We start from the raw sequence: 285,714 nt of genomic DNA on the forward strand, positions 1-285,714 counted from the left end.
TCAACTCAACAACTGTGTCTAATTATTATTTTGCATATACATTTTTGAAAACCGTTCATATTTATTCCAATGCTATTTATCTAGACCAGCTATACCATTTAGTGCTCGTGATGTTCTAAAGTTTTTGTGCAATAAAATCTTGGTTTTCTCATCTTTTGTTCTTGTTCACATAAGTAAATCAGATTTGTCCTTGTTTTATACCAGATTCAAAGTGACTCTTGGTTTGTCTTTACAAACTTTGAATCCTGGAAACTGCAACCCCTAAACAAAATGTTAAATTGACTATAAAAGCAATACAGCAAGCGCAGAGACGAAGTATTTGTGGTGACAGATGCTGTCTGTTCGGAGAAAAAAAGAGCAGTGCCACAAACACTCTCTGCTGTGATGAGTTTGCCAGAGGAAAAAGAAAGGATAAAAATCATATCTGTGATTAAGAAAAAAGAAAATATAAGAACTAAAGATCTTATATCCATGTCAAAATAATTAACAGGAAGTGTTATTGCTGCATCACCAGAGGAATGCTTTTGCTGGTATTCAGGTCGATGTAAACGCCATCACAGCTGAACAAAACACTCCAATGACGTCATGCGCCCTACAGCCATATGTGTGTGTAACCGTTCATCAAGTCAATCAGCTCTAATTAAACTGTACAGTAATTAAGGGGCAAATTCCTGACTCTGCTGGCTCGTGCACTTCCTGTTTCACCCACGGTTATCATTTCAAACACGCACACACGCAGTGGCTGCTGCAGCAGAGGCCCAGAGCATCTTTAGAGTGACTAATCTACTATTAGCACTTGTCTCCCAGCCCCCTGCGCCTCCATCCCGCCATCAGTCCTCCCAACACTCCTGCCACATTTTTCCTCTGCTCCCGATCCCCCTTCATCCATTTCAGCTTGAGGGCTTTCTTGGCTGTCAGGGTTTTTAGTAGCATTTGAAACATGATTCCACTGTGGATTTGTGATTGACATAACCTTGAAACGTGTTTGCTCCTAATTTTATTTCTCTCAATCATATTTTTTTCCTGCTTCTTCATGGAAGGAGGGGGCTTAATAGACAGGAGTATAAAAAAGTTTGAAACGGTCAGAGACCAACTAGCATTAATATTTCATGTTAACTGTCATTAAATACCCAAACTAGTTTTAGTTAAGCAGTGAAAACCTGAATAAAAGTGTAACTAATTCTTAGATGTTCTCTGTTTATCGGTTCCTGCTTTGCCCATCCATGTGTCAAAGTGTCCTTGGGCAAGACACTGAACCCCACATTGCTCCTGGTGTTCTATTTAGCACCACACGCATGGCAGCCGGGCCGCCATCAGTGTTCGAATGTGAATGTGTTCACGGGTAAATGGGTAAATATGCCCTAAATGAAGGCAGAAAGGTGCTATACTGTTACTATAAGTAAAGCCATTTAAGGTCTATTAGCTGAACACAAAAGCAAAAAAAGAAATGATGGAAACATTTATAGCCTTATGCTATGTTTGCAATGAACGCAATTTGCTACTTTTAATGTTAAGTCAATGTACAGACACATTCGAAGATTCTATGGTGTTTTTTGAGCGTTGGCCGCTCTACATTGGTCTGGCAGCAGCATGGTTTGAGGATCACGATGTGCCCAGGGTTAAAAAATCTGAACTTTGGCATTGTAAATGAGATATCCACAGACACTGTCTGCAGGGTGAAGTTTATCAACATGTTTTTGGGCAAGTGTTCCGCAGTGAATTTGCCCTGCATCCAAATACAGGTGGCCAACGCAAATTTGAAGTGCGATTTGAGTCCAGTGTGAACGTAGCATTAGTCACATGCACCCGTCCTGGGGTTGAACTTATGCACAAGGAGAAAATGCAAACTCCACACTGAAACAAGGGCCTTCTTGCTGTGAGGCAAGAGCGCTAACCACTGCACCTCTATGCAGTCCAGCATAGACTACTGTTTGTTTGTTTTCTTAATTTTTTTTTTAAAGTTATGTATTTCCAAAATGTTTTTTAAAATGTTTTTGAAAATAGATGGAAAAGAAACCATTAATCAATCAAAAACAATTAAAATGTGTATTTTGTGCAATATTTAAATATATAGCACACTGATGTGTTTGTTTATGTTTTCTTTTTTTACCAAAAAATGTCTTTAACTATGTTTTTTATCGTCTTCCAAATGGCTCATTTTCTTTACTAGGTTCATGTTACCTGAACCTTTTTAGTATTATTTAACTGCACTCTGTGAAACACCTCTGTGTGAAGGATGATGTGGAAACAAAACTGCCTTTCACAGGTTCAGAAGGATTGACTGAAAACTTTTTTTCACAGGAAATAAATATTCACGAAAGTGAATAGTTGTTTGCCTTGTAAAATTCACAAGGCAAAAATAAAGCAAAAGGTGACAAAAGAAACAAAGAAAAGTTTGTAAGTGAAACATTCAAAATTACTGTATATTTGGTCGGAACATCTTCTTTGCAGAGCAGAACATCCAGACAGGATGATTGATAGCGTAAAAGAGGAGGAGAGAGTGGTTGCCATGGAGACAATATGAAGTCTTTTCTTTTCTATCGTCATTATTTTTCTTTTTTTTTTTCACCTGTTGTTGGTGATAGAGTTGAAGTGAGGCAGTGCATAGTACGTGATCATCAGCCCAACAGCAGGACCGCTCTTGCATCACAGAACCTCTTCAGCAGGACTCGTGTGTTTTTGTGAGCACGCCAGAGAAGAAGCGACTGCCTTGTTTGTGTGATTTGTAAGACGCAACACGTTGTGCAGTCAGCTGGAGGTGACGGATGACGAGGTGATGGCGCAACAGACGAAGGCCAAAGTGTTTGGATGAACTGCATCCAGCTGAGATGTGCTCCACACGAAACTGCAGACTGCAGAGCACACAGTTTTATTCTGCTGCAGCCCGGGGAGACTTCAAAAACACAAAATACATCTCAAAACTCTGCTCCTCCAGGAAGGAGAAAAGAACCTTTGCTGTTTTTATTTGTAAATTATTCTTCCACCAGTAAAAAAAATCCTTTATTCTGAGGCAGTGACAGAACACTCCTTTTTTCTTCTCTGTAGTCTCCCTTGTCTACCATATAATCCCAATCTTCACTTTCATTTTTCCTCCCCTTAGCTTTTCTTCAAAGTGTAAAAAATGATCATAAATCAGCAATGAAGACACATTTGCATTGCTGGTAGTCAAGAGGTAAAAAGAGGCAGATAAAATTCTGAACATAAAAAAAGATATTTTGTTTAAAAAGCTAAATCTGAACAATGCTCCATACTTTTAACATTTTCTCAGCATGGTATCTGTTGTATCTGACATGTCTATCATCATATGATGACAAACGTATCTACTTTCAAAGTGTTCTCAGTGGTCATTCAATTACGATTATGCCGTTTTTGGCAAATTCAGAAACATGCGTAGTTTTCTAGGACATAGTTTCTGCAGAGCAGCAGTAGTTCATCTGAAATTCACCTCTGAGTTATGGGCAGGGCTGCTGGCATGGAGCAACCCCTTCCCCCCTTCCCCTCCCTGTTTCTGAAAGATTTTCTACATCCCATATACAATCTTTTTCAAACAACATTTTTTCAACTGCTTCTAATTCACAATTTGAATAAATAAATACTCAGAAATGCAATTTTGAGCTTAATTTTCTTTATATATGTCCTCAATCATGAACAAAGTGCCACAATAACATGTTAAAAACATCATATTTATCAGAGTGGATCTTAAATACTGCCAGGCATAGGGGTGGAGGAATGATGAGCGAGAAACATGTAAAAAAATAAAAACAAAAGCTGGAAATGAATGATAAGTTGCATTTATGTGGGCATCTTAACTTCAGGGAGAACCAAGGCCAACACAAACACAAAACGCTCCCAGCAGAAAATGAAACAGACTCCCTTTAAACCAACAAAATAAAAGTTACAGAATACATTTTTGCTGCCTGCAAGAAACAGGAAAAACTATTTTACAGAAAAAGGCAGCTTTCCACTACCAGCTCCAACTAATATGACAATTTCACCACCCTGTTAGACATTAGACTGGAGCTGTTACGCTGGTCATTCCCCTTTTTTATCTGGTCCGTAATCATGAATCCAACCACCAGTACCAGGTCAGAGGCCTGTCCAACACAATCACAGATGTAACAGATGATCTGGGCTTTCTGTGCATCAGTCAAACAGTGGCGGTGTTTATCTATGATCCTGTGGCTACAGACTGAACAGCTGCACTTAGATGCAGATGTTCTGTTCGCATGCACTAAACAGCGTGACCTTTTTGAGCCCTTAGATCAGCATAGTGTCTGCATGAGGAGGATGCATTTAAATTCCGCAAAGAACACGCCGCCTGCGGTGAAACATGAAGGTGTCGCTGATGTGTCTTTCTCTGCAACACTTTTGCAGCACCCAATGCAAAAAAAAAAAAAAAACTGTTCTGCACAGGAAGAAAAGAAACCCAGAGGCTCAATCAGTACTAATCTGCAGTAGTCAAAGTGGAAGTATCGGTTGATGCATTACTAAATGATTTACAGTATTTTTGATTAATGAAATGGATTTTCCTACCAGTTTTATTGAAAAATACATGTAAAGTTATTATCAATTCTATATGATTTACACAAAGTTGTGTCTATTTATTTTCTAAACACATTTTATTGAGCATTTTGTTACTTTCATACAACATCAACATGTTTACACTCTTCCTAGCCCCCTTGACCTGAAGTCATGCTTATACTAGTAAAAGAAATAATAGTCTCATAACAAATAAAACCGATAATAATATACTAAATAAATGTTAATTTAAAAAAGGAAAAAAAAAGGTAGTATGTGTTTTGTTCCAATTTTTTGCTGCCTCTTTTCACCATTGCTGCACATGCCAGTTGCAAAATCTTTATTCAGACTAAAAATCATAAAAGCAAAACAAAGTCATAAAGAACTGGTGGTTTTTGCCACCTTGGGCGTATAAGCTATTTTCTGTCCTCTGTAGAGGAAAATTTTAAATCTGAATACCTCTCAACCACTGCATACTGCTGAATTAAATCCTTTTGGGGCTCTTCAATGATACCAAATGTGAAGGGGTGGGGCTTTGGGAAATGTAGGTGTTAGTGGATTCAATATATATAGTCAGGGGGTTAAATTATTTAGGAGGATTTCAGACAGTGAAATTTTTTTTTGGATTATTTAAGAATAATATATACATACAGATATAAATATATATGTACATTCATACATACATAAATATATATATATATATATATATATATATATATATATATATATATATATATATATATATATATATATATATATATATATATATATATATATATATATATATAAATAAATAAAAAATATATGTTCAATATATGTTTCTCTACCACTTTTAGATGAAAAAGGGTTTCCCAGCCATTTTTCTCTTTTTTCTGTAGATGTCACGTTTGATTGAACTTCAGGCCGCTTTCTTCAGCAGTGAGCAGATGGCAGATGTTGTTAAGCTTCTCATCTTAATTAAAACGACAAGCTACATCAGGGCGAAACCGATGAAGAGAGGGGAAGAAGGAAAGATCTCACTGCTACACATGTTTTCACACCTCCGTCTGACAGATGCTTAGTTTAACTTCAGCAATTTGACTTTGGACACAGAAGAGGAGACGTGCTGTTTTCGCATGACTCCAGATACAGCCCACTGATCACAAGGACAATTTGACCTACACAGAAAAAAACACTACAGACATCAACACCTTTACTGCACAGCACTTTTTAATTGGCTGCTGTACTTAACTTGTATCAGGAGATAAAGTTTTTCTTAGAGCAGAAAAAAGAAAATGTGTCACCAGTTTGAGTGGTGGAAACAAATCTGACCAATCTTACCGAATCAGCTTCAATCACATGCGTGAAAATCCTCAGCAGCAGAGTGTAAAAACCCAAATTTAACATGTCATCAAAACCCTCGGAGGCTGAGCTGTCGGCAATAAATACAGCAGGGATTTGGGGCTTAAAATTTGTTTAAATAAAAAAATGTGGTAAAGATGTACAACATTAAACATTGAACATGAAGATTTAATCTTATTTACTAAACTAGAAGGAGCTGCATTTCCAGAAGAAAATGAAGGGTTGAATGATGTATTGCTGAATGAAAATGAAACTTAAAGGGTAATAATTGGCAAAAATAAATAAATAAATAAAGTAAGAAAGAAATTATTAAAGTTGACCATAAACAGCATGCTAACAAAAAATATATATTTTTGTGGAAAAATGCAGGCACCGGGTCTGGAACACCAAGGATTCCCTATGTTTTTCATAAATTATGTCATTGGAATAAAACAGAAAAATAGGCTAAAAATTAGGGGGGGTAACGATTAAGCAATAAATCTATTCTTACGATCCAACCAGAATCTGTCTGTGGAAAGTTGTTAAACAAATCAAATCAACCGAAACCACAACAGAATCATTTCAAATTACGATATATCGAGAATGGATATTCGATAATACCATTTGGAGTGAGAAAGAGTAGGTTCCATTTTGATATTACATAACAACAACCAAGTACCGTCACAACGAACAACACAAATGACAATGTGGTTGAATGTTCTAATAATGTTCCCTTTGTATTATTTTGATGTAGAGAAACAACAGTGGACTGAACTTTAGAAAACTAAAATGAGAATGAATTTGTCATTAATTCTTGCTTGTTTGCTTGAACACATATTTAATTTACACTTTATTATCTTCCAAGAAGTACTAGGAATCTGGAAAACTTTAACCACAAATTAAGATCTGAATCGAATTGTTATTAAAATAAATTGTTACTCCCCAAATAAAAATACAATGTTTCTATACTCCTGACTGCTTTTTCTTGAAAACAACATTTTTTTTAGGTTTTCCTTAAATAAAATTGAAGAAAAAAAATCAAATATCATGTGTTTTATGCAGGACTTAAAAAAGAGAAAGTTTGGACAAGCCAACTAATTTCTCTAGTGAAGCCTGCCGACAAGTAACATGAAGGTAACTGAGCAGAACCAACTTCCATAACGAGGAACAGAGTTGTGGATCAGCAGACAAAGGTTAAGAGGTTCAGGCAAAAGATGGACAAAAAAAACCCAGAGACCTTTCAAGAATTTGTGACAGGAACTGCTGAGAAAATCTAAAAAAAGTGAAAACAACAGTGACGAGAGCAGCAGAGATGCATGTGTGCACGAGGGAGTGGAAGTTTTACGTCACTGCAATCAGCACTCAGAGCCAGATGTGTTCAGAGACCGTGAAGAAACAGAATCCAAGAGTAAACCGCCAGTTTTAAAGTTTCAGGAGAGTTCATTCGTCTAATTTACATTCTAAACACAAATGAAGTTCCTGCTTCCTACCCATCTTCTCTGTGCAAAGTGAGGCTTCATGGAGCTGAGGGCACCTCAAGAAGAAGCTGTGGGTCAGTGAAGGTCAGAGCAGGAGATACATTAGGAGTAAAGGTACAGAGATCTGCAAAGGTGCCACAAGGACACGTCTGGCCTCAGAGGAGGACTTGACCCAGGCAGCGCTCAAGGACCTTCACCTATTCTCAAACTTAGCAGCCCTGACACCAGGTCAACCTTTTGGAACAAAAACTAACTGGGGGGACAACATCCTGTAAGTCAGTCTTAGAGGGTGCAGGGTCTGCTCCAACATGACTCCAATCCGCTAACATCTGATTCTGCTTTAACAACAGAAAAACTGAGGTTTGTTTGCAGCCTGCAGAGAAATTGACCTCATTTTGCTTTTCTTTGCTGATACGCTACAGTAAAACAGAGGTGCTTTGAGTAAACACACACAGTGAAAGAACTTCACGTCACAAGGGTCTCCAAAAACACATTTTTCACTTGGTTTAGAGTCTGATTTTTTTTATGACAGCTTTTCAATGAAAGCCTAAATCCAACTTTCAGCGTAACCCTTCATGTTGATTAATGGTTGCACTCACAAGCTGCTGGACTGCACTGCTGTTGAGCTTTACACGGGCCAACCGCTGCTACAAAAACAAAATTCAGGTTCAGGTACCAGGCTGAATGGGAATCCACCATTTGAACAACTTTATTAGCAGCATACTTGTTACATTAGACAGCGGGCGCTGAATGTTATACATTATTATTTTGGTGTGTGGGAACAGCTGTCACAATAGATCCATATTTGGAGTAAAGACTCCAGATACTTGTCTGTTAAATGCAGCTTTCTACTGTTTCCTCATTGGCTCTTTTTGCATAAAAAAATGTTCCAGTTACTCTTGTTTTTGGTAACTTTGCTAGCTTGAAGTTTTCAATTTAGCGGTCAGTGCAGCTGTTTTAAGCAAGTAGTGGAAGAATTTTTGACAGACTTGACATGTGTCAAGAATGAGACAGATGTGGTGGAAAATCCAGTAGTTTTCCAAAATAAAACCTCTTTCTGAACCTGATTAGAAATACATTTGAAAAAATGTAGGTTGTTTTTTTCTTTTCTCTGTGGCCCGGCACCAACTGCCCCACAACTTCACTACAGTAAAAAAGTCACGTTACTGTAATAAATTAATTTTGTGTTGAGTTACTTCCATCATTGGTTATCTGAGTTAGCATCCTTTGTGTAGTTTTTACAATGCTGCGTGTTGCCCACTTATCTACAGAAGACAAACCACCACATAAAATGTTTGTTTTTTATTTTGAGTGAAACCCTCTGAACAACTCCTGCCCTCTCCAACTGCCCCTCTACCCTCTGAAAAGGCTAAAAGCCACTTTTTATGCTCATAGCACAAACCATTTGTTAATTAGAGGGGTTCTCTCCCACAAACACACAAAATTGCATTGCAAAAATAAGCATTTATCTTGGCCATTTGGCTACGCTCAGAAAAAGCCTTTATTGGCATCAAGCGTCTTGGCACAGTTCAGAAAGTTTCACTATATGCAGAGGACCTTTTGCTCCACATTTTAGATCCTATCAACTCATCACCTATCATTCTTAATATCCTTCAAGAATATAGCAATATATCTGGCTACAAACTTTATTACCAGAATAGGGAACCTTTGCTTATCAATGACCCATCCCCAATTCTCACTTCTACAGGGCTCAGTTTTAGGACCCATCCTGTTTATGCTTTATATGCTACCCTTAGGATACATAATCAGGAAACAACATTCATTTCCACTGTAATGCAGGTGATAACAGTTGTATTTATCTATTAAACCTGAAGAAAATGACCATAGAGAAACTCAATGCTTGCATCAGCGACATCAAGACCTGAATGACAATTGATTACCTTCTCCTGAACCCAGAAAAAACTGATGTCATTATACTAGGTCCTAAAAACCTCAGAGATGCTCTGTCTGCTCAGATAGTCTCCCTGGATGGCATAAATATAGCCTCCAGTTCATGGCCGGCCCTCCCTATACAGGAATTACGCAGCCGCGTAGGGCCCCTGTCACCACCAGGGCCCCGAAGTGGCGAAAAAAATAAAATAAAAAAAGACCCAAATCTGGCAACCCATTTCATAGCACGCCCGTACCAACGCGCGCTCTGAATGTTGAGCAAGAGAAAGTTGCCTGCACTTTAATGATACCCCCCCCCCTTCAACACACCTGAACCAATCTGGCAACCCAAATAATGACGTTACGCCACCCTTAGCAACGATTGGTCAACATCATTGCATCTGAGCCTGGCACAGTGTGCATTTACGAGCGCATTTTGTTTCAATAAAGTTGAGAAAAAGAAAAAAACGAGCGCATTTTGTCATGCTGATCGAAGCGACAAGAGAACTTCATGTTAAAGAGACTTTATCCATCAGGCGCTGAAAAAAGATGAAGAACTTCAACATCAATCACATGGTAAGTTTGGAGGATGTTGGGGCCGCATTTTTTACATTATCCAGTATTTCTGTGCAGCTGCGCGATTTACGTAAAATACTAATCAATCCTAGGGGAAGTTTGCACATAAACGATCCCGTTTGTCGTAATTTCCAATGGAAAACTCGAAAATAATTCTGATACCCAAGTTTCCAAGATGAGGTCGGACATGACCTTCTAAAACGGTGGAGAGTGTTCCACAGTTAGAAACCTTGGGGTTTTATTTGACTAGGATTTATCATTTAAGGCTCACATATCTCAGGCGTGTAAAACTTTATTTTATCACCTTCGAAATATTGCTAAGATCATAAATATACTCTCTAAGAGTGATGCTGAAAAACTCATTCATGCGTTTGTTACGTCTAGACTGGATTACTGTAACTCCTTGTTAGCAGCGTGTCCTAAGAGTTCCTTAAGAAGTCTCAAGCTTGTTCAAAACGCAGCAGCTAGATTGTTAGCAGGAACTAGCAGAAGAGATCACATCACTCCTGTGTTAGTTTCACTTCACTGGTTCCCAGTTGTTTCTAGAATCAAGTTCAAAATCCTCCTGCTAACCTATAAGGCCTGACATGGTATGACCCCGTCCTACATTAAAGACCTCATAGTGTAGTGCCTTACCACCCAAACAGAAAACTTTGTTCACAAAATGCAGGACTGCTTGTGGTTCCCAGAATTCATAAAAGTACAGTTTGAGGCAGAACCTTTAGTCATCAAGCCCCTGTTTTATGGAATAAGCCCCCAGCTCATGTAAGAGAGGCCGACACAGTTTCTGCAATTAAAGTTAGACTCATAACATTCGTCTTTTTTCGTCTTCAGAGAATATTTACCTTTCTGGTAATTTGTTTACATTAAACTTAACAATAACATAATAAAGTTGTTAGTAGGCTGTGTGGAGGTGAACAGGGGTTCCATAATATTTTCTAAGATCTTTTTAGTATGCATTACAGGGGTTCTATTATATGTTCTATGTTCTTTTTATTATGCATATAATGGATTCTATATATGCATGTATTTTGTATTGCAGGAATATGCTTGATTCCTGCCCTCAGTAGTAGATAATATGTGCTGAGGTCAGCAGTAGGCCTGTTTTTGACTTTTGGTCTCTGTTTTCTTTCTGTACTGGAGTGTTTCTGGAGCCACGACACCTGCAATGCAGACTAGACAAAAACACATCAGTCTAATGACGTATTTTGTTGTTTTCCTCTTCCCTTACTGAATAATAAAAAAGCCTTTTTGCCTTGAGGACAGAGAGGGCGGACAGCCACAAAGCCTAACAGGTTGTGTTTTTCCACTTCTCCCCTTTTGCAAAAGGTTTGAAAATTCATGCAGACTCTTGTGTGTATTTTCATTTCCCAAACTGCGCATTTCATTTTTGGACGTCCTGAACCATCCGAATCTGCGAAGGCCGGACGAGACGGCAACAGCTGCTAGAAGTTTGAAGCTGGGGTAGCTATGGTGCACTGGAGTTCTGTCCACTATTCTCGCCTACTTCTATTCTCCTTCTCTCATTTATTTATCATTAAGTTCTCCATGCCTCTGTTTGGTGCAGTGTGATTCATGTACTGTCAATCTTTCCCACTCCCCTCCATGTACCTCGTCTCTGGCTCGCCTCTACTACACCTGGCTGTGGATCCTGTCTCCGGCTCGTCTCGCCCCCCCAGCCGTCCCCAAACTTCAACTGGATGAAGATCATCTGCTGGACTTCAAATATGTAAAGTTAGATAAGTGAATTCTTCTCTATGAGTTCTGGTGCATCGCCTGTCCGTCCTGGGGGAGGATCCCTCCTTCATGTGGACACCCCTGATGTTTCTTGTTTTTTTCCGAAATCCGTTTTTTTTAGGAGTTTTTCCTTACCACGAAGGGGGGTCTAAGGGCAGGGATGCCCAGTTTAGTATTATCCTATTGAATTCTATGCATTTATGATCCTTTTTGATTGTATGTTTACCTTACAATTACCGGTACAAAGCCCATTGAGACGACTGTTGTTGTGAATTTGGGCTATACAAATAAAATTGAATTGAATTGACTTATTTTATCGTTTCGGTGGTCACCTGTTGGTTTCAGATATCTAGGCATCCAGGTCACTCTATCGTTGTCTCACCTGCATCGTGCAAAATGTACCCCCCTGATTAAAAAGACTGAGAGCGACTTTTCGTGTTGGTCAACTCTGCCACTATGTACATATTCCAACATCTTCCAATCTTCCTTAGCAAACAATTTTTCGACAAGCTAGATAGGACCATTTCTATGGTCAGGCAAACTGCCTCTTATTCGCAAATCAGTTTTACAATCCCCAAAGGATGAAGGAGGGCTTGCTCTGCCAATCTTTAGATATTATTATTGGGCGGCAAATATCCAGAAACTTCTTTTCTGGATGAGCGATGGAAATGACTCCATACTGAGCTGGATCCAGCTGGAAAAGAAATCTTCACAATTTTGTCTGCACTCAAAATTGTGCTCACAGCTTCCACTTCCCAGTGTCCATATCTACCCAGTGGTGTCCACTTCTTTGAAAATCTGGAGTCAATTCAGGAATCAGTTTGGCCTTATAAATCCTACAGTCCTCACATTAGTCTACAAAAACTGTGGATTTGATCCGACCAAAACCAATTTGGCATTCAAACTATGGCACAATAATGGGATTAAGTCAATCTGACTTGTATAAAAACAGTGTTTTCTCCTCTTTTAAACAACCGTCAAAGAAATAAGACCTCCCACATAAGCATCTTTTCTATCTCTTTCAGATCAGGGGCTTTGTTAAAAAACAGTTTCCTCAATTTCCAAATCGCCCCCCAGAAACTCCATTAGATGCTTTTCTCTCCAAAGACCCTTTTGTTAACAGCTGCATCTCAAGCAAATACAAGTTCTTTGTGCGATGAAAGTCACTTTAGGCTACTAAAAGTTCAGCATCAATGAATTGTATCCCCAAATCCAATTTAACATTTGCCATATCAGTACATTTTATTAAAAGAAATACATCTTCAAATGTGTATGATGTCTCAGCAGGTAGAAATAACTGTAAAACCTTCTTCCTTTAAGACCTGAATCCTTGCCAGTAGGCCTCTGGTATCAATTCATAAGCTGTCAACATCCCAAACAGCAGAACGTCTCTGGCAGCAAACTGCAGTGAGCTCTGTTCCAGAGTCTCCAGCCTTTCTTGTTAAAATCTATTGGAACATAACAACCCAACAGACCTCAGGTCATCTTTTCACACTGGTGGCACTGTCAAAAAGGGAAGAAAAAGTCTCTAAGGCTCTTTTGTCAAACTTCCCTTTCACACGCAAGCTAAAGATGTGACATTGGAAAACCTCTGTATCTTCATTACTCAGCAAAGGTTTCATTTCTTTAACTCAGTTATTTACTTTTATTGGCGTATGAGCCTTCGACTTTGACTGCATCTACAGTCTACTTTTAGCTGCTGTAAGGTGTAAAGTCTTACCAGGAAACAAACATTTTCTTTACTTTATTCTTTATAGCAGATCTTTGATCATTTACAGTTTGCAATCTCACAGAAAAAATAGATATTATATTCTTATTGTTTTTCCAGGCTAAATGCTGGGATAAAACTTTAAACGGCAAAGAAGATCCTCTCGGATCGGCCTTTTTGACCCGAATATAAAAGGGGTTCTGTTTGGGATCTTTGATTTATCTTGTTAGGCCTCCAGGGATAGAGCAAGACAAAAGGACAGCACTGTCTCCAGAGCTCCTTCACCTGTAACCATTGACTGGATCTGAGAACTGGGCAGAGTGAGTGTGACATCACCCATAGAAAATGGTTTACTTCCTGCTCCAACCAAAAAAAGTCACTTCAGTCGCCACGTTATTTGCGGACATGTTGGAGCCAGACAAACTTCGTTAGGAGAAAAACATTAAGAATTGGGAGGTATGTTTGGTGCATTAATCTGGGTAACAACCCAGCAGTGATGAAACATTAGTGGTTGTTTAGAGAATTCTTGTTATGGTAGTAAGGACATTTTCTCAAAGTGATGAAGTTTCAAACAATTTCTGCATGTAAAAAAAAAGGGAAAACCAAGTTGTGGGTGAGATTGACATTTAGCACAGAGCAACCCTGCCCTCCTTACCCTCCCCATTACTGAGAGCTTTTAGTTCACACGCTCTTATGCTGGATTACAGCCCCTCACACCCCAACCTTTAACATTAGCAGTGCAACAAAATGGCGAGCATTATTGGAGCTATCCAGCCGTATTTTGATCCGGATGCCAGCTCAGACAGGGAAAAATAGACGTACATGACCTATTTGTCTACAAGTGGATGAATTAGAGTGCAATTTAGGGCTTCATTTTCTCTATCTATGTCCTCCATCAACAGAAAAATGGCAAAAGAATGAGTTAAAAACACCATTTTCATCTGAGTAGGTTTTTAATGAAAAGTCCACTCAAGCGCTGTCTTTTGAGAACACAATTGAAGGAAGGTCAGTGGGACACCTGCTGCCATCAATCCTCCCATCTGTTTCTAGAACATTTTTGAGGCAAGTTGCAGGTATGCTGCCTCCCGCCAACACCCTACAGGTCCACACCTGAAGCTCTTTTCCCAGTTTGGACCTTGTCCATGTCTTTATGACCTTTCTCTGTCTCCATGGTTCTGCATTACACAACAACTGCCGTGACCCATATAGTAAAGGCCAGTAACGTGTGCGTGTTTTCACCCCCCCCCCCCCGCTGGATTTCCTGTGCACGTTCGAGAGCGGGTTGGTGAAGATCTCCTGAGTACGAGTCCTGGAGGGGTCTCCTGTGGTTGTCTCGAGGTAAAGAGTGACCCGGATGTGTCAGTTCTGCTTAAAAGAGCGAAGGAAGAGCTGGTGGACCGCCATGACTCACACACAGAAAACTTCCTCAGGGTTGTACTTATGATCACTGTACACCACCACTCACACTTGACATTTTTCTCTGAAGCGTGTCTGTGAGCTACTGTTTTATGGCTTTGTGTTCAATTTTCATGAAACCTACAGGCTTGTAAAAGATTTGTTTTTCTATTTACATTTACGTCACACTGTATGTACACATGCAAAGCGCTGCAGGCGCTATTCCAGCCCAGCTTCTCTTCGTGCAGCTAAAGCGTGTTGAGTTAGTCCTGAAGCACATCAACCACATTACAATATCAAAGAAATAAAGAACCCAACGCTTAGAAAATACTACAAAACTAACCATTCTTTACAGTTTCAAAGAGAAGAAAGAATCCCAAAACAAAGCTAAAGCAAGTATATGTAAAGAAAAAACTGACCTTCATATGGAGAGATGTTTTTACTGATAGAGTGGAACAAAAGAATATTTCAATGTTTAAGTTAGAGGTTGTTTAATGAAGAACCAAATGGAAAACTTAATAGAAACATGTGACTGTGACATATACCCAAATTTGTTGTTGAATAAATGAGTCAACAAATGAATGGAGGATCGACGTTAAGATCTGCCTCCTTTTTCTTTTCGTCTGTCTTTGTTGTCTATCATCTCTTGTAAAACGTATGTATAAATGCATGCCATGTTTATTCATGGGATGGTGTAACATCCTATTTGTTAAGTGGTTTATAGGTTTTGTTTGTATAAAAAAAAAACAAAGAAGAAATCACAAACAGAATAAAAGACAGCAAAGATGCGGAAAGAGCTCCTTACTATTGACAGTTTATTTTTTAAATTAAATATTTACAAGATGAGATTCAGTAAACAGAACAATACAGTTGTTTTAATCCATTTGTTTCTTAAGCTCAAAAATCTTTGAAGGAAACAAAAGTCTCTAAAAAAAAAAAATCACTTGTTGGACTTTATTTCACACATTATGACCATCAAACATGTAAATGTAGTTTAACATCTAACCTTTTAAAGGTTCAGATAGCTTAACTGTAATGCATCAAGTAACTTTCATGTTTCATTTTTTTTTTTAGCCAAACGTTTTGCTCTCAGGTGCGACGTTCTTGTTCTCCTCGTTTTGGGATTATAGGGGGGTCCTTCAGTTTCACCACAGCAGCCAGGTCTTCCCAGACGTTAGAATCTCGCGCATACATCAGACACAAGCACATACATGTAACACGACCACACAAAAACGACAAATGTAGGGTAACAGATGCTGGTCCACCAATGTTAGAGTCCACATCAAAATCAGGAGACTGTGTCCCGGAATGACTCGAATTTTAAAAAGTGTTCAAGGCTAAGTTTCTGCATAATGTCACTGATTCATTAGGCAAAATAAAAAAACCATTTAGCTACAAAAACATATGCGATGTTAAAATAATAACTTAAGCACGCCGGCTTTGTGCCTAAAACTACAACAGTCTGTTCTGGAATAAATGCACTTCATGGTTTCATTAAGAGTGGAAACTATGGGATTTAAGATGCAAACTTGTTGCACAATAAGTAGGAAGGAGCAGTGGAAGTGAGGGAGTTTGTGGTCCATCTCCGCTTCGGTTCCTGTCATCTCTTCCTCAGCTCTGCGTGGAAATCGGAGAACATTTTGCATTTTTTTTGCATGTGTAAGATCCAGATTTCGTCCCGGTCCACATTGAAGTCTAAGGTCAGAGTCTGCTGGTGTTGCTGTTCTGAAAAACATCCTTCAATCTGGTCGCTACAATCACAGAACTAGAAAGTTTCTGGAATATTTGGAGGTCACCTGGAGTGTCCCGCCTTCCACTCTGTAAAGAACAAACGTCCAATCAGATGATTAAAATCAAATTTATAGAGCGATCCCCCTGACGTCTGTGCATGATGAAGTTAACAAGCAGTCCTCCTCCCTAAAAATCCCTTTCACAGTATTTTCCATCTACAGGGAGGTCAAGCTTATAATTCTTCTCCAGACCACGGATGTCTGGGAGCCATGGCAACCAGATATGAGACTGCTCATGAGAGGCGGACTTAATAAGCTGGAGAGCAGACAAACAACGATGCAGAAGGACTAACCGCCCAGGTTAAAATGACAGACACTCCCAAATTGTGCGGTCAAGTCTTTTTTGGAATGCAACTACTTGTAAAAATAACACATATTTTAAAATTACTTTGATATTTGTCCTCTTGGAAAAATTTCATACTTTGTTTTAAACTAGAGAAAATATGCTCTAAACTGTTTCTATGAAGGATTTAAGTGAATAACACACAAGTGAGTTTGAGGCCGACTTCAGAATTAGACGGGGCTAATATAGTTTATATAGCTTTACTAGACTTTATTGGATTCTCCTCAGTGTCTTTATGTAATGCACAAAATATACTTTTTCTCTCTATTCTATACTGCCCTATGCTATACTGTACAACACTGAACTGTCCTAAACTGCACTCCACGACAGGTTTCTATACTATATGATACTTCATATACTTTTCTTTACAATCCAACTGTACTACACTAAAGTGTAGTATACTGTAGTGTAAAATATTGCACTGTAAAATACTGTTCTTTACTAGTACACACTATATTCTACTATACTGTGAAATATTCTGTACTGTGATACACTATATTATACAGTTCTAAACTATATTTTACTGCATAGTAAGGTACTAGGCTGTAATATACTTTCCTGTGATGTTCTGCTGTAATAAAATATACTGTACTATTCTTTACTGTACTCGACTGTAATATACTATCCAATTAAATATTTATTTTTTAAAACATTTAAAACTGTTTATAATTTTCTAAGCACCCCTTTTTGTTGATTCATGACGTATAGCCTGAATAAAATAAATTAACATTTGTAATGTTTAGGTGAAAAAAAAGGAGAAAATGCTGAATGTGCACAGGAATGATTCTACAGCAATGTTTCCATGTGAGGGAAAAGACGCAACAATCTGCTGGGGAAAGAAATCAATAGAACTTTAGTGATCAAACCCAAGAGTCACTTTTGGTGTTTGTTCATGAGGAGTATTAAAACAGAGATAATTGAAGAAAGGAGCAGCTGTCCACCAATCTGAGAGGAGCTGTGAGTTCCTTCTAATCAACATGCATGTAAACCTCAGAGAAGAAGGCCTCAGTTATTCAGTTATAGTTCCAAAGATCAAGACAAAACAATCAGAAAATGGCGGCACAAGTAGAGCTTGTTAGCAGGAGAGCACAGGTTGAAGCTGCATCTTGGTATGATAGACTTTAAAAAACAGGGTTCCACATCCTTTAGAGTCAATATTATCCAGTGGAGCAGCCAAAGAACGACTAGAGGAAATCACTTGGTCAGAATCTGGGTTCAACTGACTGAAGCTCACAAGCCAGCAGTGTTTACGGCCATCAAACAATCTTAAAACAAAAGGACGAAAGTCGAAGTGGTGACGTGAGGAAATGTTGCTCACCTGCTAGCATACACCATGGCGAGCATCACTGCACGTCTCTAAGGAGCTGCAACACAAACACCAAAGGACATGAACAGACGTAAACAAAATGTTTAAAAAAACAAAAAATAAAAGCTTTTCTTTCAGACCGTCAGACATTTTTACTCCAAACAAAAAAAACGTGATTAGATCCATAATTGTTATAATTCTGTTCTTATTGGCTGTTATTGGACTTTTGTCTGTTTTGCTGTGAAATAAAAATGTTAAGTTCTTTTTGTGGCTAAAAGAGAGGTTTGTTCCATGCGGTTCTTCACACCTTCTCTTCACACTCAAAAAGTAACACACAGACACACAGTGATGACACTGGCACACACATCTACATCCTACAGACATGCAGCTCCATCACCAAAGCAATCCCGATTTTTTTCACACTTCAGACAAAAACAAAGAAACCCATTAAGAGCTGAGAGAGCAGAAAGGGAAGTAGGGTTAAGGGTGTGACGGATGAAACTAGGAGTGTGTATCGGCTTGAGTCTGGGGATACACTACGTATCCCGATATGCGTCCCGCGATACGATACATATCGCAATATTGTACCGGAACACATTTTCTTTTCTTTTTTTCAAGAGTACGACTTAGAAAAAAAAACTCTACCTGAATATTCATATGTGTTTCATTGTAACAAAATTGTAAATGTATTTTATTTAATGATCACAATGCCCTGCAACTGCATCTCATTTGTAAGTTGCTTTTACCCAAGCAAATTCACAGTGATTTTATTTTGGTTAAACAAAAAATAGTTGTTCTTAAAGGGAACAGTCAACACGGTCTGATTTTTTACAACAAATATTTTTCTAGTATGAGAAAAAAAAAATTAATCAATGTGTCTTAACCGATAAGGTTCTAAAAGTAAGATTGAGGAAGTAAAGTGCTGTGTATTTCCAACATTGCTAAATGTAGCTACTCCAGTTCTTTTAAGGGGTCAGGAGCCTGAACGGGGCTTCAAAAATAAAGGAAAGAAAAAAAACACCAGTTCTTTTCAGAATCAAAGTGTAATGAAACAACATGACAGGGTGGAGGAGAGCGCTTTAATGTGGCTAAGAGGCTTTATTGACATGACAGTCTGCATTGCAGCTCCGTTTTCTCACACGAGGAAGGAAACACGGATTTCACCGCTCATTGCCATGATGTTGGCCTTTTTTTACAGAGCGTTGTACACATCACTCTGATCCATCAGGTTGCTGATCAAGAATCTATTGCTGAGGTTCTGCAGAACTTTGGCCCGCTTTGCCGACAGCATTTGCCTGGTGCTACGTGCATTAGCCACTGCTTCAATGCTTCACTTGTTCTCATCTGAGCCCGCTACCAAGCACCGCAATCCGGGTTTTTCTATGATACTGGCAGCAACGTGGCACAGAGTTTTCAGTACCCATTCCTAGTAAAAACTAAGACGTACATGTCTCATAACAGCAAAACAAGCTGCTTCTCGCTGAGATCTTGTTGTTTTGTGTGGTGTAGAGCTGCTTAAAGAAGCTCAGTGTGCTCTGCTGCCAACTATCGCAGGTTTAAGTGAAAAACCAGAGTCAAACGCTGAAGGACACTCATAAATAAAGAAATATCACCCCGCCAGCATTTTTTATCGATACAAATATTGCCAAATGAAATATCGCAATGTATCACCGAATCGATTTTTTCCTACACCCATGGTGGAAACCAATAGAGATGTCAACAGTTTTGGTTTGGCTCCACAGAATTTTTCAATTAAAAATTAGGAGTTTGGAAGGATAGGATGCTGCTGTGTTCAGCAGGTGTGGCTGAATATTAGTGCCCTCCATGTCCACTCCGGTAAAAACAGCGTCAACAGCGTCTCGCCTGCAGATTCGAGTTCTGTCCAACTGTGTGGCTTTTTTGTGTCAGTCAGAATTTCATCAGGCATTTATGCAGAAACTCAGACTAGGGTCAGAGTCTGAAATAAATGAAATGTTGGGAAGCTGCGTGTCATTTCCCACTACTCCAGGAGGGGGTGCAGTAGTGCCGGTTTTAGGCACAGGTAGGACGGGGAATTGTCCGGGGCGCAAATTTAACGTGGGGAGGGGGGGGGGGTGTTGGGGTGACACAGCGGCTCAGTGCTGGTTTCCTAGGATCTGTTATATGACAGAGTTTGTAACAGCCTGAAACTGTGAACTGCCGTCCTGCATCTTCACGCTCCTGTCTCTTGTCACACGCGGCTGCATGTGTGAAAAAGGAAAGGGGAGGGGTAGTGGGCTCAAGCTGTGAGGTGGAACGGGGCACGTGGAAAGCTGCAAGCGCTGCCTGGATTGTGCAACACCAGGATCATCGCGCGCCTTTAGGATACATTCACACCGCAAGCTGAAACGACCCAATTCCGATTTTCTTTTGCCCCTATGCAACCTGAATCTGATCTTTTCATGACAGTCTGAACGACACAGATCCGATTTTTTCAAATGCGACCCAGGCCACTTAGGTATGTGGTCCTGAATCCGATACGTAGCCAATCTTTTGAAATGCGACCGCCGTCTGACCGGCCAGGCCCCATGAATTCGACCTGTACGTCATCAATACGCTACAATCGTCATCATTCTGCGTTAAAGTAGGTGGGAACGAGAACATAAACATCAATCATGGCGGACGATCCTGCTGAGACCAGTCAGTGGAAGGGAAGCGAGGTTCGATTTGATTCATATTTGGGGTGACAGCTCTATTCAGGCCAAACTCGAGGGCTCTTATTGCAACCGGGCGGTTTTTTGAAAAAATTTCTAGCGAAATGGCCGAGCGTGGTGTTGAACCCTTTCCCGCAATGAATTTTTTTCCTTCCCGACCGTGGCCAGAAGCGCGGGGGAAACCTTCTCCAGGGCCGAAGGCGGATCCTCCTTCGGGGTTCACTTCCCCGTTCTGACCCTCAGATTCTCCAGGGCGGGTTAATAAAGAGTCAATAGCATTTATTCTGGGGGAAGCCTTCTTTTATTACCGTTCTCCTTCCAACGTAACACAAAACACGAATGCGCGCACCCGACACACTTACGCTGCCCCCCCCCCCCCCCCCCCACCACACACACACACACACAATCCCTCCGGCGCTCTAGATGCTCTCTCTCCTCTCTCTTATTACACACACATTTCACGGTCACACAAGAGATCACAAAAGTTCCGATTTAATTGGAAATGTGAACGACCTTGCAAAAACAAATCTGATTTTTTCAAAAATTCGGAATTGAGCATTAAGCCCTGCAGTGTGAACGTAGCCTTAGATTACTCAGCTCATGCTAATAATGTCATTCTTTATGTACTATTGTAGACATTTTGATGACGTGTCTTTATTTTCCATAAATGTATTCTTTGTCTGGCTGTCGTTTAGTTGGAGTCCATATTTAACATAAAGACAGCAGGTAATGCAGTCAAACAGCTGCACTTTATGAGATCATAAATAATCAATTATTTAGAAAAACAATCAGCACAACGTTTTTATCTATTTCTTCAGACTAAAGACGTTAAATATATTGGTGCTGCTGTGTTAATGTTTCAGATCAATTTACATTTAATATTATTTATTGATTTTTTTTCTCAGCATCAAAGGGTTCATTTGGTCAAAAATGTTTTAAGTTTAAATAAGAAATGACATATTTCTTTATTTCAGGCACTTTAAGTTCCTTTTCTGTTTTAGACTAGAACAGGGTTTCTGTGGCTAAAAAAAGCTAATATTTGTTGTAATTGGATTTATATTGCTTTTTTCTTTTGTTAATATTAAAAGATACAATTTCAGGCATACTTAAACAAATGTTATAGATACTAACCTAATATATTGTCACCGCACGAGTGTGTGTGTGAGGGGGGACATGTTTTTTTTCCCAGGGGGGGACCTGCCAGAAAATCATCGAGAGGCAATGAGTTACCACAACTCTTTAACCGTTTAGGAAATAAACCTAATTCCAACACATTCTGAAGACAGGAAAAGCCGCTCAGCGTCAGAATCAGTTGGTTTACGTTTATTTTGTAAACACTTCAGTACTGTAAAGTGTTGCATATCAGAGCAAAGCTGCTTGTCTCCACTTCAGAATTAGTTGGAATTACGTTAATTACGTTGACGGTTATAGACTTGGGGTAATTCAAAGAATGAAAACACTGGAGGTAATGGGTTAAAGACTGACGATTTCCTTCACCATACAAAGTCCCAGAGCTTACATCTGGAAAAGTATCAGAGACGAGAACGACCATGTTTGCTAATTTTTTGTTTTTTTCAGCTAGTTCTCTCAGGACAGCGACTTTGTAACTTGTTTTTCTTCCCTAAGATAAACATTTTGTTTCCTTAAAATAATTAAATAAAATCAGTGATTATTTTTTTGGGAAGAAAACAACTTATTTAGTTGTCACAAGAAAAAAATAATTTTGCAAGATAACTGAAAAAATCTTTACTTATGAAACTTACTCATGAGTATCAGGAGAACACGTAGGCGTTTGTTGGAGAGGTGATCCGAAATGGCAAACACAGGATTATCAATTTTTGTTTCCTCACGAGACTTAAGTCATTAGAAAATGAATTATAGTTTTATTCATTTTCTTATATTTACCCTCAAGGTAACATCTTATAAAGTTGTTTTCTCAAAAAATTAGCTATACCTTTATTAATTATCTTATTTTTATTATTGAGAAAACAAGTGAGCTGAGAAGATAAAAAAAATAAAATAAATAAAGGTATTAGAAGACATGGTCATTCTCGGTTTTTTGAAGTAAAGAACATAGATGCATTCATGATAGAAATCACAGTTGAATCATCAATCTGAACACATTGATCCTGCATGAGTGGAACCCCCAGCTCCTGCTCTTTTTATCACAGGTGAATAAAGGTGCAGGAGGGTTTAGCTCTGGATTGAGTCCTGGATTAACCCGAGTGATTGGCAGATTGACTCACAGAAAGCGCGTCTTGGCTGAAAGATGCTACGCTGTTCCGCATCTCATTCTCACTGCCACGCAGCGGAATCAGTGACACGTTACCATGACGTGCGTCCGGCAGCACGCGGCTAACCCGGGTCTGCTGGAGTCCGTCCTGAGGCCACACGTTACCATCATACTGAGACACAGGGGGGAGAAAGCAACAACGTTTTAAGAATGGAATGTGTGTGAACAGCCACTGTGAGCGAGAAAGCATACCTGGAAGCTGAGGAACGTGGCGAGCCATTCCTTCATTTCTGATTGGGTGTCACAGCAGAGATACCTGGAACATAAAAACAGGAATTCATCTTTAAGTTTGCAGGATTCTGTTCATTCACAGGATAATTCTAACCTTTTAGAAACACACAAAACCATCATTTAAACAGATCTAAGGTCCACTGATAAGTATGTGTGTTTTCCCATTTAACAAATGGAAAATGTTCAGGTCTTAAACCCAACAAGATCTTGAAGTTGAATCTGGATTTTAGTCTTCTTAAAATGTTACGCTTTGGCAAAATCTTTCAAGGAGTAAAGACTGCCATGACTTCATTTTAAAAAAAAGTCCCCAGGAAGAATGACAATCTTCATCAGCTAGGAGTCCAAAAATTGTTTTCCGCAATTGGCTTCTTAAAAGGTCATTGAATGTGCCCGAAAACTGGCCTTGACGATACAAACCAATAAATATCTTCTGTTTTGAGCTTCAAAACATCACAAAATGTATTTTCGGTTTGTAAAAAGCTACTTACAAATATTTAGAGTGTAGTTTTGTTGCTAGATTCAGTTATTCCTTCATGGTCAATCGGTTTGCGGTTGAGTACAGTTTCAGAAACAAGACGCTAAAAAACGACTCAAATATGACCGACGAGTCCCTGCAAAGGACTGCCGACACAACCAGGCTCGTCTTCACCCATCAGTAGCTAGGATAGGTCCCAGCAACCTTGACAGGAATTGGAAAAACCACATAAACATAAACAACAGGGGACAGCCTGGTAACATGTTTCTAGATCCTTTTCTTCAGTGTCTGCCTTTCAGGCTCTTATTTTTTCTTTTAGTTCTGAAATCTTCCCTTGGCTGTATTTGCGCCTTCCTCCCAAGGGTATTCGTTGCAGTGAACCACATGAAGGAGCAGAAGAAGGGATGAAACGGCCAACGGTGCAACATTCCCACTGCTGCTGGGAATGCAGGCATTCTGCAGAACAGCATGTGTGGCTGCACACATATTAGCTGTGTTCATACGTTTTAAAAGCTTTAAAGCTACCAGGAAGTTTATTGGTTATTACCCTTTCAAAATAAAATGATAAATGTGTTTGTGTAGGTATCTTTGTTATTCTTTGATTCTGTTTAGCTTCAGTGACCACAAAAGTCTACAGAACAACAGTTCTTTTATGTAGATCTATTTCAGCTCATGGTGTTCACTCTGGACGAGTAGGGAAAGATTTATTTGTTTTTTTTCTTTTTCTACTGTTTACTAGCATATGTCTGTCACCTACAGTTGAAAGAGGCTTAGTGCGAAATGTCAAAGCTGTGCAGAACTCATGGAAAAAGTTCTGTTTATTGCTAGCATCCTCAAAACAGCGGATATTCATTTTTTATAATCCAAATTGCGGTTATAAAAAACTTGCATAGCTAAGCACTGACGCAAGAGTTTTGAACGTGGAAGCCTGAAACGCGCATATACGCACGTTTACAAAGATCTTTCTTTTCTGGAAATGCCTTACTGAGGGCAGTGGGAACATAGCTTTAGGAAGATATGGACAAAAACACACTATTATTTGCAATCCATGTAATATAAACTCAAATTTTCTTTAGAAACATTAAAAACGGATAAATTTGAAAAATGCAGGTTCAGTGGGGCAAAACAAAAAACTTCTCAAATATGAGTTCTGTAGTTTTGATTAAAACCAAAGGGACTGTGGAGCTGTGCTGTGATTGGATGCAGTGTGGCGTCCACAAATGCATCATAGCTGGGGACCATATTTTTCCTCCTTTTTTGCAGGGACTTGACCCTCCACCTTTGAGCTCAAAGAGCCTTCCATTGCAATGATTATGCTCACATTGATACCATAAATGTGATCTTGAGGAGAAAAACGGATAGCAAACAGAGGCGCTTACAGCAAAGTCCGACTGCTTGCATGCTTTCACTTGAGGAGCAACACTTGACCCAGAACATGTAATTAGCTGGATGCTGCTGAAGATATTGACTCACCACTGCTGCCTCTCAGACTTTTCCTGCTTCTTGGTCTCATACACAACAGTCAGACCCCAACTGGAAACAGAGAAGACAAATGAAATACTATAACAATCTGCTTTGGTTGTTCTTGGATTTATCCTGCCCCCTAGTGACTGTTGAGCATCAGTTACAGGGACTAAATGTGAGTTTACTTTTAGGTGTAGTTAACACTGACTTTCCTAAACATTTCTATGATTTGAAGCCACAAAAAACAGGAATGTTTTAGTCGCATTTTTCATGTAAAAAAATATGTAAACATGAATTAAGTCCCTAAATAAATCCAGTAAATGTAAGACTGTACCATGTAAAAAAACAAGCCCAGTGGTTTTAAATGGTATATTGTACCCAAAGAAAATAAAAGAGAAATGAAAATACAAATGGACAAAATTAAAACTTTCTACAGATGTTCAACATCAGGCAGCTGATAAATCAAATGTCACCAGCAATGAAAAAAAATGATGATATTTAACTTGCATCTTTTGATTTTCTCCTTTGTTTCAAACAGGAACACCTTTTAACATTTTCCTATAAGATGAAATGTTTTCTCACCATGTGGGAGCGCGAAGTTTCTTTTTGATTCCATTATAAACCTTCAAGTTTTTCGTGGGCCATTCCCGGTCTGGGCGGTTACTCTGACAGAGCGAAAGAACAGAGCAGATCAACACAAAAAAATGAAACCATTTAAGTCACATAATAAAAACCTTGGTCGTGTTTGCTGCAGTCACTCTTACTCTAATTTCTCTGTACATTCTGAGGTTGCTCGAACTTAGGATAAAATATCGGTCGTGGAAATTTCCGGAAGACAGTCCCAATCCCAGGATGCTTCGCTCTTCTCTGAATTTCATCATCCCGTGTTTGGAGGCATCCGACTTAGTGGCTGGAGGTAATAATGACAGATTATCCAACAGTTCAGGCGGACAATGTAGAGATTATTGACAAAGAATTAGGTTCTCACACAAGTAGATGAGCATTCCGTCCATGCCGGGATGCTTCTTAATGAGTAAATGGGAATTGGTCCCTAAAGAATGAAGAATCGCCAAGACCCGTTCCTGATAATGAAGAGGACGTTCTGAGGAATAAGGAAGAACACAGATAATAAACTAAAAGATTCACAGCATGAGCGAAGGAAGACATTTTAAACCTGCTCTTTAAAGTGTAGACACATGCACGGGTTGACCTGTACGGGTACTGTGTGTTTTTGGGTTGTCCGGGCCCGTAGAAGGTCATAGATCAGAGCGGCTGCGTCTTGAGAGGAGCAAAGGTGCGTCTGGCAGTTTTTCAAAAATGGAATCAATGTGCGATTGTTGTTTGTGTGTGGTGAGTGTATTTAGGAGTATTTTTAGGGTTGCACACAGTGATGCTGTCGTTAAGTGCCCTTATGCCACACTCTAGTCGTTAGTAAAGCCTTATTCACAACTGACCTTAAGGCTGGATTTGGACTGTCTAAGGGCATAAAATGGGTAAAAAAAATGGGGCACGCAATGAACGTGCACTTTTGTAAACAGAACTTGAGGGCCCTTTGCGCAGTTCACAAGAATGGTGGGGTTGAAAAGATGAAAATCTCTACGACCCACCTTCCTCTCACCTACTACACCCTTACTCACCCAAACTTTTGCTAAAAGTGTTCCTTTTGACCTGTCGCCTGCAGCATGCTCATAGAAAAAATATCTGCGCAAACATTTTGGTTCCACAGGCTCACGTAGCAGACTATGACCTTAATATTTTATGCAGGCCACCTGCGTGCCCTGGCCCAGATCATATCCACCTGTAACGGCTTTAGACAGTTCACACAAAAATCACAAAATCTGCCAGATGCACCCGCTGGTATTCGATAGGCCACCTCTGAGCACCACCTTCTCACCCATTTGTGAGAAGAGCCTTCTTGGTTTGTGTCATTGTCCAAGTCATTTTGTTAATTCTTTCCATCTTTAGTTATGAAAGCATGAAGTATCTTTACAACAGCTCCCCTCAAGATGCAGCTGTTTCTCTCTATGACCCTACACAGCCCCGAACAACCCAAAAACCTGCAGCAACAGTACGGATAACCCCCCAGTACGGGTGCATGGAATCAAAGCTGAAATAAAAGAATGGGATTTTTTTTTTTTTTATCCATGGCTGTTTTGCATCCTTTAATATCTCACCCATTTCCTCCTTGTCGCAGACTTCCCAGCAGCTCCAGTATTCCTTGTCTTTAAAAGGGATGTTACGCTTGTCCAAAACTTCACATGTCAGCTCTGCTGCCGTCATAGAACCAGGAATCTGTCCACAGAACAGAAACCTGCATTGGCTCCAACTGTGGCTCAGAACACAACCAGACAAGAGCAGAACAGTGCGTTTGGCCATCGGTACGTTTACCTGCACACTCTGCTCTATTGTCCCATCTTTTTCTTCAAGATACACAGTACAGATGAAGCTGGGAGCTGGAGTAAATTCCGGTCGTGGCTAATATATACATGAGAGATGACAAAAAGTAACTTTAAATTTAGCAATAAAGTTTTATTGCTACAGAAATGCTACTATTAGAGAAAAAAAACATGAATTTTCCTCTCATATCCTTAGATGGCACTTAACTTAATGCAACTTTAAAATTAAATAAATAAAACAGTGACCACTTCTTTCTATAGAAACGATGGAATGAGTTTTTGTCACTGACTACAAACCTCGGATCTCCCCAAAACAAATAAAACCGAATCTGAAGGATATACTACACATCAGTGAAGTATTCAATGACTAATGCGAGCATGAAAAAATGATGGCTGCAGAGTGTAATTGATAAAAACAACCATATCAGTGCTCCTCCAGTGTGATCAGCCTGCAGAAAGCAGCGAGTCATGGTGCATTGTTCTGTTCTACATGCTGAACGGAATTTCTTAAAATGCTCACAGGAAACTTTGTGTTGAGTTTCTCGTGCATCTGCAGGATGGCTTTGATCTCCTCCAGCTGTCTTTTTAGCTGCTGCTCATCAACCTATGAACCAACATGAACAACACAAAACATTACATGTTTAAACTGCAGGGTAGAATGTCATGTAGTAAAAATTGCATGCAGCTGTTTTCAGTACAAAGTAAACCGTTTAGACAAGAGCTTTTTTTGTATTTTACAAATGTGTTCCCTAATGTCTTCCCTAGAAGTTGTAGACTGTGTTTCCTCGTTTATTGAGGGAACGATGTTTTAAAAATAACCTGTGAAAGACGAAATTCTCAAAGCAATCATCTTTATTTTTTATATGATTCTAGATGTTTTAAGACTGTAAAACCCCTTAGCCATACACCTACATTTCACACTTTCTCTTGTTTAAAATCCCACTCCGATCATCTTTTGATCTATTTTTAAAGCGTTCCCAGTTTCTTCTTTAATTTATGATTTTGACGTTTTTAGCCAAAATCCAGAAATCTGTCGTTTTCAAGGACAGTTTCTACAGAGTGGCAGTAGTTTATTAGAAATGTGCCTCCCACTGACTTATAGCAAGGGCCCACTATACAGTTTGTGCACCTGCAGCACTCATTTCCCTCAGAGAACTGATTTCTGACAACTCCAATTTGCAGACTTGAGCTTTTCTTTTTTTCTGCGGTTATGAGGGACGTTTGAGCAGCTCTGTGGAGAATCTCTGATACTGGTTGGTCTGTACTAAAGCCCGACCTCAAAGATGAGTATGTAGTGCTGTATAAGGTCCTCAATGGCGCGCCCAGCAGTGTAGTCTTTCCCATCAGTCTGGAACAGAGTGGGACCAAACACTATGGCCAGATTGTGGAGGTTCATCTGGTTCAGGTCAGAAAAACACTGCACACTGAAACACACAGACGCACAGTGAATCCAACAACCGGCGGATGAAACATGAGCTCCTTTTATTGTTTGTCTCGTCAGCTGTTTCTCACCAGTACAGGTGGTTGATAAGAGCTTGTAGTGTTGCCCTGTTGACACGAGGAAGGCGGTTCAACAGGTCCTTGTACTGAGAGATTTTTGAGTTTTCAAGATCACCGGCTGCATCACAAAACACACAGAAAGGACATAAAACATTCTGAAAACAGGGAAAATATTCCCACACAAGAGCACGACATTTGGGGAGTTTTGAAGTGTACAAACGTAAAATGAATCTCACCAGCTACTGTGAGCCAGTCTCTGGCGTGTTCTGAGGTGAACAGCCCGTCTTCCAGTTCCCTGAAGAAACGTTTGAGGGTGTTGGAGACGTCGTCCACCTGGTGCTCACCCTCCTTCAGGCACAGGCTGCGAGCGTCTCTGTGGAATCGCTCGCATAATGCCGCCACGCGAGAGTTCACACCACTCTTACGATAAATGCCCTCTGATTTCAGACCTAAAGATTTAAAGGCATAGGGAGAAACAATAATGCAATAAACTCAAAGATGGGTAGAGAAAAACTACCTCAGTGACTTTTGGTATAGACTAAAATTATATAATCTGGTGCATTATGGGAATTGCTGATCTGATCAAACTTTAAAGATAAATAAATGAATCAAAGTACTCAAACTTTATTGTTTCACAACAATTCTTTTTCCTACTGAGAGGAAAATCTCAATAACCCCCTTCAGGAGGAGAACATAAAATCTAAAGCGGCAAATGTTCTGCAGAGCATTTTACATATGAATAAGCAGCAGTTTGGTTCAATAATGACCAATAGCAATATCGTAAAGAAACCCAACCCCTCAGCTTTAACCAGTTTAGTCCATTAAAATGAAAATCTTGTCAGTCCACTTTATGAAAAAAGAGGAAGAAGAAAAACCAAACCCTCATGTGCTTTAAAAAGACTAAAACAAATGCTTTTTGCAATTTTTCAGGATTGTTTTTTGTTGTTGTTGTTTGTAATGCACAAAACAAAACAGAGAACCATAAATCAAGGTTTGAACCGAATAATGGGGAACATAAATGGGTTCGTCACCAATGTAAACACCACAGGGTCTCACTACTTTATAAAATTACATTTAAGTGTTTTAGAACTGTGTTTTTAGTGTATTTGACATGTTCTTGTGGCATTTTTCTGATGATGGATGACATATATAAAGAAAATTAAGCTCAAAATTGCATTTTTTTAAACTGCCTTCAGGAATGATTCAGTTTGACACAATCAGAGAAAACTTATTCGTTAAAGTTCAAAAACTCAGTTAGTTTAATCCAGAAGAATGTTTTTTTTTCCAGAAAGGAAAGATTTTTGATTTTCAAAGAAACCGACGAGGAATAAAGAGGCAGTCTTTCAAGTTCTTCAGAATGAATCATGTGATCAGAGGAATGAGGACATTCGCTTCACTTTGCTTTCCAACACTGCAGCAGTTTTTCTCTGATGAAGGTGGGAGGAAAGACGATGATGGAGCGATAAAGCAGACAAGACAAAGAGCAGCGAATGAGAAGCAGAGTAAGACGGAGGAGGAACAGAGTTTCTTTGTTGTATTATGGTCTGTCAGTCTCCTGCTGTTGAGTGTTGAGGGTCCTCTCACAGCAGATGGTGACTGCAGGACACACACGGCGTGGAGCTCCTCCTACAGTACGGTTGTACGTTTTCTCTTACCGTACTGTGTGATGAAGCTGATGCAGCTCAGAACTATGACAGGAACGTCCGTCTCTGTGAGCTGCTGCTCGCTCAGCGTGTCTCCTCCACTCCTTGCTGCTTCCTGGATGGCTCCACACCAGCCAGCAAAGTCCAACTTCCTTTCTCCTTCAATGTACAAAGTCCTGAACAAAAAAAACCCCAAAGAATAATGAAAGAAAAAGGATTTAGAGCTTTTTTTTTGACAAAAGAGAAATTTCATTTGCTTTAGTCATATTAAAAATAAAGTCTGACTTTATGTATGCCTCACCTGCCTTTCTCCACCAGAACCAAAACTTCATTGTCTTGTTGAATGGCTTCAAAACAAAGAAAAAAGTATTATTAATATTATCACCTCCCACACCTTCCATCTGAAAGCACAAATGTAAGATTTTCCAAAATGCTTCCACAAACCACACTCACAAAGTTCATTCAGCTTCCGGAGATGGATCTTCTCTCCTTTGCTGCTCTCCAGGTAAACGTGAAGTGTGGAGCCCACAAGCGCAAACCAGCCGACCTTGGATGTTTGCAGGTTCAAGCCGTCTTTATACTTAAGTTTTCCAATGCGCTCGAAGTTCAGTCTCAGCAGCGGCTCAGCTGCAGCCGGGATTAAGCTCTACAAACGACAACGTGTGGACAGTGTCTCACAGTCACCCTTACGCAATATTTAATTTGCTTTATTAAGAATTTAAACAAGAATATACAGTCATTCATCTTTCATTTATTCCTCTTCTCAACCAGTTTATCCCTTTCGGGTTCATGGGGCTGCCGGAGCCTATCCCGACCACTTGTGAACAAAGGCGGGGACACCCTGGACAGGTCGCTAGTCTGTTGCTCGGCCACAATCACACATCCATGAACACTCACATTCACACCAAGGGACAATTTAGAGTGACCAATTAACCTACAGCGGTGGACAAAACTGTTGGTACCCCTCAGTTAAAGAAAGAAAGTCCACAATGCCCACTGAAATGACTTGAAACGGTCAAAGTTATCAATAAATTAAAATTTGTTGAAATTAAATAATCAAAATCAGCCATTACTTTTGAGTTGTTGATTAACACAAGTATTTAAAAAAACAAACTAATGAAATAGGGCTGGTCAAAAATGATGGTACCACCATAAAAGACAGAACTAATTGCCCAGGGGGTCATGATGAGCTCAGGTATGTCCTTTCATTGACATCACAGCTGTTTTCAAACCCATAATCAGTCAGTCTGCCTATTTAAAGGTAGTCAAATAGTCACGTTGCTGTTTGGTGAAAAGGTGTGAACCACACTGAACATGGACAACAGAAAGCCAAGGAGGGAATTGTCCCAGGACATTAGAAACAAAATTATAGACAAACATCATAAAGGTTAAGGCTATAAAACCATCTCTAAGCAGCTTGAAGTTCCTGTGACGACAGTGGCACATATTATTCAGAGGTTTAAGACCCACGGGACAGTAGCCAACCTCCCTGGACGTGGCCGGAAGAGGAAAATTTATGACAATTGAGGAGACGGATAGTTGGAACTGTGTCCAAAGAGCCCAGAAGAACCTCCAAAGACATTAAAGGAGAACTCCTAGATCAAGGTACATCAGTGTCAGATCCCACCATTCGTCGTTGTTTGAGGCAGAGTGGACTTCATGGGAGACGACCAAGGAGGACACCACTGTTGAAAAGAAATCATCAAAAAGCCAGACTGGAATTTGCAAAAATGCATTCTGGGAAAATGTCCTTTGGACAGATGAGACAAAACTGGAGCTTTCTGGTAAGGCACATCAGCTCTATGTTGGTAGACTCAAAAATGAAGTATACAACCAAAAGGACACTGTCCCTACTGTGAAACATGAAGGAGGCTCAGTTCTGTTTTGGGGCTGCTTTGCTGCATCTGGAACAGGGTGTCTTGAAGTTGTGCAAGGTAAAATAAAATCTCAAGATCATCAAGGCATTCTGGATAGAAAAATGCTCTGCCTAGTGTCAGAAAGCTTGGTCTCAGTTGCAGGCCATGGGTCTTCCAACAGGACAACGATCCAAAACACACAGCCAAAAACACCCAAGAATGGCTCAGAGAAAAGCGTCGACTATTCTGAAGTGGCCTTCTATGAGCCCAGATCTGAATCCCATTGAACATCTGTGGAAGGAGCTGAAACATGCCATTTGGAGAATACACCTGTCAAACCTGAGACAACTGGAGCAGTTTGCTCATGAGGAGTGAGCCAAAATACCTGTGGACAGTTGCAGAAGGCTTATTGACAAGTACAGAAACCGTTTAATTGCAGTGATTACCTCGAAAGGTTGTGCAACAAAATATTAAGTTATGGGTACCATCATTTTTGACCAGCCCTATTTCATTAGTTTGTTTTTTTAAATAATTCTGTTAATCAACAACTCAAAAGTAATGGCTGATTTTGATGATTTAAATTTCAATAAATTTTAATTTATTGTTACTTTTGAACGTTTCAAGTCATTTCAGTGAACATTGTGGACTTTCTTTAACTGAGGGGTACCAACTATTTTGTCCACTACTGTGTGAAGCATGTTTTTGGACGGTAGGAGGAAGCCAAAGTCCCTGGAGAAAACCCACGCATGCACATGGGGAGAACATGCAAACCCCTCACAGAAAGGTCCCCCATTGCTGTTCTGTTTCGGGTCCCGTGCACAGTGCATAGAATTTACATAATTATTTAAATGCTACATTCATTGACTGATAAGTCCATTATTGCTCCATGCAGCAGAATAAAAACAGGTCTTCTGATTCTTCACTGCAGCAGCACTTAGTCTTCCTTCAGTTACTTCAGTGAGAACCAAACGCAGCACAGGTTAAACTGTTTTTCTCTCTTCTGACCTCACACTCCTTTGATCTCAGGCTTAACGTGCTGTTGCTCGTTGTGGTGTTAATGTTTGCAAATGACAGTGGAGGGTTAAAAAAAAACACTGCTGCTATATCTTTACACCATCCTACGCCTGACACTTTCTATGTAAAAGCGGCACAGAGCTCCAACAGTTAAAGCCACTTTGTTTTTTTGCTAATTTATTAGCATCTTTAATTTCTCTGTTTGGAACTGTATATTTAGATCATTCATTGTTGCCACTGGAAATAATTTCAAACTGATGTGGAATGAATTGTTACCTTGGCAATAGATTTGACCCACTCCTTGTGACTGTCTGGGTCGGTGGTGCCAAACAAGTAGAGCCTCTCAGACTCTGAGTAGAGTTCAAACGTGTAGTCGTACCTGAAGGAGATGAAATTGACATGAAGGGCGGACCAGAATCCTAGAATCTGTGTGTGATGCGTGCGAGTGTTTACCCGTGCTTTTCTGGCAAATCCACGACCAGACAGACGATCTCTGACATCTTAAGAGATCTGTTCGGGTTTGCATTTTTGTCACTGTCATAGTAGCTGAAGGTCCCATCGTTTAGTGTGCACCAGCGGCGACTGAACTCTGAAAGACACAAAGAAATGTCCTTACATGATATCAAGAATCCCTTGTGCATGAGACATGTAAAGTAATCTAATAATCTCCTAAAACACCAGAGGTCTACAACCTTTTTAGGAACACCGACCAGCTTAATGTCAAAGTTTCTCACAGACCGGCCTGTATGAGGGTAAAGTGGGCGTCCCATTTCTTCTTCTTTTTTTTTAAGCTTCCAATTTCCCTTAACTTTTGAGGGTAAAGTGCATCTTCATCCTCTGCAAAATACATGTAAAATAGCTGGTTTAAACTTAGTTTACATCCTAGATTTTATGTAGGAACGATTCAAATGGGACATAGATTTTCCCTCTAACCCGTAATAATTGTCAGAGTGGAAGCTACCAACTTCAGCCTCGTCCCACACCAAGACTGGTGTTTCCTAAATATAACTCTAAACTTGAATCCACCCTTTGAACAACTTTATCAGCAACATCCTCATAACATCAGACAGCTGGTTGCTGAATAACATGTTTTATCATTATGGTGTGTGGGGACACAATAAATTCACTTTGGAGTAAAGACTCATGTTTTTTGTCAGTTAAATGCAGATTTCTTTTTCCAATTAGGTTAAAGGTTCTTCTGTTTTTTCACAGGTTATTTCCAAATGCATTAGATTTTTGGTTAACTGTGCTAGCTTGGGGGTTTCAATTTAGCAGTCAACGCAGCAGCTTTAAGAAAGTAGCAGATGGATTTTTGACACCTATGATCGAGTGACTTGACATGTGTCAAGAATGACTGATGTGGTGGGGAGAATCCAGGGGTTTTCCAAATTCAAACTGAAAAAATGTAGGTCATGCGTTTTTGTTTTTTTTACTCTGCGGTCTGGTACCAACTGTCCCACAGACCGGCGTCTGTCTGCAGCCCGGGGGTTGGGGACCAAATTATAAAAGTGGTCCCTTGTTCATTGAACAATACAATACATGAAATCTGTGAAGTATTCATCTTTATTTTTTACAAATATTACTGATGTTTTAAGGCTGCAATACTCCTCACTACACATTTTATGCTTATACTTTTTTTCTCAGACAGACATGATCATTTTCAAACTTTTCTCTCTTGTTCAAAATCTCAAAGTTGAAACCTTTAAATAAAATTAAGCCAAGGCACAGAGGAAGTCAATTGGCAATGGTCCACAGCCAATCAGGACGCAGAACACGCCATTGTTTAAAAAAAAAATAAAGCGTGCCAAATTGCACTGTAAAAAATCTGCGATACAGCGAGACCACAAAAGGTGAATTGTGTCATAGTGAGGGAACATAGTGCTGATTTAACTTCATGCAACAGGTGTTCTTTTGTTGGTGGACGGGGGGAGGACTGCCGATGGCCCCCATGCATACCTTCTTTGTTCTTGCGTTCTGTGATGGGCCGGGCCATGGAGGCAATTTTGAACAGGAAGCCATTGTGGGACACACACGGAGATGGCTGGTAATGAGGTGGATCCATCTCCTGAATAATTTCTGATGGTAATTCTACAAAAACAACCAGACTTTTTCATGTCAAACACCAGTGTAAAACTGAAGGTAAAAGCATCATGAGAGCTGCAAACTGAAACATCAATAAGTCAAAGTAAGCTTCAGAGGAAACTTTGGGTAATAATTTATCTAATAAATCAATCATTTCCATTTTTCTGCTGGATAAAGTGTGTTGAGCTTCACAAAATGTTGTATAAATGTCCCATAAATGAAGCATGGGCGTGCACACCTACTGTACCTGTGTTGAGGTTCAGGTTGATCAGCTCCGCCTGTAAGAGTTGCGAGTGTGTAGTGGCCAGGGACAGGGGGGTGGGGCAGCTTGCCATGCCTGTCGAGCAGTTCACATCTGCGCCGCAGAAGATCAGACTTAGCGTCTCCAGCAAGTCACTGCACTGCACGTTTATACAGAGAGCCTGGAGGGAGAAGAAAACACAGAAGATGAGGACCTCCACCTCAGATTCATTTGTGTTTCTGCTGTTTGTTGAGTTCCTTTTCTGCTTTCTGGCTTTCCAGGGTCTGTTTAACCACTTCCTTGTTTGGTTCTAATTAGGTCACTGCAACAACATTGGCAAGTTTCACTCAAATAATGGAGGAGTTGGACTTTAATCAGCTCCTGGTCTGAAGCTGTTCTCAAACTTCAAAAGACCCATTCCCATCAAAAAGTTTCAGATACTTTTAAACTTTAAACTTTAAACAAAATTCGTTGAGTTTAGACGAAGCCTTTGAGCGTCTCTGTTCAGTCGAGTCTCAAAAACTTCAGGGTGTTGTTTGACAAGTCCAAGTTTCTGGAAGGTCACTCAAAACAAATAGTTTCCAACTGTTTTCATCACTTGAGAAATGTAGCAAAATGAAAAGGCATTTTATCTACATCAGACCTGGAAACAATAACTCTAGCTTTTCTTTTCTCGTCTAGTTTGTTGTTCTCTGTTTACTTGTTTTGAAAAACACTTGTTAAATCATTTCGAGATTTCCATAAAACTGCTGTTGTACTCTTTCCAGCGGCTTCCAGTTAAATTCAACACATACTACATACATACTTTTAACTTCCTATTCTTCAGCCCAATCATTGACGTCTACAAGCCAAAGTCTTAACTCTTCCAAAAACCTGCCACAAAACAAGAGATGTCGCATTTCAAATGGTTGCTCCCCGTCTTTGAAATTCTATTTCTTCTTTGTCAGAGGAATTCCATGGAGTGTTTTAAAAATCAGATCAAGACTTTTAATTGATCATGGTCTACTGGTAACTTTCATCTTGACTTTTAGCGGGTCGGTTCAGTGTTGGATGCTTCGATCTGCAATACTCACTGCAAAGTATCTCACATACAAGCTGCTTTTACCCTAGAAAATTCTAATGGCTTTTATTTGAATAAATTAAGAAATGCTTAATCAACATTTAATGCTGTCTGGTTTTAACAATGAAATATTTTCAGTATTAAAAAAAAGCTTAAAATTGCCTAAATCAATAGGATTTTAAAGTGTTATTAAGAAAATATAGGGTTATGTACTTCCAACACTGGTTAACTGTACTTTATGAGGTAGCAAATGGATACTGGACTAAACCAAAGACACAATAAATAAACAATCTCCAACAATCTACCTATTTCAGTAAAAACTGAGCTGTATGGTGATTGAGTTGTGTAACAACCATGAGACTAATGAGAAGGCTACATATTAGGGCTGCACGATATGAGGAAAACTTGCGATATGCGATATTAGTGATCAATATTGCGATAACGATAAATTTGCGGTAAATAAACAAATAGAAAAATAAACAAAAACATCATTCCCATTTCATTGCAACAGTTTAAAAATTATACTCCAAATGACCCTCATCGACATGGGGGACAAACGTCAGGGTGGCTAACCCTGGTCCTCAAGAGCCTCAACCCTGTCTGTTTTCCAATTCTCCCTAGACTGCTCGATAATGATAACCAAAATCAGGTGTGTTCAGTCAATCAGGATGTGAAATCACTTGAGTCAGCCAATCAACAGCAAGCTGGTTAAGGAGAGCTGGAAAACAGGCAGGGTTGAGGCTCTTCAGGACCAGGGTTAACATAATAGGCCTCCATCTGATTGGTCAACAATGGGAAGGCGTCCATCTGATTGGTCAAAGCATAAAGGGATTTATTTGATTCGGTAAATGCTTCAAGCTGCTAGAAGATTGTTTTAACACATTTTGAGTTTGCGATTTATTGCGATATTCGCCGTCTTTTGCGACATGCATATTGCAGAGCTGGATATTGCGATAACGATAAATTTGCGGTATATTGTGCAGGCCTACTACATATCAACCATGAGATCTCGCGAGATCTTGTTTTTAAGCAGCGCTGCTGAAAGAGGCTTGGTGGGGTGCGCTGCCAACTAGTGGTCAGGGTTTAAGTGGAACACAAAATGTAAGACGCTCATTAAATGTTTGCTTATAAATAAATGAATAATAAAAACTTTTGAGCACCATTTCAAATTGATACCAGTATAGCCAGATAAAAGATATTTCATAAAAAATGCCAGCACTGGGTCTCCAACACCAAGGATCCCCCAGGTTTTTCCAATGGAGGCAAAAATCCCTGAAATCCTGAATATCTTGAAAAGTACAAGGATTTGAAGGAAGTCATACCTGGAAAAAGCTGAAAGAGCTGAAGATTTTAATAGTTGAGTGGTTAAAATAGCTGAAAAATCGTAGAAGGAGATAAGCGGGGATAAAATGGCAGAAGATACTATAATAAAGAAATAAAGAGAAACAGGAAAAGAATGGGTTGAATGCTTTATAGTATTCAGCCAATAAACATTTACTTACTTTATAAAATAATACTTATCACTGGTACAAACAGTAGATATTTTGAGTGTAAGGCATTCACATGTATATTGTTAGATGAAGAAGAACTGAAGATTTTCTGACACCGCAAGAAAAAAACTAACAGGTCAAAACAGAAGAATATTTAAAAATTTAGAAAACTGTTTTAGTTTCTGAGGTTGATTCAAATTAATGTGCAGCAAGTTTTAGAATAAGCGTGGGACAATATCCATCCATTTTTTCCATGTTGGTAAACTTTATTAAGAAGGTGAGAGTGCAGAATGAGTCTAATGTTAGTGATGGAACAAAAGGGATGAGGAGGGGTTTTTTTTAGACAGGGGAGGAACTCTGATTCATACAGATGCACATGACAGAGAGACAGATGTTCAAACTCCCACCGACAAACCAAAAGCTCTTTTGAGTGTGACCGAGAAATTCCACAGCGGTCTGCCGCCGCACGCAGCGAGACGGAGCCCCTCCTCGGTTTAAGCTGCACTGAGCCTCTATATATATATCCAGACAAACAAGCCAATTACCAGAGATTACAATTGCAAAAGACATTCCCACACACAATCAAAAAAAAAAAAAAAAACACACAGACACAACTGGATTTGTTGTGCCACACAGCTTGGACCAGCAGTCTGGAGACAAATAGGTTCCCAGACATTCATGATTGTTCTTCTCTACGGGCAGATCCATATGGAGCAAATCATAAAGATCCACTGTGGTCCCACATTTTCTGATTAAAACAATACAGTGGAGGGGGGAAAAATCCAAGAACAAAGGAGAGAAAATCAACAAGTAACCAGGGTAAAACTTCACTTAACTGAAGTGTGTTTATTTGTAGGCTGATTTATGAGGTTTGAACAGTGCTTCTTCAAGTCCTCCATTCATCTTCATACCAAGAGTTTCTTCTGTTCTTCATAAAAAAAACCTCTCAGTTTAAAACAACAAAAGCTTTAAGCTTCCTTACATCCAAACAGTCTCAGTACAGCCACTTTTTCATTTTTCTTTTAAGGATGAATCATTTTTAAATCATCTGCATTCATTTAGAAAAACTTCACCCAAATATTCCATCCAAATCCTTCTATGAGCTCCAGCAAAGAACATGCCTAAATTCAAAGCCTTGTATCTCTGCGATGAACAGCATCACATGTAAACTGAGCTCAAGCGTATGCTCCTCTGCAACTGCTGTCAACCTCAGTTTCATATTTCACATTCTGCTGAACATGTGACACTACAGCATCTGGATTATTAGTTAGAACGTTTAATACAAATTAGAAAAAAGGAGGGACTGCTGCGAGCCCAGAGACCCGTCTGGGAGAAGGAGGTTCTGCTGGAGCCAGGGTTTTGCTGACTTTGATGTTGACCAATCAAAGCAAGGAACAATGAGGAAATGGATTGTTTTTGTGTTTAAAAACCTCGCCCCTCAACATCTGCTTCCAATGAAAAAGGGCGTCATGTAAAAACACTTTCAAAGAGAAGCGAGAGAAGGGAGAACAAGACTCAAACCCCGTTTCCCCCAGAGAGCAGCAGAGACGGGGAAAAGACTTGATCTGGGTGTGTCTGAAGATCTCCAGCTTCCAGCTGCCGCTGCATTTACTTCAGACAAAGTTTGGAGGAATGACAGGAACTGAAGAAAAAAATACTATGAAATGCAGATGAAAGCATTTCAGTCTGACACTAATCAGTGTCAGACTGCACTTTGCTTGAAACTGAAACACAAAGAGACTGATCTTTAAAGATGTGAGCTTCTTAAGTGAACCTAAAGCATACTCTACATTTCTACATATTAAAGCATGTGAGGTCATGCCGTCATCATCTCAGTGATGAATGCGACAGACTAAAGGAAGTGGAGGTGCAGAACGAAAAGGCGAAAGGAAAACATCTCCAGGCAGAAGCAGGAAACCGAAAACTCCTCTGCCATTAAATCTGATGGAACAAGCTGGAAAAGCCTCAAATTTAGTGAGACTCTGAGCATTAAAAGCTGAGCAAACAGGTGTAAACTGATAGAAAAATGTGAGTATCTCTGCAGCAGCAGATGGTTGTTTTTATCCGACGAGCCCACACAGATTCCTTTATTTGACCTTCAGCCGCCTGCTTAACGGATATTATTCAGCTCTAAAGAGGGCTGAAGAAAACATTTAAACAGTGGGCCTCTGGGCCAATTTTTTTTAAAAAAAGTCCTTGGTGTAAAGAATTTGTGTTGCTGCCAGTAGGGTTGTGCCGATGGACGATATCATCGTCCATCGTGATGGGTGACTGACATCCCGATGGAGAGACCACCATCGTGATGCCACGCCCCCGCCACGTTGCGCGTCGACACCATAAGCCGCGGTTACATGTACAAAATATCTTGATGGGATCAATGGTCGGATTAGAATCCAACCGTGTACATGGGCCCAGAAAAATGTTTTCAGAATATAAAAACGTTCACTAAGGTCACACTTTCCGTCGGAATAAATCATTCGCACATGCGCAGTAGGGTTTGAAAAACGGAAGGATATAAACTCCGCCGAGCGGCTTTTTTTTTTCAAACTTTATTGTATGTAACAATTCAATACAAAACAATGTTAAACAGCGCCGAGCGGCTATATACATTGACATGTCAGCTCGGTAATATACGAGACGGTCTTCTAAACGTGCCTTTAATAATGTTACGGTTATTATGAAACACCTGTTCGCTCATCATTTGAATTTTAATCCGTGTGGTCAGTGCTTTTTCTGAACGAAGCCAGGATAGCAGTATGCTAACACGGGCTAACAACATTAGCTTTGGGTGGTGCTGCTTGCTGGCTGCACGTAAACATGTAAGAATAACATCAGCCTTTATTTAGTCGGGACACGACTGGAAACACAAATCCGCGTGATTGTTTGAATGTTTTCTAAGGACTGAGCGACATTTCTGCTTTGAAGCTCAAACCGCTGTGTGTGCTGACGATCCGAGCTGTGCTCAGACACACACTTTTAGACCCGGTTCTACTAGCGGACTACTTCTTTTCTATTTTGTTTGTTAAAGTCACTTCCCTCAGTTTATACTGGATCATCGCAGATTAGTCATCAGTTGGGAAATAAAATGAAAAAAGCAAAAAAACGAATAGCAGTTATATAAGAACGAAAAATGTAAAAATACCCCCCCCCCCCCCCCCCCGACGATGTCATCGTCCATCCCGATGGTTGACAGCAAACATCGTCAACGGCCAATTTAAGGGACATCGCCCAACCCTAGCTGCCAGACTTCAGTCAGATAATGTGTTAGGAGAACCAACCTCAAAAACTATATGGCTGCCATAGAATCTACCTTAAGACACTGCATCTTCCTAAACTTTCCAGCATGAAAAAGCGCTTCTGCTCCCTCCAGGACTTGTCATCTCACCATCTTGCAGAAGGAACCCACAAGCAAAGCATTTGAATGCCAATCAGGAGGCCATAGAAACAACAAAAAAGCCCACTATGAGGAAGCTGGACCCAAAAATGGCTAAGACTGGAAGACACAGGAGATCTGGAGATCCTCCAGTGAGGGTATTCAACAACAACAAAAAAGCAACAATCTGCCCGTCCTTCTCATTCTCAAAATATTTTACACACAAACGATCTGATTAGTTCAAGGCTGGAAAAAAATAACTATTTTCTCACAGTCTTGTGGGCTTGAATATCAGTACTATTGAGAACAACATTTAAATACCGTCACTGAACTGCAATGATAGTTCAAGATAGTTCAGGTTGTTCTTGTGTAATAGATCCAACATGAATCTTTGACGAAGGACAGTTAGTCATTGGAGTGACAAAAGTGACCAGGTCTTAGTAATTTGGGGTGGTTGGACACAAACAAGTCTGTGGTAAGCATCTATAATTATTCTCATTTGAGCATCTCTAAACAGGCCAGAGACCAAACCATTTCAGGTGTTTTCCACTCCCCAAAATGATGTTTTTGGTGTTTTAACATGTTCTTGTGGCATTTTTCTGATGATGAAGGACATCGATTAGGAAAATGAAGCTTAAAATTTCCTTAGTATATCTTTATTCAAATCATTGTGAATCAGGAGCAGACGAAAAAAATGCCGTCTGAAAAAAACCTTATTTGTGACGCAGAAAATATGCTGGGCAGGCCACAAGCTGCCGGCTCAGCGATGGGGAGAGGAAAAGGAGGCGGGATTGCTTCGTTGGTCCGCCCACAACTCTGAGGTCAATTTCTAATGAGCTACTGCAGCTCTGCAGAAACTATGTCCTAGGAAAAAAGGCAACCAACACAGGCTTTTTGACTTTAGCCAAAAACGGTATAATCATAATTTAAAGACCTCTGGGTATGCTATGTATATAGATCAAAAGATGATCTGAGTGGGACTTCCCAGACCTTCAATTCTTCCTGTTAAAATACTGAATCTGATCTGAACCGTTCCTTTTTTATTTTCAAATTCTCTATAACTCTACCAATACCAAACTGTCATATCCTGATGATAAAAGGTACAGAGGTAAAATGGGAAGCAGAGCCTTCACCAGTAAAGCTTCAGGAAGTTAAGCTTCCGTACGTTTATATCCACTTTCAACAAGCTTTTAGGGTGAAGAGAGAAAAAACTGCTTCCTGTTTCCCAAAGCCTTTAGTTAGTTTTGACTCAGGTGACTCTGGGTAATCTTTAACTTTGCAGCTGCTACACAAACACTCCTGATGAGCTTAGTTCCTGTCTGGTTTTTGGTGCTTTTGAGACATGTTTCCAATCAGGAAACATTTATCTGATGCTCTGGCCAGGGTTCATGCTTTATCTTTTACTTTTGTTTCCTCTTTGTATGCTGTTTGTTAAAAACACAAAGAAGAAAATTCACCTGGTTAGAAAATGAAGAGGTCCTAATGTGATAGGGTGTCACTTTAGGTTTTCTGTATGGTCTCCTGCTTCCATACAGATATGAATTTGGCAAATACCAATAAAAACTATATAGGAGGTGAAAGTGCAAAGTGTGCACTGACATATGAGCTCTATGTAGACTCTGAGGACACAAGGAGCAAACATGAATACAAATGACAAAATAGGCATTGAAGCATGCCCACACATGCACATTAATATGCATGTCAACATGTCTACCCTAGTGAGGCAAACATTGATAAACACACAGCAATGTTGTCTGGCCCGGGCACAGAAGACGAACCTGGGGAACAGAGACCTCCCCGAGATCCCTCAGTAAACTCTGATGCACTCTGCCCTGACACCTTCCAGCGTTAAAAACACACACATGCTTTAAAAACGCTCAGCAATTGAAAAATTCAAGGCACCACAACACAAAGAGTCTCACCTTCAAGTTTCAATTCCTGCTTAGAGTTTCTGCCAGCAAACAACAGGAAGGCACAACACAACCCGTTTGGGATGCTTTCAGCCACCAAAAATGCTTTAAAAAATCCAGAAAACAGTCAAAGACAAAGCTAGGAGAGAAGAGATCAACTTTCCTCAGCAGCCCCAGCTGAAGAATGAGGGCGAGGGAAGGAGGAGCAGAGGAGGAGGAGACAGGGAGAGGCGGGGCTTAAGCACATTCCAGTTAAATTGGTGAGTAATGATGTCACATTTCCCTCTCACAAAGCGAGAAATCTAAAGCTATCAAAACAAAAACACTTTGTGGAAATGGAAACGAAGATGAAGCTGCTGCAAAGCAACTCCTCACAGGTGAAGTTGATCAGATGTTTTCTTCTTTAAAAGAGCATGCAGGTAAAAATAAAATAAAATAAAAGGCTGAAACGTTCAAGACAAAACTGGTGGAAACCATAACATGACTGCTTCAAGATAAAATGAGAGCATCAGGAATATAAAGGGTCAGCAGCCAACCACTAAACTGCTTTGCCCCCCCCCACAGTGAGTCACAAGTACGCTCATACAGACACCACAAATCCAAAAGCTGCAGGAGGAAAAAGAGACTCACAGTCAGGTGTTGGATGTGACTCAGTATGTGTGAGCTGCTCACATTTTTGCGTAAATGGGTTAAGCTGCCACAGAGTCGGGGCTGTGCAGCTGTGCAAATGACTGGGGCGGTTCCCAAATGTCCCACTGCAGACGACGACCCTGAATGCCACTTTTGAGAGTAAAACTATCTGAACTAAAAAGCCCTTCTGAGTTTATAGGCTTTCAAAAACGGAGAAGCCAAGTAAAGTACAAAATAAAAAACCTTCATTATATACTTTAATGGCATTTATAATACAACATACCTTCCAAATAATCAGATTCATTTTCAGCTATTTTTTAACTAGAAAACTAGAAATTAAACTGAACGACAAAACAATGAAACAGTCACTTAAATGTTTTAATTTTGAATCAGCCAGTTAGAATAAAAACATTCAGACAGAAGTAGCAAGTCCCCTTGGTTACTCAGTCATCTCAAAATAAAGATAATTTTATGAACAACTTCTTAGCTCTGAACTATTAAAAAAAAAATCTGACAGTTTAAAAAAAAACATGCTGTTCTCTTCCTGTTGATCAGTCCTAGATTAAAGAGTATTAATATCTTGAGCCTAATTTAGACACAGACTGCTTTCAGTTCATCTGCTGGTGACAAAAGTGTTAAAGTCTCCAGTAATTCACAGCTTTGCAAACATATGAATGGAATATGACTAAGTTCTTAACTAACATCTAATTTTCAGTGGACAGGAGGTGTGAGCTCCTACTTATATATATATATATAATATATATAAGTATATATGTATATACACACACACACACACACACACACTCTCTCTAATGAAAAAAGTCTAATGAAAAATCGCAATGCATCGCCAAATTGATTTCTCCTACACCCCTACTAAAAACACTTGTAGATATGAAGATGCTGAATAAACCGCCAAAAAAACACCAAACAAATGATGCATTCCAGTGCGAACCCAGCAGGAATTCTATCATGCCAAACAAAAACCTTGTTTTGTCGCACGTTCCTGTTTTCCAACAAACTTATTTCCAAACACGTCTTACAGACTCTTACCCATTCAGAACGTTTAAGTACATGATCCAAAATGCAGACACATACATTGATAAATGCAGCAGGATTAAAGTCATTGACTTACATCGTTGAGTTCTTTCTGGTTGCCATAGAGGGGGTGGTACTTCCTATATTTGCCCTGGCGGTATTTGTTAGAGATGTATCGCCGTCTGTCTTCGCTGCAGCTAGAGGGTGTCAGAGCTTCACTTGGTGGGACGTTAGCTGCCCAGAAACTGTTCACCTGCTCGTTGCCCAGGAACAGGAACACCTATTCCACAGGTTGACAAAAGGCATCTTCTTAATAAAAATGAACATCCGTCATGAAAAGAAACTAAACATTTGAAACAGAGGCTCCTTCACTTTTCTAACGGTTTTATGAACAATGTTGTATTGCAATACTGGCAATAAATAATACTAAAATAATCTCCAAGTCACTAAGAGAGGGTTAAGCTTCTGAGAAACCAGGATCTGCTCTGGTTGTTGTCTTCTCATGGAGAACTGCACCGCCTCTGTCTGCTGATAGAGAACCAGCATTGTTTGTTTTGAAGAGGGAAGAGAAAGGTCAACTGCCTGCTCTGTTTTTGATCAAAGAAAACAAAGTCAGCTGCATGATCATTTTTTTCAGGGTCAACAGTCCAGAGAAGTCGAGAGTGAGGAAAGAGGTGAAGCAGGTGGAACAGGTGAAGGTTCCAGGTCAACAAGAATGAAAGGAAAGGTGCAGAAAACTGTGGTGAGAGTAGTCATGTTGTTGGTTTAGAGCAGGGGTGGGCAAACTATTTAATATGTTCCGCCAAACTGGGATAAATTATATTTATGATCCTTATCGTTTCATTTTCCCTCTAATTCTCGTGTCTTTCCATAGATGGTGCACTTTTATTTAGGTGTAGAAAGTCATTGTGCATTCATGTGGGGTTGGAAGATAAGTTGTGTTTTTTTACATTTATGTGTGCTTCCCAAATCGGACAGTAATTTTTCTCGATCATTCCAACACCACATGAATGCATCATTTCTCTAAACTTGCTTTTTCTTTGAGGGACTTCAACCCAATGCAATGAGAACAAAAGTCACAGTTTTGAAATAAAAACTCTAAAATGTTCTGAATGAAACATATAAATATCAACTTTCTATCAAAATTATAACACGTTTTTGTTTAGATTCCATGCTTTTTCTTTCTCTTATGGGCATCTGCTCCTGGTCCGGCTCTTTTGTCAAATTTTAAAACCCTTTGTGACCCATGGGTCAAAATAGTCTGGTTTAGAGACGCTGAGAAGGAGACAGGAGGCAGAGCTGGAGGTAACAGAGAGGAAGATGTTGAGGCTCTCTTTGGAAGTGACAAGGATGGATAGGATCAGGATCAGGACTTAAACTATCAGAGGAAAAGTTCAAGGTAGATCTTTTGGATATAAATGCAGGGAAGCAGATTAAGATTGTTTGAGAGAAGAAACAGTGATGATGTTGGTAAAAAGATGCTGAGGTTAGAGCTACTAGAAAGAGCAAGACCAAAAAGGAGGATCGTGGATGTGGATAAGGTAGTTGGTGTGAGTGAGGAGGATGCAGAGGAGAGGGTTAGATGGAGGCAGATACATTGCAGTGGAAGCTTCAAAAAGTTGTGCTAAAAAAGAAAAAACTAAATTTATTTTTGTGTTCGTTTCCTACATTTAGTGAAAATTATCAAAGCTAAGCATCCATCTTCACATCCATTCAATTTGGTGAAAGTACCAAACCGATTCATTTAAATGTTCTTCTCTCCAGTATTAAATCATCCCTGTTTATTATTTCTATTGTGAAACTGCTTAGTAAAACAATTAAATTAACTGTCATCAGCTTCAAAACTCCTGGAATGTGGAGCAATAGAATTATTGGAGTTCACATTAGACCTGAATTTCTATAACACCAATAGTAATGATAGGAATCGTAAAAACATTTTTAAAGATTCCGTATGCAAAATGTACTTCACTTCTTAAAAAAACTGCTGCCTGACAATGACTGTTCTGTTTGTATACCTTAATGAGCTCTTCTGTCCACACCTTCTTGTCCATCTTCAAACTCCGAACTTTGGAAATACTTGGACCAAGTCCTCGGTGTTCTCCTAAAACCAACAAAGAAGTTTAAAAAAAATAAATCAAATCCTGACTATCAAACAAACATGAACAAATTAACAATTTAGGAGTTTTTTTTAATTACTGTCATTGACTGATTCTGAAAATTGGACTGAGTGACTCCTCCCCCCTGGCTTTCCAAACATGAAGTTCCTATGGGCTCCAAGAAGCCTAAATCCCATAGACTTCAGATAAATAAACAGCTATTACTCAGTTATTCTTATTGTCAGAATAACCATTGATTGTTTGGCATCTTTTTGAACTTTTTTTTTTTTCCATTCATCTTCTAAATTTGTTTTCTCCCTTTCGGATGCCTTCGCCACTCGTGGGCGATGGCAGGGGACATCCTGGACAGGTCGCCTATGAATAGATCCAAAAACATGATTCCTAGCATGTTTTTGGACTATGGGAGGAAGCCGGAGTCCCCGAAGAAAACCCATGCATGTACCGGGAGAACATGCAAACTCCACACAGAAATTTCCCGCATTGGTGTTCTGGTTCAGGTCCCCCAGCTGGGACTTGAACCAGGGGCCTTCATGCTGTGAGGCAAAAGCATATAAACCATATAAACAAGGTCTCAGACTGACTTGGGCCAATCACTGCTTACTGATGTCGTCTGGATCCAATATGGCAGAGATCATATCACAAGAAAATGGCGACTGAATTGACTTCAATTGGTTGGAGTAAACCATTTTCTGTGGATGACAAGCCACTCGCTTGGTCCAGTTCTCATATACAGTCAATGGTTAACGTGATACTTGACTTACAGTGTCATGATAAAAATATACATTTGAAAACACTATTTATATTTAATACAATCCCATAAAAACAGTCGTTCCTTCAAACCTCAACAGTTTACACAAACCTGCACATTGTTTGCAGATGACGACACATAAATTGATGGAAGCCCATTCTGGCTTCGGCGCCGCGCAGTCAGCACAGAAACTGTTGCTTGGCTCCTCCCAGATTTGCTCAGCTATTTCACTGGTGGACAGGGCCTCGCCTATGGCATTCTTCATGGCGTCCACCCACTGATCTTTCAGCTGCTCTGTCTCTGCTGTGAAGCTGAGAAAGCACCAAATGTCACAAAAGCAGCAAATTCTAGGAATAAAAGTCAGTAAGCTCACGTTCGTCTCTGAGGGTAAGTCACTAAGAATCGCATCTCTTTGCTTTTCAAACATACCAGAGACTGGAAGGTTAAGCTCACACCTTTACCATACACCAGGGGTGTCAAACTCATTTTCACCGAGGGCCACATCACTTTAGCGGCTGTCCTCAAAGGGCCGGATGTAACTTATACATGTAACTAAATGTAATGAAAAATAACTAACTATCCTTTATGTTAAATAACTCATTATTTATTATTTTTAAAGTGACAATTACAGTTGCATAGAAAACAAATGTTTGCTTGTTACTCTAGCATAAATTATTTTATATTTGATTCTGTCAAGTTAGGCTATATGGACAGTGTTTAAGTCCTAATGTATAGTTGCCCAATCCGATATTTCAAGTCCAATTCCCCCTAGATAGGAATAAATACACACTATTTTTATTTTTTTATTTTAAGAAATTAAAAACTTTTATGCTCTCGCGGGCCACATAAAATGACATGGCGGGCCACATTTGGCCCCCGGGCCTTGAGTTTGACACATGTGCCATACACCATCGTAGATTCTGTCCTCATTTAGACTTTAAAAATATACATGTAAAAATTTAAAGATCTACTCCGTGTTTCTTGTGTTTTAATAGGATGTTGTGGCACTTTTCTGCTTATGGAGGAAATTTATACAGAAAGAGAGTCTATTTGTCCATCCATCTGTTTTCTAAACCTACCATCACCCTTTCAGGGTCAAGGGGTTGCCGAAGCTTTTTTGTGACATCGAAAATTCGCTGGGAGGCCCACTGTTCACTGCTGCACATTGTGATCCATCTCCTTGCAGACAAATGGATCCATAACATTGTTGTTTTCCTCGTCTGAGCTGCCAACTGGTTCTAAACTGGTTTAGTAGCTTCAATATTGCTCGCCATTTTTTGGGGGGATGTTAGGGGCTGAAACGCTAGTGTGAGCAGATTAAAAAGATGGATGATGGGTAATGGGGTTGGGCTTACTCCACACCAACCCTCCTGCCCAAACCTCTGAGGTGAATTTGTAATAAACTACAACAACTTTGCAAAAACTATGTAAAAGAAAATGACAACCTTAATTTTAAGTTTGGCTCAAAACGGCATAAACATAATTAAAAGACCACCGGGTACGCTTTTATTGGAGTGGTTCTTTAAAGATATATCCAACATAAAAGATTTTCTTTACCGTAAAAGTTAGCATAAGAAAGATAGATACATATGCAAATGAAAGTCAGATGTTTAAAATCAAACAAAAGCTAAACATTGTTTCACACAGTCAGAACACGGCATCTGAAAAGACACTCAAGCCTCTTCACAGTTCCCCATCCTGTCATGCTGAGCCTCTGCACTGCATCCGTCAGCCACAAGACCAACACGCTTGTGCACACTTGCACGCCCCCCCACCCCCCATCTTCTCATACAAAATGACAAACTTTTGTTTGTTTTACTTTCTGAGCAGATGAGGGCGAGTTGTCCACTAGATGAGTCAAAGCGTCTCCAAGTATTACGGCACCAAAGACATGAAAACACTGTCAAACCTTTGTGAAAATATGAACCAAACTGTTTATTGAAGCGACTGTTATGTTGGAAGCAGGTAGATTGTAAAACCCCATTCAGTAAAGGTAAGTTTTAGGCATCTTCTGTGTGAACAGAAGGCTTTTATACAGAACTGCATTCACAAACCTGAAAACACGATAGGGTGTGATGAGATCGAAGCTGCGGCGATCTGTTTCTTTAACACTTCCGACGTTCATTTCAATGGATGTGATACCAACTCCAATTACATAATCCTGAAGAAAGAAAATCAATTTTAAAAAAGGAATCTATCTGATCAACATCCAGATGTAATTATCATGTTTCTTGGTTCTCCTTAAAGATTTCTTACATCAATATTTTTGTAGAGGAAGACTTTGTCTGAGGAAACAACAGTGTAAAGTTTGGAGCGTATTCCTCTGAGTTCCAGATACCCCTTGTGGTCTGACAAGAGGGGGCTTGTCAGACTGCTGCGACGGCGCCCCCTAGTGCACTCCTCCAGTGCAGTCACCCACTCATTTCTATCATCTGAAACAACATAAAGATGCTTTTAGAAAAACTGAATCTCAAGACACTAAAGAATACCCTTAAGAAAAAACATCTCATTTTCTGCTTTGCAAGAAAAATAATTTAATCAAAGGTTTTTCAAGCTTAGTTTGAGAAAACCTGTCTTATGGACAAGATTTTTATTTTTCCTAAATTAAGAAATGTTGGCTAGACCATCATTTCTCTTACCACATTGGCAGATTTTTTTTTTGGTTTTAAAAAGAAAATCTCCCAATGGGGTAGGAATTTTTGACTTATTTCTAAGGGGTCTTTTTTTTTGCAGGGCAGAACCGACATTCACTACAACCAGTCCCATGTTTCTGAAAAGGTGAGCAGACCAAAAAAATAAAAATACAAAATAAATACAAAATTCAACAGACCTTCGTTTTCAGCTTTAAAGATGAATGTTCGATTGCTCGTGACAACCTCAAACTTCAGGTCCCCCACCGCAGTCACTTTAGTGATAAACGCAGTTGAGATTATTCCCTTGGAATACACAGCCTACAGGAAGCAACAAAAAAACGTAGTCATTTTAACAAAACAATCGAGTAAAGTTTACTATAATGTACTGCCGCTGTGGGCTTAAACTTGTACTGAATACCTTGAATAAATGGCATGTTATTAATCTTTCCTAATGGTTATTGTTACCTTTTCAAGGTCAAAGTATCTTAGATAATCAGAGTCCAGCCTAACCCATCGCCTCTGGTAGTAAAGAGCCCTGAGATGAAGAGAAGAGAGAAAACCTTTCAGAATAGGATGTCGACTTCCTGCCTAATGATTAGCTTTTAGCTGAGCACCTTTACCCCTGTGGTGGATTCTTGCTCAGCCAGCCCTTCCTGATGACATTGGATTGCTGGGAGATGTCCTCCCTCGTGATAACAGAGTAGAAACTTTCTTTATGACTGCCCAAATCTCCCCCGAGAGAAGAACTTGAAGAAAAAACATGCAAATATCAACACATTAAGTCAATTTACTTTATTTATTTATTTATTTTTTCAATTATTGACAACAACCATACACAAAAAACATTTCAAATGTAACTCATATCAGTCACTATATTGACATTTATTCAAAATATAAGCTAAGATTTTCTGTAAAACTGCAGCAAAACAGTATAGTGGTCTGGTTTGTGTTCAAGTTCATCTTTGTGAGGAAGAAATGATGTGTTCTGGTTTGTTGGCTTTCAAACTTTGTTTAAAGACTTAAATGTCAGTTCTCTTTCGTGGTGTATTTTGTTACGATTTGCTGTTTTTTGTATTTGATTCTGGTACTGTGATATATTATAGAAAGTTGGGCTGGTTTCTCTTTCAGCTTTTCCTCTATGCTTACCTGTTCAATGTTTTCTCCTTGTTTTTTATTACTATGGATTATTTATGCTTTATGTTAATAATTCATAATCAAACTATTTTTTATGTGTTTTCTAGTAGATTTTCACACGTCTGTTTGGTCTGTTTTATAAAACAGATCACCTGAATATATACCAGCTCATAATACTGCCCCGACAGGCTTTATTACACCATTTCATCCACTTTTCTTCATACAGCAATAGTAGGGATGATGCCTCTATTCAGCAATTTTCCAGGAGTTACATGATCCCCATGTGTAAATATATTTAACTTAATAAATAAATGTGCATCTAAAAAAAATGTGTGTGTGGAGGACTATAATGTGCTTTTGAATCAGCAGGAAAACAGATTTGTGTCTATAGAATGCATCTGAGTGTTTATTAAAATATTTACAACTGTAAAAATGCTTTTGCACAGTTGCAAAAACATTTCCCGTCTCCTGAAATATTTTTCATGTCCTCAAAACCGCTCATGAAAACACACGAGGGTTTCCTTTACTACGAGTTCACACACAAATCTGCAGACAGAAGCTAATGGCGGGAAATTAACTCAAATTACCAAAAACATTTTGTTCAACAAAGTGAATCGTGAATTGTTTGAGAATTTAGTTAAACTGATCTCAAAATTAGAATAGAATTAGAGTAGAGAACATTAGAATAGAATAGAGAACTACATACATCTAGAACTTTCTCCCTTAAAGCTTTCCAAAATGTACTCCATTGCTCTTACTTAGACTAAGAAGAGGCTAAAATCAACAACATATAATACAATATAGTGCAGCATGCAAAACAAACCAATTTTTTGTAATCACTCCACCACAGTCACCATGATGGTGTGTTTTGCATTATGACAGTAGAAATTAAACTCAGGTTTTAGAAAACAGAATTGACTCAGAAAAAAACAAATAACGATAAATCTAGATTACCCTGTGTAATATTTTATGATGTAATTGGCTGGTGAGAGCTGGCACATGGATTGGTGGATTCATCTAGGTAGAATATTCAGGTCTGAAGTTGTAACTGGAGTTTATGTCTGTAGATCTATGTGTAACTCGTAAATTTTTCAAACTGCTGAAAATAAAAATATTATCTATTGATTTCAAAATTAAACAAACATATACCTACATTTTTAGAAGTGCTGTATGTAGTTTAAATTTTTTTTTGTTCAATACGTACTCGTCATAATCCAGCATCTCGTCGTCGCTGCAAAAGCCGCTAGACAATTGTTGGGAAGAGCTCTATTCCAACAAAGAAAGGACAAATCCCGTCAAGCTGCACAGCGAGAGAAGAGAAAATGGAAGATCGTAGGATAAAAACATGGGAAATCTTCTTGCCTTGCCTGCCATGTTCCTTTGAACACTGCGGATGAAGTCTGGCCTCTCGTACTCATCAGAAGTATTTTCATCAGAGTCCGAGCCTGGGAGAGGATGAACAGGAGAACTTCAAATGAGTCGACTTGTGGCAAGGATAAAATCATTCAAACAACATGTATGCCTTCTAGCATGAGCAGGATCTTTTACTAGTGATCCCGTCTAAAAGTATTTCCTAAAACCTGAGAATAACAATTTTAACCATCATTCACAATGTCCCCTGTTTAATTTGAAAAATGACTAACAGATGATTCAAATATTAAGGTCATTAAAATGACAGACATAAGCCTGAACCTCAGCCTAATGGTTCTAGAAAAATGAACTAAACTGTTAGCAGTTAAACAGGTTTTCAGTCAGGTTAATAAGTATTCAGGACATTTGACTCAGTAGATTTTTTTAAGACAGTACATTTTTACTCTTTGTGTTATGTAAAATAGCAGAAATATTTTCCGCAACAAGCATCCGCTGTTGTCAAACCAGTAAACGATCTGCACACTGGCAGTGGCCGGGCTTTATGGGGTTTTCTTTTTGGCACACAAACCCTCCCAAACTCAACCTGAGTGACTGGCAGTAACAAAGAGCTGCCAAATCTTTTGCCTCTTTCTACTACAATTAGTTCTTCAGGTTAAATACTTTATCAAATGCTAAAGCTTTCTAACCTTTAGCATTTTGTATTCCGATGAGTCTTAGTAATCAAAAAGAACAGATGAAAAGGGGAAGTAAAAACATGGATCTTAACTAAGTTCTGAGCAAAATTACAAAATGAAATACGGGAAAACTGTGTGGAATTTTATGAGTAAATGGATTTGAAATGATGAATCTCTTAAGACTCCATAATGCTGGAACATTAAAAATATGATGCTGGAAGCATAACTGGATCTGAGAACCCCCCACCACCACACTCGAAAAGGAATTCATGAAGAAAAAAATGTATATTTTTATCTAAAACTTCTGTACTCCAAATGCTATTACCCAACATATATCAACTTTCAAAACAAGCTGATAGTTGAGAAAGATAAAGACTTTGTGCCATTGGGGGTTGACCGGGGTGTTGTAGGTTTGTCGATTGTCCGGGCATGTGGAGAATCATAAAGAGGAACTGTCACATCTTAATGTGATCATAGGTGTGTCTTGCAGTTCTCTTGAGACTCTTATGGCCACCTTAAGAGACATCTGTCACAACTGCCCTTTTGGGTGGATACAGGCTGTATGCGGGTGACAATCAGTGCATATTTTGTGTGGCCGTCCAGGCATCTAATGGGCACTTACGAATCAGGTCAGGGCTCCAGACTGCGACCAATTGGTCGCATTTTGCGACCAAAATTTAAGAGTGTGCGACTGAATTTTACATCCAGTCGCACATGTGCGACCAGTAAATTTGCCTGACCCACCCTCCGTATTTTTTATACATTAAACGTGGAAGGGGCACATCAATGAGCAATGAAATAATCAATGAGACGCGAGCGCACACGCACGGAGGCAGACACACACACTCGCGCACATACTCATGAAACGCGAGCACACACTCGCGTGATGTCCGTCTGTGAGTCGGCCACTGCGTGTGAAAAGAAAGGGAAAGCCACTGTAAGTGGCTAAAATGCGTGGAGGGGGCGGGGCCTCGAGATAATCGAGCGCGCGTAAACATCTGTGGGAAGGAAACGGTGACAAATATCATCACAACCTGATATGTGCGTCTGAGCTATGAGAGCGAGCGAACTATTGATTCATTCTTCCGACTTGCGGCTAGTGTACCAGTGACAGAACAACAGCAGGGGTCTCAAACTCGCGGCCCGCGGGCTGTATTTGCGGTCTCAAGATGATATTTTGCGGCCCCCATCTTAATATGAAAGTTTAATGTTAATGCAGGCCTCCAGTTTTAATGAATGACACTTTTTCATCGTCGTGCACGGAGATGACCAACCAATCACAGTGGGGTTAATGACTCTTGGGGGTTCCTTACTTTCCTTTTTAGAACGTATCTATTCACTCGTAATTTTCTAAATACATGCAGTCCGTGCTGAACTTTTCTCTGGGTCACACAAACCCGGAGGAAGGTTTAGGTTTTGGTTACGGCGGCAAATCAAACGGGTTACGGCAGCACTCCGCTCCCGTCCCGCGGGAGTCGGGTCAGCTGAGGAGAATAAATGTCCCACACCTACATGTGTGACAGCTGACGGGGCTTGAACTTTAAACACGCTCGAGCAAACGGCACCTCGCCTGGATCGTTGGGGAGACCAGGCCCGGGGGGGGGGGGGGGGGGGGGGGAGAGAGACTGTGAGATGAAGGCGAATCTGCAGCAAGACTGAAGGACAACAGTTGGAGTTGTCCTTAACATTCAATTTAGTTTTAATATTCTTCTCCCCCTTAGTGTGATCTGTGTTATTTTATATTTTATGATTATTTTAATGTTTTGTAATGTATGTAGCATTTTTTTAATGAATTGGTATTTAAAATTATTTTAATTAATCACTCAACTACAAAAACCATCAGGACACATGTCCCATAATGCATTGTTTTGTAGTCTGCAGGGCAGCTTTCAGTCAGTTCAGTTTCCAGCTGTGTCCGGGTAGGTTTGCCCCTTTGCTCCCACCCCTTTCTTGCGATATTTTTGTGATGATTGACAGTTGATGTTGGAGCAAAAACAAAAATATATGTCACACACCAGGTGATCTGCGCAGCGTTGAGTTCACCTGGGTGATCTCAAACACGGTTATTGTGCATCTTGGCTGCACATATTTGGTGTCACCAAGATAAATTTCCATCTGTTTTCTTTACTATTTGTACTGTTATGACAGCGATGGTGCTGTCAGTTTACATGTTGTTGCATCTTCAAAAGTGCAGAATAAAATGTGACACTGAATTTGAAACAGCACATTTTAATTTCTGCATCTATTATTAAAGTATTTATTAGTAATACAGTGGAAATTAATAGATTCGGTTGGCATGTTGATTTACGGCATGCGCCCCTAAATTTTCTGGTTGTGCCCCTAGAATTTTCAGTTAGGGGCCACAGTGCTCCTAGTGAAAAAAGTTAGTCTGGAGCCCTGCAGGTGCACATCCAATGCGTAAAGCATCGTACAACAGCATCACCCATTCATCATAAGTATGTGTAACTACCATTAGCCTTAGAAATACTTCCCAATACAGTTACCACTTACCAGGAAGCCGCGGGAGCCACAAGGAAACTGCAACACCTGCACTCTCTTTAAGATGCAGACCCTCTACGGGCCTGGACAACCCCTAAACTCGCTGCACCCATATGGGTCGATCCCCTGTATAGGTGCGTGTGACTAAGACTAAGAGACTCCCTGTACTAGCTCCCTACTGACCACACGAATGCCGCACACACCAGGTGTGCAAGTCATACACAAGTGCCCGTAGGATGCCCACACAAACTACGGTCTGTCTAATTTCCTCATTTCTAACAGTCAGGCTGCATGCAAAGACCCCGCAAGGAGCACGCACCTATCACAGCGCTCTTTGAATAGTTTGCAGGATTTATGGGACGTTGGAAAGAAATTTAAAATTTGAAATCTCACATCTCACCAACTTCACCCTTACTCATCCTTGTTGTATACGTTTTCACCACAACCTGTCATCCACAGCATGCCCATATAAAAAAATGTGCATGGACATTTACGCTCTACGCGATCAAGAGGTCTACGTCTTTGATGTTTTTCCCATCTGCAGGTCCTATACTAGTTGGATTTCTTTACCCATAGGCACCCCATATCTACCCTATATCTACCCAAATCTGTGGGTAAAAAATGGGGGAAATCCTTTAGCTAAAGAAGATTAAAAGGAGAAAAAAAAGCATAAAGTGGGCCAAAAGTTGAACTGAATTTAAGTTCAGACTTCCATCATTCAATCAAATCCTTCTGCCCTTATCCGAGACCAGGTTGCGGGGGCAGCAGTCTAAGAAGAGATGCCCAGACTTCCCTCGCTCAAGCCACTTCCTGTAGCTCCTCTGGGGGACCCCGAGGCGTTCCCAGGCCAGCCGACAGACATAGTCTCTCCAACCTGTCCTGGGTCTTCCCCGGGGCCTCCGCCCAGTGGGATGTTCAGACTGCTCTTTTTGAAATATTTCAGAAGTTGTGTTAAAACACTTTTAGACAATTTGATGGTGGAATTAATGAACAGTAAATGACTTTTGAGCCAATTCTTACCAGAATTAACAGAAATCGCAAAATATTTCAATTTCAAACAATCCTACAGTCAGGACCATAAATATTTGGACAGACACATTTTTTTGTAATTTGGTTTCTGTACATTACCACAGTGAATTTTAAATAAAACAACTCATAAGCCACTGAATTGCAGACTTTTAGCTTTTATTCCATGGGTTGAACAAAAAAAATTGCATAAAAATAAACTAAAGTATTTTAAAAACACAATCCCTTCATTTCATGGGCTCGTAAGTAATTGGACAAATGAAATAACTGAAAACAAAATGGTCTTCATAGACATATTTCTTCTAATTTTGGGAACGATGCCCTTCAGCTGGTACGTGAATTGGAAAAGAAAGCTATGAAACTACAAGGACCCCCTGAGGTTCAACATGAGATGCAGACAAAGCAACGTGATCCCCAAGAGCCTACAGATGGGCAAAGGGGTTAAAGGACACCGAGCTGAGAACATCATCCACAGAGCCAGAACCCAATTTTTAAAAGGACAGGATCAGACAGACGTATTTCATCATCAACAACCTGAAAGGTTAAATGAAGAATCTAAAGGTGAAATGAAGAATCTAAAGGACAATTTGGCCGCAACTGTTACTGAAGAAGTTTTTCAGAAAATTGTCGGTTTCACCCAGACGGCACAACTGGCATAACACAATAAAAGCAAGCAACGGCAAATCAAGAAATTTCAGATTCTCACAAATCAACAACAGATCCTTAAGGACAGGCTCAACAGGGAGAGTAGAGGACACCGCACCAAAGCACTGATTGACAGAGAGAGGTGGACTAAGAATATTTCTGACCGCGAGCTGATTCAAACGGAGAAAGAGGTACTATCCGAGGGGCTGAATTTCTCATTTACACCCAATCATATCCCCGTGGTAAACCTCATCACAGCTACAGAAACAGCCATAAAGAGGAACAAATTGACTGGATCTCAAGCTGAAGAATTAAAGCTCAGAATTTCGGCTGCGCTGTCCAGTGCCAAACCAGCACCTTCCAATCTTTCCTCAGATGAAAGAAAGGCCTTGACAGCTCTGGAGAAGGACCACAGTATCAACATTTTACAAGCGGATAAGGGGAGATGTACTGTGATCCTGAATGCGGTGGACTATTAAGCCAAAGTTAACCACCTACTCAGTGACACCACCACATATGAAGCACTGAGAAGAGACCCAACCAGCGGCTACAAGAAAAAGGTTATTGACTGCCTACAAATACTGGAGAGAGATCAAGTCATCGACAAACCACTATATTACAGACTGTACCTGGGTAATGCCATTCCCTGCATATATGGCCTCCCAAAAATCTACAAGGAAGGAATACCACTGAGACCCATTGTCAGCAGCATTGACTCCATCACTTACAACATGGCTAAACACCTGGCTACTATTTTGGCCCCTCTGGTTGGCAATACAGAGCATCACGTCAGGAATTCACAAGATTTTGCAAACAAAGTCAAACATCTTCAGCTGGATTCTGATGAAACAATGGTGTCTTATGATGTAACTTCCCTCTCCACCTGCATTCCCACCACCGAGGCAGTGATTTCAGTGAGGAAGAGATTACCCCAGGACTCCAAGTTACAAGATAGAACAAATATGACAAGACCACATCTGCGAACTGCTGGAAGTGTGCCTCAACTCCACATATTTCCAATTTAAGGGAAACTTCTACAGACAGAGGCACGGCTGTGCTATGGGCTCTCCGATCTCATCCATTGTGGCCAACTTGTACATTGAAGAAGTTGAGAAAAGAGCCCTGGACTCGTTCCCAGGTGATTCTCCAAGCCACTGGTTCAGATTTGCGGACGACACTTGGGTCAAGATCAAAATCCAGGAACAGGAAAGAAGAAAGAAGAGCAACATATCCGTCAAGCCCTCCAAGCCTGTGGATATCCCAACTGGGCATTCACCAACATACAAGAAAACAAGACAAGAAGGAACAAGAGCCGAAAGGGAACAGTATTTCAATTCCTTATATCTCAGGCTTGTCTGAAAAACTAAAAAGGTTTTTCAGGCAACATAACATCCCAGTTCATCTCAAACCAGTTAATACTCTCAGACAAAAACTAGTTCATCCAAAGGACAAAATTCCTAGCTACAAACAGAGTAATGTTGTGTACTCTATCCACTGCAAAGAGAACTGCAATGAACAGTATATAGGAGGAACCAAACAACCTCTACACAAGCGGCTTTACCAACATCGCAGAGCCAACCCAAGTGGACCTGAGTCTGCAGTGCACCTCCACCTGAAGGCCACAAACCACTCGTTCGAGGACAGTGAAGTCCGAATTCCAGCCAGAGAGAAAGGATGGTTTGAGCGAGGAGTGAAAGAAGCCATCTTTGTCAAGAAGGATAAACCTTCTCTTAATAAGAATGGTGGTCTTAGGTTTATTCTTCCATCCATCTACGGCAATGTTCTGAAACCCAAACCAAACCAAACCAATTCCACCTGAGTCATTAACAGCTGAAAGAGGTGACCAGTTTGGGGAGGGAGTCACTGGCTCCCCAACCTCCAGCTGAAGACAAAGGACTCCGAACAACCCGAAACCATGTAGGCTAACTGACTCCTCCCCCATGAGCGCATATATAACAGCTCTTTTACCAGCTAATTCAGAATTGACAAAGCCTCTTGGATAAGAGGTGAGACCTCTTCTAACTTTAAAAACTAAGTCCAGATGACAGCCCTTAAACCTACTACAAAAATGGTCATTACTAATATTTGGTTGATAACCCTTTGTTGGCAATGACAGCCTGAAGTCTTCAATTCATGGACATCACCAGATGCTGGGTTTTCTCCTTCTGAATGCTCTGCCAGGCCATTACTGCAGCGGCTTTCAGTTGCTGTTTGTTTGTGGGCCTTTCTGTCTGAAGTTTAGTCTTCAACAAGTGAAATGCATGCTCAATTGGGTTAAGATCAGGTGACTGACTTGGCCATTCAAGAATATTCCACTTCTTTGTTGTTCCTTTGGCTGTATGTTTTGGGTCATTGTCCATCTGTATTATGAAACGCCGCCCAATCAGTTTGGCTGTATTCACCTGGATCTGTGCAGACGGTATGTCTATGAACATCTCAGAATTCATTGGGCTGCTTCTGTCCTGTGTCACGTCATCAACAAAAAACAAGTGTCCCTGTGCCACTAGCAGCAATGCACGCCCAGACCATCACACTGCCTCCACAGTGTTTTACTGATGATGTAGTGTGCTTTGGATCATGAGCTCCTCCACGCCTTCTCCATACTTTTCTCTTGCCATCATTCTGGTAGAGGTTGCTTTTGTTTTCATCTGTCCAAAGAATGTTTTTCCAGAATTGTACTGGCTTTTTTAGATGCTTTTTAGCAAAGTCCAATCTAGCCTTCCTATTCTTGAGGCTTATAAGTGGCTTGCATCTTGCAGTGTACCCTCTGTATCTACTTTCATGCAATCTTCTTTTTATGGTAGACTTGGATATTGATACGCCTACCTCCTGGCGAGTGTTATTCACTTGGTTGGCTGTTGTGAACGGGTTCCCCTTCACCATGGAAATTATTCTGTGATCATCCACCACTGTTGTCTTCCGAGGACGTCCAGTACTGTTTGCATTGCTGAGTTCACCAGTGCTTCCTTTCTTTCTCAGTATGTCCCAAACTGTTGATTTTGCCACTCCTAATACCGTAACAATTTCTCGCATGTTTTTCTTCTGTTTTCTCAGCTTAATGATGGCTCCTGTCACCTGCATGGAGAGCTCCTTTGACCGCATGTTGTCTGTTCACAGCAAAATCTTTAAAATGCAAGCACGAGTCCTCTAATCAACTCCAGGCCTTTTATCTGCTTCACTCATAATGGCATACCAATGGAATTGCCCACACCTGCCCAGGCAATAGCATGGAAGTCAATTGTCCAATTACTTACGAGCCCAAGAAATGAAGCGATTGTGTTTAAAAATAATTTAGTTTTTCACATTTTTATACAATCTTTTTGTTCAACCCATGGAATAAAAGCTGAAAGTCTGCACTTCAATGGCATCTAAGTCGATTTATTTAAAATTCACTGTGGTAATGTACAGAAACTAAATTCTAAGAATGTGTCTCTGTCCAAATATTTATGGTCCTGACTGTATAAGCGAAAAGGAAATCTTCAGCATTTATTTCAGCGCAAACAGTCAAAAAGAACATTTCTTTTTGCAAATCTACCCCATGCGTAAGCAAAACGGAAAAATCTGTTTTACATGTCAGTATTGACAGCATCTGCTTTTTTATTTTTAAAACAGCGACTCATTTATGTCAGGCATACTTCTGTAATTTGTTTTCCATGCAAAACAAATATAAGTAGCAGAAACATTTTGATCCCTTTGCTGATTTAACATTTTATAATAACTCACTGGGAAGTTGGGGAATCCTCCTGGCTGGGACAGCTGGCTGGGGGTCAGCCTGAGGGGGCAGCGTGTTGTTCTCCTGTATTTGGGGTGTCTTGCTTCGAAGTGGGATTTGTGGAGGTTGGTCTCTGGGTATTTCATCAGTTCCTGTTTTTATGGGTGGTGAGCTGGTGGAAAAAAAATGAGAAGGGCATGATGACAAAAACTTCAAACTTTTTAAATAAAACGTGAGTCCTAGTTATGCACCAGCAAAAACAATGCGCATCTTGGTAGAGGTTCATACCAATCCACAGATTACTTGAGCCTAGTTTTTTTATCCTCTCAGCCATCACCTGTATAGTGTGCATCATCGTAGAAACAATAGTGGTAGCTGTTTGTTTTTTTTTTCTTAAATGGTCACTTCCTGCTGGTTTCAGAGTGACATGTACACTGTACCACAGTGGCACAACATTCAGTTAACCACATATTAATCTGCATAATTTACTTTAGTCGTTTTTTGTGTCATACTGGCCACCACTTGCGTTGTATCAAACCAAGCAATGCATTTACTTCAACTCTATTTCTTAGTAAAAAGTAAAACTAGCGCTCTTCAGTTCAAACGGTTTCCAAATGTGCCATAACCCTAAGAGATACATTTCTCATAGAACCAGAACAAAAAGACAACTGTCTGCAAATGTCATTTTACTAGCAGACATGTAGTGCAAAACACAAACCACACACACACAGTCTCTGACCTGAAATGGCATATCGTTTGCTCCAAAAATTTAAGAAAAAATTGTAACTCAAAAGCTGCAGTTTTCTCATGTTTGCATTGAGTACTTATGAACAGTGTTAGGAGTAGTACAAAAGTAATGCATAACAGTAACATATTACTATGTGCCGTAGTTTTACAAGAAAAATACTTTGCTACTTTAATGTTATACTCATTACATGTCCAGAAACTTGTGTTTAACAACAGTTTAACTTTGGCTTGAAGTAGGCCTGCCCCCATTTCCCTTTGTTTACACTCTCCCCCGGGGGGCCCTCACACTCACAACCTAACACTATTGCTGCAACAAAAATGCTGAAGCTATCCAGCTGTTTTGAGCCTGATGCCAGCTCAGATGAGGAAAATGAAGATGTGCATGGATCTAGTCGTCTACAAGTGGATGCACCACAACGGAGCAGAGCAGCCAGTTTGTGGCTTGCCATCGTGGATTCTATGGCACACCTACAAGCTTTTTCCTACAGTATTTTTTGTGTTTCTGCCCCTGATTCGCAACGATTTGAATAAAAACTCCAAAATGCCAATTTAAGCTTCATTTTTTAATACAGTATATGTTCTTTATCATCAAAATATCCCCCAAGCACATGCTAAAATGTACAAAAATGTGTAAAAATGATTCTCTCCCCCCCCCCCCCCGAGATATTTTTTCATTTTTCAAAATGACTTAAAATGAAGTCATTTTAAGATGCTTTTCTTGTGAAGCTTTTGTTTGTTTTATGGCCAAAACTAACTATTGTGGAGGGTTTCTTCTCCAATTGTGCTGTCATTGTTTTCATTTTATCAAAGATAGATTAGGAGTCATTATTTCTGTATATCACCCTTCAACAATCCATCCATATATCTTCTGAACCTGCAGAATCCCAACCCAGCTTTTGTTGGTCGAAGGCAGAGAACACCCTAAATAGGTCACCAGTCCATTGCAAGGCCACATGCACATTGGGGCAATTTAGAGATACCTTTAAAGATACCAATCAACCTTATGAAGAATGTTTTTAGATTGTGCGAGGAAACCACCATGCCCAGAGAAAGCCAATGCATGTACTGAAGAACATGCAAACCCCTCACAGGAAGGTCCCAGCAGGGATTTGAACCAGGACCTTCTTGATGTTAGGTGAGAGCCCCAACAACTACACCACCATGTAGCAATCCCATTTCATACAAACCAGAAATATTTTGTGGTACATTTGTTACATAATTAATCTTCTACTTTTGCAACAAAAAAAAGTAACTTAAATATTCTAAGACTCATGCAATGAATTACAGTTTTGCAAAGAGTACTGAGTTGGGGTCAGGGATTACATTTGAACAATAATAATAAATAATCTGTGTTTTTACCTTTTGAAAGTATCTTGTACAACACTCGTTATGACTATATAAAACAATGAGCTGCAGGCACAGCTGTATCTCAGGAACCAAAACGGTGGTTTGACCCCCAAAACAAACCCCTTTGGTTCAACTAGACATGTTTTATGATCTTTGTCAACGAACTGTGATATAACTAGAAAACCTGAAAACATCTGTGAGGAAAATGCACCATACGGTCTTTTCCAAGCATAATTACTATTATGCTTAAAAGCATGATACGGTTTATGCTCACTAGCATAAACAGCTGTGCCTACATTTGCAAACCATCCTTAAAATAGAGTAATACAGTGACAATTAACAGTTTAACCTTGAGATAACAATTTTATGAGCTCCTAATCTGAGTGGAATCAAAATAGTTTGTCCCACTGACATCTTCCTATGACTCATGACTTTTTTACTTCAACACTAAGCAATTGTTACCTATCAGGGTGATCTCAAACAGTTTATTAAACTAATCAACAATCAAGCATAAAACAAAGCTCTTCTATCTCCACATCCCCCATCTGAGACATTTGGGTTTGAACGCTTGGTCTACGCTGATGCTTAACATGTCAAGCCAGAAGATGATTTAAAGATTGGTAGTGCATGAAGCAAAAGTTATCACCCACCTGCATATTTGAACTTAGTTTAAATAGTTGATTTGTGATTTTTTTTTACAACTTTAAAACTCAAACTCCTGAGTTTTATTGAAGTCTTGAGTCAAGAATACATCTTAAGCTTTTATGGTTACATGTTTACACTCTGCAAACCAAATGTTTCTGTAATGTAACATTAAAGATTCTGTCTTCAATCATTTGATGGTGTTGGTGTTGAGGCATCCCATCAGCCAGTCACAAGTCACAAAAGCACAGGCATGTCTCACATGCTTTGGCTGCAAGAACTATACTCTGCAAGGACTAAAATATAAAACTGAAAATTAAATGTTTCAACCTATTTTTTCCTCACGTACTTCAACTCCCAAACATTAAAAAAAAGCTTTTTATAAAAGGGGCAAAAAAAGAAATTCCATATTGTATCAGACTAAGGTGACCTTGAAACCCTTCAGTTTTATCAAAAATCAACAGTGTGCAATATAACTGAGTGTGCTTTATGTATGCCTTCTGGTTGTGTTTATTGACCTGAAACTAATTTTCTGTGTTATACTCTGCTCAAAAACCTGTCCAAATGTTTTAGTTAGATTTTAGTAAACTACGACACTTGATGTATTGTTAGAGCATTCTGGGTAATGTAGTCAAGAGCCTGCCGGAGTGTTACGTAGAGTGTTTAAACATAATAAAATGATAAAGTGAGAGCCACACTTAGTATTTTATGTTAAGAGTTATCCTGAATAAAGTTTGACTTTACTATTATGTCGATCTCTATCCAAAGGCTGGTTATTGCAGATAAGAGAGGCAAAACATGAAGAACACAGTTCAATAGAAAACCTCTCTCCGTAGAAACTGACTTTCTTTGCCAGAGCAGAGATCAATTCGTTATCCTGCAAACCTGGCACATGTCGTTTTAAGCTTTAAAGGGCACATCATCAGAATACTGCACACTTTTGACTGTGAGAGCATCTTTTTTAGACATATCATTGTTTGTCTAGTATATGAATTTTACAAATCCAACTTTCCTACTGCTGAACACAACCGTCTTAAAGTCCCACTCATCTTTGGTGTCATTTTCTAGGACATAATTCTGCAGAGCGGCAGTAGTTTCTTTGAAATTCGCCCCTGAGTTGTGGGACTGTTGGTGAAGAGTAAGCTCACCCCTTCCCCATCAATTATCTGTTTTTGAGCTCTCATTCTAGCTTACAGCCCCCAACAACCCTAAGCTAACATTAGCAGTGCAACAAAAATGGCGAGCAACACTGGAGCTATCTACCCATGCAGTTTTGAGCCAGATGCCAGCTCAGACGAGGAAAGAGAAAACGTAAATGGATGCATCCGTCTACAACATCGCAATGGAGCGGAACAGCGGAATGCAACTAGACGTATTAACTTGAACGCCACACTTACAAGCTTTTTTTCGTCTGCTCCCGTTTCACGATTGGAAAAATGAAATACTCAGAAATACAGATTTAAGAATAATTTTCTTTATGCATGTCCTCTATCATGAGAAAAATGCCACAAAAACAGGTTAAAAACACAATTTTCATCGGCTTGGGTCTTAAAAAACAAATATATATTTAACTTTCTGATGTTAAAACATTGTTTGGTATCAGTTATGAATATACTGAATTCAACACTTTTTTATACAACACTCAGCAGTCTATTTTCAAGTTTTGGGTAAATTCAGTGGTGACCAAATTATCCTGTTCTTCAAGTCCAGTATTGTGAAAGTTCCTCTTTATAGCCACTACAGTTGCAAAAAGTCTCACCTCAATAATTGTTCAAGGACATGGTGCGACTATTGTTAAAGTAGTCAAATGTAACATTAAAGTGAAAATACTTTTCCAAAACTGCTCAGGTTTAAGTTTGAAAAAAGATCATCTAGGAAACTTGATCTTTTAAAGAAACATTAAACTCAGAGAACAGTGTTTGTACTGCATACAAAGCTGACATTCAACTACCAACCGTTGTCACTTGTCAAAGATTTAAATTAACAGTATGTCTGTACTGGACTAACAGATGTGCCAAGTGGTTATCATGAAAATACTAGCCCCTCACATTAGATGCAGTATGCCTGAGCAGACAGAGAAATTGAAAAATGCTTTTCTCGCATTTTTTATGCAACCACCTTTAAACAAAACACATAATCCCTAACCCCAAAGAGCCTCCTGTTAAAAAAACGACAGATGAACCACAATGACGGGAAACTGCTCTGTTGACACAGTTCCCCCTTTTTCTCAGAGGAAGAGTGCTGTGAGAGGTTTGCAGGCTCTCTATATTTAACTTGATCTTTTCTGACCAATCCTGAATATGGGCTGCATAAACAATAAGTGCTTCTTTTACCCCACTTTTGTGTGTGATCTTAAAAAAAGGAAGATCTCAAGAAAAGATCTACTATTTGAACAGGGCAACAACAAACCAGAAGAATTTCTAGCTAGCAAGAGTGACTATGTGCTAACTCAAAACTCCTGTGGTGAATGTGGATAAAGCAGAATATCAAACCAAAGTCAATCAACTACTTTATGCATTGTTATTGAATTTAATCTTTTTTTAAGGAATGAAAAGCAAAGATTGACTTTTTCCATTATTTTCAGATCCGTTTGCAATTCACTAATACCAATGTCACGTATATAAAAAGTAAAGATCTAGCACAAAAGAAAACACCCCTCTTTAATCACACAAACTGGTTACAACATTCAATGCTCTACTCACATAAAAAACAAAAATCTGCTACAGAAAAAAGACAGGGCAGGGCCATGGGAAAGAAAGAGCAGAGTCAATGGCACAACTGAGAAGAGATGGTGTTGATTAACGGCATTACCTGTACCGGCATGTTCAAAAGAAGACCTTAATCACCAAGAGCTGTAAAATCCCACACTAGGACACACACATGGGAAGCAGGAGAAAATGACCAGAGGTTGGGAGGAGGCAACGACACATGCAAACAAGGAAGCAAGAAAGTAACAAAAGTGCATGAAATTGTTCCGACAACATGCGTGAGGGTAGTTCCTGGTCACAACCTACTTCTTTGCTCCATTACAAACTCCGCCTCCCCCCTGTGTCAGCTATAAGCAGTTATAATAGGACAGGTTTCAAATGCTTTGTGTGAATTTTCACTTTTATTTTACTGCTTTTCTCCCTCTCCCTTTAAAAAACAGACTGATGACTTGCTTGTTACTCATAACAACTCCACCACCTGATAAAGGCTTCAAGTTTCACCAACCAGATAAAAAAAAACTTGTAGTCTTCTGTGCAACCAATTATGTCACCGCCCTAAACAAAACCAAATACTTGTGAATGTGAAACCCCAAGGAAACACATGAAACAAACAGTGTTCACAAATGACTTCACACAAATTTTTTTTTAAAAATCCCCTATAACTAACGATCTTTCACTTTGGAGAAACTCTTACATGAAGGGAGGATACTGTGACATTTTAGGAGAGGTGGACCCCACTTCAGTGGTAAGACAGCAACCACAAAACAGGAACACACTTTTAACAAGTACTCCAAGCTGATTTGTCAAAAATAAAGGCCTAAACTCCAGCTACAGTTGTCCAATCAGCAAGGTTCAGTCCTTTAGTTTTAATAAAGTTTTTAATTTTACTTTCAGGCGGTGTTTGAAAAAAGTCCAAAAACACATCTCAATGAGTGAACCTTTTTTTCAGAGTGAAACAACAGATGTAGTTCTCAGTTTAACCAATAGATGGCAGTGTAGACCACAAAAACTCCTGGATCACATCTAACAACGCAGTGAACTCATATCCATTTGTTTTGTTTGTTCATCGGTTCTGTCAGTTTTTGTTTGACAAAACTGTTTTATCATTTTCCATTTTGAGATACAATTTAAAGATCTACTCTGATTATCTTTTGCTTTATTCTAAAAATGTTCCAAGGGGCATTTCATTATACTAGCCAAAATTTAAAAACCTGTGCCGTTTTGAAGGACAGTTTCTGCAGAGCTCCAGTAGTTCATAAGAAATTTGCATCTGAATTTTGGGCAGGACTGTTGGCAAAGAGCAACTCCACCACCCTTCCCATCACACATAAATGAGACCTCCGTTTACATACGTTTCCGCTTAAAGTGCCTCACACCCCCAACCTAACATTACAGCTGCAACAAAAATGACAAGTGAAATTGGAGATATCCATCCGTACAGTTGAGCAACCTTATTTCTTCTGCTCCTGCTTCACAATGATTTGAATAAAGAAATACTAAGAAATGCAACTTTAAACTTAATTTTCTTTAAATTTATATGTCCTCCATCATCAGAAAAATACCACAAGAACATGTTAAGAACCACAAAAACACAATTAGTATCTGAGTGGGTCTTCACCTATGAAAAAATTCTATTCACAGACACCAAAGACAAACTTTTAAGTTTCCCTGAAAATGTCTAACAACCCTGCTTATCACAAACTTTATCCCTTTATTTAAACACTATACATAGCAGTATTATGGTTAACATCATTGAAGACAGTCAATGGTATATTGAATTGTCAAATGATTACATTGCATCAACAAATCTATGATGTTCCGGAAAACAAACTCACCTTTGCGTTCCAGGGGACTCTGCAAGTAACCGCTGTGGTAGCGGGGGTGGGCTTTTAGGTCCAACTCCTGCTTTTGGAGGAAGAGGTGGAGCATTTTTGTTACTGATGGTGGTGGGTGAAATGGGTGAAGCTTTGTCATCTCCATCATTCCTCAAACAAGCAGGAGGTTGAATGTCTAAAGTCCGAGGCCTGGCTCGAGGAACCTGGATAGGGGGGTTTTCAGGCAAAACTTCGGAAGAATTAACAGAGAAAAGTGGGGCTGAACATCTGCGCTGTGCTACAGGGGATTTGTCCAGTCCTGGAGAGACAGGAACTGGAGTCGGCAGGGAGGGGGACAAAGGAGACGTGAAGCGCTGGGGAGGGGAGTTGAGAGTAATTCGTGGAGGTACTGGGGGTAAATTGACGTTGGGACAAGAGTCAACTGGGCAACTTGCAGGAAACTTAGTCCTTTCTTTCGGTTGAGGCTTGACCTGCTCTTTGTCGAGTTCTCCATTGCCTTCTTCTTGTTCTCCTTCTCCAGGTGCAGCATTTTTTCGGGCATGACCTGTTTGTTCTCTGTGTTCCTTACTGCTCTCTTGCGTTTTGTACAATTGTCTTTCCTTAGGAAGGGGTTTGTCTCGTATCTTAGGAACAGGTCTCTTTGTTTCTCCATCTCCTTCATCACTTTCTGGTTTTAATTCTCTTGGAACAGGCTGTGGTCTCCATGTGGGATTCATATTGACCATTTGTTGCTCTCTGTCGGGTGAAACCGATGGAGGTTCCTGCGTACTCTGGGTTTTGTTTAAGCTAGCTAGAATTCGTTTCTGATGGCCTGGTCGGGTAATACCCATGTGCTCCAGTTGATTTGGTGTAAGTTGCTGACATTCTTGCATTGTCTGTAAACCGGCACTCAGAAACGCGTCAGTGTACCTTTCCAACCGAATCACACCCAACCAGTCCAAAACCGTAGCACTGGATTCTGATTGGCACATGGTTGTTTCAAACGCCTTTCCAGCAAAGTGCAGGGTCACTATGCCATGAATCCACGTCCAAAGCAAAATGCCAACTTTGGTACCTCAGCTCACCCCAGATGCAACCTGTGGACAAGTAAACATCAATTTGTCAGCTGTAAGTAACATTGTATATTTTCCATTCAGTAACTGTTACAAAAAAGATCTTTAAAATTAAATTATCTTTTTCCATCTGATCAGAAACAAGATGACAAAAACTCAATCACCTCATTCAATACACTGCTGCATTGGAAAAACGCATTTGGTTGATAGTTAAGACTGCAGTTGAAAAATAAAAAAAAAAGGTCACTTTAGCCTCAATTAGTGAAATGGGGTTTTTTGACATTCATGTAAAAAGGAAGTTGGGCTCATGCTTGACTGAAAATTTCATTTTGACTTGTAGTCACTTTAGAGCATAACACAGACAGTACTTTATTCTTTCTTTATATACTTTACACAAAGCAAGACCTTTAAGTAAATTTTTGTCTGACAATCTGTGAGTCTGGAAATATTGCAATACTGACCTGTAAGCACTTATTAATAAATACTTATTTTAAAAGGCAAACATTCTTTTCATTGGAAAGGCCCATAAGATCCGTCACACCAATGTCCAGACTTTCTAGTAACTAATGTCAAATAAACAGGTTAATCTGTATTCAGCAGTTTCTGTGATGGGGGAGCTCTAACAAGTTTCAGATGCAGGCTGGTGTCAGCTCTTTAATTCTTCCAAAGTCGTGAATCAAGAAGATGCTGAAATGCATTTTATTTCTTCACCACGAATTTGTATTTTAGTTTCTATTTAAAGAGAACGCTGTGAATTTCTCCTCACAACCTATAGTCTTCTGGATCTTTTGGTTTTTGACCCGTATAAATGATGAAATACTCCTTTAAATATTTGATGTATGCTTTGGTTTTCAGATTAAATGTAACTTGGCTGGAAGTGAGGGCAGTCAGAACTGAATGATCGCAGTAACCCACTTTACCCAATTAAAGACATTAACCAGTATGAAGATTGAAATTAACACATTTCATTTCCTGTTGAGCGTTTCCCCTAACGAGTTGGAGACCACAAGGTACGTTGTCAATCTTGTTCTTTTCTCTGATCTATAGCAGTTCCTATTTCTAAATAGAGGAACTAGAAATACGTTGCACACAATAAAGTGTTCAGTTTTCAACCAACATTAAAATGATTCGCACAAATGCAGATTTTGCAAGCCACATTTGGGTGGATGCCTGCACAATTATCTTTCGGTGAAGCATAGGATTTTCTCAACGCCCCTACAGAGGGTGAAGAGAAGCAAGACGCATCAGCCATAGCAACAACTCTTCTTGCCAAGAACTTAATCCTCTGAAGCCAATCAAGCCTCTGATCAACTCATATGCAAAGAGGTAGGAAAACTTTATCTGAAGAGTAAACCATAACGTATTCACAGTCTGTTGATGCAGCCCGACTTCCTTTTCACCAACTTAATTTATTTTCAGCTCCTCTCCACTTCCTACCACTTCTGTTCACCTCCTCCTCCCTCCAGCGTTCTCTGTACTCCCTCCCACCCAGAGCTGCAAAGAACAGGGTCTCTGTGCTACCTTTTACAATGGGGCATTCTGTTGCCTAGGCAAGAGGACGGCACTGACAAAAAGGAAGGAAAAGTGTGGCTGAGCCATAGCTCGAGTCTAAAAACGTGCTTAGCCAATGATGTCACGTTTCGTAAGTTGATGACTGGACGTCCTGAAAAACATCTCCAACGTCTGTTCTAGAACACAAACAAACCTTTTCCCGTTTCTCTCTGTTAATATTCTTATTACTGTAGTACTAACTACAGCATAAATGCAACACTCAAGATTATCAAGAGTAAATCTAGAAAACACAAGCTAAATTTAAAGAAAATCTCAGAAATCACCAACTGCCAGATAATTCACCAACTCAGAACACAGGCAGAGGTGGTGTTACGTGGACGAACCTGCTGCCTGATGCTCCTGGTTCCTCTTCCTTATTTGCTGGCAGTTTTTTGATATAAATCCATCAAATCCCTCATAAAATATAAGGGAAATATTCAAGTGAAACTTGACTTGAGCAAAGGGTTTCTCTAAATATGAGGCTACAATTTCTTAAATAAGACGATCGAGTCTCATAAAAGCTTGTGCATGTGACTTCTCTTTTTGTAATTACCTCATTTCTACACACTCGTACATAGAGCAAGTACTGAACAGGATTTGACTACCAGAAGCTAGTTCTTTCTTTGGCTTGTGTCTATTGGTATAAGAAGTGGTACAGCTTATAAAAGTTTCTTTTACTTTTTCAGATGTGCAAAGGAAATATTAACACTAGCATTTCAACCTAAAACTGTTAAAATGATACTGAGAAACTCATCCAAATGATGTTTGTTTGTTTTTTTACCTGTTTATCACAAAGATGCAGGGAACAGAAACATCTGTGGATCATTTACCATCTCCAGCAGAAAAAATGCAAAGAACTTGAGAAATCGGTTTCCAAAAACATCCCTTTCATACAATAGGATTACCTTCCTACATTTCCATGCTTTTCTGTTCATAACATTTAGCTTAATTTTAGGAACAAATCTCCAGTCCATTTCAATTATATGCTAAACCACATATCATGCAAACAATGAACAAAGAGATTCAACGCTGATACAAAAAGACAAACTTTGCCCAATCAGTAAAGATTTTTATGCTAGTTTATTTGTTGTTGTTAAGTTTCTTCTTGCTAATAAATCTTTGTTTAAAAAAGAGAATGAACATTGCTAAGCAGCACAGGTGAGAATGTTGGTTGTACCTGTGAAAAATTAGCCACAACTGCGTTCTGTTTACCTTTTGTTAATTGTTAGGTGAAAAGAATACTGAAGTTTGAACAAACAAAACAGTTTAGTTATCAAACCATTTTTTATACCATGGTCTGGGTGAATACTCAATTGCGATTGGCTGCAGGGTGTCCATTAAAAAAGGATCAAGGACAGTGATTATGGACAGCTAAAAGGGGAATTTCGGTCACATTGTCTGAATGTTTTACGTTACTGAGCTAAACCCCAGATGTAACCAGAAGCAACAGAAACATGGAATATATGTGGACATATGTTATTCCACAATTTATCATAACAGCAAGACGGTAGAAAAGATCCTTCAAATGGCTCTATGCTGGACAAGCCAGTAGCTTCATCAAATTTTACCCCCAACAGCAATGTTGCCTTCACTTTTAAACAGTTCGTTGTCTGTCTTGCCTAGCTACAAGCTACTTGTAAACTTTGTTTGTTTGGAACAAACTTTTGCTTCATCATCTGGACAAAAACAAGCAGCAGGAGGTGAAATAGATTTCACGTGATCAGAGGACAATCTGATCTAAGTTTCTGTAATTCTCTTCATTTATCTTAAAACAATTAAAGGCAGTTTTAGTAGCTCTGTGGTCAGTCTGGCTGGATGTGCCGTCATCTAACCACAGTCTTTCAAAATAAAAGTGGGATAAAAAAGAGTGATACCTGTTGGGACGCACCTGGAAGCGGGGTATTCATAATTAAAACAACACTGGGAACTAGGGTTGGGCGATGTCCCTTAAATTGGCAGTTGACAATGTTTGCAGTAAACCATGGGGATGGACGATGAAATCGTCGGGGGGGGGGTATTTTCCGTTATTGATAATTATTATTCGTTATTTTACTTTATTACTTTATTTATTTTATTTCCCAACTAATTATCATCTGCGATGATCCAGTTTAAACTGAGGGAAGTGACTTTGACAAAAAAATGACAAACAAAATAGAAAAGAAGTAGTCCGCTCCTGCACTTGATTAGTCAAGTGGACCAGTGGACCGAGCGACCCGTGTTAGCCTCTCCTAACCCCTGGCTTCTTCTGGCTCCGTTCTTCAACAGAAAAGCACTCACCACACAGATTAAAATTAAAATGATGAGCGAACAGGCGCTTCATAATAACCAGAACAATAATAAAAGCACGTTTAGGAGATCATCTTGTATATTACGGAGCTGCCAGATATCTATGTATGTTGCCGTTCGGCAGAACTAATTTCCTCTTCCGGTATTTCAAACACTACTGCACATGTGCGAATGATTTATTCCGACCGAAAGTGTGACCCATGTGAACGTTTGTTATAATCGGAAAAGGTTTTTCTGAGCCCATGTAAACGGTTTAATTCTAATCCGGCCATTGATCCGATCAAGATATTTTGCACATGTAATCGCGGTTTATGGTGTTGACTCGCAGCGTCACGGGGGCGTGGCCGATCACGATGGTGTCTCTCCATCGTGATGTCAGTCAGCCATCACGATGGACGATGGTATTGTCCATCGGCACAACCCTACTGGGAACATTTTTACAATAGATCAAAAAATTATTGAAGTAGGACTTGTAAAACAAAAGTCTATGTTTACATTTTAGAACAAGTAAATCTTATATAAGATAATAAAACTGCCAGGTTCATAAAAAATGACCTCCAGTACATTTATTTTTAAAACAATGAGGTAAAATGAAGAAAATACATGTTGGAGCAACTAGGATGTTGATTTCTATTCTACACTTTTGTTTAAGTTAAAAGGTATAACGTGGTAATCTGTGAAATTTACCTGGCTCCAGTCACTGTAGTCCTAAAACCAGCAACAAGGCATATGTTTACCCTTGATACAAACCAATAGGACATAGGATTGCATTGTCTGGCCACCTTTTTTTTTTGTTTTTAATCATTTTTTCATACTAACCTTACCATCTTGTGTTTTTGCTCACAGTGCTTATAGAAATTTGGGCTTTCCTCGTACTTAAAAAAAAAAGTCATTTCTGTAACTTATTCTGATCTTCGATCGAAATTTTCCTTTAGATTTAGAACTAAATTGTGTTTGTTTTTTCCATTCTGGGTTTTTTTTGTACAAAATTAAAAATTAAAAAAAAAGAGCCTTTGCAACTTAAACAATTGTGACTGTGACATAAATAGTATGTGATTCTATTTCCAAAATGGTATAAAAAAGGTAATTGGTGTTTACTTGTATGCTGCTTTACTACCTACTTAGAAGGCCCAAAGCGCTGTATAGTCACAGTCCCATTCTACCATGCATTCAAAAGTTCACACACTGATTGAACCTCTTCTGTCGAACACTGGTGCCAACCTATAACCACCAGGAGCAATGTGGGGCTCAGTGTCTTGCACAAGGACGCTTCGACACATGGGCAGGCAGGGCGTGAACCGAACCTGCGAGGTCGACCGTGCTCCCACTGCAACACAGCTGCCCGGGTAGACATTTTGTTTTGGTAAAATCCCAAAACCCTGATGTGAATTCCTGTTTGAAGACTTCTGATGTGATTGATGGTAGTTTAGAGATTGAGACTCTGAGAAAGAGACAAGAGGCAAAACTGGAGGAAGCAGAGATGAAGATGCTGAGCGTTAATTTGAGAGTGATGAGGATGGATAGGATCGGGAATGAATCCACCAGAAGAACAGCTCATGGTAGATGTTTTGATAAATGCAGAGAAGCAGTTGAGATTGAGAGGAGGGATAGGTGAGGATGTTGGTAAAAAGGAGGCTAAGGTTGGACTTCGCAGGAAAGAGACCTAGAGGAAGACCAAAGAGGAGGTTCATGGATGCAGTGAGGGTGGTTGGTGTGAGTGAGGTGGAAGCAGAGTAGAATATGGGATGGAGGCAGAGGATTTGGTGAGGTGAACTCTAAAAGAAGCATTTAAAAAGGCAAAGAAGCAGAAGTCTCTTGATGTGCTAAAATGCTAAATTTCTGCAGCCTGTCAAACCGTGAGCATTTGGCATTAGCCAAATTGCGCTTCTGTTGTGATGAACTAAGATATTGTCCTCGACCGAAATGCATCAAACTCCAGACACACAAGTAAAGAGGAGATGAGTCATACACCCCCTATCAGAAACACTGCTGCTTTCAGCCCACTTTCAATTAGAACTGAACAGTGATTCAATCCTGCAAGTGCAGCTTTGCAGCAGAACAATGTCTTGTAGTCAACAACTTTTATCAAGAACTTTACAATAAAACCAATTCCACTCAATAATTACAAAAACTTCACTTTACCCTAATCCCATACAGCTTTGAGGCCTTGAGCAACCTGTTGGCATTGTTACAAGGTCGAAAGCTTGAGCGTCGCCAATTTTTGAAAGGACAAATTTGGCCTGCTGACACGAGTCACACAAGGACAACACAGGCCTTGGTAAAAACTAGTTCCGCTAAAACTGAGTCTTTGGGAAGACAGAACTTATGAAAGTAAACTATTAAAACCAGTTTGTTTTTTGGCGTGTCTCAACATTAATCCATTTGTTAGATTCCTTCCCCGTTGGCCTCATCTTACCAGAAAAAAACAGTTCCTGTATAACAAGCTGCTCTACTTCTCACAAGAAACACAAATTAGTCAGAAGGTGGGCTGTTCCTTTCCCGTGTGAAAAAAATACAACCTTGAAGATGAATTTTTTAACCTTGGGTTGGTTTGACAACATTTTTATCACAGGCTGCAGTTATCGCTTCACGGACCGGCTTGTTGTTTAGCGGAGGAAATTGTTGAATTAGAGCTTCCACCCCGAATAGCAAAATATCCTCTCACCTCATCAAAGAGTCAATTCAGTAACAGGTGTATGAGCCAAAAGGCAAATGAGAATATTTATACAAATAAAGAAGGTAGGGAAACGACAAACAATAAAAATATGGTACTAAAATGCTTAGGACTAAGCCTCTATGTTGGTCAACAACAACAAACCAAGCATAAGACTGACAAAGTGAGGAAAAGGAAGAGAAGATAGCATCTGCAAAGTCATAAACACATCCTGATGCTGTCACATGGCTCTTGGCATGTAAGCCTTCGAAGATAAGGGAGTTACCATGAGGTTTCTCCCTCACCCCATGCCTAGTTTTTGCAAGGATGCACAATCCTTGTTGATAATTGCAAGAAATATTATAATTAGAGCAGGAATACATGGAGACCTAGGTCTTGCTCAAAATGTAGTTTGACCAAAGCCAATTACAATCATTTGTATGGTTCAGTAGATGCTAAAAACATTTACCCTAAATTGCATTTTAAATCTGAGGAAACAAGCTGATTAAAATCCAAACACAGACAACTTTAGGTCTAGTATTCTGGGACTAATTTAGCAAAAGAAACTAATAATGATATTAATAATAAAGCTGTTTCCTTGTGATAGTCTGAGGTTATCATCTTTTTCTCTCATGTATGGACTGTGTTTTCATCCAGTGCAGCAGCTGCAGGAGCATGTGGCTGCAGGAGCATGCGGCTGCAGGAGCATGCGGCTGCAGGAGCATGCGGCTGCAGGAGCATGCGGCTGCAGGAGCATCTGCGGATGTTGCTACATCATGGTTGCATGTGTAAAGTCACAGGGCTTCTGACAAATTCAAAGCATCTGTCACAACTGCTGTCGTTCATTTTCAGGAATCAGAATGAGGAAACTCCTTTATCAGAAGATCATTTACTGTAGTTCACACATATTTTTGGAGACGAAAAAAAAGAAACAGGCAAACGCCCCGATAAGTACTAAATCACGAATTCCGTAAGGGATTATTAGTTTATTTTCGTTAGCCTTGAGGCATAAATGACCCTGAAATCTCTTCACACCGGCGTTACGGTTTTTGTGCCTCTAAAATTTAAGCTAGGTTTCTCTCTGTCCACTCCCGGTCCTGCGGGTCAGGATAACTGTCACTGCCTGGAAGTAACCTCGACATGTTTTTTATCCCTTTGAACTCCAGCGGTGTCACTGCAGTTCAACTCTAACTCCATCTTCTATAAACCTCTTTCTGAGGCGCAAAAAAAAAAAGTTTTTCGTGAAAGAAAAAATCCTGACAAAGCGTGAATTTCTTACCTTTTTCACAGCCCGAATGATGGACAATGCGGGATTTCCTCTCGACGTTCGTTCACCAAACACGGCTGCGTCTCCAAACTAACATATTTCTCACGGCAGCGTCGCAGACTAACTGAGGGAATCCACGACGAAGCCCTAAAAAGCCTACCGCGTCTGCTTCCGCTTTCGGCTTTCACAATAAGGGTACCAACAACCATACAGATGCGTCGCTTTTGAGTTTTGCCCGTCGATTCTACTTGATATTCACTAATTAAAACGAACTTGATCGAGAGAAAAAAGTTCGTAAACTCTTAATGTGACTTAAAAATACACAGAAAGCAGAATCTGGGTTTCCGTGTCCTCTGGCTTCTCATGTTAACTTTTCCGGATGTTCCCAGAACTTGGCATATCCACTACATCGGTCTTTCTGTCACCATTATTCATCCGGGGGTCCAATTTATGTAAACATAAACGTTACTTCGTCAAAATCAGTTCAGACTGTCTGGATCAGATAGTTTGACATTTTTGATTACTTTGTAACATTGTCTTTAAAAGAAGCCCTAATAATTACGATTCTATGCGCATTCAAGCATCATATACAGTTTTTAGTCTGGCTAAAATTATGCTGATGTGATTTGTTCACTGGTGATTGTTTATTAATAGATTAAGACTGAAAGAAGAAGGTGTTAAGTGCTTTGATTGTCAACACCAAAGTAATAATGTTAGGCTTGTTGCTAATGCTGGAATTTATTTATTTAGGTACTCATTTCTATATTAACATGTAAACAAATCTGTAGTTTGATACACATAATGGTTCATTGTTGAACAGATTTGTCTGTCTATTTGGAATATTGTAAATTAAATGCAATATTATTTGTGTTTTTATTATCTACTGTACTAATCTTATATCTTCTTTCCCTTTCGGCTTTTCCCATCAGGGGTCGCCACAGCGAAACAACCACTCTTTCGAGGATGTGTCGCATGGTTAACTTGGCAATGTTTTACGCCGGATGCCCTTCCTGTACTAATCTTATATAAAGTAAGTAAATACTGGAATTTCTGGATTTTTAACGTTTAAATACTTAACAAGTCTCATGCAAAATTAAATGTATGCCTTCTAACTTCCTAGATTACAGCTTGGGGTATTATTTGACTTGATAGAAATGAGCATAAATTAATTTTAGTGGATGTTGCTGCAGGTGCTGGCTTGGCACATGCAGTGTCCCACTATATCCACAAGAGGACGATACCTTCCCACTAAAATACTGTTTGGAATATTATATACATTTTACATTTACATATAAATTTTATATAAAAAATAAAAAGCCTATTCATGTGTGTCTTATATATTTCTACTAAATTAAAGTTAAAATGAAAGTTTTAAAGGATCAACGTTCAATTTTAGAATATCCAGGAAAAAGATTAGACAAGCCAAAGAGTGAATTTATCAAAATTACATTCCCCTGTGTGGTCAGAAGTTTTGTGGAGGGTCTCCAAAACCATAGAGCAACAGTATTTATTAATTGATTTTACATGAACTTTGTACCAAATGTAAAAATTTCATAGCACTTTGAAAATCTAATTTCATTTTCCCTTTATAGTTCCGCAAGAATAATTTTTTTCTAATTTGCATCAAACAAGAACACAACTAAAAGTTTACCTATTGTTTCAGGACCTGCTCATCTTTGGTTCACTTTCATGCAATTGCTTTTTTATGTCTTCCACTGGATTCATAAGTGAAATGATTTTCTGAGTAATAGGTAATTGTCCTGTGTTGTTTTTTTGTTTTTTTTTTGGGACTCAGGGTGAAAATAATTATTCAAGATGGAAGGAGGAGGGATGAGAAGCAGGTGGTGAAATGTGATTAGAGGCACAGTAAAGCAATAAAAGGAACAAGAAGCTGAAAAAAACACAATAGAAAAAGACAAACTTGTGAAATAAAGTATTTGGTGGTTTGCAGGACATAACTGACAAAAGCCCAAAACATAAATGGGGGGGCTAAAAAGAAAGAAATCAGAATTTAGTCCCTTTTATCAGGAATGGAAGCAGAAAAAGGAAGAGGTGGAAAATTAAGGAGGCCGGGAAGACAAAGCGCTAAGAAGATGATTGAGGGGAGCACACAAGAGAAGGGAGTGGGAGAGGAGATGTGGAGGTGGGGCAGTGATGAGTCATCATGATACCGTCAGTCCCTGTGGGGTGGGTTGCTGTGGGGGCGGCGGCATGACACATGCAGTCACACACACACAATCCCCAAGGGTTCCTGGCCATCACGCCGCTTCCATGTCTCCTCCTGCTGTGGAGGCGGTTGGAAGACGGCACAGGGGCGCCACTGGGATGCGGAGTTCACAGTCGAGCACTTGTACTCCCCCCCCCCCACACACACACACAGTTATGATAACAGGGCGAGGGGCCTCATTAAGTCTGAGGATGGATGAACAGAGGAACACGGTCAGTGAAGCTGCGGGAGGCAGCAGGGATGAGAGCATTTTCTGCATGGTTTCCCTCTGCGTCTCTCACATGCACTTCATTTCTTTTTTATCATGCAGATGCTGCCAACAGGAACAGGCACAGAAATGCAAAATTGACATGACATGCTTGGTTCCTCTTAATGAAGTCATGTCAGTCTGTCACTCACATATTACTTTTCACACCTTTCACACGCAGCCGGTGGGCTGCTTGGCGTTCCGATGTCATAATGTGTGGTGGTTGTTCACGTCCTGCAATGGCAGCTCGGTTGGGATTGGTTGCATGCCCCGTGATAAGTCACTTCCTCCGCCGCCATGCGTGAGCTCCCTGTTCATCCTGTCTTTGCTCTTTGGTGCTGAAGTGGATCTCAGAGTTGCCATGGCAACAGATTGGGGGATTCCTAATACTAGGCCACTGCACACACATATGCCACAAGTGTGGACGCATTCAGTCAAACGAACACACAGATGTGTCTCCTTCCAACGAGAAGCAGCTCATCCGCTGCAGTTGCAGGTCATGACCCTTGCCAACTGTTATGACAGTTATAAAACCTGACATGATGAGCGTACATAACCTAAAAAATGAGAATGAACAGGAGCAGATTAATCTTCAAACTACTGCAAAACTGTAAAATGACTGTAAGTTACAACCCAACCAGACACAAGTAAAACCCATTCATGCAGAAATAAAGACTCCAGGCACCACAGAAATGTGAAAACCTCCGTAGGAATCTGTATTTAATTTTTAAAGCCTACATACATTCATAAATCTCAAATTGAGGAGTAGACAGTACATACGTCTGTGTGTAAGAAAGGAATGAAGATTGGTGTTTCAAGCTGCCTTCTGCAAACATCTTTACAAAATGTGATGGAGACAAAACACAAGCAGAGGGACAAGGACGCCGCAGAGCTCTGATGAACCTGTTTCCTGTGTCTTCACATGTTCAGCCAGCAAGAGCTGAACATGTGAACAGGAGGTCAGAGAGACAAGTTAAAAGGAAAAAAGGGAGATCTTTTCTTTTGAGTCAAGTGTAATACCTGAAAATTCATTTTAATGCTAAAATGCCCACGCTCAGTTTAGAAAACACAGATTTTACTGGAATTGGTTTGTTTTTCTTTACCAGGTCTCAAGTTAAAACAGGAAATTGACAGATGGAAGTGAATTGATGGAAAGTGTTGTCATTTGTGGGGAGGGGGCACGGCGGATGTGCAGTGCAGCATGTCTGTGGAACCCGGCTGGAAAAACAAGAAGAGTTTGTCTCTGTGCAGACAAACGTGCATACATGTGTTGTATGTACAACATGTATGGAGTCATGTATGCAGATCCACAATAAACTTTAATAGAATGAGATTTTGAAGTCGTGAATGTTTGTCAGGCATTTCTGATTCCCTGCATTTTGTGTCTGAATGTGTGTGTTTGTGTACATAGGTGTGTGCATGGGTGTGTGTCTGAGTGTGTACATAGATCTGTTCGTGCATGTGCATATCCGTGTGTGTAAATATGTGAGTGCAATTTTGTGTGTGTGTGTATGTGCAGTGTGTTTGAGCATGTGCATAAGTGTGTGTGCATATGCATATGTGTGTGGGTGCGCATGTGTGTGCATGCATTAGTCGCTGTCCTCTTTCTCCAGCTGCTCGATCACGTCGCTCTCGTCTATTTTCTCCAGGCTCTCTGCACGCTGGATGCTCAGCTCTGAGAGGGGGATGCTGGGTAATGTATTCTGCTCTGGGAAGAGCCAGGGCTTGAAGCACGGGTTATGTTTCTTCTTCCAATCTGAGTACTTCAAACTTGCCTTGTGGATTTTCTTCAACACCTAAGGAAACAAAAGAGGAAAATTCAGCAGCAGACATGCAACTTCATCATAAGCAAATTCAGCAAACTGATAAAAATGTATGGAAGCAAAATGAATGCAAATCTGAAGAACCTAAAGAAAAGGATAAATGATGGGGGAAATGATGACATGCAGAAATAAAATCCCAAGAGAAGCTAGAACCCCGAAAGACATCAGAACTAGAAGATTGCATAGAATCCTGTAATTGTGCCGTGACTTACACGAGGAGCAAGGAGCTGGGAAGACTTGTTGACAACCCACTTAGGTAATGAACCTGAAATGTGAGCAGAGTGAAACAAAAACACAGTTAAACTGATAGAGAATCAGACGGAAAGGAGCAAAGCATGGACTCGGTTTCAAACATGTTTTGCCGCAAGTCACACCAACAAAATTAACACGAGGCTCGGTAACTGCAGTAAGTGTTGGTTCAGTCGGCAAATGTGCACAAAAAGCTGCAGCTAAGAGGGGCCTTTGAAAGGAACTGACAGAATGAAGAAGTAAAAGGAACCTGCCAAAAGAGAGGTGAGATGGTGTTATAGACTGTCCTTCGAATGGTTGCTATGACGACTCATTTTCACATTTAAGAGCCGGGGTTCTTCAGTAATAAAACAAGGGACGAAATAAACATCAGGACGGTGGGTAAGTGAACCTCTACTTTTTCCCCATTTAGCTACATTTTGGTTCCTAAAACCTTTTCCAATCTCAGGTGGTGTTCAAATTCCTTCTCTTCTCATTACGTAGTGCACTATATTGGGCTTTTGCCATTTTTTTCGGGGTGTCCAAATTGACCAAATTTTCCAAAATCCAGTTCCCTGTAAATTTCCCAGATGTTTCTGTAAAAAACCAATGGTCAATAGATTGGTGAATATAGACCACAATACCTTGCACTTGAACGATTTGTCATTTTAAATAGGAAGGAGATTTTTTTTCATAAATTATTTAAGTTTTCAACATCACGACACAGTGGATTCATAAATATTATTCGTAAAGTGTTTATATTTTACTTAGGCATATGGGTGATGTTATATTTTCTGTAAAAACATTAAGTATTGAGTACATGTTTACATTGTATTATAATCATTGTATCAATCAATATACATTGTATTATAATCATATACAATGATAATTGTATATGATCTACATATAATCTACTTTCTATTCTGGTCCTGTTGGACCTCAGTGCTGCCTTTGACACTATCGACCACGGTATTTTACTCCATAGATTAGAGCAGGACATAGGGATCAGAGGATCTGCTCTCCAGTGGTTTAAATCCTATCTGTCTGATAGGTATCAGTTCGTTAATGTAAATGGCCATTCCTCTCAGTGCACTCGAGTCAACTATGGAGTCCCACAGGGCTCAGTCTTGGGACCGATCCTGTTTACGCTTTATATGTTACCCCTAGGAAACATAATCAGGAAACACAGCATTAATTTTCATTGTTATGCCGACGATACGCAGTTGTATTTATCCATGAAGCCTGACCAGAATGACCAGATAGAGAAACTGAACGCCTGCATCAGTGACATCAATACCTGGATGGCAATTAATTACCTCCTCTTGAACCCAGAAAAAACTGAGGTCATTATACTTGGTCCTAAAAACCTCAGAGATGCTCTGTCTGCTCAGATAGTCTCCCTGGATGGCATAAGTATAGCCCCTAATTCCACAGTTAGAAACCTTGGGGTTTTACTTGACCAGGATTTATCATTTAAGGCTCACATATCTCAGGCATGTAGAACTGCCTTTTTTCACCTGCGGAATATTGCTAAGATCAGAAATATACTTTCTAAGAGTGATGCTGAAAAACTCATCCATGCATTTGTTACGTCGAGGCTGGATTACTGTAACTCCTTGTTAGCAGCGTGTCCTAAGAGTTCCTTAAGAAGTCTCAAGCTTGTTCAGAACGCAGCTGCTAGATTGTTAGCTGGAACCAGCAGAAGAGATCACATCACTCCTGTGTTAGTTTCGCTCCATTGGCTCCCAGTTGATTCTAGAATTAAGTTCAAGATCCTCCTGTTAACCTATAAGGCCTTACATGGAATGGCCCCGTCCTATATTAAGGACCTCATAGTCCCTTACCAACCAATCAGAACACTTCGCTCGCAAAATGCAGGACTGCTTGTGGTTCCTAGAATTAGTAAAAGTACGGTTGGAGGTAGAGCGTTTAGCCACCAAGCCCCTGTCTTATGGAATAAACTCCCAGCTCATATAAGAGAGGCCGACTCAGTTTCTACATTCAAAGCTAGACTGAAAACATTCCTCTTTGGACAGGCTTATTGTCAGACTAGTTAGTATTCAGAGATTATTTAACTTAATGTTAGTTTGTTTAAATTAAACTTAATAATAACTATTTCTTTTAAAAGGCTGCTAGAAGTTGAAGCTGGGGTAACTATGGTGCACTGGGGTTCTGTCCTCTTTCCTTTTTTACTTCTACCCTTCCTCTCCTCTATTCTTGATCATAATTTATCATTTAGTTCTCCATGCCTCTGTTTGGTGCAGTGCGATTCATGTATTGTCCCTCTTTTCCTCTCCCCTCCTGGGGAGTGGGAGTGCTTCCAGACTCCAGTTGGCTCATCCGTGCTCCAGTTCCTGACCGTTTACCTCGCCTTTGCTCCTGCTCCTACACCTGGCTGTGGATCCTGCCTCTGGCTCATCTCTGGCTCGTCTCTGCTCTGTACCTGACCGAGTACCTCGTCTCTGCTCCTGCTCCTACACCTGGCTGTGGTTCCTGTCTCCGGCTCGACTCGCGCCTTTGACTGTCCCGATAACCACGGCTGGATGAAGCTCGTCTGCTGGACTTTTATATATGTAGTTGTAGATTTAGATAAGTTAATTCTTCTCTAAGATTTCTGGTAAATCGCCTGTCCGTCCTGGGGGAGGATCCCTCCTTCATGTGGGCACCCCTGAGGTTTCTTCGTTTTTTCCGGAATCCGGTTTTTTTGGGAGTTTTTCCTTACCGCGAAGGGGGGTCTAAGGGCAGGGATGCCAGTATAGCTTAGTCAGTTTGTTAGTTCATTTTAGTATTTTTCTATTGAACTCTTTGTATTCGTGATCCTTTTGATTTCATGTTTTAGTTCGAAGCCCATCGAGACGACTGTTGTTGTGATTTTGGGCTATACAAATAAAATTGAATTGAATTGAATCATACACTGTATCTGAGAAGTGGAGCGAGGGAGTGTGACCTCACTCATAGAAGATGGCTAACTTCTAGCTACAAACAAGTGAAGTTAATCAGTCAGCTGCTATTTTTTGTGATTTACACGCAGTCATATTGGAGCCAGATAACGTCAGTAAGCAGTGATTGGTCAGTCGGTCGGAGTTAACGCTTCCATGGCAACCACTCTCTCCAATCAGGAGTGTGTTTGTTGGAAGTTCACACCCCTACCACTTGAAAGCACACTACACAAAATCTGCCAAACCTTTTCAAACGTTAAACATGAGACAACCTACTTTTATTGAGGCATCTGATTGGTCAGTTTAGAACTTGAATAACTTGCACTATTGAGGAGTCACCTAGTCCAATTCTCCTATACAGTCAATGATTGTAATTATAATTTTTATTAGCTTTGATCCTAAAACACAGACTTAGATCGAAAGAGAACCTAAGTCTGTTTTACTTTAAGCTTAAAAACATTTTTTGGTCATTTAACTTCTAAATACTGTTGGTCTGTGTTTGTTTGTGCATAATTCACCTCGCGGGTCCACCTGGGCCAGGTAAACGAGGGTGCATCGATTAGGTCCCTGGCTCTGGATCATGTAACCAGTCTGAATGGAAATGGCTCGCACCATGTCCTTTCTTGGTGGGTATTTCTGTGGAAACACATTTATTCACTCACATCAGCCAAAATCAGCCGCAGATAAAACATTTCTGGGATTCTACGGTGAGTAAAAAAACAATTTTTTTTATGTGTGAACATAACATTTTGAATCTTGAAAATAATTTGTTGTAATTTCTTGTTTTAATGACTAAATGACATATTTTTATTTATTAGCTGTAAACCAACAAACTGTAGATTGTTTTATATCTATTAATGATGTAGTGGCCAAAGAGCACTTTTGAAATTTCCTAGGACGTGACAATGAAAAATAAAGTATCCATCCATCCATCCATCCATCCATAAATCCATCCATCTGTTCATATGACCATTTGTCCCTCCATCCATTTATCATCAATCCATTCATCTGTTAATCCATCTATCCATTCATCCATCCATTTATTGTCGATCCATTTGTCATCCATGCATCCATCCATGCATCCATCCATCCATCCATGCATCCATCCATCCATCCATGCATGCATGCATGCATCCATCCATGCATCCATCCATCCATCCATCCATCCATCCATCCATCCATCCATCCATCCATCCATCCATCCATCCATCCATCCATCCATCCATCCATCAAGTCATCAGCACCTGAACTCTGATCTGAGCCAAAAAATGCAGCTTTCTTAACCCATAAGAGCCCAGACCCATTTGTTCTTAAAAATAATATTATATGTATTTTACCACAAACAAAGTGGACCACAGAATCAATTTCTGATATTTTTCTCTTACACTGATGTCACAACAGGTTCTAACGGGTTAAAAGATGAAAGAGAATTTGGGTAAACATTTGGTGCAGATGATCATTTGCTAACACTAAACTGCAAAGTGGGAATCAGATCTAAATGACATTTACCAGAGAACAGTCATGACAGAAAATGAGTGCAGCGCCACTTCAAGCTGTAATAGATTTTTAGGGGTCGCAGTCACAGTCACACTCTGGAAAAACACGCAGACTGACCGGATTCTGCTCACAAGCACTAATTGATGCAAGAATGCAGAAGGCGGAGGTCTACAAATACCAGTCACATGAGACGCCTTATCCTTCTGTACACATTATAGAAGCTAGTACAACTAAAAGGAGATGTTAGAGAAAAGAGAAGACAGAAAAATTGGCATACCGCAGAGGAAAACATCAGAAATAAATAATACAGTTGAAAACTAATCCAGGTTTGTTAAAGGCAAAGTCTTCAGCATCTTTCTATTTTGAAAACCCCACATGCTTGGTTTAAAAAGGACAATTGATAATAAATACTACAAACAACTATAAATAAAAGCAGTTTGATTTATGTTTGTGTTCATTTTAAATATTTTCCCACCCAATAAAGGAAAAAATTAAATCCCACTTGTGTTTAAAAGTGTGCCAGACCCTCAGAAAGGGGCTTAGACCGGCCAAGGAAAGACACTTTCTGCTGAAAGTTGCCAGGTTCTGCTTTGATAAATCCTGGCACTAGTTTGGCGTCTTTGGAGGAGTTGTGGGAGTACAAACTCAGGTCCTGAACTAAATATAAATACTGCAAAAAAGAAAAAAAGAAAAGTTTTGGTCTCATTCCAAATGGCCACATAAATGAATTCAGTGATCTGTTATCTCCACCTTTGTCTCACTGGTCTTTCACATCCAAATAAATAGAATTCTCTGTAAATGAAGGTGAAAAATCAAGTGAAGAGACGCTTGCACCCAGTGTGATGATCATGTCCCATAAAAGCATTAAGCAGAGGATAGTGCTTCCTCTGTGGCCTGATGCCAAATGCTTTCTCCTTCTTAGATGGACTGCTTCTGCATGAGATGAGTGGAATTTTAAATGGCCTGTAAGAGCTTTGCTGCCACATTAGCATTCCTGCACACCTTTGAACGCAGTTAATACCGTATTTTCCGGACTATAAGTCGCCCTTTTTTTCAAAGTTTGGCAAGGGGTGCGACTTATACTCCGCAGCGACTTATATTAGAAATAAATTGAAATGAATACATTGTTAACCCTCCTGTTATGTTCATTTGTGAGGAACAGAGATGATGTTCCTGGCTAAATTTGATGTATGAAGTATGTTAAGTATTAGGAGTATGTTAAGTGACTCAGAGAATCAGCAAACCTTTTTTTACAGTAAGATCTTGAAGGCTAACAACATAATATTCTATTTTCCAATGATTTCATAGATTCAGAAATGCAATAAAAATGACTACATTCTACAAATACAGGATGAAAACAGAGTATTAGTTGGCCAATGATGCTTCATGGAAGGAATAAATAAATAAGTATGAGAAAGAATTACTGTGAAATTATGAGATAAACAGTCTGCTATGATTGTGTCACATGAGGTTGTGCAAGTTATTAGTTCTTGGTCTCAGATTTTGTCAAATAAATTTCCCGTCAAAATGCGACTTATAGTCCAGTGCGACTTATCTGTGTTTTTTTACTTTATAATGCATTTTTGGGCTGGTGCGACTTATACTCCGGAGCGACTTATAGTCCGGAAAATACGGGTAGTTGAATTTGGGTGAGTGGGCGGGGCCACAGACAGGCATGTGAAGACTTGGGGCTGTCTGTGTGCAGGTGAACTCACCGAGTGCTTAACAGAGTAGTTCATAATGATGTAATCATTCCCCATTGGCAGCCAGGAGCGGAGGGTGACCACATCTCGGTACCGAAGAGGCCTCGGACACTTCCCTTCAGACAGAGAAGATGCTGACGGTCAAGAAACTGCTTTATATGTTTCATTTTAAAGCCAAACATCAAATGAGTCAAATGTATATTGAGACAAGCTCTAGTCAGAGCATACATGTAGTACATGTATATACACACATGAGTAGTAACCAACGTCTGCATTGACAGTGAGCTTCCCAATGTCGAAGGTGTCAATGACATTTGTGTCCCATCTCCATCGGTATTCGGTGTCATGGAGCACATCGTACATCGTCTCTGCTGGGACGTCCTCACACACCATACGACACTGAGGGGGTGGAAAGGAAACAAGATCTGCTTAGAAAGGATTTGAAACAGGGATCCTGCAGAGAAATCTACACAAGCAAATGCATACAGCAACTAACTGGAAAATGTTTAGACATTAAATGGATGGATGCTGTTGGTGATGGGGAGAGTGAGGGAGGGTGTGTTAAAAGATGCATGGCAGTGATGCATAACAGCCATGCATCTTCATTACTAAACTGAGAAAAAAGCGACACATTCAGAGCAGAGCCGGTCCGTTCACATTAAAGATGATGTAAAGGTGAACCATGAGGAGGAGAAAGGTTTTAAAAGCTCCACATCACCAAGAGATGACACCTACATTCAGTCAGAAAACCTAAAGCATTGGCTCCTATTTATATGTCCATGGTACAAACACTGTGTTCTGCAAAAAGCGTAGTGATGAACTCATTTACACATATAGGGAAATATGAAACTGCAGGAACCACAAAGGGATGAGGACTCCAGGAATCCAGCAGTTACTACAGCTACAACTGCCAAGAAGAATAAACTCAATGACAACGAGGTGGAAAAGAGAGTAACTCCAAGCCAAAATGAATCTAAAGGACAGTCATGTTTGCAAAAGGTCAGGCTGGCAGCTCCACATCATGTCAGGGTTCAGAACATCCTTTAAAGTCCCACTCCAATCATCTTTTGATCCATAGGAAAAGCTTTCCCAATGGTCTTATAATGGTGAACAAAATCAAAAAAACTTGTGTTCGTTTTTTAGGGACACGGTTTCTGCAGAGCGGCAGCATTTGAAAGTCACCTCTGTTGTGGGTGGGACCGTTGGCACAGAGTAATAAGCCTTGCCCCCTGAATAGGTCTTTAAAGAAGGAAGCTTGTCGCATAAAATGATTACAGATTCAGTCCAGGAGTCTGGTTAGCACGGCTGTGCCCCCCTCCATGCCTGCAAACTACTTACAGTGGATAATTAATGTCAGAAATGACTCCTCTAACACCTTGCGCAGCAAACCCCAGCTTTCTTCTCCTCCCTTAGTTCCCTGATGTGGAAAAAAGCAGCTCCTGCTGCTAAAAATAAGATCAGTAAGGCTCAGTACTGTTTGCACTCACATCATTATCTCCACTTTTTGTACTAGTTTATTCTTTTACATCTGATTTTATTTTTTTTAATTGTTTCCTTAGGCATTTTCTTGTAATTGCAAATAACAGGTTGTCAGCACTCACTGCAAAAAAACGATTTCCCCACAGGTACAAATAAATGACTCCTCTGGGTTTAAATCCAAGGAGTGATGCCAGACGAGACACATGGTTTTAGACTCAGCTGGAGCCGTCTTTAGTCTCCTGATCCCCCAAAGGATTTACCTGTGTTTAAGAAAATGACCTCGAATATGGTCTAAAGCTGATTGTCTCTTATAAAATGTTGTTGCCAAGAAAAATGTGAAAGTTTGAAGTCTTCAAACATAAAGCTCTTTAGTAATCAGTGATGGCATTTTTTTCTCATTTTGTTGAAGTTTGATTTTGAATAAAAGTCAAAGGAAAAACAACAAAGGAGAAACATTTATTGTATTTTTACATATAAGTATACGGTGGCCGAGAACCGCCAAAAAGTGCAGCAAAAAAAAAGCAACTGCAAACAAATAGCAACTATAAAAAAGAAAGTTGCTGCAAACAAAAAAAGATAAAACGAAAGTGAATCCACAATGGAAGTGCATCTCTTTTTTTGTTTGCACAGTTACTTTTTTTGTTTGCAAATTTACTTTTTTTGTTTGCAGTTACTTTTTTTGTTTGCAGTTACTTTTTTTGTTTGCAAATTTACTTTTTTTGTTTGCAGTTACTTTTTTTGTTTGCACAGTTGCCTTTTTTGTTTGCAGTTGCTTTTTTTTTATTTGCTGAAAAGGCGGTTCTCTGCCACCATATAAATAGAATTGGTGACTTGTTTAACTGTAAATAATCAATAATATTCCCTTTTTTAATTTCAGCACTTTCATTTTTATGAGTGAAACCACCAAATCCAGAATAAAGCTGAATAAATATTTAAAATCTTTATCGTTTCTGGCTTCAACGGTCCCAAACTACTTTTTTGGGGGCGAGGCTTAAACTCACAAACCATGTTCACTTGAAAAGTGTAGACATAGTCACATGTTCCTGTATGGAGTGTTGAGCTGCACAGGTACTGCAGGCTTTTGGGTTGTATGAGGGTAGTAGAGTGGAGCAGTCACATCTTAAGGGGAGCGCAGGTGTATTTTGCAGTTCCCTTGAGGCTCGTGTGTTTACCTACTCCACCCCTCCTTACCCTTGCGTGTTGTATTAGTGTTTGCACTGACCTGTCGCCCACAGCATGCCCACAGAAAAATATGTGGACAAACATATTGTCTAGAACCTTAATATTTCCTAGGGGTCACCTGTGCGCCCCGTATAGGTTTACCCATTTTTCACCCATAGACAACTGTATGGGCAGTTGTGACTACAGCCTTAGGTTTGAGTGGGTTGATTAGAGCTGATTTAACATCATTCTCATACTAATAAAGAAGATAAAAACTGGTTTTGCAACATGAAATTCTGGCGTGTGGTTTTTCAAAATCAGCTCAACTATGATTTTTAACAAAAAATGTAAATATCTTACAAGTTTTTTTAAAATTTATTACGAAGGGAACATTGATAAATGTTTAATATAATGTACTTTCAGTCAGCTTCTATAAAAAAAGTAAATGGGTTTTGAGTCTTGTATGGTAGAAAATATTAACGTCAAGGAGTTAAAAGAGACAGTTGTGGAAAAAGACTTGCATGTACAGTATTCCACCACTGAAGCCTGTTTGTGAGGGCAGGTCTTCCTCAAGTTGTGAGGATCTGTTTACAATGGGACTCAGAAACAAGTTGGTACGGATAAACTCCAAAACGGAGCTCTGTGACTCAACCTATGTTGTGTCACTGTTTGGGTTGATTTTAATTCTGCATGTTGAGGCTCAGACCTCAGTCTGTGTGTGATGTGAGACAAAGAATGATGTGAAACGGTACCTCTATAAAACTTTTGCAAAAGGAGCGCAAAACCCCGTCTGTCCACAGCATCACTATGTGTCTTTGGGATTTTCACATCCTCTTTCTATGTAACCACGAGATTTAGACAAAAATGCAGTTGTAAAAAAGAGAAGTATGACAACAAAGAATTGCTGCTGCCATTGTCATGCAATATGATTAATGTCTTAACCAGACACAATTCACTGGAGGACAGAAGGAGTCTGATGATACTACCACCACCATACCTCACCATGGTAATAAGATCAGTGAAGCAATGAGGTGTCACTTTTGGCCACATTTGTCTTCTTACCAGACAGAAAAGTTAAAAAAGAAAATCTTATGCATCATTTGACCAAATGCTATTTTTTAATTTTTTTATTTTACATTTTGAGGACTTTCACAGAAATCCAAACATTTTTAAAGTCAAGTCTCAATGCAGTAACCACACAGGCTTGTTTCATTTCCTGTCCTGCTCATCACAACAAAAGCCGGCCACCAGTCAGACAAGTAAAAACTTCAAGTTGTGTTAGTGCGGAAATTTATTTTTTTTCTTTACAAAATCAGCTTTTGACCAAAGTATAAGACTATGTTCGGATTCACGTAGTACTCCCTAACCCCTAAAAGCCTATATATAGCGGGACTATCTAGTGCCCCGGATTTTATTGCAATCTGGACACGTGCTCACAATTTCTTTAACACCAATAATGATGTCACGCATTTCCCAAGAAAAATCTAATAAATATGAACATTTTATGAAGACTATTTATGAATCCACTGTGTTCTATGTGTTAATGAACACTTGGATAATATATAAAAAATACATTTCAATACATCCTTTTCAAATAAACAAATCGCCTCAAACTGATGCATTATAGATTATACTCACCCATTGACCTGTTTTTCGTTGAGACTTCTGGGAAATTTACAGAGCACTGCAGGATTTTGGAATTGTAGATTCGAACACCCTGATGCCTGCAAATGCCTTGTTTAGTGCACTAAGTAGTGGAGGAATTTAGACACAACCTAAGTCTTTGAATCCCAGTAGTCTGTAAAAAGCCCTTCATTAGTTATCGCCTTGATGATCATCATCCCGTGTGTGAGATTGAATCAGTCCCTCATTTTACATTTTGACAATCTCCTTTTACGTACCTAAAAATTGAGAAACAGTCTAGTTGAAGGTGTGCTCAAAAAGTATACAGGCCACACAGATTAAACAGTTGTATTACAGTTCTGCCATTCTAGCACTTTTGTTTTCTAAATGTGTCGACCTGTTAGTTTTTTTGACTTGTGAAGAACTTCGCTGAATCTGGAATCTTGTAAAGTAAATGTTTGATAGATTACATGGGGATCATCTCAAACATGTTCGAAGGATTTGAGAGCTTTTCTTGGTGCTTTGGGGCTCGACAACCATTGAACTATCATTCAGATTCTCTGTTTTCCTGTCAGTCATCATTCACTCTGGACGTGTCACTTTGCTTTATACATGAATAGAAGTGTGACAGACTTTTAAAGACCCACTCCAACGAAAATTGTATTTTTAACCCGTTCTTGTGGCATTTTTCTGATTATGGAGGACATATATTAACAAAATTAATCTCAAATTGTTGTGAATCAGGAGGAGATTAAAAAATGGCATTTGAAAAAGATTATACTGGTGCTTTTGACGTAGTAAATACGCTGGGTGGGCCTGCAAGCTCCCTGCCCCGCTCTATTCTGATTCATCCACTTGTAGACAAATAGATCCATGTTTGTCTTAGTTATTCTCATCTCAGCTGGAATCTGGCATAAAACTGTACGGATGTGAGGAGCTGTAATCTAGCGGAACAGAAAGCTCTCAGCAACGAGGAGGGGAAGGGAGGCAGCCTTATTCTACATAAAAAAGTCTTTTTTTATTTTGGCTAAAAAACATAATTAAAAGATTGCTGGAAACGCGGGGATGCTTTCACATTCGTTTTCTATTCCGTTTACTCCCTTTTGGGGGTCACGGGGCTTCCGGAGCCTATCCCACCCACTTGTGGGCATAGGCAGGGGACGCTTTGACAGGTCGCCAGTCTGTTGCAGGGTAGAATGTCCACAATGACACACCCATTCACTCTCACACCTATGGACAATTTAGAGTTGCCAATTAACCTATGAAGCATTTTTTTGGATGATGGGAGGAAGCCGGAGATAACCCACGCATGCATGAGGAGAACATGCAAACTTGGGAAAGGTCCCCCATTAGTGTTTTGGTTCAGGTCCCCCAGCCAGGACTTGAACTGGGGACCTTCTTGCTGTGAGGCAAGAGCGCTAACCACTGCGCCACCGTGCAGCACTGATGCTTTTACAAGATACCATAAAATGATCAGAGAGGAACTTTTCTAGTTTAAACTATTAATGCAGCACAAGTTTAAGTTGAAAATATTCAATGATTCTAATTTAGCTCACACATGAAACTTTTTTCCTTATTTTCCAGATATAAAACATATTTATAGAGTAATTGATGCTTTGTAGTTTGATGAAATTAGAAAATTCTCCATAATTTGTTAAAAAATGGTTTGTAAGGTTTTGAGAATCCAAATGTAGATGTATCTTTCTTGTTCTAAAAACTAGAGATGATCTTTGATGAGAGGGATTACTGCCATCACAGAAACCATTTTATTGATAAAGAGGGAAGATCCAATGGTTATGATGATGATGATGAAGATGGATCACCCATTAATGATAATTTCCCTCCCTGCTGCTTTGCACAATATGCTTTTGATTAATTTCTCTTTGAAAAGATGTAAACAAATAGACTGTGAGCTTAAAAAAAGAGGTTCAGAGGCTTCATTAATCTGTGGACATGCATGAGCAAGGATGGGTCCTTTTTCCTTTTTTCAGACACACATACACAGGGACCAAACAGCAGAAAGGCTCATATTTTACAGTCAATGTAATTGTTCGCCATGTAGACGTCTGTGTGTGAAAGAGAAAAAATAACAGCTATCATGTTTGGATAGACAGCTATAAAAGCTCCACTCATGCTCCTGGTTTGTAATGTGAAGAAAAACCCACCTGTCCTGAAAAAAAAAGCATGGAAGTGCAGCACCTCCGCACACACCTGCACAGAGCACATCTGTCCTGCTTATGCTCTGGCAGCACAACACGCCGTCCTTAAATTTAATTGGAACTGTCTTGATTGGATTTTTCTCTATCGTACACACAGTGAAGTAACACGGCTCACAGACTAAAGAAAAAAAAGTTTTGTTGGCTTCTGCTCAACAGGAAAACACCTCCCTGCACACACAAACGCACGCCACAGTCTGTTTGACTAAGAGCACATGGCTGCTTACTCACGCTCCTCAAACACGGATGTTGAAGCTGCTGCCACGTCTGAATCCTGACTGAGAATTTACTGATCTGCCCAAACCTGGCACAGAAACCCGATTACTGTCAGCCACAGCGAGGCTTGAGCCAACGCTCCGGGAAGCACGAGCAAGATGAAAACACAAAGTAAACACAAACGGAGCCTGGATGTCTTTCCTAAAATCGTTTGAGAGTTTCTAAGAGTATTTGGAGGGCTAAAGGTCTTTGCTGCTCCAACCAGGAAAAGAAGTTCTGCAACATTGTGACTTTGAATGTGCATAAATCTATAAACTATAAACACCACACAGGGAAGCATAAGGTGTATTTTTTTCCAATAATACAGAAGAAATCATGTGTTTCTGTTTGTGTCTGTGGGTTTTCTGCAGACATGAGCTTCTAATCTTACCCCCACATCACTTCCAAAGACAAATACAGCTCAAACAAAAATGTCCAGCCTCTGTTTAACTAGATAAGAGCGCCTTACTTTCACACGCCAGTCACATGACCAACAAACCAGAAACATTTAAAACCACCATTTTCAGCAAAGGCTAAAATTTTGGATATTTCTCCTGTTTAGGGCAACAAAAGCCATGAATTATGAGGTGTGTCCTCCATTTCTGTCTTGTTGTTACCATCTAATGATTCATTTATTGCATCTGGGAGGCAGTAACCCATAATTCATATTGTTCTCAACTACAAGTTAGTATGCAAAGTGGAAAGATATTGTGTCAGCCTGGATGTTTTAAGCTGTTCCTTTACCAAAAAAACCTGAAAAGCTTTTCTCCCTTGTTAGATGGTCCATTTATGGTGTAATAAAACACTGACTGAGAAGTCTTTAGGACATTTTATAGCTCTTGTTCCTTTACTGTTTAGTCCAGGGGTCTACAACCTGTAATGCTTAAAGAGCTATGCAGTTCAGCTCCTTACAGATCAAAACCCAGTGAAAGCTGCAGAGTCCCACGTCATTGTGTAGAAAAATACACTGTATTTATATTTTTGTGGCCATTAAACCTTTCATTTAAAAAATGTAGCTTTTAAATATTTACAATAATTGAATTGTAACAATGTTATATTTATTTTTGACAGCAGCACATACAAGTTCCTTTCGAAATAAAATACTTCCTGTGTCTAATAAGATGCTCCTGAAATAGTTTTTCTTGCAATCACACTTTAAGAACTTAGCCTCTGTACAGTTCGCTTTGGGGCTGCACTGTGGGGCTGTGGTTAGCACTCTCACCTCACAGCAAGAAGGCCCTGGTTCGAATCCCAGTTGGGACCTTTACACACAGTGTGTGTTGTTCACTTGTTGTCCCACATCCTGCTCTACTCTTTGGCTGCACACCAGCTTCCAGGTGCAAAGCTGCCAGTAAAACTAGAAAGGTAACAGAGATGCTCCATCGATATGGCATCCTTTTGCTTACTTAGTCTTAGCAGAGGACATTTCTCCTGAGGAATAGGTTTGCCTCAGATGTCCACCTCTTCGTGCACGTGTTCTATTCTCCTAAAGTCGGATTTATCTCATGGTGTTGTTTGGAGAAAGCCCTACCTGCAGCAGCTGGTGAAGCATGTCAGCCGTTAGGATCATGCAAAGCACACCGTTCTCATCCAAACCGCCTTGAGCGCAATGCTGACACACCGTTTTCTACCTGACGCTTAGGTTCAGCAGCCTCACCTTGACTCTGTGGATTGACTTGCCCTCCTCCAGAACCTGGGTCCGCACCGTGATGCCCCCCCGGTTGTAGGTCAAACTCCAGCCGTCGTCGCACAAACACTCCGCCTTGAATTTGGCGAACGCCGCATCGTCCGGAATGGTCACGGACATGGCTTGGGTTGGAGCCGCGAGGATGACGCACAGGGAGAGGGGAGGTGAAGCAGCTCCTGAGCGCAGAGGATTCCCAAAAGCGGAGAAAACGCACGAGCCTGCTGATGGGTATCTCCTCCTCTTCAGGGGGGAGACGGGTGTCAAATTGAATTTCCGTAAGAGGGGCTTCTTTTGGGCCGCAGCGCGTCTTGTGATGGTCTGTAAGCGCGTGTCCGCGCTCAGGGAGTTCCAGCCACCGCAGTCCAGCCTGCACAAACTAAGCAGACACGTGCGTGCGTTCGTGCGTGCGTGCGTGCGCGCAGTCGAGCGCTCCAACTGAAGCAAAGGTGGTGCAAAATAAAGCAAGCACCCTCAGTCAATACATATCTTCACCTCCTCCGCGCGCTCTCTTCGCCTCCTCTTCTCTGTTGCTGCAGGTTTCTCCGAGTTTACAGAAACGCACCGAAGGTCTCCATCGCTGAGGAGCTGCAGGTAGAGGATGAGAAGGAGGAGATACACCCAGAAGCGACGGAAGAAGCAGAAGGGGAGGAGGACAGAGAGGTGGAGAAACCAGGCAGGTGACGCAGCGACGGCAAACGCAGCAGCACTTCCCCGTGATGCTTTCAGGGGATCCTCGTAAAGTGAAGCGATTACCAATTTCACCTGTGGCTTTTTGGGGTAAACAGAGATAAAACTATGATACTAATCATTCAAAATAAAGATTATTGTGCTCTAAAGAAATAAGATGGATGTGAAAAAAAATCTTATTTATATTTTTTTATTTATACGTTCATCTGAATACAAATGCTTGTGTTCTCCTGTATGTTACTATAAATCCCTTGTTTAAACAGCACCTGAACGCAGCATTAGTTACCAGCAACCTCAGTCAGAAATTGTCGGTTTTTTTGTTTGTTTTGTTTTTTCATTTCGCTGCTCCAGTGGCAGAAAACCAGTCTGCCCCCTGCTGGTGGATCTCAGAGGTCCACCTCTGACAAAACCAGTTCAACTCTCCAGTCTGGCTGTTTATTTATTTTTTATTTTTTTTTACCTGTTCTTGTTCGATATAAAGATGTAAAGAAATACTTTTAATCTCTTGATTCTGACAGCTGACAGACAAAAGGCTTGTCTGAGAAAAACAAACAAACAAACAAACTCTTAGCAAAAAGTAGTCTCAGGTTACTACAAGAATACAACAAGTACTGCAAGAATATTTACTCTCTAATAAAACTAAGGCACTATACTTGAAGTTTACTTTTTATATACTATCTACATATTGTAAACTTAAAATGTTCCAATTTAGTCTGAAGAAGTAATCAGTTAGTATACTACACACACTACACATGCTATCCCTATACTCAAGTATGATTAAGATAAACTAGAGTGTCCTACGTGTTGTTATAGAGGTAGCTTAGCTCAACATCAAAGAAGTCAGGACATGATTTTTAGTTGAAAATAAAAAGAATAACTATGTTTTTCCAAACCCCAAAGCCTCTTCGGTCAGTTTAAAACACTTTACCCCCACAGTCCAGGTTTTCTGTTTGTACATTCAGGAGAAGAATATCTTCGGCTGAAAAGCTCGTCCTTCCTCATGTTTAAAAGTTGCAAATGCAGCCACTATTTTTACCTTAATCTATGAAGACATACTTCTGGTTGTGACATTTCATTGGGCTTTTGTTTTTTTGTTTCTCTATATTACATACACTTAAAGGTATAAAACTGTTTGCTATTTGGTTGTTGAAAGGGTTAAAAGCTGTAACATCAACAACTTGACCTAGATTTCTCTCATTTTTATTAATCCTAAAAGGAAATCCAGTTTTTAAACAGAAAACCAGAAGGTGTTAGATTAGAGATAAATGAAAAAAGTCTGAACAGCTGCATCTTTTTGGAGAATCAAACACTAACGGTCTTAAATCAAAGAAATGTCACACAGTGTTCCTCCAGTCAGCAAACCAGTTAATAAGTGACGGTTGAACCTAGAGGAAACAAAACACCTTTCATTGTTTCTGAACTGAACTGCAAACGTGTTTATTAAAGATAACATCCATAATATACTCAATGATTTTTCAGGCTTTCAAATCAAGACAATTGCATTTTAATACAATTTCCATACATACATACTAAACATCTTTATAGTTTCATGTTTTGCTGCTGCATTTATACAGAAAGTGATAAGATAAACCAAAGGAAGCGCCGAGTCTGTGACATTCAGACACACGAAGATAAACCTCTGCTGCAGGAAATGATAGATGCTCCTAGTGTTGTAGTTTAGGACAGCTTCACATTTAACCATGTAGTGTCGCACACACAGAGTGTGCATGTGCTGCTTAAATGCCCATAGGATGCTCACACAAAGTACACTATGGTTTTCTAATTTCCTCATTTCTAACAGTCGTCCTGCACACTATTCATGTGAACAGCATCAAATACTCATTGCGCAAGATTTGCTAGGTTGAAGAAATAAAATAGTACTCAACTACTTCCCCTACTAATAACCCTTGTGTGTTGTATAAGAGTGCATGAACATTTTCTCTCTACAGGCTCACCAATCATGCCCTGTACAAGTTACCCATTTTTCACCCACACACGGTCAGTTTTTACCCGTAAGGGCAGTTGCGCCAAAGGCCCAATATGATGTATTATAGCTGGTGGGTTATTAATATTTAAAAATAATCAGTCTGATACAGTGACGTGCGGTGAGGTTAATGGCTGGTGAGGCACTGACGTCATCAGTCAGATTTACAAACATATGAACCATACTGAGTAACTTATTCACCATTTAATTGACAACAGTTAACGTGTTTTGTTTAAAATATCATTTCAACGTGTTTTTTTTCATATACAAACTGCAGCATAGAAAAAAGCACAAACGTTATTATCCTCTTACCTTTACTTGTAAATAAAGTCCATACGCCGCTCCTTCTGAAGAAAATGACTTGCCGCTTGCTATCACTTCTTCTAGTATTTTTTAGCGTCATAATCTCAGGGCTCACCGGCGCCCCCTAACATGAGGCACGAGAATGTCTGGCCTCACCCAGCGGCTTTTTTGCCGGCGTTTAGCGCTCAGCACAAGAAACACGTCCCTCACATACAGTTATTTATAAAAACAAACACTGTACATCATATACATCTGCTAAATTATATAAACTCAGCTCATACAGTACAAGTGATTGAACCGACATACAGAGAGACAGCAGTACCGTCTGACTGCATAGGTATTGCGCAATCCAAGGTGAGGCTCAGCGGGCTGGTGCCTCATCGCACGTCACTTAGTATCTGAATGGCAAATGTGGAAATTCAGCTATTTTAAAAAGAAAAAACACCCAAAAATGGTACATTTAAATGGAAAATGACTGCAATGCACAAATTACTGATTAAATATAATAATTGAATTTATTTTTTCTCTTTTCTTCCCATAATGACAGGTGAGGCACAGCCTCACCTGCCTCTCCTGACTGCACGTCACTGGTCTGATATCACTACTACAGACAGTATCTTTCAATGTTCTTTATTCATTCATAACATCCATCCATCCATTTCCTCATCCGTTTCGGGGTCTCTGAGTTGCTGGGGCCTATCCCAGCTACTGTTGGGGGAAGGCAGGATACACCCTGAACAGGTCGCCAGCCCGTCGCAGGACCGCACCATCACACACTCTTACACACACTAAGAGGAAATTCAGAGTCACCCATTAACCTATGAAGCATGTTTTTTGGACTGTGGCAGGAAACCGGAGTTTCCGGAGAAAACCCACGCATGCATGAGGAGAACATGCAAACTTGGGAAAGGTCCTAGTTAGGATTTAAACCAGGGAGGGCCTTTTCCCTGTAAGGTGAGAGCGCTAACCACTACACCACTGTGCAGCCTCATTCCTAACATTTACCATTAATCATGATCCATATTAAAACAATCTAATTTCACACATTAAGTGACAACAGTCTTTTATACTTGGAATTCATTTCTCTCAAATGTCCTTTCCTTGTTAAAAATGTTGATGTAATAAAGCAAATTACATTGAAAGAAATAATTACAACATTTTATGATATGTATATTAAAGAGTCCTCAGAATGGCAAGAAGTAAAGATTTTTGTATTTGTAATTTGGTGCCACCTGGCGGCCTTCATGTGCACAGCAGAGTGTTTTTTTTACTGATCTGCTTTGTGTTCAGCTTTCTCTAGAGCAGCGCTCACACAGCGTGGCGTCTGAACACACTATTGTGTTCAGACACAATAGTGTGTTTAGAAACAAGAAAAAATAAACTACTATGGTCAGCATTAGTGTGTGTTTGATTCCAGTTCAAGCAGGGTCAAAATCAGCATTTTACAGTATCTTTAGCAGAACAATCACTAAGTAATACTTCCCTTTTCTTTCCCTTCAAACAGAACCTGCCGATTTGGTTTATAAAAATTGTGTTTGGAGTGTTATCGTAAAAGATAAGTTCACAAACAAAATTATAAGAAAAAAATTCAAACTTTTATGATGGTAAAGTTTTAAAATTACAAAAAAAATTCTAAAATTGGCTAAAGTCATGATTTTACAAATTCCTGAAATTTTCATTAATTTGTACAGAAGCTAACGTCAGAGTTTTAGTTTTAAGTCTTCAAAAAAATAAAGCACATTCAGCAAAATTCTTGAGCAGTGTAATTTCCATTCCAATTCTCTGAATTGCCTACAAAATAAAGTAAATTTGAACAGGTAAAGTTACCTGTTGAAATGCTTTAAAAGCTATTAACATTTCGTTTTCGACAAAATATATTTTTCTTTGTAAAATTACAACTTTAGGAAGCTTAAATTTGGGGGTTTTATGCTAGTAAATGTTTTATTTTTCCATAATTGTACAATTAAATTTCCTATAATTGCATGTCTTTGTTCTTCTAAAATTTCAACTTGTTTTTGTTTTTAGGTTGAAAACAAAACAAATGTGTTGTCATTTAAACGTTTTTTTTTTCTTTTATGGTGGCCCATATAATCCATCATAAAATTTTGATTGTTGCATATTTAAATAAAAACTGTAATGTGGATGTTGTGTTTATTTTATTCAACAGTGTGTATTTGGGGTGTGTCGTCATAGAAACGTGCGCAAGCTTACATAATATACTACATTTCCCAGAATGCATTTCACATTCGAGTGACATCCACGCTAGGATGAGGAGAAGCGTTTGTTTTCGTCCCCTGATTGTAAACTAACCGTCCTACACCTTGAGATCCGAGTTCAATTCCCCTCGTGGCAGCTTGCGCTTGTGTCATTTCCGCTCCGGACTTGCCACCAGACCGGGAGGTATTTTCTTCCCTCGTGGGGTTTTATCACCATGTTATCATCCGTCCCCAGCAGGCTAATAGCGCGAAGGTCGCGCAGCCTATCACCTTGCAGTCGCGTGCTCCAGACGAGCGTCAAGGGCGGCGCGAACCACGGCATCCGCGAGACGCAAGCGGAGAGCAACCGCAACCCCATCGTGTCCACCTCACGGGTGTCCAGGAGGGGCCTTTTGGCCGATGAAACGGCGGGTGCCTGTGTGAAGCCGTTGGTGCAGTACCACCACCTCGCCCCTAGGTGGCTGTCGAATCTCGAGATCCGGCGCAGTTCCTGGGCGGCTCTGGCCACCAGAGGGCGCAATAGTAACCAGTACTGGGAGGAGAGCGGGCGGAATGAAGGGGATGGGGGCAAAAGAGCAGGCGGCGGGGCAGGATTGGCCTCTGCTGGGGCTCTTTCTGCTGCAGCTCTGGCCTTTTGCTTGAGGAAAGATTCTGATAACAAAGGTAAGCTTTATAATAACTTTATTAACCATTTTAATAATAATACTTAAGTGGAATGAAATTGACCAAAGTCATAGTAAGTTTATAAACATTTTCATTTAATGTTAAAAAGCACAGATAAAAAAACGTTTTCAAATTTTACTGTTTTTATATATTTTTTCTAAAGGTGACGCCCTTCTTGAGGGAGCAAGGACCAATAATTCAGAGGATGTAATCAGGTACGACTCCCCTGATCTAACAGAATCTACATTTTTATTTACTATGTACACTACACACACAGTCCAGTCAGTGTTTTATTGTTTCTGCATACATTTTTAAATAATGGCATTATAATTAACCAGCATGTAGCCCCATATTCATTTTGACTTCCTGTATAGGCGTTTCACTATAAAAGCCATTTTTTAAGGTTTAAAATCAGAACTGATTATTTTCCTACTAAAAATTTTGATTTTTTTTTTTCCCCCTTGGAAATTGCCATTCAGTCACCATCCATGCTTTCAAATAATCAACACAAGCTCAAACAAAACCCTTTGGTATTTCAATGACATGTAGTACAAATGAAGGAGCCGCAGATGGTTTGGTTTGTGCTCCATCTTCCAGTGCAGGGACTATCTGATTTCATTTCTATGGTCACAAATCTAATTTGCCAAATGGTCAGAGTCCATATGTTAGGAAAGGCCTCTTGTAATTTCATTTGTAACCACCAGGTGGCACAAGAGGGCCACATGTGGCTGCAGACAGTTTGCTTTATTTTTGACCAGTTTTTTTTATTCTCTCAAACTAACAAAGAAAATTAGACTCCAGTTCTGAGTTTAATCTCAATGTTAAACGTAAAACATTAGTTATTCATCAATTTGATGACTGAATATAAAAGTATTACTGTAACTGCAGAAGGCCTGAACCAAACCCAATGTTTGACTTAACAGAGTTTCTCGTAATCAAAGGTAGAAAACAGAAATGAGAGGGAAGGCATTGTAAGAATAGCTGTTTGATCTGGGGGTATTTAGTATAATGGGAAATGATTTCAGTCTATTTGAATTAAAAAAAAAAATGTTTAAAACTGTCAAAGTCAAAGTTCAGGCACAGAAGACGCGTATCTTACATAAGATAACAAAAATGCATAAAAAGTAGAAATTATTTAGAGTTGGGATGGAATTTTAAGAATTATATTGCAGTAAATTTGAAAGTAGTAGTAAAAAGTGTAAGCTGCTGCATCATAGTGAAGAATGGCAGTTTTCTTTAGATTTTAGATGCCTTGATGTTCTGCTCATTTTTCATGGTCCAGCCTCTGATCATTTGGATCATTTCCTGTTTGATTTCTTTTGTGTTCTTAAATTAATGCCGTTTTTATGACTTAAGGAGTTCAGATTCGGATGCTGCAAAAACAATCATAGAAAAGTGAGTCCTTAACTCATGAGTACCCATGGTGACATCAGTGTAACAGAAAAATATCAGAAATGGATCCTGTGGTCCACCTGGTTTGTGGTCAAATACACATAATTTTTATTTTTTAAGAAAAAATGGGTCTGTGTTCTTATGGGTTAAGATCAGAAATGTCTAAAAGTCCCACTTCGACTATCTTGTGATCTATTGTAAAAGTTTTCCCAGTGGTCTTTTGATTATTACTGTGGCATTTTTAGCCAAAACAAAAACGACTTTTCTTGGACATAGTTTCTGTAGAGCGGCAGGAGGTCGTTAGAAATTCACCTCTAAATTGTGGTGGAACCTTTGGAGCAGAGCAAAAGGAAAATCATCTGATGGATTTGATGAAACTATTGAGCATTTTTTAGGTGAAGATGGTCTGGATCTGGATTTATTTAGGGTTTTTGAACCCAGCCTTAACATGGTGATCTGTGAAGCTTTCTCCTGGGGTGTCACCTGAGTGTGTTGGAGCTCGGTTGTGTTTCTTTGTGTGCAGGCTTGGGTTACCTGTTCACACACAGCAGATGGTGCAGGGATGCAGTCATCTGCTCACAGATGTGTTAAGTGCTTTGGTTTCCATATCAGGATTCATTCAGTCAGAGGTCCACAATGCAAACGTCTCACTCAGTGCATTCTTCAAATCCCAGCTATAGTAATGCGCTGACACTTTTACTCATAGAGTTTGTTTACATAAACATAGAAACGCAGGTTTGTCTTTCCAGTGTGGTGTGTTTGAAAGCTGAAAGAGCTGCTGAGCTCCAGCAGCTGTACGGGTGGAGCGTCTGCCCCATCCCTGCACACCTTCAGACGGGGGGGGCAACAGGAGCAGACGTGACAGAGGCCTCCGTGTTGACTGTAAACACGCTGGTTGCCGGCTCGCACCGCTCAATAGTCGACAGAAGGATCCTGTCAGAGACGGCGCCATGGCAGAAAACACACCTGCTCTGCACCGACAACAGTGCCGACTTTCCAGAAAAATACTTGCAACAAGTTAGGGATTTTGTCATTTACATGAGAGCTTTCCCTATCTGGTCTGAATTTTAATGAAATACGTAAAAGTTCTCTTTGGCACAACTATGTGAATGGAAAAAAAACACAATTTTGATATTAATTACCCCCAAAATTAGGACAGAAACCCCCAAATAACCAAACTAGACTGTATCAATACCAAATAAATCCTCTATTTCCCTCAATGACAGCTTGAAGGGGACGTCTCATGCTCCTCACTAGCCTCATGATGTCATTCTGAGGCAACGCGTTCCACAAGTGCTACATGCAGTTCTGCTAGATCACTTGGGGTACCGTCATCCAGTCTCTGCTTCAGCTGGTTCCAGATGTGCTCTATGAGGTTTAGGTCTGGGGTCATTGCTGATCAAACCATTTGAGACACTCCCACTTCCTGAAGTCCAACTGTGACAATTCTGGCACCCTGTATGGAGCATTTTAGTCCATGAACAGAAAGTTAGGGGTGTGCTGGTGGAATTGGGGAGGATGATGGTTCTAAGATGTCTCTGAGGTAAGAACCTGCAGTGACTGGACCATCTACAATAACCAATCAGTTTTTAAGTGATGTCTGCCCAGACTGTTGCACTGTTGCACTACTGACCCAACACACATCAGCGAACAGGAGGCTATAGACCATTCCTGCATTGTCCAGGTCACATGGTCTTGTACTGCAAACGTTCACGGCACTGTCTTGGTGTCAGTGGAGTCACCTGCAACAGTCGTCTGGTGTTCAAGTCAAAGCGGTGGAGCCAGTTGTCAATAGTTAGTGAGGAAACTCGCATCCTTCACATCTGGTAAACGGGCCTGCAGCTGTGTGGCGTTTGCTAAACCATGTCTGTGTGCAGAGGTCCTTAGGTACTGGTCATTTGCACGGCTCCACTCAGGGGTCTGTCACAAACTCTGCCAGTAGTTCTGTGTCTTGATGTAAGTCTACTGATGACACTTTGAGACTCACAAGTTCACCTGCAACATCTGGCTGTCTACTACCAACCTAAAGGCGCTGTGACCAGGTGGTGCTGCTGGTCTATTAAACAACCTCATGTAGTCATGGCTGTTTGAATGATGAACTTGGAATGACTTACTGGAAAAAAAACAGCTTTTTATTTCCACAGAATGTTGAAATTGTTGACACATTGAAAATGTTTTAATTTTAGATTTTTCTGATTTTGGCCCCAAAAAGTAAAACACACTGAACACAGTTAGACTGTTATGTGGCAAATTCAATTCAATTCAATTCAATTTTATTTGTTTAGCCCAAATTCCCAACAACAGTCGTCTCAATGGGCTTCGTACCAGTAAATGTATGGTAGAGTAGAGACAAACCAGAGACGAGGTACACGGTCAGGTACAGGAGCATGGAAAACACAGAATGAGGTGTGTCTGTCACCCTAATACCTGCCTAATAATAATTGCCTCCCCTTAAAATCTGTAAAATGTTACAAACACTGTGCATACGACATCCACAACATTTCACAATAACCTGAACTGGAAATGTAGAAATGTACAGTTTTGAAAGATTTGTTGTTTCTGTTATTAATGTCACATTTGTGCTGATGTAAAATGAACAGATTATAGAAGACATTTTCTTCTTTCTGTTCCAAGTTTTCAAGTCTAAATAGGGGATTATGTTGTACTGTATTTGTGAAACTCCTTAGAATAAATCCTAGGAAGTTTCATTTATTTATACATTTCTCCATGTTTTTACACTTTTCATATTTTTTAACGACATAAAAAATGTTTTATTTCAGTTTTTGATTTTTTTGCAGTAAAAAAACAACAACAACATTTTCTCCTCAAACCATTTCAGGTTTATTGTGGAAATAATATGTAAAATCATGAAAACCTATGTTTTAAAAAAAGAAGCTAGGGCTGTACTGGAAATGAGGCCTTGTCACAAAAACAGTTTTAAAGGTAAATTTAAAAAAAAAGGAAATGTTGGTAAACGGTAAAGGTAAAACCTGTAAAATATCATAGCATATCCTGAAACATTGCTATATTATCAGTATTATTATTATTACATGAGGACTTGTTTATTGTTTTCTCTCTAGGCTCTTGAAGGAGGGCGTGGATCCAAACCATCGCCACCGTCTCGGCTGGACGGCTCTCATGGTGGCTGCTATGAACCGGCAGCACAGGTTTGGAAACGGATCGTCTGCTTTCAGAGTGTTGTTTTCTCGGAGGTGCATGCGGCGTGGGGCCATGCAGCTGTCCGTGTGAACGCGTGCCCTCCCTGCTGCATGGCCACAGTACATCTTTAGAAGCGCAACTCCGACCGACAGACGGCGTTCAGCCGAACCCCCATGTCTCCGTCCAACAAATTCAATTAGCCTGCTGGCCCAAAGAACACACACAACGCAGAGGGCTGAGGTTAAGGCCGGGCCAAATCCAATTTGAAGGCCTTTTCTGCCTGCATAAGGGCTCGCCTTCTCCTTTTTTTCTTTTCTTGTTTGGTGAAGACAAAGCCTCGCATGAAATCTGACCACGACTTTAAAAGAGATGCTTTTAAATCGGAGTTAGTTCTTCATAACTCTGTGGCGTCTTCTCTTTCAAAACAGATCAGAGAAAATGCACATCTGTCCCATTGAGAGCTGAAACATGAGACAGACACTGTAGATATGACCCATCTTTTCTTTTATCTTGACTAAAGTAGGCAGATTTGTATATTTACTACACTTAATATCACAACATTTTTAATTTTTGTGAAAACTTTGAGCTTATCCTTGATAGTTGTCGAGAAAATTAATTTAAATTAGTTTTTTTTGATGGTTTAAAAACCGACTAATGAAAATGGTGTCGTTGGTGTTTGAATCATTCTTTAAGCAAGCAGGAAAGCACGTTATGGGTGACAGGAAGGGGGAACGGGGTTGCTCTGCACCAACAGTCCCACCCACAACTGGGAGGCAAAATTCGAATGAACTCCGGTTGCTCTGCAGAAACTATGTCCTAGAAAACGACACAGGTTTGTTGATTTTGGCTGAAAACAACACAATTATAATTAAAAGACCACTGAGGATGCTTTGAAAAAAACATCAAAAACTGATCGGAGCGGAACTTTAAAATAGCCGTTGTCTGTTAGCTGCTGCTTATGTTTATGCAAACATCTTTTGTCGCAGACTGATGAAAGTCGTGTTTTGCGTTTAACGGCGTGAATTTGTTTATGGAGTGCTTTTCTATACAAATGTAATTGCAGGAGTGCTTTTATTTTTGCGTCAGCGCAGCATCCTGTGTGTATGTGTGTTTGTGTTATGAGTGCTATAACTCAGCAAGACAGACACTCCTCTGTGTTTAATCCCGTCTTCCAACCCCCCAGTGAGCCGTCAGTGCTGCGGGGAGGACCGAGCGCAGCTTCGCACACATCACTCACTGTTTCACTCACATAAACACACAACCGCGTCCACTCAGAAAGCCCCGCACAAGCCAGGAGACGAGGGGAGTTTTTACCAAATATCTCAGAAGCCAACAGCCTATTACTCAGCTGCACACAACTTTATTTGCAGGCGTTAAGTGAAAACACAGCGAGCATCGCTCATAAACAAGCTCTGGCCTGGAGCTGGAACGTCAGGTCGGCTCTTATTAACCCATTTTTTCGGTATTTCCCCCCATGTTTGCAGTTGGAGCGGATTCTCAGTGAAGGTGGAAGTTGCTCTGACTGTTGAGGCGTGGCTCCAACATAAAGCTCGCACGGGGGGGTGGGGGGGTTTACTTAGTTTTGATGTGGGGTTGAATGGGGAGGGCCCTCTGTTTGCACTCTTTAGCACACAATACCCATCTCCATCGCTCCATCCATGTCTTCTGTGCTGCATTCAATGACCGCCCAGCCAAGTGAGACGCATGGTCCAACCTGAGGCCGCAGGGTGGGAGTGGGGTTGAAGGATGAATTTGCTTTTGGGGGGGGGGGTTCAGTGAGAGCAGCGTCATGTGAAACCAACTGGTTCATGAAACTAGACGATCCTTGGAGGATCTGCAGAGGATTCTGGCTCAAAGACCCACTCTGATGAAAATGGTGTTTTGAACATGTTCTTGTAGCATTTTTCAGATGCTGGATGACATCTATTAGGAAGATTAAGCTCAAAGTTGTATTTCTGAGTATTTCTTTATCCAAATTGTTGCAAATCAGGAGCCGACAAAAGAACTTTTGAAAAAGAGCTTAATTGTGACGTAGGAAATATGCTGGGCAGGCCACAAGCTCCGTGCTCCAAGCTCTCACTTATGGGTGATGGTGAAGGGGGAGGGGGGGGGGGGGGGTTCTCTACACCAACAGACCTGCCCACAACTCAGAGACAAATGTCTGATGAACTACTGCTGCCCTGCAGAAACTATGTCGTAGCAAACAACACAGGTTTTTGGATTTGGGCTAAAACCAAAATAATCCTATTTAAAGGCCCCTGGGAACACTTTTACAATCAACCAAAAAAGGATTGGGTTGAGACATTAAAGTGAAAAATGTTGGGGTTAAATCAGGTCCAGGACCTGGACCGGGTCAAAAACATGGATGGTGAGTCTCAGGTGTCCAGACAGCTGATCTTGTTTTCCCTTCAAGGCCAGATAGGAGACCAACAGCAGCTCAGCAAAACATCATAAAAAATCTAAATATGTGAGCAAACATGAACCTGAGGACCACCTCGTTCTGCTTTGGAGAAGATGGAAAAATTATTTAAAGCTGCTGAAGATAGAGGTTTAGACTTTTCCTCTAGAGCCAGGGAGCCTTTAAACTTGGCTTCAGTCTTGATACAACTGGGACCTTCTGTCATCATGATCAAACCAGTTTATGAGTAGAAATCAAGACGCATATGAGAAAATAAATCAGGAAAGATAATTCACATGTGTCTCCACAAAGCAGCTTCTTTACTCTTTGAGCTCTGACAGCACTTTGACATTTTCTAACAATGTTTCTGTCCATGCTAGAAGTTCCTTGGAAGTCTTTAACTTCTCAGTCCTTAAAAATTGAGGTTTAACCTGATAAACCTCAGCGTGACCCCAAATTAGTGTCAAAGCTCTCCTCCCAAATAAAATTAGTCACTTGTCAGTTAATTAGCAAAACTATACAGTGTTTTTTAAACTGTGTTAGTTTTCCTGTTGTCCTGCATAATTAAATCTCCATCTCTTTCATCTTTTTTAGCTCCTCCTCCATCCTTTCATCCCTTCCTCCTTTGCGACGTTTTCTTTATCCGTCACTTGTTTGCGTTTCTTTCGCCCGTAACTCCTTTCAGAGCATCCTCACATCCTGCCCAGCCTCTCCCACATCTGTATAGGTTTCAGAAGATCAGCATCAGGGTGTTCAGACAACTTCTTGCAAGGGTGAGAGCCTTTTGTGAGCCACGACACCCCGACCCCCTCTGGCGTTTAGTGATACAGTAACAAAAGGGGGGACCCCCTAATGGACCTTTTCTGCTTCTTCACCAAGGTCAGACACAAAGGCCTGGCCAGAAGTTCTCTGCCTTGGTGTCCCTCAGGAGCAGGTTGTCCCATGACGGCGCCGGGAGGTTTCTGAGACCTTCATGAGCTTTCTGTTGTTGCAGCTGCTGCACAGTTGCAGCAGGATGGAGCTTTATCTTAGTTCTATCTTAACCTCCTGTGTACCAGAGAAAACAATGTTCATTCAAAATCTTTTTAATTCACAAAAACCACAATTCCCAGAGCCCCACCCCTTGACATTAGATATTATGGAAAAGCCCCAAATGTTTTCTAGATACCAAAAGGAGTTTGTTCAGTCGTATGCTGTAGTGGGAGATATTCAGGTTGAGACATGTCCTACAGAGGACACATTTGCATGGGTGGTTGTCAGGAGGTTAAGACATATTAAAGGCCATGTCATCAAGAATAACACATCATGCTTATAATGTTTATCTTTTTCCATTAGTAGAACATATGAAGCACAAAGTTTCTCTCTCTACCATCCAGTAGCTCCATCACCAACTTAATGTAATCTTCTCTGAACTCGTTTGTCTTTTTCCTGAACATTTCGTTCCAAACCAATCCTTAAAGAAGTAACAGGTCTAGTTGGACCTAGAGCCACAACCTTAGGAATGTGGGAAAAGATTCAGCTATTATTTGTGTAGTCTTAGGTTCTAAACATTGACTGTATATGAGAACTGGACTTAGTGACCCATCCCCCTGGTGTTCCAAACAGGAAGTACCTCTTCAGTAGAGAAATAAACGGCTGTTATTCTGTAATTTTATTTGTCATAACCATTCTTGGATTACTACATTTTTTGTTGTTTTTTTTTTTACATGTTTTTCATGGCTGTTTAAGTTGTGCACATAGTTCCCCTTTTTTCTACATAAAAGTGAAACAAATCCTGCTGCCATATTCCAGTCGGTTGGGATAAGTTTGTAACCTAAAGGCCCGTTCTCTGTTATCGCTGGACTTGCTCTAAAAACAGCCCACCTCATCCTCCCACAGATGATCATTTTTCCTGCACTGAAGCTCTCTCTGGTCTCTGCCTTAGCTGTTTAGCCTGCAGCGATCCATCACTCTGTCCTGGCCTGCATTTGGTGGTCCCAGGTTTAATGACGGCAGTGCTGCGCCGGCAGGGTTCAAGTTTTGGCCAATGGCCGCTCTGCAGACACGATGGCTTTTTTGGTGCGTGTCCTCACCGCTCGCGGTGGGAACCGTGAAGCGTGTGGTTCTGTAGACACAGAGACGCTACCTGGAATGTCCGTGGGGTCACAGTGAGTGATGTTGCCGAGGTTCGCTCTAAAAAGGCGGTACGCTCCAATGAGAAGCTGCACACAAATACTCGTTTTTCTCTCCCAGACCCCCCACTTCCACAGTGTTGGTGGATACGGGCCCGACCCTTGCCCCCTCCGCCAAGCACGTATGTGCGCGTTACGAGACTGAGGGAGCCGTTGAAGTGTGTCCACCATAAAGGCGCACAACAGATGGAAGGGAGTCAGGTGGAAGTGTCATGGTCAGTCGGGGGACTCCGTGTTTGCTTTCAGGCTTTTAGGACGTGAGAAACTTGGTGGAGGGTCAAGGTTACGTTTGACGTCTCCTCCGAGTTCCAGCTCCAACGTTTGCTCTTTTTCCAGAACCAAACTCGGACAAGGGGTTTTTGCAGTCTGGCACATTTACATAAATGCAGTCTTTAGGGGCCTTATTGCAACTCTGAAGTTTAACAGCGTCTGCAGTAAAACAGTGAAAGTATTTTTACTATTTTAGAAATTAGGACGGGTGCAATATGTCCACGAAAATGTGCTGCTAAAAGCATTAAGAAGAACAAAAGTTTTTAATGGGAAAGGAACAAGAGTGCCCAGATATTTTCCCAGAAAATAAAGATGAGGAAAAAGTTCCAGTTGTTTCTAATGTGAGCCTCATCACTTCCAGGAATGAATTTTTAGGATTTAACAGAAAAACTGATCAAACTTATCACATCAAACCTTTATTTTCGTACACGATATTTGATTGTCATTTCAAGTGAAATTCCAGGTTATTTGCAGAACCGTGTGACTCCTAAGATGTGTTTGTCTCCTCAGCGTGGTTAAAGTTCTACTGGAGGCGGGCGCCAACCCGAATGCAGGAGACGAGTTCAACAACGTTTATGACACCTCGCGGGAAAAAGGCATCCACTCGCTGGAAGGTGAGAGAACAAAGCGGGCTCCTTGCAGCACCGCTCGAGTTTGCTTTATTACACAAGTAAACCTGCGAGCATCATAAGAGACGAGCATTTGCATAAACATTTACATTCATGCACATGTTTGACTCTTGGAGTATTTTTCTCTTTTATTTATTTTCTGGGACGACTAATGTATTTTTTATGTTTTTCTTCGGAGCAAATGCATGCGTGATGGTACACTTATTCGCCCCACCCTCCTAACCACCACCACAACCACCCTCCAGTCTGTGTTAGGTTTCTGCAGACATATTTATATGGGATATGTATATTGCAGACATTTATATGGCTGTCAGGTTTGGGTCCACGTGGGGCCGGCGCAGCGTGGGGAAGCGTTTCCCAGATGCACTCTGATGGATGGGCTGGGGTGGTCTGTGCGACGCTTTATTGGGTTAGCTGTGATTATCCCACCCTGTGCTTCACACACACACACAAACACACACACACACTGCAGAGAGGGAGACGACCGGAGAGATGGAGGAAGAGTGGGATGAATGGAGGGAGGAGAAGACGGATGAAGCGCAGTAGAAGGAAAAAAGGAAAGGCTCTGAAAGAATAAGGATGAAAAGAATATTAAAGACGGAGGAGTAGGAAGAAGCAGTATATGTTTAGGGGCTGAAGGAAATGGCAGGGATGATGATGATGATGAGGGAGGGAGAGGAGAGGAAGTCAGGAAATGGATGAGACAAAGCTGTGGGTAAGGCGGAGGGATGGAGAGGCTGCATGTGATGATGGAACTTATGGACACAAAGGAGGAGAGGAAGGATGCAGAAAAATGAAAATGAATGATAGAGGAGAGGCACGAGAGGAGTGTTCTTATGAAAAAGGAGTAAGGAGGGAATGATGGAGGATCTTCATTAATGTGAAGAGAGACCCAAATAAGAATCTTGTGCGAGTCGTATCATGTTGGAAGAATGAGATAAAATGGAGAAAAATTAACACCTTTTTTGAAACAGGATGACTTGAAAGTGTCTGAATAGGAATGTATTCATGAGGACAACCCTACAATTACATTAAAGGCTAAACATTTATCATTGGTAGACTGATTGGCTGCAGAGTGTTCATTATAAAGTGAAAATGGACACAAAAAAGAAATTCCTGTCACATGGCCTTAATGTCCATATTTCTTGCAATACTTGTAGACTTTGAATCTTTGAAACAAACTTTTGCTTCATCCTCTGGACAAAAACAAGAGATGAGAGATGAACTTTTCTTATAAAATGATCTTTTGAATCATTTAACATGACGTTAAGCTTATATACTAGTGGTTAGTCCTCCTACAACAGCTGCAATAGAGCGACATGCCACCGTTACCATGACATTGCATCCCACAGTGTATCAAATTATGAAAAATAATGGAAACATTGAAAATTCCAATATTAAAGTACTAATATCATATTTAATATTTATTTCTTTTGTAAGTGAACATAGCCTGAATAAGGACATTTGAGGAAGCAACCGGTTCTCGTCTCAGTGTCAGGCAATAATTTCTGATGATAGACGCCTGGAAGGGCATTATCCCTTACTTGACTTACTGCAGACATTTCTGTCAGCAGGATTTGTTTTTCAAAAGGGAAAACCCGTTTCCCAATTTTTTTTTAATTCAAGTATACTCTTTCAGTCTTTTGTATGATGTGAAAAAGTGGATCCAAACATCATCTTCTCCCACATCTTTGGGGTTATCTAAGAACTCCAATCTTCTTCTGTCCTCTTCCATCCTCCAGTCCTGGTGTCCAGAGAGGACGAGTTCAGCAGCAGACTCAGCAGCAGGGCTGGATTTCGAGGCTGCACCGCGCTTCACTACGCGACCCTGGCGGATGACGCTCTCGCAGTCCGAATGCTTCTGGAGGCGGGTAGGTCGAAGGCCCTCCCCTACCACCACCACCACACAGAGTCATCTTCAGCTGCTCAGCATAAGTCTGAACGCTGCCTACACACCTCAAAGTGCAGAAACGACGACCTTCTGATGGTCAGTCGGTGCTCCTGCCTTCACAGGGGTTCAATAACTGCTTAGCATTTTAACAAACGGATGGATTTTTCCCAAATTCCAGAGGAAAATGTAAAACCACTGATGTGCTTTACTTGACTTCATCAGCAGCAAAACTCTTTAGCTATTGTTGCTGTTGTGGAGAAAAAAAGAACAAAGCTTCTGTTGATTTAGACCAAACTCTGTCCTTTTATGTTAATTATTGAGGTTTTATTTGGTTTCAAATTATATAGCGATTTGGGTTGGGTTTAAAAAAATGAATATTTTTTATCAAATTGATGTTGACTAAAAGTTCAGTATTCATTCTTAACCCCCCCCCCCCCCCCCCCCCCCCCGGTCATTTTTAGGTACAAAAAAGTTCACTTTCATTTCAACAATTTTTCATTTTGCTTCAAGTTTGTTTAGTTTGTATCACTACTAATGTGAAAGGTGTTGTTTATTACCAGACTAAATAAGCTTTGAAAGGAGATTTGAAAAAAGGAAATCAATATTTAATCTAATTGAAGCGTAAATCAAATGGAATTGTGAAGTTGTGAATCTGAGTGGAATCGATTCAGTATTTTGGCAGTTTTTCCTCTTTTAGTGACAGATTTGTAATTAAAGGTAAGGAGCAAGAAAGAAAATGAAACACATTTGAGTAAAATACCCTTTAGAAGTTCTTTGAACATTCTAATATTTTTTGCTGACCCTTCAGGAGTTTCATATATGAATTTTATTAGTATTTGTTGACTACATTTCATTTTTTTTTTTTAAACACCAAATTTGATGTCACCCATTTGCCAAAGTGAAAACCAAACATGAACCTTTTATATAATCTATTTATGAATCCACTGAGTTCTGATGGTGAAAACTTGCATGATATATAAAAATAAAAGTACATTGGTTTGTTTTTTTTGTTTTATTTTACGACAATTTTGCCATTCTAGTGACGATCAATGCACACTGTTTTTTTTTTGCATATACTTCTGGAAAACATACAGGGCACTGGACTTTGAAACTGTACACTTTTCTTCTCACTACTTAGTGCACTATATACGGTGTTTGCAATTTTTTCTGCGTCTCGGAATTTACAATTCTAAATCCCAGTGCATTGGAAATATCCTAGAAGTCTCTGCCTAAAACCAGTGTGTATTGTTTTTCACTAGATTGATGAATACACAATGCATTGCATTTGACCACTTTGTAATTTGAATAAAATAGTATGTAAATTAAATGTTTATAAATCATCCTAGTCTTTTAGGGGTTAGGGGAGGTAGTGAGTGAATTCAGACATAATTGTAGATTCAGACACTCAGAGAAAATGCCAAACGCCCTTTATAGGACTTTAATGCTATGTTTACATCAGCCATGTGACACGTGTAGTAAATGGCTGGACTGTCACTAGCCTATACTAGCACATGCACCTACAGTTGGAAGAACCTTGGTGCAAATATTGCAAACCTTGCTCCCGGCTTTTTCTTTCGCAGCTCTGTTCCAATATATAAAAGGCTTGGTGTCATAGAATTCCAGCTGGGCACAAACCGCAATAAATCATTTCTCCTCCATGATCAGTTTTCAAATGATTGGCGCTGTTGTGAATCACAGAGAATGCCATCCATACGTCACTACCAAATCTAAGTCTCTGATTGGTCAAATTTCCGCTTGGTTTAACTTTCATCACGCATTCAATGGCTATACGTAGAGCCCGAAAAAAGACTCGAAAACTTGCGTTCACAATGCGAGAACACAAGAGTTTTAAATGAGGAAGCCTGAAATGCACATAGATGTGCGTTAACATAGATTTTCATTGGAAATGGTGATCTGAACGCTTGTTGCTGAGGTCAGTAATTAGGGAGTAGTGAGCTAATTCTCCTTCAGGAAAGTTTCAGACCATAGTCTGTAAAGTTTCCTTTCAGCGTTTACATCCTTAAAGCCTTCTTACATGTGAACAGCTGATTTCAGGCTGAACTCATCTGAGATTGATCACTCGTTCATCTGCTTCATCCCCCACCAAACGGGCACCTGTCGTTGACTCAGCTCCGCTGGTGCGTTTGCGAGCACACACACCCTGAGGCGAACATCCCCCCACACAAACCCTCCCACCCCCATCTCCATTTCCAGCTTTTAAACAAGCCAGGCCTCGTTGAACTGTGACCCCCACACAGAACATGCCCTTGGGGTAACTCCACAGCCACACGAAGTGTGTGATATGATGTGAGAGCATCTATGGTTGCACTCACACCCTCCATATGTCCCACTATATAATTTGTGCTGTTACAAATCCTCTGCTTTCTTATTCTAGTTCAGTTATCGGAGTTGAGGCCCCAGTATGAAGGTTCGACCCACATTTGCTAAATTTAATTATTTTTTTTGCAAGCTAATGTATCTTCTCTGTGCTTGAATTGCAATTTTTCTCTTTTTTTTCGGTTGCAGTGCTTCAATATGGCCGCAGCAATATATTAATGTCAGTGTTTGTTCTTCTGGTATCCTCTTACCTGTTTTTTCTTCTCAGGCTGATTGCACTTTTAATTTAATATCAGTCATTTTGAGTGAAACCCTGCAAACACCATCTAAAAGGCATACGCAAAAGCATATATTAACGTCGTGTTTTTGCTTAAGATTGATGCACCTCCAGCCCGCGTGCCCACCTCATCCGCAGGCCTGAGTACGCTTAAACAAATCACTTCTATCTAACTCAATCAAATGTTCTGCTGGTGCTTTTTTTTTTTGCATTAAAAAGGTAAGAAATTTCACAAAGCGCATGCATTTGTTTGAAAAGCAATCAGATTAGCCACAGATTTGGTCGTTGCTTACCCGACGGGGACTTGGCCGTCTCGGCGCCAGCATCTCAGCTGATAACAGTCATGACATCACATACTTCTCTAACCGTAGTTTAAGGCTGAATAAAGTCTGTTCTTTCTCTGCTAAGCTTTTATCCTTTGTGAACCTATTTTCTTGTAGAATTGTGTTTTTCTTTTGGGTGATCGTGGGAAAAAAGGTCACGGCTCTTCCTTTGTCTGCGTCATCCCTTCATCGTATGTGTGTGTTTACAGCACCATGTTTGTCTTTTACCGGATTATTTCCCCTGTGTCTGCATCCGCGTTACTCTTCTAGGGATGCACTTTCGGCCTAAGCCGGACTTTGACTAACGTCTCCATCCATCACATGGTCGGACCCTAGCCTCGGGCCCCAGCGAGCCCCGTTGTCCCTCAGCCCTGCCTGCAGAGGCTGTGTAGCTTCTCCCCGGGCGCCACATCAGGGCCCCCCCAGATAATGGACAGCTCAGTAGGTGGTGAGGGGGCAGAAGAGGCACACACACAGGATGGCAGACGCACACACACTCAAAGGCCAGCAGGGGCTCTCTCCCACCAGCTGCAGTAAAAGAGCGGGAGGGGAAATGGGAAAAGAGGAGGGACTTCTAATAGGCATAACTAAAGCACTCTTAATGAAGGGATCCTATGTGAGTGTGTGTGCATGTTCAGCTGGGGTGTGTGTGTCCTCTTGTGTGATTGTCATTAGTGTTGATCCTGTTATAAAGTGCTCTGGCCCAGAGGGTTTGCCTGATATTAAAGCCTTAAATGATGCAATTTATTATGTCCGGTGTGTAGATGTGTGTGTGTCTCTGTGTCCTGGGTTTTTTATTGCTTTCCTCCCTCATGTTTTTGTTGGTTGGGGTGGAGTGGGTAGTGTATTGTTGTTGGGATCGATATGAGAAACGTACGAGTTTATCTACAACAACCAGGAAAAAGTGTGGCTACTTCAACTGTGTGGACCGTTTTTTTGCAGAAAAGGACCTCCTGACAAAAATTCTAAATTTTCTTGTATTCAAAATTTCCTTTCTAACAGCCAAACCTTGTGAGAAGCCCAATGATGTAGTTCATTTATATATTTTGTAATAAAACAACTGAACCCAACACAGTTGTTGGGCTGTTATTTTTAGTAAAAATGTGGCCATTATCCAATAGAAACTGTCTGCCAGAACTTGCTGGTCTAATTGGAGAAATATTCCTGTTGGTGCCCAGTCTGTTACTAAAATTGAGCTTTGCATCCTTGAGCAACAAAAGTTTTTACCTTTGAACCCCATATAATAATAGGGCTGTAACAATTAATCGACTTAATCTATGATTTGATTTGTATTTCTACAATCCAACCAGATCAATCTGATTCAACTTATCATTTAAATATATATATCATGTATCATCAACCACAAATTATAATATCAATTGAATTGTTGTTCAAATTAGTCAATACACCTTCTAATATGCATCATATTTGATAAACACATTTCTGACACTTCTATCTCATTTACATGATCTATTGTTCATTAAAACATGTTTTCTGTCCTGTAGTTCATCATCGTTCCACTAGGAGCAGTAGAATGGCTTTTCCTGCTCATTTCAAAATGGCTCCAACCATGAAATCTTAACCCTTGTGCTATCTTATATGACCCCACCCTTACATTGACGTGTTCTCCCTACCATGACAAAGGTGGATAAAGGTGAAGAGGATTTCATGTAATCCATGGACACCAGTGAAGATCACAAATCATTGAAGAAAAAAAGGTTCAGAGCACTGTCTAGTGGGTCTAGATGACCCAACTCTCAATGTTAAAGTGCCTAGGATAGCACAAGGGTTAAAAGTGGGAACATTTTAGCTAAATTCAGAACTTTATTGAGAGAATAACTAATCTATTGTTATTAATTTTTTTAATTACTACTAGCTGTGTTGCTAAATTTGTTTATAATTAATTCTTTATAATACATAATACCATGTTGAAATGTGTGCATTAAATTAGAAACAATCACTGCGTACATTTTTTTCCTGAACACTCTTTTGCATTTAAAACTAACATTGTTGTGAGCAAAATGTAACAAATTACCCAACGTATCATAATTGATATCAACAAGATCTCGTAAAATAATTATACTGCAAATGTTTTTTGTGAATTTCTTCGAAACCTTTCAAAAACAGATTTGTATCTTTTTTCAATGTACTGAGCTTTACAAGGTTTAGGATAGTGAACAGAAGTTTTTTGGACTAAAAATTAGTTATTAGACTCCTTTTTTGAAAGCCACAAACACATGTAAACATACATTTGCAGAAAAGCAAAAACTTATTTTGGTCACAGCTGATTGTTGTAAAATCCCAGCAGGCAGTGTCTGTCCAGAAGGATGGCGCATGCCAGTGCAGAAGAACACACACACACACACACATCCACACACATCCCGTGCTGTTACACCCAACAGCCTTCAGCACGTCTGCTGACCCATCCTGCAGTTTGATTCTTCTTGCATCGGGTGGGGGCAACAACCTGCTGTCAGTTTTGTTGTTCGGCTGTAGATGTCTGAAGGTTTATTGTTGACATGTGATGCAGATATGAACACTACCCCTGCTGGGGTGTGGCCCCCCTGCTTCGCTGCAGCAAGCCTCCGTCACCTTTGACCTTCTGTGACCCTAACCCCACTTTCTCCGCCACAGTTTAACTGTCCTGCAGAGCAGAAGGCTCCATACAAAGCTAAAAAAAAGAAGCTCATCTTTTGCTGTTGATCTCGTGACTTCCTGTCTTTTCTGTGGGTCGACAGGTGCCAACCCCCTGCAGACCAATGGTTTGGGCCACACCGCACGCGCCTATGCCAAGGAGGGCGAAGTGAGCACTGTGCTGCTGGAGTGGGAGGGCAAGGTAGGTTCACACCTGCAGAACATGCCTGCTTTTACTGCTAACAGACATCTGTACAAACCATCTTGCACACAGGCTCTTCCTCCTCAGGAGGTCTTAGTGCGTTTACTCATTGACTGGCAGGTGCTGGGGAGTCTTTGGGTGAATACTGGGAAAGGTTAATTGGGGTTAAACAGAAAAAGAGCCGTTTGTGTTTTGGAAACCAGTTTTTATTGTGAATCAGTGATAGTAAAAGAGTTAACTTGCTGAGTCATTAAACTGCATCGACTATGACTAAAGGAAAAGTTAGTAAACATTAAATTATAATTATTAAATTCCTGATTTTTATATATATATATATATATATATATATATATATGTATATGTATATATATATATATATATATATATGTATATATATATATATAAGGGCATCAAAACTAAGATTTCATATTCTATATTCTAGGTGTATAATTCCACATGTGTTAATTCAGTTTTGATGCCTTCAGTGTGAATCTACAATTTTCATGTCATGAAAATAAAGAAAACTCTTTGAATGAGAAGGTGTGTCCAAACCTTTGGTCTGTACTGTATATGAATATGATAGAATGATTAGTCATGGTTTGATTGTAAAAATTTAAAGTAAAAGTGATTTATGTCTATGTAAATACATACATATTCATAAATTGTACTTACAACACTTTGAATCCATTAATTGTGAAGTTTGTCCGAAAGAGTGTAATTAGGCTATTTGCTTGTAAAATGAGTGGGAGGAAGCTAAGTTATTTGCATTACTATTTTGCATTACTTAACTATTTTACTTTTTTTTTTTTTTTTTTTTTTAATAATTATAAGGTTTCGGTTACTGGGGATTGAGTTTCTCAGATGTAGCAGAAGTTACGCTTCGAAGCTTCAAAGCTTCAAAGCTTCATCTGAAACAAACCGCTGTTGTTTGCCTCCAGCTGAAGATCCTGGACTTAAATTGATTTCACAGATGTGTTCTTTGCAAAGCAGCTGATGTCAGTATTCATATGCTTTTCTCTTTGTAAACATGAAAGTCTATGACGTTATGAATCATGGGATGCAACACTTCCCGTTTCTACCTCTGAAAGTGTCTTTTTTTTTTCTTTTTTTCTTTTGAATGACCTCTGCTCTCCACTGTAACTGCTCTCCGGAGGCACTGAAAGTGATAGCTGTTATTAGTTTGTGGAACTCTTTACGAGCTTTTATTTGAGGGTTGGACCAGCGAAGCTGCCACTCCATGTTTTTGGCGGCTTCATTATCTTCCATATTGCGGATTTGGTTTTTCTGCTGCTAAAAACTAAAAATCTGAAGATGATCTTCTAATCATCCAGTTTGGCATTAAATTAGGATCTCACTCTTAAAATAGAGCTACCACTTTCAAAAGAACTCATTTACATTCTTTACAGACTATTATTATAAACGATTCATCTCCAAAACGGCCAAAAATAAATGCATTCAACACTACAAAAAGAAATCTGTTTGTGTCCCAAACACGGATGTAAACGTCATTGACTGTAAATGAGAAACTGACTGACTGACTGACTGACTGACTCATTGTTTCTATGGCAACCACTCTGGTCAATCAGGCGTGAGCTTGTTGGAAGGGCATACCCCTACCACTTGAAAGCAAGCTACACCGAATCTGTCTAAAAAACGTTTTAAATGTCGGATGTGAGGGCCAATGGGCACCCCCTACTTTTATTCAGGCAGTTTATAACTTGAATAACTTGAAATACGTAAAAAAATTATCATGAAAAAAATTTGGATTAATAGCTGTTTATAAGTCTATGGGATTTTTCCTTCTCGGAGACAGCGGGTACTTCCTGTTTGGAACAACAGCGGGGAGGGGTCACTTTTTTAATTTCTCATGGTCAATGGTAATCTTCCATCTTGGTTCTTGATTTTTTCTCTTTAAAAGCTGCTTGTGTTTCTTCTGGGGTTCAGATCATTTTATATTTGCATTCTTAGTTTATTTTTAATTATTTCAGGTGTTCAAACAATCACATTATTCACTAACGTATGACTGAAGTCAACAAATGACAAATGAGTCTGAGACTAAACAAAATGATTGTCCAGATGTATGAAAATTATGTCTATAATTTGTGTTAAGTAAAGTTTGAGTTTAATCCCACAGCTCTGGGATGTTAAAGGTTTCAGTTGCCCTCTCTGCTTAGATGCTGCTGCCTCACTGGTGTGCAGCAGCATTTCTAAAATAAAACTCGAGTTATCGGTGGTTATCTGCTGGCTTGACAGTAGGCTGGAACTAAGCAAGATGGAAGGAGAGAATAAACGGCTTCCCGCCACTGCAGGCTGAAAACCTGGAGTTTAAGGAGACGGAGAAGGGGAGGATTAATGAGTGGTGGAATGGCTGTGAGAAAGAAAGAGGAGAAGAACTGAGGAGCAAGTTAAGAGCTGTAACAAGAAACTAAAGCGGGGGTGCCAAACACATTCTACAAATCTAAAGATTTGTAAAAACTGGTGAAACTTTGCAGAAGTTGTTTATTTATATATATATATATATATATATATATATATATATATATATATATATATATATATATATATATATATATATATATATATATATATATATATATATATATATATATATATATATATATATATATATATATATATATATATATTCTCACATCTAGTCCATTTCAAAATAAGACCCGGGCAATAAACAGCTACGCACTGCCAGTTATCAGATACCCTGCAGGAATAATAAGATGGCCAAAGGAAGAGATACAGACCACGGATGTTAAGACACGAAAGCTCCTCACCGTGCATGGAGGGTTCCACCCCAAATCCAGCACCCTGAGACTGTATGCTAGCTGCAAGGATGGAGGCCGAGGACTATTGAGCGTAGAAGCCACTATCCAGGATAAAACATCCAAGATGCATGAATACATCAAGCTCAAGGCCCCAACTGACAGTGTGCTCAGTGAATGTCTCAGGCAATGGAGAGCAGAGGATACAGTGCTGGAGGACAGATCCTCATGGGAGGACAAACCCCTGCATGGGATGTACCACCGGACCATAACTGAAATGGCTGATATCAAGAAGTCCTACCAAAGGCTAGAAAGGGCTGGCCTACAGGACAGCACTGAAGCGCTCATCCAAGTAGCTCAGGAAAAAGCCCTGAGCACCAGAGCAATAGAGGCTCAGATCTACCACACCAGACAAGACCCAAGGTGTAGGCTGTGCAAAGAGGCGCCTGAAACAATCCAGCATATAACTGCAGGGTGTAAGATGCTGGCAGGGAAAGCATACATGGAGTATGCTGAAATAATACACAGGAACATGTGTGCAGAATATGAACTGGAAACCCCAAGGTCAAAATTGGAAACTCCTCCGAAGGTGGTAGAGAATGAGAGGGCAAAGATCCTGTCGGACTTCCAGATCCAGACTGATAGGATGGTAATGGCGAACCAACCAGACATTGTAGTGGTGGATAAAGAACAGAGGAAAGCCGTTGTGGTGGATGTGGCAGTGCTAAGCGATGGGAACATCAGGAAGAAGGAACACGAGAAACTGGAGAAATACCAGGGACTCAGAGAAGAACTGGAGAAAGCCTGGAAAGTGAAGGTGACAGTGGTGCCTGTGGTAATTAGAGCACTCGGGGCAGTAACCCCCAAGCTGGAGGAGTGGCTACAACAGATACCTGGAAAGACCTCAGACCTCTCAGTCCAGAAAAGCTCAGTGTTAGGAACAGCTAAGATACTGCGCAAGACCCTCAAGCTCCCAGGCCTCTGGTAGAGGACCCGAGCTTGGAGGAGAAACCAATCGCGGAGGGTGAGAGGGGCGTTTTTTATTATTTATATATATATATTATTATTATTATTATTATTATTATTATTATTATTATTATTTTATTATCATTAAAGCACTGAGTCTTTTTCCCATTTAATTATATATATTTTTGGTATATACCAGGGGTCTGTGACCTTCAACACTACAAAAGCCATTCAGGAGAATTTCTCTCTAACCACAACCCAATAGGAGCCAAAACACAACTTCACCCTATAAAAAACAAAAATGATAAATATAAATGAAACATTGTTTTAAGATATAAATACATATTTTTAAATATTGTGAATTAATAATAGACAGTCCGCTTTATAATTCAGTACGGCTTAACTATGGATTCTGGTTGTGCTTACTGACCTCAATTTGATTTTCTGTGGTACACGGAGCTCAAAAATGTGTCAAAAAGCTGCAACACTTGATAGAGAATTATGGGTACTGTAGTCTGAAGCCTGGCAGAGTGACACATGTCACATTTGTCAATGACTTTAATAAGTTTGACTTATTTGACTGTTTTGTTTCACTTGACCTTCCATTTAGTCCAAAAATTTTAATATCTTCATTCTAAAATTAAAAACATGTTAATATTCTTTAACAATAAAGGAGGGGTCCAAGAGCCCCATGTGGCTCTGAAGCTTTAGGCTGCAAACCCCTGGTATAGATGGTTTTAATCAAAAAAGGACATTTAGTTCTTTATAAGAAGAATTAATATTAGATGGATTTATTTTTGAACTGAAGATGTAAATAATAAAGATCGTAAATAGAAGTACGATGAATGATATTCAAAGTTCAAAAAGAGGCTTTGGATAAACAAATTTGGTTCCTTTTCTTTTCCCATAAACAAAAGAAATTTAAAAAAGTTTCCAAGTTTTTGTGTTTTGTCTCATTTGTAAACTTAGTTTCTTGTAATATTAAATCTCCTTAAAACCTAGATCTATTGAGCAGTAAAACTCTTGCTAAAGGCTGTATCATTAGGAAAAACAGTTGTCAGAAAAGAGCTGCAGTGTCATTTTTAATAAGACTAGACTTCTTTAAAGGACTTGTGGCTCTCAGCTTTAGGTTCAGAAGTATGTTTAGTTTTTGTGTCTCTAAGAAAACCTGGTTTCATGTCAGCAGAAGAGGAACAAATACTGCACCGTAACATAGTAATGTTTTTTTTCTTTCATCCACACCTCCCTGACTGTCTCATCCTCATGTAAATTTACTAAATTTTGTTGTTTTTTCTCTGTCTCCCCATAGTTCAAGGAGCTGCAGGCTCGGAGGGAGGCTGCAGAACGGAGGAAGTTCCCTTTGGAGAGGAGGCTGAAGGAGCACATCATTGGGCAGGAGGGGGCTATCAATACTGTGGCTTCAGGTAAATGCATGAATATACACTCACCTCAGTGGATACAACCTGAGGAGCATGTCAATCCCCCCTTCTCCTTTGGTTTTTTCCTTGTCTGTCCTTCCTCCTCTGCCTCCCCTTTTCCCTGCAGCAGTGGGCGGGCTCAGACAGACTGGCGGAGCTGTAATTGGTTAATTGTGATGAATGAGCTGTCTGTCACTCGTACACAGGTGCTGTGTGTGTGTTTGTGTGTGTGTGTGTGTGTGTGTGGTTTTGTGTGACAGCTGAAGAGGCAAAGCTTGGAGCCGCCAGTTAACACGATTACAGAGAGAGGAGACGTACTACAGACCCTCCTCCTCCTACTCTGTGCCCTCCATCTTTCTGTCTTCCATGTTTTTCCTCCTCTCTTCTTCTGCACCACCTTGACATTCATCTCACCAGCTTCCAAACATTTCTGTCTTTCCTTAATGCTTTTCGTGGCCTCCTGAACATTGTCCCTCTGAGCTACCAGGTCATAGGATAAAACAAGGAAAACAGGAAGCAAAAGAAGCTGCATGTGATGGGAAACGAGTGAGAAAGCTTTAAAAAGGTAGCCACAGATAGGGGGGGGGGAGTAAAATGATCTGTGAACCATTGACAGAAAGACGGAGAGCGGGTGGAGGCTATAGAAAGGAGGAGGCTGGATGAGTTAGAGCACAATAACGCAGAAGACGGTAAGAAGCCAATATTCCAGCAGGCATCCATGGAGGCCACGCACCGTATTGATCTGCAGATGAGAGAGTGGTTTTACAGCTTTGTGAGCTCTTTTTATGAAGCCTGACAAGCTCTGCTCAGATTTGTGAAAGTAATAACTTATTCCTAAAATTGGAAACGGTCATTACAACCTGCAGTAAGAACAACTTTCACTTGTGTGAGCATCATCAAAGCAGAAACCGCTGATATGGAAACGCTGGGAAGCGTAGAGATTCTCAATTCTGATTTCACCCATGACAACCCAGACTCCTTTTTCCTAAAACATTAAATGGGATATACCACAGAACAAGTGGATCACAGAACGTATTCTGCTGTTTTACTGTTAAACTAATGTCACCATGGGTTCTTGTGAGTTAAGGTGGTATGTTGTTATTTTAAATGTATCTGGTAATTCTTATGTTCAGTCTTTACATTCTGTTTTTATGCATTGAAGAAAAAAGCTTAATTTTTGTTTTGTTTTTAAAACTTAGTATCTCCAAATAAACTACACTTATTACGTTTTTCTTTTAAAAAGAAAATGTTTGGCGAGTTCATCCAACTTCTTACCAGGCAGCAAATCATTTTTTGAAACAGTTGATGTCATTTGGGGGTTTTGTGCTTGGTAACTATTGTGTAAAGCAGTACAAATCTCCAACAGAAGCTCAACTTCTGCATTTTCACTTTAAACATATGTTTTCCAGTAAAAATCTCCAGCTGCAGGTGTGTTTTTTCTTCATCTGCTGCTTTGAAAACATACAATTCTCTGCATGCAGACCCGTGAGCGAACATCTCACCAGCTTCTGTGCAAAAACAGACCTCCTAGAAGTAAGTCAACCATTACTACAATGTAAATAAAATAAAATAAAATAAAAAATTTAAAAAACTGCCAAGATGATGAGAAAAATGGTCTTACCTTATTTTCAGAATCCAATTCTAGTCACTGAGACATTTTTTCTTAAACTAAGATTATTTTGCTATTAAAAAAATTTCGGGAGTGCTTTAGAATAAGATTCCTTAATAAACTACTTATAAACTACTTATACTTACTTACGTATTAAGCTGCTTATGAAGACATTTATTAGTATCCCCTGTTAACATCCTGAGGTGTCCATGTTGACTGTTAGGTCTGTTATAATCCATAAAAAGCTGAAGCCAAATGAACCAAGCTGTCAAAGAGAAAACAGGGAGAGGAAATAAAATAAAGAAAACAGGAAGTAGAGACTCTTAATAAGGAGATGACAGAGGAGAACAGGATGTGAGGATAAGCTGAAAGAAAAACTGCTTGGGAAAGGGGAAAGGGTTGTGTAACTGAATGCATATTGATCAGGCTGAATGATGATTGAGTCATAATTGATGAGGGAAATTCTTACCAAGTGTGAATGCAAGGCAGCGGAAGTGGTCTCATTAATTCCCCCTCACTGTATGTTAGGATGGGTGTAGTGGTTACCGCTCTCACCTCACAGCGAGAAGGCCCTGGTTGGAAGCCTAGCAGAGACCTTTCTGTGTGGAGTTTTCCTCGTGCAGGTGTGGATTTTATCCAGGCACTCCGGTTTCCTCCCATGGGTTTCATGGGTTAATTGGTGACTCTAAAATGTGCGGTTGTGTGACGGACTAGCGACCAGTTCTGGGTGGCCCACCTTCAACGGTAAGCTGGACCCTAGAACGGATTCTGCAGGTTCTGAAGATGGATGGATAGACTGATGTTGGCAAGGATCTGTCATAAAAAAGTTCAGAGAAGCATCTTTGAAGACATTACCGTTACAGTTTAAAAAAAGGCACGCTGGATCCTTTTTCCATATTTACTTCTTTATGTTTTTGCACATCATTTACAATCTTTTTCTGATTTTCTTATCAAATCTTCTCACCTGGACCAAGTCTTTTTCCAGGTTCATTAAAGAAAACAAAATATTCTTAAAAACCCCACTCTGATTGTGTTTTGGGTGTTTTTAACATGGTCTTGTGGCATTTTTCTGATAATAGAGGACATGTAAAAACAAATTACGATTCACATGTATTTTCTGAGTATTTTTTATTTAAATCGTGACCAAAAATGCTGCTTAAAAAAGAGTGGATCTGTCCCGTTCACAATTTCTAATGAACTACTGCTGCTCTGCAGAAACTATGTCCTAAAAATCGACAGCTGATTTTGGTTTAAAACAGCATAATCATAGTTAACAGACCACTGGAAACGCTTTAAAAATAAATCAAAAGTTGAGTGGGTCTTTAAAACAAACGTTTTTAAGTGTTTTCTGCTTGTTCACTGACTGCTGCTTCAGTGCGTCAGTGTGGATTATGACTGGAATATCTGCCTGAGATATTTGCAGGTCAAAGATGAGGAAAACAAATTAAAAGTCTTTGATGTGTTTCCGTGTCTTGAACAGCTGTTTCCACGGTAACTCCTCATGATAAACAGCTGGCCTACAGCAAGACCCACACACAAACACTCACACAGAGAGCAGAAATACATAAAACCCATCAGAAGACCAACACAAACACACACACGCACACAGCATGAAGGTTAGATTGATCCAGGTTTAGCTCTCAGGGCTAAGAGTTATTGAAGAGAATCATCCCTGCGTAATCATGTTAGAGCCAACCAGACCTGCCTGAAACACAACGCCCCAATGGTGTGTGTGTGTGTCTGTGTGAGTCTGTTTGTGTGAGTGAGGAGGCAAACTTTCATTTGTTTCGCCTCCCCTTTCCTTCCTTCTTGCTGTCAGGGACCTTTCAGAAATGTCAGCGTGCCCTTCTGTCAAAGTCAGTCCCAATCAGCCCAAACCGACAGGAACGCAGAAGGTTACGCCGTCATTCATGCAGCCATGGAAGGAGCAGATGGAGCTGTGGAGCCTCCTCTTGTCACTATTCATCTCCGGGTCCATCTCTGACACGCTCATTTGTTTCTCTGCCTCATTCTCTGTCTCCTTATCTCCATCACTGGCTTTCCTCTCCTTATCTCCTTCCAGGTCTTTACTCCTCTTTCCTCTCCCTTATCTTTTGTTCCTCCTCCTGCTTCCTGCGTCTCCTCTTCCTCTCCTGCTAAACGTTTTCTCATTATCAGTCGTTAGCAGCGGACTTAACACTTGTGTAACGCATGTTTGGTGTTTTTACTCGACAAAGGCGGTTTTTAGGAGAAGAGTTTCAGCCTATTGTCATTGGAGGATGCTGCAGCTGTGGTTTCTCCAGATTTTGAGGGAGTTGTCATTATTTTCAGCAGAGAACTTCTGGCGGCCTCATCCTGTGGTTGACACAAATGTAATAAAGGGATATTGTGGTCACGTATTTCAAGGCCATAAAGCTCGTTTACCTGAATGGCTCATGCAGGAACATTTTGTCCATTATCTGCTGGAGCCTTCAACCTCAAAAGGATAACATGTCACATTAAATGTAGGAGAGTGTTGGGGTAATTTGAAGTCTCTTGACTGTTGGTGGAAACTCAATCTCTGAAGCTTGGCGTAGAAACCGCACAGAGCAGCCAGCGGGCGTCTGCTGAAGGCAGCAGGACCAGCACCCATGCATCTGGGACTCCGGTTGGGCTCCCAGCTTCTCTTTTAGAGGACGGTGCCTCTTCCGGCGGTGGTCGAATGCACCGCTCCTCTTCCTCAGATCATCCTCATCATCTGGTCTTTGTGTCTTCATAGGAGTTTGGTTGCTGGGGTGATGGCAGAGGGAGGGAGGCACTCCTTTTTAAGAGTGTGTGTCTGTGTGTGAGGCTACAATCTATGCTAAACTGATTTCAGCATGGCCGCGCCAGAGAGGCTAACACAATTACAGCTGGCTAATGGCCCCACTGACTGAGGGGGAGGAGAGGCATTGTGGGTAGCTTTCAGGAGGTCTCTCATCTTGCTTTCCTGCTCTCTTTTTCTTTTTTCCCCCCTCATTTATTCCGGCAGATGACCCTTTTCTCATCCCTAATTTTTTTACTATCATGATTGTTCGAAACTTCTCCACCGCCGCCATGCCACCTTTGTTCACTTCAGTGAAACTTTGAGTACTTGGTGGAAAAGCAGAGTCAACAAACGTAATGGGTTCTCTGTCTGTGTGTTTTACAGCCATCAGGAGGAAGGAAAACGGCTGGTACGATGAAGAGCATCCTCTCGTGTTTCTCTTCCTCGGCTCTTCGGGAATCGGTAACTCGTCTCACGTTTTAGCTCTTCTCACTTTAGCTTCTGTTATTGTATCAGAAAGGAACAAAACAATTGTAAAAAGTGTTTTTCATTCTCCTCTTTAACCCAAATAATAAGATAAAATTCAATGGAGTTCTTCCTGAAAGGTGCAGTTGTTCCTCTGTGATGCTAAAAAAGTATAAACTTTACAGAAACATGTTCCTCAGACATTTCAACAATGTATATGCAAACTGGACTGAGTGACCCCTCCCCCCTGGCGTTCCAAACAGGAAGTACCCGCTGGCTCCAAGAAGCCAAATTCCCAAAGATTTCGACAGAAATCTCAGTCATTCTATTTGTCAGAATAACCATTCTGGCTCTGATATCTTTTTTAAAGATGTTCTTAATAATCCTCTTTTTTCTGAATATTTCTTCTGTAGTTCAGGTTATTCAATTTATAAACTGACCCATCAAATACTTCACGGTGGTGTCTGGGGGCCACCACGTCCAGCATTCAGAATGATTGATTGACAGATTTCGAGTAGCCCGCTTTCAAGCGGTACTGACAATTTCTGGCTCCAGCGTTGCGGTGTCCATGACACTTACTTCCTGCTCCAACCAGGTGACATCACACTCACTCTGTCCAGTTCTCATATACAGTCCATCTATGATATTGAAACAATGCACCCTTGGGCTCCAATCATTTGACTGTTAGTGTATATAGTGCTGGGCTGCTGTTGTACTGTATACAGAGAAACATATTTGTCTTGTTTGCTCATTTCATGCTAAAATTATTGAAAAACATAATAAACCAAGTAAAAGGAAAAATTAACATAAAAGAGCACAAAGTATGAATAAAAAATCAAAGCAAAAAATAATAACTGTCACATATAATCTTAGAGATGCGAGTGAAAGGGAAGTGCTTTGAACTGATGGCTCCAAAACATTTTTGCCCACTTTTCTGTCCATTGCTGACTCCTGTTAAAGGAAGTTAAGGTCTAGTTTTATTTGACAGCTCAATATAAATCCATTTGTTTTTCCACAGCTAGTCCTGACAGAGCAACACAGTGATGTAGTATTTGAACCCACGTTTTTTCTTTTTTTACATCTCTGCAGAGATGGAGTTTGCGAACTCACTCTGAAGCATTTTTCTGTTTGTTTTCCTGCTGTTTTGTCCAGTCGCAAACAACGTTTAATGTCTTTAAAGAGACTCAGTAGAGAAATCAGCTGCTTTTTAAATCAATTGATGTTGAGTAATGAACATAAATAGTGCATTGATGCTCTGATTGCACGTTCTGGAAAAATGGCTGTAATTCTTTAGCATCTTGAAATAAGTTCAGCCTCAAAACACAATGTCAGGTTTATTTTTTTGTGCTTTCTGCTGATCTGTGGTTCTGGTTTGTCCACACAAAATCATTCTTTATCATGCGATAAAACTCCACTATTTTTCTGCAGCTCAGACTTTGTGGATTCACTCGCAGATGTATACTTTTATTCTTAAAAAACAAAAACAAAACAAAAACATCTGCATGCACGTTTGATGGGCTGAATCCTGATGTGTGGTTAGTCATTAAAGTAAATGTCAAAGGTAACTACTTAAAAACGATATGTTGTATGTTTAAGGAAAATTTGCAGTTCTATTGATTATTATTTTACAGTTGGGCTGTGAAAACCAAATCTCTTCCCATCAGATTTGACGAACTTTGACTAGAATAGTTTAGAGAAAAGCCTGAACATCCTGAAGCTGCAGCACGGACTGAAAGTTCTGATGTGGAGGCACAGCATGGAGCTCACAAACAGAGAAAGATGCTGAAATGACAGGTCAGGGAGACGGATGAGGGGGAGGCGGCGTTCATATCCTCAGTTCCCCCTCAGCAACAAACCGTGGCCACGAGACATCAATATTAAACACGGCAACAAGACGCGCGCCATCGTACCCAAATGCATGCCAAGCACAAGACATCAATATCCCATGTGAGCATTTATATGCAGAATATTTTACAGACCGCAATAATCTGGAGAGATGATCGAAAGAAGGGTAGAGAGACACGCTGGGATTTGGACCAGCACTCAGCCAGGAGACGAAGGAGCTACGTCAAAAAATGATTCCATGAAAAGTTTGATTGATTTCCTCTTTTTGTCTGGTCTTATTCACAGGAAAGACGGAGTTGGCCAAACAGGTGGCACGCTACATGCACAAGGACATCAAGAAGGTATCTGAGAGCAATCAGAAAGGAAGAAAAAGCTGGTCTTGTTCCGGGTTAACCTGTGGTGTTGTTGCAGGGTTTCATCCGCATGGACATGTCCGAGTTCCAAGAAAAACACGAGGTAAGTGCCTCTAAACTTGATCCAAATGCTGTACCTGCGTCCAGCCTCACTTCAGTCCCAGTCATGCATTTGAGGGCTTCACCCAAACCCATTCACTTCAGCTTCTGGAGCTGCGGGTGTCACGCAGAATTCATACTGCTTATGGATTCACAATTGAGGCAAAAACCAAAACGAATGTTTAGTTTTTGGCTTTTTTATACTGTTTATGAAGCTTTGATGATAAATGAATTTAATCAGAGATTTAAAATTGCTTTCTATTGCCGTGCTAAAGAAGAGCGTCCAATCATTTTGGTTTCGTGAACAAACTGTGTGTCAACGGCTCTCAGATGACTGCAGTGAGAATCAGCAGAAGGGAGGCTTTGAAGTCCCCCTTCGATCATCTTTGATACATTTTCAAAGAGTTCCCAGTGGTCTTTTAATTATGATTATGCCATGTTTAGCCAAAATAAAAATAAAAAAAACCTAGGACATAGGTCATTAGATATTCACCTCTGAGTTGTGTGCCATACTGTTGGCGCAGAGCAACCCTGACCCTCTTCCCCTCTTTATTGCTGAAAGCTCTTCGTTTACATGCTCTTTTGCTAGCTTACAGCCCCTCAAACTCACAACCTAAAGTTACTGGTGCAACTAAAATGCTGAGAGGTGTTAAAGCCATCCAGCTGTACAGTTTTGATTCAGATGAAATATCAGACGAGGAAAACAAAGACGTACATGGATCTATTTGTCTACAAGTAGATGCATCAGAATGGAGCGGAGCAGGGAGCTTGTACCCTGCCCAGTGTATTTTCTACCTCACTTAATCTTCTTTATATATGTCCACTGTTACCAGAGATTAGCCACAAGAACATTTTAAAAATAACAAAAGTACAATTTTTTTGGACAGTTTCTGTCATAGCTGTGAGTGTAAAGAGGTCCCGTCTTTTATGGAAACAAAAGCAGTAAATACGTGCAGCTGCATGGAAGTTTCAGCCTTCTCTGCCCCACAATCCTGCTGAATTTCTCAATCAGGCGTGTCCAATCAATCTCATTATTATGGGGACAGCATGGAGTAAATCGAGAAGAACTGGAAACCAGGAGTGATAGTAGACCTGGAGCATTGACTGTGTATGAGAACTGGACTGAGTGACCCCTGCCCCTGGTGTTCCAAACAGGAAGTACCTGCTGGCTCCAAGAAGCCAAAATCCCATAAACTTCTATAGAGAAATAAACAGCTGTTACTGAGTAATTCGATTTATCAGAATAACCATTCTTCATCTAACATCTTTTTTAACATGTTCTTGATTATCCTCTTTTTTTTCAATATACTTTTTTTCTGTAGTTATTTAAGATATAAACTGACCAATCAGATGCTTCAATAAAAGTAGGTGGTGCCTGCTGGCCCTCACGTCTAACTCTCAAAACGTTTGATTGACAGATTGGACGTCTGGCTCCACACATGGCGGCATCCATTTTGGAGAAAAATAAATTACTGACTGAATTGACTTCATTTGGTTGGAGCTGAAAGTAAACCATTTCCTGTGGATGATGTCACACTCACTCAGTCCAGTTCTCATTTACAGTCAATGATGTGGAGGAGCAGGACCAGGCAGGCATGTTTGATAGGTTCATAAAGACAGACTGCACGGTTAGTGTGATTGCTAGTTAAATTCCTGCGTGATTTGGATGACCAGCATCCATCCTCCCGTCCCTACTAGGTGGCAAAGTTCATTGGCTCTCCTCCGGGATACGTTGGACACGAGGAAGGGGGTCAGCTGACCAAACTGCTGAGGGCATGTCCCAACGCTGTTGTTCTGTTCGACGAAGTGGACAAGGCCCACCCTGACGTGCTCACCATCATGCTGCAGCTGTTTGACGAGGTGTGGACTCTCAAACCCTTGTACTTCAAGGCGGCCACATCAGCAGTTTATCAAGCTGACCTCTCTACATTATCTCTCAGGGGCGACTAACCGACGGCAAAGGGAAGACCATCGAATGCAAGGATGCCATCTTCATCATGACATCCAATGTTGCAAGTGAGGAGATTGCCCAGCATGCACTGCAGCTCCGACAAGAAGCTGAGGAGGTTAGCCGCAGGAAGCTGGCTGACAACCTTGGTGAGAAAAACGCCTAAATCTCAGCGTCGCACAATGAAAGAAACGTTTTCTGACGTGTTTTTTTCCTTCCCAGAGGACGTGCAGAAAGGCGATGACGTCAAAATCTCCAGACAGTTCAAAGAATCCGTTATTCAGCCGATCCTCAAGGTACGGCATTCGATGAACCCTTTCACACTGGAAACTGTTCTGCAGGTGACGCTCTCTCACCTTTCACCCCCCAGGCTCATTTCCGGAGGGACGAGTTTCTGGGCCGAATCAACGAAATTGTATACTTCCTGCCGTTCTGTCACTCCGAGCTGCTGCAGCTCGTCGGCAAGGAGCTCAGCTTCTGGGCCAAGAAGGTTTGATGACTGTCCATTAGAGTTCAAGGGTCACTAACCCTCTAGAAACCAAGAACTTACTTAATGGGTATCAAATCATGTGAAAGCCTACCAGCTTGACACAACCCCCTAAAATAACAAAATCAAATATAAAGTGTTCCCTCGTTTATCGCAGGCGTTTGTTCTAAAAATTACCTGACAAAATCCGATAAGTAGGATAAAAGATGAGTTTTACAGGCTGTGAAACTCCTCACTACACACTTTGTACACGTTTCTCAGACAGACATGAACATTTTCACATTGCTCTCATTCAAACTCTCAAAGTTCAAACCTTCATTGAAAAATAAGACCAGTTTTATGGAATGAGAACAAAGATCTGATCAAAGATTTATGTCGATTTGTCAAGCTGAAAGCATTTTTTAAAAGAGACGCAGCACAGAGGAGATTGATTGACAATGGTACACAGTCTATTATCAAACAGAATGCAATGCACTGTAAAATAAAAAATAAAAAAAACAAACGTGCAAAATTGCACAAAAGATGCCAAAGATTACTTTTGCACGTCCATTCATATATAAATTTTCTGAACCCGCTATATCCCTTCCGGGGTCAAGGGGTTGCTGGAGCCTTTCCCCGCTACTGTTGGGCGAAGGTGGGAAACACCGTGGACAGGTCGCCAGTCTGTCGCAGGGCCACAATCAGTCCCCACACATCTAGGAAACTTTAGAGTCACCAATGAATCTAAGAAGCATGTTTTTAGACTTGGGGAAGAAGCCGGAGAGCCCAGAGAAAACCTACACATGCAAACCCCACACAGAAAGGTCCCAGATGGGATTCGAACAAGTTCCTACTCCCTGTGAGGCCACTACATTGACGTGCAGCCCCACTTCTACATTTCATTATAAAAATTGTCCTGTTTTCATAATTCACGAGCACACCCTTTTAACAAGTCAGGGACTATGTTAAACTATGTTTTAAAAAAGGTTACACAATATTTCAGAAAAATCCACACAAAGAAAAAAGTATTTTACGATCTTTCATATTCCTAACTACTCAGTGTTTTATCAGGGCCTGTTTGGATGAACAAAGAGCTGATATCCTGGAGATGGGAAATGTTTTTAGATCAGTGAATGATTAATGAGGGCAATTTCCCACGGCACACCTGACCATCTCCCACGGCACACTGGTTGAAAAACACTGAACTAGTCGACAGTGAGTGCACTCTTCTGTTCACAGAGGCAAACTGAAGACATCATCAGTAAAGGACTCCTAACAGTCCCAGAAAAAACCAGCTCCACTCTTCGATCATTACACGTTGTATAGATCAGGATGTGCGTTTCTTTTATCTGTAGGCAGAGGATGGGGGCATGTTTCTTCTGAAGTAGGCCTCCAAAGCTGCACAGGCGGAGTGGGACTCAGTCGTCTCACCCTGCAGCCGCTGAGCGCTGCAGAAACACACACAGATCAATACTGTTACTCGCTATAATCTGATTACACTGTTTAACATGTTGTGCCCTCATCAATATTGAATTATTAATATTACAGCTGGTGTCCTGACAAACAACTTGGCCTCTGCAGGCGGCGTGTTTCAGCAGCTTCTGCCGTCACCTTGCTGTTGGTTAACGTTAAGGCTGCGGTTGCTGTTGGTTAACGTTAAGGCTGCGGTTGCTGTTAGTTAACGTTAAGGCTGCGGTTGCCGTTGTTTCCAAGGGTGATGCCACGTCCGACAGCACAAATGTCGTTATCGCTGAATCCCCAAAAGCCGTTGGTTTGTAATCAGAATTAAACGCTTGGCGCCGTCCGCATCGCCATAGGTACATCCGTAGCAAAACGTTGCGATTTATTTATTGAACCGAGTGTTGACACAAGTAGCTAAATGAGCCACTCGGAACACAACTATTGACTGGCGTTTGATTAAAATGCATTAAGGGCTTGTTGATTAGCGCCGGTGGCCATGCTGCCTGACAGAACCTCCTCTCTCTGCTGCTGCATTCGTCTCTGTCACTCCTGTGGGTTTAGATGCCTTCTGTTAATGTCTCTGTCTCCTCGCCACCAGGCAAAGCAGCGCCACGACATCACCCTTCAGTGGGACCAGCCGGTGCTGGACCTGTTGGCGGGAGGTTACAACCTGCACTATGGAGCTCGGTCCATCAAACATGAGGTATGGAACCTGCAGCAGCTGGGTGTTTGTTTGTTTTTTTGAGGAGTTCAAATTCTCTTTTTAGTTTTGAAGGTCTAACTTTAAAAAAAAGCATCTCTGATGAAATACTCGTGGAGATGGCTGAGAGGTGAAGAAAGTCTCAGACTCCAAACATCCCAGCAGGCCTTTCACATCCATTCATAAAGGGGGTTGACCCGTAGGGGGGCTGCACGTTGTAGGGTTGTCTGGGCCCCTGGGAGTGTTGTAGAGAGAACTTTATTATTTTCGTCCCTGAATGAAAACATGAAACTGTACCATAACTGTAGATAAATGGGCGGAGCGTCCATGACGTCACATGGTCAAATTGAGTCTATTTAAGACCAGCTATTAGTCGTCATCTTAAGATGCTAAAGAACTGTGGTTTCTGTGAAGGTAGACAGTAATCTGGAGAAAAATGGACCGAATTCTTCTCAAGTAAGAGCTGAGCATTTCTCTCAGTATTATCCCCCGATTAGAGCTGGATGTAACAGACATCCTTTACCTATGCTGAATCATCTGAGAAAGCACAGTTTATCCTTTCACAATAAAGATTAAAGAACCACTCCAATCATCTTTTGATCCGTTGTCAAAGTTTTCCCAGTGGTCTTTTAATTATGATGGTGCAGTTTTTAACCAAAACCAAACAATCGTGTCGTTTTCTAGGACATAGTTTCTGCTGAGCGGCTGGAGCTCATTGGAAATTCACCTCTGATCTGGACTGTTGGCGCGGAGCAAACCCACCCCCCCACCCCCCTATCTGTCCCTGTAGTTTGGGGCTCGGAAGCAAAGAGCTTGTGGCCCAACCAGCTTATTTTCTACATCACAAATATAGTCTTTTTCCAGCTGGATTATTTCATCTGCTCCTGATTCACAACGATTTGTATAAAGAAATACAGTTTTAATCTTAATCGTCTTTATATATGTCCTCCATCTTGAGAGAAAAGGCCACAAAAACATTCAAAACACCAGAAAACACAATCGTCATTTGCGTGGGTCTTAAAAAGAGCCTTTGGGCTAATTCTGGCGCATTGCAGCTATGCTTTTACTGTGGACTGTCCCCGTTAAATAAATAAATGTGGATTTTGTTGACTGGGAAACTGATGAGATTTGGGCCCTCATGCTTCATTTTTCTTTGTTTTTCTCCTAATGGTTTATTAAATCCTGTTTTGTGTTTGGTGGATTTCTGCTTTTCCTCTAGTTTCAGGCTTTGATTGTCAGAGCTGTTTTATGTTAGTCATTCCTCAGTATTTAAAATTGCGGTTTTCCTCCCAGTCCAGTTTTCCTGGATTTTTTTTTTCTTCTTCTCATTTTTGGCATAAATGCTTCTTGTCTGTCACTGAGCTTGTCATTCACATTTAGAACCTCCAGGACCGCTGTTCCTGGCCGCTCTGACGGGAAGTCTTTCTGTTCCTCCATGTCACAAAAAACTTTATTTTTAGGGATTTTTTACAGGCCTTTTTAAACTAAAACTGAAACAACTTAAAGTCAGTAAAATATATGCAGCTCTGCTCTGTGTGTCTGTGGGGTGGCAGGTGGGGGGCTTCAGATGTTAAATGAAAAGATTTAGGTCAGAAATCCTTGTCTCTTCATCACATCTTTACCATCTTCTACTCTTTTTTTTGAGATTTTAGAGAATATTTTTACAAATATCCTAAACCAGTCTTCTTCAGACATCACGGTACGCAGAGGCCGTCTCCTGCAGTGTGTCTTTCTGTATAAACACTAACCACAGTGTTTCATCCCACAGGTGGAGCGGCGGGTTGTCAACCAGTTAGCTGCAGCGTACGAGCAAGAGCTGCTGCCCAAAGGATGCACACTGCGTCTGTCGGTGCATTCGGATGGTCAGGAGGAGTGCGGCGCCCCCAGTCTGCGGCTAGAGGTGCTGGGAGAAGATCATTCATCCAGAATGCTTGACATCCGCCCACCGCTTAGTCCTGAACACTGACCTGCAGCACAGCACTCTGACCTCATCGCAAACATTTCAAATAAAAGTTCCTCTGAAGGCAGAACGTCGTGGTGTCCCTAATTCATGCTTCAAACAAGCTGCGGGTCTGACTAACATTTGGATCACTTTTGCTGTGGATGTCATCTCTGTTACACACTGATAAGGTTCATAATGTAAAACACTGAGTATTTATAAGTAGAAGAAATTCGAGTATAGAGGAAGAAGGGTTTAATGATTCCTCATTTCCTGTTTTTCACATGATAGAGATTTTATGTTTCACATGTAAACACAACAATCTTCATTTAATGGCATATTTCCATCAGAAAACCATCAAATTCTGCTTGATGTTCTTCATTTTGCTGTCTTAATGCTAAGAGAACCAAACATTTGTTGCATCAGGAATGTATGAAGACCATGTTCCGCTGGGACGGAGCAACATTTCCGTTCTTGTTTTCCGGCCTCCTTTGCTGTAAATAAAGCCGTCACAAAGCAAAAGGAGATTCCTCTGGTGTGTTTTTTGTTCTGCCTGCTCTGACACTGCTGATGGATGTGTGTGTGGGAGAAACCAGTTTCTGGGTGGGAATTCTTCAACAAAAACACTTGTGCACCCCATGAACCAACATGACAGAGGAATTCTGCCCCATGACGGAGGTCAGAGTCGGACACCGGAAGGGAATGCAGCCGAATTCCCTGCAGGAATGTCTTCTCCACATAAAGAAATTAGCATTAGCAAATGTGCTTTCGCTCTCCCTGTGCTGTCTGTGACCTTTCCAGGGAGTTCCAGTTTAATGGAGGTTTCTGAAGTTTTGAGGCAGAATAACGTCCCCCGAAACTCAAACTGCAGGATTTTTCATTCTTTTGTCTCCTGTTTCAATTACCCCACAGCTTCCCAGGTAAAACGGGCTTTTCTACACAGATGTGTGAAGTCTGAGCTGTCAAGAACCTGAAACTTCATCCTCGGGAAGCAGATGAAGATAACGGTGACGAGCACCAGACAAACTGAAGGGCTGTATCTGCATAGCAGACCAGGTTTGGCTCAGGTACCTTCAGGCTTATTCTTCCTCATGTGACCCTCAATCTACACTTTATGGTTTTGGGAAGTCCAATTGATGTGTGTGTGTGTGTGTGTGTCCGCGTGCGTGTGCGTATCCACTTACCCTCCCTGCAGAAGAAGACAAGAATAAGAAGAGGAGGAGAAAGAGGAGAGGCTCTTAGTCTGTATGTCAGGCTATTTCTGACTGCTACCATTTCTCTGATTAGATTATGGAGAAACAGAAACCTGGCCCTCCATCGTCTTAACCTCCTTCTTCCTCCATCTCCCTGCATTTTATTCCCCCACTCCCCCAGCTCTCCTCCACCTTTTCCTCTCCATCTGTCTGTTCTCCCCTTTCCTCCTGCTGCATGACTTTCAGGACCATGAGTTTACTGGATTTCTTGTGAAATCTATCAGAAGAGATGGAGCCAAAAGGCTGCGTGGCTGTGGACCAGCGTGCAGTCCAGCAGGTGGAGGTGCTGAATGATGAACGGCTACAGCCGCGCTCCCATTATCATATCTGTCCCTGCTCTTAACGGAGGATTTTCATCCATGTCCCTCCTCACTCCTCTCCCTCCCGCCCTCCGCCTCTCATTGTGCTCCTCTCAGAGAGGATCGATTTCACCTCCATTACCTCCGTCCACTCAGCCGATCCACGCTTGTGCCGCCGCGCAGCAGCACTCTTCATCGCAGCCTCTTCCTCAGCTTCAGGCCACGCTCATCCTGCGCGTTAACGCACGGACCCTCCGGCCCGCGCGCACCTGATCCACCCCCCACCCCGCGCTCCCAGAGAGAATTATCATAAAAGACAAATAAGGGAGGCCACCAAAAAACACAGCAGCCCGTCCTCCCTTTCTTTTAAAGAAAAGGAACAAATCCATTCCGCCTAATTCGAACCTTGCACGGGGACAGCTCGCGTGGCAGATTGCAGCCTAATTAGTTTAGAAGGAATTTAATTCAATTAACTTTCCACAGCTCCGCGCACCCTGCCGCTGGGCTGCTTTCAGAGCGCGGGGCCAGAGCTGCAGATCTAATTAGCGTGTTTGGAGAGGCTCTCCTGCGCGCGGCCAACCCCTAGCTGCTCCAGCTGTGGCGTGCTCGCGTGCGTGTGTGTGCGTGGTCTCCCGGGAGCTGGTTTTTATCCTAAAAAGCTTCTTTTTAAAGTAACATGCCGTTGTCCATTAGGATAATCCAGGTCTGGTAGCGCAGCAGAGATGGACGCAGCATGAATAACCGCAGCTGCTCTGCGTCATGTTCCTCCTGATGGATGCGCGTTCACTTTAACTTAGTGTGGAGTTGTTTACAGATGAGCGTGATGTGGATAGGTTTCATTTTTGAAAGATCCAGACTTTTGGGGTTTTAAAAACATTTTTCTGGTTCCTAGGGGGCCTATTTCAGATTTTGTGTCAGGATTTAGTGCATCTTTTCGCACTATTCTTTAGTCTTTAAGTAAGGTGATTCTGGGAAATGATTTACTGAAATTTTCCCAAGGTTATGGTGAATTTAAAACTCGTCTGTGACGCACGTTTGGCTCTTAAATTTCCAGTTTTATTCATTTTCTTCTCGAAAATAATGCTGTCATCAATATTTAGTTGGTTGTAGAACCATCAAGAGCTTTTATTGCGTATGAGCTCCTGCTGAGGGGAACTTCACGCTCGATGCTGTTCTTCCTCCTCTAAACCACATGGATGCGTCTGGAGCAGGAGAGTCACGGTGCATTCTGGTAATTGAGGGGTTGATGTAAAGGGACACAATGGACGGTACCGATGGGTCCCCAACCACCCCCCTTCCCACCGCATCCTTCATCCATCACCGATCAAATCAAATGTTTGCGCGCCTCCGCCGCTGGAAGGACGCAGACCGATGTTAATGGAAAGATCTGGGAGTTTCTGAATTTATCTTATGATCAATCTTATCGAGCTTAGAGGGAGGGGGGAACCTTAAGAGGGGGGCGATGACACGACACATTTTAGTGACACTCCAGGGAGCCGCCTGCTGCTGGCTGTGACGCAGCACACTTTCTGGCTGGATCTGCAGCAGAAAACAGTCTTGATCCCTCTTAATACAATAAAACCGCTAGTAAATCTGCTGCGAATAATCAACATTTTTATTTAAGTAAATCAGTAGAAACTGCTGATGAGGACGCACGCCGCGCCTGTTCCGTGCGTAATTTACGCACAAATGAACCAATCTTCAATCCAGAAATTAGTTTTAGCTTTTTCTTGCCGCTCTGCGTATGTTTAATTGAAATTGTTTGTCATGATCAAAATATACAAAATACACAAAAATATGTTAATTTATAAATTATATTAAATCCTGATTGTTTACTCCAGAAATGTGTTGTTTTGTTTTACGAATTAGGTTTTGAATTGGATAAAACGTGAATTAACAAAGAATGAAACTGGAATACTCAGAATATGTCCTGTTTTCATTTGTAATTTAACTAATTTCATTTTATTTTCAACAGATTTGGAAGCAGATAATTTATGATTTGATTTGAAGCATTTGAAACAAAGAGTCTACGGCGTATTTCGATGCTCGTTTTACAGAAACGGATGTGATGATTCCCGGCGCAGAAACAGAAGCTGACACGTTAAGGGAGGGGAACGGCCTCTGGACGAGACGTGTGTTTCTTTCAGTTCCGGTGATGGATGGACGGACGGCCTCACTGCCAAGAAGCCAGTCTGGGCCCCCCGCGTTGCTTTGCCTCACCCTTCACTCATCCTTCATCCTGCGTCTGTATACCTGCACCTCTTCGTCTTCCCATTCAGGCCATCCATCATACAGAGGGCGCGCTCTGCGTTTTTGCGCCACTTCTCCTGTCGCGTTCCCTTCCCTCCCTGAGGCCAGTCTGCAGGCTGGTTGGCTTCACCATGCTGAAGTGGAAAAAAATCATGCTGAGATCGAAATTCATCTGAGGAGGGTACTTTTTTAATTTTTCAAATTAAAGCAACAGATAAATAAAACCGTTTGTGTCTTTTAGCACAAATACCTAGTGTTTAAAGGCCTCAACAGAATGCCTTTCTTGGTGCTTTAATGATCTGTTTCAGATAAGATAGTTGAAGATGCTGTTTTTGTCTCCTGGCATTTGATGTTTTAATACTGAACCCATGCGCTCGTGAATGAATAAATGATGTGTGAAAAGGGTGAATTGGTCCTTTTTCTTTTCACTCCATCACGCCTCTGATTAGAAATGGACGTCACGTTTGGCTCCTTCCATCAGGTTTTGACTCTAAACGCACCAGTAGGACCATAATCCCTGCAGTGGGGTCCTCTCCAAAGGTCCCTCGGGAGTCTCTGGGGTGACCATTGTGTCCTCTCCACTGTTGACTCAGACGCCATGAATGCCAAAGCTCAGCGAAACAGTTTCCGTCAAATGAATGTAAAAGTCCAAAGTTAAGCCCTCCATGGAGGAGAGGTCTCCCCCTGCGCCTCCTGCTCCACTATGGGGCGGATTAGCGCCTTGGAAGAGACCACGTCTTTCTTTGAAGGGATTAGGGGTTAAATGCTAAACACTAGGGTCGCTCTTGGTTGCTCTTTTTTAAAAGTAGAGACGGCCTTGAGAGTTTAACTTTGAAACTGTTTAAGTTTCTCGGTAAACTCACCTCTGAACCGAAGCGACGGGAATGAAGGCGCACAGGAGGCTGAGCGGCCTGGGAGCTGACTCTGAGCCCAAAAGGAGAATCTCATTTGGTTTAAAACATGCGTGGGTAACTTCAAGTGACTGTGGGGAAACCTTTTAGATGTTGTGTCCTTTATCCACAGTAAACAGATGTTCTGTAAAACCTCTGTTGATTTGTCAAAAGAAAATGGAAGTGTATATTTTTTAATCTCGAAATGTGGCGTTTATGCGCGACAATAATCCCTGCTATGTGAAATTTGGTGCCATGTTCAGACAGCAGTCCCGCGCCGCCCCGCCGCCTCTCACCAACCACAACCACTGTAAACAAATCTGATTATTACTAAAGTGGGCGAATGCACGCGCGCAAGCACGCGCACGCAGGGTTAATGGCATTAAGGAGCATCATCGCGCGGCCTCCGGTCAGGCAGAGATAAGAGCTCGCATTTGGAACCTTGTTGTGCCATTTTACGCGCGGGCACACAGGCCAAACCAAATTAATTATTTGCGTGCGTACACAACGTAATTTTAGTTTGTGGATTATATTATTCGGTGAAATTTGCTCGCTAATAAAAAGCCCGTTGATTCGATAAACAGGTTACATGAAGCAGTGCTTTTTGTTTTTCAGACAAACACCAGATTTAGACAGAAAGTGATGTCTGCGCGCACCTCTGCATGCGTCTGCGTGCGCCTGCGTGCTCTGATGGCCGTGTGGGATATGACTTATCACATTGCATGACACCGAACAATAAACCTAAACCAATTTCTGGGGCGTCAATGCGTTTATGGGTACCCTGTCGTGGCTGCTCAGTTGTCTCCGCAGCCGCGCGCTTCTCTCTGCAGTCTTATATCAAAGTGACGCTCACTCTGGTGACATCTCAGCAAAAGTGATCGGAATCAAATCACATCTTTTAATCTGAGCAATCAGCGTCACATCTGGATGCTTTGCTGCACATAAAGACTCGAGTGGAGCTTTTGAAGGAGTGCCGCTGTGCAACTCTGGAAATATGGCACAAAAAGACTTTCAATGTGTTTTTGTTCAGTAAAATTCGTTCAAAATGAAGCTTAGCGAATCAGTGTTTTTTTATTTGTGTAATTTGTGTTGTAAAACTTATAAAATAATTAACTTTCACATTTGAAGGCCCTGAGTTCTGTTGTTGTTTAGAGATTGGTGGGAGGAGATGGAGAGATCTCAGAAATAGTGACGTCCGATAAAGGAAACATGCGGATTTTGACTGATTTAAGGGAAGAAATTGGTGCTTTTCAGATTGAAACCCCGCTGACACCTGCGGGATCGTGATGCTGTGGACCCGCGTGGGCGGTGCGGCAAATCTCCAGAAGGAGGAGGAGGGGGCGCGTCCGTTTCCACGCTCATTCACTGGTGCTATTGTCATGGTAACTAGACCACCGCCTCGTCATTGTCTCGCGCCCTGCCAAGTTTATTATAAACACACGGCGCTGTCATACGGAGCGCCAGCGCAGAGCGAGCTGCAGAGCAGGAAGGAGGTGAGAAGTGAGGAGGCGCACGCTCCTGCACACTGAAGGAGGAGACGAAGGAGAGCGGAAGAAAGCGTCTGGATTACTGCTGCAACTGAACCACAAGTTCTTTGGAGGTTCTGGAGAGAAAACCCAGAGAAGGTCCCGGAAGCAGCTGCAGAGCCAGGCTTCACCTCCCCGCGTTCTTTGGACCGGTGCGCGCACCGGCTGACCTCCATGTATAAGATGGATTACTCCTACCTGAACTCCTATGACTCCTGCATGGCGGCTATGGAAGCGTCGGCCTACGCGGACTTCAGCTCCTGCAGCCAGGCCAGCTCCTTCCAGTACAACCCGATCCGAAGCGGGCCGTTCTCCAACCCGGGCTGCACCCCACTCAGCACGGCCAGTTGCACACTGGGAGCCCTGAGGGAGCATCAGCCCACTCCTTACTCCTCAGGTGAGAAGCGTCTCTCCTCACTGCCCAAAACACGGGGGTCTGTTCGTCTCCTGAGGGAGTCCTTCATTTAACCAGAATATGAAGAAAAACGAGAATTTTATTTGATTCAGATTTCAGAAAAAGTATATTTCAATTAAAATGATATTTTTTAAGCCAGGGTGCAATCAGCCACTAATTTATTCACTCTTTTTACATTTTGATTTGTGGGTGATTGCAGCCCTAATTTTAATTCAATGAATTCTGATTTACAATTTATATGTTGTGTTTTTGCACAAAATGTGCGTCTATGTGTGTAAAAATTTGATTTTGCGCGCAAAAATATTTGTTTTATGCTTTTATTTTTTTAATGATGAAAAACTGAAATAAGATTTTTTTTAAAAAGGTGACGCAGACAGCTGAACATGAAGAGGATATATGACCGTATCTTGTTTTCTTTAAAAGAAATACTCGTAAAATTCTGCTTGTCAAAATCTATTCGAAATATTCGGTTTTTAAAGAAAATGTAATTTATCTTTGTTTTTATTTTAAACAAAGCTGTTTAGTTGGCTGACTGGTTATTTTAAATATAATAATAATAATAATAATAATAATAATAATAATAATAATAATAATAATAATAATAATTTGATTCAGGCCTTTTTTATGTTTTACTTTATATTTTGATTTTTCCCCCCAGAAAAATGAGAACAAATCAAGAATTAAAATCGGTGGAAATCTTGTTTTCTTTGGTTCCGTTTCGAGGCCTCTGGGTTCTCCCTGGGTTCCTGTCTCATTCCTTCGTTTTCTCCTCAGTTCCATACAAGTTCTTCTCGGATCCTTCGGGTCTGAACGAGAAGAGGAAGCAGCGGCGCATCCGCACCACCTTCACCAGTTCGCAGCTGAAGGAGCTGGAGCGGGTCTTCGCGGAGACGCACTACCCGGACATCTACACCCGGGAGGAGCTGGCGCTCAAGATCGACCTGACCGAGGCCCGCGTGCAGGTTGGACTCGTTCCTCAGATTTTTTTAAGTCATATTCCGTTTTTATTTTGTCCTGTGTGTTTGATGGGACATCTCTGCTCTGGCAGGTGTGGTTCCAGAACAGGCGCGCCAAATTCCGTAAGCAGGAGCGCGCGGCCAACGCTAAAGCCAACAGCTCCGGCGGCGCGACGGGGGGCAGCAGCAGCTCCGGGGGCAAGAAGGCAGGAGAAGCGAGATCTTCATCAGACGACGACGAGTCCAAGGAGTCCACCTGCAGCCCCACGCCCGACAGCACGGCTTCCCTTCCCGGCTCCGCCAACGGAAACCTGGGGAGCCCCGCCAGCCTGAGCCCCAGCCCCGCTCCTACCAACAGCAGCTACGCCAACGCCTCCACCTCCCCGGTTCTGCAAGGGCTGAAAACGCCCAGCTGGTCCAGCCTGGGGCCTTCTAACCCGGCCGTGGCGCAGCCCGCCGCCCAGACGCAGGAGATCCTGAAGGCCTGGCAGCCGGCGGACAGTATGAGCGGGCCCTTCGCCGGAGTCCTGTCCTCCTTCCACAGAAAACCCAACCCCGCCATCAAGAGCAACCTGTTCTGAAGCACAGAGGGGAAGCGCGCAGGAGCTGAGGGACTCTCTCTGAGAGCGGACCTGTCCATAGTGCTGAAACCCCAGCTGCTCCGAGTGGACTCCGCTGAGGATGTGGTCACAGGTGCAGCAGTGCAGACTCCACCTGTACCGCGGCATGCAGCCCCGAGCTCGGTAGAACCCAGAGCCAATCATTCACATCGACGGAAACCTTTCTAGAACAAACAGACTGAATGATTCAGAACCGCAGGCTCCAAAACTCAGACCACCCCTCATATTACATGCAGATCCCCCTCCCCGCACACCCCAGTTCCCATCCGCACTCCCACGCAGCATTGCGGGGCTTCAGAGCAGAAAAACAAACACGCAGCTCCAGTCGTTAAGCCCACAAAGCACAACCAGATCCCAACATGCAGATTTACTCTTAAAAGGGTTGGGGGCAACCCCCCTCAATCCAATTAGTGCAGGAAGATCTAAACCATTGACTGTATACCAGAACTGGACTAAGTGACCCCCCCCCCCCCCCCTTCTAAACAGGAAGTGGCTCCAAGAAGCCAAAATCCCAGATTTCTTTTCATTCTATTGGTCTCTGCTACCATTTCAACATGTTTTTGATCATCCTCTTTTTATGAAATTTTCCTGTAGTGTAAGTTACTCAAGTAATAAACTGACCAATCAGATGTCTCAATGAAAGTAGGCGGTCTCACGTCCAACTTTCAAAACATTTGATTGACTGATTTTGTGTAGCCTGCTTTCAAGTGGTAGGGGTGTGGCCTTCCAACAAACTCGCTCTTTATCTGAAGAGCGGTTGCCATAGAAACGATGACCTCAGACTGACTCACAATCACTGACAATTGCGGATAATTTCTAGGTCCAACATGGCGGCAACTGTATTGCAAAAAAAAAAAGACTGAATTGACTTCATTTGGTTGGAGCTGGAAGTAAACCATTTCCTATGGATGACATCACACTCACCGAGTCCAGTGCTTGTATACAGTCAATGGTTGTGTCCCAATTCCCTGACTACTCACTAGTCAGTACACTAGGGGGTTCACCATTTTGTCAGGGTGTCCGATTCCTATTCCAAATTCCAGTGCCCTGGGAATTTCCCAGAAGTCTCTACGAAAAACCAGTGTGCATCGATCCACAATAGATTGACGCATATAGACCACAATGCATTGCTTTTGAACGATTTTACATTTGAAAACTCATAGTCTTTTTAAAATGCTTATAATAATTAGGTTGTTACATCGGTAAATCCATTAAAAATATTAGTGAGCATGGTGTCTGAATCGCTGATACAATCCAGGTTACTGGATAGACACTATATCGTTTTTTAGAAGTTGGGGAGTAGGAATGGAGAGCAGACTTAGTACAGACCCCCAACAGCTCATCCCCCCTACTTTACTGTATCCAGACCCACACGCCAATCATCCACAAGGCTGCATTTTCCCATCATGCCTTTTTTGACACAGAGAACGTTGAGTCTCCGTTTTCTCTTTAGGTGGAGGAAAGGTCAGGGAGTGAATAGTCTGGAGATGACCCTCTAATGCAACTTTCACTGTGCTCAATCCTCAGCTTGTTACTACCCGGACAAATACCAGATCGATCGCTTTTGTTGGGTTCATGATGGATTTTTTTGTTCTTCTTGATGTCAATCATTTTCTTTTCTGCAAAAGTCAAACAGGAAGCAGCTTTTTGTACTTCTGTCCTCTAAACAAAGCTGTCAAAAGCAGACAACTCTGAAGAAACTTAATCAAAATAGGGAAATCTACATGTATTTATTCATATTTTTATTATGTCAGTGAAAAGTGAGAAGCCCACACGTGTTTGATTTACTACAAAATCCTGAGAATGTAAATTCTGTAATTAGTAATATAAATCTTAGGTAGTTTTTTCTTGTTTTTTCATTGTTGCTTTACAAACTTCACTGCAGAGCATCTGTCATGTTCGTGAAAACAGACAGGGGGTTCCAGTGAATGAGAAGGTATAGCACTACTCTGAATATTCTAATAAATCTACATTATGGAGGCACTACATGATGCACAGTTTCTCTATACATCCAAACATTTTTCTAATTCTCTCAGAAAAAAAGAGGTCAGATTAAAAAACAGGGTTGGATCTTAAATTGAACTTTATAATCTTAAGAAATGACATTAGCTTAGTGAAATAGAACATTACACGAAGACAAACAGGAGTGTCACGACGGTAAGTCTTGTTTTCACATCATCTCTGAAAAATAAACCCAAATATGAGTGGGGAGCGAAGCCTTTTCTGTCTGAAGATTATTTGCGCATTTACTCAATTTACGCGAAACTACTTCAGAAAAAAGGAAGCAGAAACGTAAAAGTTTCATACGTCTGACTAAAAAACAATAAATTAATTCAACTCCTGGTTTCAGTCAGTTTTTACTGCAACTTTTAAGATTTCCACTTAAAGGTTTAGTGTGATCTGAAGAAAAACTAAGTAATTTTTAAAGTAAAGAAACATTTTTGAACCAGCCTGGAATTCCATCAAAATCATTTGTTTGTGTAAACAGCACCCCCTGCTGGTGACATCTGTGTATGACAGCCCCATATGCTTCAAATGTTCCCATGACAGAAAAAAACAATCAGGAAATGTTTCTGGTTATGCAACCAAATCAAATTAAGATGATAACACTGGAACCATGTTTTGATAACCAATTACATGATGGCTCATTTAATCTTCAGCACAGTAACCACAGTTTCAGTTTCTTTTGAAATAAAATCAGTAAAAATCGTGAAATGAACCTCAGCAGAAGTGGGCCATGTGAAATCACCACAAACATCGGGTACAACTTGGTGCAGCATTCATAAATCTTCTTGTGGGTTTTATGGCTTATTAGCTGATCGTGTCACAAACATTTTGAAATACATTTAGGACAAACTGAGGGCTGAAATGTACGGTAATAATGAAACACAATCCGGTCGAATGAAACGCCAACATGGAATAATTTGGTTTTTCTCGATATTCCCTTTAACATTTAAAGCATTAATTTATAAATATATGCAGAAACGATCTGCAGACTGTCAACCAAGGACATCCAAGAACAAAAACTAAATAAACAAGAGTTGAGTCGCTTTTCCCCAGTCACAGCTGCTAAAGAGCTCATCTGTTACATAATTCTCAGTCTTTTGATTCCCACTTTTTTTTATTGGGAATAAACCTGAGAAATAGAAAAAGGCAGTGCTGATCAGAGAGAAGAAATGGAGGGGACCTTTACATTATAAAAAAGGGAGAGGAAGAGCGCTCCTATGTTTACTTTGAAAATGATTCCTCCCTCATCAGCTCCTAAAAGGAAATATTCAGTAACATCTGATGGTGCAACGCAGTCAGTTATGTAGTGACGCTTGAACGAAAGCGGGTTTACAATTTAAGTCCACGCCGAGACAGCAACACACATACAGTACAAAAGGGGGGCAGGACGAAGGTTCGGCGAGTGTTTCCGACAGTACAGAGGGAGTGCAATTCCTCCCAAAAGGCACAGTCTGGAATGCGAAGGCGCGTCGCAGCCGGGTTCAGGTCAGCTCCGGCCTTTGTGGCTCCAGATGGTTTTGAATTGGTTTGGCACAGACTTGTTACTTCTGCTGCTGCCTCAGGCTCTCCAGCAGGATCTGCTTGTGGGCGGGGTCCAGGACTCCGGCCTCCTCCAGGTCCTCCTCTGTGATGTCACTGGAAAAGGAAGCAAACGCGAGGATGACCTTCATGGACGAGGATTTTGGGACAAACAGACAGACTGAGCTGATAAAGAGCACACAACTCTTTCTGTGTAATGTCAGCACCATAACGGTTTAATAGGGTTTTTTCTGAAAAAGCTAACTTTCTGATTTCAACAAAGAATGTTAATTTAATTTTTTTTTTTACAGTTTCTGAATATAGTTCTTGCTAAATATTTCTATCAGGTTTAACCCTTCAATACCGAAGCTTTAGCTCTTGTTTTGACATTCTTTCGATTTCCCCAACTCTTCAACTGTTTACGCAATTAAAGACATAATTCCAGCAGATTATAAGGCAGAAATAAGCAGCTTTACGTTGATATGCAACACTTCAGTAGTGAAGTAAATCAATGTAAATCCACTGATTCTGATGCACGAACAGCTTTGCGCCACTATGCTACACCTTGCAGTAATGTGTTGCATTTCGGTGCAAAGTTGATGTGAAAAGTCACATTTCTGCACCTCAGAATCAGCTGGTTCTGAGTTCAGAGGGCGTGCTACTCAGCTGTCATTGGATAATATGCACACTCTTTGAACCCCTGTAACTCTTTGACCGTTTACGCAGTTGACGCAACTCCATCAGCTTTGTGGTTAAGGATGTAAAGTGTTGCAAATCAGCACAAAGCTACTTTTCTCAGCTTTCAGAATCTGCTGGAATTTCGTTAAATGCATTAGCGAGTGAAGAGTTACTGCTATCCAAAGAAGATCAACACTGGAGCTAAATCTCTGGCGTTAAAGGGGTAAAGGTACTTCCGGACCGACTGGATGCACCTGAGGAACTCCAGGTCGTCCCAGCCATTGTGCAGCAGGCCCTGCTCGTACTTTTCCAGGCCCAGCCTCTGCAGCCACTCCCCCACTGACGACTCCCCCACTGACAGAGACGAGCTGCTGCTCCCCCAAAGGGCCTGCGAACATGAAACGCTGGATCAGTCAACCAAACCATGATTTGGAGAAATCCGGAATGTAAACCACGGACAGTAGTGATCTAGTGTGGGAGTGTCCACCCTGACAGTGGGATTGGGAGTTTGACTGTATCAGAGAACTGGATTGAGTGGGACGTCACCCACTGAAAATGGTATCCGTCCGACCAAATGAAGTCAATTCAGTCACCATTTTTTCGTGATACTGACGCCGCCATGCTGGAGCCAGACGTCAGTAAACAGTGAATGGTCTGAGTCGTTTCTATAGGAACCACCATGGCTTATCAGGTGTGAGCTTATTGGAAGTCTACACCACTACCACGTGAAATTGTGCTACATGAAATCTGTCAATCAAAGGTTTCGAATGTTGGACATGGGGGTCAGCCGGCCCCACCTACTTTTATTGAGGCCTCTGATTGGTCATTTTATAACTTAATTAACTTGAATTACAGAAAAAAATATCCTTAAAATGTGTTTTTTTTTTAAAGTATCAAAGCAAAAATGGTACTTCTGACAAACAGAGTGACTGAGTAATAAACTGTTTACTTCTGTACAAGTCTATGGGATGATTAGGAGGATCAAAGTGGAGCGTTTATTAAGCCTTAACGCTGCTCACCTCCTCCGGCATGTCCTCTGCGATGCTTTCCGTGATGGGGTTTCTAGGGGGGAAGGTGCGGCAGGCATCCAGACCCGCCCCCATGGGCTGCCCTCGGAGAGGTGGAGGTGCTGAGGGAGCACGGGGTGGAGGCTGCCCACCAAACTCACTCTCGCTCAGCGTCTTAGCCATCTGCAGCACGGAGCATGACTGGTCATCCAACGCCATCCCCCCACCTCGCCTGAAGCCCTCTCCCAGGGCCAGCGGGCCCCCAGGTGCAGCTGGTGGGATCCTGACTTCAGCCAGATCTGGGTACAGGGGGCGGGGTTTGTTAAATGGGGCCTCCGTTACCATCTCCAGGGCTCCTTTAGGCAGAGGAGGAGGGGGAAAGTCAGGAGGGGGCCGATTCAAAGTGCTCCCAGCACCTCCTCCCTGTGCCCCCGCCACGCAGGAACCTCCATCGTCCTCTGAGGAGCCCTCTTCAGTGATTGTCCGGGCTGGGGGGCCTGCTGCAGCTCTGCGTAAGTGAAGGGGCCCTGAGGGTGCAGCAGGGGGTTTGGTTCGAACTCCTGCTGAGGGTGGGTTGACTTTAGCTGCTGGGGGGTTGCTGGAAGTGGGAGATGGGAGGAGTTCTGGGGAAATAGCTGCAGCGGATTGGTTGGGAACTCCTTCCAGGATGTAGTAGGCGGGATTGTTGAAGCTGTTCTTGCTGATGGAGTCGCCGCCGTCGGGCCCGTCCTGCTTGGGTCTTCCCAAAAACAAAAAACACAAGATCAAAAAGATGGCAACCTTCTCCTTCAGGTAACACTTCTCACTGTACCTTGCTGCGGTTTCCTCCTTGCTGCTTCTCTCCGCCTCCTCACTGACCTTTCCCAGCTCTCCTAGCTGCTTGCGAACCACAGAAGGCCTGAAACACATCAGGAGGAGTTAGGAGGCGGGACAAAAGGAGACATCTGAACATTCAGTTGAAGCAGAAACCCTGCAGGGAGTCCAAGTGCACTTCAACTTTTTTTCTGTTGAGCTGCAGCAAAACAGCCAAACTGTAAACAAACGTCTCTTCTTCTTCTTCTGTCTGGTTGTCATCTATTTACCGAAACTGTCGTCAGCTAAACTTTGAGGATGGATAAACTGTGGAGAACATTTTCAGGATATGTTGTTAAATGATCCCAAGCAACAGAGATGCTTCTGTTTTGTTTACTGCTGAACTGAGACGTTGACAGGAAAACATTTGTGAGTGACATTATTTAAAGTGATAAATACCATTTCTTTGTTTCTATCTGCTATGTATTGTTGATCTCTTGTTCTAAATAAAGGCAGAAATGATGGTAATTAAACAGATATTTTTATTTTCATACATCCATACATACATAAAAAACAAAAATTTAGCAACCATTCAAACATATAGAATAGAAAGAATTGTGGTTTGATCTGTCAATGGTTGATCTTGATTTATAAATCAAATCTATCCCCACTCAATTTAGAATTCCAACTCCCAGATATATACTGGGTAAAGTACAAGTGGTAAAGCAGCAGGGGGTGCTGCAAAACTATATTAAAACTCTAGTGGTGCTCCATGTATGGATGTGTTAATCATTAGATCACATCCTTCTTTGCACTTTTACAGATTGAAAAAATGCTGAGGTTGTAGCGTTTTATTAAGCTCCACTGGATTCATATTAAAGAAAAGATGCAAAAGTACCGAAGATGTGTGACTTTGTCTTCCTCCCTTGTGTTTTTGTCATGCAACAACACCATAAGTGTCACTAGTGTTATTTGTGAGATACCACTTAGTTTAACTCATGCAGTCACACAGAACAAAGTAGTTTCCTTCAACAAAACAGCACTAAGTATCAAAATGAAAGAGAGAAGTTTACTGACTTCACATACTCATGTCCCATTCTGGACACCACTGAAGGTCTCCCTCTAGGTCCTCCCGTCTCATCCTTGTCCACACTGATCCACTCTAAAAGAAGAGAGAGGAGACTCTGAGTGATGGCTGTATTTGATCGAGCTCGTCATCCAAACATGACAGGACTTTAGTTTTACCGTAAAGTCGCTCCCTGGTTCCCATTCTCTCTGATGGGACTCTGACCCTCATAGACCCCCTGATATTTCCAGTTTCCTCACCGCGGTGAGACAGATACGTGTGGAACTGCTGTGCCGTGCTGCCGATCATTGACTTAAGAGCCAAAACACACTCTCCTATAGACAGGAACAGAAGCAAACGTAAGGTGACCTTTTTCTTGACGTAGAGCCTTAGTGACTTACACCTGTATAGTAGGTTGACCCGTATGGGTGCTGTGAGTTTTTGGGATGTTCAGGCCATGGAGAGTCATAAAGAGGAGTGGCTTAAGATATGTTCACACCAAATGCAGTTTGCACGCCAGTGGCTTCCATCTTCAATCTTAGGTCAAAGTACAGACGCGGCGTGTTTGGAGCGTTGGGTGTGGTGTGGCAGTCTGGCAGCATTGCTTTCAGGCAGCATGGTGCCCCCAGAGTTCAAAATCTGCATTCGCATTAACCAATCAAGTGTTGATGACGTGATTAGTGGGTGGCCCAAAACCAACATGGAGGACAATCTGATACCACACCAGTCTTAAGAGCAGTTGTGACTAAGGCCAAATCCAAATTGCTTCCCTATCCCTATTGCTCCAACTGAAGTGCATTTGGAGCTTTAGTGGTGTCAAAAAAAATTTTTTTAAGGGGGAGCCGTTGTGACTCCAGCACATTTCTTCATGTGGGTGTGCTCTGGAGCATGAAATTTACATTTTACATTACATTACATTTTATAGTTATAAAATCTATGTTGTTAAACATTTTCCGAGCGTTGGCAACTGTGAGCTAACGTAGATGACCGGCGACTATTGATGACATCATTGAGAGGTAGGAATGTCCGGATTTGAAGACATTGGTTCCCACTCCAATCCTTAACTACTAAAAAACTATATAGTGCGGGATTATGTAGTGCCCTGAATTTTAAAGCAATTCGAACACCTTGCTCACTCCTTTTTTATTTTTTTTAACAGCGAATATAATGTCATCGATTTTATGAAGTCAAAATCTAATTAAAACAAGCGTTTTGTGACTATTCTTTAAGTCCACTGTCTTCTGAAGATAAAAACGTTGATGGTTTATCAAAAAAATACACTTTTTTTGGTAAAAAATGTTCCGACGCAATGCATTGTGGTCTATATTCGCCGATCTAGTGAGCATCGATGCACACTGGTTTTTCGCAGAGACTTCTGGGAAATTCCCAGGGCACTCGATTTGGGAATTGTAGATTCGGACAGCACTACAAAATGGCGAACGCACAATATAGTGCACTATGTAGGGGTTAGGGTGGTAATTCAGACATATCCATTCTATTTTTTGTAACTCCCCGCTTGGAGGGCTAAATGTAGGGGGAGGGAGAAGCTGTAGGGGTAAGGAATGGATTATGATTCGGCCAGAGAGTTTAATCCGGGAGGGTCTGGGTACCGTAGGACTCGTATCCATCCACTGACTTCACCGTCAGCAGCAGGTGCTGGTCCTGCAGGTACTCGATCTCTGACAGAAGAGGCTTGAGGGTTGTTAGCTGCTTGTTGGACCAGCCCACTCGCAGGAAGTTGATGTTGTCGCTGTTCTGAGTGTCGTTCTCATAACTCTTCTTGAACTCTGCAACACAGGTGGAGGAGTGCAGAGAAGAAAGCACACGTGGGAGGAAAAAGGGAGAAAGGAGAGGTTTCATCACATTACACTTAAAAGCACATGGAGGATGGGGGAGGAGCATGCAGCACTGGATTCTAACTTTAAGGCATACTGACTTTCTGACATGGGAAGGATTGGACAGGAAAGGATAAAACAGGTAGAAGCAGAGAGTTCATTACATTCTCTGGAGAACATAACATTTTTTTGTATTTTTGTTTGCCTGGCAGCAGGAATAAGTCCTTGATCGAAGAAGTGAGGCCAGCCTTACCCTCCAAACAAGTAGAGTAGAACTCAATGAAGAATTTAGTCCTGCTTGCCGTCTTCACTATGGCCTCGATGCACTCAAACTCAATGTACGCTTGCTCTGAAGACTTTGGCAGACCTACAGATAAAATAAAGTTAATTGTTATTGTAATATTTTAGAAACTAAAACCAAAATAAGTAGGAACAGAAAAAACACGGCAGGTAAGGGTGTAAATCAAGTATTTTTGAAGATGTGTGACGTTCACCTTTCTTGGAGACAAACTGGGAGGTCACTCCAACCTCAAACGTTGCAAAAACAGGGGAATGATCACTGGTCACTATATCATCTGTACAGCCTGGGAAAAGGAGATGACTGACTTTAGTGTGCACACAAGTTTACTTTAACTAGGAATGTCCCGATCTGATCACATGATTGGCCTGATTGTGTAGTTCTAGACTCGAACAGAATAGGACGTTGTATTCCGATCAGGGATCGGATATTTATTTTATTTTCATTATTATGATCAGCGCTATAAATTTTAAGCTTGTTATAACATTTAAATACGTAAGTCTGGAAGCGGACAAAAACAGTTTGTTAAAGTTAGCAAGATATTCTCAGATTTGGGCTTCAGGGTTCAATAAATCTTAAAAACTTTTTAGAAAACAAGTGTCTATATTGGTTTGTCTTAGCACAAACAACAACCTACCAAAAAAAGTTTAACATTTGTTTTTAAGGACAATTTGTTTGTTTTTTATATGATTTAAAAGCGTAAATTGAAATTTTTGACAACAAATGGCTTCACTCAACCACTAACTATGAGTGGAAAAAAACTTTTTGTGCCATCATTCATATTCTATGAAAAATGATCAAGAAATCATAATTTCTTGCTTCATATTCAACTTTTTAGCTTCTTTTATATTAAAATCTTTTCATTGTCACAATAATTTCACAATAAAACTAAATCTGTGCAAAACAACATTTTGAGTAGTAAATTGACTGTTTTTTGTTTTTTTTTACATTTTAGAAATCAAAAGACAAAAATCAAAAGTGTATACAAATAATAAATATATAAAAATATAAAAAAAGAAATAAAGCATAGACAAAGTCAAAATATGAAAACTGAATTAAAAAAAACGGGTGAAGCTCCTTATTACGTATCATAGCCCTTGTTATGTTTGTTTTAAAGCGAAAATGTCAAAGATAAAAACCTTTTTAAAAACCTACATTTAAATTTTGAATGAAAACTATAATTTTGGAAGGCCAGCATCATTGTAAATGACCTGATTAGTAAACTCTCTAGTGAGTTCAAAGACTACTGAGGGTTATCTAATGTGAGACAGTGACTGTATGCAGCCACATGTCCTGATTATAAAGAGAAGAAGGGCTCTCCATCTCACCATAGGAGTTGCAGACCATGTGTGTTTCTGGGTAGGACTTCCAGAGGATCCTGTCACACCAGGATGGAACATTAGTCCTCATCTGCATCAGACGAAAACCCAGACCGAACAAGAATGACCGGGGTGACTCACGGAAAGAGGAAACGGGGAGTTTTTTTCCAGCGTGTGTCTTAAGTGATCAACTCACCCCTGTGGCCTTCTGCTTCTGCCAGACGTACGTGTCTCTGGAGCCCCGCTCATATCTGTAGGTGGGTGGGAAGGAGATCTCCTCCTCCGCTACGAGAAAAGAATTTACTTTTAGTTTTTCAGTGCAAAATATTGTTTTTCTTATTTTAAGGAATAGAACAGAATAGAATAGCACCAACTACCTTGTGCAAAAAGACTGCAAAAATAAGACATATAAAACAAGTAACAAAATATTTTAAAAAGCTACAAGATATCTCAAAGACAATTTTGACATCTTTTTAAAAATACATTTTATTTCTTTAATAAATAAATACAAGGGATTCTTTTTCCTGCAAGCACAGGAAACCTGTGGTTAGGTTGAACTGCTGAGCAGGTGCTTTTGAGAGTCACATGTTTATGAAACCACTAGGAAATGTATTTAAAGAAATGTTGAGTTTTCTTAGATAATATTTCCCTACATTAAATTCCCTGTAGTACCTCTAAATATACTCTGGTTCAAGACAGAGGAAGTGAGACGTAAGACCTACTGACCGAAGCGTAAAAAGACTTTATTCTTCTCCCGCTCCAGGTTCAGCTGGTCTACTTTAAGGAGCGGCTCAAACTCCTTCCTGTTAATATAGTTTAAAATTTCCTGCAGAGTAAACACAAAGCAAACCGGATCAGTAAACAGATGGGGTTGGATCCAGGCTTTGGTTTGAGCTCGACCTGTATCACCTACCTGTATGTCCATGTCCAGCCGGTAGTTGAGGTCTCCCAGCCAGAACAGATGTGTGAAGCGCAGTGAGATGTCAAAGGAGCTTAGCTGTTTGTCTCCCAGAGACAGCAGCCGCAGGATATCAAGGTAGTTCTGGTTCCTCCTTAAAAGGGAAAAAGTTGAGTGTGCTTCAGATAACAAGAACAAACGTAGAAACCAAGTACTGTTCCTTTGTATATTGCAGGGTTTACGTACGATTATAAATGTTTCATGGCTGTAAAACCCCTCAATGCACACTTCATACACTTTTCTATGACAAACTTTAACGCTTTTCTCTCTTGTTTAAACTCTCAAAGTTCAAACCTTCATAGAAACAAAAAACCAGGATGAAAGAATAAATATAAATATCTGATCATAATCAAACAATTTATGTCACTGCAGCAAACTGAACGGATTCTGCGCAGAAGAAGCAGATTGACAAAGTCAAAAGCCAATCAGGACACAGAACACAGTGGGCTGTAAAAGAAAAAAGAACATGCAAAATTGCACAGAAAAAAGCAATAGGTAAACTGCAATATAGTGAGGCAACATTATATTATAAAACTTTTGTTGTTGCGTTATCTTGTGAGGATAAACAGATTTTAACATCTGGAAGTAGGGATGCACCAAAATGAAAATTTGTGGTTGAAGCCAAAGAAAAATTAAAACTCTTGGCCAAATACAGAATAGTAATCAAATATCAAACGTGAAGGTTGAGTTTTTCCTTTTTGAAACCTTCCATACCGTATTTAACAGACAGTAAGTCACTCTGGACTATATGCTGTAGCAGTCAAAAAAAGCATAATAATAGAAAAATCGTATAGAAGTCACACTTTAACAATTAAAGATGCTATTCATGCTCCAAATTCATGTCCTCTGTCTCTCTTTCGACACGCGTCAAATTTGCTGCTCGACACCTTTCCAAAAATATTTTCATGACTTTGCTGCTTACGCCACATGTGGGAGGAGCTACCACCAAAGGTTATTAGCCTCAGTCGGAAACACTCACTATACAGTGCATGGAAGGCATGAATGATGTTCAGAGATCAAGTTTATTTATTTTGAAACATGTTGGCAATCACATCTCAATGTCTGTGTTCATTAGATCATCCAGAGACTCTCCCAGTACGGTGGGCAGGAGCTGTGTCTGAATGACGGCCGCTTTCAGCAGTACTTCTGTCTCTATGTGACCTAGTTTGACCATTTGCTGCCCCACATTAAACTGAAGAGGGAAAAAAATATAAGATTAAAAGTAGAGGATGTTTTTATTGATGTCTCGATGAAGATTCAAAAAATATCTTAAAGTTCATGAGGAGAACGATCAGATTCTCCTCCATGATGATCAGACTAAGTGGTGCTGCTTCTTCTTCTTCTGTGTTGTTAGTAGCAAATACTAATACACACACACCTATAGTACTCTCTAGAAATTGTGAGTGGGAAAATAGCGAAAACATGAGCCAATTTATTTAAAAAAAAAATCAAATATAGGTCACATCTAAGTTTAAGTTGTACCCCCGGCCAAATTATGCAAAACACAAAGAAACAAAAAAAAGGCGACTTATTCACTGAAAGATAAATGACCTAGGATACATTTTAGCTATGATTTTCAAATATCACTTGATATTTTTTGTTGCCAAATATTCAGTTCATCCCTATCTGGAAGTATATGTTCTTGTAAAATAATTTTTTTTTAGTCTCCTATCGTTTTTTCCCTTTTCTTTGTCTAAATCTCCTTAGTGCACATATGTCAAACTCAAGGCCCGGGGGCCAAATGTGGCCCTCCATGTCATTTTATGTGGCCCTCGAGAGCATAAAAGTTTTTGATTTCTTAAAATAAAAAATAAAAATTGATGTGTATATATATATATATATATATATATATATATATATATATATATATATATATATATATATATATATATATATATATATATATATATATATATATATATATATATAGGGGGAATCTGCCTTGAAATATCAGATTGGGCAACTATAAATTAGGACTTAAACACTGTCCATATAACCTAACCTGACAGAATCAAATTTAAAAGGATTTATGACAGAGTAACAAGCAAACATATGTTTTCTATGCAACTGTAATTGTCACTTTCAAAAGTTATAATAAATAAATAAATTAGTTGTTTAACATTAAGGAGTAGTTACGTGTATGTTTCATTACATTTAGTTACATGTATAAGTTATATCCGGCCCTTTGAGGACAGCTGCTATACTGATGTGGCCCTCGGTGGAAATGAGTTTGACACCCCTGCCTTAGTGAGTCAACTGCAACAGCAAACCTTGACTTTCACCTTTAAGTGAAAACTATTCCATTCAAGCTCAGCAGGTGGCAGTCATCCTTAAAAACACAGTGAAAAGCTTGGAGAAGTCCAGAAGAGAAAGTAAAAATGAAAAAAACAAAACTCCATTTAAATATTTATATTTAAAAAAGAGCACATTACCAAGCTCATGTCTGATCATGAAATAAGGCAGTAATATTGAGGTAAACCCCAGCAGAAGTTGTGCTGCGTTAACTGAATGCACCATGTGGGGCTTTCCTGACCAAGACGTTGCTGTGGAAATGTGAACATGACGCTGCATTGGTGTGGACCGTCAGCAGGTACCTGCCAATCTTCTCGTTCCCCGAAGTCAAGTGACAGTTCACAAAGCCAAACGATGTCCCGTTAAACATAAACGACACACCCACTGCTCCTTTGTTACCTAGACATCCATCAAAATAAACACAGACACACATCAGTTTGTGTAAAAATTTTCAGACACATACATTAAATTAGTAGAAAATTCACAGATGTGGGATTACCGGACTATTATCTGGGGTTCTTAGGGGAAAGTAAAGACTAACAGGGAGTGTCAGTTACCCAAAGTGTTGGCGATGCCCGTCTTGACACTAGACATCCCCACATGGCTGATGCGGTTCTCGTGCTCTGGTTTCACCAACACAGCCAGCTTGATGTTCCACAGTGTTTGGATAGCGATCTGCAGGAACAAGACAAGCTGTGGTCAGCACTTTTACTTTTAAACAAATAATGCACGCTTAGTTCTCCTAAAGCCTTAGTCACAACTGCCCTTAGAAGTGGATAGGTGGTCTATACTAAACATCAAGGTCGTAGATCGCTCAGTGAGCCGTAGAGCAGGTATGCTCATTAACATTGTTGTCAATGGGCAGGTTATCGGTAACATTTATACAACACATAAGGCTAAGTAAAGGTAAAGTAATGAGACGCAGGCTTGTTGCATGGATTTTTCATCTTTTCAACCCTCCCCAAATCATGCAGACTGTACAAAGAGCCGGGTAGTGCTGTTCATGTGATAAGTTTTTGTTCCTTGCTTGCAGCCTGATTGTAAAAAAATTAAGAGATTAGACAATCAGAGTGTAGTTTGTGTGGGCGTCCTACGAGCACTGACACATCCCGTGCATGCAGCATTCACGTAGGGTCAGCAAGGAGCCAGTACTCACGCCTTACTAATGACTACAGTGTGGCGTTCACCGTACGACAGGATCAAGCGTACGTCATACATGCCTGCAACTTAAATTATCTTTACAAATACTTTACGCCACACTTACCACACGCATGGCCACGGTAAGCTGGCGTAAATTATCTTTACAAATACTTTACGCCACACTTACCACATGCATGGCCACGGTAAGCTCCATTTTCGTGACGCCTCTTGAGGTGGCTTTACGAGCCTTAAGGGAACTGCAGGACACACCTGAATATGCAGCCGCTCTACTCAACAACCTTACACGGGCCCGGACAACCCAAAAACCCGCAGCACTTTTTCTGGGTCAACGCCCCATAAGGGTGTATGTGACTAAGGCTTTAAGCTTTTGTGCACATATAAACCACAGTCTGCTCTGTTTTCCATCCTCATCCCATGACAGGCTTACAGTAGTCCTTCAACATTCATCATCTTTTCTCACCGGTTTATAATCCAGTTCAGTCTGCTCCTTTAATGCGACACGCAGCGACTCCACCCACTCCCTATCACACACAGAGTTCTCCTGGCTTCCAAACACGTACAGGTCGTGAGGAATGGTCACCGCCATCTCGTCCAGAGTTTTCCCAAGGCCGCGGCACAACATCCATGATGCCACAGACTTGGGTGCAGGTACAGACCCTGCAGACCCACAGCAAAATTTTAATGAAACAGCTTCATGCACATACTTCATGTTTTGTTCTTTTCTGTATAAAACATCAATATCTAATCTATTAAATTGCGTTGACAGGACAAGCTTGTGCATCTAACCCATATTCCAGGTGCCGATGAAGATAGAAATCATGTCCGGTTCATCCTGGTTGGAATGCTTGTTTTTCATGAGCTGCAGCAGCTGACAAAACGCCTCTCTCTTCTGAAAGACAGAGACAGGAAACACCTCTTACAGCATAATGGAGACATTTCAAAACAAATAGCTGTTTCAATTCTTTACAAGCATCTTAATAGTCACAAAAAGACCCTGAAACACAAACAAATCTCAGGTTTTTCAATTAGTTTAATAACCTGTTTAAATGTAAGTTTTTTCATGGTTTCTAATGTTTCTTTAAATGATGGAATGACAACCAAATCCCCCCATATGTTACTGTTTTAAAAGACCTACCTTTGCACTGGCAAAGACAAAGTCTTTCCTCTGGCTCTTGTCTTTCTCTTTCTCAAACACGATGCCAAGCTTATTCTGGACCCGCTGGGACTTGATCAGCTGACGTACTGAGATGGAAACAGATGAGAAAAGACATAAAAAACAAAAACATTTTTTAAGCAAAATGTGCGATACAGATCAGATGTTGTGGAAACAGAACCACCACATACCTGGGAAATCCCAACATACAACAGGTTAACTGGTTCTGAACACTAATATCATATTTCATACATAAATGACTAATAGGGTGAGATTTCTCCTCATTATTAATGTGAAAGCAGCGCAAATACTTTTGTTTACTCCTTACTTTTGTCATGTGTGAATGTGGTCCAGTCCTCCTGATTGTCCTTGACCTTCTTCATCACCACCAGCCTCCCTCCTTCCACATCCACAGACAAAGTGTACTTCTGACTCTTTCCTATTTTGGTCAGCTCTGCCAGGTACACATCCAGCTTCACCTGTGAGACACACAATGCAATGGTTGCTCCTCAGACGCTTAAGGTACACGCACTGGTTTGGTGTAAAAGCACAAAACAGTAAAATGTCTCTGACGGTGAAGTGAGAGGTCGTAAAGATCCACCATTAAATGTATTTTATAGACCCACTCCAATCCTCTTTTGATTTGTTTTTAACCAAAATCAAAACTCAGTGTCATTTTCTAGGTCATAGTTTCTGCAGAGCGGCAGTACCGGTAGTCAGCGGCATTAGAAATTCACCTGTGAGTTGTGGTCGGGACTGTTGGCGTGGACCAACCCCCGCCTCCTTCCCATCACTCTCCAGCTATCTTACAGCCCCTCACGCACCCAATCTAAGATTACTGGTGCAACAAAAATGGCAAGCATAATTGGAGCTATCCAGCTGTAGAGTTTGGAGCCATATGCCAGCTCTGACGAGGAAAACAAAGACGTACATGGATCTAGTCATCTACAATTGGATGCATCACAATGGAGGAGAGCAGGGAGCTTGTGACCTGCCCACCGACCAAAAAGCTTTCTTTTGTCTGCCTGAGTCACAATGATTTGAATAAAGAAATAATCAGAAATGCAATTTTGAACTTAAATTTTTTAGTAAATGTCCTCCATCATCAAAAAAATACCACAAAAACATATAAAAAAACAAAAACAAAAATTTTCATTGTTGTGGGTCTAAAAAGCAAAAAATGTGTCGCTTTTCTGGTTTCTGTGCATCATTTTCTTCCCTCTTTTTGTTTAAATTTAATTAAAAAAATCTATACTAAGAGTTGCAAAAACTTACAAAGGAATCTCTCACTTTCAATCATTACAGTATGACTGTAAGACTGTTTGTGGGTAAACATTTCTCTTCCTGAACAACAGGAAATGACTAAACTCATGCCAGGATGATTCAGACTGAGTTATCAGCTAATATTCAACCTCACTTATTTGCTCTTTCCTTCACTCTGGGCTCCAGCCCATTTAAAGTTCATCTATTTTCTGTTATGTGAGGCTCCAAGTTCAGCTTTTGTCTCCCGACTAGAATGTTCCTAATATTTCTCATTGAAACTATTTTTCCATTCTCTATGGAAAAATGCCATAAACCACTGAGGCATCAGCTGTGAGGAACAAACCTTCAGTGACAAAAGCAATCATCAGCTTAAATTTAAAGTTGCTTAAAACCCTTGTGCTATCTTAGATGACCCCACCCTTACATTGACGTGTTCTCCCTACCATGACAAAGGTGGATAAAGGTGGAAAGATTTCATGTAATCCATGGACACCAGTGAAGATCACAAATCATTGAAGAAAAAAGGTTCAGAGCACTGTCTAGTGGGTCTAGATGACCCAACTCCCAACGTTAAAGTGCCTAGGATAGCACAAGGGTTACTGATCTTTAAGATTCTGTTTACTGAAAAAAAAAAAATATATGACTCAATCCTGCACCAGCAGAATCTATAAAACATTTTTCATGAGCGCTTCAGAGCATTTTAGTGGGATATAAGTATTTTGCAAGATACAGAGCTCCACCCCCACACGCAGATTACTACTAATGAAGCGCACAAGCGTGCACGTGTGAGTTTGTACGTGTTTACCTCAAAAGCCTGAACAGGAATGGCTTTGCTGTGACGCATGGAGAAAGGAGGAGGAGAGCAGGGGGAGGACAAGCTCATGTCCTGTAGTGCTTTCAGAGCCTGAAGGGACAAAGAGAAAGTGTGTGAGTGTGGGGGAGTGGACAAACAATATGAGAAAGAGCATAAGGAAACACAAGAGGCTGCAAAAGGACAGGGCATCGGTGAAAGAAGGGAAAATGCACTGTCATGGTCAGCTCTAATGGGTTTAACGTCAGCATTTCCTTTGAGAATCAGGGAAGGAAGACCTATTTTCATCACATGTCCAGACATGCAGCTTCCCTGCACTGGAGGCCATCTCCCCCAGAGCCCACTGAAGACTTCCATGTGATGCTCTGCAGTCTCAAGTGTGTGTTTAACAAAGAAACAACTTCAAATGTCTTCAACTTAAACCAATCAAAGCTTTGATCAAGAATCCCTCTGGAGCTGACAGCATGTTTCCAGCTAAACTGGAGAAAGAAGTCAACCTAAAGGGAATAGATGAAGAATATAGAGAAATAACTTTAAATAATGTGAAATGCTGAAGAAATCAGTAGAGCCCGTTAAAGTGGAACACCAAGGATCCAAATGGGGATAAACAAAGGTTCGGAAATAGATGGTAAAATAATGCTAAAGCCCAAAAATCAAAACACAGCAAAGCGGCCTAGAAAAAGCAGAAAAAGCAAAGAGAATGGAAAACACTCAGACTAAGGATGAAGTATACCTTTTTCTCGATGGAAGACAACAGGTCTTTCAGAATTGCCAACTTTGTCACCAAGTTTTCCAACTCCTGGTCTCCACCCTGGTTCACTGACTGATGGATTAAGACAGACACACAGAAGCCACTGCTGTGAGAACATGGCAATTAAAGAGGTCAACTAAAATGTCACTTCAAACAATTTCTCTATAGTAATTACAGAGAGACAAAAAGTGTTTGTTAGTAAGGATTATGAGTTTGGTCTGTAATGTTCATCATAGAAACACTTACACTGTGAGAGACAGAACGTAAAAAAAGAATTCAGGTAATCACATTGTTTGATTTTTAAATAATTTATTTGTTTGACGTTGCAGAAAATAAGAATTTATCTCCAACAAACAAACAAACAAAAGATCTGTCCCTAAGAAGTTCTTGTACCCTCCACTTGTTACCTGTTTTAATATCAACTTTTTGAAGTGGTTATCTGGATAAAAGACACCTGTCAACACCCTGAAACAGTCAGACTGAAACCCCTCCACCATGACCAAGACCAAAGAGCTGTCAAAGGACACCAAGAACAAGATTGTTCACCTGAACAAGACTGGGATGAACCAATCTACAATAAGGAAGCAGCTTGGTGAGAAGAGATCAGCTGTTAGAGACATTATTAGAAAATGAAAGACATACAAGATCACTGACAATCTCCCTCCACCTGGAGCTCCAAGGACGATATTAATGGTCTTGAGGTGGAAACATCATGCTTTGGGGCTGGTTTTCTACAAAGTGGATAGGACAACTGATCTGTATAAAGGAAATGAGAAATGGATCCATATTTGCTGGGATTTTGGTCAAAAACGTCCACCCATCATTAAAAAAATTGAAAATGAAACATGGCTGGATCTTCCAGCGTGACAATGATCCCAAACACATCACCCAGGTAACAAAGGAGTGTCTACGTAAAAAGCATTTCAAGGTTCTGGAGTGTTCTAGCCTTTAGACCACAATCCAAAAAAGAATCTGCAAAGGGAGTGTAATGTCAGTGTTGCCCAACAACAGCCCCAAAACATCACTGCTTTTGAGAAGATCCGATTGGAAGAATGGACCAAAATAGCAGACACAGACCTACTAAAGACCTGCCAGAAACCTTTGACCTCGGTCATTGAGACCAGGGTTACATGAGAAAGCATTAGGGTAAACTTTTGTTATATTTTCTCCTCATTTATACAAATGATTTATTTAAAGACCAAACAATGTGATTTCCTGGATTTGTTTTTACACTCTGTCAGAGTGGAAGTTTATTTAAGATGAACATTACAGACCAAACTCATCTCTTTAGGTGGGACTACTTGCAAATATTTTATTCTACTTCTCCCGGAGACAAACACTTTATTTAAATAAGCTATTTTCTCTTTAAATGAGTAAGTCTGGAACTCATCTTTACATAAATATGTATTGATCACTTATGGAAGGACTTGCTTTGGTTCTTTTATTTTGCCATAGGAAATTAATGTTTGAAGCTGCCCAAATTTTACCAATTTTTTTTTAGCATTTTATAAGCTACTAATCTGTATTTATGTAAAAAAAAAAAAAAAAACATTCACCGAAAGTTAAATCATAGATATACAGACAAATGTGTCATCCTTACCTGCTGAATCATCTTTGAGACCATGAATGCACTCTGCTGATCAAATACTTTTGATAGGATCTCCAGTCCACAAAGGACTTTATCCACTTCCCTGGTTAAAGAACAAAAAAACTTTACCATGCAAAATCAAGTTTTTGAACTTTTAAGTGTTTTATAATGTTGATTTCTCACAAAAAAAACAACAAAAAAACAGCAACCCCAAGGCAGTATTTCGATCCATTCACGTGTTTCGGAGCGTCCCTCTAAAAACCTGCCTTATGAGCGCCCGCCCCTCCCAATCCAGAAAAACGAGCTGGTCCTCACAAACTGACGTAGATTATTCAGGAACAGCCCCTTCCAGGAAGCGTCTGTGCTGCCAGCACTGCCTCCAGGCTAACACACACACACACCCACACACACACCCCCACACACACACACACACACACACGCACACACACACACACACTTTCTCTGCTGAGCTAGCGGTGATCAGCAAAAACGCTTTTGTAAGGCTCTACAATACGCATATTGGTCTTTGCAAAAGTTTGGTTGTTGTGTGTTTTCGTGGGCGAAACGCAGACACACTGAGGAGGTTGACGTCATGAAATGGACGACACTAACTCGGAAAGAAACCCAGTGCCTCAGAGATCAAGTCGTCTTACTTCCAGGTAAGAAACTTTACTGCGAAAGTAACTCATATTTTATTGAAAAATCCTCCTTAAGTAATATATTATGAAATAAATGGATATAGTTTACTCTGAAAGGCTTGAGAAAAACATAGAATATAGACCTTTTAAGACGTTATGTCATCATCTTAATCTGCAAATAAAACTTAATACATTCCTGAACAATGGTCAAGTCTATTTTAAAGTGACCCTATTTAAGTTAAATATTTTTTTAGTGAATCGTTTTGTTAATTCAAATCCACTTGCTGCTTGTCATAATTTTTGAGTTTCAAACTTGAACCTTTGTGACCAAAAGCCTGAGGAAACAGGAAACACTGCATACTCAGAAAACCATAAAGCTTACCCATTAAGCCTCTTGCAGGAGGAAACTAGTGTTTTGTTGAGATGAGGCAGGGAGGAGGCTCCCTGTTTGACTGCTTCCAGGTCCAACGCGTAGCTGCCCTTCAGGTAATCATGGGAGATGGTGCTCAGGCCATTAGCTGCTGGACTGCTAAAGCAAAACCAGAATCAGTCCAGTGAGCTGTCATTACCACAGGAGGACATGAAAACAATGAAAACCGGGGGGATTTCATGTTGAACTCAAGCCAGTTTGTACAGCCACTTCCTGGATGCACAAACACTAAAACAATAGCAAACACAGCAATAATGCTGCAACACCTTACAAGTTGAGACTTCTCCACAGTTTAACTTGAAGCCTTTTGGGTTTTATCGTTGTGTTTACAGATTGCAACATCTGCTATTTTGTCTGTTTTCCTGCACATTTGCTGGACTGTTTGGCTTTTAGGTCAATACTGTTAATGCTCACATAAAACCTTAGTCACAACCGTCCTCACGTATGAATACAAGCCATCTGCAGGCAAAAAATGTGCAAACCTGTACGGGACTTACAGGTGGCCTGCACAAAATATCAAGAAAGTGGAGCAGTCTGTCAGCCCTTATAGAGAAAATCTACATACACATTTATTCTGCGGGCATGCGGCGGTCGTAGTGAACACATATACAACATGTATGGGTAAGTAAGAGAGAAGTAAGTGAGATGCAGGTGTGTCATTCATAATTTGCATCTTTGTAACCCCCCCAAATCATCCAGAATCTGCAAGGAGCCCATTAGTGCTGTTAATGTCATAAGTGTGTGCACCTTGTATGCAGCCTGACTGTTAGAAATGAGGAAATTAGACAATCAGAATGTAGTTTGTGTGGACATTCTTTAGGTGTCATATCGACACTTACATATCACGTACACATCCCATGCGTGCAGCATTCATGCAGAGGCAGTAAAAGGCCAGTACTCGCATTTACTAAGGACTAAAGTGTGGCATAAGGACACCGTAGGACCACACTCACATGTTCATCACAAGTGTGTGCAACTTACTTTAGCTTTACCAATACACAATAATGGTACATTCCATTTTCACAACATTCCTTAAGGTGGCCGTATCACCTTAAGGGAACTGAAAGACACACACCTTAACATGCAGCCGCTCCTCTCTATGACCCAAAAACCTGCAGCACCTTTTCTGGGTTAACTCCTCATGCAGATGCAATGTGACAATGGCTTAAATGTCCTAAAATGATCAGATCTTGTCAGTGAAAACAGGATGTTTTCAGACTTCTTAACCGGCTCAGAGAGAGCTGACAGACATTACAGCAGATTCAGCTGCTTTTCTCCAGCTTCTGGCAAATTTAGACTTTAGGTTGTCAGGGTAATGTTTTTAGCTCAGTACAACATTTGTTTTTCTCTTAGGAGGAAAACACCCAGGATAGCATGCAGAAGAAAATAAAGTTGGTTTAATGAGTTTTCAGCTTCAATTTGTTTTTCTCTCCTTCTATAAACTACTTTAAATAGACATGAGTTCCAATAAAAATCTCCAGAGTAAATCTTGGTAAATCTTTCATTTGGTTTTTGTCACATTCAGTGTTAGTTTTAAAGACTCAAGTGATATTTGAATGTAAAAATAAAACAGATGCATCTTTCTATTACACTTCCTGCCTTTTGCTCTTCTTCCATCCTTTTAAGAAAATGTAATGAGTCATGTCTGCACAGAGTGCAGGTATTTTCCACCACAGATTTCATGCTTCTCAAAGACCTCATTTTCTACTTCAAGGCCTTTTCGTTTTTTCTGGCTTTTCTAAAAGTACAAATGAGCGTTTGCTCCTGTCTAACAGGTTGTTTTTCTTTAACAGGACATGTTTCTCTGAGAAAAATGACATTATTATACACGCTGATGCACATCGAATGCTGTGTGACTACAGCAGCACCTCATCCAAGCTCTGCATCATCTGCGGTTTGCATCAGGATGTGGCACACTGTCATCACGACAAAGAGGGGAAACCTTTGTTCACCAGCTTTATGTTATATATGATTTAAAATTGTGTATGTTTGTTAATATTTAAAAACAGAATGAAACCAAAAAGATTCAGGGGCGGGTTTTTGTTTGCATCCATGCTGTCATTTGGTTGGTTTAACACCTCTTGGTGTCAAGTCAATCGGGTGGTTTGTGATTCCTGCTTGCATAACTTTAAGCAAGACTCGATGAACTGATTCATCAGCAGACTTTGTACCTCTCAGTGGGCGTTTCTGGTCCAGGGGAGGTGGAGGTGGAGGCAGAGCGAGGAGGAAGCGGCGGCTTCTCATCTTCTCCATCTTCCAGTCAGAGAAAATGAGGGTCAGGATGTTACAGGCAGAATCACTCTGTGCCATTGACTGTATATGAGAACTGAACTGAGTGACCCCTCCCCTCTGGCATTCAAAACAGGAAGTACCTGCTGGCTCCAAGAAGCCAAAATCCATAGACCTCTATAGAGAAATAAACAGCTACTACCCAGTCATCCTATTTGTCAGAAAAACCATTCTTGCTCTGATACATTTTTATCAACATTTTCTTGATAATCCTAATTTTTTCATGATATTTTTTTTACTGTAGTTCAAGTTATTCAAGCTATGAACTGAACAATCAGAAGCCTAAATAAAAGTAGGTTGTGTCTGCTGGCCCCCACGTCCAGCGTTCAAAATTTGGAATTTAGGGATCGACCCATAAAAGGTGCAGGTATTTGTTATTTTGACATGTGTTGGCATCAGCCATGTTTTATTCAGATGGTTATTTTGGCTCAGATGTAGCTGTGCCGCTCCGTCTCCAGCATTGTCCCGCCCATTCGCCATCTGATCAGTTACACCAACCATGCACAAATAAGAGGCAGACCCAAAGAGACTTTTAGTGCAGATGAAGATTGGCTACAGAATTCAGCTCGCGGCCCTTCTGACTACTAATAATCGGCATCAGTCCTAAAAAAAAAACATATCAGTTGATCTCAAGTTTGATAGACAGATTTTTTATAGCCCGCTTTCAAGTGGTAGAGGAGTGGATTTCGAACAAGCTCCTGATTGGCAAGAGTGGTCGCCATGGAAATGATGACTCGGACCAACCATTATTTACAGAATGGGTCTGGCCATGAATAGGCGATCGTAACACGAAAAATATGGTGACTGAATTAACTTCATTTTGTTAGAGCCAGTAGTAAACCTTTTTCTACGGGTGACGTAAAACTCCCTCACTCCAGTTCTCATATAAAGTCAATGCTCTGTCTGTGTTTGGGTCAGATACCTGAGTAGTCCCTGTCGTCTGAGACCGCCATCTCCTCCCGCTCCACGGGGAACAGCAGCGTGGTGACCAGACCCTGGCTGGGATTGAGGTACAACGATATCAGCTCTGGCAGCGTCTTAAACCTCTTGGGCTGCACACCCTGAGATGTCTGAACACAAAGGACAGCCAAAAAGTGATGACCACAGCAAATCAGCCTCTGACAACAAACAGTTGGGATCACTGGTGGCCTCCATTGTTCTACAGTTATGTTGTGTAAGCAAGCGCAGTCCAGCAGGCTAAATATAAGTCAAACCAGGAAGAACAGCTTTGATAAACACTGCAGGGCCTGGAAAGTCAATTAATTTTTTCATCGAGGCTCAAAAATCGCACAACACTAAGAGAGGCAGAGTGACAGACAGCTGCTGAGGAGGTTCCAGGGTTTGACTGCAGTTGGCAGTGGAGGAGACTTGACAGCTGTTGAGCACGAGGCCCAAACGGGCTGCTGTTGATGTGTGTGCGCGAGTGCATTACTAAGAGCTGTGCGCCAACAAATGCATTTCCAACCGCCAGCTGGAGCAAATGCATTAGCGAGGAAGCACAGGCTTCACTTGGGTACCTGCACGGCCAGAAATCCCTCATCGTCTGGCAGGATCCTGTAGGTGTGGACGTGCTTCTGGAAGCTGCAGAGGAAGACACATGGAGAGGAAGAGGGAACGCAGAGTTCAGTGGAAGCAAGCGGAGAAGAAAACGACACAAGACAAGAACATTTGAACAATTTTAATCATCCCCTTTGGTGTTTGTCTTCTGTTAGAAAGAAGTATGTGTCACTGTGTGTGTAGGGGTGTAGACAGTGTAGGGAGCGTCAACCTGTTGCTGTCTATCCCAACTATGAGCACGTGCTTTCTCCTTACAGTAAGCAGTGGAATATCATGTAAAAAAAAAGGCCAAACAAAAGAGGTTAAAAAAAAGAAAACAAGCCGCAACATTTCAGACACATAAAAACTTTGACGGAGTCATCAAGTATGTTATGGTTAATGTGTTTGGAGGCAGATTGTGAATTCTCTTTATGACCGTGAAACACGGGCGGCTGTTGTTTTCCCTTCCAATCACAGATCAATGCCCTGACATTGTGACTGAACGCCTGCAGCATTAAGCTGAAGTGTAATAATGATTTACATGCCAGCCCCCTAATGCTGGTCTACCCCAGTGCTCTGAAAATGTTCACTTTGCCAGGCAAATACTGTGGCTTTACTCTGCCGTCCTGCTGGTGCGTTTGTGTGGGTTCAGACGTGCAGGCGTTGGGATGGCCTTCAAAACACAATATTTAGACAACGCCTCAACTTCCATGTTGATGCTGCTCTCATTGGCACCATGAACGTACACAGATGCATCCTGGGAATAAACCAGTTCATCATGTCTTGTCTGGCAGGAAATGATCTAACACTGCAACTTAAACAGGTTTGAGTGGGTTCTAGGGATGCAACGTGTTTCATAAAACAACAACAACAACAAAAACACACACACAAAAAAAAGAAGAAGAAGAAGAAGAAGAAGAAAAACCTTTCAGTTAGCTAATTCTAAAGCGCGGTTTGACTGGGGCGCCCAAATTTTTTTTGCTTTTTCTTTGTCCTGTCCTGCAAATGAACACACAGATTGCAGCCGAGTACCTCTAGTGATGGACATGTTTTGCTTTTACAATCGAGGTTGTCTGTTGCTCTTCGAGTGCGTTAATATAAACCTCCTTTGTAATAAATGTGAGCCGCTCAGACAGGACAAGGGGGGAGGGAGGAGGGTGGGGGTTGATAATACTGTGTGCTTCCTGAAATGTTCTTGATCACATTCTACGCTTCAGTACAAGCGGGTAGCCCGACCCGGCAGGTACCCAGGGCCCCCACCTGAAAGACAGATGCAAAGGAACAACCACTCACAATGTACTAGAACCCCACCGTTGGAACAGAGCAGGAGGACACTCCCCAACAGCCCCCCAGCCGAGGGGCAAAGGGAACAAAGAACGAGCAGGGCAGGGGTCCTAACCAGGGGTGGCTGCCCCTACTCCCTAGGTGTCCCAGGCCCAGGTCCAATGCCCAAGACATACACCAGTGCCCAGACGAGAGACACACCACCTCCAGGCGGTCCTGAGCCCCCCCTGCCCTCACCCCCAGAAGCGAGCCAAAGCCTCCCACGACCAGCCCACACTGCAACCCCAACAGCCAGCCCATCAGGCCCGATATGGGGTGGCCGGTAGAATAAAAAGTAAAATAAAAAAAAGGCCTCTAATTATACTTTTTCCCTCCCCTGACTAATGTGAGACAGCGTTGCTGTTCACACTGAGGGACACTTAGCTTTTATATTGACATGGAGAGTCACTTTGCTTCACCTTTCTACCAGAGGACGCATGCTTACTGGAGTCAGCAGAACAGCCAATTTAAATATAAGACAAAAACATTGATTTAACAAGCTGAGAAACTAACGGAGGGATGTTAACCTTTCTCCGCCAAAGCCAACAATCAAACAACAAATCAAACAAAAGCAAGCTTTTATGGAAACTTTACAACTTTTTTTTTCCAGTACACTGCAAACTATTTGATACTTGCAAAGATTTCATCCAAGATATTGTACCAGGTTTTCAGCTGTTCTAACTTCTCTTTGCTCTACACCTTTTTAAGCTTTTCTCGAAGTCACCAAAGACTAGAATTTTTTATTTGGTCTCATTAAGAGTTAGGATCTAGAAATAAGGAAATTATTACTAAGATAAGTCAAAAATCCTTTTGCTCCATACTCTTGACAATAGAAAAACTTGAAAAAAACTTAAATTGTACTGAAATTTTTGGTTGAGCTGTGCATATCAGCGTGTCCATCTCTAATCAGTTATGCAACTCTGAGCAGACAGCTACATCCTCTTTAGAGTGCAATATTTTGTTTGTGATGACACAGGTGGAGTTGCTGTAGCTCCTTTCCTGGTACCAGTCCTGCACGGATGTTGAGGAGAATCCCCCATGTTTCTCTGAGTCATCAGTAACATGAAAGGCATTGTAACCGCACTGCTATAGGTGCAACACACACGTTTGGTTTTATCACAGCATAAAGAGACTGAACAGTCAAAAACTATTCATGTTAAAATCTTTTTTTAAATCTGAAAACAGTATGTATCTAATATTTAAACACTATCAGAAAAAGTCATACTCTGATTAAACTGGTGTTTTTAACGTGTTCTTGTGGCATTTTTGCTGCTGATGAAGGACAATTATTAAGAAAATTAAGCTTAAAAATGCATTTCAGAGCATTTTTTTCTTCAATTCATTGTAAATCAGGAGAAGACAAAAAAATGAAGTCAGAAAAAGATTGTGTTTGTGACGTTTGTAGAGAATACACAGCGCAGGCCACAAGCTCCATGCTCCAATCTATTCTGATGCATCCACTTGTAGACAAATAGATCCATGTACGTCTTTGTTTTCCTTGTCTGAGCTGGAATCTGACTCAAAACTGTACGGCTGGATGGCTCTGATATTGCTCAGAATTTATTTTGCACTGGTAACGTTAGGTTGGGTGTGTGAGGGGCTGTAAACTAGTGGGAGAGTGTGTAAACACATATGTTAGGAAGGGGGTGAATTTCAAAGAACTCCTGTTGCTCTGCAGAAACTATGTCCTAGAAAACAACACAGATCTTTTTTTATTTGGGCTAAAAAGTGCACAATCGTGGCTAAAAGACCACTGGGAACGCTTCAAAATAGATTAAACGGTGGTTGGAGTAGGACTTTAAACCATAAACCTTTTTTTTTTTTTTTTTTACAATGCTGTCTGCTAAAATGATTCCTCTGCTACAGAACCCATAAATGGGCGTCACTGCTGTGTACAGTAAACACTGGGGTTTGTGTGTGTGTGTGGCTTCCTGCTGATGTTCTTTACAGATCGGTGGAGTAAATACTATTGTTTCAGTAGCTGTAGAGTTGGAAAGAGGAGGGACAGAAAGAAGGAGCATGTGGTTTGTTGTGGGAAAATGTTCACTGAAAGCATAGAGAACAAAAATCTTGTTAACAATAAGCCTGTGCTGAGGGCACTGTCGGCCCCGGGGCCTTCCTCCGTCCTCTTGGATTAGAGATTCAACACCTCTTCTCCTGTCCTTCCAAAGAATACACACAACTTTTAAACTTCTTTGCCGTAAGCCTCTCATCCAGCTGAATTTCTGGTGGTTGTTGTTAGACTCCTGCAGCAGAAGGCTTACTTTGCCTGCTTACACACAGGTGATGTATGTGCACCTGGTGCACTACAAACACAATTTCACAGAAATACACCAAAATAGTCAGAATTATGCAAAAAGAGTTTTGTTTTTCAAATTTTAACTTACAGGAAGTGAAAGTCTGTACTTCAGACCAACTTATGGGTCCAGAGTTTATTTGGAAACACTTCCTTAACACAACTTTGTCTCCAACGTTCCAAAGCAGGAAGTCAATGTGATCATGAGTGCAAGCGTAGAAAAACTAAGTATGTTTGATGTGTGTTTATGTGTCTGCAGATACACAAGTTAGTCTGTATATAGGTTTCTGGTTATTACATTTGATATGAGACAAAACTAACTTACTACTAGGACTTGCAATTTGCCATATTAGCGCTCAATGTTGCGATGATGATATAACTTACCATACATGAACAAATAGCAAAACAACTAAATACATAATTTACATTTCACTGCAACAGTTTAAATCAGTCAACATAACTTAAATTACACTCCAAATGACCTTATTCCTACTTGACAAATTGGAAGTGTGTGGGATAAGAGGATAAGCGCTAATTTGGGTCAAAAGCTATTTAACGGAAAGAAAACAATTAGTCAAGATTGATGAATTTACATCAGAAGCCAAAGGCATAAGTTGTGGTGTCCCACAAGGATCAATTCTTGGCCCAAGGCTATTCAATATTTACATAAATGATATATTCAATGTTTCAAAGCATTTGTAACTATACTGTTCTACAGACAATCATAGGGAAGTTATGAGTGTGGTGAACAGAGTTAAACAAAATAAAGTCATGGATGGATTACAACAAATTATCTTTGAACCTACATAAAACTAAAGTGATGTTTTTTTTGTAATTACAATGCCAATACTGAGCTCTCCATTAAAATAAATATTGTCTCAATTCAAAGTGTTACATCAGAAACATGCAAACTAAAGTTTCAAAAAGTATTTCAATAATATATAAATCTAAACATATATTACAATACTAAAGTACAGTAGACTTTTATTGTATAGCCTCTTAATATTAACATATTTCACCAACTGTAGAGAAATATTGTGGAATAATTATAGGAGTTCACTACATCATCTTTTTTTACTTTAAAAACGAGCCATCAGAATTGTACATAAAGGCGGCTATCTTGATCATACAATTTATTTGATCAATCCAGACTTTAAAAATCGTTTGACCTTGTTGATTTTTACGCCGCACAACTGCTATACAGACCTAGTTGGAAATCATTAACATCCAAAAATAGTTCTTAGAAAATGAAGGAGGCTACAAACTGAGGGAACTTGAATATTAAATTGATAAGAAACCCAAAGAAAAGTTTCTGTCCTTGGCACTTTACTTTGGAACATGTAAAGTAATGAGCTTCTTCCACTATTGTCTTCTGTGCTCTTTTGTTTCAGACCACCTAACACTATTACCATAATCAATTTTTTGTGGTCAAACAGACAAAGTTTTAAAGGGATTGAAATATAACCTTTCGTTGCCTGAAGGGATTCTCAGATTTCTTCATTGAAGCCTTTTTACAAATGAAAGTAATTCCTCCAGTTCCTCTAAGTATAGAAGTCAGGAATTTAGAACGGAAATATTCACACAAGATAGTTTTATGAAAATTATAATTGCATTTATTATTTAAGATAAATCGATGCTTTACAGGATAGTGACCGTTTACCTGACAGGTTACTATAAAATCTTAAGCACTAAGAAGAAAAGCCAAATCAAGTTGCATGCATTGCGACGGAAATTAGTAAAATGAGTACTCATTACAGAAATGAGTAAAAAGCTTTGATTTTACACACATTTCAGGGCTCCAGACTAACTTTTTTCACTAGGAGCACTGTGGCCCCTAAATGAAAATTTTAGGGGCACAACCTGAAAATTTAGGGGCGCATACCATAAATCAACATGCAAACCAGATCTTCTAATTTCCACTGTATTATAAATACACTAAATAAAATAAATAAAGTAAATAAATACTTTAATTATAGATGCAAAAATTACAATCTGCTTTTTCAAATTCAGTGTCAGATTTTATTCTGCACTTTTGAAGATGCAACAAGAAGGTAAACTGACAGCAGCATCGCTGTCATGACAGAAAAAAATAGTAAACAAAATACCATAAATTTAGAATAAAAAAAGTTTTTAGTAACAAGTGATTACCGTAATAACCTTTCGGTCATTTCACAGTTAAGAACAATACTTAAATGTATGTAAACATTAGGGGATGGAAATTCATGTTGGCGACACCAAATAGGTTCAGCCAAGATGCACAATAATTTGAGATCACCCAGATGGACGTAACGCTGCACAGATCACCTGGTGTGAGACATATTTTTGTTTTTGCTCTAACATCACCTGTCAATCAAAACCAAAATATCACCAGAAAGGGGCGGAAGCAAGACCCCAACCTGAGCGAACGCAGCTGGAAATTTAGTACTGAACTGACTGAAAGCTGCCCTACAGACTACAAAACAATGCATTATGGGACATGCGTCCTGATGGGTTTTTGTAGTTCACTGATCAATTAAAATAATTTAAAATACCAACTGATTAAAAAAAGGCTACATACATCACAAAACATTGAAATAATTATAAAAGATGTAATATCACGGATCAAACTTAGGGGGAGAGGCATAATTATTAAATTGAATGTTAAGGACAACTCCAACTTCCTGTTGCAGCTTCGCCTTCATGCCCCCCCCCCCCCGGCGCTGGTTCATCTTAAACACGTCTATCGTTGCATTTTCCACACGTGTTTTAAGTGCGTCTAAGACTAAATCGTGTTGTCGCTCACACGTGTTTATGTTCGAGCCCCGTTAGTTGTCACGCATGTAGGTGTGGGACATTTATGCTCCTCAGCTGACCATCTCCCGCGGGAGCGGTGTGCTGTCGTTACAGCCGCGCATGAGAGCCGTGGTTTGCTTCGCGAGTTTGAGACCCCTGCTGTACACTCTGGCACTGGTATACTAGCCGCAGGTCGAAAGAACGAATCAATAGTTCGCTAGCTGTACATAGCTCAGACGCACATATCAGGTTGTGATGATTTGTCTCCGTTTCCTTCCCACAGACGTTAACGCGCACTCGATTATCTCTAGGCCCCGCCCCTCCACATATTTTAGCCACTTGCAGTGACTTTCCCTATTCTTCTCACACGCATTGGCCGCCTCAGGCATCACTCAATGACATGCGAGTGTGCGCTCGCGTGTGCTCCAGTCTCACGAGTGTGTGTGTGTCTGTCTGCGTGCGTGTGGGCTCGCGTCTCATTGATGATTTCATTGCTCATTTCATTGATCATTGACGGGCCGCTTCCACGTTTAATGAATAAAAAAATACGGAGGGTGGGGGAGGCAAATTTACTGGTCGCGCATGTGCGACTGGATGTAAAATTCAGTCGCACAGTCTCAAATTTTGGTCGCAAAATGCGAGCAAATGGTCGCAGTCTGGAGCCCTGCATTTTGTTTATGTCTTTCACAGTCAAAGGTCATCTTAACTCAATCTTGCTAGATTTATTTTAGATACAAAGTTTCTGTTGGCAAAAACCACAAATCACAATCTAAAGCTGAGGTTAAAGGAACAAACATATGGGCTCTGTGACACACATACAGTGTACAGCAGTCTGTCTATGCATACATTTAGATTTAAATGTTTTAAAGGGTAAAGATAATACTTCATCATGCAGATTAACCAGGCCATCACTGAAACACTGAATATGTTAATGAAAAATAAACCAAAGTAGGACCAATCCACCAAAGAGAAGTAACGGAGCTCGAGAAGCTAGAAAAAATATTGAGAGTGTCTTGCATGTGGGTGAGCAGAAGCCAAACATGATGCGACAAAACAATTTCCTCACGACTTTGCTGTTTATTTGAAACCGAGAACTGTCTCATCATTAATGGTTACTACACAGCCCTTTCTAAAGGAAAATCTTAAATAGAAAAAAATCAATTGTATATATCCATATAAATAACTGTTAATAATATCACAGAGCACCTTAGGAACATGAAAGTGGTGATCAGCAACCGTTTTGTAAACTCAAGGTTACAGTGGATGTGGAAGTTGTGAAGCACAAAAAGCTGACACTTAAAAAAAAAACACTTCACTAAGACATCTTCAATAATCCACTGCTCATCACAGAATGACTCCCACATGTGCGTTCCATGTGCTAACAGCTCAGCTGAAATGTGCATCTTTCAAGTTTAACTAATCAATTTTAATGTTGATTCGGTACAGAAGACCATATTTCAAATTAAAAAGAGTTACTTTGTGGTTTCAAAATGCTGTTTACTTTAGGTATAAAGGAGGCCCTCCTAATAACACACTTGATGTGGTTCATTTTGCCTATTCTCTTTTCTTTCTTAAGGAAATTTTTGTCTTTGAGCGATGTTTATGTTACTTTGTAAGCCCGTCTTTTTCTGCCTTTAAATTTACATTTGACAGCTACAGCTACTTAAAAAAGGAATGAATCACAAAGAAAGGAAAAGGATACTCATAAATCTTCAACGCTGAAAGTCTTTCAATATAAATCTACAACACAAAGAGTTTCTAGAAATCAGCTTTTGGTGTCCAATTATCACATAGACTGAAATATTTAAAGTTCCACTCCAACTACATGTTTATCTATTTTAAAAGCATTGCCAGTGGTCTTTTATGATTATGTCGTTTTTAGCCAAAATCAAAAAGCATGTGTCGTTTTTTCAAGATTTATTTTTTGCAGACTGGCAGGAATTCATATGAAATTTACTTCTGAGTTATGGGTGGGGCTACTGGAGCTGAAGTGACCCTCCACTGGTATCCCACTATCTCTTTGTTTACACTCTCCCGCGCTACCCCACGCTAACATTGGTGGTGTAACAAAAATGGTGAGCAATATCGGAGCTAATATTGCAGCCGTCCAGTTTTGAGCCAGATGCCAGCTCAGACGAGGAAAATAAAAAAATGCTAATGTGTCGATTTGTCTGCAAGTGGATGCATCAGAATGGAGTGCAGCGAGACTTCGGCCACTTTTCATTTCGGTTGCTGCATCACAACCGAGAGCATTTAAAAACGGCGGGTTTTTATCTGCTCCTGATCCCATCACAACTTAAATGAAGAAATACTCAGAAACGCAATTTTAATCACAAATTCTTTAATATATGTCCTCCATCATGAGTAAATGCTACAAAAACCTGTTTTAAAACACCTTTTTCACAAGAGTGGAGGGTCCTACTACATAATAAGTATATGATCCCAAAAGAGCTGTAGATCTGAGTGATGATTTTACTCCTCTCCCCCAAAAAAACAACTGAAAGGATCCAGAATTGAACAATACAGTACAAAGTTTCCACAACAGCAAACATAAAATGATGCACGGCTGAAGTACACAAACTATCAGCCACGCTGTGATTAGAGGTCTTTTATTTTTTTCTGTGAATCTATGTACAGTTTTGTGCAGGAGACACACGGTGGTGTTGTCTTTAAAAGCCAACACCCCTTTTCCACGGTTCATGGAACCTCTGTTAAATACTGTCAGTTCAGATTCTGACTGGATAAGAGAACTGGACTGAGTGACCCCCTCCCCCCTGGTGTTCCAAACAGGAAGTACCCGCTGGTCCAAGAAGCCAAAATCCCATAGACTCCTATGGAGAAATATACAGCTATTACTCAGTCATTCTATTTGTCAGAATAACCATTATTGCTCCAACACCTTTTTTAACATGCTCTTGCTTATCCTTTTTTCATATTTTTCTGTAGTTAAACCAACCAGATGCCCCAATAAAAGGCGGTGGCACCTCCTGGCCCCCATGTCCAACATTTAAAATGTGTGATTGACAGATTTCTAGATTTCGGATTTCAATTGTTTTTTTCCTCTTCATGGGTGAATTTGATTTGTCCCGTATGAGATGGGACAAATCAAGGCCCCCTCACAAAGATGAGGGGGCCTGCTCTCTCATACCTGGAGTAACATCCTCCAGAGAAAAATTGGACATCAAGGGGCCGAGTCACTTGTCAAAGTCTGACACGTGACTCCGCCTCAGTCACAACCATCTGTTTTTAAAGACGTCACACACTACCACCTGATGACGACTCTGATGAAGGCAGAAGTGATTCCGCCGAAACGTGTCAGGTATGTGGCAAACACAAACCTTGTCTGAGAAAAAATAACTTTAAGAACTCAGTTAACTTTGTAGACACAAAGAACTTTATTAAATTAAGCTCATTGGCCAAAGTGGTTACCATGGAGACCCCAACTCGGACCGATCACTGCTTCCTGACGTTGTCTGGCTCCTACATGACAACTGCCATATCGTGACAAAAAGGTGACGGAATTGTCTTCATTTTATTGGAAGTAAGTCGTTTTCTATGAGTGAACAAACACTCACTCTGTCCAGTTCTCATATACAGTCAATGGTTCCAACAACCACAACAAGAATGAAAAGGTGCAGTAAACTTCTCCTTTTTACATCTGTAAAAGGCTATTATTTCAAACTATCAAAAAGAAATCTGGATAAGAACCATTTTAATCATTATCTAAACATCTCTAAAAGTAAAAGAAGAATAATTTTAAGGTATATTTCTGGTCTTTTTTTGTAAATACAAAAGAAACAAAAAAGAAAAAGAGTTTCTGCCTCTTTAGCTTCTGTAAACAGACGATTCAACAAAACACTTTATAATGACCTGCTCCAACAAAAAATTGTTTTTGGTGTTTTTACATGCTATTGTTGAATATTTCTGATTATGGAGGTCATTTATTAAGAATATTAAGCTAAAAAATGACATTTCTAAGTATTTCTTTAATCGAATCGTTGTAAATCGGGAGCAGATGACAAAAAGCCATTTGAAAAAGATCGTATTCGGGATCATATGCTGGGTGGGCCACAATCTCTCTGCTCCGCTCCATTCTGATGCATCCACTTTTAGACAAATAGATACATGTACGTCTTTGTTTTCCTCGTCCAACCTGGCATTTGACTCAAAGCTGTACGGTTGGATAGCTCCAATATTGCTTACAATCTTTGTTGCACCGGTAATGTTGGTTAGGGGTGTGAGGGGCTGTAAGCTGGCAGGAGAGTGTGTAAACAGAGAGCTCTCAGCAACAGGAAGGGAGGCGGGGTTGTTCAACAGTCCTGGTCTACAACTCAGAAATGTAATTTCTGATGAACTTCTACTGCACTGCAGAAACTATGTCCTAGAAAATAACTTGTTTTTTTTATATATTGGTTTAAATGGCATAATCATAATTAAAAGAGCACTCAGAGCGCTTTTATAATTTATCAAAAGATGATCAGAGTGGATCTTTAAAGACATTACTTTAGTTTTTTTTTACCATTAAGGTTATGTATCTTTTATGTATTTTAATAGAATAAAATTGCTGAGCTTGAGGGGTCTAAACTATAAAACTATTACCATGTTTTTATGCTCATTTTTGTCTTTATGTGCACGGTTTATGTGACTCAGTCTGAGCCACCGTGAAGGGTTGTTTTCATTTGTTTCTGCAGCCAAGCCCTCTGGCTGAATGCAAATGTGTTTAGAAGAGCGTTGCTGCAGGGATCACCGCAAAGAGAGAGCCATGCAGCGGCTTGAAGGGCAGTTCCTCTCTCCCAGTCCCACTCACTTCCCTCTGGGGAAGTAAACAGTTTGATCCGGGGCTCGCGTTAAAACTTTTAGCCCGGTGTAGTGTGCATTTCAGAAGTTGAGAGCAAGCCGGCCTCACATTCAACCGTTAGAAAAGCAGAGGTTACTCACAGCACGCACAGCGCGTAAGCCCCGTTGACGCTCTCGCTGTCCCGCACCAGAAAGCTGCCGTCCCTCCCGGCTCGCGCGAGGAGTTCCTCGGCCGCGGCTCGACTTAGGTCCCGGTGATACCACATTGGAGGAGCGGGCCCCAACGGAGAAACCCCTCCGCTACTGCCACCTCCCCCGGCCATGGCCACAGCCCCTCAACCGGGTTTAATTCAAGCTGCTTCCCGTCTCCCCCCCTCAAAAGAAAATAAAATGCTCCCAGCTTTCCTCCAGACGAGAAAAAGTAGTCCGTACGGGAGGAAAGTTACTTCGGCCCGAACAACAGCAGGAGGAGGCGCGGAACCGAACGGCGCGCCTCTAGAATTTCATATTTAGCCTGAGAAACGCTGTTAGCGACATTTCCTTCAGTTCCTGAACGGCACACCACCACCCTGCTCTTTCGCTTCCCAGTCCCACGGAAACCAGGGTATGTAAATCCACACCGGAGAGCCCACATCCACGTCGGGGACGAGCAGCAGAAGAGCCAGAAATCCACTTCCTGTGGAGAATTTTTCAAAATAAAATAACACCCATTAAAATTGACGTCAAAACGCTTTATTTCAGAAAGCAGAGTATGTTTCCTTTGTGTTTTTTTTATTTTTAACTTGATGAACACAAATGGTACATAAAACACAGAAAACGTTGAAGAAAATATATCAGAAGTTCATTTCAGACTCTTTTAGCAATCCTCAGATTATAAATAAAACATCCTACCAACTCTGCTTGCAGCTGCTGCAGCAATTACCCGATTATTATCCTCTAAATCCCAGCATGGATGTTACTCCATGCAAATAGCACTCAATGTCTTCTCATTCACTTTTATACTTATGGATATATCTACTACAATACTACCAAGGCAGGGCTTTATGAAGTAGACACTTTTATAAATGAGTGCCCTTTCCTACTTGCAGAAGGACAAGGTGCCTGATAAACATGATCCGCAAATATTACTTTAAAAACTCTGTTAACCCAGAAGTAAGACTGTCAGTTTGACATAAAAATGAATACCAACTTTGGAGCCATCATGCACTTTACAGAGCTTTCAATTAATATTATAACCATACTTTAAATTGTTTTAGCTGTGACAAGAACACAGATTTTGACAAAAACAAAAATAACAATGATCCTGAATCTGTGACATGTAGAGCACATGTAATGGATTTTGTTTCATGTATTTATACTATAATTACAAATATGTCAATTAATAATTAGGAATGATTATTATGGCATAATTTACGTCTATGTGGATTTATCTATAATTTTTTTTTTTTACTTTTTCCAGTCAAGTCATGATTAATCATCCAAAGTTAAAATATGTATGTATAGAAACAGAGTTTTTTCTCTCTAGTATTTTTTTGTTTGCTTGAAATAAACCAATTTCAAATTCAGATCCAAAGTATTGGTACAAACTTGATCATGACCTACTTAGAAAAGTAAGCATTTCACATAGTAGGAAACATCTTTGTTTTTTACCACACTGTACATGTAATATAAAAAGAGTTAAAGACCAGTAAGAGTTCAAAATGATCAAAATTGCCTGAAGGCCTCTCATGTCCACATCTCAGTCAGTGTGTCTAGGCGGACAATACAATGACGTATAAATCCCCTTTGGCCAAAACTTTCCATTCATAAAGGTGAAAATTGTTAAATTGGTTTTGTTCTGTGATGTCAAATCCATCATTATTGCCACAGTTTTCCTGTGTTTTTCTCCAAGAACCTACAGCCCCCTCCAGAAGCTGCAACCATTTATCAACAAACCTGAAATGGGGTTATACAACCCCATTCTTCTCCAGACCACACACATTCATACATAAAGAGGTACTGCCAGCTTAGCAACCAAGCTGCCAGATGACAGGAAACTGACTGCCCGGTGTTTAAACATTTCTCATTACTCTGATTCAGCCTTTTTCTCTGCCCACAGTGTCTGGCTCCTGACACGTGGTGTGGAAATGCATGCATACAAAGAAAAAGGAGAGGTAGGAGACAGTGGGAGAGTCAGACAGGGTGGTGTGTGTTGCAATTGACCTCTGAGAAGCTTAGTATTTATAGAAGCAGGGTCTGCAGCCATGTAAGTGCTATTTTCGGATGTAGCATCATCCGTCCCTGTGTATAAGTTTACTTTTAAACACATTGATTTCCCTACAAATGTGAGCAAAGAGACAATATCACACAAAGACTTGTATGACAACAACTCTGAAAACCTCTGTTGCTGCTGCAGGTAGAGGATCATAAACTCCCTGCTCCACTCCATTCTGATGCATCCACAAGTAAATGAAGAGATCCAAGTAAGTCTTGTCTGAGCTGGCTCAGAACTGTACCGCTGGATGGTTTCAATATTTTAGTGGCACAGATAACGTTAGGTTGCGGGTGTGAGGGGCTGCAAGCTGGCTGGAGAGTTTGTAAACATAGAGGTCTCACCAACGGGCAAGGGAAGTGGGGGCGGGTTGATCTGCGCCAATAGTCCCACCCACAAGTCAGAGGTGAATTTCTAATGAACTCCTGTGGCTCTGCAGAAACCATGTACCAAAAAACAACACAGGTTTTTGGATTTATGTCTAAAAACGGCACAATCAGAATTAATGAACCACTGAGAACGCTTTAAAAATAGATCCAAAGATGACCAAAGTGAGTAAATAAATACTTTTATAAAATGTTAATCATCTGTGACACATAATTTGAGGCTCTGGTTTCTAATACTTTTTTCTAATACATCTTCTAATACTTTGAAAATGTGTTTCTTCAATCCTACAGGTTCCAGAGTCAGTTTTCTTTTTACAGATTGAAATCTTAAACAAAAATGGAAGATATAAACTGATGACACAACTCTTTCAAAACATAAAACAAATGTGTTTGGTGTGCTTAAAAAAACCTATTCAGGAACACTCGAGTCCTTGATTGACTTGGAATTTTCTGTAAATAACTGAATGTATTTTCAGTGGTGAACTGGATTAACTTGAGATGTTCGTAGATGCTGTGGTCAGAGTTTCTTAGAGATGAGGGATTTCTTGTTCTGACTCAATGCCTTTAAAGCAAAAAAGATCTATTAATCATTAAAGGAGATTCTTTTATTTCGCTTTATATGTTTGTTCTATGGTCAAACTTTGTCAAAAGTCTTTTATATAACTTTTATATAGCTATGCTGTTGTAGAGCGTAGCTATAAAATAAATTAAGAAACATTTTCTGTACTGCATTTTTAACCCAAAAAGCAAACTTCTTTGTTTTTAACACACTTTGGGTCACATTTAGCTTCAGGTGTTCATTTTCCTTTTGTTCTGTTTCAGGCCTGTGGAAAAACTTTGATCTCAAGACTCCCACGAGCTGCAAATCATTTTACGTATTCCACAACACAGCCTGCCTTGAAGACAGGAAGAACTTTAAGGGAACTTTTGTTCATTGGAATTCACACCAAATAGGAAAAGCTTTCATGCAAATAACAATGTCCCTAACTTGAAGTGTAACTTTAGAGGTGAACAGTTTGACAACTTTGCTCCAAAAGCTCTCCTAAATTCAAATGTTATGATTCCCACGAGAAAATGTCCAGTTTTACAACTTAAAAGCAAAAAAAACAGACGTTGTTCCACTTCTCTAAGAGGAAACTTGTAATCCTAGATGTCCCAACCTTTTGCTATGGAGTTGCATGGAAACATGGTGGATGCAGGGGGAACAGACAGAAAAGGCTGGGCTAAAGGATGCAGCATAGGCTTGAAGCACTGATTCAACAACTGAGGGACTTTGATACAAAAACAACAGAAAAGTACTTTGTTACGTTGTCTGTCTGTTAGAGAATAAAGTACATTAGAAAACAATAAATGTTTTTGAACAGATAAAAAATATTTTCAAGGTATTCTGTATGTTATGTAAATGATTGAGATAGAAACAATATCTCAGTTTTATCTTTAGTTCCTCCTTTGTGGTCAAATCCTTTCAAATTATTGTAAAATCAATCACAACTAAGTTTAAGAAAAATTTTAAGAAGGAGAATCAAAGTTAATGTAAAAGTCAAAGATGATTTGAGGTTTTCTCTGCTTTTTTTTTTCTTTTTTCCAAATGTCACACAGAAAAAGCACACAGACTCTCAGGGGACTAGAGCCCCATAATTACTGGGCTCTGAATCACATTAACCACTAACAGGCCCAGAATGCTCGTGCGACACTGTGATCCTTCAGAGAGGCCACAGCAGAGGAGCCTTTTCTCTCCCTGCAGATCCAGGGTCAGCTTTACAGTCTCCCCGGAGGTCTTTGAGGGTGCCAGGGGGTCATTAAGCTGATCTACACACTGCATTTAAGAGAAAAGTCAACCCATAGCAGAGCTTCATGGGCCTTAGAGCGGCAGGATTTTATTTCTGTTTCACGATCTAAACACGTCTGCTTTTAACTTTACAAGACTCCAGTTTGCCAACAATTTTGGCACCTCATTTTTTGGGTGTTAAACTTGTAATTTAATGTAGTGTTTTTCAACCAGTGTGCCCTGAGAAATCATGAGATATACTGTGGAAAATGATTCAATTTCACCTAATTGATCTAAAAAACATTTTCCAGGAAATCAGCTCTGTGTTCACCCAAACAAGTCCAGGTTTTTCACTGAGTAGGGGAGAAATACGAAAAGCAAGGCCATACATTGCTGCTTTAATTTTTTTTCTTTTTCAATGTTTTCAGTTGGAGGCATGCCTTGAGGTTTTTCTCAAGGAAACTGAACCCTTTCCCAAAAAAAGTTAGAAAAACACGGTTTAATGATGTGAGCAGGCTTCTCCTTCATCTGTCGGTTTAACCTAAACAAGAAAAGCAAAATGTGGCAAATTTTTACAAATGAAAACTCTCTTTCTTGCCAATGTTAACATTAAATTGGTTCATATGTGTTGAAAAAAATCCACTTTTTTGACCTTTAACCATTGTGTTGTGTCTGGCTCAAAATGGACACGTTTTCAAACTTGAAAATAGCTCAATTTTGACCCGAACACAATATAATGGTTAAAATGAGAAAAAAACAGAGCTGCTTTATCGGATTTGGTCCATGTAACATGATGCATACTGTAACTATCCTGTAGAACTTCGCTGTCTGTTCTATAAAATTGTCCTTTTCAGGGATGTTTTATCCTCCTGACCACCAGAGAATAAACATTTTGTCTAGTCAAATTATTTTTAAAGCCACCAAAAACTACAACTCCCAGAACCCCATCCTTTCACATTTATTAATATTGAAAGCCACAAATGCCCTCTGTAGATACCCAAAGGAGTTCATTCAGTATTTTGTAGAGGTTTAGAGATATTCAAGTTTAGGAATATCCTCTACAGATGACAAGTTTGCACCGCTGGTAGTCAGCAATTTGTGTAGCATAAAAAACAGTTTATTTTAATAAGTTGTCATGTTTTTCATTTTCAATACTCTGAAAGCCAGACAAACCTTGCAAACCACTTTATTACTTTCTTCAAGGTGAAACAGGAGGATTTTTAGTTGTTTATTCCAGTCAAAACCATGACAGTCAGGAAGAGCAGCATCGTTGGGGAAAAGCTCTGGCTCCCCTTGGAGTTGTTAAGGTAATACTCTGCCACCTTTCTGTTGGGATTTGCTCCGGTGAACCAGAGCTGCATGCAGCGGCCAGAGGATTTGGTATAAGTGGTGTAAACGTAAGATTGGGACCAGATCTGTTCACACATAGATTTAGGTGTTGGAAACACGTCAGTCCATTTACTGCATTTGCTGCCTTCAGGGCACTTGTTTGTACCTAGGAAAGAAAAAGGAGAGAGGAGAATCATGACAATAATTAGAAAAGATACCTGCAGTGAAATAGATTCTCTCTAAATATATATATTTTTTGTTGGAGCACAGCACGAGTTTGTGTTGTAAAATAATCACACGTCTAAGTGGCTTTGTGCGCCCACAAAGCTGAATCTGATCAGTTTTACCTGAGCTCCAGTCCCATCCCTTGTGCCAGTCCGTCTTGCAGGTCGTGTCATTCTTGCAGTCTGACCACCAGCTTTCGCAGTCTTCCTTACAGAGAGGCACATCTATGATACGCTCCTTACGCCAGCTCTGATCTGCCTGCCAATATGCACACAACAGACTGAGTGTGGGGGTTCCTCCTACAGCTGCAATGCCATGATCTGTGACGCCATCTAGTGCTACAACCACATGCACAAAAGAGCTCAAAGACAGAAAATAAGGGCTGTACAAACTTCTTGTATCCACGGTCCCAGGTGTGGCGAACATTCGTAGAAGCATGTGTCCTGAATGAAATGTTTCTTGCACGCATCACTCATTGCGCCACAGTGATTCCAGTTGAACTTGTAGAGGTAGGAGTTGTCATTGTGGGCTTCTTCGCTGGTGTTTGCAGTGCAGCATGCGTTTTCACGCCATGGAGAACACTGGGAGGAGAAGGAAGAAAAGCAGAATACAAAGTATTTAACAGCCTTTGACAGCCCCCTCCCCACAAGCTTTTTAACATCTTTGTTTAAGGGAATACTTAGAGTGTTTCTTTCACCTGGCTGTACAGTTGTCCCTCAGGACCAGGCTCTACTTTGTGATGTTTTGCATCCATACACATGTTGAGTTTGTCCAGAGACAGGACATCGCTAGACAGGGTGAGCAGCAAAGCCAGGACCACCTTCATGACTGTGGAGGAGAGGGGCATTAATGGTTCCGTCTTCAAGAAAACATAAGAGGAATTGATAGACAGACAGACAGACACCCTTTTTATGTTTACAGTCCTACTCTGATCATCTTTTGATCAATTTTCAAAGCGTTCCCAGTGTTCTTTTCATGATGATCATGCCGTTTTCAGCAAAAATGGACAAACTTGTGTCGTTCCTTTGGACATAGTTTCTGTAGAGCGGCATAAATTCATTAAAAATTCACCTGAGTAACCCCACCCCCTTTCCCTCCCCATAAGAGCTTCCTGTTTATGCTTTATCATTCTAGCTTGCAGCCCTTCACACCCCCAACCTGTTATTACCATTGCAACAAAAACGACAAGCAATATCTGAGCAATCCAGCTGTACAGTTTTGAGCAAGATGCCAGCATGAAACAAAGACGTACATGGATGTATATCTACAAGTGGATGTATCAGAATGGAGCAGAGCTTATCACCTGCATTTTTCTACGTTCAAGACTTGATCTTGATATGATTAAAATTTCCTTTTTTCATCTGCTCATTATTCTCAGTGATTTGAATAAAGAAACACAAAGAAATTCATATTCAAGCGGAATTTTCCTTAGACATGTCCTCTATCATCAGAAAAATGCCACAAGAACATGTTTAAAACACCAAAAAACACAATTTTTATCAGTTTAACTTTTTTTAATTTATTTTACATGGTTACCATGTTCTGGCTGTTAACATCTATTTAAAGTAATTAAGTGCAGATTATTTTTCACGTAACAAAGATGATGTTATTATTGGTCATCATTAGAGAAATTCTTTAGTTAAATGAAAGACATACTGCATCAGTATAAAAGATCTTTTTCAGCCAGTAGCTTTGAGAAGTTGTGTTTTCTACTTTATGTCTAAAACGGTGATGTTCAGTGTGTGGAGGAAGCTGTGTACTCCAGCTGCTGCCTGTTTAACCAGGACTCAGAGCACCATGCTGGTGAGTTTACACTGCAATGAACATATTATCTGCTTCAAATTAATTCTTTATTCAACAATTGGGTTGTATTTATCAAAGAAGTAAAAGTTTTTATTTCTTATAAAAAAACACATTTTTTTTATTTATGGTAGAGTAAAAATGCACATTTACTGGAACTGTGGTATCAAAGGGTGACTTCCAGAAATTAAAATTGTTGACTTTTTTTTCCTTTATTAGATTACACAAGAGACTTGCAAAGGGAAAACAGCTGGTACAAGGTCCTCTTCATGAGCTGTCTTTCACGCTTCATTTAAGTCATAAAACTGAAACAGAGATTATCTAAAACTGACAGAAATTACAAGAATTTGACACATTCAGCTAAAATGAGTTTAGTGTACAAAAAGAAGTAACCTTTGAACCCTTAGCTAGCAATGTTCTTGTGTTAGTGTGGGCTGTAAAGTACGTCATATCAGCACTTAATACTTAGAACACTGACAAGAAATGAAATGCAGTGTCCTGTGAAGCTTTGAGCTTTATCCCGAGCTCTGCTCTGAGAATGATCTGGACTCTCTCCTTGCTATGAATAAAAAAATACTGTTGACTCGCAGATTTAGTTTTATTTGAAGTTATTTAGTATTTGTAGAAATTTTCCAATAAAATCTTAACACTCAAAAGATGACAAAATGATGGAAATAATTACTGTCTTATCCATGTTAACGTTCTACAGTATGATCTTTAAGGAAATTTAAGTCAAATGTCAGAGGAAATAGAAGTTCAACATGACTAACCGATAATCCTAAAACAGAGTTCATGAATTTGTTAAAATTATCTGAGATTAAAGAAATTAGAATATGAATGAAAAAAAATCACACAGAAATTAGACACTTCATGGAAGGGTTTGGTTTGATATGTTCACGTTATCTACAGAAGCTATTGAAGATTAAATATATTTTTAAAAATACGTTATCTTCACAGAAAATGTCCGGCAGTTTAGTTTTGGATCAAATTTAAAGGAGTACGCTTTTCTAATTAAAACTCCTGGTTGTGTTTTTTTGTTAAAAATGTTAGAAGTTTAGCCTAAAATCATGAAAGAATGAATCTGTTCTAAAGGTAAATTGTTCAACTCAGTATGAAAACAGTCTGGCACAGAGTGATTGGTTAAAGCCTTCTGCTTTTATCAAGCAGGAAAAGAGCATGTTTTTCATGCTGAGCACTCAAATTAAACATAATCTTTCATATCAGCAGGATTCCTTGTGCAAATTCATTTAGAGGAGAAACAATACACAAAAGTATCGCTTTACCTTAAGAGATTCTGCAGAGACTTCGTCTTTACGATCTTCTTATAATCAGGATCTCCAGTCAACCTCTAACACGCTTCTCTAGACCAAACAGGAATTACTTTGCACACATCTGTCTGTGTGTGTGTGTGTGTGTGTGTGTGGTCGCGCCCTTGAGAGAGTGTGATCGGCAGCAATGCCTCTCCTAGCCATCTAAAATCTGAAAACCTGCAATGACACAACTTTTTTCCGCATAAAGTCTGCAGAGAGTCCCACATGTGAGAAAAAAGGAGGCTGTTCATGAGAGTGTGTGATAGGTTTTATTGCATTTTGTAGATAGTCAGGCTTAAGTCAAGGTCTCTTTCTCTGTCTCTTTCACACAAATACAGCCCTGACAGAGCTTATAAAATGTCAGTGTGACCAACAGAAAGCAAAAATGTGGGAGTTCAGACGTGCTTCTGCTGCAATTGTTTTATTTTTCTTTCCATTCACCTGCTGAACTAAGAGGTTAAATTGTTACTACAAATGTGTCTGACTTTGGATGTGTGCTATGTAAGGACCTTACTGCGAAGCCACCATTCTTTTTGGCTGCAGGGTGGTGCATTCTTGCCCCACAGAATGCTCTGGCTCAAATCTTGACTAGGTCCTTTCTGTGTAGAGTTTGCATATTCTAATTTTGACCATTTTAAGTTATAAACACGAACGTTAAAAAAGCTGTTTCTAAGATCCTCAAATGATTAAAACCACAATTAAATTAACATCTTACTTTTTTTTTTAAAATAACTCGCCCAACAAAGATAAAAGACCAAGAAGATTAGCTTATTCTTATTTTTTTAGACAATTTACAGAATCAATATGTGCTGTGGCCTAAAGTTTAGATGCACTGTGGTATTAGATTAAAAATAATGTCAAAGATTATAAAGAGAACCCCCCCCCCCCCCCCCCCCCCAAAAAAAAGCATTAGGGAATAAATGCTAAATCATGTAGCTGTTCCAACAGCTGGAATCAAACAAAAACGTGTCAGCACGCTCTGTTTTTAAACAGTGGTTTAAAAAGTGAGTAGAATTAAATTGTTTGACGAACTTTTTTGGACTCTGACAGTTGAGAGATTCTCTTCACCAAGGTGCTCATAGCGCAACTTGAGTTTATTAACTATTAGCTGTGGGTTTTAAAATTGTAACATTTTGGAAAAAAATATATTTTCCTTTTGGTTAAAGAAAAAATACTTCAAAATTAAAAACCTATCTTCTGTACATCATCAAAAACTTTTCTGACATTTACACAAACATCTATCGATGATTTTTTATCCTAATTTTAAAAAAACCTCACTGATTCCCTTTAATTTTCTCTTAACATTCTATTCTTTTTTTCAAAGCGGAACCTTTGTCAGACACGACACGAGGGGGACATATTATTTGCAAACACCAGCAGTTTCCGGCTGTATTTATTTTTGAAATTTCGACGCCAAAGTGAAACAAGGGCAGTTTTAGACTTGCGAATTTTCACTCAAATTTTTACAAGCAGAGTTCGGAAAGCGTTAGATCGTGAATCCACTCGGAAGGTTTGGCGTTGATAGTTTTCTGTAAACTTTCATCAGCTTCGTTGATGTTGTTGTTGGACCCTCGGCCTCGCGGCACCGCCGGCAGCCATGTCCACGCTGTTCCCCTCCCTGCTGCCCCGCATCACCGAGTCTCTGTGGTTTAACCTGGACCGGCCGTGCGTGGACGAAGCAGAGCTGCAGCAGCAGGAGCAGCAGCATCAAACATGGGTGACCGAACGAGTCTTTTCCGCCTCATCTGCTGTGTCATTTCACCGTTTGTAATGTAAGATCTGCTATCTGTAGTTGCAGAGCATCGCCGAAAAAGACAACAACCTGATGCCTATTGGAAAGCCCATTTTCGAGGTATAAACGTGAATCTGAACAAAGCTGTGAAGCTGCTGGACGCTTAAGGTTCTCCCAGTCATCATGATGTGGTCTGCATGTCTGATCCAGGCAGGGTACGAGGAAGAGGAAGAGGAGGACGATGAGGATGAGGAGGACAGCGAGGAAGACTCAGAAGATGAAGAGGACATGCAGGACATGGACGAGATGAATGATTACAATGAGTCTCCAGATGATGGGGAGATTAATGAGGTGATGTCATGTTTTTGTTTTATGGGAGGACAGGCATCTTTATAGTGGATCAAAGGTGACAATTTGAATAAATACAACATTATAAGGGTGTATTCAGACTGGACATATTTGGTTGAATTAGTTTCCCCCGATAATCCGGAACAAATTTTCATTCTGAATACCACCGCTCTCAGACCGCTCTGTCAAGGTGGTCTGGTTCATTTTCAATCCGACCGATCTTCTGTTCGCTATGAGAATGTATTCAGACTGGGAAAGTCCTTTGTTCCAGATCGAGTCCCAAACCTTGCGTTTGGTCTATATTCAGACTGGCATCAAGCGGACCTTTCTGTTGAGGACCAAAGCTTGTAAACAAAACCACATGACGAAAGATCTCTTCAGTCATTGGCCAGGAACTACGAGGGGGGGTCAAAACAACAAGAGAAGGACAGACGTACTGTCCTTTACAATCCTAAGCGGAACAGTTAACTGCTCAAACTTTTTATTTCGATTATCGCTTTTGAACTTGGGAACAAAACTTTTTACTTGCTACATTGGTACTTGCATGCTGCAAGGCGGTTACTGGCAAGGTGGCGTGCCGCGTGTGCTTTAACTCAGAGGCTGCTAGCAGCTGCAGATGAGGAGACGTTTGGTATGAAGGTATGCTGATAACATCTAGATTGTTAGGAAAACGGTGAGAAGCAATTTGTGTCACGTTAAAAATGTTTTATTGAATCTGCACTCGACCGACCCCATTTCAATGAGTTGCTGTGTCTTATCGTTGTCACAGCATTGTTTTAAGAGAAGTCTGCATACTTTCTTAAAAATGGCAGCTTTTATGTTTGTTTATTTCCATAGCAACCATTTAATTTTTCGTTGCCTGGGGGTGATAAGCAGGTCCATGTAATTTTTAGAAGAATTGGAAAAAGTAAATTTTTGGATTTCCTTGGCAACAGAGGTTTTTTTTTTTTTTTGTTAACCATTCCAACATTTCTAATATAGTCATATCGTTTTATTCAACTTGATCCAACGCTTCATGTAATAAATTTTCACAAGATTTCGATTCAAAGTTTGCGGGCAGCAGGAGAGCAGGCGGCGTGTAGCAGCCGCTCAGACATTGAGGGTGAGTAGAAAGGGGGTCATGAGGATTTGTAGCATCTGCAGCTTTAATTACATGTATATTTCACATAAACTGAATTGGCATTAAATTATTGTTGACACATTTATTAAATGAACTAATGTTGTATTCAATTATTTCAATATGTCACCTTTTGTCCTCCAAATCTTTAATGCTGATGGGTAAAAGTATTTGGTTGCTCAGCTGTAAATCTTAATCTCTTCCAAACACTCGTCTTTAATCCAACTTTGTTTCTTGGGCAGGTGGATATGGAAGGACCAGAGCAAGACCAAGACCAGTGGATGATATAGAGAATGAAATCATTTTCAGTCTCATTCAAGTAATCTGTCTTTAGGTTTGTGTCCCTTTTATAGAACATTGGGGGTCTGATTTCTAACAGAATAAAAGTATTGTCTTAATTGTCTCATTTTGAGCTGCAGACCAACGGAAGCTCTTGACATCTGGACCCGCTAGCGTCCCCTCAAAGACCCACAAACCCTCTGGTGTGCTTTTGTAACTGTCATATCTAAGTGACAGCTGCACACTGTGGTTCAGTGATCTTTTATTTAAACCTTGACCCGGTCGTATCTTCAGTCATGTGCCTTCACTGCTGAGCAACCAGAAACACTGGTGTGGTTAGCACAATAATGCATTACTCATGAAGAAAACAAAAAGACATTTAAAGGTGTTTTAGCTGTTTTATTGCAGTGTTGTGTACCTTTACGGCACTCTTTCAGTAGTGACTTCATAAAGTTATACGATTCTCCTTTCAGGCTTTTAAACTGAATTGTTTAGTTTAGTTACAATAAAGCTTGTTAAAGGATACACCAGAACACACAAAGTCCATGTGAAATTCCTCCTGCATATGTTACAGTGACTTTTATTTATAATAAACATTGTTTTAACATTTTGATCTCGTCATGTTTAATTTTCCCATTTGTATAAATGAAAAATGAATGTGATGCCCCTTTAATGTGTTATTATGGGAATATTATGTTTAGATGCTTGTATAATTGCAATTCTAGATTATTTATTAATTACAAGTCCAATTCTAATCACTTTCAAAACACTGGATGTACATATTTCAGTTTTTTTACATTTTATATTTAACATTTATTTTTATTTCTAATTCCGACTTTTCTTTTCTTTTAAACACATTGAGAGTATCATCCTTTTGTTTGACAAACAATAGCATTAAAGGAAATTCTCTCTGTGAATCCTTTGCTTAATCTAAAAACATAAATTAAAATAATTTATCCATAACTCAAAAGATTTGTTCATAGTGTATTCTGGTTGTTTTTTTTTTCCTTCTAATTTCCAGGTTTAGATTTGTTGTATCTAAAACAAAACGGGATGGCATACAGACAAAAGGAAAACCATTATTTGGAAATGAAATATTTCCAAATATTTGATCCTTTAAATGTTGTTAAATATTTTTATTGTAAGAAACAATTCATCACAATTTCATTTATCATAGAAATCTGATTTATACATGGTACTTTTGTAAGTTTTTTTTAAAAATGACAATAATTAGGTTAAAAAGCTCTTACTAAATTTACAGTTTTATGCCAATTAATATTTTTATGGAATCGTTTTTATCCACATGCCATAGTTTCACTCAATCATAACTTGAATATTCGACTGCATTTTTAGGGATTTTATAAATGTGTGGAAGTTTACTTAATTCCCTGAAACACCAGCTCTGCCATCCCATCCCGAATGCCTTTGCTGTATTCCAGCATTGCTCTGTGGATCTTCCACTCATACAGACCACTCTTGCGAATGTATCTGAGGAACTTTGGAGCCCCGGGAAACAGCACATTGTCAGCCAGAATCACAGATCCTTTTCCCAGCAGGCCACATTCCTCGAGCATCTGCAGCACAACATAAGGAAGTGACAGAGGAGCCCAAATGGATTTATCTTGTAAAAGTCGGCTAAAGGTGTGCACAGCACAAAATAACCCAACATTGGTCCTTGAAGCCTTAGTCACAACTGCACTTATGGATGATACAGGCTGTCTGCAAGCAAAAAAATGGTTAAACCTGCAGGTGGCCTGCACAAAACATTGAAGTCCGAGGCCACTTAAGCACAGTTTGTTGCTGAGAATGACAAGTTGTAGTGAACACTTATACAACACATAGCGATAAAATAGGTGAGATGCAGGTGTGTCGTATAAATAATTTAAGGGCTCCTTGCGTGCACCCTGACTGTTAAATATGAGGAAATGAGAGAGAGTGTAGTTTGTGGGGACTTCAGCATTCCGGACTCGCACCTTAATAACAACTAGAGTGTGGTCTAAGGGGACTGTACAACAGCAGCACCATAAGTCTTAAGTGCATGTAACTTACGTCAGCCTTACAAATACTTCATGATACACTTGCCACATGCATGACAATGGTACATTCCAAATGGTCTATTCACCGTTACAGTAACTTTTTCATGTTTTTATATATATATTTTTTAAATTTGTATTTATTTAAATTGTTGTTGTCTTAACTGTTTTTTGTATTTTATATACAGTATACAGTGTATATGTTGTACGGCGACCTTGAGTCCTCAGAAAGGCGCCTTATAAATAAAATGTATTATTGTTCCATAATTATTCCATAAATATTATTTTTACAGTACTTTCTATTTTCATTATGTCCTTTAAGGTGGTCGTATGAGCCTTAAGGAAGCTACAAGATACACTTGCGCTCCCCTTAAGATGCGGCCACTCCTCTCTACGACCCTCCATGGGCCGGACAACCCAATAACATGTAGCTCCCATGTGAGTTAACCCCCCTATGGGTGCATGTGACTAAGGCTTGGAGCTAAAGTTGTAATCTGTTCTTGGATTTTTGATTTGAAAATGACCACACAGAGGCTCTACTCATGTCTTCACACCTGCAGATCAGGAAGGTAACATTTCTTCCAGTGGTCCATGAAGACAAAGTCAACCCTTTCCAAATTGTAGTCCGACCGCAGACGAGGGATCACCTCATCTGATGGATTCACGATGAGCTCCACCTAGGTAAGCAGAGGGGAAAGGCGTCCAGGGGGACGGGGCTGTGAACGCCTTTGATACAAAGAGGAATCCTGCAAAAAAGGTGACTTCTTTCCTCACCGTGTCATCATCAAACCCTGCCAGGCGGAGGATTTTCTCAGCTATTGCGGCGTTTGTCTGATCCATCTCAATGCTGTAGAGCCTGGCCCCCAGAGGCAGAGCCCGGGCGATCCGAACGGTGCTGTAGCCACAATGAGCTCCCAGCTCCAGAACTGTGAGTGGGCTCTGCTCCATGAGAATCCGATCCAGGATTTTACCTGATCATGAACCCATCAGAGAATATTCATTCACGTTTCACTGCATTCAGGAATTAACACCTTTTGTTTGTTTATTAACACCTAAAATCACAAACCTCCTCCCCACCTTTTTTAGGCCCAATGTTACTGATGTACTCCACTTTGTTGCACCAGTAATCGAACGCATCCAGGATACTGTCAGGGTCCCCGGGGATGGAATGAGTGAGGACGTACTGATAGGCTCGCTCCTCCCGACTTAAACCAGTGACGCAGTCCTTCCATATTCTGACCAGAACCGCCCGATAGAAAAGCACAAAGTAGTAGCGGTACCTGATTATGAGCGTCAGCAGAAGGGGAAGGAAGGCCAAAGCAATGGCACCTGACACCATCCTAGCAAAGGGGGACGGATACACAAGCAGCAGTGATTAGACCACAGAAAAATTCTCTTTTTCAAAGTCTCCAATGAAAAATTCAGTTTCGCGTAATGAGATGGTTCATGATGATAAAACAAGTTTTAGTTGACTTTGTTTAGATCAAGGTTCTATCTACAAATCGCAACACTCATAGAGCCATCCAGGTCGAATTCACATTTATGTTATTGTTACTATTAGGATATAAATATAATAGAACTTTGTTTTTTTTATGAATAAACCATAATCATAAAGATGAATGTATGTTTTTTTAAATATGAAATTGTTTATAACTTTTGACAGGTTGACATTATTTCCCTTCAAAATAAAAGACGGAAATTCATACATTTAAAGAGCTAATATTAAAAATATAAGGACTAGTAAATGATGTTTACCAGATTTTTTGGCTATATGGCAAACTTAAAGTCTGTGAGTTTCGGTTCGGTAAAAGACAGTCCAACTTATAATCCAGCACGCCTTAAGTATGAATTCTGGTTGTGCTTACTGACCTCAGTGTGATTTTCTGTGGTACACGGCGCTCATGTTCAACTTTCGTAACCTACATAGCTGTAGCCCTTGATGGATTGTTGGAGCATTATGGGTACTGTAGTCAGGAGCCCCGTTTGTGAATGAGCTGAATAAGTTTCATTTATCTGACTGTTTTATTTCAATTGATGCGCCATATAATGCGGAAAAAAATACATTAAAATGAAAAACATTTTGCTTTTCTTTAACAACAGAGCCACAAAAGAGCCACATGCGGCACTGGAGCCTCAGGTTGCAGACTCCTGGTTTAGATGAAGACTTCCCAAAGTAAACGTTTGAATTTGGGTATCCAGACACTGAAGTCGCAGGTAGTTGCTACTATGATACTAAAGGAAAAGGCCAAACTTTCAGTAATTAACACAAAACAGCAGAACATTTTCTAAAATTAAATAAAACCTTCAAGCTTAACTGAAAACTATTCAACACAAGCTGCAAAGGCTGCAGTCTGGATGTTTGTCAGGCAACTGAACTTCTCAGGTTCTCTGGACAGGACACCTGGACAGGTACTGCCGATTCAGAGGAGATTGACATGCACTTTTTAAAATACTGGGAAAAAAACTCACCTTTTCTGTAAAGCAAAGTGGAGGAGTCGATGATGAGCACTGAAAAGTGACACTTTGACCAACACAGGTGCAGAAATACAAAGAGAGGAGTGTCTGTCTGCGTACATCAGAAGGTGAGAGACTGAATAATTTATGTATCACACGCATGACAGTTAAGATCTAGAGTTCAGTAAAAAGACACCGCCAACATAAAAGCTTTAGATATTTTATTCTCTTTTGGCTTGTGGTTGCAGAATCCGTTAAAATTTTTAAAATAGACCTGACGATTAAATAAAAACCTAAAAGAGTTACATACGTAGGCTAAAGGAAATTGATCTGTCAAGTAAAGGTTTGTTTGTGTGTTTCTATGGAATCCATTTTCTGTCCTACTGAGACACAATAAACATTACGAAAAGAAAAAAGAACATTTCTGAAACTTAAAAACCAGTCAGTCTTACGAACATTAATTTGTAAACTTAGTTAAAAATGCCTAAAAAGACAATAAAAATAAATTTTGTAGGAATAAAAATAAAAAGGAAGTAAAAATAAGAATAAAAACAAATTATTTAAAGAGCCCATCTTATTAAAATTGTGTTTTTGGTGTTTTTAACATGTTTTCTTGGGTTTTTTTTGATGAGGGCAGACATATATGTAAAGAAAAGTAAGCTCAAAATTGAATTTCTGAGGATTTTTTAATTCACATAGTTGTGAATCAGGTGCAGATAAAAAATGCAATTTGAAAAAAGCTCCCTATGCTCCACAACGGGAAAGAAAAGAGGGCACAGGGTTAAGCCGCACCATCAGTCCTGCCCAAAACCCAGAGGTGAATTTCTGATGAACTCCTGCTGCTCTGCAGAAACTATGCCCAAGAAAATGACTGTTTTTATTTTCTTTTCTTTAAAAACAGCATCATCATGATTAAAAACCCACTGGGAAGGTGATGGGAGTGGGTCTTTGTGAACTAAAAGAAGATTATTTCCATCCATATCTTGGACTGAATGTTTACATCATGGTAGAATATAATTTAGAAATGTGGATTTTCTTTTTCTCATTTCAGCAAAGTTTTTGAATTCAGAAAATATCTAAAAATAATAGAAACTGATCACAGTAGAACCAGACTGTAGGCTTTTATGCAAATGTATACGAATACATCAGTTTACAGTCATTTCACCAAAAAAATATATTTTCCATTTTGCCTGTTTATAGAAAAAAAAAGCCTCCTTCTCCAGTTTAAAGGATGCAAAATGTCTTTTTTTTATATATTTCCTTTGTGACTTTTGCAGATGTGCTCTAACTGGTGTTAACAGACAAAATGACTACATTTGCATTGTTTTCTATTGACGCTGTTTGGTCTTAAGTGAATGTGGTTTTACAGCAATATTTTGGAAATGCTAAAAGTCCTAAACTTACACAGTTTGTGTTGTGTGTTATGAAAACATCAGTGGCACAAATATTAGGTTGGAGCCAATCACTTTAAACATCTGGGCAAGGTTTTTTGATGAGCGATCTGATGAACTTCCTGAGTTCTCTCTCCCCTCTGGTCCACCTCAGCAGTCGAGTCAGCACCAGTCTTCCCTCCTCAGCCTGAGCCAGGGATAAGAACCACCCACCAGAGGCTGCTTTCTCCACTTTCCCTCCATCTTTGCTTTGCTTCCCATCCACCTGCCCTTCAGCGGACTCTGCGTCTTCTTTTACCCTCGCAGCATCCAATCCAGGACAGATACAGCTGCCGCCCTCTTGCAGCCACAGAGCGCCATAGACCATCGCACTTCCAAATTCTTGAACCCTCTCTGCGCCTCCGCCTGCCCACCGGAGGATGCGGCTGCGGGCATGCGGCACCAGCTGGCGGTCCCGGCCCACTGTAGACACGCTGTCCAGACGCATCTTCAAGGCTGGGACGGAAAAATGTAAGTCATCTCCTCGCTTAACTGTCGCTCAAAAGACTTTTTTTTTTCTTTTTCATTTGCTTTACATGACCTTCTTCAAAAACCAAACGCTCAACTCCAGGATGGGCTCTTACCGTATGGACTGTGGCAGAAGTTTTCTTGGATTTCACTTTCTCCTTCTACAGCCAGACTGCATACATCGCAAATGATGCTCCCTGTAAAGGAGAAGTAAAAAGGCTGGTGTTGATGGCAGTTCGGTACAGAGGTGAAAAAAGCATTCAGGCCTTTAATAAATTCTTAGAGTATCAAAAAAGGTTCGAGCTGATTTAGTGAGAGAAGAAACAAATAAAATCTGAGAAAAAGGGTTGATTACTGATATAAAACAACCTTAAAACCAAGCTTCCTGTTGACATTCTACTGAAGTTAATGACTTAATTGGAACTCAGAACATTTCTGCAGCTGCAAACAATATTTAATTATTTAAATGACTCTTGTGAAATGTATCTTTTATGTTGTAATTTCTTTTTCATTAGCTGCTCATTTTGTGTTTTTTTTCATCTCACATCCTTTATAAGAAATTTTCATATGGAATGTATAAAACCTTATACTAAAATTAATGTATGTCAGCACAGGAGACATTTGGGTATATTTAATATACTTTATTAAATCAATTTCCTTTGAAACTAATTCTTTACTTTTTAGCTGTCAATGAATGAATTAAACCAACAGTTTTGGGGTTAACATGAGTAAGACCATGTCTTATCTATTGGAACCAAAACCAAAAAAATCTCAAATGAAAACATTTTCAATGTGTCAACAATTTCAACATTCTGTGGAAATAAAAAGCTGTTTTTTTCCAGTAAGTCATTCCAAGTTCATCATTCAAACAGCCATGACTACATGAGGTTGTTTAATAGACCAGCAGCACCACCTGGTCACAGCGCCTTTAGGTTGGTAGTAGACAGCCAGATGTTGCAGGTGAACTTGTGAGTCTCAAAGTGTCATCAGCAGACTTACATCAAGACACAGAACTACTGGCAGAGTTTGTGACAGACCCCTGAGTGGAGCCGTGCAAATGACAGAACACATGACCAGTACCTAAGGACCTCTGCACACAGACATGGTTTAGCAAACGCCACACAGCTGCAGGCCCGTTTACCAGATGTGAAGGATGTGAGTTTCCACACTAACTATTGACAACTGGCTCCACCGCTTTGACTTGAATACCAGACGACTGTTGCAGGTGACTCCACTGACACCAAGACAGTGCCGTGAACGTTTGCAGTACAAGACCATGTGACCTGGACAATGCAGGAATGGTCTATAGCGTCCTGTTCACTGATGTGTGTTGGGTCACTTTGCGCAGAAATTATGGTCATCGGTGATGCTGGAGGAGAGCGATACGCCGAGGTCAACATGGTCGCCAGAGTTCACTTTGGTGGAGGAGCTGCAGTCTGAGCAGGCATCACCAGCCAGCACAAAACCCATTTGGTTATTTTAGATGGTCCAGTCACTGCAGGTTCTTACCTCAGAGACATCTTAGAACCATTATCCTCCCCAATTCCACCAGCACACCCCTAACTTTCTGTTCATGGACTAAAATGCTCCATACAGGGTGCCAGAATTTTCACACCTGGACTTCAGGAAGTGGGAGTGTCTCAAATGGTTTGATCAGCAATGACCCCAGACCTAAATCCCATAGAGCACATCTGGAACCAGCTGAAGCAGAGACTGGATGACGGTACACCACCCTTAACCCTTGTGCTACCTTAGATGACCCCACCCTTACTTTGACGTGTTATTCTTACCAGGACAAAGGTGGATAAAGGGGGGAAAGATTTCATGATTTCCATGGACACCAGTGAAGATCACAAATAATTGAAGAAAAAAGGTTCAGAGCACTGTCTAGTGGGTCTAGATGACCCAACTCCCAATGTTAAAGTGCCTAGGACAACAAGGGTTACGTAATCTAGCAGAACTGCATGTAGCACTTGTGGAACGCGTTGCCTCAGAATGACATCACGAGGCTATTGAGGACCATGAGACGTTCCCGTCCAGCTGTCATTGAGGGAAATAGGGGAAATAAAGTTTGGTAATTTTGGGCTTTCTATTATTGTCTTCATTTTTGGGGTACTGAATATCAAACTAAGAAAATTTGTTTTTATTAGTAATATCAAAGTACATTTTTACCTATTTGAATCAAATTCAGACAACATAGGAAAAGCTCTCACGTAAATAACAATATTTTAACTTATTGTGTGTGATCATGTAATGTTGGATTACTTCAGGGTTGGCCAACCTTGGTCTTCAAAAGCCTCAAACCCTGCCTGATTTCCAGCTCTACCTGGACTGCTTGATGATGACAACCTACACCAGGTGTGTTCAATCAATCAGGATGTAGAATGACTTGAGTCAGCCAATCAGCAGCAAGCTGGTCAGGGAGAACTGGAAGACAGGCAGGGTTGTGGCTCTGAGGACCGGGGTTGGTCATCCCTGGATTACTTGTTCCAGAGCTGCACAAGTGGAACTAAAAAGAAACTAAAAAAAAAAAAACAACTGAAGAACATTTTCTCCTTAAGTTTCCTTTTCTACACATCAGCAAAAATTCAGTGCTTTAGCTTTTTTTTTTTGTGAGTGCTACTTTGGAAAAGCTTTTTGAGGAGTCAAAGTTCACAGACCCTTGAGCGCCTCCTCGTGCCGGACCTCCTCTTCAGTCCGCCCCTCCCGCGCCCCGGTTGCCGGGATACAGAGTTCGGTTCCGTGGGGGAACCGGGAACAGTTGAACATCTCTGGCCAGGGGAAGCCAAAGGCGCTCATGACGGGCACGCATCCGTCCCGCACGGCTTCGCACAGGCCCCTGCAGGGGCTGACGGGCCCGCTGAGCTCCGGCAGGCAGACGGGCGCGAACAGGGAGCACAGGAACTTCTTGGTGTCTCCGTGGCACAGCTTGGAGACGAGGGGCAGCCACGCCGCCGACTGCTGCTGCACCTCCCGCAGGCTGTCGTGGCCGAGCAGGTTGGGGATCCACATGCGCCGGTAGCCGATGCCGTGACACAGCGACAGGGTGTTCGGGATGGGTTTGCACACGGAGCGGAGGGACGGCTGTCCGAGCGGGGTCAGCAGAGCCACGCTGCCGGGGTCGTGGGAGGCTGCAGGCGGCAGAGCCACCAGGCTGAGCAGGAAGATAAACATACTGCCTTCAGGTTGGATCCCAGCCGCTGCAACTCCTGAAGGTGGAAACGGAGAGGAGTGGAGGAAACAGGAGGTGATGAAGAGACAGGCACCTCCTTCAGCCCACCTCTGCAGCCGTACAGAGCCTTACCAGTGTGCCTTCACTTTATAGGCTTTTTATATTCAAGTTTCACTCCAATCATCTTTTGATCGATTGTAAAATTATTACCAGTGGTCTTTTAATTAAGATTATGCAGTATTTAGGATAAAAAAACCCGTCGTTTTCTAGGACAGCAAAGCAGCAGGAGTTTTTATTTTTAGAAATTTGCCTCTGAGTTGTGGGCAGGACTGTTGGGGAAGCAAGCCCTCCCCCCTTCCCCTCCCCTTTTGCTGAGAGCTCTCTGTTTTTCAAACTGCATTTTTTTCCCATCTGCTCCTGATTCTCACTGTTTTCAGTAAAGAAATACTCAGCAACGCAATTTTAATCAGCAGCAGTCACTAATTTTGAGAAAAATGCTTCAAGAGCATGTTAAAAAAACACAATTTTTATTGGAAGGGGTCTTTAAAAGAGTGTCAGAGCAGGAATGGTTATTCTGACAAATAGGATGACTAAGTAATGGCAGCTTTTCCTCCATAGAAGTCAATGGGATTTTGGTTTTGGGAGCAAGCGGCTACTTCCTGTTTGGAACGCCAGCGGTGACATTGTTCGGTTTTAAACAGTATTGCAGCATCCCTAAAATCAACACGGCTCAAATGTTGGATTTACAAATAAAAAAGCAGTAGATCTGGCAGATTTCAAAGCATTTCAGCAAATGCAATTATACAGATTAATAGAAAAAGTTAATGACGAGTTATACAACATAATATAGTAAGAAATGGTTCTGATGCAGCGTAACTGCTGAGTATAATAAAAGCTTCTGTCTCTATCATCAGGCTGAGACAGAAACCCCTCTTTTTAGTGCCGCTGTTTTCCGTCTGTGAGGCGTGTCGGAGACCCTTTCATCTTCTCCAGAGAGATTAGACTTGTGCTTACATGTCACAGACTGCTCCTCTCTCACACCATCTTGCTTTTGTTAAGAATGGTATTAGAAAGAGAACTTCTTGATTTTTTTTTATAAATCTCAAAGTTTAAAACACACTGATCTAGTACAGTAAACTTGACTTTCTCAAAGTCCCACTCTAATCATCTTTTGCTCTATTCTAAAAATGTTCCAAGTGGTCTTTTAAATATGATTATGCCGATTTTACCCCAAATCAGCAAACCTATGCTATTTTCTTGGACAGTTTCTGCGGAGTGGCAGTCGTTTATTAGAAATTCAGCCATTACTGAAAGATGTCATTTTACTCGCTCTTCCTGTAGCTAACAGCCCCTCACACCCTCACCATAACATTTCCGGAGCAATGTTATCGTAATGCCTGATGCCAGCTCTGATGATGAAAACAAAGATCTACTTGGATCTAGTCATATAAAAGGTGGATGCATCAGAATGAAGCGGAGCAGGTGGGAATTAAACAGGCAATATTTCGATTAGAGGTCAGCCGCCCTACTGCTGCACCATGGCCACCCCATTATAATGTTGAACTGTTCATCCGCTGTTAGGCCATCATTGAAAGGCATGTGTTTTAAATCAAATGTATTTTATTTACCGGTAGTGCCATTTGACTCTGGAATTTAATCATGCTATTCCTTAAAAGTTTTGTCTTCACTGTAAAAAACAACAACAATAAGAGCTCATAGACAAATCTATGATAAAAACAAGTCAACATTGAGATATTTATATTTAAATTGACCCATTTTCATGAACAAATCTACATTTTCCTTGTCAAAAACATAAAATTGTCACAACCATGCTTACAGCTTATGGAGTTTTTTTTAAAAACTTTTTGTTTCTGAAAAAATTTTCTGAAAATGTGTTTACTGTATATATTTCCTGTCCGCACTTATGTTTGGCTAACTATTTGTTTGTCTAACTATCTTCATTAATTATGACTGGTACATTTTTTCTTTTCTTTAATTTCTGTGAGGATTTTTATGAGTAAATGTGGATTTCCAAACATTCACTGTGAATATCTGAAATGGAGAACCTTAAATTTAACGCCCATTCATTGTCACACACCTAAATGACCACTAGAGGCTGGTTTCAGAATGAGGCAATTTCCCACTGACTCTCACATCTAAAAGTCGGACTTTAAAGCAAAATTTTATATTTCTATTGATTTATTTTTGTTCACCACAGGTGTGGAATATGTGGAGGTGTGTGTTTTTTTTTTGATTGGCAGGTAGTTGGACTTAGCAAAACTCCAACATTCTGAGCAAACTGTGGGTCTTTTTTAGTTGCAATTCGGATTCAGATTATCCCAAGCGGAGTTTTGTTATCCATTACTGTTCACTCAAAAATCCAACACTTCAGATTTCAAAAGTCAGTTATTAGATGAAACAAGAAAAAGAATACCTTTTTTCATCACTTCAGCAACAAAATAAATAATCCATCTGTCCGTCTGTCCATCCATTTTCTTTATCAGCGATATAAACGGGGCCTGTTCACCTGCTGTTGGTTCTGATAAATTATTTAACACTTAAAGGTCTTTTTTTTCAGCTCTGCTCAATTTTTTCCTTTGGCTTTTAAACAGATGACTGATTATTTTCAGCTAAAGCTCCTGAAGGTGGAATTCACCACAGATATTTATTTTTTCTTATCTTAAATAAATTTTGGAGGAAAACGAAGGTGTTAATATTTTTTATTTATTTAATAATTTTTATATATTGTAAAAATGATAGATTCAAGATTTATATGTATATTATAATACATAATTTAAAAACATTATACTATTTTTTATTACAAATATTGATGACATAATTGTTTATCAGATTTCATTAATTGCCTGGAACAAAAATAATATTATTTGTTTTAACCCTTGTGCTATCTTAGATGACCCCACCCTTACTTTGACGTGTTCTCCCTACCATGACAAAGGTGGATAAAGGTGGAAAGATTTCATGTAATTTATGGACACCAGTGAAGATCACAAATCATTGAAGAAAAAAGATTCAGCGCACTGTTTAGTCGGTCTAGATGACCCAGCTCCCAATGTTAAAATGCCTAGGATAGCACAAGGGTTAACGAAGCAAGGGGTGAGGGTTCTAATGGCACACGGCCCCGCCGAAGGGCGCCACTGTGCTTCTGCATGAAACAACCTGCATCACGTGACGAAGGCCGCAGCGGCTTCACGAGAACCGGAAGTAGAAGTTGAGTTGTTGTTGCAACACAGCTGCTGTCATGTGATAGCCTGTCTGAAAAGCTGCTGTGCTGCAGTAGCTTCCTGCTTCTTGATGTTGTTAAAGTAAAAGTCCACAGGAGAGGAATTTTATGTTTGTTGGAGACGGAGCGCGCGGCTCGTATCTGAAGGAGAACAGGGAAGCCGCGCATTGCTAGTTTGGCTCCTCAGACGCCGCCGCCATGGGTTGCTGTTACAGCAACGAGGACGAGAACACAAGTCAGGTAGTTAGCCGCTAGCTAACCACAACCCGATAACTGTACGGTGCTCGGTTCTGCCTTGTTTACCGTGGTATTTACTTTTTTTTAAAATTGATATTTAAATATAAAGAGGAAAACCTGCCCATGTAACTTCTAGTTTTGTGTCAGATATTTCTGTAACATCTAAAGCAATGTAGCTAACTCTAATGCAGGCCTAGCCCGGAGCTGATTTAGTAGCTTAAGTAAAGTAAACAAGTTGTATATCTGTTAATGTAAACATCTGGATTTCTTGTTAAAGTTTAGTGGTTTATATATACGAAATATTTACTTATCAAACAAATTCACGTCCTGCAGTTTGTTACGTAGATTATGTTCGTGCTGTTTAATCATGGGTTAGAAATCAATTGTGAGCTGTAGGCTGTACAGAATACATAACTAGACTTTTCCGTATTGTGTCTTGAAGAGTTCAGTGTCACATGATCATGCAGACTCCAAGCTATTTTAGTATAAGGAAACAAGTGTGACGTTCCTTTGTTACTGTAAATATGCCATCATAGTTGTAGTAAAATAACTGTTTAGCCCTCTATTTTTATTATTTTTGCAAAGCACATTAAACCAAACACGTAAATTGTTCTGTTAAAAGCATAGTGAAATTTAAAGTATAATTGATTTAGTTTAAACATTTCTCTATAATAAAACACACATTAGGTTTAATTAACATTATTTTTATTGATTTGTGTAAGGTCTGGTAGCATAACATGTACAAGTGGATGAAGGGTTTTTGTATTCGTATTTAAAGAATTAAAAGTTGAGATGAACTGTTTTCCGGTTAAGTGAAAAAGTTTCTTAAAATATTTAAAATGAAATGGTACTGGATAACCTAACACATGAAAAATAAATATCATAACAGACTTATTGTTCAGCACTAGCAAAGGTTGCAGAGATTTCTCTTAGTTGAAGAGTTTGTAATATGTTCACTTATTAAAAGTAAAAATGAGTAACTTGCTGCACACATGTCATCTACAGTCTTTTGTCCTGGTAAAATGGCATGCTTTCATTGTTGCAACTACTTCAGAAAACAGTTTTAAGACAGTATTTGTGACATTTTCATTCAGAAGTGTGTATAAATTGTCTGAATAGATGCTCTGCTACTTTTGCAAGGACCCTGATGAGATTAAGCCCCTTATCCCCCACCCAAACCCCATTAGCAAGCCTCCAAATGGGACAGACTGGATCAATCCTAGCGTCCCATCAGCGCGGACGGATGAGCAGGCCATTCTCACATCCATCCTGGTCAAGACAGCACAGTAAGGCACTTTTTATGTTTGGATAGGTCCAGAATGGGACTTTTGACACTATAGTCTCAAACGCAAGTAATGAAAATCTCTTTGTTGTGTTTGAGGAACATCATTGATGTCTCAGCAGCTGACTCTGTTGTTATGGAGCAGCATGAATACATGGACAAAGCCAAGCAATACAGGTATGTCTTTGAAGACTACTTATTCGTTACCAACTGAACTTTTGGCATGTGTAAGCCAATAATTTAAATTTATATTAAATTTGTAAACTGCAAGCCTCTGTATTGTAATTGGTTGAACAACTTTTATTCTGCAATATTTTGTATACATGGTTCGGATTTAGCAAAAAAAACAGTTTTATTCGTGGAATCTAAAGCAATTGAGGATGATGAGGTCTTTGTATCCTGAGGAAGTTGTGAAGGAGGTAATTTAACCACAAAATTGCTGCAGTGCTGGTGCTTCCCTATAAAAGCTGTTTAGACAAAACAGCTGTCAAGCTGTAAAAGGCAACCGCCGGTTATAGTGCAAAACTGTGCAGTCTGGTCGGACACAAGCGAGACCATTTGGGTTAATTTTTTTTGAAGCTGAACTTGTGTTTTTTTTTATGGTTCCAGTACAAAGTTGACTGCAGTGAGCACCAGCCTACCACAGAAGAAAGCACTAGCCCTCCCCTCACTCACTACCCAGCCCCACCAAGTGCTTGCAAGTGATCTGGTGTCATATTCAGATATTCAGCAGGTAACCACACTGACACGCACTTTAATCCATGTCCTTGAATCCATGTCCTGTTTGTCCTGCCTTGTTTTATGCTGTAAAACCAGGTGATTTGTTTAAAAAACAAAACAAAGACCCTATAAAAAAGTTGAGGTTTATCTTGGTTGTGTTTTGAAAATAAAAACAGAGTATTTTGAAATATTGTTGCATCAACCCATTTCTTCATCTAAACATTCAGAATTCTCCCCCTTAAAAATGTACAAATGGACAAAAAAAAGAAAACAAGTGATATTAATTACTAGACTCTCAGTTGAAATCGCATGTTACTTTCTGCTGAAGTATTAATATTAATTTTTTTTTTCATTATTATGATCAGTGCTTTATATTTTAAAATATTCTATTAGAAGTCTGTAATAGCGTTCTGATCATGCAGATTTTCAAAATCAAATGACTCAGAATCGGATTGGGGGCAAAAAAAAACCTCGTTGGGAGACGTCTCCGCTAAGTACTTCATGTGAAGAGTTGCTTTTTCTCTTTTAACTGTAAAGCTGAACGTTTGTAAGACATCTTTTAAAGAGCAAATACACAATTTTTGTTCAATTCTTCAATATTTGACTTGCTGCTTGTTGGGACTGCAAATGGACATTAGCTCTGAGAGCTATGGTCTGGGACAAAGCACCTTTTCTTTTATTAATGTTCCTGTAATTGGTTCCTGTCAAATAAATGAAACCTACAATGTTGTCCTTTTTCCGCAGGTGTCCAAGATAGCTGCTTATGCTTACAGTGCGATCTCTCAAATCAAAGTGGATGCTAAAGAGGAACTGGTGGTCCAGTTTGCCATTCCTTGATTCTGCAACTCCGACCTGCATATTGTTCCTCCCATCCAAGTCGCTCTTCGTCTCATCTGTGTTCTCCTCCAGCCCACTTTTTCTGTTTTTTTTTAAAACTACTTTGATCCTGTGCTTCTCGGTCATACCTCTCAGTCATACCTCTGACTGTTAAAAACCCCACAGAGGTTTTGCTCCGGTCTAACTGTCCACTATTGTGCTTAGAGGATCTGTGACAGTAGGTTTTCTGTCCAATGTGCACTTGGGAGAGAGGTTCATGTGGGATTTCAGGCTCCATATGGAGATGTAGGGGAAAAGTCACATTCCTCATCTCTCTTTTGTTATAACCTGGAAGTTTTTCACGCCTTGTTTGGTTGAATCTTCAGGAAAGTCTCACTTTACTTTAATCCAAAAGCATGAACTGAATGGACGGAGTGCAAACCCCAGCAGTCTCTGTGACGATGAAGGAAAATGAAACAGCGTTTCAAAAGCAGGGGTGGGGACTGAAAATTTTCATTTGGTTATTTTTTTTGTTTTCCTGTTCTAGCCAAATGATGAATGCGTCTGATGTGTGGGGATTTAATTCACTCATGTCAGCTACGAATCAGTCAGCTTCTGTTTTGACATTTTTTAATTTTTTGTGTGTGTTTTTTTTTTTTTTGCCTCAGAATTTTAGATAATTGAATGCAGTGGGGAACAGAAGAGTGATGGAGGGGCAGGGTGTTGGAGGACACAGCATATTCATCCTTTTGTACAGACGGATTCTAAAAACATGATGGCTTGTACAGAGTTTGTCTGCTTGTAAAGGGGAGTTGAACCGACATGCAGCCTTCTCAAGTGTTAGTTTTACACAAAAAGGTTCACTGCAGGTTATCCTCATATAGAGTTGTCCATATTAATCAGAAACTAACCATCGTAGTCGAGTGTGTTCAAATTCCATGAACTGCAGGAGATGGTGAGATCTCAGAGCTTTTTGTGATTATTTATTTTTTGGTCTTCAATGCTTGTTTGCTCCACAGAGAGTGCGGTGAGCTGCTCTGGGCTCGATAAAGGGATGTTCAGCGAGGATGTGACTATTTAAACCACACAACTGATTTCAGCTTTTTTTTTCAGTTACTTGGCTTTTCTTTTTGTTACTCGGATGTGTAATACTACCTGAATAACTGTATGTTTGTAATATTTTAGGCTAGTACCAAAAACTTTTAGTTTTTTTCTTTTTTTTTGGGTTTAATCAGTACATTAAAAATTTTCAACAAAGTAGTCGTGTATTATTAAAAACACAACCTGGCATTTAAGAAGCTGTTTACTATGCGTTTCAATGATGAGCCTATAATGGGGTTTTAATAATAAAATAAATTAAAGCTGCGAGCGGTATTGTATGGCCTGCAGGCGCTGCCCTCCCTGCCCCCTTTTGTCCTGTCCTCACTGAATGGGCGACTGCCCCTCACCCCCCTCTTCTGCCCCTACCATCCTGGTCAGAGCTGCACTTGACATATTCACGACTTTTCTGTTGGTTTCACGTCCATAGCAACGGTTTTGTATTTGGGTTGCCAAGTGATGGCAAACTGATCTTTGTAATTCTGAGAAGAATCTGCAAGAGTTGTTTTATTTCTTTGACAAAGGAGGTTTTTTGTTAACCACGCCCACATTCCTAATATGTTCACAAATGTTCAATTATTCCGTTCAGCTTTAGTTAAGGTATTGTGTATTACATTTTTACAATATTGCATTAAGAAATGTGAAACAACAGGAAAATGCCACTTTTGTGAGCTCGCTAATCTACAATTGCCAACATTTTTCTCGAGGAGTTAGGCGATGGGTGAAAATCCCTAGGACAAATTTTAAGTTTATAGAAGGTACTAATGAAGATTTTTATTAAGAAAGTTCAAGATGGCAGCCTCTTCCCAGGGTCAAAGGTCAACAAAACTTCAAGGTGGGGGTGAAATTTCTTTAAGATTGCAAACAAAACATTTTTCTTTTTCCATATTGTGTGTGAAGAGTGCCAAAATTCACACTTAAAAGAGCCGCCAAGCTGCAGGTCCTGTGGCCATCCCATAATTTTAAAACTTCTTTTGAATTTGTGGTTAGTGGATTTTGAAAGTCTTTTTTTTTTTTTTTCTTTGGCTGCGTATGGCATTTTTGGCCATTTTTTTATGGATTCTCCTGCTCTGATTTTTTTTTTTTTTTTCGGGGGGTTGTCAATCACTATACCCAAAAATATTTTTTGTAGTCCTTGCAGTCCAGGACTGCTGAAGGACATGGAGAAAAAGAGGAATTTCAATGATAAAATAACCCAAAGAGGTGATTTAAAACCTTTAATTTATTTAGAAATGTTAATATTTTCACATTTAAAACCAACATTCTGAACTTTCTGTAGAATCTTTTCAGAGATCATCTCCAAGGATGCAGCAAAGCAGAACTTTGGAGCATCTAACATGAAAAATGTCATAACACTCGTCATCTCTGAAGCTGGTCAAAATCAGATATTTTGGAAAAATAATCAGCTTTCAAATATTCTTTTGAAAAACTACTACACAGCCCATCCATCCATTCTTTACGCAGCCATCAGGAGTTCTCTATATCTGCGACCGCTGGGTTGGTCTTACTGCGGCTTCTGCTTCGATGCCTCATCTTTGCCAGGACTCGCTCCTGGCTTGTTACTGCGCTGAAGTCCATTGACTTTAACTGAGGCAGTGCAAAAATCACATGATTTCTGTAGAGAGGAAAAGAGAAACCATTGACAGTGTTATTCTGATCTGTCAAAAACTACATTTAGGTTCATAAATACACCAGCAATGGAGGCTAATTCTATGTAACCTTTGTTTAGCGTGTGATTGGCAGTACCAGTGTGTCTTCAAACACTGCTGCTGTTGCACAGACGGACTGACGGGGATATGATCTGTGTTCTAGCACCTGTTGCAGAGTTATGCTTTCCAAGCACTTGAGTTCCAAGAGTTATACCTGACCCCACACTTCTACTGTGCAACAGTAGAAGCTGCTAAAGGTTTATATTTAGTCCCATTATGTGACTCTTTGCAGTTCTTACTGTAAGATTGAACAAGTAGCCAAATTCAAAAAGCTGTAGAACAACAGGAGTTCTGATGGCAATTAATTAGAAATGACAGCTGCTTTTGCTGTTAATCCCCACGCCAATCACCTTTTGATCAATTGTAAAAGCGTTGCAGCGGTTTTTTGATTATGGAGATTTTAAAAGCTTGAAAAAAACTTGTCGTTTTCTAGGACATAGTTTCTGCAGAGTAGCAGTAATTCATTCGAAATTCACCTTTAAGTTGTGGGTGGGACTGTCGGAACGGCCTAAACCTGCCTTCATTTCCCATAAACCCTTTGTTGACATGGTCTCCCACTAGCTTACAGCCCCTCACACACCATATCTAACATTACCAGTTCAACAAAAATCGTCAAACAATATTGGAGCTTTCCAGACGTACAGTTTATAGCCAGATGTCAGCTCAGACTAGGTCAACGTTTACATTTCTTTGTCTGCAAGTGTATGCATCAGAATGGAGCGGAACAGGGAGCTTGTTTTCTACGTCCCACCACATTTTATCGTCTGCCAGTGATTCACAATAATTTGAAAAAGAAATACTCAGGAATGCAATTTTGAGCTTCATTTTCTTTATATATGTTCTCTATCCTCAGAAAAGAAAAGCATGTTAAAAACACCAAGATTATGATTTTCATTGGAGAGAGTCTTTAGGGAGGACTTAAAGAACTTACATTCTACTTACTTACATTTCTGGAAAATGCTGTTGCATCTGAAATAAACAAATCTGTACCTATACGTCTTATTGGTTTCTATGGGGTTCCCATGTAAAGTGATGGAGTGGAGATGCTGAAGCTCCCCCAGCCTGTCCACCTCTGACAGAACACGAATGCTGTTCCCATGAAGATACAGCACACGCAGTTCATGCAGTCTGCATAGGATCTGGAGCAGAAATAATACCAATATAACATAAGTAGGATGCAGACATCTTTAAGATAAAAACACGTAAATAAAGGAGAAGGCCAAGTTACTCACTGGGTCAATGTGGGTAATCTTGTTGAAGGAAATATCAAGCCAAGCAAGGCGCTTGGGTTCCGCAAGGAAATGACAAACAGTTCTCTCAAGGTCAAATAAGTCAGTAATGTTGTTGTTGCTCAAGCGCAGAGAACAACACAAATATTTGTTCTCTGAGTTTTTTTTTAAAGGCCGAAGGCTTCTCCTGGGTTCCTCCGTCCAAGCATCTGAAAAGACAAACATATGTAGTATGTGTTTAAATGAAAACTGCTATCTACATTTATTTGAGTCTACTTTAAATGTGTGTCACAGAGCACCATTTCTAAGAAAAGAGGGATTTGTTCTTTGTTTGTTTTAACAAACCCAAAACATTCTTAAAATGACTGGAAAAAGAGGCCAAACGCATTTAAAAAGAATGTGACGTAAGGCAAACAGCAGAGGTGTAGCGATTGATTTTCACAACAATTCAGTTTATATCATAATTTATGATTGAAAACCTGATTCATAGTAGATATTGGTTCTTTTTTAACGATCCGATTCACTGACCTACAATCGATCGCGGAAATCTTTAGTCAATAATTCAACAAGTTTGACTTAGAGATGAATGCCAGTGCCAATTTCACCTGCACTGAACAGCACAGGTGAAGTTTTCCAGATTCCTTGTATGTCTTGTTAGATAAGTGTTAATTAAATATGTGTACAAACAAACAAGTAAACAAGAATGGTAAGGCAATACTGGCAAATTCATTCACATTTTAGTTTTCTACAGCTCAGCTCACTGTTGTTTTTCCACATCAAAATAATAGAAATAGAACATTCTTAGATCATTCTACCACACTGTATGGTCACATGTCTTTGCTAAATTTATAACGTTTCCTCACATTGGACTGGAATGATGGCTGGTTGATCATTTTTTGCCGTCATCACATGTGTGTTGTTGTCCGCTGTGATGCACTTAGTCGTTTTCAGTACCTCAGCCCAATTCGTATCCAACTCCAAATGGTATTTTCAAATATCCAATTAATTGTTTAATTTCTTGTTGAAACAACTTTATATGTTGATCTGATTAACAAGTGGCCTCAGACAGATCGGTCTGGTTGGATTGTAGGAAAAGAAATCAATTCATCAATAAAGTCGTTTGATTGTTACACCCCTTGCAAACAGTAATTCCATATATGTCACAAACTTGTCCTATAAAAATAGGTTAGTGTCAATTTCTTTTTGTGCAAATATATATTTATGTTGAGTTTGGTTTGCAAAAGTAGTTATTTTTTAATGAACTATTTCTATTCTAATCTAAGTAAATTGAGATATAATTAAAACAGGATAAAAATAATTAAAAATCATTACAATCCTGTATTAAAACTTGTGTATTAATGTCAAAAGAAACAATAGTGGACACAAAACACTCAGTCTCCTTTTTGCTCCATAATTCTCCCAAGTTTTATTTTTTTATTGTCCACCAAAAACACATGAAAATAAAATTAAGTCTGGAATTATTTTTGAAAAATGACATGTTTTATAATACTTGTTGATGAATTTAACCATTTTTTTAAAAAAAAACAACCTTTTGGCATAACCATATATTTCACAGGAATTTTAAGTTAATGTTTTTCAACAGCAAGTCTGATGGAAAACATATAATAAAAATGAAATTAAAAATCAAACTTGAGAAATAAAAACTAAGCCAAAGCAACAAATAGAGAAACAAAAAAAAGTACAACCTGTTAGCTTGCTGATGTTTTTAAAAGAGAGATCCACGGGCGCGCCGAACATAATAACCTAATGACGTCAAATCAATTTATCTAATGAATGACAAATTCAGCACATTCAGGAATTTCCTGAATTTGAAATTCAGTAATTTTCCGAGGGGCTTTCTGACAACTTCGGCTTTCCCAAACACAACTGTTTCTATGGAAACAAGCAAATGCATCCTGGGACTTGTAGTAGTAGTCACATGATAACACGTGTTGAGCATTTACTGTGCATGAGATTATGAGCGATTAAAATGTATCATCTAATAGTTGGTTTGATGTTTAATATTCTGAAAAATAATAGGAATGATGGCTAACAAATGTAACCATAAAAATTTAAATTAAATTAAAACATAAAAACACAAATACGTAATTTCATATCTAAAAATGATCATAGTTCTCTACACACAGTCAAAAATTTGCTCCCTTCTCTCCTTTGTTTTTTTAATTTAAATTTTTTAATTTTTTTCCCCCTTCTTTCCTTTGCCAAGCTGCCATGTTCTGGATAATGACGTAAGCAGACTTCCTGGATTTTTAACCAATCACAGCCTGATTTTTCACGAGTGGCTTTTTCTGCAATCGGATTGGTTGATTCAATCTGTCGCGTCCTTTTTCAAATTTTTGTTACGTTATACCTTGAGCTGAAGATTTCTTTCCATTTACAAAACGTAAACAGTCCTGTCAACAACGAGTGGTTTACACCGAGAGAGAGGAACTATAGGTACGTTTTCAGGTAAGCAACTACGTTTAAATTAGGTCATTTTTCGCAGTTCCGTTAAATTGAAAGTTTAACTTAGCCGACGTTCGTTCGTTGCATTGCAAGTTTACTCAGTTATCTTTTTTTCAAAGTTAGCTTTACTTTTAGCTTGTACTGTGAACAACCAGATTTTTGCTTTACTTCTTTAACAATAACGTCTGCCAATTAATCATTACTTTTAAATTAAAATGCAAAATACAATGTTTAGTTAGAAAAGTGGCTTGCGGCTGCGCCTTATCGAAAGTAAGATTGTTGCTTAAATTGTATTTACGCAGTAAAGCAAACCTATTTATTTATGCATTTATTTGATATATTTTTTTATTTATTTCAGATTGAAATCCCTTTACAATAAAGGGTCAACCGAGATGTTAAGCGTCGGTGTGAAGGCTCTTCTCAGCTGGGTAAAAGCTAATGACAGTGCGAACTAACCTGCACTATTTGTGTGAGTGAGTGTGTGTGTGTGTGTGTGTGTGTGTGTGTGTGTGTGTGTGTGTGTGTGTGTGTGTGTGTACGTGTGTGTGCATATATATAAATATACATATATTTTTTAAATTAAAAAACGAAGATTTATTTTGTAACAGTCTAAGATAAATCAACATTATCTGCAGGTCAACAGTGTCAGCCCCTCTGATGGAGAAGTGACCATAAATGATTTACAGGATGGGGTGGTCCTGGTCAAACTTATTAATATGCTGTAAGTAGAGTACATTGAATGTTTGTATCACTAATTATTGTATTACATTATACCACAGAGTCTCTGATTTAACCTGAGTGTTTGTTTTTGCTTCATTTTATGTCACATCAGGAGAAAGGAACCCGTCTCCAGCCTCAGTGACTCCTTTGAGGATCGATACAAACTCATTGCAGACTTTTTGGAAAGTACGTATCTTTCCTAACTGATCAATTGCGTGGAATATGGTTGTGGTCAAACGAGGCGTCATACATGTCTAGGCAAGGCAAGGAAAGTTTATTTGTATAGCACAATTTGTACACAAAGTAATTCAAGGTGCTTCACAAAACAGAAAAATGCATTAAAATCACAATACATCATAGAAATAATCAACGTAAAATTTACTTTAAAAGAAAAGAAAAAAAATGTCTATGTCTATGAAGACTTTCATTCCACCAGGTTGATTCCATCATAATAGCAGGTTGAAGGGCTGTCATCTGGACATGGTTTTTAAAGTTAGAAGGCATTCAAATAGTAATCAAAAGCATAAAACAATCAAAAAAAACCTAGTAAAATAGAAACACAGTTAAAAAGCAAAACAGCAGCAGAGCAGAGTCTCATGTGTCAACAGGCTTGCTTTAAATTTTAAGAAGATTAAAAATTACCTAGGGGATGCCCGCTGTACGCTCCGTGGTACACTTCACAGCTTCTGTGCACAGAATGAAAAATTGGTAAGACTTAAGGTTAAAAACAATTGAATGATTAACCCCCCTTTTTTTTCTTTAAGCAACAATAACATCTGGAGTTTTTGTTGGTTCTATGTTTATTATGTGGTCATCTGTGACATTATTACTCATCCTTAGATTTTTCTTTTCTTCTATTTTTCATTCTGCTATTTTTTTATGCCTGATGTGTCATTTTACTTGTTTCAGCTTCTTTAAAATTATTATTTTTGTTTTTTAGAAGACTGCAGATTTTGTTCCACTGAAGGTACTGACATATCTTGGACCAATATAAGAAATGGCAAAAATCTAAGTGTCGAACTCGCAAAGGTAAATAAGTAAAACAAGTTCAAGAAAGGCTGGTGTGAAAAGAACTTTTCTCATCTTTTTCCATTTTTCTTCCTAACTAGGTGCTTCTGGTGCTTGTGTACCACAATATGATGAATGATTGCTGCACTCTACACGTGTTGGAAAGTGATGTGGAAGTAAGCTGGTTATTCTGTCCTCTTGAGCGTTTTTAAGCCCCAGTCAGATGTAAGTTGTGTTCTTGGTGCTTTCTTTCTGATCATGGAGGACATATAGAAAGAAAATGAGGCTTAAAATGACATTTCTGAGTATTTCTTAATTCAAATCGTTGTCAATAAGGAGCAGATGAGAAAAACACTGTTTGAAAAAGAGCCTTGAATGTGACGTAGAAACTATGCAGGACAGACCACAAGCTCCCTGCTCCGCTCCATTCTGATGCATCCACTTGTAGACGACTAGATCCATGTACGTCTCTGTTTTCCTCATCTGAGCAGGTATCTGGCTCCAAACTGTACGGCTGGATAGCTCTAATATTGCTCGCTATCTTTGTTACACCGGTAATGTTAGGTTGGGGGTGTGAGGGGCTGGTGGGAGAGCGTCTTAACAGAGAGGTCGGTAAGGGAAAGGGGCGGGGTTGCTTTGTGCCAATGGTCCCGGTCACAATTCAGAGCTACATTTTTAATCAACGTCTGCCGCACTGCAGAAACTAAATCTTAGAAAGTGACAGGTTTTTGATTTTGGCTCAAAATGGCACAATCCTAATTAAAAGGCTGCTTGGAATGCTTTAAAATGGATCAGAAGATGATCTCATTGGGTCTTTAAGTTTTTGGTCTTTACTGTGATCTTCTAAACCTAATAACCTTTTTTGTGCTACAGTTACATTTGATCACAGTGCACCTTTTTTTCCCCCCCGTTAGAGAGAACTGGCATACCTTACATGCTCTTTTGTGATGGAGAAGGAAGGCTCAGTTTACCTGAGTGACAGCCTGGATGGCTACTTGGCACGAAAATGTAAGTCACAAACTTCTTTACCTCCATTTCATTAGGAAGAATATATTTGTCCCACTTTTTTTTAAATTCAGAAATTTGAACATTGTTGTTTCAGATATTCCAGCCTTCCATAAGATGTCGAATGAATCCGCCACCACCTCCTCCACCACCCCCTCCTCCACCACCACCTTCTCAGATGATGACTCTCCTGTTTTTCAGCGCAGACAGAAAATCACTTTTGTTGATATGGAAACTGTAGCATCTTCTTCAGTCAGGTATTGGTTCAAAATGATACATCTTTTTTTATATAATATTCCTGCAGAACAGAGCTGCCTGAGCCTGGTTCTGGCGATCCTGCTCTGTTTGCTACGGTTTTGGGCTGGACTGTAGATCTGTGGAACCAGGACTGGGCAGCCCTGCTGTAAAAGGGCTTTAAAGTCCCACTCTGATCATCTTTTGACCTAAGTGTTGTCAGTAGTCTTTTAATTATGATAATGCTGGGTTTTTTTTAGCCAAAATTTTAAAAACCTGCATCGCTTTCTAGGACATAGTTTCTGCAGAGCATCAGTTCATTAAAAATTTGCTTCTGAGTTGTGGGTGGGACTGTTGGCGCTGATCAACCCACCTCCCTTCCCCTGCCTGTTGCTGAAAGCTTGGAGCAGGGAGCTTGTGAGCTTAAGTTTAAGCTTTTAAACGGCTGATTCACAACGGTTTGAATAAAGACATACTCAGAAATACAATATTGAGCTTAATTTTCTTTATACCTGTCCTCTATCATGAGAAATATGCCACAAGAACATGTTAAACACCAAAAGCACCATTTTCATCAGAGTGGGTCTTTAAAAGGATCTATTGAAAGGCTTTGATTTGATCTTCATATTGAAAAAGCCAATTCAAGTATCCTGCTCATCTCATTTTGTTTCTACAGCAAGTCTCCTTTGGCTGAAATCATGAACACACCCAAATTTCAGATGAGGAAAATGAAGAGACAGTTGTTGAAAGAGAGGGAGTACAGAGATGATTTGACCAAAGAGCTGTCCGCCAAGATTTCCCTCGTCGCGCTTAGAGGTATCTCCTGCAGCTATTGACTCTATGTGAGAACTGGACTGAGTGTGACGTCACACATAGAAAATGATTCACTTCCACCTCCAACCAAATGAGCTCAATTCAGTTGCCTTTTTTTTTTTGTTTTTAACATCACGGACGCTGCCATTTTGGAGCCAGATGTTGTCAGTAAGCATTGATTGGTCCAAGTGGGACTGACTATGTTTGAACAATGAATTGACTCTGGCCAATCAGTAGTGAGCTTGTTGGTAGTCCACAGCTCAACTACTTGAAAGCAGGCTACACTAGATCTGTCAAACGTTTTGAATCTAATGTTCAGGGGCCATCAGGCCCCACCTACTTTTCTTGAGACACCTCATTGGTAAATTTAGAACTTGAATAATTTGAACTACAGAAAAAAAAATGTCCTGAAACAAATTTGGGTTATCAAGAAAACGTTTAAAGAAAGATATCAGAGCAAGAATGATTATTCTGACCAATAGAATGACTGAGTAGCAGCAGTTCATTTCTCTATAGAAGTCTATGGGATTTTGGCTTCTTGGAGTCAGTGGTTACTTCCTTTTGGGAACGCTGGGGGACGGGACCACTCAGTCCATTCTCATATGCTTGTAACACAACGTATTCAATTTGATGTCTAAGAAGATAGAGTTTGCTTTGATGCTGTTTTTTTTGCAGAGTCTCAAATCAGTCAACTGCAGTATCGCCTGGATAAGCTGAAAGAGGAGCAGAGTGAAGAGGAGGCGGCCATCAGGAAACAAATCAGCGACCTTGAGACCAAGAACAACATGTTGGTACCCATGAATGGAATTCTGCAGTTTGCAAACAGACCTCTTGATGAAGTCCTTTGCACAAATACTTAACACACTGGAGAAAAAAACAGAAATAAAAGTGGTCTATTTTCCCTCTTAGATTGCAAACGCGTCTTAACGAAATGCTTAAGGAAAACAAGGAGCTCAAATTAACCTCGTCTCAAACGGAGAGAAAAGTGGATGAGCTTGCAGAGGAAAACGGTTCACTCTCTTCTCAGGTAAAACTACATCTCAATATTTTCAAATCCTGTTAAATCCAGAATTCTAAATCCATTTCCTGCCATATTTCCTGATCATTGACTTATTTGTCCACTTAGACCACATTCCACTCTTAGTTCATTTTTTATTCAACTCATCTTTTTTGTTTAGTTTTAAAGAGGATTTTTTTTGTTGCCATTATTGAGGTTAAATGTTTGAACCATAGATTTTGTGTTTTTATTGTTTTTTACATGTCCATGTGTATCACAAGATGAACCTCATTTGTTTGTTTAAACTCTTTCTGACTATTTTTCTTAGATGAGAGCTGTGTGTTCACAGCTGGCCCTGTTTAAGGAGGAGGTTGGTAGACTCACAGAGAGTCAAGCTGCTGCTGACGAGGAATGGAAAACCAAAACCAAGCAGCTGGAGGCGGAGCTCAACCAAGCGACGGCCCAGAAGGTATACGTCAGCTTAGAAAAGGAGGCAGGAAGCAGCACGCTCTTGATTTCAAAGCAGTCCTTGCCACCACGCGCTGTGTGTCAGTGTTGTGTGATTTCATGTCATCACAAGTTGAAAGTGTTGGAGATCAATGCAGGGAAGCAAATTGAGATGGTTTGGACACGTTGAGAGGAGGATGTTGGTAAAAGGATGCTGTGAAGGACAGGATGGGGGAGTGAGGTTGTAGACGGCCTTGAAGGTTGAACATCAGGAGTCTGAGGTCAATCCTGCATTTGACAGGAAGCCAGTGGAGCTGAAAAGTGGTGGAATGTGTGTGTTGGGTGGGGGCTATCCGAGCAGATGAGTTCTGGACCACTTCAGAAGAGAGCAGTGTTGCAATCATCAATGGTGCTGGTGGACAGGATAAAGATGGGTGGTAATTGATGGAGATAAGCAGACCAGGTGATACTGGTTATAGCCAAATAATAGACTCCTGTTCATACTCTTTAAATGAAGTGTAGACATGTCTATAAATAGATCCAGGAAGTGCTGCCTGATAAGGTGGGAGGAAAGTTTGAATGTTCAGATCCTATTGGAAATTGGGCCTGATCACGCTGTTTCAGACTTGATCAAGATCAAACGCCTAACGGAAAAAAATGAGCTGCTGCATGACCCCACTGTTGTTGTTGTTACCTTCACCCCACTTGTGCATTGACGGTCCAACTTTTGGGGTGGAAACGCTCACCTGGACTACTCTAAACCGGACCGTACTGCTCAGTGGAAACAAGGCTTTAAAGATCCACTCAGATGAAAACAGTGTTTCATATGTTTTTAACATTTTCTTGTGGCATTTTCTGATGGTGGAGGAAATGTATAAAGAAAATTGAGCTCAAATTACATTTCAGAGTATTTCTTTAAGTAAATTATTGGGAATCAGGAGCAGATTAAAAAAATGCAATTTGAAAGGGCGGGGCCACAACTCCCTGCTCTGCTCCATCCTGATGCATCTACTTGCAGACTAATTGATCCATGTATGTCTTGGGTTTTATCATCTGAGCTGGCATCTGGCTCAAAACTGCAGTCCAATATTGCTCGCCATTTTTGTCGCACTGATATTATGTTAGGGATCTGAGGGGCTGTAAACTAGCGGCAGAGTGTAAACAAAGGGTTGATGGGATATCAGTGCGGGCTTACTCCATACCAACAGTCAGACCCACAACACTTCTCGGATAAATAAAGATTAAATGAAAAAAAAAAATAGTAAAAGACGGTAAATTTGTTATAAAAAATGCAAATATCACACTGCTATAGTTCAATATTGTAAATATTTAAAAGCTAGATTTTATAAATAAATGGCTTAATGGCCAAAAATGTGTAAATTTCTAAACATTGAGGTGAAACTTTTCGGCTCTAACTGGGTTTGGTCTGTAAGAAACGGGACCAAATGGTTGTTTTATCATTAAAAAGAAGTCTGCATATCATGATCCGTTCATGCGTATGAACGGATCGTGACATTTTAGTGCATAAAGCTCTGCAGAATACAGCACCAGATTGAGTAGAAGGTTCACCAAAACATGTCTGGTGTGTGGAGATACTTTACAGAAGAACAACTGCTTTATGTACAAGTTTCCCAATATGTGAAGGGACAAGGCAAACATTAATACAACAAACCATCAACACGCTAAAGCTTCTCATCCACGAAGTGGGGTAGATGAGAAGAGATGTGTTTCTTTTAAGGATGCAGTTTTTGTTTTATGGGTGTTTTTTTGTTAAACCCCCCTGCGTCACTCTTTCCATAGGAGCTTCTGTCTGAACAAGGTCAGATCCTCCAGGGGAAGATCTCCTGCTTGGAGGAAGAACTGAGAAGAGTTGGCAAGGAGGTTGTTGGTGAAAACATGGGTCCAGTCATGGAGGTAAAATGGCTTTACTAACAAACAGTTTAGTTTCAGTCAAACACCTGCTTTACAGGAAGGTTTGCTCTTTATTGGGTGTCTCTGAAATGTCTTCCTCTTTTTAGATTTGCCAAAGAGAAGACTTGGAGATGGAGATCCAGCGTCTCAAAAATGAGCTTGAGAGCTCTCTTTGCTCCATTCAAAAAGCTGAAGAAGAAATTCAGACCAAAAACCTCAAGATGGTTGAGTATCAGCAAGAAATGCTACATCATAAGGAGCTCCTTGAGCAACACAAGAACCACACCGATAAGCTGATTCAAGCAAAGGAGGAAACGATGGACCAATTGAAACGGGACATGGTCAAACAGAGCGAGGTTCTTCACCAACAGATTCAGGAACTGGAGCTTCGCTTGGAGTCGGTGGAGCGTCAGAAAGCCCAGCAGATGAGCAGACTCCAGCAGGACATCGCTGCCCTCCAACATGAAATAGAGACACTAAAGGAGAAGCAGAAAGAGAAAGATGATCTTCTGCGTCAAACCGAAGACAACGTGAAGGATCTTGAGGGAAAACTGTCTGACGCTTCGTCTCTGTTATCTGAGACTGAGCAAAACATTAAAAACCTCTCAGAGGAAATTGAGCATCTAATAGATGAGAAGAAAAGAAGTGGAGAAGAAATTCAGTCCAGAGAAGAAGCGTACACCAAACTTCTTCAAGAGAAGTCTGAAGAGCAAGATGTTCTTAATGACAAAATCCAGGCTTTGACGGCACGCCTGGAAATCCTCGGATCATCTCTCAGGCAGGCCGAGCAGGAAGTTCAACTCAAGGAAGACCTCGTGGCTAAAACACAGCAAGCACATTCTCAACAAAGGTGTGAATTTGAGGAGCAGATCTCACGGTGTGAGGAGGAGATCCAAAGACTTAATGCTGAGGTGCAGGAAAAAAGCCAGTCGCTGGTAGAACTGAGGGATGCCAGCTCTCAACGGGCAGAATCTCTGGAACAGGAGATTGCTGTCCTGCAAGCCCAACTGCAGAGCCTGACGGATTCCCTCAGGACTGCAGGGGATCGGGCGGAGGCTCAGGAGGCCATGCTGGCAAAGCAGCAGCAGGAAAATGAAAAGCAGGCAGAGCTCCTGCAGCAGCAACGGTCAGCCTCTGAAGAAGAGCTGAAGAACCTAAAGCAGGAGGTGCAAACCAAAGAAGAAGCCATCAGCTTGTTGAGAAATCAGAGCTCAGAGCAAGCCGAGCTGCTGAACCAGAAGATCCACCATCTGAAGCAGCAAGTTGAGTCTTGTAGTTCCTCACTGAAGCGAGCTGAAGAGAATTTACAATCCAAAGAAAAAGTGTTTGCAGAGGAAAAACTGCAAACCGCCAGACAGCTAGTGGAGATCCAGGCGCAGATGGTGGCCTCTCAAGATGAAGTGAAGAGGCTCAATGTAGAGGTTGATGCTAAGGAGGAGCAGCTCGTTCAGCTGAGGATGGAGACTGCCTCACATGCAGAGTTACTCCACAAGGAGATCGAAGCTCTGAACGAGCAAATTCAAAGTGTTAATAGTTCTCTTAAGGCTGCTGAGGAGCAAGTCAAAGCCAAGGAAGGTCTGATGGCCAAGCAGGATGAGGAGAACTCTTTACAGATTGAAGAACATAAACGCAATTGCGCAGCACTTGAAGAGGAGGTGAACGGGCTCAGACGGGACATTCACACTAAGCAGGAGGAGGTAGAAATGCTAAAAGCTGAGCGCTCCAAGGAGAAAGAAGCCTTGATGTCTCTCCAGGAGGAGGTACGAGGTTTGAATGCCTCACTGAAGTCTTCAGGTGAGCGGGCACAAGTTCAAGAAAAGATGCTAGCCCAGAAAGAACTCGAGCTCTCTGAAGTAAAAGAAACTTTTGAAGAGAAGGTGAAAACATCTGAAGATGAGGTTCAAAGGCTTCTGGAGGTGATGGCGTTGAAAGAGGACCAACTGGTTACCCTGAAAAAAGAAGAAGATGCGCGCTCCGAGTTCCTGCAACAAGAAATCACGTTCCTGAAAAGCCAGAGTGACTCTCTCACAAAAGCTGAGGAAGAAGTTCGGACTCAGCTCGCTAAGGTCACCAAACAGGAGCAAGAACAGGCTCATCAGGTGGAGATCCTGCAGCAACAGCTCTCTGCGTCTGAACAGATGATGAGAACCATGATGCTGGATGTACAGACAAAAGAAGAAGAGATGAGCCTGTTGAAAAATGTCAGTTCTGAACAAGCAGAACTACAACTTCAGGAACTGAACAGCCTACAGGAACAGGTGGAGGGTCTTAGATCTTCACTCAAGACAGCTGAGGAGAGTTTGCGGTCCAAAGAAGACGCCTTAGTGGAGCAGAGAGAATACAGCACGCATCAGATCGAGACACATAAAGAAGAAGCGAGGAGACTGAAGGCGGAGGTGAACCAAAAAGAGGAGCAGTTGGCTCAGCTGAAGACCAAGGCCGCCGCACACAAGGATTCACTTCAGCAGGAGATTGAAGCTCTGAAAATGCAAATGAGGACAATTTCGAATTCTCTAGAGATTGCTGAAGAGCAGGTCAAAGCCAAAGAAGATCTCATGGCCGAGCAGCAGGAGGGATACATGCTGAAGATTCAAGAACTAAACAAGAACTGTGCAGGTCTGGAGGAGGAAGTGAAAGAGCTGGAAGGGTGCCTTCAGACCAGAGAGGCTGAGGTAGAAAGATTAAAAGCTGAGAACTCCAAGGTGTCTGAAGTTCTGAACTCTGAGATCCAAACTCTCAGGGAGGAGAAGCAGAAGCTGAGCGAGACGCTTGAAGCTGCAGAGGAGCATGTTCGGAGCAAAGAAAAGCTGCTGGTGCAGCTGGAGAAGGAACTTTCCCAAAAAGAGCAGACGCTTCAGGACATGATGACCACCTCCAAAGAGAAGATCAGGAGACTTTTGGAGCAAATGAATGAGAGGGAGGAACAAATGGTCTGTTTAAAAGAAGAAGAAGCCAAACAGTCTGACGTTCTTCAGGAGGAAATCAGGAGTCTAAAAATCCAATTAAGTGACACGAGTAAGAGCCTAAGGCAGGCCGAGGAACAGATCCAGAGTCAGCTAGTGATGCTAACCAGACAGGAACAGGACAGAAACCATCAGGTGGAGCTTCTGCAGCAACACCTGTCTGCTTCAGAACAGGAAGTGAGAAATGCTAGAAACGAGCTCCAAGTCAAAGAAAACCAGATGTTCCTGCTAAAGACGGAAAACTCCGAGCAGACCAGCATTTTGCAGCAGCAGACAGAAGCCCTTCAACTCCAGATCCAGAACCTTAAAGGAAGAATGGCGGCCATGTCTGAACAACTTCAGGCTAAAGAGGAGAAACTGCATGAAACCCAGCAGGAGTCTGTGCAGCAGATGAACCTGCTCCAGCAGCAGCTCGTCTCTGCAAATGCTGAGCTGACACAACACAAAGAAACGCTTGCTGCAAACCTCAAGATAAGAGAGGAGATTCAGGAGCTCAGAGTTTCCACCCTAAGGGAGAAGGAGGTCTTCATTCAAGAAAAAGAAACACTCATAGCCCAAATACTCCAGGTGGAGAAGGATAAGAAAGCGCTGGAAAAGGAGGTCCAAGCAGTTGTCCTAGAAAAGGAGAGGCTTGCTCAAACCAACCAGGCCATAGAAAGACAGAACGTTGCATCTCGTAAACTGGAGTCTCTGCAGCAGCAAGAAATCCAAATGTTGAAAACGGAAAGAGACAGGCTTTTGAAAGCGAAAGAAAAGATGGAAGAAAGTGAGAAGATCAAGAGAGACCTGCAGGAGCAGCTTGCTGCTAAAGCAGAGGCTGCAGAACACTTCAAGGCTCAGGTTGGAGCAACAACAGTGACCTTATGGAAAAAATAGTGTGGAGGAAATGTGATCACATGGTAAAAAGTCATTTGCTATTGCATTCCTGCAGATGGAGAAAGCTGTGAGTCATTACAATGGAAAGAAGCAGCTCCTTCAGAAGAACCAAGAAGAAATGATGGAGCTGAAACATTCCCTGGAGGTGAAAGAGCAGGAGGTGAAGGCCATGCTGATGGAGAAAAAGCTGCTTCAGCTGGATTTGGACAAAGTTCAAAGCAACGAGAAGAAGCTGAAGAGTGCGGTGGCCAGTTTGGAGGCACAGGTTGGTAGTCTGACCTTTGAACTGTAAGTCGCTTAGGGCATATATGTTGTAGCAGCCAAAAAAATGCATAAAGACCAAAAAAAGCAAATATAAGTCGCACCTTTATGGAGACATTTCTTTAATAGAATACAAGACTCAGAATCGACATTTCATCTTGAAAGTCAAATCCTAATAACGGAATATACCGAATACATGTACGTTACACTATAGTACTGCTACATGGGCTAAATGGCTAGTCTTTAATGTGCTTTTAGCATATGGTGTTCACACTAGACTGTCGCTACACAGTACATATAAGAATTAGTGTCATATAATTCTAGCCTGGCACAAACCGCAACTATTCATTTCTCCTCCATGATCAATTTTTAGATGGTTGGCACTTCCTTTGTATAAAAGGGCCTCTATCATGCTAAATCAATTCTTTGAGCTTTAAGGTGTAGTATAATGGTCATTCCTCATGAAAAGAAACCCCAAAGCGGTATTTTGATCCGCTCACGCAGTTTTCCTCTAAAAGCCCGCGCTGTGAGCTGTGAGGAACAGCCTCTTCCAGGAAGAAAGCACTGCCCCCAAGCTAACACACACAAACACACACACACTTTTTCTGCAGAGCTAGCTAGCTGTGTTTGCAAAAACAGCTTCTTTTTATATGCACAATATGCTCATCCATCTTTGCAAAAGTTCAAATGTTGTTTGTTTTCATGGGCGAGACGCAGACACCCTGCAGAGGTCGGATCTAGGTTGACGTCATGAAATAAGGGTCACCAACAAGGAGAGAACGGTGGTGCCTCAGAGATCAAGTCGTCTTACTTCCAGAAAGGAAAATAGCTCATGAAAATAACTCGTATTTAATAAAAAATGTGTTATTTTGTGTGCCAAATGTAATATATTATTATATCTATGGATATTGTTTACTATAAATGGCTTACATCCAAGTCCCTGATTGGTCAAAGTTCAACCTGGCTTAACTTGCAGCGCACATGTTATGCCTTTTGTAAATAGACCAAAAACTGACTTAAAACTTGCGTAGCTTTTTGGAGTTTTGAAGGTGTAAACCTGAAACGTACATATGTGTGTTTACAAAGACTTTTCATTGAAAGTGGTCCTTTGAACGCATGTTGCCAAGCCTGGTTTGAGTGTAGCATAAGACTAAGCAGGACTGATTATTCTGCATTGCTGTCAGTAGCACATAGTGATACACACACCTACAGTGCCCTCTTGAGTTTGTAGCTATTTAAAAAAAAAAAGTAAGTTGCACACAAGTATAAGCATGCACCTCTGGACAAACCATGCAAAACACGTACTCTTACTCTGAAAATATGGTAATTCAAAGCCCTTTCTGGAGTTCCTGTAAATCAGAGTGGTTTTTTTTTTTGTGATTGTTTTTTTTCTTCTAAACTTTGATTTTTTTGCATCAACAGCTGGCCATTGCCGACCAAAACCTGCGAACACAGAGCAAGATTCATGGTGGTAGCTCGGAGTCCTGCCTTTCAGGGGTTTCTGGTTCACGCTTCGGTGTTTGCACCAGAGCACAGGTGAAGAAATCCATAAGCTCTGACAGCCTGGAGCAGAGCTCCCTGGAGGACTCCCTGAACTCCACAAGGTAATGTCTGAGCTCTTCTACTTGCCGCTCACGGCTTTAATGCTGTCCTGCAGCAGTCCTGGAACGCAGAACTAGATTGTTTCCTTAATTCTTATTTCTTACTGCATGCGCCTATTGAGCACAAATGATTTCCCCCCGCCAAAAATTCAAAAACAAAGCAAAGTCTGCACACACCTAGGATCCAGTTAAAAGGAATGTGGAGCATGATTAATTACACCAGCTGATAGTTTTTCACATAATTTCACACACGTCACTTGTCTACAACCACAACCAAAGTGGTGTTGACCTATGACCTCAGAAAGAGGCAGCCATGTTGAGTTTTACCTTCTACAAATTTTGACTCCTAGTGATTTTGATATATTGCCTTTTAAAGGATCTAAAGGATCATTGGAAAACTTCTTTGGGGAACAAAAAGTTGGATTTAAAGTTTGTGGATTTTGAACAGCGTTAGAGTGGTGAGCTTGCAGAAGTGGCGTTTCCCCGTTGCTTGCACATCTTTTACCAGAATATTGTGAACATGTAAAACATGAATCCTTGGCTCGAGCTGACAGAAGCGAAAGAACATTTTAGGAATGTGGGCGTAGTTCACAAAAAACCTCAGTTTCCAAAATAATCCTAAAAATTAACTTTTGTCAATACTTCTTCTAAAAATGATATAGATCTGTTTTGTCACCCCCACGCAACCAAAAAAAAAAGAAATGGTTGCTATGGAGATGAAACTGACAAAGTTTAAAAAAGCATTTTTATATGAATATGGCCCTTGAAGCTATGACCAGGGTGGCTGGGCCATAAGGGGAGAGTGAGGGGCGCGTAGCAGCCGTACAACGCAGCTCGCGCCCATTATCCGAGCTTATTTCCCACCCATGTGCTGCCAGCACTTCGCATCCCTCTAAAGCGTCTGAACTTCTTCACAGGAAGCCGTCTATTGACTCCAGCACACCACTTGTTCGAACTTCAGAACGTTTGGCTGCCAAGCGCAGTGGTCCGTACGCCGAGTCCCTGGAAACACTGTATTTTACACCCATCAATGCCAGACAGGCAAAAAGGTAGGTTGTGCAGGTCTGAAACTTAGAGGTGATTATGAATCATAGATGTGCTTTTATTGGAGGGGATGACACAAGATTTTAATCTAAAGAACTAAAATTCCAAACAAGATGTGTTTGTTTGAGAAATGTGTTGAAAGTGATATAAAACCTATAAATGGAATTCTTTTAGTTTGCTTTAAAGAAAGCTTTACTCCTGCTTCATCGTGAAAACAAATCAGACTAAAATGTTTCAAGAAAACATGTTTTGTGCAATTATGTAGACTTGAATACCTTTTTTGTTGTTGTTTTATTTTGGGGAGAACAAGACTGTTTCCTGAAGCCTTAAACTGACAAAAAGACTTTTTCTTGATCGTGACCTAGAACCGGAGCAGAGTTCGACGAGGAGCTGGACTCTGCTCGGAAAAATCCAACTTCATCTGTCAAACGGCGCAGAACCACGCAGGTTATAAACATCACTTTGACTAAGGTGCAGGAACTTCTATTTTACAGTTGTTGAATGTTTTTTATTTAATTCAAATATTTCAGTAACCTGTGTTTCTATTTGAAACTTTCCACAACATTTTATTTTAACAGGATTTTTGACAGATCTGAATTAATAATAGCTCAGGTTTTTACCTCATAGACTTAAAGTATAATCTGTCTGAATCCTTTAGAGAACTCCTGGCTGTAATGAGGAAGAGGAGACCTTCTACAGCCTTCCTTCTGCTCGCTCCCAGCCGAACCTCGCTTCTTTTCCCTCTGGGTCCACTTCTGATGCCCCGGCTGGTCAGACCAGCACTGCCAGTGACCGGCTCATCGGCCTTCCAGGGTACAGACGGAGCACAATCCACTCTCACAGTGAGTTCTGCTGCTGTGAACCCAATCATTTCACTTTTAAAGTCCCACTCTGATCATCTTTTGTTCTATTGCAAAGTGTTCCCAGTAATATTGTGTTTATGATGAAGTAGTTTTTTTTAGCCAGAATCCAAAAACCTGTGCTGTTTTCTGGACATAGTTTCTGCAGAGCAGCAGTAATTCATTAGAAATTCCCCTCTGAATTGTGGGCGGGGCCGTTGACGCTGAGGAACCCTGCTACCCGTTTCCCTTCCTGTTACTGAGAGTTTTCTGGTGATGCGTGCTCCTTCTAGCTTAGAGCCCCTCACACCCCCACCATAACAATGCCGGTGCAACAAAAATGGCGAGCAATATTGGAGCTATCCAGCCATGCAGTTTGTAGCCAGATGCCACCTCAGACGAGGAAAACAAAGATGTACATGGATCTATTTGTCCACAAGTGGATGTGGATCATAAGGGAGTTTGTGGCCTGCACATTGTAGATATTGTCTAACAACTACAAGCTTTTTCATATGGCTTTTTTTATCTGCTCCTGACTCAACAATTTGACTAAAGCAATACTACTAATGCAATTTTAAGCTTCATTTTCTCTGTATTTGTCCTCCCATCATCAGAGAAATCCCACAAAAACATGTTAAAAAAACAAATTCTTGATCTCAATCTGTGATTAAAAATGTAAAAAAAAAAAACTTATATCATTCAGAATTCTGATCAGATCTTATTCTTGAGCTGCGTTTACACAGAACACGATCCGTGCGTCAGGGACGTCCGGTTTAATGTTAAATCAATGTACAGACTCGATCAGAGGTCCTGTGGTGCATTTTCGGTGGCAGTCTGGCAGCAGCGCATTTCGGGCGGCGTGATGTTTACGGGGTTCAAATATCTATAGCTTGGTTAAGAATTGGCTTTTGGTCAATCAGCCAGAAACTCTGCTTTAGCCCGTGACGTGTTGAGCAGGTGGAGTCCAAAACCGACATGGAGGAGATTCTGACCGTTTTCCTCCTGAAATCTATGATATTTTTCTCACATGCTTGGATTCTTGAATGGAGAAAATAATAAAAAGATACTCTAATTTTATTCTTACTTTTTCCCTCCTTGGAATAATGCAGGACAGACAGCAAGACATCAAACTAGGTCACAGAGAGACAGAAGTAGCGCTGAACCGTCATTCTGATGTAGCTCCTGCAGTAGAGGATGAAGCTCACAGTACTAAGAGAGTCTCTGAATGATGCATGAATCCAGACTTGGAGACGTGATTACCAATGCTTTTGTAGAGCTCTTTAAAATAAACCTAATTTCAACATCATCCGTGCCTTTTGTTCGTTGTAAATCAGATATACAGACGTCCAGCAGCAAATTTGTGAAGAGAGGCGGCGGACGCACGGCTGTCCTTTAGTGTGAACGCAGCATCAGTGAGTCATTCTTCTGCATATGTTCACCCACAGCTGCAAGTACGTTCTGTGTGGGAGCAGAGAACGAACCCGATGGTGGACCTGAAGACTGGCTAAGAATTGCAGAACTTCAGGCCAGGAATAAGGCCTGTCTGCCTCATCTGAAGAGCAGCTACCCTATTGAGTCTGAGGTGAGGAGAGAAGGTCACCTCTGAGGTTCAGAGAACATGTTCAGGATTTTTTTTTTTTTTTTTTGATAAAACCTTAATTTAATTGAATCATTTGGAGAACTGTGAAGCTTTACAACCAAACTTTTTATTTTTCAAATGTCATCAGTTCTTCTTTTCATCTTTCATTTTCTGTTTTCATGCAGACTGGCTGCAGTGGAGGGTTGGTTTTCACAGACCAGGACCTGCGGCTGGGCGACCCGTCCGACACCATCAGGCGGGCATCCATGATGCCAGGCCAGCTGCAGGACTCCCTCGTCTCCCATCGGCAGTCGTTGATGTCGGGTCAGATGGGGGCTGCTGCCGGTACCCGTTCCCACCGCCTGTCCCTGATGCCGGGCCAACTCCCATCCAAAAACGTCAGCTGCGCTCAGATGAAAAGCCCAAAAAATTCCAAGCAGTCCTCATCCTCTCTGTCTGCTCATTTGACCTCACCAGAGGTTGGTTTGGATTTGGAGACATTTTCTTTTTTATTGAACAAGCCTTCTCTTAAAATCCTCCTCTGTTTTGGGTTTTCTTTCACGTGGACCTGCAGAGAAAAGGCCGAGCCAGCTGCTTTCCTCGACCTCTTACTCCTAAGAACAAGAACATCCTCGGAGGACCTTCCAGTGCGCTTCTTCAACCTGCTCTCAGTCCTGTAAGCGTAAACACGGTCAGGTGTCTCCCTCAACATGGAGATGGTTCGATGACGTGTCTCATTCGCTTTTTTTTTCAGGCTGACAGAAGACAGTCCATGATGTTCACAATTGACAACACCCCCAAAAACAGCAGCTACTTGAAGAAGGGGCTGACCAAACTCCGCAATTCCACCCGCAAATCTCCAAGCACGGCTTCTAGAAAGACACTTGCTAAAACCAGTGCACCCAAGGGTCAAGAAAACACGCCGCGGAGGAAAGCGAGGGACGGAGCCGGCAAGGCCGACGGTTTTAAAACGCCCCAAGTAAAAGGAAAACCTGCCCAGGCTCCCGGCAGATCTGCAAAGTCGCCCGGAATTACAGCCAGTGCTCGAAAGGTAAACTGATGTGACAACGCTGGAGCTGCTTGTTTCTTTTCTTTAAAGACTCACTCTGATAAAAATGGTGTTTTGGGTGTTTAAACATGTTCTTGTAATATTTTTCTCATGATGGAGGACATTAGGCCTGCACAATATACCGCAAATTTATCGTTATCGCAATATCAAGCAGTGCAATATCCATATCGCAAAAGTCAGAAAAAATCGCAATAAATGGTTACCTTAAATGTGCTAATACAATCCTATGGCAGCTTGAAGCATTTAACGAATCAAATAAATCCATTTATGCATTTGACCAATTGGATGGACCTTTTCCGATGTTGACCTATCAGATGAGCCCTTTTATGTTAGATGTTTGCCTCCTACGTCAACAAGGGTCATTTGGAGTATCATTTTTTTAAACTGTTAATGGTAATGATGATGTTAACTGGTAATGATGGTTTTGGTTGTTTTGCTATTTGTTTATATACCACAAATTATATCGTTATCGCAATATTGATCACTAATATCGCACATCGCAAGTTTTGCTCATATCGTGCAGCCCTAGAGGACATGTATATGTAAGGAAAAATAAGCTTCCCGCTCTGACCCCTCAGCAACAGGGAGGGTAAAGGAGGCGGTGTTGCTCTGCACCAACAGTCCCGCCCACTACTCATGTGCATTTCATCAGAATGTTGGGTGTAGGGATGATCACAGACCTAAGTTTTGATTAAGACATTGAGGGAAAATTGGCTGCTATCTTCTGAAAACTGTTTTGAAGATTAATGATCAGATGTCTAAGCAGGAATTGGAAAAATCAGTTCATGCATTCATCTTCAGAGCTAGGTGGTTCGGAGTAACACAAAAAAGTAGACCACATCAGTCCAGGTCTGAGGTCTTTCCATTGGCTGCCTGTCTACCAGAGGATAGACTTTAAAGTTCTGTTACTGGTTTTATAAAGCTTTGAATGATTTGGCAGCAAAAAACATGACAGACCTCCTGACCCAATATTTATCAAACAAACCTCTCCGGTCATCTGGATCCAGGCTTTTGTCAGTTCCTAGAGTCCAAACCAAACATGGAGAAGCTGCGTTCAGCTTCTGTGCTCCACAGATCTGGAACTGACTTCCAGAAAGCCTTACATTATCTGAAACACTCAGTTTATTTAAATCCAGGTTAAAGACTCACCTGTTCTCAGCTGCATTTGATTTGTTTTTATTCAAAAGTTGACATCTGCCCTGTAACTTTAAGCTTATATATAGCTATAGCTTCAGTTATTTTTTACTTTCTTTAAAATGTTATTTTAATGATCACTACTTTAATATTTCTTTTTCATTTTTCTTTCAATGTGTTATGTAAAGCACTTCCATTTTCTTTGTACACAAAATATACGAAGCAAATAAACTTAGTTGCCGTAACTCCATAAAACCCATTAGAAACTCCCTCTTTTGATGTAAAATGTCATTTAAATTTGGGACCTTTGGACAGACCTGGAACTCGACTCGGTCCATAGTGCACCAGGGTTTTGCAGGCCTCAGAAACCAGAAAACTGAGGCTTTGCAGACCCACGCGTCTGTTTTTCTTGTTGCGGCCGTTGACGTATTTGTAATCCAACCCAGAGCAGAAAAAAACAAATGCAATTCTAGACCGGAAAATCTTGTTTTTATGTCCTCAAGCACGAAGCGGAAATTCCTCTGTCTGCAACCGGTTAGCTCAGTAACAAACTCGTAATGAGCAAACCGTAAAATGGAGAGATTGTGCCTCCAAAAAAGCAAAATTGGTTTAAAACATTATGTTTTCAGTTTATCAAACAACACTTGAAGACTAAAGTCTAATTTCTTCAACTAATCTCTGCTAAGTGTTTGAGCTTTAAGGTCATAAGGCTAAAGCAGATGATCTTTTTTTCAGATAGATAGATAGATAATACACTGTTTAGCTCTGTAACTTTCAACTTTGATCCTTCTTTCCAGAAACGTCCTTTAAAGGCAGAAACGTTGCTGAAAGCTATAGCAGGTTGTTTTTATGAGATTTCTTCTTAAGATGGTTTCTCACATTAGTGACATTACCTCACAGTTTGGTTCTGCTTTTAGCAGATGGGGGTCCACTTTTTAAGTAACTGCACTAACAAAAATATAATAAGTATTTTGAGTTCTAGTTTTCAACTTTGCTAACCTTTTTTTTTTTCTTACTCTACAGATGATGAGAAAGATGAAGGTTTAGGAACTCCTTCAAAGACTGGAGCTTCAAGTAAAACCTGAGGATTTTTTTTATTTTTTATCACTTTGTGTTATCCTTTTTTTTTTCTTGTTGATCGCATTGATCACGAATTGTGATATGTTCACATATGTTTAAAAATAAAGTCAACAAAATGTTGGTGTTGCAATGGTCGTTTGTCACACCGTTTTATCGCAGGGTAAAAATGAAACATTTTACAACAGTGTGTGCTTTTCTGTTAGCTTCACATTTGATTATTTTCATCTTTTAATTATAATTATGCAGTTTTAACCCCAAATCAAAAAACCTTTGTCGCGTTCTAGCACATAGTTTCTGCAGAGTGGCAGGAGTTCGTTAGAAATTCACCTCCGAGTGGTGGGCGGGACTGTCGCCCTCAACTGAGAGCTCTCTGTTTAGGCTCTGTCCCACTGGCTTACAGTCCCTCACAACTCCAAGCTAACACTGGCTGCTATCTAGCCATGTATTTTTGAGCCAGATGCCAGCTTTTTCAATAGTTTTCAGGTTCGAGTTCTTATAAAGTATTTTTAGGAGCCTTCATGTGACAGTTTAAAAGAGACAAAGTGCTCAGGCACTTAAAACAATTTTATTGATTCAGATCCCGGCAGTTGAAGAGCTCAGTTGGTTATGTGCAGGACTGAAACAAGATAAAATGCAAAATTGTGTCAGAAAGGGCATCTGGTGTAAAAGCTCTCTGTGCTAATTAGTGAAAGCTGGTATGCTATGGCGACCCCGGAAGGGATATGCCAAAAGGTGAACAGCGGATTCAAATTCCATTGAGATCAATAAAGTGTCTGTCAATCAATAAAAATTGTGTACAAAACAAAGGTTAATATTTTTACAGTTATCAAACCTTATATAATGCTTCTGTAACAGTGTCTTTGTTTAAGATGGGGCAAATTTTTGTTCTTCATTTTTACAATACCTTTAAATAAAATCTGATTGCTGAATGCATCCTGCTTCCTTCTGCAGCTGTTGAAACTGTATTTATTGCCACTCTGGCATTAACTGTTGCTTTTAGTTTAAATAAAACTTAACTAGCTAGTCTTGCCCCCACTTTTGGTTTGAAATCTATTAGTAAAGCTAAACTGTTTTAATCCAGAGTGATGTTGGGGCAACAAAGCATGTCTTTCATTATTGTTTAAAGTGTTTTCACTGCTTTAAACTCCACTCTCACTTCCAGCTTTATGCAACATTTAAAGAAGATCACGTTGACCTATAGGACAAGCCTTTTATTTGGTTAATGTTGAAAAAACGCCCACTAGTCAAAAGTAAAGATCACAATATTTTTCTTTTGGTGCCTCCCCTGATTATTAAGTCACTAGAACTTCACCAACTAGGAAGTGTTTAGGAAATCTATAGCAATTATGAGCATAAAAGGTTCTGTTGGGAACCATTATAAATCAGACATATTTTTTCTTAATTAGAACTGCAGGATCTTGCAGAATGGACGATACCACTGGGAATTAAAATGTTAAAAACACCCGACACTCTGACAGGCAGCGCTGTCTCTACAAACCTTGAGCCTTCAGAATAAAAGCCTAACATGTTTCGATAAGGTCGTGGAAAGGTGTCTTTGATCAATCTTTTATAACTCAGGTGGAATTTTCCTTTTTTGGTTTTCAAATTAGGTGGACGAGTTTTTTTCTCGTTTGTTTGTTTTTAATAAACTTAAACAATAGAAGTTTTGTTTGATCTAGAACTTGTTGGACTTAACAGTACATTTACTGTTTTAAAGTGTCTCTATTATTAACAGTTTGCAATACGATGTTTGGCGCAAACGCCAAGAAATGTAAAATGATTAGCAAAAGTTTTTGGGGGAACGTCGCTTTGGCAGTTTTTGTGTGTGTGCTTTTACGCTGAAAATCCCCGGAAGGTAAACCTCTAATAAAAGCTAGCGAAAATGCGGAAGCGAATTGGGCTGTCGTCTGGTAGTAAAGGCGGAATATAAGCATTATGTCTGATTGTTTTTAATCTAAAAGTTATCAACATATTTTTAGATTTGAGAGTTTTTTAAGTAAACTAAGCTGTTTACGCTGCGTTAGTAGTTGTTGTATTTGCTTGTCATTCTTGTAGGTGAGCCGCGTTCTTCTTTACCTGAGTCATCGATCTTGGTTTCAATTTTGAAAGTTGAACTTACTACTTAGAGGGAATTTAGGTTCAAAAGAACAACAAGAATCAGCGGGGAGCTTTTAATCTTGAAGTATGGAAGGCGCAGAAGTAAAGACGTGAGTATTCACCATTTTTTTGTTTGTCACAAAGAACAACAACATTGAGACAAAAATCCTACAATAGAGATATAGGATTTGCAGTAATGGTCATGTTGCCAAACTGTCATCGGGATTGTTACCATTTGAGGCAAATGTGGCTGTACGCATGCGTGAAGACTCTTGAAGTTACTGAAAAAATAATTTATGTAAAGTGAGAAAACTATCTCTTCCTTTCGACTGTGACTGTAGCGCCTCCAAACCTTAACTTCTCCTTTAGGAGGCTTCTGTGAAAGTGTGCGAGGAACATTATAGTGTTAAAGGAGGTTTTCATCATTGATATGGTTGATTCCCAAGAGTTTTCTACGGTGGCCCTCAAGTGCCAATCTCTCAACCCCCAAGACATATTGAGGATCAAAAAAATATATATAAAAAAAACGATCTGAAATTTAATCAGAATTCCGGAAACCCAAACATGCAAAAGAAAACAAAGGTGTTTTCCAGATGAAAATATTTTTCTTTTTCTTCATTGACACATCCAAACTCACAGAACAATTCGTGGTTCATAATCACAGACTGTATGGCAACTTAAACAACCTCCCCAAAATGCAGCAGACAGCATTTTTGAAGGGATTTACAGAATAGATTAAAGTCGTCAAAACAACAAATATTGGAGCTCGGTTTAAAAAAGAAAACACTTATAAATAACAAAATAACTAAAATGAATTTCTAGATATCAAAATGAAATGTTAAAAAATAAAACAAAATAAGAAAGCAGGAAGGGTAGGACATAATGAGACATGAGTTTTGCAGAAGAGAGAAAGCAGAAGGAGGATTTGCCTGAACTCTGGTAAAGAATTGATTGATGAATCACCAAACCTTTGCAGTGGCTGTGGCCAGAAGCCTAAACAAGTCCTCTGTGGAGATTTTGAAATGCCTAAAAGTTTTGGTTGAAAAGGTGAACAAATGTCATCATCCAATCAGTGATGTCCCTTAACACCAACATTTTTTTGGTTTTTATAATTTGGTTTCATTTTCAAACATTTCATTTTGACTTCTGGAAATTACATTTGTTTTGCCAAACATTTCTTTTTATTTTGCTTATATTTTTTTTACTTTTTAATCATATTTAGGTTTTTGGAAGTTTTTTTGATTTTCAAAATGTAATGTTACTTTTATTATTTGTCTTACTTGATCCGTAATGTTTTTGCACTGAGTGATTTTGTTTTATTTGCAATTCAGGGCCACTGTACTTTTCAGCAATAAAAACATAAAAAAATACAAAAAAAAAAATATACATATACACTGACCAAAAAAAAAAAATCGTAACACTTTTGTTATTGCTCCCATTTTTTTATGGTATGAACTCAAAGATGTTCCACATACACAAAATGACCAGTTCTCTGAAATATTGTTCACAAATCTGTCTAAATCTGTGATAGTGAGCACTTCTCCTTTGCCAAGACAATCCATCCCACCTCGCAGGTGCGCCATATCAAGATGCTGATTAGACAGCATGATTATTGCACAGGTGTGCCTTAGACTGGCCACAAGAAAAGGCCACTCTGAAATCTTCAGTTGTATCACACAGCACAATGCTACAGATGTCGCAAGTTTTGAGGGAGCGTGCAATTGGCATGCTGATAGCAAGAATGTCGACCAGAGCTGTTGCTAGGGAATTGAATGTCCATTTCTCCACCATAAGCCGTCTCCAAAGGCGTTTCCGAGAATTTGGCAGCACATCCAACCGGCCTCACAGCCGCAGACCACGTGTAACCGCACCAGCACAAGACCTCCACATCCAGCATGTCCACCTCCAAGATCGTCTGAGACCAGCCACTCGGACAGCTGCTGAAACAATCGGTTTGCATAACAACAGAATTTCTGCACAAACTGTCAGAAACCGTCTCAGGGAAGCTCATCTGCATGCTCCTCGTCCTCATCGAGGTCTCGACCTCACTCCAGTTCGTCGTCGTAACCGACTTGAGTGGGCAAATGCTCACATGCGATGGCGTCTGGCACGTTGGAGAGGTGTTCTCTTCACGGATGAATCCTGATTTACACTGTTCAGGGCAGATGGCAGACAGCGTGTGTGGCGTCGTGTTGGTGAGCGGTTTTCTGATGTCAATGTTGTGGATCGAGTCGTCTATGGTGGTGGTGGTGTTATGGTATGGGCATGCATGTGTTATGGGCGAAGAACGCAGGTGCATTTCATTGATGGCATTTTGAATGCACAGAGAGACCGTGACGAGATGCTGGGGCCCATTGTTGTGCCGTACATCCAACACCATCACCTCATGTTGCAGCATGATAATGCACGGCCCCATGTTGCAAGGAAGCTGAAAACATCCCAGTTCTTGTATGGCCAGCATACTCACCGGACATGTCACCCATTGAGCATGTTTGGGATGCTCTGGATCGGCGTATACGATGGCGTGTTCCAGTTCCTGCCAATATCCAGGAACTTCGTACTAGGGTTGTGCCGATGGACGATATCATCGTCCATCGTGATGGATGACTGACATCCCGATGGAGAGACACCATCGTGATGCCACGCCCCCGCCACGTTGCGAGTCGACGCCATAAGCCGCGGTTACATGTACAAAATATCTTGATGGGATCAATGGTCGGATTAGAATCCAATCGTGTAGATGGGCCCAGAAAAATGTTTTCAGAATATAAAAACGTTCACTAAGGTCACAAGTTCGGTCGGAATAAATCATTCGCACATGCGCAGTTGGGTTTGAAAACCGGAAGGGGATACAACTTCCGCCGAGCGGCTTTTTTTCCAAACTTTATTGAATGTAACAATTCAATACAAAACAATGTTAAACAGCGCCGAGCGGCTATATATATTGACATGCCAGCTCGGTAATATACGAGACGATCTTCTAAACGTGCTTTTAATAATGTTACGGTTATTATGAAACACCTGTTCGCTCATCATTTGAATTTTAATCCGTGTGGTCAGTGCTTTTTCTGAACGAAGCCAGGATTAGCAGTATGCTAACACGGGCTAACAACATTAGCTTTGGGTGGTGCTGCTTGCTGTGAATAACAGCCTTTATTTAGTCGGGACACGACTGGAAACACAAATCCACGTGATTGTTTGAATGTTTTCTAAGGACTGAGCGACATTTCTGCTTTGAAGCTCAAACCGCTGTGTGTGCTGACGATCCGAGCTGTGCTCAGACACACACTTTTAGACCCGGTTCTGAGTTCGGTTGCTTGTACCCCTAGAGCTGCAGGACGGATCGCAGTCCTAAATCTCCCACACATACCGCTCATGTAACAAAGCCCCCCCCCCCCCCCCCCTCCCATCAAACACAAAGCTGTAAATCCGCGCTCCGCCGGTCCACTTCACTAGTCAAGTGCGGGAGCGGACTACTTTTTTATTTTGTTTGTTACTTTTTTTGTTAAAGTCACTTCCCTCAGTTTATAGTGGATCATCGCGGATTAGTCATTAGTTGGGAAATAAAATAAAACGTAAAGTAAAATATCGAATAGCAGTTATATAAGAACGAAAAATGTAAAAATAGCGTCAACGGCCAATTTAGGGGACATCGCCCAACCCTACTTCGTACAGCCATTGAAGAAGAGTGGACCAACATTCCACAGGCCACAATAGACAACCTGATCAACTCTATGCGAAGGAGATGTGTCGCACTTCATGAGGCAAATGGTGGTCACTCCAGATACTGACTGGTTGTCTGAGTCCCCTGACCCCCTCAATAAAACAAAACTGAAGATTTCAGAGTGGCCTTTTCTTGTGGCCAGTTTAAGGCACACCTGTTCAATAATCATGCTGTCTAATCAGCATCTTGATATGGCGCACCTGCGAGGTGGGATGGATTGTCTTGGCAAAGGAGAAGTGCTCACTATCACAGATTTAGACAGATTTGTGAACAATATTTCAGAGAACTGGTCATTTTGTGTATGTGGAACATCTTTGAGTTCATACCATAAAAAATGGGAGCAATAACAAAAGTGTTGCGTTTATATTTTTGGTCAGTGTATATATATGGATAGATATGTTATCATTATTGTTATTGTTGAAGAAAAAAGTTGCTTTGGGATTTTTTTTAGCCTCCTGGCATGTTTTTGAAGCAGAGTCAACATCTCAGTCAGCAAAGTATGACGACTTCAAACTGTTGCTCTCACTAAACCTAACATAAATGGTAAATGGCGAATACTTATATAGCGCTTTCTACCTTCTTTCGAAGGCCCAACGCGCTTTACAGTCACAGTCCCATTCACCCATTCACACACACATTCACACACTGATGGCGGCTCCGCTGCCGAACACTGGCGCCAACCTCCCACCAGAGGCAAGGTGCAGTTAAGCGTCTTGCCCAGGGACACTTTGACACATGGGCGTGCAAGGCGGGAATCAAACCTGCAATCTTACGATCATGGGTCGACCGCCCTACCGCTGCAATGCGGCTGCCCACATAACATAGTCTTTTATTTTCCGCAAAAACTTCTAAAAGTTTTGGTTAAAACTCATTGGAGAGGACTTGTTAAAAATGGGAAGTTTACTTCTAGTTTAAAACATTTCAAACGTTCCTCCTTAAATGTCACTTAGCCATACTAAACGTCTTCTGTTCTCTGTTACAGGAATTATGACGAGGAGAAAGAGAAATGGAAAAGGCCCCCCTCCAGCTACGGTTCGATGAAGAGCGAAAGTGAGGAGTCGGAAGGTCCGGAGACGGATGAGAATGGAGCGGGACACGAGGGGGCAGTTCTGCCTGAACGTCCTGCACCTGTAGTGATTGGGTAACTGGACTCCTGTATGCACTGCAAAAAACCCAATCCCTCCAAAATAAAAGTCACGTCTTCCTGTCCCGACCTGGTGAAAACCCTGCTCTGTGTTGTGGAAACGTGTTTGGCTGCCGGCTAAAGGTGTGTCTGTCTGTGTTTTTTAGGTCACAGAACTATCTCTCTCCTGAGACCCTCTACACCATGAACACGGAGCAAACCAAACCACCTGGAGCTTTAGTGATTGAGACAGGGTAAAGTACACCTGTCTGGCTGACAGATGCATGTCATTCAAAGAGAAGCCAAATATGAGCTGAATTACATTTAAATCATGATAATTTCTAAACAATTTAATCAGTCTGTAGCCTTTACTCTTGTAATTTATGTATTATAAAAAATTATGATACATCTTCTCTTTCCATGTTTTAATCTGTATAGAATAAAGTGTTTTGTTTCAACAAAAATGCTTTAGAATTTATGATGGGTCCGGCTTTCTCAGATCTGGTGACCTGGACAGGGCTGTGGATGATTATGAGGAGGATGAGGATGAGGAGGATGAGGATATGTACATAACCAATTCTCCTGAACCCCCTGAGCCTGTTGAGTTTGAAGGGTTGATGCAGACTGATGAAGACGAGCAGCCCGGCAGATTTCCCCCGGAGCAGGACATGCCCTTCGTGTTCACAGTAGGTCTATCACATTGTTTTGGTTTCTGTAAAAAGAAGTTATTTTTCTAAAATCTGAAGCTCTTTCCTTTATGTAACAATTCTTTTTTATTCTCCTCAGAACATCCTGAAGACTTTAACACCCCTCAAATTTGAAGAGATGTACAAGTTTAGGTCCTGGCTGAAGCTGATGGCTCGTGAGTTGAAAGACAGCAATTTCATGGAGGGAGACCTTCTTGACTTTGTGGACAAGATGATTGAAGTCTTTGGTAAGAAAAAAAAGTGTGATGCTAGCAGGGATGGACAATTGGAGGATTATTATATAGACATGGAAAATTAAAAAATTAAAGCAGGAGTCTGCAACCTTCAACGCTAAAAGAACCATTTGGTTTAGTTTCTTACCAACCAAAACCCAGCGAGAGCAGCAAAGTCCCACCTCATTATTCTGAAAAATACACTTAATTTATATTTCTGTGCCCATTAATCCCTTCATATAACAGAGTATTCTGGCCACCTTAAAAGAAATCAAATTATAAGACCATAAAGTTGTAAAATTACGAGAAAAAAGTCTAAATTTTACAGGAATAAAGTTGCAAATTTAGGATTTTACAAAGTCGTAATTTTACAAGACAAAAGTTGTGCTTTGCACAACTACTGTTAACATTTTATGAAAATAAAGCTACATTTACAAAAAACTAAAGCATATTCAGTGAGATTCCAGAGCAGTGAGAACGTCTTCTCACATAAATTCAACTGCTGATCTTTGATTTTCTTTTAAAAAAAAATTTTAAAGGCTAAAACGGTTTATTTTCGAAGCACAACTTTTTCCTTTTGTGGAGCATAATTGTAGAACATTTTTCTCAAAATGTAAACACTTAATTCTGTAAAATTGTGACTTTTTTTCTTTTTAATTTTACAACTTTTTTCTCTTACATTTAATTCTGTCATGCTGTGCCTAATACTCCATTGTACATTTGTTTATATAATGTAGCTTTTAAAAATGTTCAGTCCCTCTCCGAAAACACATTTTGATCTATTTTAAAAGCGTTCTCAGTGGTCTTTTAAGTTTGATAATGCTGTTTTTAGCCAACATAAATAAAACCTGTTTAGTTTTCTAGAACATAGTTTCTGCAGAGAGGCAGTAATTCCCCAGAGGAGATGTGAGCAGAACTGTTGGTGTGGAGCAAACTATCCCCCCCTGCCAATCAATCATCAGTTTATACAGTCTCTCACTTGCTTACAGCCCCTCACACCCCCAACCTAACATTAGCGGTGCAACAAAAATGGCGAGCAATATTGGAGCTATCCAGCCGTACGTTTCTGAGCCAGATTCTAGGTCCTGCACAAAGTCGTACGTGAATCTAGACGTCCACAGGTGAAGGCATCAGAATGCAGCAGAGCAGGGATGTTGTATTTTCTGTCACAAATAAGCTCTTTTTTTTAAACGGCATTTTTTCGTCTGTTCTTGATTCACGACAATTTGAATAAAGAAATTCTCAGATAGGAAGGTTTGAGCTTAATTTTCTTTATATACGTCCTCCATCATCATAAAATTGACACAAGAAGATGTTCAAAACACCATTTTCAGTGGGTCGCAATGAAGGGATAAAAAAAGCTGCATGTGGTTCCACAGCCTCAGGTTATAGACTCCTGGATTAAACTATCAAAATGATCAAATTAGTGAGTTTAATCGCTATATTTTGCTGCAGTCGTGACAGTCTGCTGCTTAAATGACACTGTTTTTTCTTTTTTGACGTCTGGTTTGCAGGTCATTCTAAAACACTGTACATTACAATCTCTTGTCTGGATTCCAGTGGTTTGAAAGCACAGGCGGAAGAACTGCAGAAAGTGTGCATGAAAGGTGAGTGCAAACCCATAACTGAATTCTTGTGGTCTTCTAAACATCCCAAATGTCTTTCAAGGACTTGATTCAAACATCGTGAGCTTCATCGGAGCTTTTCTTTTTCCGTTGATGCTTGGAGATCAATTTGAATTAACTTCAAATATTGACATTTTACAAAGATTAGGAATCCGTGTGTTCAGGTATTGAAAACCTGGATGATTTCTAAAAAAAAACAAGCCGTAAACCATGAGAATTTAAAGCTAATGTCATGTTGAGCTCTGGATAAAATTTCCACCCTTTCTCATGGAAAAAGCTGTGAGTTCCTTCACACTTTTGCAGAGGTGTGATCTCAACATGTAACCGGAATGCAGGGAATGGCTTCAGGATGCACCAGCAGTGCCCCTGGATCATGCTCCTGGGATGTTATCAGCGTTAATGACGTTAAAGTCATTTCACTGAAGGATTTTATTTTTCAACTCTTCCGACCTTCATTTTGACTCGTATTTGATGAACACTTCTATGTTCTGTGAGTGATGAAGAGCAGACAGGACCGCTTAGACTCTTTACTTTTGAAAATGATGCAAGTGTGGCTTCTAACCGTCGAGGACGAGGTTTGTACTGACGGGAAGCAGTTAGTAACTGAAGTTGGTAAAGGACAGAACATGTCTGAGGTCATGGAACATAAGAGGAGCTAAATGATCCATGCTCGATTTGAGGAGCGTCTCCTCTCCTTTCCAGTCATTTCCTCAACCATCCATCAGATCTTCTTTCTTCTCAGTTTCAGACTCGGTCCTCCTCAAACTGAAGCATCTGAAAAGCACAGCAGTCTGTTGCAGCTGCTGTGCTTTCACTGTGTTGCTGCCTTCTCACTTTCTACTTGTTGCATCGATGTGGAAAGAATAAGTGAAATTCCCACAGTTCTGCACTTATCAAAGGATCCGACCTGAAAAAAAAACGACGTTCCATCTTGCTCTCCCTGTCGCTCTAGGAGAGGATCAGTCAGGCAGAAATAAAGTTGTTGCTTCATTTAGATGAGAAGCAGATCATACACTTCATGGGAAAAAGGTTGTTAGCTGTTACTAAAATCCCCCTTTAGGCTTTTTTCCCTATTTTTGTGCAAATTATGATGAAGAGGACTGAAGATGGGAAGGAAAACCAGGAAGAGCAGATGAAGCTGAGGGATATCAGCCAAAATAAAACCATAAAAATGCAACAAACAGAGGAGAAATGAAAGATTAGAGAACGTCTTTCAGGTAGATTAGTTTGAAAAGAGGAGAATTTTAAAAATGTCTGTGTGACGGGAATCCTGGACAAAGATGAATTACAGAATAAGATTAATATTTGACCACTTTTTTATTTTTTTAGAACATTACCCCCCCCCCCCCCCCCCATTTGGCTAATGTGAAGTACATATATTGCATAAATATTGGGAATTAAATGGTTTTAATTTTCTCTTCTTTCCTGCCGACAGCTTTGATTCGTTATCGCCTGACGGAAGAAATAAACAGGAAAAAGAAGTTTGTTTTTGAGGGGCTTGTTGAATCTAGAGTTCAGAACAAACTGAACCAAATCTTTGTGGAGCCCAAGATCTCCAAGCGCATCTGCGGGGCAATCGATCCGAGCCATGAGTTCCGGTCAAAGCCGATCACGCCTCTCCAGGTTCCCGACCCGGATTCCTTCACCAGCTTGAAGAATCTGTTCCGGCTCACCAAAGACGACGGCAGCCGCGTCAGAACAGTGGCCACCACTGCACTTCCAGGATCGGGAATGACCCTCCACACGTCAAAGTTCTGCCTGGACTGGGCAGAAAACACAGCTAATAGGGTAAAAATCAAAAATATTTGGTTCTGCTGCGCCTAGTTTACCTAAAATATTCAAAGCTGCTGTCACATAAAGGGACTCGCTAAAGCTAATGAGGGAAAAGGGGACATTGGTTTGAACCATTGACTGTATCTGAAAAATAGAATTTTCACATTTTCTCTCCAGAGGAGCCCCCTGTCACATCAGTGATGGTTTATCAGGTGTTTGTTTTCTTATTTCTGCAGGATCTGGAGTGCGTCGTCAGACTCCCCTTCCATAGATTCTGGTCTTTGAAAAGGTCGGAGTCTGAGAATGTGTCTCTGCTGGAGATGATCCACATATGCACATCAGCATTTAAAGGCCTGGATTCTTATCTGGAGGAAGCGGACCACTCTAAACGTCTCATCATCATGGACTGTTTAGATTCCTTCCAGGACTCTGTGGACTGGCTGGTAAGACACCACCCACTCTGTGATCCCAAATGAAGATTGTGTGTCAAACAAATGATTTTATTAACATTAACAGAGTTTCCTAACCCTTACTAATGATTATTATTATTATTAGGGATTCATTTATCTGATATTCAGTATCAGTATGGGACCAAACCATGAAAAATGACCGGATCGGATATCTGAATCCAATGGTTCAGTCCGTCAGTTTCATTCCTTTAATGAAAAATGAAACTTCATGGCTGCCAGTGAAGCACATCTTCCTTGAAGTGCACTCTGATCTGTTTTCAAACCGTTCCCAGTGGCTTTTCAATTCTGATAATGCAAATTTTGCCAAAAATCAAAAATCCTGTGTCGTTTTCTAGGACATAGTTTCTGCAGAGGGCAGACGGGAGTTTATAAGAAATATGTCTCTGAGTCGTGAGCGGGACCGTCGGCCTGCACCAATATCCCATCAACCATTTTTGTACACTCTCCTGCTAGCTTACAGCTCCTCACAACCCTAAGCAAACATTAGCGGTTCAACAAAAAGGGCGAGCGATATTGGAGCAATCCAGCCGTACGGTTTTGAGCCAGATTCCAGCCGAGATGAGGAAAACAAAGACATACATGGATCTATTTGTCTGCCAGTGGACGCATCAGAATGGAGCGGAGCAGGGAGCTTGTGGCCTGTCGATTGTCGTTTGTACGCAGTTTTTTTCCAGTGGCATATTTTCATCTGCTCCTGATTCCCCATCATTTGAATAAAGAAATACTCAGAAATGCTTTATTTTCTTTATATATGAAAAATGCCAAAAGGACATGTTAAAAAGAAATGAGAAAAATAAAAGGAATGTTGTTTGTGTGGACGTCCTACGTGTATTTGCGTATCACGTGTGCACCCCGTGCATGCAGCGTTATCACACGGTCCGTAAGGAGCCACTTACTTACTAAAGCTAACAAATAGAGTGTGGCGTAAAGGCATCATAACATAGCATCAACTCGACGTCATAAGTGTGTGCAGCTTCCGTTAGCCGTATGAATACTTTACGATACACTTACCACAACAATGGTACGTTCCATTCTTGGCGTCCCTTGAGGTTGCCGTATGAATGTCATCAGAACTGTAAAACACACCTGCACTCACCTTAAGAACCGTCGCTCCTCCCTATGATCCACCTCTCCTACCCTCTATTCAACCCCTCCAAGGGGGCATGTTACTAAATCTTTAGGAAGAACCTGCCCTAACCCTGAAATGACTTTTTTTTTTTTATTGAAGATGGAGACATATCTAGTTCAAATTTGTAATGCAAAGTTATATATACATTCAATTTCAGGGATTTTTTTACTCGAACATATCCTTTAATTTGAAAAATCTCCATTGGTGTTACCTCTTTGTGGGAATTTATTTAGAAAAGGGAAATTTCTGCATCGGCACATAGTAAAGTTTTACAAACCGCTATTGACTCCAAGAAAGTGGTATCAAACCATCCCTCCATCTTCAGAACCCACTGAATGCCTTTCAGGGTACTGTGGTTGCTGGAGCCAACCCAGCTACTGTTTGGTAAAGGCGGGGTAAAACCTGGACATGTCGCCAGTTCTTTGCAGGGCCACACGCTTACACACACGCACTCCTAGGAGGAATTTAGAAATGTGTATGTTTCTTGAGTGCCCAGAGAAAACCCACACATACATGAGGAGAAGTCCACACAGAAAGGTCCCAGCTGGGATTTGAACCAGGTCGCTAACCACTGCTCCACTGTGCAGTATCAAACCATCCTAATTATTATTTTTTTTCCAGAACACTCCACTTCTAACTGACATCAGAACCCCAGCATCTCCAGAGGTCCTGATGGTGAACATCGTCAGAGGCAACCTGCTTCCTGGCGCTCGTGTCTGGGTCCTGGGGAGACCGCCCGCTGTCTCACAGATCCCGCCTTCGCTCATCGATGTGTTCACTGAAATACAGTGCTTCAGGTCTGTGCGTCTCTGTCTGAGTCACTCAGATTTGACTCAGAAATCTAAAGTTTTGATCTCCTGCCCACAGTGAGGAGATGAAAGAGGACTACATGAGGAGACGCTTCACACCAGAGCTGGCACAGAAAATTCTGGCGCATTACCAGCGCATACCGACACTTCGCATTCTTGCTCACCAGCCCTTTGTCTGTTGGATTATGGCCACCATGTATAATCGCTTCCTTGATCGCCAAGGCTATGGGAACAATCCTCCTCGACTGACACCGGTCATCACCAACCTCTTTCTGATTCAATTAAACCGCCGGCTGAGTTATTACTATTATCAACCAGAAGTGAAGACGGTAAAGACCATCAAATGTGGCCCCTTTAGTTTGAAAAATGTAAACTTTCATTCCATTGTCAGTGACACTGTTTTGTAATTCTTTGGTCCATGCAGATGTGGTCCAATCAGGACAAAGACATGCTAAGATCGATGGGAAAAATGGCACTGGAGATGCTGCGAAGGAACACGGACGTGTTCTTTAAGGACAACTTGAAGGAGTATGGGTTGGACTTGAGGGAGGTGGTGATGTTGACGGGTCTCTGCACTGAGCTCCCTGCGGTTTCAAACCAGAGGAGGTTCAGCTTCATCCATTTTACCCTGCAGGTAAAGTGCTTTGTGAGTTACCACGTTTACTGGAGCGTCGGGCATAAAAAGGTCATTTGTTTGAAAACGGCAACAAAGCATCAGCTGCTGTCAGCTGAGCTAAAATCCTATGAAGTGCCACCAGATTGTGAACTCAAGTCACAGTTTTGAGATCTGAATGTCCTAAATTGCTAACAAAAGGTCATTTTTAAAAACGAAACTTTCTAAGTTGCAAATAAAAATATTAAATGTTTGCTTTCAAAATCCTTTTTTTTGGTTTTCAAACCACATTTCTGCGTTTGACACACAAGTTTCAGATGCTTTCTCCCTCCCTATCTTAGATTTTGCCTTCCTAAGTTTCAGTTTAGTGGGACATATGTGCTGCCAAACAGCCAATCGCAGACAAGAAAGTTCATGCTGATTGGTGTAAATTCTAGAGATTCCATCCAATCAAGTGTCTTAGCCTCGCATTGACGGTGCTTTGTGGGGAGACACAGACTTTAGACTTTGTATCGGTTCTGTTGGACCGGGATTCTGCAGTCTTCAGCCAGTATGGCCGTATCTCTCTGACTAAAACCCAAAAGGAGTAGCAAAGCTAAAAACAAGAAAACATGGCTCAGTATTTAATGTTAGTGTAGCAACCAGCTTGTTTAAACTGTGCACAGCAAAAAAAAACCTGTCTCAGCCGGACATGTACTGTGCCATTCAGATTTGTATCTCAGGTCGGCAGTCTGTCGCAGGGTAGAGTGTCCACAATCACACACCAAGGGGCAATTTAGATTAAAAGCGCAAACATGTTTTTGGATGGTGGGAGGAAGCCGGAGTCCCCGGAGAAAACCCACACATGCACAGGGAGAACATGCAAACTCCACAGAAATTGTTTAATGTTTCATTTAATGTTCTGGTTCAGATCCCCCAGTCAGAACTTGAACCGTGGGCATTCTTGCTGTGAGACAAGAGAGCTAACCACTGCACCACCAGGCAGCCTGAACTATTTTTTAATTAATATAAATAAAATGTTGAAATATAAAGAGAAAATAACATTTTGTCATCAATAATTTTGTTGTTTAATTTAAACAAAAATGCACAAGTTTTTGAAATAAGAAAGCCTATGCAACTCAGGATGATCTGCTGAAGCAAATTTTACTCAAATGAATAATTAGCATTTAAGAAATAAAAAATACAAAAAATTCTTCTACTTATATATAAAATCTACTTTGGTGAGCCATCATTCTTTTCATTACTTACTATTGGTGTTAATGTAATTCAAAACACTGTTGTGCAGCATAAGAAAATGTTATTTTTTTGTAAATAACAAACCAATCTTAAAAAAAATTCAAACTTTTTACCAATATTTTGCTCCAGGAGATTTAAAAATCACTCAGGCCTGTTTAGTGTAATGTCACCAGATAAACTTGACACAGTTTATTTTACTGTTTCTGGAGATCCTCAGCCATAAATTCACAAATCTGAATAAATACAATTTATTCAATGCTAAAAGAAACTATGTATTATATTTAAAATGATTTTTTTCTTCAGCCAAAGAGGCAAAATCGAGGGCAGAAGAGAGTAGTGGACTCCATGTGAGATAAATGTAGCGATTTGATTGGAGAGAATCTAGAGTCTAGACCAATCAGCCTCTAGTCTGTGATTGGCTGTTTGGGGCAAACATACGGTGGCCCACAAGGGTCACAACACAACACATTAACTTTACACACAACACATTAACTTTACACACAACACATTAACTTTACACACAACACATTAACTCACAACACAACACAATAACTCACAACACAACACATTAACCACCGTACAAACACACTCAACTCAAACTTGTAAAAGCAAAATCAAAGATGGGGAGAAAGCCAGATGAGAGACAACGCATCTGAAAACATTTGTGTCGCAAAAATGTATTTTGAAAGCAAAGAAAAATATTTTGAAAGCAAACATTTACTTTTTTTTCATTTGCAATTTTGAAAGTTTTATTTTTATCCCTTTGATTCTTGTAGCTTTCACCTCAGACACATGGATCTATAGAGGCAGGTGGAAGGTCATTTTTAAATCCAGCTTGCTTAAAATCTCACTTGTTTTGTCTGAAATTCACCTTCTGCTCTACACAGAGATGGTTAAAGTGTTCCCACAGACTTTATAGTTCTGCACATCTCTTTCAGTGATGAGTGTTAAGAACTGCTGCTATGCGACATCGCTGACTTTTCTTTTCTCTCTCTGCTTTAGGAGTACATGGCTGCCTTTTATGTCTTTATAATGTTCTACCAGGACTCAAAGAACGTGCTCGAGTCTGGAGGAAGTGGCAAGCTTCCCTTCTTCCGTCAGTCTTCTTCCAAAGCTCAGCCGTGTAAAGCTGCAAACGTGGTTCGGTGTGCTGTTGAGCTAACCCTCAACTCTCCTCTGGGCCAGTATGACTTGTTTCTGCGCTTCCTGTGTGGCCTGATGAACCCGACTTGCCACGTCAAACTGTTTGGCGGGTTCCTCTTTGAATACAGAACCCCTCCGGTGAGTGGTTTGAAAGATGTGAGCAAAGTCCTGGAGGATGCCATCAAGACGGCTCCAGCAGACAGAGTGGAGAACCTAAAGGAGTGCAACAGAGAGGTGACACAGGAGGATCTTTGAGGTGCACTGCTACCTTCCAACATTGACGTTAAGGACAGGAGAAGGGGCTTGCTGCTGTTTTAGGTTCAGTTGAAACCTACAACTTATCAAATGGGGCATTTCAAGAGCCTGACCTTAGAGAAAATAGGAAGTTCTGTTGATTGCAGCGGTACTTGCATCCTATAAAACGTGAATCGCAAAAGACGTTGTTGCAAACTTGGTTTTGCTTTGTCTCCCATCACTACGCACACGAGGAAAGAAATGGCATCAAGGTTTGAAAACTCAATCTGTGTTCTTTGCTTGTAATTAAAAACCATAGGGTGATTTTATGGTGGAAAGTCCTGAAAACAATGTGGATGATTGCACAGACAGGATATTTTATTTTTTTCTGGAGTTTATTTTTTTCAACGTTTACATTTTAAATTTGTTTTAGAGCATTTGAGACCCAAGTCCACGTCTTAGATTGAAAAAAAAAAGTGATATATTTAAAGTTTTTTTTTCCAGAAGTACATCATAGTTGTACACTCTTTGTATGTATGAATTGATTTGTTAGTCAGTGTATTTTTACATTGCCTGGCAAATTGTATGTCATCTATAGTTATTTAATGTCTTTCACATCTGTTAGCCATATTTGTGCCTAAAGGATGGGGGTAATAAAGAGTTTTTACTGCTCTCTAGTTTCTTCTTTACTTACTGACGCATGTGAATTTGTACAAGTTCACCTGAAAACAAAACCAGATCAAATATTTTGCCAAATGTTACTGATTCTGAGTTGAGCTTGTAAGTCAGAGAAAAATCTGTTTATTCACTTTGAAATTTAACACCAAAAGTAATCAATGGTGTCTGTGTTGGAACAAGGCTCCTTGGCACATCTGCAGTTGGAATGGCACATCTGTTTGGTGTGAGGAAGCAGTGGAGTGTGACAAGCACGTGTGATGAAGTGGAGGACTCCCTTATCATCTTACATTTCCTTTTTAGTCAAAGCAGGATAGTTTAGCACAGGGTTTTACAGGTCTAGTTTATTTAGCACAACAATAATGACCCTCATGTAGAGCACACATTTAGCTGTTCTTGTTCGCTTATGTTAATTCTTTTTTTATTTTTAATTTTTTCCAGTTTCTTTGAGTTTCCTGTAGAGTTTGACTTCCTGGTTACCTGTTTAGGGTTTTGTCCAAACCAGATTGAAAATTCAAAAAATAAAAAATTCTAAATTTGAAAAAAACAATAGAAAAATTGAAAGGAATGAATTACACTTGAAGGAATAAATAAGTGAATAATTTATTACTGACTTGAGGTCCAAATGACAAGACCATACACACAAACATAAATGTCCATAAAAGCAACAATGAAATGGAGAGCATATGAAAATAATAGGAGCAATAGACCAACAGACCAAGTAGTACGCAAATTACAAGCTTGAAAACTAAGGTCTTAAAAATGCTCCCATACCTCCAAATTGGACACTGATATTTGAAAATGCTGGGATTATTGCATGCAACACAATTGCCAGATATAAAATAAAAATAAGCACATATTTGTGTAATTATACAATACATTGTGAAGGAAAAGGAACGGATCTGCTGCCTCGTAGGTCGGCTTTGGCTGGTCAATAGCTACGGGACTAAGCCCAGATAATAAATCTACTCTCCTGCAACTGCGATGGCACCGGGCGTATCGGCTTGCCTTTCCATTGGACTCTGCCAACAATGCCGAGAGGGGGGTCCTGGCACTGGGCAATACAGGATCTCCAGGTCTGCACCTGGAGAGGTCACTCCGGCTTTGCTGTCTCAGCGCAGACCCAACGCTGACCACTCTGACACCTGGAGCTCCCCTCTACACCCCAGCGAGCTTAAGGTGTGGATGATTTTCTCCTCACTGCTCAGGTGATTAGTTTATTTTGTCTGTTCCTCTTCCTGTTTTGGTGTAAATATTTTTATTAATTGGTTTCTAACTGATTTGTTAGTATTCGGGAGCAGCAGAGGCACCATTGGTGTTTTGTTTGGCTTCCTTGATTTTATTGCCCAGCAGTATAGTTTTCCTCAGCCAGTGGACCACCAGCTCCACCTGTCTGTCCCCTGGGACACACTCCTCTCTACAGCAGGGCACAGAGTTCTGAAGATCCTGGGTGTCATGATTACAGCTGCAGCTCATAACTGCCAACTCCAGGCCACGGTGCTCCAGCTCCTGCCGGTGGGGTTCGGGCTGAACTCATTGAGCTGGGACACTCTTCCTCTTGGCCTCAGCTGCGGCCAACAGAAAGCAGTGTCCGCCTCTCTACCCAAGATTCAGTGGACATAGGACCTGCCAAGAGGTGCCATGCCCTCCCAAGGACCTGTAACAGATGTGCTGGTTTTAATCCTGTTTTAGATTTTGGTTTAATGGTGTTTTGGTGTATGAGTTAGTCAAAGTAGGCAGTGATTGCTGTTTTTAGCTGCCCTAAAACCAAATTGCCCACTCGTGTTTAATATTTTCCCCCCTTCTTTGTAGGGCCGAGTGCTTGGACACAGCGTATTCTGGCGACAACGGTGGAGGCTCAATTGTGGCGTGTGTGCATGCCACAGAGTGGGTTGTTTTCTTTTTTTTTAATCTTTGGTTACCAATCACCTCCATGTGGCTAAGTAGGGGTGTGCATTGGCAGGAGTCTGGCGATACGATTATTTTGATCCGTGCCCCACGATACGTAACACATCCCGACATTGTACCGGAACACACTCATTGTGTAATATATATATATATATATATATATATATATATATATATATATATATATATATATATATATATATATATATATATATAAATATAAATAAAGAATAATATATAGAAAATGAGTAAAGTATTGAATTCAGTGGACCGCCTTCTTCCATTAATTTTCTTAACCCGCTCTATTCCCGCTATAACCTGCGTGCGGCGTTTTCATCTTTGTGCTGCGCTGGAGCGCCCCGACTATCGTGTCATCCTATGATGACCGTATTTAGCTCTCTCTCTGTGTAGGACACACTGAGGAGAGCAGGGGAAAACAACTCTCAGCTGCAGAGGATGTGAACAGGTAGAGAGGCGGGGAGGGGTTTTGGCTTCAGACACTGAGATGGAAACACGGGCGGCAGATTAAGACGCAGCTTTCACTGCGGAAGTTGAAGCAGAGACTTTCTCTGTGACGATTTTATGAACTCAAACATGGAAACATGATTACCAAATAGAACTCTTCAAAATAATAAACTTGATCTCTCCACATTCTCTGTGTCTACCATGCATTGGTGTAAACAGCCATCGCTCCATGCAGCGATCAGACCATAACTTTAGCTCCGCCCACACGCGACCGCGGTATCATCCTTTAAAGAACACAATTTCTAAGAGGAGGAGCGTTGCACACCCCCAACAGGTTTTAATGACAGAGCCCATTATCGTCTCTGCCTGGTGCGTACACGGAGCTTCAGTACATAAGACTCCAACAGGCACACAGCCTAACGTAGTCCGTTATTATATATTCATGAGGGGAAAAACCTGCCAAACCGACCCTAAAACCGCCCAAATTATGCATACCCGCCCAAAGCCATTTTTACCCGGAAATTTAGAACCAAAACCGCCCAATCTGGCAACACTGGTCACAAAGACGCAGAAACATGCGGAAGGAAGCAGTTGTCACAAAGACAGTTCTCAGACAGCGCAGGAGAGAAGGTGCGGGAGAATCTTTGAACGAGCTCATGAACCCTGAATGGAGACGTGATCACCGATGTTTTAGCCCAGTGGGAATTTCAGAAGAAAAGCCCTTCTTTTGCAGGTATACTTCCGTTTTAAGTTGTTATATTGTGTTGTGAGTTGTTAGATTGTGTTGAGAGTTAATGTTTTGTGTCATGAGTGGTTGTGTTGTGAGTTATTGTTTCATGTTGTCAGTTAATTGTTTCGTGTTTTGAGTAAATTTTTTTGGTGTTGTGACAAATTGTAGGATGTTATTTTGTGTTGCGTTGCAAAGTCTAAAGTGTTGTGTTGTGACCTTCCTGGGCCACCGTAATGGACCGCATTCAATTTTCATAGTATTCCATTGAAAAAGGTGTCAAAGGTCCATTGTAAAGGTTATTTTTTTTTATCAAGGCACAAAATGGCCGCCAAACCGTAGGTCGTATCGCCATTCCATAATGATTTCAAAACCTTGTTTGGATATCCCTGACGAGGTTATATTGGTTTCGTTAGCCGATTCTAAAAAAAAAATTAATAATTTTTGTTCGTTTTAGCTGAGTCAGCACATTTTTTTAACCATTTTTTTGTTGTGCGTTGATTTTTTCGTGTTGTGAGTCAATTGTTTCGGGTTGTAAGTTTCGTTTTTTTAGTGTTGTCACAAATTGTAGTGTGTCATTTTGTGTTGTGTTGCAAATCTAAAGTATTGTGTTCTGACCCTTCTGGGACATTGTACATCGGAGCAGAATCGCCCCGATGGCTGGGGAATGTGACACATGCTGATTACATCATCCGCAACTGGAAGTTTACGCCAGTAGTGCAATCACATGCAAATTGCGTCACTTAACTTGCATTTATTTAAAGCAATATGAGAATGCAGTCACTGAGAACATTGTTAACATTGATGATGATGAAAATTTAAGAAAAACCTAACTTCACACATGTACATGGATAGACCGGACAGCTTGATAGAAAAAGGGGCAAGTACTGGAAAGATATGTCTTACATCTCATATCTTGCAGCACTATTGAACACAATAGCCCAGTTTTTTTTAATTTAATTAATTTTTTGCCTCTGTATCGACTGCCACTGGATGAACATTTGAAGCATTTTATTACAAAATCAGAAAGCAGCTATTGTATTTCATGCTCTGCTGTAAACCTACAATGGGTGGAGCACAGCATTTTAAAGGTACGGAATTAATTCAGTGTCAAAAATCAGAAATGCACACAACCTGTTTCACAAATACACACGCTCTGATTCACAACTGTAATTTTACGCAAACGTGCAATATATATTTGGAAATACACACGTGTTTCACAAATGCACACCCTGTGTTTCACAAACACAAACATTGTGTTTCACACATGCACAATAAGAGTTTCTCACAAATGTACACTCAGTGTTTCACAAAAACACGATACATTTTTCAGAAATTCCCTATAAATTTTTCAGAAATTCACAATAAATTTTTCAGAAATGCATAATAGATGCTTCACAAACACAATTCTTAGGCACACCTGTAACATGAACTCACAGATCGTCTGAATTTTAGAATGTGCATTCACAAACCCGCTCTTATTTGTGAATCTCCCCACATTTATGAGAGATTTCTCTACTGTGAATATTGAGACTCCCTTCACACTGCAGGTCAACTAATGTCACTTGTGGCTAATGAATTTGTCAATCAAAATTATCAGCAAAGCAGGCGTGCTCGCTTTCAGCCAATCAAATGGCCCTTTATACTTTCTCCACGCTTTCACACTGATGTCGGAACTGAAAGTGCACGACACACAAGCATGGCGGACAAGTTATAAAGTCCAGAGATGCAAAGTCACTACATAGGATTAACAAAATGAAATCAAGTCAGTAAGTCTAAAAACACGAAAATAGCCAATTCTCGAAGTTTGCCACAAAATGGCCATGTAGGTTGTGTGGCCATCCCATAATCATATAAAAATTTCCTTGGGATATCTTTGACATGTGTGTTTTGGTTTTGTTACTTAGTTTTGTTTCTTCTTTTATTTGACTTCATGCGCATTCTTTTTTTTTTGTTATCGCTAGCTGTGATGTCATCGTCTTGGGGGGGTGTCATTCACTTTGCCGAAAATTCATTTTCGCTGGGTCCTAGGTGAGTGGAAAATTTTGGTGACTTTTTCAGCATGTGTGTGTGTGTGTGGGGGTGTGGGGGTGGGGTGTGTGTGTGTGTGGGGGGGGGGGGGGGGGTCAAATTTTCGCCTTAACATGCTGAAATCTTTCCAACTGCAAAAACAATGGGGTCCTTGCAGTCAGTGACTGCTACTGCGGGCCATAACTATTTAATCCTTTGAAACCAGAGCTACCGCTGGCAACAGCTAATTAGCCCATGGCCTTTAACTCTTTGATCTTTTATTCAATCAAGGAAGAAAAAGAAAAAAAATGTCCCCAACTCCTACTTTATCTTAGTGTTTTTTAAGATTTATAATTTATGGACAATCCTTTTTTAAAAAGGTGATTCTTGATTTTGGTGGATTTTCTTCTTCAATTAAGTTGTCTTCAGTCCAGTTCCACCAAGATAATTTTATACTTAACAGGAAATTATTTGTACTATAGAAATGATTTCTGAAGTACAAATGCCAACAAAAAGAACATTTCAAGCTTTTTTTTAAAATCAAACAGTACAAATTAACACTTACAATCATTTTTTGTGAAATAATTCCTATTTGTTTTGTGTCGAATGAAATGGATCTAGAATTGCGATCCTTCATGCATTATCCAAAACTACTTGATCCTTTTGGGGGTCACAGGGTATGACCAACTATCCTACCTACCATTGGGCAAGGGGATGGTACACCCTGGGCAGGTCACCAGTCCACTGCAAGGCTACACAACAACACACTCCCACTTCCACACGTAGTGACAAGAGTCACCAACAAACCCACAGAATACATTTTTGGACCACTGGAGGTAGCTGGAGTTTCTAGAGAAAACCCACAAGGAGAGCATACAAACTCAATGCAGAAAATACTCAAATGGGATTTAAACCAATGCCTTCTTACTGTGAGGCGAGAGTACTAACCACTGTGCTATCCACGTTTGAACCAGATGAAATGTGAACTCGTTGTTAGTTGCAGTCATTATAGGCTGAATTTTTCCTTAAAATTATATAGTTAAAGGACCTATTTTATGCTAAATCTACTTTTTGAGCGTTTAAGTGTATTATACTATTAATTCCTCATGAAAAAAAACCCCAAAGCGGTATTTTGATCCATTCACACATTCCTGAGTATTACTCTAAAAACCTGTTATCTGAGCACCAGCACTTCCCAACCCATGAAAACGAGTTCTCACATTCATAAGTACGAAAGTGAGAACAGCCCCTTCTAGGAAGTCTGTGCTGCCAGCACCACCTCTAGGCCAACGCATACACCCACTTTCTCCGCGGAGCTAGCGGTGGTCATCAAAAACTTAAAATCATTTCTTTTGTATGCACAGTATGCACCCATCTTTGCAAAAGTTTGGATGTGGTTTGTTTTTGTGGGCGAGTCCCAGACAAACTGCTGAGGCCGGCTCTAGGTTGACATCATTAAATGGGCGTCATCCACACGGAGCAAAAGGCAGAGCTTCAAAGATCGAGTTATCTTACTTCCGGGTAGTCAAATAAACTGGGAAAATAACTCTTATTTCAAAAATCATTTGGTCTTTAGTGTGCCAAAGATAATATATTATCATATGCATGAATATAATTTACTCTAAACAGCTTAAGAATATTATAGTATAGACCCTTTAAGTGAAAATATTGTTCTGTGTAAAAAAACAACAACCCACGAGTGGCTGGGATAGGCTCCGGCAACCCTGTGACCCCGAAAGAGAAAAAAACATGTTTAGAGGGTGATAGAATGAATGCATGAATGTGTACTTTTGATGTTTTATAAAGTATTGCATATTGTTGAAAATTTCTAATTTGAGGGCAAAAATTTGAACAGCAGACAATAGAGCGTTTGAGTGTAGCGCCCTCCTGGGGAGGAGACAGAACTCAGTTTCTTGAATGTTTGGAAATCCTCCTGTTTCTTGGCTCTTTGAACTGTGCAAAAACAACGAGCTTTATTTTAACTGCTTGTGTTTGTTGCAAATGTGGATGTTTTTCAGAAGAAACCAAGCTAATGTGTGATATTTGAGCTTTGTCTTTTACTGCGAGGCACTTTGGCTGCAGCAAACTGGATCCTGTATTTACTTTTTATCACTCATGATTTCCCTCTCAGGATTGATTTAAGGTTTAAGCTGCATATAACCATGATAACTCAATATACTGAACAAGCTAATGCAGACATTTTAAAAATAATTCCCAGCTGGAAGTGCTGGGAAAAAAGCAAAAAGTAGTACACATGGAATTTATTTCATTAGGGTATATTTGACTATAAGTATAGCAAGTTTACTATAGTAAGTGTAGTGTAGGAAGTATACTAACTGAATGACTCTTTAGATTAAATTGGAATATTTTAAGTTTACAATTTACACATGTAGATAGTAAATCAAACACCAAGTTTACAGCCTCACTTTTAGTATATATACTAAGTATATTTGTCTAAGTATACAGTGCTTAAATAGACTACTTTTTTCTAAGAGGTGTCTCTTAGCTTTCATCTTTCTATTTTGTTTTATTGTGTTTAACAAGCATCCATGTTATCATTGTTCATTGATTTATTTTGTGCCAGTGAGTAAAAAATAACTGATACTTTATCTAAAATTATAATCAATAAAAAAGGGTAGCTTTCTTTTATCAATCTACCACGGTTTTCCTAGCTTCAAAACTAGTTAGTGTGGGTTCACATATGAGGGTTTAATTCCATTGACGTGCATTGTAAAGCAAAATATATAAAAACATGAAGCGTATTGTTATCGTCTGAAAACTGATCAAAGGTGTTCTCAAGAATGACAGCAAAAAACATCTTTCTTCTGTATGTGCGCAGGAAGTCATGTGTGTTTTTCATCCCATCTAGAAGGATTCATGCAGGCGGGGTCAGCGTCATGGCTGCGGCGTGGACGGTGAAGGCAGCTATGCTGATTTGCCGCTTGACCTCTTGCCATGCCTTCTTTGGGTCGGCTGAGTTCTGGATGTCAAACAAGGCGTCGTAGATCCCAGGGAAGGACTCGCCTGCATATTTGTTATGGCTGCTGGGAGCAAAGATCACATGTCTGGAACAGAAGGGAGTTGGGAGAGAAAAAGGCCTGCTTAACTCATATTTCATACACTGGTCCATGGGTGCTGTGGTAGAACATACAATATGCTGTCTAAGAAAGATGCAGACATGTTTTTATATATTGATGGACAAAATACAAAACCTATATGTAAATATTTTGATCTTGAGTTTTTACATGACAAGGATAACTCCACATTTTAAGTGAATCTGCAAAAAAAATCCTGCTGTTTTTATGTCAAAGGTCACAAGTCAAAAACCAACATGTTCCTTTATTCCAACCTATTTTCAGAGGCAAGTCGAGTCCTATTGTTACAAAGCTGATGGTTCTTCACACACTTTATTCTCCAATTTACAGAAACCTTGAAGATGTTCTAAAATCTAAACAACTTGTTGGATTTGAACAAATTGTCACAATATTCGAGCCGTTTAGTCATGCCAAAGAGATCTATAAATGACACTCAGCGCTTTCCTGAGTGATTTTGGAACTTAGTCATTTATTCATCTACTGGTACTAAACATGTTTTGTCTACTTCAGGGTCACAGGAGCTTACCCAGCTAGTGTACAGCAGGGGTAGGGAACACATTATATGCATGTTCTTATATGCTCATTTAGCCCATGCTGTTCACACTGGACAAGCAGGGAGGAGCTTCTTTTTTTTTACTTGCACATGTTCACCACCTACAGCTGAAAGACGCTTGGTGTGAGATGTCAAAGTGGTGCGAATCTCACAAATCTTGCTCCAGGCTTTTTCTTTCACAGCTCCAATCTGACATATGAAAGACTCTGTGTCATGTCATTCCAGCCAAGCACAAACCGCAATTGTTAATTTATTCTTCATAACCGATTTTCAAACAGTTGGCACTACTATAAATTAAAGGGAATGTCATCCATATGCCACTAACAAATCAGAGTCCCTGATTGGCCAAAGTTCAACCTGGTTTAACTTGCAATGGTACAATGGCCGCTTGTTTTGTACATAAAGCCTGAAAATGGTCGCCGAAACTTAGCTCAGTAGCTACGCATGAACGTAAGAGTTTTGAACCCAGGAGCCCAAAGCAGGCATATACGTACGTTTGCATAGTCTTTTAATTCAAAGTGGCCTCTTGAATATGCATTGTCGAGTGTGGTGTGAAGGTAGTTCTAAAAGGCTTTAGTATGGGCTTCTCCAAGTGTTTGGTATCTTGATGTTTAGTCTTCTGATGATCCACAGGTCTATCCCACATATTTACCTTCTAACAGATGTTACAGCCAATAATAGTAATGGTTTTTGATCAAAAATTTTAACTCTTTAAAAAGATTGATTTAGACTTTAAGAAATCTGTATGTCTGCCTGCATGTCAGACTAACCTGTAAAAGGGTCTGCCAGGTAAACCAAGTGGGTCAATAAAGGCTCTTTCAAGGTACATGAGCTGATCGTTCACAAGCCGCACCTGCAGGGGACTGAAGGACACCCACCACATATCTTTAAATGGCTTTCATATGTCCAGTCACTAATTCTTATCACACTTTCAATTGAAGATGTGATGGAAACAGATCAAACTTGTTCAGCCCCGTAAGAGTTTGAACTGTCTTACTCGTCCCTGTTGAGGGTTTTCAGACGTTCATGGAAATCTCTGGCTGCAACAGTGAAGTTCTGTACTGCAGAAAACAGGGAATCTGCAAAGTAAAGTTCCCAGATTTTATTAGACTTGTTTCTTCACACGGTTTGTGGCACCACCGACACAACTTACCAAATGACACCTCGTACTTCACCATTTCATCTGGGTTCTTCGCAGCCAGCTGCGCGATGCTCTGGGCGTACTTACCCAGTGCATCTGCATACTCGTTAGCATCAAGCGGAAGCAGCTGGGAATTGGCCAATAGGACGGTGAGACCTCCTCTCACCTGAGCCACCGCCCGCAGCCTCCGGAAGGACGGGTCATAAAACTGTTCCACAATCTCAAAGGTTTCGTACACACTGTGGTAGACCGGATAGCTGCTGTAGCGCTCAGTTTTCTGAAAAAAAACAAAAAACAAAACAAGAGCATAAAACCTCTTACTGAGTGCTTTAGCAAAAAGATACCTTTTTCCACAATATCTGTGCTCACAATCAACCATCAAGTCTGTGGAAAGTTAGAGTTTAAATTCAGATTGTGTACTAGGCAAGGCAAGGCAAGGCAAGGCAAATTTATTTGTATAGCACAATTCATACACAAAGTAATTCAAGGTGCTTCACAAAACAGAAAAATGCATTAAAATCACAATACATCATAGAAATAATCAACATAAAATTTACTTTAAAAGAAAAGAAAAAAAAAATTTGAAAACTGATTTAAAAATAAAGGAAGGAAAGGAAAGAAAAGTGCAGATAGGACCTTTCAGTCATATACACGGCTAAACAGAAATGTTTTAAGTCTAGATTTGAACATGAGCACAGAAGAGGCCTGTCTTACGACTTCAGGGAGGCTGTTCCAGATTTTTGCTGCAGGATATTGAAACGCTGATTCCCCTTGTTTAGTTCTGACTCTGGGAATCAACAGGAGGCCGGCCCCTGAGGTCCTCAGAGTACGAGATGGTTCATATGGCACTAACATGTCAGAGATGTACTTTGGTGCTCGGCCAAGGAGAGACTTGTACACAAGCAGAGCTGCTTTGAAGTCTATTCTTTCAGGTACAGGGAGCCAGTGCAGAGACCTGAGCACAGGACTAATGTGATCATACTTCCTGGTTCTGGTCAGGACTCGAGCAGCAGCATTCTGGATGTGTACTAAATATTATCACCGTAGGGAAGTTTGCTCAGATCTCACAAATAATATAATTAAACTGTATTTACTACAGTCAAAAGGTCATATACAGGAATAATTCAATAGAGAAAATACAGATTTATTTGTAAAAGTTTCACGTCTCACCATGTCTTTTGTGTATCTGGCTCTGCCTGCAGCAATTCCCAGTCGGATAAAATAGGCCTCAAAGTCGCTTCCAGACCCGAGTTTACTGATCCTTTACAACACCAGAGAGATCAGACCGTGAATGTTCTGAATCATAAACTTCATTAGAATTACAGAATTGGAAGCATCTGATTAAAATTGCACTTTTTTAAAATTCAGACTTGCCACAATGCCCTTTAGTTGTTCTCTCATTTAATCACAAAAAAAAGAACAACTTGCATAAGATTTTAAAATACAACAACGTTCAATCCATGAAGGAACATAAACACAGTCAGGAACACAGTCAGTGGCAGCATCATTGTGTGGAGCAAAATCAAGGGTAGCTTAATCAGAGGTTCTTGGCATTGTGCAATTTAAAAAAAATGTATTGCCGTACTTTAAAGGTTTCAAAATCTGTAAACTGCTGCTCCAAAACCCTTAAAAAACCCACTCTAATGAAAATTGTGTTTGTGTTGTTTTTAACCTATTCTTGTGGCTTTTTTCTGATGATGGAGGACACATATAAAGTAAGTTGAGCTCAAAATTGCATTTCTGAGTATTTCTTTATTCAAGTCATTTTGAATCAGGAGCATTTTAAAAAAATCCTTTTGAAAAAGATTGTACTTGTGTAGAAAATACGCTGGGTGGCCACAAGCTCCCTGCTCTGCTCTGTTCTGATCCATCCATTTGTAGACAAATAGATCCAAGTACGTTTTTGTGTTCCTCGTCTGAGCTGGTATCTTCTGACTCAAAATTGTACGGCTGGATAGCTCTACTATTGCTCGCCATTTTTGTTGCACTGATAATGTTAGGTTGGGGTGTGAGGGGCTGTAATCTAGCGCGGGGTAACGTGAACAGATAGCTGTCAGCAATGGAGAGGGGAAGGGGATCGGGTTGCTCTGCCTCAATGTCCCGCCCACAACTCAGAGGTGAAATTGTAATGAACTCCTGCTGCTCTACAGGAACTATTTCCTACAAATGAAAGGTTTTTGATATTGCCTAAAACATGGAATAATCATAATTAAAAGATGACTAGGAACACTTGGAAAATACATCCAAAGATGGATGATTGGAGTGGGACTCCAGACAGACGATGTTGTTTCTTTACCTTGGAGCGTCGCGGTCATTAGTCCAGTTGTCCCTTTTGTGCCAGCTCTCATACAAAGAAATTCCTTCCTCTCCTTCCTCTGGACTGGCTATCTGAACCAACCACCAAGAAGAAGAAAATGATGGCCAACACATAACAAAACCTAAGTGCACATCAACCTGATGTGCTTGGGTCTCACCTGCTTGGTGAGGTCATAGACCAAAGTGTGCAGTGACGGAGTGCAGTCGACTCTCAGTGTGTACATCCCTGTAATACCACAAGATCATGAGGCAAACTGAGCCTGAACCCTGACTGAAAGATTATCCTAACCATGCCGACCTACTCACCCTCTATGGCAGAGTCTGCGTTGATGTAAGCCACAGCTCTCTGCTGCAGCAGCCTGGCATTGTCCTGTGGAGACCAGAACATGCTTCATCCTTGAGGGCACCATCAGCAGAGCCTGTTTGTGTCTTCAATCATTACCTCTGCCCATTCTGTAGATCCCAGCAGGCCAAACTCCTCTGCGTCCCAGCTCGCAAATATAATGCTCCTCCTCGGTCTCCATCCTGCACAGGCACACAAACACACACACATGCAAATACACTTTTGGTCTTGATGTGGTTGTGAGTGTTTTCCATTGACAGAATCGACAGCTTGATACATACTCCTATTCTAAACCACATTATAACTCAGTAAGAGACACTCTGAAAATTGATGGTAAAGAGGTAGAAAAACGTGGCTTCAAAGTGAACTAGACAAAGAATAAATAATACAGTTTAGCAGCAATAATACAGTTTAGCTCATCATAATCTTTGTGTATTGGGGCTCAACGATGACAAATTACAGGGATACAAGGACAGAAATCCTTGGCAGAAGAACCTTGGCAGGGTTTCTCCCTGGAATGGTAAATACCTGCATAGCGCTTTTCTACTTTCCTCGAAGGTCCAAGGTGCTCTACAGTCTCATTCACACACACATTCACACACTGATGGCAGCTCTGCTGCCTGAACACTGGTGGCAACCGTCCACCATGGGCAAGGAGGGGTTCAGTGTCTTGCCCAAGGTCATTTCAACACATGGACGGGCAAGGTGCCCATCAAGCCTGCAATCTTCCGATCAGGGGTCGACCGCCCTACCGCTGCACCACAGCTGCCCGTGGAAACCACTGTAGTTGCATCCAACCATCTCACACAAGGCGAAGCTTGGTGTACATCTTGGCAGTACTCTTCATCCTGCTGTATGGCTCAGAGACATGGCCTCTAAACGAGAATGCAGTAGAACAGATGGATTTGATACCTGAGCCCTCAGACCCATAGAGAACATCAAATGGCCCCACCGTGTCACAAGCAAAGTCCTAAGAGCTCGCTCATGCCAGCCCTTCGATCTTGCCTGACTGGGCAGTGCCGCACCCGCTGGCTTGGTCGTGGCTTTCACACCTTGACCACACTTCGAGAGCCATCCTCCAATTTGACCCTAGGGCTACAGGCTGGAGATGACCACAAGACAAGCTTTGCACCCAATGAGATATCACTGTGGTAGATCTTATACAACACAGAGAATTCAGAGCTACTGGATCAAGACTGACAGCGAAGGAAAAACCCGGTCCTCCTGGTTGGCTCTATGCATGGGAACAGGAAGCCATCCATCCCACTGGAGATGATGATGATAAACCAGCTCAGTGGCCTTGTGGTAGAGTCTGCCCTGTCACTGGAAGGTTGTGGGTTCAAACCCAGGGCAAGTCATACCAAAGACTTTAAAAATGGGACCCAATGCCTCCCAGCTTGACACTCAGTTTTACCAAATGGTTCCCTGTGTCTGCAGTTCACTGATCCCCCAGGGGATGGGACAAATGTGGAGAGCAAATTTCACGCACTTAGGTGAAATTTAATTTTTAATACTTATATTTGACAAATTAACGGCCACATACTTTAACTCCCAAAACCAAAAATGCATCCCTCTACATAAAATTAATGACGCGCTAATTTTTTTAGAGTCCCTGTTTTCCTGTTGTCGCAACATCTTTTCTCCCAGTTTAGTGTCATATACGACTCTTTGCAAAGCATCTCCCCATCACTAAAATTAGGAGTGCAGCTCAGAGATTATGTATGTTCACAGCACTGTTTTGATTCACCAGCTGCTGCTGACACACAGCCGGTGAAAAATACATATTATCTCCTTGATACCTTTTCCAAGCAGCAGCCCAGCGCTCCTCACTGCTTCATGAATCACTGCTGCTCCAGACATGGGATCAATTCCTCCAAACACCCAAGCATCGCGGTGTCCTCCCAGGATCACGTATCTGTCTGAACAAACCGTGAGACCGTGGAAAAAAACTTTAAAATATAAACATTCAGGATCCAACACAAAAAACTGCTACTGATGAATTGAGCGGGTACTGGTATGTTTTTGTTTGTGACAGAAAGTGCCAAGTACCTGGCTCCAGAGCTCCTCTGATCTTTCCGATCACATTATAGATCCTGGTTATCTGGTTGTTGCTGTAAATGTTCATGCGCACCTTCCTGCAATGCAGTGGGACAAATGATTGACACACAGCAGCAAAAACACTAAAAACAGAAACAACCAAGCAGGAACTGTTTCCTGGAGAGTGACAGCTGCAAGAAAGCCCCGAGCTTTTTGGCAAAAAGGAAAAAAAAGGGAAGAGATGTGGAAAACACAAATGAACGATCTACAGGACACAGAAACAGGAAAAACTTCTGCGTTTCTTTTTGTCATTTCTTGAACCCTTTATCCCTGTGGTTTTCTAATAGCATTTTTTGTGAATACTCTGAAATCCACAAGCTCTTACTGGCTCTTGATATCATCGGTGAAGCCCGGTCCAATCCTGTAGGACACATTCAGAGCCCCTTTCCAGTTGTTGGGTGGAATTTGTCCTCCCATGTTCCTATAAAAAAAAGGAAAAAAAGGAATCAAATTTTACATAATTTTACAAACGTTTTCTCAACATGTGAGATGTTGTCTACAGTGAGATTTTTGAAATTATTTCCCTAAATAATTGACTTTAATGAGAACTGGACAGAGTGACGCCTCCCCTCTGGCATTCCATATAAGTACTTGCTGGCTCCAAGAAGCAAAAATCCTATAGACTTCTGTAGAGGAATAAACAGTTACTACTCAGTCATTCTATTTGTCAGAAGAACCATTGTTGGTCTGATATATTTTTAACATGTTCTTTATAAACTTGTGTTTTTTATGTTATAAAGTTTTTCAAGTTATAAACTGACCAGTCAAATGCCACACTAAAAGTAGGTGGTGCCTCCTGGCCCCCACGTCCAACGTTCAAATTGTTTGACAGATTTTGGTAGCTTGCTGCCAAGTCGCATGGGTGTGAACTTCCACCCAGCTCACCCCTGAATGGCGAGAGTTGTTGCCCTAGAAACATTGACTCAGGCGAACTTGTACCAATCACTGCTTACTGACAAAATCTAGCACCAAAATGGCAACTGAATTGACTTGATTTGATTGAAGGGAACCATTTTCAATGGGTGACATCACACTCACTCGGTCCAATTCTCAGATACAGTCACTGTCTTAAATGCAAAAGGACCTCTTCTCATAACAGAACTGACATACAAATTATCTCTCGGCCAAACAGTTATACTTTAGTAGGTGAATTGCATCATTGAAGCCAATTGGATGTACAGGGATGTCCGGAAGTCCCACCCCTTCCTCCATGCTGAATCTGTATGTGTATTCTGCAAAAAGTAGAGAAAGTCAGTGTCAGACAGATTAAAGAGGTTTAATGCCATGCCAGTGCCCTCATACACCTTTAGCTGGGTACCCTGGCGTCAGTGGGTCTCCTGCTCCGTTCAGATTGAGTACATTTCCCCTCTGAGCTCCTCCACCAGGCAAGTTCCAGCCGTCAGGGTAGGGCTGACCACAAACACAGGAAAGAACAAGGCTGGATCTTACGGTTCACATTTATATAGTCCACTTTCTGTCGCAGATTTGAATCTTACCTGAACTCCGGTTGCCCAGTAATCAGCCGGGTCTGAGAACATGATGACTCCCTTCGCTCCGGCCAGCATGGCGTTCTTCACCTAAAGACAGATGAAAGTGTGAGGGTTCTCGGGATCCTTTTTATAGTCATTACAGGTGTTTATCATTTCCTGCCTTATTGCCTCTGAATATTTTTCCGTATCTGACAATGACAATCTTCCCTGTCACATTAATGCCCATCTCTCTTTGCAGCTGGACGAAATCCTCTGTGCGTCCGTAGTTCACGTACACCAGATCCCCCTGAAAAGAGAAGCAGATTCAGTACAAAAGCTATCTCCTTGGCCACTTCCTTCCACAAAGATAGAGCACAAAACAGAGTGTTATTTGTGTATTTTAGGGTCTGTAAAACATTTACACAAAAAAGTGTGTAAATGTAACTCCTGTGCACCATAATCTTTTAAAGTGTCAGTCATAAAGCAACAAAACAATGTGTTTATGATGCACAAGTGGAGTATCATGCGCTTTTAAACTGCAGATGAAATCTCAGCAAGTCTCTCTGGAACAAATGACTTCTTCCCTATAGTGTTTAACAAACAGAATGTTTCTGACACAAATGTATGAATTTCCCTGAAAACAAGCTCTCGTGAAGGCAGATCTTTTTGGCCTCAGCTTTCTTCTTAAAAGGCACTGCTATAACCCTCACCGGCACAGATCTCGACGGCTGCAGATGTTATTATAGGTGTTTTGTTCTGTGACCCACAAAATTCCACCTGGAATAAACTCTCAGCTTCACTGAGAGTCCACACAGATCAACCACTTCTGGACACGTTTGTGTTGTTATCATCACTTTTCTTTAATGTCACTTTTGCTATTTGGTTGTTACTTGCTGTTTGGATGTTTCTTATGTCTTTTTTGCTGTTGCAGACAAAGGAATTTCCCCATCGTAGGATAAATAAAGTCTTATCTTATGTCATTTTATGATATTGTGAATTATGAAGTTCATATGATTTCATATTTGGTGCCGGAAAATCCCACTGGGATCATCTTTTGATCTATTTTCAAAGCGTTCCCAAAGTTTTTATTTATTTTGATTATGCCAGTGCAACAAAAATGGCGAGCAATATTGAAGCTGAACACAAAAAACACCACTTTCCTTTAAGTGGGTCTTTCAATAAAGGACTTTTCCAGATCAGAACTCTCCATTTTGATCTAAATGTTTTCTAATACCTTCAGTTTTCTTTACATAACTAAAAATGTCAAAACAATAAAAAAAGCAAATGTCTCTTCAGGTTTAAAGGTCTTTTATTGCTTTTTTTTTGTTATTCTGTTTACAACTTTGAGGTCCTCTGTTTATATTTTCTCCTTAAACATGTAGCTTACTAATAATCCTGTACCATAGAAATCTCCTCATGATATTCAACTAAAAGCCATTTTTTCTTATTATCATCCCTACATATTTCTGGTTCCAGCTTCTATTGGAATTCTTTTTGACTGGACAAACAGGAGTGGCTGCATATTTACCTATTTCTTTATAAAACATATGTGTGTGTGTGTGTGCAGAAACACACCTCGGGTTGTCCTTTGGCAGAGAAAGCACTGAATGGAGGCACAATATCTGTCACATCTTCATAACCCTGTGGAACTGGCTCAGCCAACGACGTCACAAAAACCTAAAAAATGAAAATGTATTAAATTCGACTGTAAATGAAAAACTGTTTTGCTCTAAATTGAAACCAGGTGAGCTCTTTTCACCTACTTAGACTTTCCTTGACTTCTCGTGAGCTAAAATCATTGACTGTATATGGGAACTGGACTCAGTGACTCCTCCCCCCTGGTATTCCAAACAATAAGTACCCTTTGGCTTCAAAAAGCCAAAATCCCATAAATACTATATATATATAAACATCCATTAGTCAATCATTCTATTTGTCAGAATAACCATTCTTGCTGTGATACCTTCTTTTAATATATTCTTGATAGGCCTGCACAATATACCGCAAATTTATCGTTATCGCAATATCAAGCTGTGCAATATGCATATCGCAAAAGACAGAAAATTTGCAATAAATGGTTACCTTAGATGTGGCCAAACAATCTTATAGCAGCTTGAAGTGTTTAATGGATTGAAAGAATCCCTTTCTACATTTGACCAATCAGATGGACCCCTTCACGTTGTTAACTAATCGGATGGCGCCCTACTATGTTGTATGTTCGCCTCCTGCGTCAACAAGGGTCATTTCTAGTATAATTTTTAAGCTGTTGTAATGGAATGGGAATAATATTTTTGGTTGTTTTGCTAATTGTTTATATACCGCAAATTATATCGTTATCGCAATATTAATCACTGATATCGCATATCGCGAGTTTTCTTCATATCGTGCAGCCCTAATTCTTGATAATTCAAGTTATTAACTGTCCAATCAGATGCCTCAATAAAAGTACGTGGTGCTTACTGGCCCCCATGTCTAATGCTCAAAATGTTTGATTGATAGATTTTGTACCAATCACTGTTCAACGACGATATCTGTTTCAACCTGGCATTTATCACGAAAAAATGGCGACTGAATTGACTTTTTTGGTTGGAGCTGGAAGTAAACAATTTTCTGTGTACAATGCCACAGTCAGTCGCTCCAGTTCTCATGATACAGTCAATAGCTACATACAGACAATGCATGTCTTCTTCTCATTTAAAGTTTAGCTATTAAACCAATGTATGAATAATCAATACTCAATCAGCCATGAAACGTTAATTCTTGTCTCACATTTATGGTTCAATGTTTCCCTTGTAATTCCCCAATTACTTATCAACTATTTCCTTTATGTAAAAAATAGCTGCTGCAGTTTTAATGCAGCTTGACCTTTCCTTTGCTCTCAATTTCCTTCATTGTTTTTGAAGTCTCCACTCCTTAAGAATTGTTCCATCCTCCCATGCTTCACTTTGTGTCAGACCAAAATAAACCCACTGTGCCTCAAGTCAAATGGTATTTTTCCAATTTCTACTATCAATTTATCTAATATTGAAATGATTTTTATTGGTATAGGTTAATGCAATTCGATTTTGCCTCATAGATTGATCTGGTTGGGTCATGGGAATAGGAATCCATCAATCTGCCTACCGCCTGCCCTGACTCTCCCTTGGATCCTGACTACCCTGTCTCTCCTCTGATGATCATGGGTCTGTTATTGACCTCTGCCTGCCTGACCCTGATCTAGATTTATGGACTCTTAGCGGAGCTAATAAACCTGCTGCATTTGGATCCAGCCGTCTGCCTGTTCATGTGACACGATGTAGTGTAACATTTAAAACATTTTTGGTAATATTCTTTTCTCTCTATCAGCGTTTAGGTTGCCAACCATCCACATCTGTCTTTATTTTGTGCTGTGGTCCTCAGTGTATTACAGTCTCTGTTCATCATTTCAGTTCAGGTCCTTGTCAAGTCATCTGCTTTATGTTTAAGTGTATTCATTAAATGTTTGCATTTCTGTCACTAAGCCTGATCTACTGCAGTTTGGATCCTTCAACACCAGTTCCTAACACACATAACTGGCGCAGACCATTGAGAACCAGGGAGAGTAAGTGTGACATCACCCATTGAAAATGGTTTACTAAATGAAATCAATTTAGTCGCCATTTTTCTGGCAATATGGACGCTGCCATGTTGGAGAGAGCTACACAAAGTCTGTCAAATGCTGGATGTGAGACAACCTACCTTTTTTGAGGCATTTGATTGACCAGTTTATAACTTGAAAAACGTGCAATCCAAAAAAAAAAATCATTAAACAAATTTAGGATAGCCGAGCAAGGATGGTTATTCTGACATATAGAATGAGTAAGTAAAAGCTTTTTTTTCTATTTCTGTTTCTCTATATAAGTATGTGAGGATTTTGGCTTCTTGGAGCCAACAGCTACTTCCTGTTTGGAACACCAGGGGGGAGGGGTCACTCAGTCTAGGTCTCATTTACAGACAATGGCGTAGACCTTTGATGCCTTAAAGTGAGGGAAAGTCAAAACATTTAGCTTATATCAAAGACAGTCTGCACTCTGCAGAGACTTACAAACAAATGAATCTACTGGCAGCTGCTGAGCAGACTGGAAGTGCGTGTGGACGTAAGTGATGTTAGTGACATTAGTGATGTCCCACTTAGAGGCTGTCAGCTGAAAGCTATTACAGAAGCAGCCAAATATGCTAATCCTAATAGTGTTAAGGTCGTGCAGCTCCAGCAGACCTTGTTCTCTGCTGTATCAGTGACTCTTGTCAGTTGACACCTTCCCTGGTTTATCTTGTGGAGAACCTTGGACTTGAGCAAAGGCTTTTAAGGAAAAGTGGTGTGGAGGAAGGTCTGCTGCGGCACACAAACATTCTGTCTTTTTTGTGGCAAAAAATGTCTAAAACATGTTATTTTTCTTCAAAACCTTTTAATATTTTGTATGTATTGAATCTGGGCTCTACCTCAGTGCCCAGTTGATCAACAATGGAGATGTAGTTTGGCTGGGACTTGTTGGGGTACGATAGCAAGACGTCGTAGGGCACCATCTCCACTGAGTCCAGCCCAAACTCCTGCCACTCCTCTTTGATCTGCTCGGCATACTTCAGGTTCTGCTCGGTACCAGCCAGATGGGGGAGGCGAGTAAATTTTCTGTTGGAAAATTAATAGGAACACTTAAAGACACACTTTAAAGAATAATTGTGTTTTTGGTGTTTTTTCAAAATGATTTTGTGGTGTTTTCTTATGATGGAGGACATAGATTTAAAATTGAAACTTAAAATTGCATTTCTGAGTATTTATTTGATTAAACTGTTGTCAGGGGCAGACAAAAAATGCCTGTTGGAAAAAGCTTGTATTTGTGACATAGAAGCTACTATGGCAAACCAGAGGCTCCCTGCTCCGGTCCATTCTGATGCCTCCCCTTGCAAACTAACAAGAGACTCCTCATCTGAGCTGGCATCTGGCTGGATAGCTCCGATATTGCTCGCCATTTTTGTTGCTCCTCTAATGTTAAGTTGGGGTTGTTAGGGGCTGTAGGATAGCGGAAGAGAGTGCTAACACAGGGATGATGGGAAATCAGCACCGGCTGACTCTGTGCCAACAATCCTGATTCAGAGGTAATTTCTTATGAACTACTGCCTCTCTGCAGAAACTATGCCCTAGAAAACGACACACTTTTTAACATTTTGGCTCAAACGGCATAATCATAATTAAAAGATTGTTGGGAACACTTTTACAATACATTAAAAGTTGACTAGAGCGGGACCTTCATGGTTTGTCCTGCTTTTGGCCAAAAGCAACAACAATTCTGGTATTCAAGTTGTTGGTTTGGTTTTAAAGACCTGTTTCTTATCAGCGACCAACTCAGTGGCCTTAAGGCAGAATGTCTGCCATGAGAATGGAAGGTTGTGAGCTAAAATCCATGGTTGACTTATACTAAAGACCCTGAAAATGAGATCCAAAGCCTCCCTGCTTGCCACCGAGAATTAATAGGTTGGGGGTTAAACGACCAAATGGTTCCTAAGAATGGCCATGTGTCTTGCTCACTGCCTCCCCAGGAGGCTGGTCAAGTGCAGAGTACAAATTCCACACACCCAGGTTTGTGTCAACTTTATATATTACATATTTTTGCAAGTGTCACTGCTTTCTTCAGGTTCACACATCCTGTGAGTTTATGATTTTTACACTTTTAGTTGTTTCCTTTACTCTTTCTGTGTGAATGGCTCAATTTCCACTAGTCCAGTAAGATATGTGCATTTTCATTTTTTGAGACTGAAATGACAGCTCAGACAAAAATCAATGTTTAAAGCAATTGTGAATCAGTGGTTTAACATCCTGACAAAAAGGAGCATCACATGTGAGTGATATAGCACAAATAACCTTAGTCGAAAAGACTGGGCAGTCAAGATCCAGAGTGTTTTTGTGTGGATTTTTACCTGAGATGCTCTCTGATCCGGTCTGCCTGCATTTCATCCAGAAACTCCCTCAAATACTCATTTGAAGCTTTGTGGTCTTCTTTGTTGGTGTGTGAGGGCTTTGCAAACCAGCCTATGACACACACACACACACACACACACACACACACACACACACACACACACACACACACACACACACACACACACACACACACACACACACACACACACACACACACATGCACAAAGAAACAGCACGGACAAAAATAAAGATGTTTGTAACCTCAATCTCTCCTTGCAGAATCTGCAGTGTGCGTGAAAAACTTTTAACCAAGGCCGGTGTTACACAACACTTCATACTTCAGATGGACTCTGCTCTTCCTAACAACACAGTTGAGTTGTGCTTCTTTCAGAGAAAATTACCATCATGATCTTAGTGAGACAACCACAGACTGTGAGAAATGTGACAAAGTGATGACAAACTAGTGCTCGCTGTGAGGCTAATGCAGCTGTCTAAAGAAAAACCTTTAAAGTTTTACATCTTTAAGCTGGTAATCTACACTGGCAAGTTTGCATTTACTGTTGTCAGTTATTCAAATTTAGCAGCAACTTTCTTACCTATGATGAAGCCCAGCAGGAACAAGGCTGTCACAAGCAAAATCCACCAGACCCAGCGGATCAATCTGCCCTCCTTTCTCATTTTAAAGCCCTCAGAGAAGTTCTCACACTGACTCGACAGGCTGTGCAGGCGAGCTCTGCAGAGACAAAGACACAGTCATTGTTGGAGCTGTGGTAGAGCGAGGTAGAGTGAGACAGAAGAGAGAAAGAGGGAGGAGGGATGATTGCTGATAGAAGCAGTAAGACAAAAAGTTGAGAGTGGGAACTTTTCATGTCTGCAAGGCTTTGCCCTGAGATGATTGGTGTGCACTCCCAAAGACTCAGTGGTGATTGAGGGTTACTCAGAGCACCGGACTTCAGAAACAACAGGAATCAGTAAATAAAAACATTTACTATTTATGTGTGAATTCATAATTTGCCCATATGGTTTGATTTCCTGCTGCAAAGCCCAAGAATTGTTGGAAAAAGTTCTGTCTTGCTTCAACTTGTGATTGGTTAATGTAAAAAAAAAATCCAACACAAATTATCTTTAAACCAAAAATGGTTATAAAAAAAATTAAAGGCTCTGTGGAAATAAGAAAAATCCCATAAGTAATACTGTTTTGGCGCTGTCTTCAAAAATGGATGGACTGCACTGTATGAAGAAACTAACTGGGCCCAAAACTGCCATATAAACAGATGAAAGCTCTCCAGAAAATAAAAAAATAAAACTATGAGAGAAAAACAAACACAAGGAGAAACATTTTACATAAATCTGCTTATTGAACAAATGCATGAACAATAACAGGACTCTTTTAGTCAACAATTTCAAGTTTCTGTGTGAATTTAGAGAAAGAAAACATACTGAACAAACTGAATGCTTTTTCCACACATTAAAAGACAGGATTTTTACTCTTGGTCAGTAAGTTTCATGTAAAACAATGATGTGTATCTACATAAGAATGCACAACAGCACCCTCACCCTACTGAAGACACGATCCATAGAACCAAAAGCTGATTAAACAGAAACCAGCTTTAACGGCGCACTTTGGTCCTGTTTGTCAAATCTGCCATTTTGTCTGCACTGACTGACAGCTGCATCCTTACAGACGACAAACCCAAGTGGTGGTCTTGGAGTCAGGAAAACCCCCCAAACATTCCACCCTCTCTGCAGCGGAGCGAAGTGGAACCCTCATAAAAATGTTGTAATGAACAGAATACAATGATAAATCCTGTGATTGTTAAATAAAAATAAAAGAGGGGTGAGCGTAACCATCTTTACTAGACACCATAATCAGTTAAGGTTTGAAACTAATAAATAAATGACAAATCAAGAGGAAATGAGCATGATTCTCTCAGTCCAAACATAACCCCCTAATGGCTGCACATGTGCAACATGTTCTTCCCACGTTATGGGACGTGCATGCTTGTGTTATGCTTGAGTGTCGTGGCTCGCTGAACAGCTGTGTGTTGCGGAGAACGGCTCTTTGATGCGATGGGCTGAGGCGTGAAATGGTGAGGAGGCTCTCTGCTCTCAGGAATGTGGGAGGTAAACACAGGCCTCAGTGCTGGACTCATCATCCACGCACTGCTCCTCCAGCTCATTAAGTGATGATGGAAAGAGGTCAGCTGGGCCTTTTTGCGCTTGCAGTCACATGGCCTTTATTCTTGTTTTCTGTGACCTCTTAGCTCCAAACAATTGTTTCCACATTAATATTAATCAAACACACTGCAAAGACTGAATCTCAAGAAATCAAAAGACCATTGTTTCAACTAAAATTGCAATATTTTCTGTCCTGGAAGAAAAATAATCTTGTCAAGAAAGTTTTTCATTGGCAAAATAATCTTAGTTTGACAATGCATGAGGAACTATTGGTCGGCCTCAAAGAAATTCTGGCAAACCATTCGGCAATTCATGACGGGGAAGCAGCCCAAGAATGGACCAATCCATCATTCAACCTGGAGTCATTGACTGAGTCAAGAAGCTTCTCATGGAGAAAACACTGAATGTACAGGAGGAATTTAGAGTCACCAGATTTTCTAATCAACCTATAAAATGTGTTTCTGGAATACAGCAGGAAGCTGCAGCGATGGGAGAAATCTCACAAATGCAAAAGTAGAACAAGCAGATTGACACTGAAGAGACCCTAATGGGACACAAATCCAGGGCTTCCGCATCTTATTTCTTCCACAGCCTCACGAAGAACCTGAATGCAGCATCCAACACTATAACAAAAAATTGTAATACTGTTTACATGTGCAGCATTACTAAAAGCATGAAAGCTGCGTTCACACCATGTGACGTGCATTCAAGAACTACTGTTTACTAATTGTTAATTTTCCCTCCATTATCATTTTTCAATTGGTTTGCCCTAATGTGAATGGAAAAGGACACCATCCATGCATAACAACTAAATCTGAATCAATTCACAGTCAATAGCTGTGCATTTTCTACGTAGAGCCCAAAATGGTCGTAGAAACTTGCGTAGAGATGTGTCAATGACAGAGTTTTGGACGTTGAGGCCCCAAGCATGCATATTTGCGAGTTTACATTGCCTTTTCATTGACAGTGGTCGCTTGAATGTATGTTTCCGAGGCTGTGTTAACATAGATTTAAACTTATAAGTTGAATTCCACTTTAAGATCCAGATGGTACCTCCTCTTCAGCTCCAACTGTAAGGAGTCCACAATGTCACTGTCAATTTCTAATTGGTTGCTTTTTCCTTAATACACCACGGAATTTGTCCCTTTAATAGATAAATATTGGAATTGACTTTAGTAAAACTTTGTTGTGATTTTGGACAATATCTTTGGAAAAATACAGACCGTTGATTATTACTGCTGTAATTTGAGTTAAGGACTACTGATCGCCAAGAGAAAATCCACAAACTTCCCAACTCACGTGTCAACCGGAGTCACAAAAATATTGAAGTCAGATGGTTTTCGTCAATGAATTTTAAAGTCAAACTTTGTGTGAAATTTGTTGTAGCTCCCTCCTTGACACTCAACATTAAGGCCTTGGATTGGGGTTACTCACTGGGTCAAATGTACAGGAAAGTAACTCTGTTTTTATTGAAATTATTGATAAACTAAACTGCCATCTCAGCAGAATTTCTTATAAGAAAGTTATTATAAATAACTTCTTATATTAATTTAACACAAATTTCTTTACAGTAGATTACAAAAACAGTTTCCTACTTGGAAGTTTTTGGATCAAGCTTTCATGTTCAGTCTGAACTTTTGAGATCCCACTGGCCATTTGGTCTGTGGCTCCCTCTAGCGGCAGTAAGAAGAATTGCAGCACCTTATAAGTTCAAAGTGATGTTCATTGTTCGGTTTTATTCTGGAAACTTATTAATGTTCAGATCCACTTTGTGTTTACATTGAACTCCTTAAAACCAGAGTCCAGGCTGGAGGTGCTAAAGACTCGCGTGGGAGGAGGAGCTGAGATGCAGTGGTTATTAAGCTCGGGGGCTGTATGTGTGTGCGTGGAGGGGGGGGGGGGTGGTGGTGAAGAGAAGAGTTCCTGCACGGTGTGAGCAGACCGGAGCCGCAGAACCGAGCGGACTCCGGCGAGCACAGCAGCACCGGTCTTCAGTCTCCCGGCTTGACCGACGCTTTGGTGAAGACTTGGGGCGGCTGCGGCGGAGGTGCAGCCCCGGGGGGAACGAACCATGGCTGTGTCGGTGAGGAGCTGGCTCGCCAACGAAGCAGGGAAACACTTTGTCCTGGTGGGAAAGTTTTCTTATCAGCTTTGAAACAGTTTGGTTTGGAGTTCAAGCACCAGAAACCCTCAGGGCTGTTGTTAACTGAGGCTTTAGCAGCTGAACTATAGCGCATCAAACTCATTTAGTTCTGCAGTAACATACTTCTACTTTTTATCCATCCATCCATCCATCCATCCATCCATCCATGCATCCATCCATCCATCCATCCATGCGTCCGTCCGTCCGTCCATCCATCCATCCATCCATCCATCCATCCATCCTCAGATCCACTTTGTGTTTACATTGAACTCCTTAAAACCAGAGTCCAGGCTGGAGGTGCTAAAGACTCGCGTGGGAGGAGGAGCTGAGATGCAGTGGTTATTAAGCTCGGGGGCTGTATGTGTGTGCGTGGAGGGGGGGGGGGGTGGTGGTGAAGAGAAGAGTTCCTGCACGGTGTGAGCAGACCGGAGCCGCAGAACCGAGCGGACTCCGGCGAGCACAGCAGCACCGGTCTTCAGTCTCCCGGCTTGACCGACGCTTTGGTGAAGACTTGGGGCGGCTGCGGCGGAGGTGCAGCCCCGGGGGGAACGAACCATGGCTGTGTCGGTGAGGAGCTGGCTCGCCAACGAAGCAGGGAAACACTTTGTCCTGGTGGGAAAGTTTTCTTATCAGCTTTGAAACAGTTTGGTTTGGAGTTCAAGCACCAGAAACCCTCAGGGCTGTTGTTAACTGAGGCTTTAGCAGCTGAACTATAGCGCATCAAACTCATTTAGTTCTGCAGTAACATACTTCTACTTTTTATGACGACTTTTTTTTTTTTTACCATTTAACTTCGGATATTTGTGAAAACATGCAGATGAAGCCCCTGCTGCGTTATGATGTCTTTGTCCATAGAGTAGTGTTGTGTGTCTGCTGTTGTGTCTCTGCTTCATGTGTTGTGTCTGTGCAGATGTTGTGGCTGGCGGCAAACACCTGGCTGTTCCTGGACACATACCTGCTGTACTCCACCGGGCAGCAGTACCACTACCTCTACCAGATGCTTGGGGTGAGACTGCACATGCCCATGCATGCATCCATCCATCCATCCATCCATCCATCCATCCATCCATCCATCCATCCATCCATGCGTCCGTCCGTCCGTCCGTCCGTCCGTCCGTCCATCCATCCATCCATCCATGGTTCTGCACATGCCCATCCATCCATCCATCCATCCATCCATCCATCCATCCATCCATCCATCCATCCATCCGTCCATCCATGCATCCATCCATCCATCCATCCATCCATCCATCCATGCATCCATCCATCCATCCATCCATCCATGCATCCATCCATCCATCCATCCATCCATCCATCCATCCATCCATCCATCCATCCATCCATCCATCCATCCATCCATCCATCCATCCATCCATCCATCCATCCATCCATCCATCAATCCATCCATCCATCCATGCATCCATCCATGCATCCATCCATCCATCCATCCATCCATCCATGCATCCATCCATCCATCCATCCATCCATCCATCCATCCATCCATCCATCCATGCATCCATCCATCCATCCATCCATCCATCCATCCATCCATGCATCCATCCATCCATCCATCCATGCGTCCGTCCGTCCGTCCATCCATCCATCCATCCATCCATCCATCCATGCGTCCGTCCGTCCGTCCGTCCGTCCGTCCATCCATGCATCCATCCATCCATCCATCCATGCGTCCGTCCGTCCGTCCGTCCGTCCGTCCGTCCGTCCATCCATCCATCCATCCATCCATCCATCCATCCATCCATCCATCCATCTGTTGTGAAAAATCCACTTAGATGAAAATCGTGTTTTTGGCGTTCTTTTTTTAACATGTTCTTGTTGTTTGGCAGAGAGTTTTACGCCGGATACCTTGTATTTTATCCGGGCTGGGGACAGGTACAGGGGGACCCAGAGCTGGCTACATTGTTAGGCTGGAATTACCAAAAATTCCTAACCCATTGTTTATTCAAACTGTTAGCATTTTTCTTCAAAGCCAAAGAGACATAATGAAGGTGAAAAAGAGCTGCATGAAGCTCCGGAGCCGGTTGCATTATGCCAAACACAAATTTGTGATTTGATCAAAACAAATTCAAGAACTTTTAATATGAGAAGTAAAACTTGTAAATGCAGGTAAAGACTTAGAAGAAAGGTCTTTTAGGAAGATTTTGCATCTCCTAAAAGTGACTTCATCCCTCCATTAAACTGTGAAAGGAGGGATGAAGTCACTGGTATTTATGGTGTCTGGCACTACAGAAGTCTCCTTTGTGTTGGAAACATTTTAAAGTTATTTATCAGACTCTTGGAGTACAAGTAAAGCACCAAGCGAGCAGAAGAAGTAAATCTGAAATGACACAGTCAAAGGTAATTGTGATGAGAAAAAGGTTTTTGTTCAGATCAATGTTCGATTTAGAAGCCATAGACGTGCTGCTGTGAGAGTGAGGCTGCTGTGAGAACAGGCTTTGGTAGTTCATGCCAACATTGTGGGATCACAGAGCGGAAGAGTTTAACTTGTGTTCTTTTGCTGGATGCTGCAGAGCCCTCTGGTTCCTTTTGCATTGATAGAGTATGTTAGACACTGGGGCAGCGGACCAGGTGTTTAGGTGGGAGGGTATAGCTCATTTTATTGCTTTATGGGTCATTCTTAAGGCTTTGAACCTGAGGTACTCCATCTCAGGAAAGCAATGCAAAGATCTGAGCAGTGGTGGGAAATTGGTGGATTAGAATGAGATGCGCTGTATGTTGGCTCAGATGTTGAGCTTTGATTGTGCAGATGGTTTGACTGCATAAGAACCTTGTGGCATTTACTGTTTCTGCTTTAAAGGCACATTTGCTTCGTCTCATTTGTGGCTTTTAAGTTTGTGACAGCAGATATTTAGCCATGTTTCTGTGCCGTCACAAACACTCAGGTTTAAACTCTAAAGCCTGCTGACTCGGGTGCTGTAATGTTTGTCACAAGTTCCTATTAGTGAGGATATGTGCGTCCTCATGCGTTTCTGTGTGA

The 285,714-nt window shown here is 40.5% G+C and overlaps 15 protein-coding genes and 1 long non-coding RNA gene across 31 annotated transcripts in view; 8 read left to right on the forward strand and 8 right to left on the reverse strand.

The window, feature by feature from the left end:
* Positions 1-15,420: 15,420 nt before the first annotated feature.
* arap1 (ArfGAP with RhoGAP domain, ankyrin repeat and PH domain 1) lies at positions 15,421-78,240 on the reverse strand. 2 transcript variants are annotated; one of them, XM_004075811.5, is made up of 34 exons: positions 78,086-78,240; positions 69,265-70,340; positions 61,997-62,157; positions 53,421-53,503; positions 53,263-53,324; positions 51,545-51,670; positions 51,390-51,459; positions 51,122-51,242; positions 50,548-50,723; positions 50,346-50,452; positions 48,403-48,602; positions 47,442-47,527; positions 45,524-45,706; positions 35,935-36,109; positions 35,562-35,693; positions 34,059-34,194; positions 33,882-33,984; positions 31,189-31,381; positions 31,037-31,082; positions 30,748-30,911; positions 29,329-29,541; positions 29,105-29,210; positions 28,869-29,016; positions 28,113-28,196; positions 27,585-27,671; positions 27,371-27,488; positions 26,185-26,298; positions 25,961-26,106; positions 25,779-25,861; positions 25,206-25,265; positions 23,219-23,282; positions 22,980-23,138; positions 18,074-18,119; positions 15,421-16,440 (listed from the first exon to the last, which is right to left on the reverse strand). In XM_004075811.5, exons 2-33 carry the CDS (start codon positions 70,233-70,235, stop codon positions 18,099-18,101), a joined length of 4,698 nt encoding a protein of 1,565 aa, XP_004075859.2. In that variant the 5' UTR covers positions 70,236-70,340; positions 78,086-78,240; the 3' UTR covers positions 15,421-16,440; positions 18,074-18,098. The 2 variants fall into 2 exon arrangements, with proteins under 2 accessions (XP_004075859.2, XP_020564051.1); XM_020708392.3 differs by having other exon boundaries at positions 23,063-23,138; positions 78,086-78,236.
* Positions 78,241-81,240: 3,000 nt separating this feature from the next.
* stard10 (StAR related lipid transfer domain containing 10) lies at positions 81,241-97,863 on the reverse strand. Its single transcript, XM_078956505.1, has 6 exons — positions 97,129-97,863; positions 88,989-89,136; positions 88,750-88,853; positions 86,056-86,173; positions 82,583-82,635; positions 81,241-82,343 (listed from the first exon to the last, which is right to left on the reverse strand). Exons 1-6 carry the CDS (start codon positions 97,276-97,278, stop codon positions 82,137-82,139), a joined length of 780 nt encoding a protein of 259 aa, XP_078812631.1. The 5' UTR covers positions 97,279-97,863; the 3' UTR covers positions 81,241-82,136.
* Positions 97,864-102,355: 4,492 nt separating this feature from the next.
* On the forward strand, positions 102,356-140,023 carry clpb (ClpB family mitochondrial disaggregase). Of its 2 annotated transcripts, XM_078956504.1 has the most exons (18): positions 102,356-103,011; positions 103,175-103,226; positions 107,484-107,570; positions 112,912-113,015; positions 114,773-114,901; positions 120,597-120,694; positions 125,744-125,858; positions 130,610-130,687; positions 132,821-132,876; positions 132,947-132,991; positions 134,406-134,481; positions 134,551-134,615; positions 134,686-134,847; positions 134,928-135,084; positions 135,158-135,231; positions 135,306-135,425; positions 137,461-137,565; positions 139,331-140,023. In XM_078956504.1, exons 1-18 carry the CDS (start codon positions 102,564-102,566, stop codon positions 139,526-139,528), a joined length of 2,169 nt encoding a protein of 722 aa, XP_078812630.1. In that variant the 5' UTR covers positions 102,356-102,563; the 3' UTR covers positions 139,529-140,023. The 2 variants fall into 2 exon arrangements, with proteins under 2 accessions (XP_078812630.1, XP_004075803.1); XM_004075755.5 differs by lacking the exons at positions 134,406-134,481; positions 134,551-134,615.
* A 5,601-nt stretch (positions 140,024-145,624) lies between these two features.
* On the forward strand, positions 145,625-149,696 carry phox2a (paired like homeobox 2A). The gene is made up of 3 exons (XM_023961495.2): positions 145,625-146,116; positions 146,909-147,096; positions 147,183-149,696. Exons 1-3 carry the CDS (start codon positions 145,894-145,896, stop codon positions 147,669-147,671), a joined length of 900 nt encoding a protein of 299 aa, XP_023817263.1. The 5' UTR covers positions 145,625-145,893; the 3' UTR covers positions 147,672-149,696.
* A 634-nt stretch (positions 149,697-150,330) lies between these two features.
* inppl1a (inositol polyphosphate phosphatase-like 1a) lies at positions 150,331-184,989 on the reverse strand. Of its 4 annotated transcripts, none has more exons than XM_023961492.2 (27): positions 184,430-184,989; positions 173,082-173,145; positions 172,487-172,634; positions 171,447-171,528; positions 169,228-169,374; positions 168,220-168,310; positions 166,602-166,691; positions 165,863-165,961; positions 164,123-164,273; positions 163,777-163,883; positions 163,428-163,530; positions 163,102-163,298; positions 162,038-162,155; positions 161,783-161,879; positions 159,144-159,282; positions 158,957-159,056; positions 158,427-158,515; positions 158,240-158,321; positions 157,108-157,197; positions 156,867-156,980; positions 156,389-156,565; positions 154,958-155,113; positions 154,790-154,874; positions 153,732-153,818; positions 152,933-153,659; positions 152,168-152,301; positions 150,331-151,352 (listed from the first exon to the last, which is right to left on the reverse strand). In XM_023961492.2, the coding sequence occupies exons 1-27, from the start codon at positions 184,609-184,611 to the stop codon at positions 151,259-151,261; spliced, it is 3,750 nt and encodes a 1,249-aa protein (XP_023817260.1). In that variant the 5' UTR covers positions 184,612-184,989; the 3' UTR covers positions 150,331-151,258. The 4 variants fall into 4 exon arrangements, with proteins under 4 accessions (XP_023817260.1, XP_078812632.1, XP_023817261.1 ...); XM_078956506.1 differs by having other exon boundaries at positions 154,799-154,874; positions 169,228-169,371; positions 184,430-184,983; XM_023961493.2 differs by having other exon boundaries at positions 169,228-169,371; positions 184,430-184,983.
* A 4,874-nt stretch (positions 184,990-189,863) lies between these two features.
* folr (folate receptor) lies at positions 189,864-193,580 on the reverse strand. Its single transcript, XM_004075753.3, has 5 exons — positions 193,331-193,580; positions 190,945-191,075; positions 190,640-190,828; positions 190,370-190,505; positions 189,864-190,188 (listed from the first exon to the last, which is right to left on the reverse strand). The coding sequence occupies exons 2-5, from the start codon at positions 191,071-191,073 to the stop codon at positions 189,914-189,916; spliced, it is 729 nt and encodes a 242-aa protein (XP_004075801.1). The 5' UTR covers positions 191,074-191,075; positions 193,331-193,580; the 3' UTR covers positions 189,864-189,913.
* A 1,126-nt stretch (positions 193,581-194,706) lies between these two features.
* On the forward strand, positions 194,707-197,443 carry anapc15 (anaphase promoting complex subunit 15). Its single transcript, XM_004075752.5, has 4 exons — positions 194,707-195,074; positions 195,150-195,209; positions 195,300-195,440; positions 196,797-197,443. Exons 1-4 carry the CDS (start codon positions 194,955-194,957, stop codon positions 196,842-196,844), a joined length of 369 nt encoding a protein of 122 aa, XP_004075800.1. The 5' UTR covers positions 194,707-194,954; the 3' UTR covers positions 196,845-197,443.
* Positions 197,444-198,083: 640 nt separating this feature from the next.
* Positions 198,084-201,442, reverse strand: tomt (transmembrane O-methyltransferase). Its single transcript, XM_004075809.5, has 5 exons — positions 201,336-201,442; positions 199,944-200,206; positions 199,641-199,837; positions 199,421-199,543; positions 198,084-198,407 (listed from the first exon to the last, which is right to left on the reverse strand). The coding sequence occupies exons 1-5, from the start codon at positions 201,440-201,442 to the stop codon at positions 198,210-198,212; spliced, it is 888 nt and encodes a 295-aa protein (XP_004075857.2). The 3' UTR covers positions 198,084-198,209.
* Positions 199,184-201,641, forward strand: LOC144996811 (uncharacterized). Its single transcript, XR_013659617.1, has 2 exons — positions 199,184-199,304; positions 199,427-201,641. It is a non-coding gene; the product is annotated as an uncharacterized LOC144996811 (long non-coding RNA).
* A 775-nt stretch (positions 201,642-202,416) lies between these two features.
* Positions 202,417-208,214, reverse strand: sfrp2l (secreted frizzled-related protein 2 like). The gene is made up of 3 exons (XM_004075751.5): positions 205,879-208,214; positions 203,335-203,415; positions 202,417-203,206 (listed from the first exon to the last, which is right to left on the reverse strand). The coding sequence occupies exons 1-3, from the start codon at positions 206,390-206,392 to the stop codon at positions 202,788-202,790; spliced, it is 1,014 nt and encodes a 337-aa protein (XP_004075799.1). The 5' UTR covers positions 206,393-208,214; the 3' UTR covers positions 202,417-202,787.
* Positions 208,215-209,516: 1,302 nt separating this feature from the next.
* Positions 209,517-213,943, forward strand: lamtor1 (late endosomal/lysosomal adaptor, MAPK and MTOR activator 1). The gene is made up of 5 exons (XM_004075750.5): positions 209,517-209,871; positions 211,009-211,154; positions 211,250-211,327; positions 211,760-211,883; positions 212,615-213,943. Exons 1-5 carry the CDS (start codon positions 209,830-209,832, stop codon positions 212,705-212,707), a joined length of 483 nt encoding a protein of 160 aa, XP_004075798.1. The 5' UTR covers positions 209,517-209,829; the 3' UTR covers positions 212,708-213,943.
* Positions 213,944-214,984: 1,041 nt separating this feature from the next.
* Positions 214,985-218,611, reverse strand: lrrc51 (leucine rich repeat containing 51). The gene is made up of 4 exons (XM_004075749.4): positions 218,429-218,611; positions 216,726-216,931; positions 216,484-216,632; positions 214,985-215,399 (listed from the first exon to the last, which is right to left on the reverse strand). The coding sequence occupies exons 1-4, from the start codon at positions 218,478-218,480 to the stop codon at positions 215,252-215,254; spliced, it is 555 nt and encodes a 184-aa protein (XP_004075797.1). The 5' UTR covers positions 218,481-218,611; the 3' UTR covers positions 214,985-215,251.
* A 411-nt stretch (positions 218,612-219,022) lies between these two features.
* On the forward strand, positions 219,023-238,889 carry numa1 (nuclear mitotic apparatus protein 1). 3 transcript variants are annotated; one of them, XM_078956507.1, is made up of 25 exons: positions 219,023-219,191; positions 219,547-219,616; positions 219,824-219,909; positions 220,021-220,094; positions 220,849-220,937; positions 221,018-221,092; positions 221,831-221,924; positions 222,019-222,178; positions 222,832-222,971; positions 223,644-223,755; positions 223,878-223,995; positions 224,294-224,434; positions 226,213-226,326; positions 226,431-230,126; positions 230,218-230,427; positions 231,846-232,027; positions 232,942-233,073; positions 233,434-233,539; positions 233,727-233,910; positions 235,353-235,489; positions 235,672-235,965; positions 236,061-236,162; positions 236,241-236,537; positions 238,487-238,529; positions 238,713-238,889. In XM_078956507.1, exons 2-25 carry the CDS (start codon positions 219,581-219,583, stop codon positions 238,772-238,774), a joined length of 6,684 nt encoding a protein of 2,227 aa, XP_078812633.1. In that variant the 5' UTR covers positions 219,023-219,191; positions 219,547-219,580; the 3' UTR covers positions 238,775-238,889. The 3 variants fall into 3 exon arrangements, with proteins under 3 accessions (XP_078812633.1, XP_011481088.1, XP_020564048.1); XM_020708389.3 differs by having other exon boundaries at positions 219,048-219,179; XM_011482786.4 differs by lacking the exon at positions 238,487-238,529 and having other exon boundaries at positions 219,024-219,191.
* A 1,730-nt stretch (positions 238,890-240,619) lies between these two features.
* nlrc3l (NLR family, CARD domain containing 3-like) lies at positions 240,620-256,341 on the forward strand. Of its 2 annotated transcripts, XM_004075807.5 has the most exons (12): positions 240,620-240,976; positions 245,573-245,731; positions 245,881-245,967; positions 246,213-246,399; positions 246,500-246,647; positions 248,147-248,239; positions 249,693-250,045; positions 250,267-250,473; positions 252,251-252,426; positions 252,497-252,767; positions 252,863-253,072; positions 255,290-256,341. In XM_004075807.5, the coding sequence occupies exons 1-12, from the start codon at positions 240,954-240,956 to the stop codon at positions 255,683-255,685; spliced, it is 2,310 nt and encodes a 769-aa protein (XP_004075855.1). In that variant the 5' UTR covers positions 240,620-240,953; the 3' UTR covers positions 255,686-256,341. The 2 variants fall into 2 exon arrangements, with proteins under 2 accessions (XP_004075855.1, XP_020564047.1); XM_020708388.3 differs by lacking the exon at positions 240,620-240,976 and having other exon boundaries at positions 245,695-245,807.
* Positions 256,342-260,178: 3,837 nt separating this feature from the next.
* naalad2 (N-acetylated alpha-linked acidic dipeptidase 2) lies at positions 260,179-279,235 on the reverse strand. 2 transcript variants are annotated; one of them, XM_023961664.2, is made up of 20 exons: positions 278,995-279,235; positions 278,395-278,506; positions 276,922-277,108; positions 274,039-274,140; positions 272,645-272,770; positions 272,491-272,571; positions 272,299-272,404; positions 272,133-272,226; positions 271,320-271,415; positions 270,947-271,032; positions 270,697-270,816; positions 268,997-269,079; positions 268,861-268,924; positions 268,713-268,780; positions 268,535-268,626; positions 267,409-267,499; positions 266,251-266,515; positions 266,095-266,176; positions 265,868-265,960; positions 260,179-264,514 (listed from the first exon to the last, which is right to left on the reverse strand). In XM_023961664.2, the coding sequence occupies exons 1-20, from the start codon at positions 279,074-279,076 to the stop codon at positions 264,325-264,327; spliced, it is 2,220 nt and encodes a 739-aa protein (XP_023817432.1). In that variant the 5' UTR covers positions 279,077-279,235; the 3' UTR covers positions 260,179-264,324. The 2 variants fall into 2 exon arrangements, with proteins under 2 accessions (XP_023817432.1, XP_023817433.1); XM_023961665.2 differs by lacking the exons at positions 278,395-278,506; positions 278,995-279,235 and adding an exon at positions 276,698-276,811 and having other exon boundaries at positions 276,922-277,061.
* A 3,233-nt stretch (positions 279,236-282,468) lies between these two features.
* Positions 282,469-285,714, forward strand: part of nox4 (NADPH oxidase 4) — a 32,966-nt gene continuing 29,720 nt past the window's right edge. For 4 of the 7 annotated variants that reach the window (XR_002291556.3, XM_020708386.3, XM_078956510.1 and 1 more), the window contains exon 1: positions 282,469-283,725. Coding sequence is in view for 5 of the 7 variants with exons in the window: in XM_020708386.3 (XP_020564045.1) it covers positions 283,531-283,725 (195 nt within the window). In the remaining 2 variants the exon portion in view is untranslated. The remainder of the gene's footprint in view (positions 283,726-285,714) is intronic. The other 3 variants (XR_013659618.1, XM_023961757.2, XM_078956509.1) reach the window with 2 other exon arrangements.

This window comes from Oryzias latipes, chromosome 13, assembly GCF_053564925.1.
Source record: "Oryzias latipes strain Hd-rR chromosome 13, Olatipes_Hd-rR_3.1".
Classification (NCBI taxonomy): domain Eukaryota; kingdom Metazoa; phylum Chordata; class Actinopteri; order Beloniformes; family Adrianichthyidae; genus Oryzias; species Oryzias latipes.

Excerpts from the sequence above, each read along its gene's own strand:
- arap1 (XM_004075811.5), bottom strand. The coding sequence starts at position 70,235 with ATGTGCCAATCAGAATCCAGTGCTACGGTTTTGGACTGGTTGGGTGTG. Across the intron at positions 62,158-69,264 it reads GAGTCCCCTGGAACGCAAAG|CTCACCACCCATAAAAACAG; the intron begins GTGAGTTTGTTT and ends TTTTTCCACCAG. Across the intron at positions 29,211-29,328 it reads AGACTGGCTCACAGTAGCTG|CCGGTGATCTTGAAAACTCA; the intron begins GTGAGATTCATT and ends TTTGTGATGCAG.
- stard10 (XM_078956505.1), bottom strand. The coding sequence starts at position 97,278 with ATGTCCGTGACCATTCCGGACGATGCGGCGTTCGCCAAATTCAAGGCG. Across the intron at positions 86,174-88,749 it reads ACTACTCTGTTAAGCACTCG|AAATACCCACCAAGAAAGGA; the intron begins GTGAGTTCACCT and ends GTGTTTCCACAG. Across the intron at positions 82,344-82,582 it reads CCCAGCTCCTTGCTCCTCGT|GTGTTGAAGAAAATCCACAA; the intron begins GTAAGTCACGGC and ends TTGTTTCCTTAG.
- clpb (XM_078956504.1), top strand. The coding sequence starts at position 102,564 with ATGTTATCATCCGTCCCCAGCAGGCTAATAGCGCGAAGGTCGCGCAGC. Across the intron at positions 132,992-134,405 it reads AGTTCCAAGAAAAACACGAG|ATTGGACGTCTGGCTCCACA; the intron begins GTAAGTGCCTCT and ends TTTGATTGACAG. Across the intron at positions 135,232-135,305 it reads TTATTCAGCCGATCCTCAAG|GCTCATTTCCGGAGGGACGA; the intron begins GTACGGCATTCG and ends TTCACCCCCCAG.
- phox2a (XM_023961495.2), top strand. The coding sequence starts at position 145,894 with ATGTATAAGATGGATTACTCCTACCTGAACTCCTATGACTCCTGCATG. Across the intron at positions 146,117-146,908 it reads GCCCACTCCTTACTCCTCAG|TTCCATACAAGTTCTTCTCG; the intron begins GTGAGAAGCGTC and ends TTTTCTCCTCAG. Across the intron at positions 147,097-147,182 it reads TGACCGAGGCCCGCGTGCAG|GTGTGGTTCCAGAACAGGCG; the intron begins GTTGGACTCGTT and ends CTGCTCTGGCAG.
- inppl1a (XM_023961492.2), bottom strand. The coding sequence starts at position 184,611 with ATGGCCGGGGGAGGTGGCAGTAGCGGAGGGGTTTCTCCGTTGGGGCCC. Across the intron at positions 155,114-156,388 it reads GGATGGATACGAGTCCTACG|GAGAGTGTGTTTTGGCTCTT; the intron begins GTACCCAGACCC and ends TCCTGTCTATAG. Across the intron at positions 153,819-154,789 it reads ATGGGACATGAGTATGTGAA|GCCTTCTGTGGTTCGCAAGC; the intron begins GTCAGTAAACTT and ends GATGTGTTTCAG.
- folr (XM_004075753.3), bottom strand. The coding sequence starts at position 191,073 with ATGAAGGTGGTCCTGGCTTTGCTGCTCACCCTGTCTAGCGATGTCCTG. Across the intron at positions 190,829-190,944 it reads AGGGACAACTGTACAGCCAG|TGTTCTCCATGGCGTGAAAA; the intron begins GTGAAAGAAACA and ends TTCTCCTCCCAG. Across the intron at positions 190,506-190,639 it reads TGGGACCGTGGATACAAGAA|GCAGATCAGAGCTGGCGTAA; the intron begins GTTTGTACAGCC and ends GCATATTGGCAG.
- anapc15 (XM_004075752.5), top strand. The coding sequence starts at position 194,955 with ATGTCCACGCTGTTCCCCTCCCTGCTGCCCCGCATCACCGAGTCTCTG. Across the intron at positions 195,075-195,149 it reads AGCAGCAGCATCAAACATGG|TTGCAGAGCATCGCCGAAAA; the intron begins GTGACCGAACGA and ends TGCTATCTGTAG. Across the intron at positions 195,210-195,299 it reads TTGGAAAGCCCATTTTCGAG|GCAGGGTACGAGGAAGAGGA; the intron begins GTATAAACGTGA and ends TGTCTGATCCAG.
- tomt (XM_004075809.5), bottom strand. The coding sequence starts at position 201,442 with ATGTACGCAGACAGACACTCCTCTCTTTGTATTTCTGCACCTGTGTTG. Across the intron at positions 199,544-199,640 it reads CAGGGTTTGATGATGACACG|GTGGAGCTCATCGTGAATCC; the intron begins GTGAGGAAAGAA and ends CTGCTTACCTAG. Across the intron at positions 198,408-199,420 it reads GTTACCTTCCTGATCTGCAG|ATGCTCGAGGAATGTGGCCT; the intron begins GTGTGAAGACAT and ends GTTGTGCTGCAG.
- sfrp2l (XM_004075751.5), bottom strand. The coding sequence starts at position 206,392 with ATGTTTATCTTCCTGCTCAGCCTGGTGGCTCTGCCGCCTGCAGCCTCC. Across the intron at positions 203,416-205,878 it reads GCACGAGGAGGCGCTCAAGG|GGAGCATCATTTGCGATGTA; the intron begins GTCTGTGAACTT and ends TCTCCTTTACAG. Across the intron at positions 203,207-203,334 it reads CTTCTGCCACAGTCCATACG|CCTTGAAGATGCGTCTGGAC; the intron begins GTAAGAGCCCAT and ends TTTCCGTCCCAG.
- lamtor1 (XM_004075750.5), top strand. The coding sequence starts at position 209,830 with ATGGGTTGCTGTTACAGCAACGAGGACGAGAACACAAGTCAG. Across the intron at positions 211,328-211,759 it reads GACAAAGCCAAGCAATACAG|TACAAAGTTGACTGCAGTGA; the intron begins GTATGTCTTTGA and ends TTATGGTTCCAG. Across the intron at positions 211,884-212,614 it reads CATATTCAGATATTCAGCAG|GTGTCCAAGATAGCTGCTTA; the intron begins GTAACCACACTG and ends CTTTTTCCGCAG.
- lrrc51 (XM_004075749.4), bottom strand. The coding sequence starts at position 218,480 with ATGTTCGGCGCGCCCGTGGATCTCTCTTTTAAAAACATCAGCAAGCTA. Across the intron at positions 216,633-216,725 it reads AGATTACCCACATTGACCCA|ATCCTATGCAGACTGCATGA; the intron begins GTGAGTAACTTG and ends TTTCTGCTCCAG. Across the intron at positions 215,400-216,483 it reads GAAACCAATAAGACGTATAG|AAATCATGTGATTTTTGCAC; the intron begins GTACAGATTTGT and ends TCCTCTCTACAG.
- numa1 (XM_078956507.1), top strand. The coding sequence starts at position 219,581 with ATGTTAAGCGTCGGTGTGAAGGCTCTTCTCAGCTGG. Across the intron at positions 219,910-220,020 it reads GTCAAACTTATTAATATGCT|GAGAAAGGAACCCGTCTCCA; the intron begins GTAAGTAGAGTA and ends ATGTCACATCAG. Across the intron at positions 236,163-236,240 it reads TTCAACCTGCTCTCAGTCCT|GCTGACAGAAGACAGTCCAT; the intron begins GTAAGCGTAAAC and ends TTTTTTTTTCAG.
- nlrc3l (XM_004075807.5), top strand. The coding sequence starts at position 240,954 with ATGGAAGGCGCAGAAGTAAAGAC. Across the intron at positions 245,732-245,880 it reads CCTGCACCTGTAGTGATTGG|GTCACAGAACTATCTCTCTC; the intron begins GTAACTGGACTC and ends TGTGTTTTTTAG. Across the intron at positions 250,474-252,250 it reads AGGACTCTGTGGACTGGCTG|AACACTCCACTTCTAACTGA; the intron begins GTAAGACACCAC and ends TTTTTTTTCCAG.
- naalad2 (XM_023961664.2), bottom strand. The coding sequence starts at position 279,076 with ATGAGAAAGGAGGGCAGATTGATCCGCTGGGTCTGGTGGATTTTGCTT. Across the intron at positions 272,227-272,298 it reads GCCAGGGTACCCAGCTAAAG|AATACACATACAGATTCAGC; the intron begins GTGTATGAGGGC and ends TACTTTTTGCAG. Across the intron at positions 264,515-265,867 it reads CCTGGCAGACCCTTTTACAG|ACATGTGATCTTTGCTCCCA; the intron begins GTTAGTCTGACA and ends CTTCTGTTCCAG.